Below are 288358 nucleotides of genomic sequence, written 5' to 3'. Positions count from 1 at the left end.
CTAGTTAGCAAGTGATGGTGAGGTCCAGTAGCTGTAGTGAACCTGTCTCTCTCATCTCTTTGTGACTTACACTAGTTAGCAAGTGATGGTGAGGTCCAGTAGCTGTAGTGAACCTGTCTCTCTCATCTCTTTGTGACTTACACTAGTTAGCAAGTGATGGTGAGGTCCAGTAGCTGTAGTGAACCTGTCTCTCTCATCTCTTTGTGACTTACACTAGTTAGCAAGTGATGGTGAGGTCCAGTAGCTGTAGTGAACCTGTCTCTCTCATCTCTTTGTTTGTGACTTACACTAGTTAGCAGGTGATGGTGGGGTCCAGTAGCTGTAGTGAACCTGTCTCTCTCATCTCTTTGTGACTTACACTAGTTAGCAAGTGATGGTGAGGTCCAGTAGCTGTAGTGAACCTGTCTCTCTCATCTCTTTGTGACTTACACTAGTTAGCAAGTGATGGTGAGGTCCAGTAGCTGTAGTGAACCTGTCTCTCTCATCTCTTTGTGACTTACACTAGTTAGCAAGTGATGGTGAGGTCCAGTAGCTGTAGTGAACCTGTCTCTCTCATCTCTTTGTGACTTACACTAGTTAGCAAGTGATGGTGGGGTCCAGTAGCTGTAGTGAACCTGTCTCTCTCATCTCTTTGTGACTTACACTAGTTAGCAAGTGATGGTGAGGTCCAGTAGCTGTAGTGAACCTGTCTCTCTCATCTCTTTGTGACTTACACTAGTTAGCAAGTGATGGTGAGGTCCAGTAGCTGTAGTGAACCTGTCTCTCTCATCTCTTTGTGACTTACACTAGTTAGCAAGTGATGGTGAGGTCCAGTAGCTGTAGTGAACCTGTCTCTCTCATCTCTTTGTGACTTACACTAGTTAGCAAGTGATGGTGGGGTCCAGTAGCTGTAGTGAACCTGTCTCTCTCATCTCTTTGTGACTTACACTAGTTAGCAGGTCATGGTGGGGTCCAGTAGCTGTAGTGAACCTGTCTCTCTCATCTCTTTGTGACTTACACTAGTTAGCAGGTGATGGTGAGGTCCAGTAGCTGTAGTGAACCTGTCTCTCTCATCTCTTTGTGACTTACACTAGTTAGCAGGTGATGGTGAGGTCCAGTAGCTGTAGTGAACCTGTCTCTCTCATCTCTTTGTTTGTGACTTACACTAGTTAGCAGGTGATGGTGAGGTCCAGTAGCTGTAGTGAACCTGTCTCTCTCATCTCTTTGTTTGTGACTTACACTAGTTAGCAGGTGATGGTGAGGTCCAGTAGCTGTAGTGAACCTGTCTCTCTCATCTCTTTGTGACTTACACTAGTTAGCAGGTGATGGTGGGGTCCTGTAGCTGTAGTGAACCTGTCTCTCTCATTTCTTTGTTTGTGACTTACACTAGTTAACAAGTGATGGTGAGGTCCAGTAGCTGTAGTGAACCTGTCTCTCTCATCTCTTTGTGACTTACACTAGTTAGCAAGTGATGGTGAGGTCCAGTAGCTGTAGTGAACCTGTCTCTCTTATCTCTTTGTGACTTACACTAGTTAGCAGGTGATGGTGAGGTCCAGTAGCTGTAGTGAACCTGTCTCTCTCATCTCTTTGTGACTTACACTAGTTAGCAGGTGATGGTGAGGTCCAGTAGCTGTAGTGAACCTGTCTCTCTCATCTCTTTGTTTGTGACTTACACTAGTTAGCAGGTGATGGTGAGGTCCAGTAGCTGTAGTGAACCTGTCTCTCTCATCTCTTTGTTTGTGACTTACACTAGTTAGCAGGTGATGGTGAGGTCCAGTAGCTGTAGGGAACCTGTCTCTCTCATCTCTTTGTGACTTACACTAGTTAGCAGGTGATGGTGGGGTCCTGTAGCTGTAGTGAACCTGTCTCTCTCATTTCTTTGTTTGTGACTTACACTAGTTAGCAAGTGATGGTGAGGTCCAGTAGCTGTAGTGAACCTGTCTCTCTCATCTCTTTGTGACTTACACTAGTTAGCAAGTGATGGTGAGGTCCAGTAGCTGTAGTGAACCTGTCTCTCTCATCTATTTGTGACTTACACTAGTTAGCAAGTGATGGTGGGGTCCAGTAGCTGTAGTGAACCTGTCTCTCTCATCTCTTTGTGACTTACACTAGTTAGCAGGTGATGATGGGGTCCTGTAGCTGTAGTGAACCTGTCTCTCTCATCTCTTTGTTTGTGACTTACACTAGTTAGCAGGTGATGGTGAGGTCCAGTAGCTGTAGTGAACCTGTCTCTCTCATCTCTTTGTTTGTGACTTACACTAGTTAGCAAGTGATGGTGAGGTCCAGTAGCTGTAGTGAACCTGTCTCTCTCATCTCTTTGTGACTTACACTAGTTAGCAAGTGATGGTGAGGTCCAGTAGCTGTAGTGAACCTGTCTCTCTCATCTCTTTGTGACTTACACTAGTTAGCAAGTGATGGTGAGGTCCAGTAGCTGTAGTGAACCTGTCTCTCTCATCTCTTTGTGACTTACACTAGTTAGCAAGTGATGGTGGGGTCCAGTAGCTGTAGTGAACCTGTCTCTCTCATCTCTTTGTGACTTACACTAGTTAGCAAGTGATGGTGAGGTCCAGTAGCTGTAGTGAACCTGTCTCTCTCATCTCTTTGTGACTTACACTAGTTAGCAAGTGATGGTGAGGTCCAGTAGCTGTAGTGAACCTGTCTCTCTCATCTCTTTGTGACTTACACTAGTTAGCAAGTGATGGTGAGGTCCAGTAGCTGTAGTGAACCTGTCTCTCTCATCTCTTTGTGACTTACACTAGTTAGCAAGTGATGGTGGGGTCCAGTAGCTGTAGTGAACCTGTCTCGCTCATCTCTTTGTGACTTACACTAGTTAGCAAGTGATGGTGAGGTCCAGTAGCTGTAGTGAACCTGTCTCTCTCATCTCTTTGTGACTTACACTAGTTAGCAAGTGATGGTGAGGTCCAGTAGCTGTAGTGAACCTGTCTCTCTCATCTCTTTGTGACTTACACTAGTTAGCAAGTGATGGTGGGGTCCAGTAGCTGTAGTGAACCTGTCTCTCTCATCTCTTTGTGACTTACACTAGTTAGCAAGTGATGGTGAGGTCCAGTAGCTGTAGTGAACCTGTCTCTCTCATCTCTTTGTGACTTACACTAGTTAGCAAGTGATGGTGAGGTCCAGTAGCTGTAGTGAACCTGTCTCTCTCATCTCTTTGTGACTTACACTAGTTAGCAAGTGATGGTGAGGTCCAGTAGCTGTAGTGAACCTGTCTCTCTCATCTCTTTGTGACTTACACTAGTTAGCAAGTGATGGTGGGGTCCAGTAGCTGTAGTGAACCTGTCTCGCTCATCTCTTTGTGACTTACACTAGTTAGCAAGTGATGGTGAGGTCCAGTAGCTGTAGTGAACCTGTCTCTCTCATCTCTTTGTGACTTACACTAGTTAGCAAGTGATGGTGAGGTCCAGTAGCTGTAGTGAACCTGTCTCTCTCATCTCTTTGTGACTTACACTAGTTAGCAAGTGATGGTGAGGTCCAGTAGCTGTAGTGAACCTGTCTCTCTCATCTCTTTGTGACTTACACTAGTTAGCAAGTGATGGTGGGGGTCCAGTAGCTGCAGTGAACCTGTCTCTCTCATCTCTTTGTTACTTACACTAGTTAGCAGGTGATGGTGGGGGTCCAGTAGCTGTAGTGAACCTTTCTCTCTCATCTCTTTGTGACTTACACTAGTTAGCAGGTGATGGTGGGGTCCTGTAGCTGTAGTGAACCTGTCTCTCTCATCTCTTTGTGACTTACACTAGTTAGCAAGTAATGGTGAGGTCCAGTAGCTGTAGTGAACCTGTCTCTCTCATCTCTTTGTAACTTACACTAGTTAGCAAGTGATGGTGAGGTCCAGTAGCTGTAGTGAACCTGTCTCTCTCATCTCTTTGTGACTTACACTAGTTAGCAAGTGATGGTGAGGTCCAGTAGCTGTAGTGAACCTGTCTCTCTCATCTCTTTGTGACTTACACTAGTTAGCAAGTGATGGTGAGGTCCAGTAGCTGTAGTGAACCTGTCTCTCTCATCTCTTTGTGACTTACACTAGTTAGCAAGTGATGGTGAGGTCCAGTAGCTGTAGTGAACCTGTCTCTCTCATCTCTTTGTTTGTGACTTACACTAGTTAGCAGGTGATGGTGGGGTCCAGTAGCTGTAGTGAACCTGTCTCTCTCATCTCTTTGTGACTTACACTAGTTAGCAAGTGATGGTGGGGGTCCAGTAGCTGTAGTGAACCTGTCTCTCTCATCTCTTTGTGACTTACACTAGTTAGCAGGTGATGGTGGGGGTCCAGTAGCTGTAGTGAACCTGTCTCTCTCATCTCTTTGTGACTTACACTAGTTAGCAGGTGATGGTGGGGTCCTGTAGCTGTAGTGAACCTGTCTCTCTCATCTCTTTGTGACTTACACTAGTTAGCAAGTAATGGTGAGGTCCAGTAGCTGTAGTGAACCTGTCTCTCTCATCTCTTTGTGACTTACACTAGTTAGCAAGTGATGGTGAGGTCCAGTAGCTGTAGTGAACCTGTCTCTCTCATCTCTTTGTGACTTACACTAGTTAGCAAGTGATGGTGAGGTCCAGTAGCTGTAGTGAACCTGTCTCTCTCATCTCTTTGTGACTTACACTAGTTAGCAAGTGATGGTGAGGTCCAGTAGCTGTAGTGAACCTGTCTCTCTCATCTCTTTGTGACTTACCTTAGTTAGCAAGTGATGGTGAGGTCCAGTAGCTGTAGTGAACCTGTCTCTCTCATCTCTTTGTGACTTACACTAGTTAGCAGGTGATGGTGAGGTCCAGTAGCTGTAGTGAACCTGTCTCTCTCATTTCTTTGTTTGTGACTTACACTAGTTAGCAAGTGATGGTGGGGGTCCAGTAGCTGTAGTGAACCTGTCTCTCTCATCTCTTTGTGACTTACACTAGTTAGCAGGTGATGGTGGGGGTCCAGTAGCTGTAGTGAACCTGTCTCTCTCATCTCTTTGTTTGTGACTTACACTAGTTAGCAGGTGATGGTGGGGGTCCAGTAGCTGTAGTGAACCTGTCTCTCTCATCTCTTTGTGACTTACACTAGTTAGCAGGTGATGGTGGGGGTCCAGTAGCTGTAGTGAACCTGTCTCTCTCATCTCTTTGTGACTTACACTAGTTAGCAGGTGATGGTGGGGGTCCAGTAGCTGTAGTGAACCTGTCTCTCTCATCTCTTTGTGACTTACACTAGTTAGCAGGTGATGGTGGGGGTCCAGTAGCTGTAGTGAACCTGTCTCTCTCATCTCTTTGTGACTTACACTAGTTAGCAGGTGAAGGTGGGGTCCTGTAGCTGTAGTGAACCTGTCTCTCTCATCTCTTTGTGACTTACACTAGTTAGCAAGTGATGGTGAGGTCCAGTAGCTGTAGTGAACCTGTCTCTCTCATCTCTTTGTGACTTACACTAGTTAGCAGGTGATGGTGGGGTCCAGTAGCTGTAGTGAACCTGTCTGTCTCATCTCTTTGTGACTTACACTAGTTAGCAGGTGATGGTGGGGTCCAGTAGCTGTAGTGAACCTGTCTCTCTCATCTCTTTGTGACTTACACTAGTTAGCAGGTGATGGTGGGGTCCAGTAGCTGTAGTGAACCTGTCTCTCTCATCTCTTTGTGACTTACACTAGTTAGCAGGTGATGGTGGGGTCCAGTAGCTGTAGTGAACCTGTCTCTCTCATCTCTTTGTGACTTACACTAGTTAGCAGGTGATGGTGGGGTCCAGTAGCTATAGTGAACCTGTCTCTCTCATCTCTTTGTGACTTACACTAGTTAGCAGGTGATGGTGGGGTCCAGTAGCTGTAGTGAACCTGTCTCTCTCATCTCTTTGTTTGTGACTTACACTAGTTAGCAGGTGATGGTGGGGTCCAGTAGCTGTAGTGAACCTGTCTCTCTCATCTCTTTGTTTGTGACTTACACTAGTTAGCAAGTGATGGTGAGGGTCCAGTAGCTGTAGTGAACCTGTCTCTCTCATCTCTTTTTGACTTACACTAGTTAGCAGGTGATGGTGGGGTCCAGTAGCTGTAGTGAACCTGTCTCTCTCATCTCTTTGTGACTTACACTAGTTAGCAGGTGATGGTGGGGTCCAGTAGCTGTAGTGAACCTGTCTCTCTCATCTCTTTGTGACTTACACTAGTTAGCAGGTGATGGTGGGGTCCAGTAGCTGTAGTGAACCTGTCTCTCTCATCTCTTTGTTTGTGACTTACACTAGTTAGCAAGTGATGGTGAGGTCCAGTAGCTGTAGTGAACCTGTCTCTCTCATCTCTTTGTGACTTACACTAGTTAGCAGGTGATGGTGGGGTCCAGTAGCTGTAGTGAACCTGTCTCTCTCATCTCTTTGTGACTTACACTAGTTAGCAAGTGATGGTGAGGTCCAGTAGCTGTAGTGAACCTGTCTCTCTCATTTCTTTGTTTGTGACTTACACTAGTTAGCAAGTGATGGTGAGGTCCAGTAGCTGTAGTGAACCTGTCTCTCTCATCTCTTTGTTTGTGACTTACACTAGTTAGCAAGTGATGGTGAGGTCCAGTAGCTGTAGTGAACCTGTCTCTCTCATCTCTTTGTTTGTGACTTACACTAGTTAGCAGGTGATGGTGGGGTCTTGTAGCTGTAGTGAACCTGTCTCTCTCATCTCTTTGTTTGTGACTTACACTAGTTAGCAGGTGATGGTGGGGTCTTGTAGCTGTAGTGAACCTGTCTCTCTCATCTCTTTGTTTGTGACTTACACTAGTTAGCAGGTGATGGTGGGGTCCAGTAGCTGTAATGAATCTGTCTCTCTCATCTCTTTGTGACTTACACTAGTTAGCAAGTGATGGTGAGGTCCAGTAGCTGTAGTGAACCTGTCTCTCTCATTTCTTTGTTTGTGACTTACACTAGTTAGCAAGTGATGGTGAGGTCCAGTAGCTGTAGTGAACCTGTCTCTCTCATCTCTTTGTTTGTGACTTACACTAGTTAGCAAGTGATGGTGAGGTCCAGTAGCTGTAGTGAACCTGTCTCTCTCATCTCTTTGTTTGTGACTTACACTAGTTAGCAGGTGATGGTGGGGGTCCAGTAGCTGTAGTGAACCTGTCTCTCTCATCTCTTTGTTTGTGACTTACACTAGTTAGCAGGTGATGGTGGGGTCTTGTAGCTGTAGTGAACCTGTCTCTCTCATCTCTTTGTTTGTGACTTACACTAGTTAGCAGGTGATGGTGGGGTCTTGTAGCTGTAGTGAACCTGTCTCTCTCATCTCTTTGTTTGTGACTTACACTAGTTAGCAGGTGATGGTGGGGTCCAGTAGCTGTAGTGAACCTGTCTCTCTCATCTCTTTGTTTGTGACTTACACTAGTTAGCAGGTCATGGTGGGGTCCAGTAGCTGTAGTGAACCTGTCTCTCTCATCTCTTTGTTTGTGACTTACACTAGTTAGCAGGTGATGGTGGGGTCCTGTAGCTGTAGTGAACCTGTCTCTCTCATCTCTTTGTGACTTACACTAGTTAGCAGGTGATGGTGGGGTCCAGTAGCTGTAGTGAACCTGTCTCTCTCATCTCTTTGTTTGTGACTTACACTAGTTAGCAGGTGATGGTGGGGTCCAGTAGCTGTAGTGAACCTGTCTCTCTCATCTCTTTGTTTGTGATGCGGTCTTTAAAAGTGACATACGCTGTTCCTATGTATGTCAAACTAGACCTCAATGTTTCAGTCCTTCGTATCTGTCAAACATGAAGTCACCGATCTTTGTCAAAGTTTTATTGGCAATGAATTGTAAGAGTGCCTTAAGTTCAAACTGTCAACTTCCGAATTCCTGTTTCTGTTTTCTATCCTGATGGCATCGTTATAGCCAACCTTGACCTTGAAATAGTTTTTATTTCTTAAATTACACATTCGTTTTTAAACTGCTATAGAATTCTTTTTCTTTTTATCAAATGTTTAAGCCTCGCTCAGGAGGTGACGAGCCACACAGAGCCACACAGAGCCAAACATTGGATTCCACAAGAAACTGTTTTTATGTCATTTTCATTTCTTTTTTCTTTCATCTCTTATTGAATAAGAAATATTTCTAAAAGAAAAAAGAAATCTAGCCAATTTTTTGTTTAAAAAAGGTTGAGACATGAATACTTTTGTACGGGGTTAATGTCTAATTAATGTGTCAGGACCAAAATAAAAGGTTACAATTTTGTTTGAATTAAACTTGTCAGAGTTCAGAATACAACATTGTAACAAAATTCAATAAAATGATTTTTTTTTCTCCAGAGGTTCTCAAGAAAGCTTATCAATGCGTAATGTTATCTATGTGTTTCTGTAGAAGTTAAAAGGCTAGAGTATTCCATCGCTGTGTAAAAACTATATAAAAATGAAACTGATTTTAAAATAACTGAACTGTTACAGTTACAGTAGCAGTAAATATAAAACAAACAAAAAAACATTAAAAATACTTTTTTAAAAAAAGACAATATCTTCTCTATACAATATATAGAGTGATTATTTTTCTTTTACAAATGAATGAATGTTAGGGTTAGGGTTAGAAAACAATGGAACATTTTTACCTCGTCCCGAGTCCCCTTCGTCACGAGAAAGAATACTGGATAAGCGAATGTTTAGATTTAGTACAATTTTCAATATTCCAATGATACGCCAATTAGATCTAGACTTAAAGGACAAAATTTTCCTGAACAGTAATAACCTATTGCATCAATAAAGCTTTACATTCGGAAATCCCCGAAAGCGATAGTCCTTTCAAGAGTGCGAAATTCATCTTAAAGCCTATGTTGCCAACAAGCTAGTAATTCTTTTCTCAGCGATATACATTTGCTGTTAAATTTCTGGGTACATTTTTGGAGCCATTTTTAATTTCCGCTGTCATTCAGATTCCTAGCTGGTTCCAGGTTCCCTAAAGTTCTGAATTGAATAAAGGTATAGTACCACAAGGTACTCAGGGTTTTTTTTTTTACCGGGAACAGCACATAAAGCGATGGACAGGCCTGTCACTGAAAGAGATTCCATCCAAGGTAAATGACAAAGAGAAATGAAGCAAAACGTTTGACAGATCATGAGTGGTGCCCAACTGTTCAGCAGACTAAGGGTTCGTTGAATGTGAATTCAATTCAATTGATACAAATTGAAAGCATTTATGATTTAATGACTATTTAACCGTTGAGTGAATCTTTCTTGTATCAAGATAGTTAAATATAATCTTTATAAAACAAAAGACCTGAACAAATTTGATACAATTAGAAAGAATCTTATTTTTAAACCAAACATACGGAGACAAAGGCGTATTTCATTTCGCACCGCCCACATATTCAACTCACAAAGACACATGTCATGCTATTGAATGTGTGGGTGGAGTCATTCAATATTGCGTTGACTTGAATGTACTTACCATTGACATGCAATTGAAACATGTATTGATCAGGATCCAGGCTTTGATGGGCGTGCCAACACGACCGAGTGATGTTTGACCATGAACTGTGTCCAGCAAGATACAGACATTATTCACGCCCATGCTCTCTTCTGTTATTGGCATTGCGTCTTGACCCGGATGTAAAGCTTCCCCCCCCCTCTTTTTTTTATCCCATCCTAAATATAGGTCAGTTGCGTTATTTCTATTTATCATTTGATCTTATACAGGCAGAAATATCAATTACGAATCTGCTAGTATTTAAAAAAAAAGACAAACACGCTAAACATAAAGGTGATCTCATCAACGACAGTTCACCCATCACCTGGTCGAGACTGTACAAGCATATCCTAGACATGTCTTCTAATGCGAAAGTGAAAAATCTAAGACTATACATTCAATCACCTACTTGCGACAGTTTATAGACAGACAAGCTGCAAGCACATTATGCTTGTAACAGTTCATAGACAGACAAGCACAGAATACTTGTAACAGTTTATAACATGGGCGTAGCCAGGATATTTTTGAGGGGGGGGGGGGGGGTTGGGAGGATTTTTGTCTGTGTACACATAATTAATGTTTATTACATTCCGACCCTTCATTCTTTTGGAAGACGTTTATTGTACTCTAGAATAGGTTCTTTCTGAAGTTAGTGGGAAAATAGCAGGCATCCTGTCCTTACCTGCAAGGGTTCTGGGGATCTCTCCCAGCGGATTTCGGACGGAGCCCCGCCGCCAGGCACTATTTCCGATATTTAAAACACACCAAAAAATGCATATCCTGAGATATCTAAAGTGCATATCCCTCTATTAAAAAAACTTTATTTCAAAAAACCTAATCTGCTATTCTTACTTACATAAGACTTAGACTTGGATTATATGCGTCGTTCGGCGCATTGGAAGGCAAGCTGTCTCTTCAAAGAACTGTTTGAAGACAATATCTGAAGCTTCTTCCCACCGGATGTCCATGAAAGTGCAGCGCCAAGTTAAACTAGGATGTCCCTGTTTGCTCTTTCCTCGTAATGACCTCCATATCATCGCAACTCTTGGTATGCGTAATTCATTTTGTCAGTGAACGTCCCGCAAACCTCATGCGACGCTCTGTCACAACCTTAGTAAGGGGTCGACTCCCAGTTGGGCATAGGATTTCCTTGATTTAGACCCGATTTCTATAAATGACTCCGTCTTAGACATTTTTGTTGAGCCACATTTAGTATTTTTTTCAATTTCGGCAGGTGATTTCCAAGCTATTCACTGCACTTTATTAATGGGGCCCAGCGACTGGTAAGAATTCGTAACGTCTCTTGGCTACGCTCTTGGATATCGGTGGCTGTAGTTTTCTTTAGATTTTATATCGAAGTGGAAAGTTTTATTGTCAATACCATCTGTTGGGGTGTTTTTAAACTTAAAAAATCTATGAAGTTTATTTTTTTAACAAACTCTAAGTCTAAACCCTAATTAACTACGCTCATAGAATTTGGTAACTGTAGTTTGCTTTAGAATAATATTGAAGAGGGGTATTCAACCTCAAAACTATATATAGGGGATTTTAAACTCAAATCCATCTGGAGGTTTTTTTTAACTTAAAGCCATCTGGCTGAAAGGGGTCTAAACTCAAAACCCCTCCTGGCTACGCTCATAGCATTTTGAGTGTGTAATTTGCTTTTTTTATATTGAAGAGGTGGTATTTAGCTTAAACCCCGCTGGAAAAGGGGGGGGGGGGGTAAACACAAGGCCCCTCTTGGCTACGCTCAAATTAACTGGTGACAGATGCTTGCTTAGTCTTATATTGAAGAGGGTGTTTTGTCGTAAAAAAAAGTTTCGGAATGGATTTTAAAATTAAAAAAAACAACAACATAGCTATCCTCTTGGAATTTGGGGATTGTCATTTGCATTATTATTTTTGTCTTGGCTGCACTGGGGCAAGTGATGGTTTAGTATTAAACTATCACCTAAAATAAGGAAAATAAAAGCGAAAAATCAGTCACAAAATTCATTTCTTCTCTTGGGGTGGTTGTTGAACCCCAAGAACCCCCACCCCCCCCGGTACGCCCAGACAATTACAGAATGCTTGTAAGAGTTTATAAAGAGCATAATGACAACTATACAGAGCATGTAGCCGAGTGTATAGACAATGTCAAGTTATCCACTGTGTAACATAGCATAGTACAACATAATCGTTGATACACTATTGAACGCCTTAATGGTATAAAAGGACTCAAATTATATTAATTAACAATTACATTAGAGGTATGGTAAAGTCTTTGTTTTCATTTTATTTACGGGATGATTTCAAGGAGTCCCAGAAAAAGGAGAAGCGCGGTACTGTTAGAATGGCAGAAGATGACGTTCTCTAATGAGTATGCCTATTTTGTTTATTTTGTAGTCTATGAGCTTCGAAATCTAATATCATACAATAAATAATATCATACAATAAATAATACCATACAATAAATAATACCATACAATAAATAATACCATACAATAAATAATATCATACAATAAATAATATCATACAATAAATAATACCATACAATAAATAATACCATACAATACATAATACCATACAATAAATAATACCATACAATAAATAATACCATACAATAAATAATACCATACAATAAATAATACCATACAATAAATAATACCATACAATAAATAATATCATACAATAAATCATACCATACAATAAATAATACCATACAATAAATAATATCATACAATAAATCATACCATACAATAAATAATACCATACAAGAAATAATATCATACAATAAATCATATCAAATATCACTGCAATATCGTTTTCATATGTAACAAATAGATGAAGGCTTGTGAAGTGTAGACATCTACAAATAGATGAAGGCTTGTGAAGTGTAGACATCTACAAATAGATGAAGGCTTGTGAAGTGTAGACATCTACAAATAGATGAAGGCTTGTGAAGTGTAGACATCTACAAATAGATGAAGGCTTGTGAAGTGTAGACATCTACAAATAGATTAAGGCTTGTGAAGTGTAGACATCTACAAATAGATGAAGGCTTGTGAAGTGTAGACATCTACAAATAGATGAAGGCTTGTGAAGTGTAGACATCTACAAATAGATGAAGGCTTGTGAAGTGTAGACATCTACAAATAGATGAAGGCTTGTGAAGTGTAGACATCTACAAATAGATGAAGGCTTGTGAAGTGTAGACATCTACAAATAGATGAAGGCTTGTGAAGTGTAGACATCTACAAATAGATGAAGGCTTGTGAAGTGTAGACATCTACAAATAGATGAAGGCTTGTGAAGTGTAGACATCTACAAATAGATGAAGGCTTGTGAAGTGTAGACATCTACAAATAGATGAAGGCTTGTGAAGTGTAGACATCTACAAATAGATTAAGGCTTGTGAAGTGTAGACATCTACAAATAGATTAAGGCTTGTGAAGTGTAGACATCTACAAATAGATGAAGGCTTGTGAAGTGTAGACATCTACAAATAGATGAAGGCTTGTGAAGTGTAGACATCTACAAATAGATGAAGGCTTGTGAAGTGTAGACATCTACAAATCGATGAAGGCTTGTGAAGTGTAAACATCTACAAATAGATAAAGGCTTGTGAAGTGTAGACATCTACAAATAGATTAAGGCTTGTGAAGTGTAGACATCTACAAATAGATTAAGGCTTGTGAAGTGTAGACATCTACAAATAGATGAAGGCTTGTGAAGTGTAGACATCTACAAATAGTCATAGTTCTGGATTTATATTCTTGACAAGGAGAGATGTAGTCTTCACTTGTAAATATATATCTTGACCACTTTGTGTTAATACACTAATTTCGGACACGTTTTCTTCTGTTTTTACAGCGCAATTTAAATAAAAAAAGGTTAGGTTAATTTACATAAAATGTATTTGTCTAATTTAACAAATTAGATTTATTTCAGGAAAATAAGCGTACGTGTGTACCGAGTCATCTGCTTATCTTAGTGTTAGAGACATTTTGTAGCGGTCAGATAATGGTCACTCCAAAAACCGAATATGTGAAGTTTCGTTTATTCTGAGGCGGTAAAGTCTGGGAGAATTACGTTGTTAAGACATAGAAATATCCGTAACTAGACAAAATGTAGAGCTAACGTAGAAGCTTTGTACAAAACAAAACACCATAAACAGTTTAATAGTTTGCGTGATAGTATTACTCTACAAAAATATACATACTTAACTTTTTTATCTTGGTGCCGCCACTGCAAGGAGTTAAACAAAGCTCTAAGTGTGGATAGATGATAGAGAAAAGTGAGAAACTCACTAGACATTAGTGCGAGCGAGAAGTCATTAATCCAAACAGTACGTCATCAATGGAGGAGTAGTCTTTCTGAACCTGACTCCAGTTAGTTCATCACAGGTAGATCTAGTTTCAATGAGTCAAGATGATAAACTTCAACATATATAACACACACAAAAACACGTTTGTCAGCTGAAATACAATGCTTTTATTTTTCACAGATTGAGAACCGCTGGTGCAGAGACAAGCAGACAGGTGGTCATATTTTACAGAAATGACTTAAGTTGATATTTAGCTGACTTTATATTTGTCTAATTAGTTGGCATTTAGCTGGCACCCATTTCAGTATAGAAACGCTGACTTGCGACGTCGCAACTTGTGGGCGATCTTAAAATCCCAAATTAAAATTCCTATTCTTCACCGAGATACAAACCTGCGACCTCTTGGTACGAAAGTCTAGCTCTTGACCACTTTGTGACCACGCTTCCTTCCCCTGCTTCTTAGTTTATACTGAGTGAATTGTGTCTGCGAGTTATTACAAGCCTGATGTCTGATGTCTACACAAATACATGACTAGATTGAAAACATTCGACAGCAACGCTTATCGCAAGTTATCGATCTATTGATTGATTTCATGACATTGACTCAATGCTTGTATTTTAATTAAGAATATATTATTCTTCTGCCTCAATCAATAGGAACGAAAATGAGTTGCTCACCACAGTTGACTTGCTGTTGACATTTGCGAAATCTTTATCACGATGACCTGACCTTCACCCTCACACAGAACAAGCTAAACCTGTTATTACCATTCACCCCCCCCCCCCCCCCCGAGGAAACGTGATCTCCAATGAATATGGAGGTAACGAGATTGAACTATGGGTGCAAACATAATAATAATAATAATAAAAACACATGAGATAAGCACATACTAGAACTAATAATAAGGCTTGTCTTCCAGCCCGAACAGTAGTGAGGAATGCAATATTTTCCGTGGCTGCGCCGCCCCAGCTGTGACCTACATATTTTGCCACAATCAGGGCAAGCAGATAAGAACATCAACATGTTGTTTTGTAGAGTTACGTAGTAGCTTTTTCTTAGAATAACACAAAATATTAACGGTTGAATTATTCCTGTAGCCCACAGTTTTACGAAGGGGTGTCCAATGGTCAGCACAACTAATGTCAGGTACCCATTAGAGCTGGGTAGACGCAGAGGTGACCAAGATCTCGGAATTAAGAATCACAGTTTTCACCAAGATTCAATTTCAAACCTGGTACAGAGTACTAGAACTAACTTAATACAATACAAAATTCCACCATCTTACTATAAATGCTTGCGACATCACTATTTCTTTTCAATTGGGTTGCTGTGCTGATAGTTTTTGTAAATTGTCGTACTTGGAATAGGCAAGAGTTACAAGAGAAACGGCGACGTTTGGTACACTGTGGTCAAACCTATTGAGTATTGGTTGTTGTTTCTTGCCTTTCTCTTGTCTTATCTCCTGAAAGTGCATGCTCTGGGCTTCTTGTTGATTCTCTCAGGGTTGATTGATTCTGTCAGGGTTTGATTGTTGATTCTCAAAGTGTCGATTGATTCTCTCAGGGTTGACTGATTCTTACAAGGCTGATTAATTCTCTAAAGTTTGATTGATTCTCGAAGGGCTTATTGATTCTCGCATGAATTGTTCATTATACCAGTATTTATTTATCCTATACGAGTTAATTGATTGATTCTACAGGGTTCATTGTCTATGAGTAGGTTGATTCTAACAATTTGATCTTTCTCTCGGGGCGAGTTGATTTTCTTTATGGTGATTCATTTTGGGCAGACTGATTGTAATAATTGTTTGTGTGAATATTTGCTTCTCTTGGGACTTAGTTGATTCATTACTATTGGTTGTTATTCTAAGATAAAGCTACCAGGTAACTGTACAAAACAACATGTTGATCTTCTCATCTCGTACAACAAATCAACTCAGATGGTTGTCAAATTGTTTGAGACAAAATGTTGTACCAGTGAGTTGATTTAATAGCGACACAATTTTTAAAACAAAAACCAAAACAACATTTATGATCAACAAAATGTTTCCTGCCAGACATTTCAACCTTCAAAGTGCAATTCATTGGTGTCAGGTCTTAAAATATCAACACCATTAAATGTCTGCTAGGGACAGTCACAATCAATATATTTTACAGAGCTGTTTGTCACCAGCTGTACAAGTCCTGAGACACATGACGTCAACAGACACAAGATGTAAACACAACTTCCTCCAACGTGGCAGCAATGGTCGAAATTTAGAAACAAATAGCAGGCGTGAAAAATCTGGCTATTGATGCCATTATTTTCAGATGAATGTCTAGTTAATGTCACAGTGGCCATACAAACTCATCAGCGAATACAAACAAGAAACATAACTCTCCAAAGTTTAGTAGCACGTGCCAATACACAGTCACACACACACCAAGACTCAACAAAACACACACACTAACATGCATCAACACCCTCGCGGGAGGTTTGGGTAGGATGTAATAATCTTAAAATCTAAAGGAACATCTGAAACATGTAGAACTAGACACACACACACACCAAAAGACAACACCATGTAATAATATCTAGCCACATGCACAAGAACGTAGCCACATACATACATACCAAGCTACAGCAACACATAGATACCAAAGCACATCAGTACATCTAAACACAGATACAACACTGAGTCCCTGCTACAGCAACACATACCTACAAAAGCACTCAGTACATCTAAACACAGATACAACACTGAGTCCCTGCTGATCCTACACCTGGTAGTTAACGGCCTGACACCAAGGAGATCACGTGATTCGCTACGTCATTTTAACCAACATCCGCTCACTCAATTTCAACTTTCACTCAACGCTGAGACCTGCCACAGAGCAAGAGTATACAGGCTTATAGTTGTAACACAAAAAAATGATATAAAAGAAAGAACCACACATTTACTACAAGGTACGTAAACGTTTGCTGTTTATAATACAAACTTAATTAATAACACTCACCAATTTACTCTACAGAACACAGAAACCTATTACAAATACATTTCGAATGGATTCAAGACGTTCCTCTAATTCCTTGCCTCTATTCCAACGATGTTTATAAGCACATCAATGAAGTTGAAAAACAAATCACGTCAGTTTCAGAGTGTATTCCGTACTTCAGTTAGCATGGATCCGTGCTATTTCAATACAAGTGTGTATTGATTGACTCAAAACTAAAATGTTATTTAACCTTGGTTAGGCCAATAATAGAATATGAATCCTCTGTTTGGGACCCCTCAACTCAAGAAAACATTAAGAAACTGGAACAGACACAAAATAGAGCAGTGAGATTCATAACAAACGAATATTCAGATTTGACTAGAGTAACACCTTAAGTAAAATCACTAAATTTAGAAAGCCTTCAGGACAGAAGGCTCAAAAGTAAAGTAGCAATCATACATAAAACACTGAACCATAATCTTCAAATCCAAAAACAAAATTTAATAAAATACTCAGAAAGACACAAAGATAAAGGCACATTCCTCATCCCATATGATAGGACAAATTTGTACAAATACTCCTTCTTCCCTAGTGCTATTAAAGCATGGAATGGGTTGCCTGAGCTAGCCAGGAAAACCAGTGACTTGGCAGAATTTAAGTCATTGGTTAATATGCATGACTGAATGCATGACGCGTAGGACGTAATCATCTTTTTTGAAGTAACGTCTTTAACATATAAGATAAGATAAGAATACTTGTCAACGTAAAAATTAAACGAGTTAAGTTAGGACTAATATCTAGGTAGAGACTATCTTCTGATTTTCTTTTTCCACACCCTGTCCATGAGAAAAACAAATCAAACAATTGTTAGTCACTAGAATGAATATATCATCTTAACATTTCGTTTAATACTGAAATAATTGGCAAGTCTTATTGTCTTATAAAAATCTTAAGTGACATGATGTCAATCTGGCAAATAACTGAGAAAGCAATTTCCAGATGGATGAATTATCAGCATTATAAAATGTAAATAGTAATCCATTTGTCATGTGAGCTTCAACAAATGTTTTTGCCCCTGTATTATAGATTCGATATTAAACAGGCTATCGTAGTGGTTTTTACAAAATTGTATTAATGCTGTATACTAATTATGTAAATTTATACATTTATGCAAATTTATGCCATGACATCCATATTTCTTCATCAAAAACTAATAGCTTTTTGTGTGATGTCACTACAATTGCTTTCATAAGCTCATTCATCATATTACGCAATCAAGGCAACGAAACAATACACATTTACAATCATTTTCTTTCGCAATATTTACAGCTTACAATTTTTTTATAAACTCCTAACATGCGGTCGCTTTCTACGGAAATTACCGATTTCAATTCATGGCCTAGGAAAAAAACAACAGCACACAAAAAATCTAACGCCTTTCAAAACGAGGCAATTGATTTTTCTCCATGTCACCCAGGCAATGGGTGAGAGATTGAGAAGAAATCAATATCGGGGATCGATGCTGGATTGCGGCTACGTACTTTTACATGTGGGGCATCTCAAAAGAATGGCAACTTCGGTCAAAACAAAGCCATCAAAGCAGCCCTTGTGGGCTGTTATTAATTCACTTTGACTGAGTTGTCAAGCAATCGCCATTATGACATCACAGCCTATCCCGAAACTCAATCAGAGTGACACCTTGGAAGCAGTCCTGAGAAATTAGACCACAATCATTTTTTTTCTCTCTACCTGTTTGATTTGTGTTTGCTTCCAATGTCTTGCGGCTAAACTCTGAAAATAGATTTATTGTCAATTAAGTATATGGTCCTGTGGTATGCCTTCAGAACTATCGCTTCGAACGTCCCGGGTTTAAATCGTACCCACCGCAATTCCCCCTCCCCCGCCCCGCCATAAGGATATAATGGTCTTCAACATTGAAGCAACATCCGGTATTTAGAAGACAAAACAAAGAATTCTGGCCAGGTGTTATGCGGTGATTCTGTGTTCAAACCCTATTGTGTTACAGAAGTTTGTGCTGGCGAGGTCATAATAATCTTCCTTTCTGAAAACAAGTCTGAAACGCAATAGCTAACAAACCCGCTGTTTTAGTGCAGTACCAGATACATTTGTAACCGATAGAAATAAAAAAGTTGTTTCGGTACTTAAAGTATTTAACTAAATGTGGTCCACACGAGAAAGAATATTGTCCAAAAAAAAATATACAAGGCACAACAAAAAAATAAAAGTGTAAATCTAAATATTTTTTTTATCAAAATTTAATAAAAACATATTACATCTTTCCATTACATTTTGAAATAATCGCTTATGTAAGTAGTACCGTAGTGCCATGGTCCCACTACATAATGTTCAAACAATATATCCCTTGAGAAATCTTTTCACTTTTTTTAAGGGTTAAAATGAAAATCTTTGTTTTATACATTATGCAGCAAAAGAAATATATTTAAAATAAAAATCAAACCCAAGTTACATCTAATCAAATTTCAGTTACAGTAAAATTGAAGTCAAAAGTCAAACCTCAGTCAAATGTCAGTTCGTCCGATTCATTTTAAACACAGTCACAAAAGCTATTGACCTCATTGTGATCTCCAGAGCTTTAAGAGAATGTTGACTTTTCTTTTTGTCTAGCTCTCCTTTCATCTCTCCATCTTTCTGAGACATTGCAACATGATTAGTGAGACGTCGTCTTTCAGTTATCGACAAGGTGTCACTGGGCTAGACAACCTGGTCCCCTGGCTCTTATAGGACAGTCAGAGAATTACATAGACACTAAGTCTAGCCATGGACACACTTCTATCAGGTGTAACAAGCAGTATGTACCGTGACAAGCTTTGTATCACATCAATAGATCTGTATAACATATCTGGTTGACACTTTGTATCACATCAATAGATCTGTATAACATATCTGGTTGACACTTTATATCACATCAATAGATCTGTATGACATATCTGGTTGACACTTTGTATCACATCAATAGATCTGTATAACATATCTGGTTGACACTCTGTATCACATCAATAGATCTTTATAACATATCTGGTTGACACTTTGTATCACATCAATAGATCTGTATAACATATCTGGTCGACACTTTGTATCACATCAATAGATCTGTATGACATATCTGGTTGACACTCTGTATCACATCAATAGATCTGTATAACATATCTGGTTGACACTTTGTATCACATCAATAGATCTGTATAACATATCTGGTTGACACTTTGTATCACATCAATAGATCTGTATGACATATCTGGTTGACACTTTGTATCACGTATAATGAGCTAATTTGTATCTTATAATTCCACATTATTCCTTTATATAAGCTAAAAAAATTATTTAACAATAACATGTACTGTACAAAACAGGTACATTTTCATGAGAGTGTTTTAAGCGATGCAGTTGTCATTTCAACTTTTATTACCAATAAAAATAGACTTGAAAATAATGTTACAAATATGTTCCAACCCTAACGTTAGATAGAACTAAAAGTCATAGATTATGCTCTAGTTTTATGGATGAAGTCTAAAGACTGCCAATGCATATGTTATCGGGAATTCCAGACAGAAAAAAGAAGGAAGTAATAGGCGCCTAATACTATTCACTAATATTATACAAGAAGAGTCCAGAAATGCCTGATGAGGATTTCGGAGCTGAGGAAGTCACAACAGCTATATCAAAAAAACCTCACAACTAGAAGGTCCATGGGCCGGAGACTCTACGCAACTTTTGGCTGAAGCAACGTGTGACATGACTCTGTGAAGGGAGAACATCTCTCCTCTCTAAAATAGATGATCCAAATCAACCATCGGACTATCGTTTTATATAAAATATAAATATTAATAATTATTACAAATTAAAATGTATAGATTTTGTTCTGCCCATAAACTACTAGCCAATTCTATCAAAGCAGACAAAAAAAAACGTTTACAGTACATGTTATGTGCACATCAAAAATGTGGATTTTATTCAGGAATAACTTTTAAGGAAACAAAAGAATTCTCTGTGTTTGTGAACATTGCCAACATGTCAAGTCAATTTGTATAAGAAATGACATAAGCTGCTCTTTGCTATCAATAACTGATGAGTAAGGTCAAGGCCTTTCAGAATTGTGATTTCTTTAAATCACTACAAAGACTAAGACATTTTCTAAGATTTAATGAAGAAACAGTTGGAAACAATATTTTACTCATTAAATTTTAAAATTATGTGAAATGGAATTATCCAAAATCAAGTCAAGGGATTTTTTAAAAAATTTCTTTTATTTTACAACTAGACAATACATTTGATTGGCCTCACTGTTCTAAGGACTCTGTGCTGTGACAGGCTTTGTCTAGTAGTTGTATGATGGCTGTCTGGCTTCAACAGATTACTCAGAAGGTGTTTTGAGTTTCTTGTACGGATTGTAAGAACTACTCAAGAACAAGGCCTAGAACAAGATGAAACGTGAAGCCAATCCGTCAGAAAAAAAAGTGAAGGCTCTAATGCAGTGGTTCTTACACTTTTTTGTCTCGTAGACCCCTTGCCATGTTTTCTGGATTACGGTAGACCCCCCTGCTTAAGGCTATGTGGGACACTAAATTTAGGTAAAAAGGTCAAAAATTTAGATTTTCAGTTTTAACCTAATTTAAATAGCCCAACCATTTCTGGACATAAAAATGTAATTTTCATGATTGGCAAATAATTACTTATTTTTTTATAATGTTTTTTGTAAGGTATCTACAGCTGTATCTTTTCCAATTTTGTTTCGTAGTTTTCGATTTCCTCAAAATACTATTTGTATTCACTTTTTATACTACTCCTTCACTAATTCTGCAAAGAAATCAATCAAACTTGTTCAGCTTATTATTTGTACCATGTACAACAACTTCTATAAAACATTTTCTAAGTTTCAATTAATATTCTGTCTTTATTGCAATAAAATATTAGAAAAATGAAAAAAAAATTTATAGAATATGTTCTGAAATGATTGGTCTACATATCGTATATTTTTGTTTGGCAATAGCTTAAATAGTTATAAAGCCTTAGCGATATAAAAACGATAAACAATAATCCAATATGGCGGTCGTTGCCATGACAACCATTATTAGAAAACATTTTTAACCACATTTTTTTATGGCTATTCATAGGGAGTATACATATAAAGTTTGGAGTAATTTGATTAATAAATTTTAAAAAAGGTGTCAAGTGTCCAACATATACTAACTTATATTGCATTTTTGCAAATTCACCAACTCACTTTTTAAAACGTATTTCTAAGTGTAGTGAGTCGAAGAGTGAAAAAGTCATTGAAAGCTATATTTAAATTTAGAGAGATCTTTTTTAGTAGTAAAATTCAAATTTAAACCAATTAAAATAACAATTAATATATAGCCTATTACTGGAATCTCAAAACACAATGGAAATGTGTGGGAGGCTTCTTGCAGGTTCATCATATGTTGCTACGGGTATTATGTTTCGTATAGAAATTTGTTGTTCTATGAAGTAGTTTTTCAAACATTAAATATTAATTAATTTATAAAGTTGCCTTAAGCATCATTGATAAGTTTTCGCAATCAGCAGTTTATCGTGTATTTCTTGATCTTTCAACTATGGCTCAAATATCGGGTCAACGGAACTGTTTTCATTAACAGAAGGGACAAAGTCGAGTAACTGGCGACTAAACCACTAAGTTTTGTCAGGAGGGACTCATTAGCCCTCACTTGCAACCCACCTAGCAGAAGGAAAACTGAATTCATACCTCTACTGCCTTACAGCTAGACCTAAACACGGCTACTCTTAGGCAGTTTGCAGCACACAGCGCTACACCCTGTTAGAGCCTGCGACGAACCTGATCCCAAACTGTATATATGTCGTTTGCAAAGAATTACATAAGAATAAGAAGCTTTTAATGTTATAACTCATACCAATGATGTGCCCTTAAACTGTATTGTTGCTTAAAGAAATTCGTTAAATAATATCAAAATAAAATATTTAGTTTTTATCTTTGAGAGTTCGAAAATTTTTCAAACCTTTATCTTTTTTGTCAGGGTGGCGTTGTCTCAAATGATCCTCCAGCGGGAGTCCAGAGTTAGTCACCTAGGCAACCGCTTGTTTGACTAGAATGGAATGAATCCCGATTTTCAATTAAATTTAAATATTATCTTGTTAAGCATTAAATAAATGTAGACAAAATTAAACGATTAAATCGGTATTCAAATTAAATGCATGTTTTCTTTTGATTAGCGGAAATAATTAAAGGATTAACAAAAGTACAAATCATATATTCATGAATGAAATAAGTATATTAATAGGATCTGAAAGTTAAAGTCACGACCTGCTTAAAAGAAATATATTATCGTAGACCCCCGTGGACAACTCATAGACCCCCAATTTATTGTTTCACTTTTGTAGACCCCTAGGAAGTCTTCGTGGACCCCTGGGGGTCTATATAGACCACTTTGGGAATCACTGCTCTAACGTATGTCAATATAAATTTATCCACCTTTTTATTTTTTAGTGTGGATTTTCTACACGTTGTGCCGACATTTCGACGGGCCGGATGGAACCAAGTGGATCTGGCCCGCCGGCCTTACACATTGGTCTACATTAAATAGAGTAAACATATTCCAGACACCTTACATTGAATGGCAAATGGTGTATCTTCTAAAATGTCTGAAATACACACACAGCAGACCAATACGTGCTAATGAAATGTGTTAATGAAGAGTTTATGTAAGCGAAACAAATCTTTCAAATGAACATTATTCATAAATTGATAAAAGGGCCTCACTAACATTGGAGTAAACAACTATTTTTCCATGTCCATTACAAGCAGTTTTATGTAGAAACTGAATATCATAACTAAGAAACTGTGTGTTTGTTGATAGTCCGATACGGACTGATAACCTTAAAGGCCAATTCTTGCTCCATACCACAGAGTAGTGGGTGGTGGGAGGCATATTAGGAACATATGGACACTACTTCTGATAACATGCATGCCTTTTATACTGAGATTCTGAAATTAGGTCACGGGACATAACGTCAGGGTCATTAGTGGGACAAAGGTAGCTTCCGGCGATTACGATAAAAGCCTAAATTTGTTTTGATTTAAATGCAGTTGATGTCTGACAGGTCTGGGAAACACAAAATTCTCGACCTGTATGGCAACATTTATGCACTACGCAAGACAGCAGGGTTTCTGTCCAGGGCTTTTGCAAGAGAGGATTTGAGCCTCTCAAGCCCTCACTCTAGTGAGGTTTCATGATGATGATGATGTCTGAATGTTTATCTATTGGGTTTCGACGTATACAATTGGAAGTATGTATAGCTGGTCTATCTGCTAGGTACAAAATGGTTTAGTTAACCATTGCAGTTACATTTAAATAAACATCACATGGACTTACATTTAGATAATCATTAGATAAACTTACATTTATATACACATTACATAAACTTACATTTAGATACACTTTACATAAAGCACTTATTGGACTGTTAACCCAGGGAAACTGTTTCATGGTTATTGTCTCCTTTTGAGACAGTTTCTTATTGTTTTGACGTCAGGCACACCTTGTTAGCACGCTTTGTCTTCATTTCAGCAGACATTAACATCACGTCATTTTTTTTGTTTGTTTCGCAGGATGTGAAGTTTTGACTTGGAAAGGATTCAAAGAACTTTTTAATTCTAAGACACTGTGCCGGGCGTAAATCAACTAGTCTATATATATATATTGATGCACAGACATAGTGGCATTACTAGACACATTGCATTCTACAAAATATTAAATATAATTATATAATATAACAATAACAATAATTAATACATATTTAATTGCATTGCATTCTCCAAAATATTACATATGATAATGTATATATTAAAAATAGTTTAGTAAACACAAATTACTTGAATATTTTTAATATATAAATTCTAATTATTCTAATTAATACATTATCACTTCCAAACTCAGAATCCGCATGTCAGATTTATTGTGGAGAAAAGGCAAATCTCCCCAAAATAAAATCGAGTCTTATTTTTCGGATTTTTTTTCAACACACAAGACGAACAAGTGAACCTATCCACGTCCAGACCCTACAACTCTGTTGAGCAGTCAAGTTTATCGAGGAATTGTATATAGATCATGATCATTGACACTGTTTACTGTTTATTGCAATATACACGCCGCAGCTCATCAATTATATATTCATCGTCGCAAACATAGGAGCATAAGCGAGTAGTCAGTTATAGATGAGTTTTGGATGTTTATGACAAAGATTCAAGATGTCAGATGTCTGAATGCATGTAAATCCGAAAGTGTTCCTAATACATGGAACTTGTTCGATAGAACAACGATGAGAATAGGAAAGGAAAAAAAAAAGGAATGGTCCACAAAAATGGATTGAAATTAAAGTGCACATTTTGTACTGTGGTTCAGTTGGCTTAATGAATTTATATTTAAAAAAATGGTATGGGGGGAGAGGGCGGCATTTTAAAATGTCGCATGCAGGCGTCCACAACCCTTGCGGCGGCAGTGCATTAATGAGATAGATAAGAACTACATCTAGGTACAATACAAGCCATTTGAAAACGATAACTCAATAGCGCTTTTTGGAGTTGTTGTAGTTCTGTCCACATGTAAATGGCTGACATGCGAACAGACATCCCACACACACAAACACAAGCGACTTGTTTCTACGGTGACCGCTGAAGATTAAACAAAGAAAAGTCAACAATCAAGTCCCCCTGTAAATACTTTATTTGAACGATTAAAGAGAAGAGTCAATAAACAAATGAAAAAAAAACAACTATCGATTTATTGATCAGTCAGACTAAATTATTTAGCGCTATTAAAACTCGATAATACATGTTTAATGACTTCGTGATGTATCACCACGTGACCTGACTCTCAGTAGAAGTGGATGCAGCTGGGTATATCAAGTTGTTTTGGGATTTTTGTGTCGTTGAGTGTCACAGAACCAGGGCATAGATTATAGTATACATATCTGTTGTCGTTAACAGTTAGAAGTATTCCACCAAATAATTTGCAGCTGTTGTTGTAGAAATAAAACATATTAGAAAAATACTTTCGAAGTCAGAAGTTGACTCAAACTTTTGTTAAAAATATAAGACACATTTCAAACAGTAGAATTCAGTGTCTCAACCTATTCTACATGTCAGTGATAGACATATTCGACAGACATGTCACGTGATAGACATACTCTACAGACATGTCAGTGATAGACATATTCGACAGACATGTCACGTGCTAGCAAATACAAAAGGAAACCATTGAGTCCAACGGGAATTTATTTCATGACGCAATGTCCGCAGAAGTTTCGAATGGCAGTATAACACGACGTCCCTGGGCGTACACGGTCCTTGGCATGAAGTTTGCGTATCACTAATAAAAGCCAATAGAGTGAGACATTTGCTTTAAGTCTTTTAGAGATACTAGGACTGATGGTTTAAATCTTAGTTGTATTGAATAACATCAGGAGGTTTGGATCTCTCGAATTTACGTAGGCATTTAGTCCAAGTGATATTGGTTGAGTCATTTAGTCCAAGTGATATTGGTTGAGTCATTTAGTCCAAGTGATATTGGTTGAGACATTTAGTCCAAGTGATATTGGTTGAGTCATTTAGTCCAAGTAATATTGGTTGAGTCATTTAGTCCAAGTGATATTGGTTGAGTCATTTAGTCCAAGTAATATTGGTTGAGTCATTTAGTCCAAGTAATATTGGTTGAGTCATTTAGTCCAAGTGATATTGGTTGAGTCATTTAGTCCAAGTAATATTGGTTGAGACATTTAGTCCAAGTAATATTGGTTGAGTCATTTAGTCCAACGCGACGCTCTGAAGCATTCAGTGCAAGTACGTCTGACTGAGGCATTCGGTCCACGTGCGATTGTCAGAGGCATTCAGATGGTGAAAATTTATTTTAGATAGCGCGTTTCAATTTTAGCGGCCCCCGAAAGGGGAAAAGACGCTATTGGTTTTGTGTGGAATGTCTGTCCGTCTGTCCGTCCGTCCCGATTAGATCTCGTAACCTAGAAAAGATAGTAAAAATCCTACATCATAATATTTTAGACCATTAAAAGTTCTAATGCAACGGCTATTTTTTTCAAATTTTCAAATTTTTTAAATCGCTTATGCCAGTTTTTTTCTTAAAAATACACCACTTTTACAACTATTCACTATTAATAGTAACAAACACGGAAAGCTCGTTGGTAGGGGGAATAACAATTTACATAATTTTTAACACATTTATGCAAACGGTTTTACTTTTTTTACAAAAAAAACATAAAATTTTTTTTTTTTCATTTGTATTGCTAAGTAAAAAAGTTTTGTTCTGTTAACTACTACATTTACACAAATAAATGTTTGCTTTTTTAATGAAGACAAATCTATTTAATATGCATATTAATTGGGCATAATTTAAAACAACAATTAATAAGTAGTTTATCCTATTATCAACGATGACTCATAGCGATGAAGGAAAAACTATAGGATTTTTTTTTCTTGAGGAATAAGAGATTGTCCCTTTACAAAACAATTAGAGCAATTATATATTCATTATAAGACATTAGTTAGGCCAGGTTCATATCTAACTTCACATTCACTTCACCTATCCTTTGGTCTGTGGACCGCTAGGGCACCACACAAGATCCTTCAACTTCTTCAAGATCTGTCAACCTTATTTCTCCATTCTTCTCTGCCATTTGTTTTTGATAGAATTTCATTCTGATGTTCTTTCTGAAAATATTGAAACCTGCCTTTTTACCACTTCTGGGGCCGATTTTGAGTTTGTGTCTACACACTAACTGTCTTTGTAACCTTGTTTACATTTAAACATACAGACAGAAAACCTATAGTATATTTTCCCTACAGAGTGCTGTAAAAATGTTTCTTATGCACTAAAAATTCCTTTTATTAAATTTTCTTTCCTTTTTTTCCAGCCAAAATTTGATTTTTTAAATAAATGAATGGCCTCCTTCAAAACTAGTCTTTCTTTTTGTCTTAGCCTCCTTTGTATCTATATGTGAGGGCTACACTATTTCCTTGCTGCTGCTTTCCAGAGTTCTTTTGTTAGACTGGATTATTCATTGTTTATTGTTAGATTTTAATTAGGATTCCTTGAATCTAATTATTTTTTGGTTCTTTGTTTCGTGTTATTTTGTGTTGCCTTTCATGGGCGTAGCCAGGGGGGGGTTCTTGGGGTTCAAACCCCCCCCGAAATGAAATCCCCCCCCCGCAGGGGGGGGGGCAGAATTAAGTGACTGATTTTTGCTTTCATTTTGTTTATTTTAGGTGAGATTTTAATACTAAATCATCACTTACCACAGCACAGCCGAGGCAGTTTTGAGTTAAAAACTCCTATCAGGGGGTTTTGAGATTTTAAAAACCCCTATCAGGGGGTTTTGAGATACAAATCTCTCTACCAGGGGGCTTTGAGTTTAAAACCCCCTACAGGGGGTTTTGAATTTTAAACCCCCTACCAGTGGTTTTTGCAGTTAAATGCCCCTCTTCTATAGAACAAAACAAAAAAAATGCAAACAACAATCCCAAATTCCAACAGCACAGTTGAGGAAGATTTTGATTTTAAAACCCCATCCAAAATTTACGATAACCCCATCTTCAATATCAAAAAAGCAAATTACACACTCAAAGTTCTATGAGCGTAGCCAAAGGGGTTTTGAGTTTTACCCCCCTCCCCCTTCCAGTTGGGGTTTGAAAGCTAAAAAGTACCTCTTCAATATAAAAAAAAGCAAATTACACACTATAAAATCTATGAGCGTAGCCAAAGGGGTTTTGAGTTTAAATCCCCCTCCTCCAGATGGCTTTTTCTTTAAAGTTTAAAACCCCTCCAGATGGTTTTGAGTTTAAAATTCCCCTACAGAGCGTTTAGATTTGAAAACCTCTCTCTTCAATATTATTTTAAAGCAAACTACAGTCACCAAATTCTATGATCGTAGCTAAATGGGGTTTTGAATTAAAAACAAAACAAAAAAAACCCCAGAGATTTTTTAGTTTAAAACCCCTCAACAGATGATTTGACGAAAAAAATTTCCTTTTCGATATAAAATCTAAAGCGAAATACAGGCATGTAATTCCGAGAGCGTAGTCAAGAAAGGTTACAAATTTCTACCAGTGGCTTGGGTTCCATTAATTAAGTGTGAATAGTCTTCTGCCGAAATAGAAAATCATTAAATGTGTCTCAACAAAGATGGTTAAGACAGATTTTAGGAGTCAGTCATAGAGATCGGGTCTAAATCAAAGAAATCATATGCCGAACTGGGAGTCGAATCCTTAGTAAGGTTGTGACAGAGCGTCGCATGAGGTTTTGCGGGACATGTTTCCCGACAAAATGAATTACGCAAAATAAGAGCTTGCCGGAAAATGCACCGAACGGCGCGAGAGGGTCTAAGTCAGTAAGAATAGCACATTAGGTTTTTGAAATAAAACTTTTTAATAGCAAGATAATGCACTGTAGATACCTCAGAATATGCATTTTGTTGGCTTTCAATACCAGAAATAGTGCTCGGCGGCGGGGCTTCGCCCCGCGATGGGGGAGCGCTGCGAACTCCCCCAGACCCCCTTGCTAGCAAGGGCGGGGAGTCTACAATAAACAATAAACGTCTTCCGAAAGGGTCAGAACGTAATAAAGATTAATTATGTACACACACACACACACACATATATATATATATATATATAATTTTTTTTCGCCGGGGGGGGGGAGGTCGGGAGGGGAATCCCCCCCAAAACCCTCCCCGAAAAAAAGTCCTGGCTACGCCCATGTTGCCTTTAATTAATAACACAGTAGTTTGTTTCAATGTGTGTTTCTCCTACTCTCGGTATCATTCTATACTAATTGTATCTTCCCTTTCAGCTAAGTTGTATGAAAAGTTGAGATGTAATAGGAAACATGAGCTTGAATAAGAACAAAACATTAAATCTCAGTGGACCAAATAAGTCAATTGATACGTGTATAAAGCAAAGATAGCGATAAAGACACATTTCTTATTCTTGATCTAGATGATAGAAATTTTTTGTTTAAGTGATCAGACCTAGTACCAGCCAGTAAAGCATGGAACAGATTGCTTAAATCAGATTATAATAGCCAAATACTTAGTCTCTAAGTAACATCCACGAGTGGATTAAGCCAGGGATGTACATAAGTAGTAATCAGCTTATATAATGAAGGAAAATATGAAATTTATAAGATAAGAACTTGCTTTTTTCTTTCTTACTCTCTCTCTCTCTCTCTCTCTCTCTCTCTCTCTCTGAGTAATATATGTATAAATATGTATATATTTGCGTGCTAGAATGTATGAGAACAGCTGACCCTCAGGGACCACCTCCGAGTTTGTGTTCATTATCATTATTATGTTATTATGCCATCAGATTGTATTGGACTGATTCTTTCCAAACAGATCAGTTGGACGTGAATTATATTGCTGATGATGTAATCACATTGTAATCAAAATAAAGAAATTATGATTATTAAATGACTGGGTTGAAACATAGGGGGGTTCAACAATCGGAATAGATAATTGGAAGACTATACAATCAAGTTGAAGGACATTTATTCAGATAGAACTGTTTTCTGATGTAAATAAAATATTGGTCATCTGAGAGTCAATATAAATGCCGACTTTTTTTCTAGACTCGTTGTCTCTGTCTGTAGGTGGCGCTGTTTTTGTTTTACAAGTGTGTGTGTGTGTATATATATATATATAAAGATTAAACATTGATTAAAAAGATATACTTTAATAAATGTTGATAATTAAATTGTCTTTGTTGCAGAAAGTGTGTATGTATGTATGTATGTATGTATGTATGTATGTATGTATGTATGTATGTATGTATGTATTTATGTATGTATGTATGTCATGGGCGTAGCCAGGGGGGGGTTCTTGGGGTTCAAACCCCCCCCGAAATGAAATCCCCACCGCAGGGGGGGGGGACGGAATTAAGTGACGGATTTTGCTTTCATTTTGTTTATTTTAGGTGAGATTTTAAAACTAAATCATCACTTACCACAGCACAGCCGAGGCAGTTTTGAGTTAAAAACCCTCTACCAGGGGGTTTTGAGTTTAAATCCCCCTACCAGGGGGTTTTGAGATTTTAAAAACCCCTATCAGGGGGTTTTGAGATACAAATCCCTCTACCAGGGGGCTTTGAGTTTAAAACCCCCTACATTGGGTTTTGAATTTTAAACCCCCTACCAGAGGTTTTTGCAGTTAAATCCCCCTCTTCTATAAAACAACAACAACAAAAAAATGCAAACAACAATCCCCAAATTCCAACAGCACAGTTGAGGAAGATTTTGATTTTAAAACCCCCTCCAAAATTTACGATAAACCCCATCTTCAATATAAAAAAAGCAAATTATACACTCAAAATTTTATGAGCGTAGTCAAGGTGGTTTTGAGTTTACCCCCCCCCCTTTTTTCCAGTTGGGGTTTGAAGCTGAAAAGTACCTCTTCAATATAAAAAAAAAAGCAAATTACACACTATAAAATCTACGAGCGTAGCAAAGGGGTTTTGAGTTTAAACCCCCCTCCTCCAGATGGCTTTTTCTTTAAAGTTTAAAACCCCTCCAGATGGTTTTGAGTTTAAAATTCCCCTACAGAGCGTTTAGAGTTGAAAACCTCTCTCTTCAATATTATTTTAAAGCAAACTATAGTCACCAAATTCTATGATCGTAGCTAAATGGGGTTTTGAATTAAATACAAAACAAAAAAAACCCAGAGATTTTTAAGTTTAAAACCCCTCAACAGATGATTCGACGAAAAAACTTTCCTTTTCGATATAAAATCTAAAGCGAAATACAGGCATGTAATTCCAAGAGCGTAGTCAAGAAAGGTTACAAATTTCTACCAGTGGCTTGGGCTCCATAAATAAAGTGTGAATAGTCTTCTGCCGAAATTGAAAATCATTAAATGTGTCTCAACAAAGATGGCTAAGACAGATTTCAGGAGTCAGTCATAGAGATCGGGTCTAAATCAAAGAAATCATATGCCAAACTGGGAGTCGAATCCTTAGTAAGGTTGTGACAGAGCGCCGCATGAAGTTTTGCGGGACATGTTTTCCGACAAAATGAATTACGCAAAATAAGAGTTGCGGAAACAGCTTGCCGGAAAATGTGCTGAACGGCTCGAGAAGGTCTAAGTCAGTAAGAATAGCACATTAGATTTTTGAAATAAAACTTTTTAATAGCAAGATAATGCACTGTAGATACCTCAGAATATGCATTTTGTTGGCTTTCAATACCAGAAATAGTGCTCGGCGGCGGGGCTTCGCCCCGCGCTGGGGGAGAGCTGCGAACTCTCCCAGAACCCCTTGCTAGCAAGGGCGGGGAGTCTACAATAAACAATAAACGTCTTCCGAAAGGGTCAGAATGTAATAAAAGATTAATTATGTACACACACACACACATATATATATATATATATATCATTTTTTCTGAAAGGGGGGGGGGAGAAATCCCCCCACCCCAAAACCCTCCCCGAAAAAAAATCCTGGCTACGCCCATGATGTATGTATGTATGTATGTATGTATGTATAGATAGATAGATAGATAGATAGTTATTAGATACTGGGATAGATAGTGAGATAGATACTGAGATAGACAGACAAACAGACAGACAGACAGATAGATAGATGATAGATAGATAGTTATTAGATACTGAGATAGATACTGAGATAGAGAGATAGATAATGAGATAGACAGACAAACAAACAGACTGACAGACAGATAGATAGATAGATAGATAGATAGATAGATAGATGATAGATAGATAGACAGATAGATAGATAGATAGATAGATAGATAGATAGATAGATAGATAGATAGACAGATAGATAGATAGATAGATAGATAGATAGACAGACAGACAGACAGACAGATAGATAGATAGATAGATAGATAGATAGATAGATAGATAGATAGATAGATAGACAGACCGACAGACAGACAGACAGACAGACAGACAGATAGATAGATAGATAGATAGATAGATAGATAGATAGATAGATAGATAGATAGATAGATGGATGGATGGATGGATGGATGGATAGATAGATAGATAGATAGATAGATAGACAGACAGACAGACAGACAGATAGATAGATAGATAGATAGATAGATAGTTATTAGATACTGAGATAGATACTGAGATAGTGAGATAGATCGACAAACAGACAGACAGACAGATAGATAGATGATAGATAGATAGATAGATAGACAGACAGACAGATAAATAGACAGACAGACAGAAAGATAGATAGATAGATAGATAGACAGACAGACAGACGGATAGATAGATAGATAGATAGATAGATAGATAGATAGACAGATAGATAGTTAGATAGATAGACAGACATATAGATAGATAGATAGATAGATAGATAGACGGATGGATGGATGGATGGATTGATAGATAGATAGATAGATAGATAGATAGATAGAAAGATAGACGGATGGATGGATAGATGGATGGATTGATAGATAGATAGATAGACAGACAGATAGATAGACAGACAGACAGACAGACAGATAGATAGATAGATAGATAGATAGACAGACAGACAGATAGATAGATAGATAGATAGATAGATAGATTGATAGATAGATAGATAGATAGATAGATAGATAGACAGACAGACAGATAGATAGATAGACAGACACATAGATAGATAGATAGAGAGACAGATAGATAGATAGATAGATAGATAGATAGATAGATAGATAGATAGATGAATAAGCTTTGTAATACTTGTGTGTTATGTTTCTATTGTTCCTTGTAAGTAAATTCTCTCCAAATGTCACGTGGTGTTGTACGCTGATGTCATGTGATACAGTTATGACATCAGGAACACTAGTCTTCGAATCTGCTCTAGTTAGCGATGTTATTTCCTGGAGTCGACTCTTCCTGGGAAATCAAACATGTCCTCGTTGATTGACAAATCACTTCAGGAGATTTTCGCTCCGTCACAGGACCTAATACTCGTCAAGGTCAACCAAATATTGACCAAAGGTCACAAAAGGTTAAATAAATCATTGAGGCAAGTAAATGAGTACTCTTACTCTCTGACTTTCATTGTCTCTGTCTCAGACTCTATCTCAGACTCTCTATCTCAGACTCTCTATCTTAGACTTTATCATTCTCTCTATCTCAGATTCTTTGTATCTCAGACTCAGTCATAGACTTTCTCTATCTCAGACTCTCTGTATCTCAGACTCTCTCTATCTCAGATTCTCTGTATCTCAGACTAACTCCTAAACTCTCTCTACCTCAGATTCTCTGTATCTCAGACTAACTCCTAAACTCTCTCTATCTCACTCTCTCTATCTCAGATTCTCTGTATCTCAGACTAACTCCTAGACTTTCTCTATCTCAGACTTTGTCCATCTCAGACTCACTCTATCTTAGACTCTCTATCTCAGACTCACTCTATCTTAGACTCTCTATCTCAGACTCACTCTATCTTAGACTCTCTATCTCAGACTCACTCTATCTTAGACTCTCTATCTCAGACTCACTCTATCTTAGACTCTCTATCTTAGACTCTCTATCTCAGACTCACTCTATCTTAGACTCTCTATCTTAGACTCTCTATCTCAGACTCACTCTATCTTAGACTCTCTATCTCAGACTCACTCTATCTTAGACTTATTCTATCTTAGACTCTCTATCTTAGACTTATTCTATCTTAGACTCTCTATCTTAGACTCATTCTATCTTAGACTCTCTATCAGACTCACTCTATCTTAGACTCTCTATCTCAGACTCACTCTATCTTAGACTCTCTATCTTAGACTCATTCTATCTTAGACTCTCTATCTCAGACTCACTCTATCTTAGACTCTCTATCTCAGACTCACTCTATCTTAGACTCTCTATCTCAGACTCATTCTATCTTAGACTCTTTATCTCAGACTCATTCTATCGATAACTCAATTACTCTATCTGTCTCAGGCTCTTTCATTCTCAGACTCTCTTTATTCTCTTACAGATATGGCTAAATTTGTTGGGTTTAGTCTCTTTAAATACTTGTCCACGCTATTTCTTCCTCACGCTTTCTCCGCTCAAGTTGATACTTTCAACAATTATTTAGTGTACCTAACAAAACATGAATCAGTAAACAAAAATACTCAAATAGTTTATTAAGTATTGGTAATAATTTAATTATTTTAATATCAAATAAGGGAAATAACTTGTACATTATTAATAGATATAGTTTATTTATCCTACAATTCATTTTTCATATTTGTCTTTTTTTGGCTACAATTGATACTGTTGTACCAATGTTTACTTTGTAATCACAACATAGCCTGTCTGGTCACAACTTTCACACACACATTCCCACTTGTACTGTGATATGTACAGGTACAGTGTTGTACACATAACGTTGTAGTTTGAATAAAGAATTATGTTTTCATTTTTAAACCTTTTGGCATATTTATCTTAAAAATAAAAGAGTTCGCTTTCAGAAAGTAGCCGCTGCAACTGTTTCAAGCATGGCACACACGACTGTAATATGGAATTCTAAGTATGCTTTTAGCTTTTGAGATTTAAACGAGAAGGGCACACAAACAGACAGACAACTCAAAATGGAATTTTTTTTCTACGGGGAAGGTTGAAGACAGTAAATCAAGACTTCAGTGACCCATGCTTCTACAATCGAGTAAGCGTTCTGTAGATGTGTTAGTTAACCCTTGAGCACTAGGTGTGTATTGTATTAAATCTAACTCGTCAAATTAATCAATGCTCAGGATCTAATAGTCTATTACCACATAGTGTTTACTTTCTAGTGACAAACTTCTTTGATTTCAGTTTCAAAAGTCACTTCGTTTCTAAATCAATGTCTAGAGAAGACTTTGAACAGCAGCAAAGCCGGAACCAGATATAAACCAATTAGAACATTTCAATAGCTTAAGGACATTTTCTTTGCTTAGGAGAAACCTTCTTGTTTTATGTCGCCAGATCTAATAGATGAATTACATTACAATCATTTATTTAAGCAACTTTGGTTGAACTATTAGGATTAATGTCTGACAACTTTAAAATAATAATCAGACTATAAAACACATTATAACATTTGTTATCAAGTTGTAACAGAAGTAAATACAACTTACGTTCACTCTGTGACTGACCACACTTGAGAAGAGTCTTGTTAACAACCACCAAACTTACTATAAAACAAAAGTCGAAGTATTTGCTTTGATAACGAATCTTTAAATAGATGAAAACGTATCTCTGGTTTAAAGCTACAAGTCAGGTTCCTGTTAAAGGGAGATAAGTCCCAGTGAAATCCCTTATTATTTAAGGTCGGTAGAGGTTGAAAACTCGAAACCACTTCTAGCTACGCTCATGAAATAAGGTAATTGTAGTCTGGCATTTCTTTTTACATTTTGTACCGTGGACCTTAACAGCCCACCGAGATAAACTCATGAAAGTTGATTACTGTAGTATTGCATTTATTTAGGTACTTCACACTATTTCGTAGATATTGATGTAAGTACAGGACTTCTTTCAGGAAACGTTTCCTTCCTGACATTATGCTAGAAATTTGTACAGATGTTGACGTAGAGAGTTTTAAATATTAACAACCGAAACCTTTTGTACTCATGGCTAGTTTTAGCTCACAAACAAATACTTACTCACAGACCTATACATACTAAATCAGGTCACAAAAAATACCTACTCACAGACCTATATATACTAAATCAGGTCACAAAAAGTACCTACTCACAGACCTATATATACTAAACCAGGTCACAAAAAATACCTACTCACAGACCTATATATACTAAATCAGGTCACAAAAATACTTACTCACAGACCTATGTATACTAAATCAGGTCACAAAATATACCTACTTACAGACCTATATATACTAAATCATGTCACAAAAAATACCTACTTACAGACCTATGTATACTAAATCAGGTCACAAAAAATACCTACTTACAGACCTATATATACTAAATCAAGTCACAAAAAATACTTCTCACAGACCTATATATACTAAATCAGGTCACAAATAATACCTACTCACAGACCTATATATATACTAAATCATGTCACAAAAAAATACCTACACACAGACCTATATATATACTAAATCAGGTCACAAAAATACCTACTCACAGACCTATATATACTAAATCAGATCTGTGTACCTACTGTCTCTTTCCTTAATAAGAAATTCAAAATAGGCATGTCCTAGAGCATTCATTATCTTCGGTGTAAACTCAAAGAAATTGATTACACGAAATTTTAAGCAAAGTATCCAATCCTGAACTACCAACAAATAAATGTCATAGAATGGTTCATTGGAATCACTTATATTTAGGTTTGAAACTCTGTTACCTTAAACATCAATTCTTGAGAGCAGTGTTTCCCAAACTTTTTCGTTAACGGAACACTCCACACATTCAGAATATTTAGCGGAACACTTTGCTTATTTTTTTAGAGAGATAAATAGAATGTTGCCTTCTAGTTAATTATACTAATAGTTCGTGGAACAGGTACATGGCGTTTTGGTGCAGTCGTTTTGGTGCGAGCCGTTTTGGCGCAGTGGACGTTTTGGCGCGAGATATAATTTGATGATAATTAAATAAGCACGTAGCTTTTATAACAATGTTTATGTCACTCTACTGTAATATTGTATGTATAGTGTGAATTCTAACACCGTCCAGTGAATATTTTAATTTTTTTTATAAAGGTTTTGCTTATTTCATGAATATATAATAAGTGAGATTCATGAATGGTAGTAACATTTAGTAACTCCCCTTTAATTATATGTGAGTTCTGCTAAGCACACTGGAGGGCGTTCTTCGATTTCTTTCCAAAAGACATTTAAAAAAATGAATTGACATTAGTTTAATATCCGAACAAGCTCAGATACTCTTAAGAGAAATTGGGTTAGGGTTGTTAGTAAAATGTTTTACATGTTTCAGATGTTCCTTCAGAGTTGAAGATAGTTTACTTCCTAGTCCAAACCTCCCGCAGGACGACGGGGGATGGGAGCGGGCAGGATGTGAACCTTCGACCATCGATAAATCCGAACGACAGTCCAGCGCGCAAACCGCACGACCAGGCAGCCATTTTGTGTGACATCTCACCTTGACGCAGGTTAAGTCAAACAAATGAAGACAAAACAAGCACCGAGCACTGGTCGTTGGCGTCATGCCTCTTGCGATCATCTCTTTCGGACTTATCCCGCCCCCTCTCTTCTGGGCACATTTCACTTCTTGTATATACTCTTTCCTCCACCCCTTTCCTCTCTCGTGTTTCTAGGACTCCTCTTGACATCCCTGGTCTTGTGCAATATTACTGATTTAAACAATAATTGAATAACAAACTTAAATACCAAAAATAACGGACACAAATATCTCTTGCTCTGTACATGACAATACGTTCGACACAAACACACACACACAAAACAAAGATATGTAGGATTATTTTTAAAGAAATAATACAATGAACGTAAATTGTGTGACCAAAACATTTCGCGCAAAACGTCCCATGCCTCAAAACGGTTGCGCCAAACCGACATTCGCGCCAAAACCGCTGCACCAAAATGGCCGCGCCAAAACGGCTGCACCAAAACGTCCTGCTTCGCGTGGAACACCTATTAAGGCCTCGAGGAACACGAGGGGCTCCGCGGAGCACAATTTGGGAAACACTGCTATAGAGAAATAATTTCGTTAGCGTAACGTGATGTACGGGGAAAACCCAGCGGGGACAAAAAAGTGAAGAAAATGAGAAGAGAGGACACGTTTCTGACCAGTATGTCTGACATCTCGAACACAAGAACTAATAGAGTGGGAGGGGGGGGGGGTAAATTGTGTTAAGATGTTAAACAAAAAATATTCAACGTAAAGGGGTAAGAAGGCGTGACCTTTTTGAAACAAACTCTCTACAATTTGTTTCATCTCCCTTGGTAATTTGTATTGGTTTTGTATTTCAATTTGGTTGACTAAGTACCGGTACATCATTCATCTAATCATGTCTTCTTTGTTTATTTGATTGTAAAGAGGCGATATCAAGATTATTTTTAAAAAGTTTATACTTCGATAGGAGACTTTTTTTTTACTTTGATAAGTAACTTATTTTGTATTTTGAAAGGAAACTCTTTTGTACTTGGAATGGTAACTTATTTTTGTACTTTGATAGATAAATTTTTAAAATTTAATAAGTAACTTTTAGAAATCGATTAACCCATACAGTACTATCATGGTTATATAATGACGTACATAATCGTGTCTATATAATAATATACAGACTGACTTACTGACTTGTTAATACAATGACATACAAACTGACATACTGACTTGTTAATACAATGATATACAAACTGACATACTGACTTGTTAATACAATGACATACAGACTGACTGACTGACTTGTTAATACAATGACATACAGACTGACTGACTGACTTGTTAATACAATGATATACAAACTGACATACTGACTTGTTAATACAATGACATACAAACTGACATACTGACTTGTTAATACAATGACATACAAACTGACATACTGACTTGTTAATACAATGACATACAGACTGACTGACTGACTTGTTAATACAATGATATACAAACTGACATACTGACTTGTTAATACAATGACATACAAACTGACATACTGACTTGTTAATACAATGACATACAAACTGACATACTGACTTGTTAATACAATGACATACAAACTGACATATTGACTTGTTAATACAATGACATACAAACTGACATACTGACTTGTTAATACAATGACATACAAACTGACTGACTGACTTGTTAATACAATGACATACAAACTGACATACTGACTTGTTAATACAATGACATACAAACTGACTGACTGACTTGTTAATACAATGACATACAAACTGACATACTGACTTGTTAATACAATGACATACAGACTGACATACTGACTTGTTAATACAATGACATACAGACTGACTTACTGACTTGTTAATACAATGACATACAGACTGACATACTGACTTGACAATATAATAATATACAGACTGACTTACTGACTTGACAATACAATGACATACAGACTGACTTACTGACTTGACAATATAATAATATACAGACTGACTTACTGACTTGACAATACAATGACATACAGACTGACATACTGACTTGACAATATAATAGTATACAGACTGACTTACTGACTTGACAATACAATGACATACAGACTGACATACTGACTTGACAATATAATAATATACAGACTGACTTACTGACTTGACAATACAATGACATACAGACTGACTTACTGACTTGACAATACAATGACATACAGACTGACATACTGACTTGTTAATACAATGACATACAGACTGACTTACTGACTTGTTAATACAATGACATACAGACTGACTTACTGACTTGTTAATACAATGACATACAGACTGACATACTGACTTGTTAATACAATGACATACAGACTGACTGACTGACTTGTTAATACAATGACATACAGACTGACATACTGACTTGTTAATACAATGACATACAGACTGACATACTGACTTGTTAATACAATGACATACAGACTGACATACTGACTTGTTAATACAATGACATACAGACTGACATACTGACTTGTTAATACAATGACATACAGACTGACATACTGACTTGTTAATACAATGACATACAGACTGACATACTGACTTGTTAATACAATGACATACAGACTGACATACTGACTTGTTAATACAATGACATACAGACTGACTGACTGACTTGTTAATACAATGACATACAGACTGACTTACTGACTTGTTAATACAATGACACACAGACTGACTTACTGACTTGTTAATACAATGACATACAGACTGACATACTGACTTGTTAATACAATGACATACAGACTGACTTACTGACTTGACAATACAATGACATACAGACTGACTTACTGACTTGACAATACAATGACATACAGACTGACATACTGACTTGTTAATACAATGACATACAGACTGACATACTGACTTGTTAATACAATGGCATACAGACTGACTGACTGACTTGTTAATACAATGACATACAGACTGACATACTGACTTGTTAATATAATGACATACAGACTGACATACTGACTTGTTAATACAATGACATACAGACTGACATACTGACTTGTTAATACAATGACATACAGACTGACTTACTGACTTGTAAATACAATGACATACAGACTGACATACTGACTTGTTAATACAATGACATACAGACTGACATTCTGACTTGTTAATACAATGACATACAGACTGACATACTGACTTGTTAATACAATGACATACAGACTGACATACTGACTTGTTAATACAATGACATACAGACTGACATACTGACTTGTTAATACAATGACATACAGACTGACATACTGACTTGTTAATACAATGACATACAGACTGACATACTGACTTGTTAATACAATGACATACAGACTGACATACTGACTTGTTAATACAATGACATACAGACTGACTTACTGACTTGTTAATACAATGACATACAGACTGACTTACTGACTTGTTAATACAATGACATACAGACTGACTGACTGACTTGTTAATACAATGACATACAGACTGACATATTGACTTGTTAATACAATGACATACAGACTGACATACTGACTTGTTAATACAATGACATACAGACTGACATACTGACTTGTTAATACAATGACATACAGACTGACTGACTTGTTAATACAATGACATACAGACTGACGTACTGATGTATATTTTTCCCTCCTTTTAATCTAGAGTAATTTTTATATCAAGTACGAGTCATTGATAAAAGTTAAGTTTAAAATGAATTCTCTATTATATTTGTTGTAATTCTCAATTGATAAGTATCTGTTAAACTTGCCACGGAGATGTATTGAGTTCTAGTCGACTCGTCTGTCACATTAGTCTTTCTATGTTTCCTCACCAGAGTCATTGCAAAGCTTTAGCAAATCACTGACCTTTATAAACTGTAATGAAACATGCTTATAGAAATAGATAGTTTATTAAAAAAAAAATAAAGGATTCCTCTGTAGGACATGTTAAATCAGGTCAGAGGTTCTTATTATTTATAATACAAGAGGTTCTTATTATTTATAATACAAGAGGTTCTTATTATAAAGGATTCCTCTGTAGGACATGTTAAATCAGGTCAGAGGTTCTTATTATTTATAATACAAGAGGTTCTTATTATTTATAATACAAGAGGTTTACATAAGGTATAACATCGCATCATTCTACTGACTTGGTCACATAGTGAGACACTGACTAACAAGGGAAACTAAAGACGTTCTTCTAACTTGACCAGGGCAAACGTCTGGGTCAAAGTCTAAGCAGTGTTGGTTGTTAATACGTGAATGACCAATGTCCAGTAAGATCAGGTGTTACTGATGTCATCTATTATGTGATATAAACATAAAATGAAATATGAATATGTTTTAGTTTATCTCGTTAACATGTTATTGTTGTAGTTTCAAAAGCTTATATCAAATCACTCTGTCTGTCTGTCTGTCTGTCTATTAGAATGATTACACACCCTATCTCAAATCAAGCTGAAATTTTGCACAATCATTTCTTTTAACTGAAAACTCAAGAATCAATTTAAAAACTTTAACCAGTTATGAAATTAACTAATAATACTTAATTATTTAGTTTGCTATCTCGAAAAAGGGAGAAAAATATACTTGACTTAAGTGGTAGTATAAAATGAATAAGTCCTCTTTATAGATCGCCGCTTGAAACTAAGTTTGATACAAACATTACATAACTATACAATCTTCTATAGTCATAGGCACCTCACTAGCAGGGTGGTTAGTATGTACGCTTGAGGAGGCGTGAGCCATAAGTTCCAATTCAGGACGTTTCCCTTTGTAAATGCTTTTAAAAACCGATGACGGTAACATCTACCCAGATATCCCTTTCTCCCCCCCCCCCCATTTTCCCAACTGGTCCAGATAAGTGATAGGATCATAGCTATATCTCTAAATAAAAACAATTGGTAAAAATATTTCTAATCGCACAGATTTATTGTTGTTGGTCTAGATCTATTACAAAATTAATCACAAGACTGATCCAAACTAATTGATTCAATTACACTTCGTATAAGCTTTGTGTTTTGTTTTTTAAGTATTTATGTTTTTCTTTAAACTGGATACATCTGAAAACAAGAGTCATGTGACATTATAGACAGTTAAAATGATTAATTTGTGTGTTCTTCTTCTTATCAACTAAAACGTCATTTAAAAAAGAAAAAAAGAAAAACTTTGTCTTAAGCAGTGTCTTGGTTGGTGTGGCACTTCCGGTGAGTAAAATATTTGTTTAGTACGTCATATAGATATAGATTTTGTTTCTTTTTTGGTTCTCAACAAAGTCTTGCTCTATTCACTTGTCTGCTTGCCTTGGTTTTTGATGTTGGAAAAAATTCAACTCATTTTTTTATTTATTAACTAAATTTGAAGAGGCACAAACCAACAATAAATGTTTCTCCTTTGTCATGTAATGTAAAACATACAGGATGTGATGCCATCCCAACTAGATCCATGGGTTCAGGTTGCATATAAACCTCTATGTATGTATAATTTGTAGTACTTACACATTTGAATAAAATGTTTGTTGAAATATATAATTTTATTATTAGAAAAAGACAAGTTTTAAATTGTTAAAAATAAAGAGTGATTCTTAGGTTTAAAATGCACAAAACATAAGAACTGCATCGACAACCGAGAAACTCAGTTGTAACTCTTTAGCTTCATTGACTACTGAAACATCATAGAAACTATTTTCTAGTTCATTCTAAGTACAAAGTCCCAGAAACAATATTTGTTTACCTTCATGACCCCACGGCTTATTGAACTTTGGCATTCTAACACTGGAAACTAGAAGGTACAGGAACTGAGATTATGATAATACTGGACGTTTGCACTGAATATTGGGAAATAAAACACAGCTGTTGCCAGTTGGGCCTTTTTTGTGTGTGCGCAAGGAGAAAAGTTTCTTTAAAAAAAATATATAACTAACCAGCTGTGTTCAGACATCAATATCATTTCGCGCCTTCATTCATGCTTGATTTTGTTTTATTGTCAGTTTCAATACTACAGGAGCAAACTAGTTTTGACCAGCTATTCTAGAGGTGACCTTGTCTGGGGTGGTCAGAATGGAAATCAATGTTTTAACTCCCGCCTTGTTCCACATTTTATCACGAGATTATTTTGTTTGGCAAACGATCTATAGAGTTCAAGTAAAGTTCACAAAATGTGCGCATGTGTGGGGTGATAGGTGGGAAGTGTATTAAAAATTAAATGACTATTGAACTGTCTGGAAACAGTCAAACAGATTTTGAAAATGAAGATTTTCACCAAATATTCACGAATATTGACGACGTCTAAATTTGTTTAAAGATACAAACAATAGTAATAAATCCTAGATCTATATAAACAATAGTAATAAAACCTAGATCTATCTAAACAATAGTAATAAAACCTAGATCTATATAAACAATAGTAATAAAACCTAGATCTATCTAAACAATAGTAATAAAACCTAGATCTATATAAACAATAGTAAGAAAACCTAGATCTATATAATTCTGTCGTAAGTTGTAGGAACAGAAAAAAAAACATTATTGGAATCTCTGAAAACAAGGTTATAAAGTTAGTTTGTGTCAAGTGATTCACTCAGTTATGTAAAAGGTTGAATTGTAATAATTTCAGAATGAATATCAGAAATCATGGATTACAACTTATCAACAACGTAAACCTAACTACAACTTATCAACAACCACAGCCTAAGTACAACTTATCAACAACCACAGCCTAACTACAACTTATCAACAACCATAGCCTAACTACAACTTATCAACAACCACAGCCTAAGTACAACTTATCAACAACCACAACCTAACTACAACTTATCAACAACCATAGCCTAACTACAACTTATCAACAACCACAGCCTAACTACAACTTATCAACAACCACAGCCTAACTACAACTTATCAACAACCACAGCCTAAGTACAACTTATCAACAACCACAACCTAACTACAACTTATCAACAACCATAGCCTAACTACAACTTATCAACAACCACAACCTAACTACAACTTATCAACAACCACAGCCTAAGTACAACTTATCAACAACCACAACCTAACTACAACGTATCAACAACCATAGCCTAACTACAACTTATCAACAACCACAACCTAAGTACAACTTATCAACAACCACAGCCCAAGTACAACTTATCAACAACCACAACCTAACTACAACTTATCAACAACCATAGCCTAACTACAACTTATCAACAACCACAACCTAAGTACAACTTATCAACAACCACAGCCCAAGTACAACTTATCAACAACCACAGCCTAACTACAACTTATCAACAACCACAACCTAACTACAACTTATCAACAACCACAGCCTAACTACAACTTATCAACAACTACAGCCTAACTACAACTTATCAACAACCACAACCTAACTACAACTTATCAACAACCACAGCCCAAGTACAACTTATCAACAACCACAGCCCAAGTACAACTTATCAACAACCACAGCCTAACTACAACTTATCAACAACTACAGCCTAACTACAACTTATCAACAACTACAGCCTAACTACAACTTATCAACAACTACAGCCTAACTACAACTTATCAACAACCACAGCCTAACTACAACTTATCAACAACCACAGCCTAAGTACAACTTATCAACAACCACAACCTAACTACAACTTATCAACAACCATAGCCTAACTACAACTTATCAACAACCACAACCTAACTACAACTTATCAACAACCACAGCCTAAGTACAACTTATCAACAACCACAACCTAACTACAACGTATCAACAACCATAGCCTAACTACAACTTATCAACAACCACAACCTAAGTACAACTTATCAACAACCACAGCCCAAGTACAACTTATCAACAACCACAACCTAACTACAACTTATCAACAACCATAGCCTAACTACAACTTATCAACAACCACAACCTAAGTACAACTTATCAACAACCACAGCCCAAGTACAACTTATCAACAACCACAGCCTAACTACAACTTATCAACAACCACAACCTAACTACAACTTATCAACAACCACAGCCTAACTACAACTTATCAACAACTACAGCCTAACTACAACTTATCAACAACCACAACCTAACTACAACTTATCAACAACCACAGCCCAAGTACAACTTATCAACAACCACAGCCCAAGTACAACTTATCAACAACCACAGCCTAACTACAACTTATCAACAACTACAGCCTAACTACAACTTATCAACAACTACAGCCTAACTACAACTTATCAACAACTACAGCCTAACTACAACTTATCAACAACCACAGCCTAACTACAACTTATCAACAACTACAGCCTAACTACAACTTATCAACAACCACAACCTAACTACAACTTATCAACAACCACAACCTAACTACAACTTATCAACAACCACAACCTAACTACAACTTATCAACAACCACAACCTAACTACAACTTATCAACAACCACAGCCTAACTACAACTTATCAACAACCACAGCCTAACTACAACTTTTCAACAACCACAGCCTAAGTACAACTTATCAACAACCACAACCTTACTATATTTATCAACAACCACAACCTTACTATATTTATCAACAACCACGGCCTAAAGGCCACACGACACCCTTATTAACCGTAATGTTATAGAGTTTTCTCCCCTTTAGTAATTTTTTCATACGCTTTGTGACGTCATAAGAATATTTTTACAAACTCCATTAGTTATACGAAAACGCTGCGTCATATCTTAGAAGTGATGACGTCATTCAAGCCAACTTTCCACCAAGGTAAGCCCTCTTTTTTTTTATCACTGTCTGTAACAGCACGTAGAAATGTATTGAAATGTAAACCATCTGAAGGACAATACACTAGGTAGACATCGAGCCATTTCTTAATCCCCTACTAGAAATGAAGCACGGCAGTCTCTCAAGCTCTGTAGATCTGTTGGAATGTCAAGAAATAAAAGTGTGTCTTAACATTGGAACAATAGGACGAAGTGAAAGAAATGGTACATGGCTGACATACTATAGGAGGAAGATATTCAGTGGTTGAGCTTACAGTTGTCCATCTGCTGATTTCAAGAAGTCTTGTTGAAAAGATTGGGATTTCGATTACCAAATGGATGTCCTGAATCTAAGTCAGTTAAGTCAGCTAAGGACATTGTCCTTTAAATTATGACTCTACAACCAACCGTTGATTGGAACATTAAAAAAACAACAACTTTGTCTGTACGGGTGAAATCTAGTATACGTCATGTCCTCCACTTTCCGCTCTCGGATCAAGTTGTAACTTTGCACATTTTTAGCGGCCCCCGAAAGGGGAAAAGACGCTATTAGTTTTGTGTGAAATGTCTGTCCGTCTGTCCGTCCGTCCCGTTTAGATCTCGTAAACTAGAAAAGATATTGAAAATCCGGCATCACAATATTTTAGACCATTCAAAGTTCTGATACAACGGCTACTTTTTTTTTTCTGAAAGCGAAAAATCTAATTTTTAAAATCAGTTATGCAAGCAGTTTTTTAAAGGGAAAAAGCTAATTAGTATACATTATAAGTTAGACCTAATTTAAAACGAATATTAATCTTGTAAACTTCATTTTCCGGATTTTTTTAAAAATTGAACACGAAATTCTATATTTTTTTTTCGAGGATTCGAATAAGAGTTTTGCCTTTTCCAAACAATTACATCAATTTTAAGACTTTAGTTAGGCCAGGAGAGGCGCGGTAGCTGAGCGGCAGAGCGCTTGGCTTACGATCCGGGGTCCTGGGTTCGAATCCTAGTGAAGACTGGGATTTTCAACTTCGGAATCCTTGGGCGCCTCCCAGTCCACCCAGCTCTAATTGGTACCTGACATTAGTTGGGGAAAAGTAAATGCGGTTGGTCGTTGTGCTGGCTACATGACACCCTCGTTAACCACTGGCCACAAAAACAGATGAACTTTACATCATCTCCCCCAAGGTCTGAAAGGGGAACTAGTTAGGCCAGGTTCACATCTAACTTTGCATTCACTTGCACCTATCCTTTGATCTGCTGGACCGTTGGGGCACTACACAAGATCTGTCAACCTTCTTTCTCCATTCTGATCTCTCATTTGTCTTTGATATAATTTCATTTGGATGTTCTTTCTGAAAATATTGAAGCCTGACTGGGTGGACCACTTCGGGGGCCGATTTTGAGTTTGTGTTTCCACACAAACTGTCTTTGTAACCTTGTTTTAATTGTGTTTGACAGCACATAAACCAATAACAAAAATTAACCAATAATTTAATCAATATGCGATGATTAATTGAATTAGTTTTATTTAAAACGTGTACTACACTAAGAGCAGATCAACCAATGAATAGAGCAATAGGTCATTCACTAAACAAATGCTTAACTAAAGACTTTTTTGACTATAAGACCTTTCCTTTTTTAAGTCGCCAGCATTCTACCAAGGAGGCTTGAGACCTCGTTTGAATTCAGACTCAAGCAGTTTTATAAAAATATAGCATTTGAAAAGGCAGCACGGAAACCTTCTCTCAGATCCCTTCCCCTTCCCCCCCCCCCCCCCTTGTTTAATTCATGCAAATCAAGCGAGCAAAACTGTTCACAAGAAACAAGAGCATGACATAGAAACACTTCTCTGATCTCACTGTATTTGTACTAGACATTTACTGATCAAACGTCAGACAAACTGAAACAAAGATGCGGTTACGTGACCAAAAAAAACAACAAAAAAAACATCATGAGTTGAGAATGGAAAAAGGTTCAACGACTCTTTGCGCGCTGAGTTTAGAATGTAGGTTATTTTTGTAAGGCAGTAATGTGATTTGTTTGTGGCCTTAACAAATCAGGTCAGTAAGTTAGTGTTAGACTTGTCTCACTATCAGGACACAAGACTCATTAGTTCGCCCTCGGGACACGGGCTGTGGCGTCAACTCTCGCCAAGGACTCATTCAGTAATTAGTTGTCAGTTGAGATTGAGTCGTCCATAGATCTAATGTCTAAAAGTTTACACGTCACTGTGGCCTTCAAGTAAACTATGAGATTAAGTTGGCAGCTCAATGACCATTTCATATCCAAGCATTGTTTTGAGGGTTGTAAAGCAGCCATTTAAAACTAAGTGGCAGGAAGCTGTATATAATTATTAAGAAGTGTGTTTTATCAACTTTGTTTTGATTTTAATTACATAGTTTACATTTACTCTGTATGTCTGTTTGTCTGTCTGGTCAAATGTTTGTACACGTTAGTTCGCCCACATCCATCTTAGGATCAAGCTGAAACTTTGCTCAATTATTCATTGGCATAGACAAGACATGAATCTTTTTTTTAAAAAAAAAAAAGCAATTAATCAATTAATTTAGATAAGCTTTGTTTTTGTTTTGTTCAGAAAAATATTTTATATTCTGTCTGCCAATGTTTTGACTTTGTCAAGTTGTAGTAATGACAATGACGTTCTCAGACACCATTTTGTTTATACCAACCAATAAGTTTTAAATTAAAGGCGGGGCTACTACTTGACAAGAAAGAGGGCCACACAATCTTACTGTCGTGGTTCAACCCAAACTAGGAATTATTACTAACTAGAACATGGATTTGGTGAGTGTACACGTTTTGGTGTTTCCATTCATCCACCCACACACACACACACACACACACCTCACACGTTATCAAAAAGAGCAGAATCAACTGGATCGTTTGAATCATAAACATTTACATTTTTTGTTTCTAAAATTTGCATCTTAAATAATTTTATTTTTCTTTAAACGAAGGGCAATTAAAAAATATACCATTTTTCTCTTTTTTTATATATATAACTAGATCCATATTACCCGCGGACCGCGGGTCTTAATTTGCTTATCACTGTCGATATAGTCACTGAGAGTGTTTTGGAAACAATTAAACGAAATAATAATGCTATAAGAAAGTGAATGCGTGAATTAAAAATAGTATTAATGGAGCCATCAAAATAGCTAATCGACCTAAATCCATTTTTTTAAATAAAAATATTTGCTTGTAGGTCTACATATATTTAGATCTAGAGTCTATATATTATTATAAAAGATGTAGACCTACTATCGTAAGTGTGAATGCAATAACTCAAAAAATGTATTAATTATTGTATATTAGTATATATATTTAATATCCCCCATATAGAGCCTCATGTAGCCTATCCAATTGTAGTGTGTTTACATAGCGGTGTGCACGAAACATGAAGGGGTGACTAAAAGCGATACAATATTTTTTATAATAAAATCGAACGCGTGAATGTAATTGTTTATATAACATTGTTTGTTTCATTTCATGTAGATCTAGAATCTACATAATTTGAATGCCACAGCAGTCTAGTCAATAAATAAAAACTTTGAGCCTATTGTAGTAAAAGACTATACACTTTGTTGTCACTTTAAGGTTGTGTTTCCCTAGATACTGTAGCCTGTAGTATTGACCTAGATACCGCGCCTTGATGAATGACGTGTTGTGAACACGTCTAATGTATATGTGTAGCTATGTTATCAGGTCTAAATGCGCATGAGTAGATCTCAAAGAAAAAAGTCAATTGAAAGGCGAGACTTAAAAATTAAACCTAATAGGTAGTTGTAGGGTAAAATACTTTAAAAACACAATGGAAAAAAATGTATTATGTAAGTAGTTTATTTGTTCAATAATATGCCTTTATAATGCGCGATATTGTAACCTCTGACATTAATTTCATTTGTATCACTACGCGGTGCATGTAATGGTGCGCGCGAGTTATGGAAAAGTATGTCAGCATGACTAAAGCTATTCACATTTAGTGAGAACAAATTTATTTGAAAATGTTTTGTAAACTCAAATTCGAAGGTTTATTTTCATTAAATAATGAAATGATTAGACACTAATTTTTATGCTCATGTTTAAAAGTAAAAAATTATGTTTTCTTGAATGAGAGCTAATTTAGGTCTAGAGAAGTTTCTCTCTGCGCATGCGTGACCTCTTCGTCTTGTCTCATCATGTAGAAAGGGTAAACATTGCCTAGATCCATAAGGCTTTAATAGAGTTGGTCAACTTTGTTTAAGAGTCTTAAGTTTGGTTTTGGGCTACATTACATACACTAATGTCTAAGTTAGTACCCAAGGAACATTTCTGACAAGTTTTATCAAGATTGGTTAAAAGGTTTTGATTTCTGTTCGGGACATTCATACTTTCTACTTTATAGTATAGATATAGCTCCTGATTTTAGGTATTACTATTTTCTTATTACTAAATGACTTTTTATTAAAGTTTGCGAAAAAAAGTTGTAAGATCCTCCACGGGGCCTCAACATACTATAATCCGTCCCATGCCACATGAACCTTTTAATGCATAGCTGCGCCACGTAGCCCTGAATTAGTCAGTATGGCGGCCTGCTTGTGGATGGTCGTGCGGTAGACGTTTTGCCAATCAATTCAAGCAGTCTCTCCCCCCCCCCCCCCAGCGTCCTCTGGGAAATTAGGGCTAGGTTGTTCTCATTATCAACTGTGAAGACACAAAGCCAATAGGAAAACCTTTGCAGAGTTTAAGTCTCTCATTAACATACACGACCAGATTCAAACCTGGATACGTGTAGGACGTCATTAGCTTCAGGGTGTCGAGAATTCTGGGGATGGTCAAACGTTGTTTTTTTTAATTCTGAGAGTTTCCACAATGTGTGTAGACAAAAGTTGTTGACAATTTAACTCATTTTATTCTAATATTGTGTCGACTCCTTCTTAATTGTAGCGTCTTAAAGCAGATTTACATAACTAAAAAAACAGCACAAAAAAAAATTAAAAAATCTAGGAATTATTTCTAAATATAAGATGGATTTGGTGAGTGTAAGCGTTTGGTATTTTCAATACCCCCCACCTCACACACACAACCTCACACGTGATCCAAAAGAGCAGGATGATACTAGTACATTGGAGAAGGAAAGGCGGCAGATACAATAATTCAACTCAATTAACTCGACAGAGAAGGGGTTGAGTTGGTGAGTAGAATACTTACTTTAGTAGAAACAGTTCAATTTCTGCTATATTTGAGTTTTGATACAAGTTTCGCATTTTTTAAATTAAAAATAATTTTTCCTGTGGGTGGCCTCAGCCAATTGGAGGCCCTAGGCGGCTGCCAGGTTTGCCTATGCTTAAGGCCGGCCCTGACTGCAATGATTTTGTGGTTCCTCAGCTTAGATAAGCTTTGTAGTTGTTGTTTTTTAATTTCGCTTGTTAAAAGACACATTTGCAGGTGACTTTAAGTAAATGTTAGTTAAATCATGATAAACATGAATTGTGTCACGTGCACTTTATGACCCAAGGATGAGCCCAAGCAATTGTTCCAATGTATGTTAAGATGGTTCATTGAGATCTAGTCAAGTCTATTGCATCTATAGAGTCGGACATTTTGTTTTACAGCTCTCCAGTTATAGTTTCTATAACAAATATTCACAAAGTATTTTACAGGTTCGTGTATTGTCTAGTGTGTACATTTTCCTCTCCTTGCACCTCTGTTGCTCCCTACCCATCTCAATGGTCTTCCAACGTCTTGTCATCTCTCCTTCACACCTCTTAGACCTCCAAGTTTTCCTTGACCTCCTTCACACCTCTGTCTGCCCCACCCTGCCACCACTTTACGTTTCCCCCCCCCCCCATCTTGTCCTACATTTCCCTTTTTTTTCTTTCTCCCTCACCCACTTCTTCACCCTGAGTAGTCCCCCACTCTCTCTCGAGTGTTCACACACACACACACACTTTTTTTTCTCTCTCTTTAAGAATAACTCTTGCACGTGACATTTTTAGGATAATATCGCTGAAAGATTATTAAATTGTCTTTTTTTTTTATAGTGGACTGTTAAATGTTCCTAAGTTTAGAGCATTAAAGGGATGCAACCCAAACAGACGTGTAAATATTGCAGACGTAAATAAATTATTTCCTTTATAGATGTTCATTTCTGCCAGGGAACTGTCAATAAACAGAGTACAGAAGTATTAAGCTCTATATTTTAAAAGGTATACGACAAATCGGGTCCACATTTTAGTTCCGGAAAATCAAATGTCCAAACGTTTTTTAACAATTAGTTGGCAATCAATCTATCAATATGGCTGCCATAGCGTTCGTAGCTTGTCTCGTTCTGAATCGCTCCTAACATCTGACCATTTCTTGAACGTTTTTCTTTCAATGACCTTCTATCAAGCCCCCCCCCCCCTCTCTTAATAGATTGTTCTCTTCTTCTCCATGTGTAAGTATTCTATTGTTTAAAGAATGTTAACTAGACCTTTAGAAAAAAAGCAAAGTAAACAAAAAGGAGATAATTGTAATAAAAATTGATCGTGAAAATCACCAGTGTAAATATCAGAATTAACCAACAACATCTGATAGTTCTGGTAATTTCAAATAATTGAAATAACATTGTTATATAATGTTCTGGAACTATTATCTGTACATTATTTCTTAAAAAAACAAAAACATCAACCAGTTTATTATTCCGTGTTTTAATTTGATATATAACATATCTAGTAATGTCAGAATTAAATTCATATTCTTTATTTGTCCTCTTCGGCTTCTGAATTAATAAATAAAATGTCCTATACGTTTATTCTATTAGAAAAGGAAAACATCGGATGGCGAAGGAAACCTTGTCATTCCATCTAGTGGACATGTCTGTGGTTTCATTGGCTTCAATCTGGTTCAGAGTCACGTGACCAAGAAATAAAAAAAAAGGACATGTGTAGATCACGTTCATTTAGGACCGGAAATAAAAAACATGTCTTCAGTATTTAGAAAAGTACACAGTCAAGACTCATGGGAAGTATAAAAACACAGACGCTGTTAGAGGACACAGGTAGAGTAAGTGGACACGACACATTACATAGGGACAGTAGGTGGGCATAGGCAAAGTAAGAGGACATGAGGACAGTAAGAGGACATGGGGACAGTAAGAGGACACGGGGACAGTAAGAGGACACGGGGACAGTAAGAGGACACGGGGACAGTAAGATGGTACAAAAATAGTACGAGGACACAAGCAGAGTTAGAGGACACAAGCAGAGTTACAGAACATAGGGACAGTAAGAGGACACGGAGATAGTAAAGAGAGAAAAGGGGATAATATAGGACACGGGGACAGTAAGAGGACACGGGGACAGTTAGAGGACACGGGAATAGTAAAGAAAGAAAAGGGGATAATATAGGACACGGGGACAGTAAGAGGAGACGGGGATAGTAAAGAGAGAAAAGGGGATAATATAGGACACGGGGACAGTAAGAGGAGACGGTGATAGTAAAGAGAGAAAAGGGGGTAATATAGGACACGGGGACAGTAAGAGGAGACGGGGATAGTAAAGAGAGAAAAGGGGATAATATAGGACACGGGGACAGTAAGAGGACACGGGGACAGTAAGAGGACACGGGGACAGTAAGAGGACACGGGGACAGTAAGAGGACACGGGGACAGTAAAGAGAGAAAAGGGGATAATATAGGACACGGGGACAGTAAGAGGACACGGGGATAGTAAAGAGAGAAAAGGGGATAATATAGGACACAGGGACAGTAAGAGGACACGGGAATAGTAAAGAGAGAAAAGGGGATAATATAGGACACGGGGACAGTAAGAGGACACGGGAATAGTAAAGAGAGAAAAGGGGATAATATAGGACACGGGGACAGTAAGAGGACACGGGGACAGTAAGAGGACACGGGAATAGTAAAGAGAGAAAAGGGGACAGTAAGAGGACACGGGGACAGTAAGAGGACACGGGGACAGTAAGAGGACACGGGGATAGTAAGAGGACACGGGAATAGTAAAGAGAAAAAAGGGGATAATATAGGACACGGGGACAGTAAGAGGACACGGGGACAGTAAGAGGACACGGGAATAGTAAAGAGAGAAAAGGGGACAGTAAGAGGACACGGGGACAGTAAGAGGACACGGGGGCAGTAAGAGGACACGGGGATAGTAAGAGGACACGGTGATAGTAAGAGGACACGGAAATAGTAAATGGAGAAAAGGGGACAGTAAGAGGACACGGGGACAGTAAGAGGACACGGGGACAGTAAGAGGACACAGGGATAGTAAGAGGACACGGGGACAGTAAGAGGACACGGGAATAGTAAAGAGAGAAAAGGGGACAGTAAGAGGACACGGGGACAGTAAGAGGACACGGGAATAGTAAAGAGAGAAAAGGGGACAGTAAGAGGACACGGGGACAGTAAGAGGACACGGGAATAGTAAAGAGAGAAAAGGAGACAGTAAGAGGACACGGGGACAGTAAGAGGACACGGGAATAGTAAGAGGACACGGGAATAGTAAGAGGACACGGGGATAGTAAGAGGACACGGGAATAGTAAAGAGAGAAAAGGGGACAGTAAGAGGACACGGGGACAGTAAGAGGACATGGGGATAGTATAGGACACGGGGATAGTAAGACGACATGGGGACAGTAAGAGGACATGGGGACAGTAAGAAGACACGGGGACAGTAAGAGGACACGGGGATAGTACAAGAACTTTATTATTATTATTATGAGGACACAAGTAGAAGGACAAGAACAGTGAAAGGCATAGTATTAGTTTGAGAAAACACTATTATTACTACTATTAAATGTAAATAAAACAGTATAAAACAAAATAACAAAAAGAGTTTGTGTTATCACACAAACTCAGACGCGGCCCCCAACTGACCATAGATAAGAAATATTCAACCTAGGGGTGCACTGGATAACATTATTCTTTTATTTTTGGCCGGAGCCAGATATGGCCGTATAGTAAAATACTATATTCGAACGGAGCCGTATACCGTACCTACATGTCAAGTAAATAGCAATATACTGAACATTTTCCAAAACTTCTTAATAGTATTCCTGTTATACTAATGTTTAGGCTATTAAAGGAAAAGTGCAATCTGTGTTGTTTGTGGGCAGATGTATGTATCTCAGAATATCAACTGGTCATCAATATCGTGTTTCATAGTCACAAACCGCTTCCTGTCCTAGCGTTTAAGGCCTGATACATAGTGGCTAAAAGTATGGGGTATCTAGGAGAGGTAGTGTAAGTACTTATTGTGACATGAATTTATGTAAATTAAAGTATCTACTGTGCAGTAATTGAAGATGCCTTCCTTCGCTTGAACTGAAGTACTACCTGATGTCGCGTATGTTTACTCTAATTAGCAAAGTTCAACAAATATTAAAATACAGCAATCAAGTCTCCATGTAGCAGACGTTACGTTTAATGATCAAAAAATGAAATACACAATATATTCGGAAATACAGCCATCAAGAAATATAAGTTTCATCTTAGAAAATCCATTGTACAATTTCATGAACTATATCAAGTACACAATCAGCAAAATGTATTACACTAACTGCATTAAACATCCGTCCAGTTCAGGAACATGGCGACTACTGACTTCTTACCAAGTGGTCAACTCCTAAAACTAGACTTCTTACCCACAATGCAACTGTGGACCCTTGTTTCTCCCGTGAAACACAAATATAAAGTGTATCCCATGCTTCTCAACTATTCCGTGTCTCAATAATTACCAAACAATGATGTGACAGGTAGCACCTCTAGACGACTTGCAGTCGTACCATCTAATGAGGGTAGCTTGGCTCACTCTTGGTCCCCTCACTACCCAACTCTCACCTGCGGCTTCCAGTATCTGTAGCATGCCCAGCGGCCACACCAGGGAAACTATTGTGGCTAAGTACATATCGTAAGTAATTACAATACTAACTATTGTGGCTAAGTACATATCGTAAGTAATTACAATACTAACTATTGTGGCTAAGTACATATCGTAAGTAATTACAATACTAACTATTGTGGCTAAGTACATATCGTAAGTAATTACAATACTAACTATTGTGGCTAAGTACATATCGTAAGTAATTACAATACTAACTATTGTGGCTAAGTACATATCGTAAGTAATTACAATACTAACTATTGTGGCTAAGTACATATCGTAAGTAATTACAATACTAACTATTGTGGCTAAGTACATATCGTAAGTAATTACAATACTAACTATTGTGGCTAAGTACATATCGTAAGTAATTACAATACTAACTATTGTGGCTAAGTACATATCGTAAGTAATTACAATACTAACGAGGAGTAACTAGTCGCTCCAAAATTATATTAAGAATATCGTTGTAAAATTAAGACACACAACGCAGGAGTTAAAGTAATTTAACGGTAATATTTATTTACAGTCCCAGTATGCTGTCTTAGCAAGTTGAGTTTATGGAATCTGGTTTTAAAATGGTCAATGTATATCAATAAATTCAATGTCAAAGACTAAACTAATGTTTAGCTCTCCCTTGAACTTTAGCCCTGGACTGCCTGGTCAGTGTCTTTTACACTACTATATACAAATCTGAGCCTTGTACTTTTATCTACACATCAAATATAGTCACAGGCTTCCTGGGCTATGAGATATAAAATATACTAGTGGTTTGTGTATCAAAAGGTCACTTGTGTAGTTTTGTGTTCTAGAGTTCAGCCTCCTAATTGCGATTGATCTCTACGTAAGCAAACTCGGTACCCGTGTAGAGGTGTGGCTTGTAAACCAGATCCGTAAAAAAGATTTTTCTCGCGTGGCTTGAAGTCCAGCCCCTAATTAAGATTTGTTCCTAAGTTAACAAACTTAGTTCTGTCAGTGTCAACATGCTGACATGAAGTCCATCCCGACTTAATGGGGTCACCTGTCTAAGAACCCAATGTTATGGACCAAACAAATAAAGGGGGTGGGAGTTGTTCTTCTCTCCCTCCTCACAGCTAGATAGACGTCTGGTCAGCGTGACCTAGTTAACTAACCCACTTTAAGGTCAAGACAAAGTCAAAAAATGTGCCAGCCTTTGCTGCTCTGTATGTAATGCGCATTTATAATGTAAAGTTTCATTTCTATTTGTATTAACACGCCTTGTCTTTCTAATATGTCTAGCGCATATTTTAAGCCTATTATTTGGTATTCAATATAAACTGTAATATATTCCATAACAGACATTCATGGAGCAACGTCCACTTTATATATGAACATAGAAATGTAGCTACTACTGTGTACTTTTTACTATCTGGCCAACTATCCGGCCAACTATCCTGCAGTGATAAACGGCCTGAGACGAATATGGCCGGATACTGAAAAATGGCCGAACATTCGGCCGGGCAGTGCATATCTGATTCAAGCAAACTTTGATAGTATATTTATTCAGAATCCCGGAATAATCTAATACCGATAGTTACATGTTTGGGATGGCTAAGTATAAAAATTACATATAACTTAACTTACAAGAGAAATGTTTATACAATCCATCGGTTCTAGAATTTGGGGGTGAGAGAAAGTGGTATCTGTGTGAATGTTACCCGAATAGCTTTTTAAATTCATTTTATAGTTAATAGGAAAAAAAATTTTAAGACTTGAATTCAAACGCGAGAGCTCAAGCCATATCCCCCCCCCCGGCCCATTTACTAACCACGGCACGAGCGAAGTGTCAATGAACTTTTAAGCGGCGACCTAATTCTCTACACAATGTACAAAGGGGAATAATTCAACTTATGCCAGCACATCTGTCAAGTACAGTTTCTTTCCTACGCTCGATACAAAACAAAATAATTAATTACCAGTAGCTAATTAGTTAGTTGGTTAATTAAAAAAAAAATTCTTGTTTTGTCAAGTACGTGAAATAAGTGTAAAATTTCAACTTGATTCGGAGATTGTGTGTTGAAAAAATAACGTGTGCAAACCAGACAGACAGACGGACAGATAGACAGACAGAGTTTACATTAGCTTTATAGAAATGTCTATTTGACCTATATCCAATAAAGTTTATTGCATTCATGGAGCTGGGCAACTTTTGTATTGCCTTCACATACCTTAGGTTTTACGTTCGTAGTAAAGAACATTGATGCAAAGACTGGTCAAACCGTTTGATTTTTATTCCGGACATACATACGTGCATACATACTTCTTACTATTTGCTTTATAATCTGCATGTACTCTTAATTAAATGTAACAAATTATTTGTAATCTATGTAATGATTAATGTACAAAATATAAGAGAATATATCGTGTTGTATACTATTGTGTGTACAGTTCCTAGTTATATGAATCATTTGGTATAATGTCAAGGTCAGTTCATTGACTAAGCTTACTGTCTCACCTTTCATAGGGAGGTCACACAAGTGCGATAATCTGAATGAAATTATGTGTATGATATCTGGTGTAAAATAAACTGTGTTATATTGCTCTAGGCTATAGAGTGAAACAGCCTAATCACGTGATGTAGCATAAAACCAAACGGAGCGTATTTATGTTCAGAAGAGCAAACAGTTAGTTGTTTTTGTACTCCACAACGGAAGTTCATCTGCAAACAAAATGTTAAGGAATTATTTCCCTTTTAAAAACATATGACACAGCAAACAAAAACATTGTTATTTCCCCTGAAAAAAAAATGTTAGTCTATTTATAATTTATAAATTTATCTCCCCTTGGAAAACTGGTTCAATTTTTTTTCTTAGATCCTGCTAAATGCGTGTCTTAAAATCTATTTGAAAGAAAGTGTGACTACAGGTATGACTTTATGAAGGCTGCAGACAGATCTGGAAACACTTCAACTGGCTCGTTACCCCTGGCACATCAAGAGGTGTAATATTCGCAGGTAATCAAGACATCAATGTCAGTAGTCCAATGGCTGAAGACGCAAATTGAAAAAAAAATTTTTGTTTTCAGAAAATATTCACATCAACTTTATATTTTTATTAGACTTGTGACACTTTTGTTGTTATGTTTTATTGTGTTTGTTATTTCAAAAGATAACAGCTTTTTTTTTTTTTAAGAATCAGAGCTTACTTTTAAAATTAATTATTTTTAAGGCAAAGACAAATACATAAAACAGGTTTAACTTTTGTTATTTCCCTTTAGCAGAATGGAGAGAGTAATTGGAATTATCACTCTACTATGGACAAAATAATAGCAAGTATGAAATACGTTTATAGGATTGAACTAGTACTTGTAGTCTGGTAGTGGTCTGGTAGGTAGTGGTCTGATAGGTAGTGGTCATGTAGTGGTCTGGTAGTGGTCGGGTAGGTAGTGGTCAGGTAGTGGTTTGGTAATGGTCAGGTCATGGTATCGGAGTGGTTTGGTATTTGTCTGCTAGTGATATGCTAGTGGTCTAGTCTCGTAGTGGTATGGTAGTGGTCTGGTAGTGGTCTGCTAGTGGTCTAGTCTGGTAGTGGACTGTTAGTGGTCTGCTTATGGTCTGGTCTGGTAGTGGTCTCGTAGTGGTCTGCTAGTGGTCTAGTCTGGTTGTGGACTGTTAGTGGTCTGCTTATGGTCTGGTCTGGTAGTGGTCTCGTAGTGGTCTGCTAGTGGTCTAGTCTGGTAGTGGTCTGCTAGTGGTCTGGTCTGGTAGTGGACTGTTAGTGGTCTGCTTATGGTCTGGTCTGGTAGTGGTCTCGTAGTGGTCTGCTAGTGGTCTGGTCAGATAGTGGTCTGGTAGTAATGAGTGTCAAATAGTACTAGTACGATAATCTAATGAATACAATCTAAAATGAAAAAAAAAAAGATGTTCATAAACCTTTCTTCATTAACCAATCAGTTTCCAACTTTTACACTAAATATGGACAGAACAATGACTTTGGTTTGATTAAGTTAAATTTCAATCTTCTGATTATCTCGGCAATTGGTTTCAAATGTGTGCCTTTATAACTACTGAACAGATATACACAACAGAACAGAGCAAAAAATTCCTTTTCAGATTCATAGTGATTATAGAACCTGGATTTATTCTATTAAAGACCTGTAAAGCTTCTATGTGGCTCAGCTATCAAACAGGACACAACTTGTACTTAGAGTTAGATCGTAGATAGTGAGGGTGCATGTGTGTGTGTGTGTTTGTCGATGTTAGCAACCGAGTTGTAATACTTTTTAATTCCAATTAGGTATATACATGTGCTCAGTGTTTATTTTAGCCAATGTGTAGCCTATGGTAAGTGGTAGACTGTACCATATACACATCTATTATTAATCTGTTAATACTTAAACATCATGTCAGAATTAGATCTGTACTTGGTGTGAGTCTCTGATCAGTTTTGGTCTGTTCATAACAATAATAGTTGCATAGAGTCAATGTTAGGTCCAAGTACTCTCTGTGTGCACAATGTAAAATGTAGTCCAGTACTAGCCCGTGGTCAAAGTGTATCCGGTGGTTTCGTTTTCTTACATTTGTTTGTATATTCCATTACATCACCCCCACATTACTCCTTATCATTTACTAAAATCTATCTTACTGCTTTTTTTGCTTAAAGAAATGTAAACTGGATCTTGCAAATGAAACTAATAAACAAACAGGAGATTGCTGGGGTTAACTGAAGTACGAGAATCCCTAACAGTTGCTTTCCGAAATAGCCGTAGAAAAACAAATGAAATAGCAATGATTTTGGCTTTACTGTAGTGTATGTTTATAGAAAGATTATTTATAGAAAAAAAACAACATATTTTTTACAAAGGCTATTTTGAGAAAGAAAGAGTTTGTAAACCATTAGGTTAGTATAAAAGCGCTAAACGCTGGAACCAGAAGTATAAGGTTCTAATATAGATTCTGGCTTGTATGGCTACGGGAAACATGTTGATTTTGTTGTGTTGATCAAAAGACTACATCGTGAAGTAATATCGTAGACAGAAACGTTCCAAATAACAGATCTCTAGGTGTCAGAGGCAAACTGGTTGAACGCACTATTAAGTCAAGGTCATACGTTTGAATGTCAGCTCTCTACGTCTCGACTCATCAGCCTTTGCAATTGGTCGTGTCCAGCTACGTCTCGACTCATCAACCTTTGCAATTGGTCGTGTCCAGCTACGTCTCGACTCATCAACCTTTGCAATTGGTCGTGTCCAGCTACGTCTCGACTCATCAACCTTTGCAATTGGTCGTGTCCAGCTACGTCTCGACTCATCAACCTTTGCAATTGGTCGTGTCCAGCTACGTCTCGACTCATCAACCTTTGCAATTGGTCGTGTCCAGCTACGTCTCGACTCATCAACCTTTGCAATTGGTCGTGTCCAGCTACGTCTCGACTCATCAACCTTTGCAATTGGTCGTGTCCAGCTACGTCTCGACTCATCAACCTTTGCAATTGGTCGTGTCCAGCTACGTCTCGACTCATCAACCTTTGCAATTGGTCGTGTCCAGCTACGTCTCGACTCATCAACCTTTGCAATTGGTCGTGTCTAGCTACGTCTCGACTCATCAACCTTTGCAATTGGTCGTGTCCAGCTACGTCTCGACTCATCAACCTTTGCAATTGGTCGTGTCCAGCTACGTCTCGACTCATCAACCTTTGCAATTGGTCGTGTCCAGCTACGTCTCGACTCATCAACCTTTGCAATTGGTCGTGTCCAGCTACGTCTCGACTCATCAACCTTTGCAATTGGTCGTGTCCAGCTACGTCTCGACTCATCAACCTTTGCAATTGGTCGTGTCCAGCTACGTCTCGACTCATCAACCTTTGCAATTGGTCGTGTCCAGCTACGTCTCGACTCATCAACCTTTGCAATTGGTCGTGTCCAGCTACGTCTCGACTCATCAACCTTTGCAATTGGTCGTGTCCAGCTACGTCTCGACTCATCAACCTTTGCAATTGGTCGTGTCCAGCTACGTCTCGACTCATCAACCTTTGCAATTGGTCGTGTCCAGCTACGTCTCGACTCATCAACCTTTGCAATTGGTCGTGTCCAGCTACGTCTCGACTCATCAACCTTTGCAATTGGTCGTGTCTAGCTACGTCTCGACTCATCAACCTTTGCAATTGGTCGTGTCCAGCTACGTCTCGACTCATCAACCTTTGCAATTGGTCGTGTCCAGCTACGTCTCGACTCATCAACCTTTGCAATTGGTCGTGTCTAGCTACGTCTCGACTCATCAACCTTTGCAATTGGTCGTGTCTAGCTACGTCTCGACTCATCAACCTTTGCAATTGGTCGTGTCCAGCTACGTCTCGACTCATCAACCTTTGCAATTGGTCGTGTCTAGCTACGTCTCGACTCATCAACCTTTGCAATTGGTCGTGTCTAGCTACGTCTCGACTCATCAACCTTTGCAATTGGTCGTGTCCAGCTACGTCTCGACTCATCAACCTTTGCAATTGGTCGTGTCTAGCTACGTCTCGACTCATCAACCTTTGCAATTGGTCGTGTCCAGCTACGTCTCGACTCATCAACCTTTGCAATTGGTCGTGTCCAGCTACGTCTCGACTCATCAACCTTTGCAATTGGTCGTGTCTAGCTACGTCTCGACTCATCAACCTTTGCAATTGGTCGTGTCTAGCTACGTCTCGACTCATCAACCTTTGCAATTGGTCGTGTCCAGCTACGTCTCGACTCATCAACCTTTGCAATTGGTCGTGTCCAGCTACGTCTCGACTCATCAACCTTTGCAATTGGTCGTGTCTAGCTACGTCTCGACTCATCAACCTTTGCAATTGGTCGTGTCCAGCTACGTCTCGACTCATCAACCTTTGCAATTGGTCGTGTCTAGCTACGTCTCGACTCATCAACCTTTGCAATTGGTCGTGTCTAGCTACGTCTCGACTCATCAACCTTTGCAATTGGTCGTGTCCAGCTACGTCTCGACTCATCAACCTTTGCAATTGGTCGTGTCCAGCTACGTCTCGACTCATCAACCTTTGCAATTGGTCGTGTCTAGCTACGTCTCGACTCATCAACCTTTGCAATTGGTCGTGTCTAGCTACGTCTCGACTCATCAACCTTTGCAATTGGTCGTGTCTAGCTACGTCTCGACTCATCAACCTTTGCAATTGGTCATGTCCAGCTACGTCTCGACTCATCAACCTTTGCAATTGGTCGTGTCCAGCTACGTCTCGACTCATCAACCTTTGCAATTGGTCGTGTCTAGCTACGTCTCGACTCATCAACCTTTGCAATTGGTCATGTCCAGCTACGTCTCGACTCATCAACCTTTGCAATTGGTCGTGTCTAGCTACGTCTCGACTCATCAACCTTTGCAATTGGTCGTGTCTAGCTACGTCTCGACTCATCAACCTTTGCAATTGGTCGTGTCTAGCTACGTCTCGACTCATCAACCTTTGCAATTGGTCGTGTCCAGCTACGTCTCGACTCATCAACCTTTGCAATTGGTCGTGTCTAGCTACGTCTCGACTCATCAACCTTTGCAATTGGTCGTGTCCAGCTACGTCTCGACTCATCAACCTTTGCAATTGGTCATGTCCAGCTACGCCTCGTGGAGATTTGCTGACGTATCAGAGATCAGAGAGTCTTATCTTCGACTGGACCTATCTGCTGACCGCTGGTGCTATGTTCCGTCTCTGATCACCTTTAGACCTTTCCTTGTGTGAAAGAAAGGGATGTGTGGCATGTCAGGGGGAAGCTGGAGTGTTGGCGTGGAGTTCAAGACTCTCTGACAGCTCTCGGGAGTTCTATTTAAAAGTACAATATTGGATTTTCTTTTTAAAAAACCGTTTTGACAGATAAGATCAACACTATGAGTTAAAATTGCGAGGGGGGGGGGAGGAAAACTTCTGTTGCAAGGGAACTGCTACTTCCTGTGGGCAAAGGCTTTCGGGAAACTTAATTCTCCAGAATCTGTTTACATTCTGAAAACAGTTCGCCTTTTTTTTTACTTCAAGGATAAAACTTGAAATTGTCTCCTGAAGCCCAGAATCTTTCTTAAAGTCTTTAGTTTGACTTTGACTAGACAATGATTTCAATCTATTAGAATGATGAAGTCATGTTTTAATGTTGAGATCAAATATTCTTAGCCCAGCCTCATGTACTCGAGAAATGGAAGAATGAACAATGAATAGAAAGCCTTAGTATTTGATGAATGCTAAATCATTTCAATTCCTAGTGGAGATATCAAGTTACTCCTGGAATGTCAGCAGGTAATACGAGTGAAGCTCATTAGAGAGATGGCTTGATCAAAACAGACAATTCACTTTATTTTAGTAAGGCTACATATCATGACGTATTACTGCGCGGCGTTGATTTTTTTTTCCGCTTATGTTATTAGGTGAAAATGAGTCCCAATTATCTGCAACATTATTTTAATGGCAGACTAATCACTTCACGCGTTAAACTGTTGTAAAATATACGCCTGTTATGCGTAGGAATTTAAAGAGTGCAGTATTGAAATGTTTGATTCCAGATAAAAATGTGCAGACACCAGGAGCAAGACTGGCCAGGATGGGCGGGGGGGGGGAGAGAATAAGGGGGAGAGAAGCTACCACCATGGATCGTTTGATGTTGTGCGTGGTGCGTGGAGTGAGCACTTCTTGCCGCGTGGTGTGTGGGGGGATACGCTTAGCTAGCAGACGACTAACACGGGAATGATTGTTTTAGTGGACATACATGGAGTAGTCACCTGCCCTTTCTTTTATCTTTTATAAAGCTTACAATGAATTTTGTTTGTTTTTAAACCTTGGCGGATATTTGGCTTAATAGGTGCTATAAAGGTAAGTTTATTTTTGTTTTAGTTTATATTGTAGGTAATAATCCAAAAATAAAAGTGAGTCTCAGAATACAAAAAAAAAGAAAGTTTTATTTTTAAAATGTTAAACATACATGCTCATAAGATTGAAATGATTTCTTATGAACATTGATCTAACAGGGCATTGTTTTTTTTTTAATTTTTATTTAGAGACATAATAATATATTGCGTTTACACAAACACGCTTCGTGTGGCACATGCGTAGAGCATCAGCTTTACATGGCTTAGGTACAGAGTTCGAGCCTTCAAATGTGACTATTTTTATGTCGTGTGGCACTGCGTTAAATATCGGCTTTCCAGCTAAAGGTAAAGAGTTCAAATTCCTGAAAAGGGAAGACTTCTTTTAAAAAAAAAACATGCATCAGTAGTCACGAAACTCTCGCATTAGCAAAGAAATGATTTTAATTACATAGCTAGTTCCACAGAGACTACGTCCATGTTATTATTTTAAAGACATTACATAACGTAGCTTTGCTGCCCATACATTACATAACGTAGCTTTGCTGCCCATACATTACATAACGTAGCTTTGCTGCCCATACATTACATAACGTAGCTTTGCTGCCCATACATTACATAACGTAGCTTTGCTGCCCATACATTACATAACGTAGCTTTGCTGCCCATACATTACATAACGTAGCTTTGCTGCCCATACATTACTTCAAACCCAGAAAGTTATTTATTTCAGAATAAAATAATTGTTTACTTGAAATAATAAATGAAACCATCCTAACGATATGAAAAAAAAACAAACAGAAATTCATATCATTATGTTCGTGTTAATCGACACAGATGTAACATTTAGTAACAGTCAATAAATGGCATCAAATTGCATTTGCGTTTCTACATGCAGGGCGTCTATACTTAAAAGTACAATGGTTTGTAATATAAGTCCAAAATGTTTACATTTGAATTGGTTTTACTATATGTTCATAAATCATGTGTGGTTACAATTTTATGTTCATTTGACTTTATGCATAACAAGCTGTGGTTTATAAGGGAACTTTGCAATGAAAAAAACAACAAAAATATATTAATTATCTCTTCACTGTTTTCTTGTCTAAATGTACACACAAGCGTAGCCTAGAGACGACTACTCAAAGATTCTAAAGTATTTAAGTGTAATGAACTTAAGGTCCATGTCCCAGGCCTCCTATAGAAAGTGGATCTACGAGATCAGTCGAGTTTTATCGACACTTTGGAACGAGACGTCATCTTTTTAATTTAGATACAACCCAGTTTTTTTTGGTTATAGAAATGTTTCTACTTTATCTAGGTACCTAGTTATAAGTCTAAACTCTAAACTCTAAACTCTTGTTTCACTTCTTTTGATCTACTTTTGTTTTCTTTTTAAGTATTTAAAAAAATGTTTTTCTTGTTATCACTGTCATTGGTATTTGTATCTAAGGTTGAGTTAAATTTGTGTTTCTATTTTAACTAGAGCTAAGTTCTCAAGTGAATAAACTGTGCAAGCCAATGTTTTTAAATCATTTCCTTCCCAAAGTACGCAGCGAGTCAGCTTTATATCTGATTGTTATTGACTTCAGCAAGTGCGCAGTCTTGCTAGGACTGTAATTCCATGTGGATTTACAGACTTCCTAAGACAGAATAGTTAATTAACTTCGTTTGTATTGTATGGCCTACCCATCCACTCGCACACGCACTCACGAAAAATACATAAACAATGCCGGCTTTAGATGAGGGGAGGGCTTCGTACACACACACACACACAATCTAATAAATACAACTAGATTAGATGGGACACAGTGACACACATACACATACATTTGTGCATGCAAAGAAATGTAGGGAAAAAATGCCGAATCTTTAGGAATTACAATTAAAAGATTTTTAAAAGCTGCACATCACATGTTACCCACGATCAACTTATAGGCGTGGGGAACCAAACAGGAGCGGTGCCTAGGTGGGTAGCAACTGTTTGCACGCTATCAATATACAAAAATAATTATATAGTCATGTAAATAAATATAGATAATTAATATCCCCCCTCCTTTGAGCTCCACCCTGTGTGTCGCTCCCCACCCTTAAATAGTGTCTATCAGTGTTCTTAAGTTCTTGATCCTACATGGATATAAGATAGAAACATATAGATATAAGATACATAGATATAGATACAAGATACATGAATATTGATGTAAGATATATATAGATACAATTTATTTAAGATAGATGTAAGTATAACATACTTAGATAAAGGTATGAGATCCATAGATTTAGATATCAGATTCATAGACATAGATAAAAGATAGATATAGATATATGTTAGATAGATACTGTGTACGTGATAGGTAGTTATAAGATAGATTGATTGACATCTAAGATGGCATGGATTTGACTGACATGATATCCTTGAGAAATAAAGCTACAACATGTGTTGCCCTGCCCCCAATCTGTGATTGGCTTAGACTACAACCGGAAGTCAAATCTGTCTGACATTTTAATCAATACTGAAAACTTTGAATGGTGTAGTTATTCAATCAATTATTTGTTAACTTTTCCAAGGACCTAATAATTACATTAAATAAAAACAGAAATAAGACTCCCTAAAGACTGTGTAATCTCTAGGAAGAGTTGTTGTCGCTATGCTTTGGATTCCATCAAGTGTAGCTATGTAAGACACTTTCTCGTTTGTCGCTATACTTTGGGTTCCATCAAGTGTAGCTATGTAAGACACTTTCTCGTTTGTTGCTTCTGGTAGACCTTTGTTTTGATTTTACATTTGAAACATTTGAAACTAGACTAGCGTTACAATGGCAAGTAAAATACGCAATTGAGGTTGAGGACTACAGATGCCATAATAATAATAACGAGAGAAGGCAGAGAGGAGGGGAGGTGAAAAATGGGAAGAGAAAGAGAAAAGTTGAGAACCTAAAAGTGCAATCATCAGGAATCAGACAGATTTTATTATCGTTACAAGCACGTTATCTCCCTTCACTTCAACTAAGGTAGAACTATGGACTATGAAAGGAAAAATCCAATTCTTTATAAGATAGATAAGATAATTTTTATTGATCCAATCAAATGGAAATTCAGTTTGACAACAATTGACAACCTCAGCGTAACTACTGTAACAATAACATTATAGATGCAAATACGAACAACATTCACACCACACAAGCACTGCCATAGCTTTCAGTACTGCTAAGTTTATCTTCCGTTTTTCTAAAGAAAGCAAAATGGATTAATTACCATAACTTGATTAGCTAACTGGTTCATTATTTAACTGATTTATATATTGTCTTTGGCTATAAATAATTGTGTACAGGCATTCAATTCCAACTTCATAGGAGAATGGGAAGCGGGGCAGAAAAAATAAACAAAAAAAAAAAGACAATCCACCTAGACATGAGTTGATGGATAGAAGCCTGGGAAGAAAAAACAGCATTGATTTAAACAAAAGTACCCATGAAGAGTTGGGTCGAATCAACGACTTTCTAAAAAAAAACAAGATGTTCAAAATATCTATTTCAACCTGAATTCAAACCACCTCAACATTGTCTCCACTAAGAAATAAGGTTAAAGTTACTATCCTTCTGTTTTAATATGTGCACTGAAGAGACGCAGATTTGTATTGCCAAAAAAAGTTTTTATTCGTGTCATCAGTACTTATTGAATAACTTCTTTCATTGATTTGAGTGGCAAACAGAAATATAAGTCTTTCGTACAATTATATATAATCACCTTCCAAATGCTCCAGTGATTTTCCAATGTTCAGCGTGAGCGCTGCATCGTAACCAATGTACACACGTACGAACACAATGGACCTGACATTAAACAAAGGTTCTCACGTCTTTGACAAGGAGAGGCTGCACGTTCATGACTTAGACAAACATTCCTCTTGCATAAATTAAATGTGACATTTCTTAATAAAGGATCCGTATTCATTGAGTCCTACTTTCCAAAGCAGAAACAATTAGACCTGGACTTGGGCTACAATAAGGTCACTTCCTCTACCTGGTTTCTGTTAACAAGGTAGACACAAAAGTTCTAGTTCCAAACTTAACCCTATGGTTTACCTGTCACCACCCACTCAGTACAGATTTAACCTTTTGGTTTACCTGTCACCACCCACTCAGTACACATTTAACCTTTTGGTTTACCTGTCACCACCCACTCAGTACACATTTAACCCTTTAGTTTACCTGTCACCACCCACTCAGTACAGATTTAACCTTTTGGTTTACCTGTCACCACCCACTCAGTACAGATTTAACCTTTTGGTTTACCTGTCACCACCCACTCAGTACACATTTAACCTTTTGGTTTACCTGTCACCACCCACTCAGTACACATTTAACCTTTTGGTTTACCTGTCACCACCCACTCAGTACACATTTAACCTTTTGGTTTACCTGTCACCACCCACTCAGTACACATTTAACCTTTTGGTTTACCTGTCACCACCCACTCAGTACACATTTAACCTTTTGGTTTACCTGTCACCACCCACTCAGTACAGATTTAACCTTTTGGTTTACCTGTCACCACCCACTCAGTATAGATTTAACCTTTTGGTTTACCTGTCACCACCCACTCAGTACAGATTTAACCTTTTGGTTTACCTGTCACCACCCACTCAGTACAGATTTAACCTTTTGGTTTACCTGTCACCACCCACTCAGTACAGATTTAACCTTTTGGTTTACCTGTCACCACCCACTCAGTACACATTTAACCTTTTGGTTTACCTGTCACCACCCACTCAGTACACATTTAACCTTTTGGTTTACCTGTCACCACCCACTCAGTACACATTTAACCTTTTGGTTTACCTGTCACCACCCACTCAGTACACATTTAACCTTTTGGTTTACCTTTCACCACCCACTCAGTACAGATTTAAGCTTTTGGTTTACTTGTCACCACCCACTCAGTACACATTTAACCTTTTGGTTTACCTGTCACCACCCACTCAGTACAGATTTAACCCTTTAGTTTACCTGTCACCACCCACTCAGTACAGATTTAACCCTTTAGTTTACCTGTCACCACCCACTCAGTACAGATTTAAACTTTTCGTTTACCTGTCACCACCCACTCAGTACACATTTAACCTTTTGGTTTACCTGTCACCACCCACTCAGTACACATTTAACCTTTTGGTTTACCTGTCACCACCCACTCAGTACAGATTTAACCTTTTGGTTTACCTGTCACCACCCACTCAGTACACATTTAACCCTTTGGTTTACCTGTCACCACCCACTCAGTACACATTCAACCTTTTGGTTTACCTGTCACCACCCACTCAGTACAAATTTAACCTTTTGGTTTACCTGTCACCACCCACTCAGTACAGATTTAACCTTTTGGTTTACATGTCACCACCCACTCAGTACACATTTAACCTTTTGGTTTACCTGTCACCACCCACTCAGTACACATTTAACCTTTTGGTTTACCTGTCACCACCCACTCAGTACACATTTAACCTTTTGGTTTACCTGTCACCACCCACTCAGTACAGATTTAACCTTTTGGTTTACATGTCACCACCCACTCAGTACACATTTAACCCTTTGGTTTACCTGTCACCACCCACTCAGTACAAATTTAACCCTTTAGTTTACCTGTCACCACCCACTCAGTACACATTTAACCTTTTGGTTTACCTGTCACCACCCACTCAGTACAGATTTAACCCTTTAGTTTACCTGTCACCACCCACTCAGTACAGATTCAACTCTTTAGTTTACCTGTCACCACCCACTCAGTACAGATTTAACAGTTCAACTCTCACATACTTTTGTGTCTAGACAAGTTTCCATTGGCAGAACACTCTAGTTCATTGCGCGGTTTAAGTAATTGTTCTTCAGCCCAGCGTCTTTTTTTTTACAATTCAAGTTTATTAATTAAGAAGTACAAAATAGATTTTTCAGGTCTTTATCAAATCTGTTTGTATTCTCAATTGTCTGCTCAGGTCTTCATCAAATCTGTTTGTATTCTCAATTGTCTGGTCAGGTCTTTATCAAATCTGTTTGTATTCTCAATTGTCTGGTCAGGTCTTTATCAAATCTGTTTGTATTCTCAATTGTCTGGTCAGGTCTTAAGCAAATCTGTTTGTATTCTCAATTGTCTGGTCAGGTCTTCATCAAATCTGTTTGTATTCTCAGTTGTCTGGTCAGGTCTTCATCAAATCTGTTTGTATTCTCAATTGTCTGGTCAGGTCTTCATCAAATCTGTTTGTATTCTCAATTGTCTGGTCAGGTCTTTATCAAATCTGTTTGTATTCTCAGTTGTCTGGTCAGGTCTTCATCAAATCTGTTTGTATTCTCAATTGTCTGGTCAGGTCTTCATCAAATCTGTTTGTATTCTCAATTGTCTGGTCAGGTCTTCATCAAATCTGTTTGTATTCTCAATTGTCTGGTCAGGTCTTCATCAAATCTGTTTGTATTCTCAATTGTCTGCTCAGGTCTTCATCAAATCTGTTTGTATTCTCAATTGTCTGGTCAGGTCTTTATCAAATCTGTTTGTATTCTCAATTGTCTGGTCAGGTCTTTATCAAATCTGTTTGTATTCTCAATTGTCTGGTCAGGTCTTAAGCAAATCTGTTTGTATTCTCAATTGTCTGGTCAGGTCTTCATCAAATCTGTTTGTATTCTCAATTGTCTGGTCAGGTCTTCATCAAATCTGTTTGTATTCTCAATTGTCTGGTCAGGTCTTTATCAAATCTGTTTGTATTCTCAATTGTCTGGTCAGGTCTTCATCAAATCTGTTTGTATTCTCAATTGTCTGGTCAGTTCTTCATCAAATCTATTTGTATTCTCAATTGTCTGGTCAGGTCTTCATCAAATCTGTTTGTATTCTCAATTGTCTGGTCAGGTCTTCATCAAATCTGTTTGTATTCTCAATTGTCTGGTCAGGTCTTCATCAAATCTGTTTGTATTCTCAATAGTCTGGTCAGTTCTTCATCAAATCTGTTTGTATTCTCAATTGTCTGGTCAGGTCTTCATCAAATCTGTTTGTATTCTCAATTGTCTGGTCAGGTCTTCATCAAATCTGTTTGTATTCTCAATTGTCTGGTCAGGTCTTCATCAAATCTGTTTGTATTCTCAATTGTCTGGTCAGGTCTTCATCAAATCTGTTTGTATTCTCAATTGTCTGGTCAGGTCTTCATCAAATCTGTTTGTATTCTCAATTGTCTGGTCAGGTCTTCATCAAATCTGTTTGTATTCTCAATTGTCTGGTCAGGTCTTCATCAAATCTGTTTGTATTCTCAATTGTCTGGTCAGGTCTTCATCAAATCTGTTTGTATTCTCAATTGTCTGGTCAGGTCTTCATCAAATCTGTTTGTATTCTCAATTGTCTGGTCAGTTCTTCATCAAATCTATTTGTATTCTCAATTGTCTGGTCAGGTCTTAAGCAAATCTGTTTGTATTCTCAATTGTCTGGTCAGTTCTTCATCAAATCTATTTGTATTCTCAATTGTCTGGTCAGGTCTTAAGCAAATCTGTTTGTATTCTCAATTGTATGTAAATAATTTCACTTCCCATTATGTTTTCTGTTTTCCGTTGATCCTTTTGTCTGTCTGTGTGTTGTAGAAATAGAAAGTAGAGAATAGAGGCTACACAAATGTTAAATTATGAGAGCCTCTTGGGCTAATGGCACAATTGAATGCTAGGCGTTTTAACCATTCTGCATGGCATTGATCTGTGCCTAATGGAAACAGTTTTTTTTAGACCGCATAAAAACTTTGAACAATATTTTTTCAGTTTTCAAAAAATATTGAAAGAAACAAAATAGAAACATGAAAAGTGCAATAAAAGTATATTAAGTACATATTTCTGATTTTGCGTGTGTGTAGAAGATTGCTCGGTCTAAAGTGACACCCAAATAATAGCAACCTGTTTAACAATACATGTAATTTCATAGGTTAAGAATGAATGTCTGTAATTTATAAGATAGAAAGATTCTCTATTAAACCCAGAATAAGTTGCACAAACATTGTCAGTTTTGTAACAACAAAAAGGGTATTTGTCATATTGTCAGGCTGTATTAATGAATGTAATGCTGACAATGTGTGGACGAGACAGTGTTTTGGAGGCTATGGACGAGTGCAGCATTGAGAACAACGTCTGGTCATTAAATACAATCGTAAGGCCGAAGAGACTAGTTTAAAGTATAGACTTAAACAAAAATCTCTATACATACTACACTTCATGGCTCAACTATTCCTGACACCACCAAGAAGTCATGGAAAGATCACACTTTTATTTCTGCAAGTCTGACCAGAGTTACCCGTTACTTTAGCAGCGAAAAAAAGGAGGGGGGGGGAGAACAAGTAGTATTCACCCGTCACTAAATAGCAAGGCCGGACTTAACCATTGTGAGGCCCTATGCGAAACGGATTTCTCGGGTCCCAGTTTAGTTATAAGTGAAAATTAAGAATTTGTATTAGAAAATACACAATCAATTGCTGTTCCTAACAAAGTAAAAATCAATCCAAAAAAAATAAACAAATAATTACTTAACAGATTAGTGGTCAATAATTAATTTAGTTTGATACTGACTAAGGAAAATAAATCTTACAGTATTGCTAGATCTAGTTCTGTATACATTATTCGTCCTGTTGGATAAGCTAGGTTTAAAAAAAGTATATTTGATATTGGCCTTTTGAACCAAGTTTTAACTTCACGCATTATATAACCAGTTGGTTTAAATCTTTGCCTAACTAAGGACTCACTAGATTTGGAAACAATACAATTGACAGTATTGTCCTATGTTATACTTTGTTGATGTTTTGAGTATTCAAGTGCAGTACAAGAGCTACGGATGGTCTAGTCGATTGCGTGACGGAATAGATTTGAAATGGCTGCGTGACTCCCCATGCTGTCAGCTAGCCGACCATAAAAATACCTTAAGAACAAGATACCCAGTTTGTGGGGGGGTTTTTTCCGAGAAAAAATCTAATTAAAATAAATAGGGAAAGTCCTCTGGCTAATAATGTAATTACTTTTTATCTATCTATCTATCTATCTATCTATCTATCTATCTATCTATCTATCTATCTATCCTCGTCATTCTAATAGATTGAAATCAATGTATAGTCAAAAGTCAAACTAAAGACTTTAATAAATATCTATCTACTTATCTATCTATCTTTCTTTCTTTCATTCTTTCTTTCTATCAATATATCTACAGGTCTGTCTGTCTCTATGAGAGAAAGAGAGAGAGAGAGAGAAATAAATATTGATATATTTATACGACACACACACACATATATATATATATATATCATGGGCGTAGCCAGGGGGGGGTTCTTGGGGTTCAAACCCCCCCCCCCGAAATGAAATCCCCCCCCCCCCCCGCAGGGGGGGGGGGGCGGAATTAAGTGACTGATTTTTGCTTTCATTTTGTTTATTTTAGGTGAGATTTTAATACTAAATCATCACTTACCACAGCACAGCCGAGGCAGTTTTGAGTTAAAAACCCTCTACCAGGGGGTTTTGAGATTTTGAAAACCCTTATCAGGGGGTTTTGAGATATTAAAAACCCCTATCAGGGGGTTTTGAGATACAAATCCCTCTACCAGGGGGCTTTGAGTTTAAAACCCCCTACAGGGGGTTTTGAATTTTAAACCCCCTACCAGAGGTTTTTGCAGTTAAATCCCCCTCTTCTATAAAACAAAACAAAAAAAATGCAAACAATCCCAAATTCCAACAGCACAGTTGAGGAAGATTTTGATTTTAAAACCCCATTCAAAATTTACGATAACCCCATCTTCAATATCAAAAAAGCAAATTACACACTCAAAATTCTATGAGCGTAGCCAAAGGGGTTTTGAGTTTAACCCCCCTCCCCCTTCCAGTTGGGGTTTGAAGCTAAAAAGTACCTCTTCAATATAAAAAAAAGCAAATTACACACTATAAAATCTATGAGCGTAGCCAAAGGGGTTTTGAGTTTAAATCCCCCTCCTCCAGATGGCTTTTTCTTTAAAGTTTAAAACCCCTCCAGATGGTTTTGAGTTTAAAATTCCCCTACAGAGCGTTTAGAGTTGAAAACCTCTCTCTTCAATATTATTTTAAAGCAAACTACAGTCACCAAATTCTATGATCGTAGCTAAATGGGGTTTTGAATTAAAAACAAAACAAAAAAAAAAAACAGAGATTTTTTAGTTTAAAACCCCCTCAACAGATGATTTGACGAAAAAACTTTCCTTTTCGATATAAAATCTAAAGCGAAATACAGGCATGTAATTCCAAGAGCGTAGTCAAGAAAGGTTACAAATTTCTACCAGTGGCTTGGGCTCCATTAATTAAGTGTGAATAGTCTTCTGCCGAAATTGAAAAACACTAAATGTGGCTCAACAAAGATGGCAAAGACAGATTTTAGGAGTCAGTCATAGAGATCGGGTCTTAATCAAAGAAAAATTATGCCGAACTGGGAGTGGAATCCTTAGTAAGGTTGTGATAGAGCGTCGCATGAGGTTTTGCGGGACATGTTTTCCGACAAAATGAATTACGCAAAATAAGAGTTGCGGAAACAGCTTGCGGGAAAATGGCGCGAGAGGGTCTAAGTCAGTAAGAATAGCACATTAGGTTTTTTAAATAAAACTTTTTAATAGCAAGATAATGCACTGTAGATACCTCAGAATATGCATTTTGTTGGCTTTCAATACCAGAAATAGTGCTCGGCGGCGGGGCTTCGCCCCGCGCTGGGGGAGCGCTGCGAACTCCCCCAGACCCCCTTGCTAGCAAGGGCGGGGAGTCTACAATAAACAATAAACGTCTTCCGAAAGGGTCAGAATGTAATAAAGATTAATTATGTACACACACACACACACAAATATATATATATATATAATTTTTTTTCGCGGGGGGGGGGGGGGAGGTCGGGGGGGGAATCCCCCCCAAAACCCTCCCCGAAAAAAAATCCTGGCTACGCCCATGATATATATATATATATATATTTATTACTTACAATAATCTCGCCATATATTTGTATTGCCCCGTCAAAATATATTGACAACAACTTGCTAGTTAGTTTCAAGATTTAAAAAACTGAAAATGTTTAATTCGAAATTAATATAAACAACGTCTATGCTCATTGATCAACTTCTACAATAATTGGTTTACATTTGTGACATATATTCTACTGAAGTCTAATTTGTTGTTGTTTTTTTGCCAACTGTTTGAACTTTGATATTTATTCTGTAGTTAAGTTTCAACTTTTGCGGCTCTTTTGTCATTTTTTTTTCTTTTTTACAATCTTAGATTTTTGTACTATCAAGAGTTATGATCAACTCTAATACATGTCTGACAAGGTATCTGGATTCGTTTCATTCATCGTCCTATTTAAACAATGTTCTGCCAGTCATCCATTCTTTAGTAACTTACATTTTTGTATCGGTATTTTCCCATAAACCATCTGTCACATGAGTGAAATGACGCTACCAAGACCATTGGCGTCAAATTGCATTCACCAGTGTGAACGCCAGACACACAAAAAAGTTTGATCGGAAATCAGACTGAAACAAATTATGTTCGGGTTTGACTTTTCTATGCAACTTCCTGAACAGATCCGTCGCTTTGACAAATTGCTTTGGTTAGTAATGACAGTCTAAGTATGTTGCGCCATCTATCTTTACCACAGTGCCGCAGAGAGAGTGCAAACTATAGTAAAGCCAATCAAATGACGACTTTTTTGTAGAATATCAAATTAAAACATATAGATCGTCAAGTCTTAAGTTGTATCAATTCCTAGAAGAACTAGGAAGCTTGAGTCACTGCGTGTAATATCTACAATACATATCTGTGTAGCATTGCGCTAGTATACAGTACTAGTGCACTTCTTAAAGCAGGGCAGAAATGTTTTGAAAGCTTGTGATAGTGGTTGTGATAGTGGTTTGAACGAGAGTCACGTGCTTTGCTGAACTGGAAAGAGAATGAGACGCCATTTTGTTACGTTGATGACTTTTTGTAGTATCGAAGCTAAGAAAAGATTCACGGTTTTAAGCAAAGCATTCCTAGCGAGATGAGACGTGTAAAAAGAACTGGTTAACCTGCAGATAACTGTGTGGATGGAGTTAACCCTAGACTTGCAAAAAGAACTGGTTAACCTGCAGATAACTGTAAGGCTGGAGTTAACACTAAACTTGCAAAAAGAACTGGTTAACCTGCAGATAACTGTAAGGCTGGAGTTAACACTAAACTTGCAAAAAGAACTGGTTAACCTGCAGATAACTGTAAGGGTGGAGTTAACCCTAGACTTGCAAAAAGAACTGGTTAACCTGCAGATAACTGTTTGGATGGAGTTAACCCTAGACTTGCAAAAAGAACTGGTTAACCTGCAGATAACTGTAAGGATGGAGTTAACCCTAGACTTGCAAAAAGAACTGGTTAACCTGCGAATGTGTAAAGGAGGAGTTGAGCCCCAAATAGGTCAGAGAAACTGGCGAACATGCAGATGTAACAATGAAGAGGTAGACTCATAAACTCTTGTGTACATGTTTGTTTCATCCCCTTAGTCTCGCTGTAAATAAACCCATTCATAGTCTCTAAAGCTCTTTTCGTTCAGTTCCTTGCCACACATGTACAGCGAGATGTTCGTCTCACTATTTGAACGCGGGTTTCAGTGAAAAAAAATGAAATACCAAAGTGAATCTCTTTCACTGGATAGACTCTGTGTGTGGACGCTGGTGTTTTTAGTCCCAATAACAGAATTCTATTAGAAGCCTGAAATGATAAAGATTTCATAAGAGAGATTGAGCAAACCAAACATCAGGTTTCACTGACCTTTAAAAGAAAAGCATATATTTGAGCTTAAGAAAGTTTCATCTTATCTTTAAAACAACTTTCATTTTTAGCATAGAACGCCCCCTATAGAACAAACACTAACACAATAATGTTTGGCCCTTAAAAACTTGTTTTCACACCTAATTAAAATGATACTAGAAAGCTTTCCGAAAAAAATCTAAATTATTGAACTCATTTTTTACAAAATAAATAGTTCTGTAAAACGGATTTAAAAAAAAAGGTTTAATTGAAATATAAATGATACAAATGTATAAGATCTCAGACTTACTAATCACAGTACCGTCTACAATATCTACACATTGATAATGTCAAAGTATCGAATATAAAGTGTAATACTACGCACTTATTTACTTTTTTTTACTGACTGTATTAATAACGTAATATATAGTACGATATATTTGATTAAAAAACAACAACACTAAATCATCCCATAATGCGTGTAATACTATTCCATATTCACCAAACAAAAAAAAGCTCTCAATTATTACTGATATTTCGCAATAACGATAAAACAAGGTACAAAATATCTAAAATATAAAGCACAAAGAAAGACCTATGTATGTATGTCCTTATGTATGTAAGTATGTATGATCCGAACAAAAATCAAAACCGTTTGACCTATCTTGATAAAACTTGGCATAAATGTTCCTTAGATTATGACGAAGACCTTATAGTATGTTTAATACCCCCCCACACACACACACACACACCGGAGACAAAGTACCTACTTATATCTCGATTAAAGAAAGAAGCTTTTATAACAAATCGGGTAAACCCGTTTTCATAGTAATTTCTATTGGATATGATCGGGTAAACCCATTTTTACACTCCACTTTTATTTTCGTGGCAAAATTTTAAAAAATGTGAATGGAACATTCTCCATGTTGGACATAGGTCTAAATTTAATCCAGTACATCAGTAACACCTAAAAAAGGCCAGAAGTTCGCGGGTCATGTCCGGCTAGTATCAAAAAATAAACTCGCCAAACTATTCTCGACGCAAAAGGGTTAGCTGTGTGTGATCAGCTGACGTATGTGACACAGGCCAGTAATACAGTTTAGCGTGCTATATTGAAAGGCAAGGGACAGTACTGAACTTTGCACGTGATTTGCGCCCGTGTTATGGTCATCTGATCATAAGCCTGCGCAGACCAGAGACACAGTGTGTAGGAAAGCGGCAGTTCAAGACCGGAGAGCGTTGAGACCGGGACTGTTAGTCAGCCATGAAGTCGGTCCTGGTGCAGTCGTCCAGTGAAACGTACGAGTCCAGGAAGAGACAGTAGAGTTTTATGAGTTTAGTACAGTTATATACAGTCTAACGTTGTAGTAGTTGATTGTGTTGCCAATTGTGTCATATTGGCTGTTTTATTTGGCCCTTATTAAATTACCAGATTATTTGGAGCCTTGTTGTCAAGTTCTTTATGTGCTGATGTGTTGTGTTGTGTTTAGCAGTGTTTACAGAAGGCCTGATTGGGAGAGAGGATCGTAAAAGTATTACAGTTGAAGTAAAATAGTGTTACGAATGAACAGTGACAGGTAGAGGTCACTATGTGTGACCCCGGCGAGATGACACAGAACCGAGTGTTATCTGGAATCTATGCGTGTAAACAAAGACAGGATGTGACGTGCCTCACGTGTTGTTCCAGGGGACGAACAGATTTACGAAGGGGGGCATTGTGACAAATGAACAGTGACAGTAGGTGTCCTCTGGAATCGACATGTATAAACAACGACAGGATGTGATGTTTCCTCCCATGTTGTTCCAGAGGATACTAGAAGTGTTTTTGCAATAATGGACAAACGATTAGGGACTGTATATAAACCAGAGAGTTCATGTGAAAAGAGTCAGGACAGTCATCGTTACTGTGGTCTACTGTGCGAGACAGTAGAAGAGAGTGGACTTGAGCCGTTACAGTCGATACAGTCGATGTAAGACGTATACGCTACATGTTACAGTGACGAATTGTTATAGTTATTATTCAATAAAGTTAGATAAAACTGAAAGTTTAGTCGTCAAGTTCTTAGCTGTGTTTTTATTTGTGTGCCAACTAATACATCTAGCCAGAAGATTCAGAAATACGTAACAATATAATATAGTACCCACAAATAAGATCAAATGCCTGTTACTTTTTTTTTCAATTTTTTTTTCTTCACATTTCTACATCTATTAAACATCAATATAGAATATCTAGTCATCTATTTGATTTTGATAGATAGATAGATAGATAGATAGATAGATAGATAGATAGATAGATAGATAGATAGATAGATAGATATACAGATAGATAGATAGATAGATAGATAGATAGATAGATAGATAGATAGATAGATAGATAGATAGATAGATAGATAGATAGATAGATAGACAGATAGATAGATAGAAAGATAGATAGATAGATAGATAGATAGATAGATAGATAGATAGATAGATAGATAGACAGATGATACTTATTTCAGTATTTGCCCTCAACTTTATTAGGATGTTTCCATTAATCACTGAACAAAAAAAAATCAAAATAGTTTTCGGGTTTTCCCGATTAGAATGAATGCTGGGAACCATAAGGCTGAGCGGAATGGATGAATGGCCCAATCTGGAGCTTTCAGCGCGAGCCATTAAATGTATTCATGCGCACTGCTTTGACAGCTTGAACCAAGATCTACTTCTGTTGACTTGAGTTAGCCCTACTTAGGCTTTGCTTTCTAAGTCTCGATGGTACTAGTCCAAACAAAAAAAACGAGGTGGGTGGGGGGGAAGAAGATTGCCAAGGTTGTTGTGACCCCAAGAAATAGAGTTATAAATAACAAAGGTCATTTCCCGAACAGCTCTCAATGTTTGTTTTTTTTTTTTCTGTGTGGGTCAGAGGTCACAGGTTTGGCTTTAAAAAAAAAACGCTAAATTATGATAACATTTTGGTGGAAGGTCCATTGAGTTGAAAAAGGTTTTAATGTTTTTGTTTGCGATGAGTGTAGACCAAACTGACCAAGTAATTAATGGTGTAGATCTTTAGACCTCTCTATGGACATCTCGCTTTGAAAAAAAAGCTGATTTGAAACTTATGCTTGTCCTAAGATCTAATCATGGGAATTCTTTTAAAGCAAAGGGACGCTCCAGTTTTGTTACTGGCTATGAATTGAGCCACAGTTTCATCTTGATTCGAGAATGTGAGAGAAATAACAGGTTACAAATATATTTCAGCATTCTGAACATAATTCAGTCTTGAATTCTTTACTTATTGATGTAAACTTTCACTTGTGTAAGTGTGAATACAGTTTTATTATGTACAGGTTTTTGCACTTAACATCTTAACACGTGTAAACAGTTCCGTCCGTGAATAAAACATGTACAACTTACAACAGTACAACTTACAACAGTACAACTTACAACAGTACAACTTACAACAGTGCGTCTGTTTGTACATTTCAACCAGTTTCCGTCTCGCTTCAAGTCTGATCCCAAGCTGCTGATAAGTCTGTGATTTGTAAACAGCAAAGAATATTTATAGAATGGAATGTTCTAGACATTAGCTAAGCACATTACAAAGTTTTTTTTTCTTTTCTAATAAAAAGACAAGCCAATAGAAAACATTGGTCAGCCCTATACATTAGGCAGTGGCTACACTACACTCGGTCAGAAGGTATCATGGCGCTTATTGGTTCACATGGGAACGTGTAAAACATGGAGATGTCTTTGTGAAGTGAATCAATGAACTTCTGTGTCTTGTGTCTGTTCTCTTTTCTACAGTGTTGTTAACTTTGTTGATCATTTAAAATATACATTGTGTTTAAATATGAATGTCCTTATCAGTTCACAACAAATAAAGATCGATAAAGTAATCTGTGTCTTAGTTCTAGTCCATTGTAATTTAATTATTTCATAATGATCATTGACAGGTTTAAAAAACCATTATTACTTCTCTGGCATTGTATTTTTTATAAAGCCAAAATAAATAAAAAATTACTTCTCTAAAAGTGAAAGTTTTATGAGGCAAAAAAGAATTACTTTTCTAAAAGCTTAAAGAAATGTTCACAAGAAAGTTGCGCAGCTATCAGACAAGTAGTCTCCCTTAATGTGACCTTACGTTTTGTTACTTTAGTGCTAACTCATTCTTCACCAACTCATTCTTCACCAACTCATTCTTCACCAACTCATTGGTTCTTGGCGGGAAGAGAAGGAGTAAGAGCCGCTACTACATTCTGACCAGTTCTAACAGTTCCTAACACTATTCACCTGACGGCACTCTGAAAGAAACACAGACTACCTTGATGTTAAAATGACATTAAAAACTAGTCTTTAAGTAAACACAGCTTTAAATAACAAACATACCAAGTCTTACGACTTATGTAGGAAGTGTGCATTAAGTATACACTATTATATCAACATCTAACAATAAATAGATGTCTATTTCCCCAACTTATTCTAACATCAGGTAACGTCTTGAAAAACAAAAAGTGTGTAAATAACCTTGTTGTCCTACTTCAGTTTAGGCCACTCCACGAGAGATGATGTCTGGATGGAGTCAAAGGAATATTTGTAACTGGTCAAACGTCGTTGAGGACACTCCACGAGAGATGATGTCTGGATGGAGTCTTAGCAATGTTTGTAACTGGTCAAACGTCGTTCAGGACACTGTCATGAGGATGATGTTATGAAACTTAGGGATGCAGGCGAATCTCTTACTTTTTGTAGACACTATTTAGAAGGCAGCGATGAAGGAACATTTTGTCACTCTTTATATTTTTTTAATGTTCATTTTTATCACATCTCTTCTTGAGTACAACAGTGAAGGTAAATGCTGACTATGTCCTGAGGTGGCCATTATTTCATCACATTTAGTCACCACCTTATCTCTTTCAAATATAGTCGTCAAGTGCTCATGTAGCCCTAAGTAATATGTCAACATCTCTCTCTCTCTGTCTCTCTCTCTGTCTGTCTCTCTCTCTCTGTCTCTCTCTGTCTCTGTCTTAAACTTCCTTCAACTTTCTGCCCCCCCCCTCCCTGTTATTCAAACATTTGTCTGTGATTATTGTCTAACATATTCTATATCTCTTGTCTATGTTGGCTTTCAGGAATGTCTTACCAATGAAAGCCATGCTGCTCTTCTAAAAATACTGTTTCACTTGAGTAGTTGGTAGACACGAGAGTTAACGAACACAGACACAAAGAGGGAAACAAAAACAAAACAGTCCATGGTTGAAAGGAAGTCTCATCAGAATAAAAAAAAACAATAAAACGATAAAAAATGGAACGAAACAAACAAAAAAGTTTTATTATTTTGATTGCACTTTTTATGTTTACCAAATAAAACACAGTAGACGACCACATGCACACACTTAAACATAGCAATAACTATCACACACTCATTCAACTACGTGGTTGATGACGTCATACACCCTTTAGTCAACAAGCAAGCAAAAAAACTTTCTCTTAGGTTTTAATCCCATATAAAAAAATAGCTGCTTCCTGAGAACAGTTTAAATATTTTAAAAAAAAAACAGGGAAACCAAAGTACGTTTTTTTATAGAGTCAACATTTGGCCTGACATAATCAAAACACCTGGCTATCTCCTATTTATTGTTTCTATCACCTTACCAAATGTCGCATAAAAAAATATTTATTGATTCTGGAGTAATTTATTCCTACATGACAACCTATGAGGCTGATGACAAGGTAAAATGATGAGAGAATGTGTTGAAGAAATAAAACACAAAAAATAAAGAAACAAGAAGGAAAAAAAACGAAAAATCAATAACATCAAATATAAAATCTGGCTAAGAACAATAATTTATTTTTTTTAAAAAATTAACGATTGCCAATTAGGCCGATGTTTCCAGAACTTATGGTATTTTAAATTCGTTTTTTATACAAATCTGGCTACAAAATCTTGTCTGATATGTCTGTTGGCTCAAAGACTGATCTCCCCTCTGAGTTGATCACTACTAGTTGAGTCCCTTATTAATTTGAACTGCTGCGGGAATAAAATTGTGTTGATGTATTAAAATGTCTTTTTTTTTACAGAATTGTTTTAAATTTAAACAGTTTCAGAGCTCAATGTATCTATTAATTTTATTTATAGCGTTGTGTTCGCCATTCGTAGGTTGTCATATGTTTTACCTGACCATCAAAAAGCTAAATTAAAACAAAATGCTTGAAAATTAATATTTTACTTTTTGATGTAGATCAGCGTCGCGAGATGACAAAACGCTGAAACTTAGCAAAAAAGTGTTTCTTTAATAGTCATTGTCAACGATGTCAATAAAATGTTTTAGCAATTTCAATATTGCCGACTTAGCGTATTTTATCTGTGTGTGCCCTACAACCCCCATCCTAGACCTTAAATCTTTCTTTAAAAATAATTTTGAGTTATTCTAAAGCTAGGTTAATAAATCAAACAGGACTGGCTGGCATTGCGATAAAAGAACACGGGAGTGAGTCTGCCCTAGTTACATATATTAGGAACACGGGAGTGAGTCTGCCCTAGTTACATATATTAGGAACACGGGAGTGAGTCTGCCCTAGTTACATATATTAGGAACACGGGAGTGAGTCTGCCCTAGTTACATATATTAGGAACACGGGAGTGAGTCTGCCCTAGTTACGTATATTAGGAACACGGGAGTGAGTCTGCCCTAGTTACGTATATTAGGAACACAGGAGTGAGTCTGCCCTAGTTACGTATATTAGGAACACAGGAGTGAGTCTGCCCTAGTTACGTATATTAGGAACACGGGAGTGAGTCTGCCCTAGTTACATATATTAGGAACACGGGAGTGAGTCTGCCCTAGTTACGTATATTAGGAACACGGGAGTGAGTCTGCCCTAGTTACATATATTAGGAACACGGGAGTTAGTCTGCCCTGGTTATATATCAATATCTGACACATTCGTGGCGGAGAATACTTACTTTAAAAGTTGGAGCTAATATAGAGTCTAAGAAAATGACTAGTATTCTGTTCAGCTAGATACAAATGACACACATAGCAACTGATTGTATACTTCTTCTGTCCACGACACCTATTGAACCATGTGATAACTGCAAGTAAACTAACAAAATTTGAATTGGTTTAAAATCGACTTTGGTTCTTCCTTCAACAGAACGAGTTTCAGAAATCTGGCTTCATGTCCAATCTGCATCCAGTTTCTGTTTGGTCAGGAAGAATGTATCCCTCTGTCCACTCCGTCCTCTCATTACAGCCTCTATTGTGTCCGGCAATGATTCATTCCCTGGACAAATGTTTCTTTGATGGCATCCCCGAAAAGAATCGACTGGGCCCCCACAGGTCATCAAAAGTTGAGGGTCAGATGACTAGATGGACAATGGTCTATATTGTTTTGTTTTTTTACGTTAGTCATTGGACTATACGTGAATCCGTGTTAGTCTGAACATCTATGTTAAGATTATAATTGCGTAACACATCTTTCTTTAAAACAAAGGGAAACAACAAGAATAATGGGATGATGCAATGAAAAACTCTTTAAAATTTAACTCCCACAGATAAGAAATATCTCCTTCAAATGTTGCTCAATTTTAAAGTCCTTATTAATGTTAATATTATAATTGAGTGTCGGTGTCAGCTTAAAAACTTCCATCCAAATCGATGCCATTGATTTCTCAACTTCAAGGTGTGACGAATCTTTCTATTTCTTCTATATACCGCATGAGAGGTACGCCAATGCCCATACTGCACACCTGAGGAAGGTGTCAATTATCATTATAGACTAATGAACCTGTATTCCATTCTTGCTCAGTGCAATTCTTTCAGTTCCATATGGCGCTCTACCGGAAGAGGTATGTTCACCTGTTGTCTGGCCGTCTGCTATATTTAAAAGAGAGAAAAATGGGCGTATCCAATTTCAATGTACACTTGACCAGAGTGATACTAGCAGCACTGGTGGAGACAGATTATAGGTGCGGGAAAGTGGTAAGGGGAAATGTTACATCAAATCGCCTTTGATCTAATAGACAGACCCTCACAAATCATATGGAGACAGATACTGAAATAAACAAAACAAAAATATAAATCCTTTTTTGGTTATTTCAAAGACTAAAAATTTGTTAGCTTATGACATCAATTGATCTTATATCATATTAGTAGAACAAATGAAGATCTGATCTTAACTTTTGCATACGTAATCTAACTATGCCCCCCCCCCTTTATATCTCAAATTTCTGTAATAAAAATTTGTTTCCAACTAATTTGAGAATCTTCAATTTCGAAATTCAGGTGCTCAAAAGCAAAATTTTTATTTCTATAAATTGTTATAAGTTATTGGGAATTGAACTCAATGTTATAGTAATATTGACACCCTCTGAAAAGGTAAGGATCCGCCTATGACTAAAATATCTTATTTTCACTCAAAGCTACACAATAACTCGACTTAAATATACAGTATTAATATTTGGATTCCAATGTTGTCTCGAGCAGTTTCCCAACTGAAATGAATATATTATCATTTTGTAGATTTGGGGATCCAAGGAGTCGACCTACGTCACTGTCTGGTGAATGAAACACAATTGTTACTTTATGGTTAATTTGGTCTGGGTTGCTGGGTTTCTTTTCATTCAAGTTCTTGGTTTCTCTTCAACATTTGAATTAGATCTATTATGTTTTGTTTGTTCAGTCAACAAAAGTTAAGTACCATCGACACATTCAACCAGTACTATCCCCTCCCCCTTTTTGAAGTCTCTTCTCTCTCTTTGGCTCTCTCAAAAACACTCAAATCTTTTTCTCTCGCTTCTACTCACTTTCACTCAATTACTCAATCATGTTCTCCGATTTCCACTCTCTCATCACTCTCTCTCTCTCTCTTTCTTTCCTTCTTTCTCTCTCGCTCTGTCTCTCCCACTCAATATTTTTTTTCACCGTTATAAAAATGATCTATCGATCGATTCCCTTGAGTCACTCCTAAAAAGTCGAATGTTGCTATTGGCCACAAGTAAGAAACAAGTCTCTGAAATGATCCGGACTGCGGTAGACTCCTAGACATATGTGATAGACTTACTGAGTGAGTTGCATCAGCTGTCGATAGAGCAGCTGTTTACATCAATAGAACTAGTCGTTACAACTATGCTTTTATTGTAACTTAATATTTATTTTCTCCTCTTCATGTCAGTCCTTTGACCCCATGAGCTGGGAGACTTTGTCGAATTTATCCTTGACACAATTTCCTTTTATAGTACTGGAAATAAATTATACATTCAATTCTATTTCTTATCACGTAAACTATTTCGCAAATTCAGCCATTTTAATTTTATTGATATAAAGCAGTGCTTCCCAAACTGAGTTCCGCGGAACCCTAATGTTCCGCTAGACATGAATAGGTGTTCCGCGAATTACTGGAAAAATTAACTACTAGGCGACCTTGTGAATTTATCTCTCTAAAAAAAATAAGCAAAGTGTTCCTCTAGACTCTAGATACTCAGAATGTGCGAAGTGTTCCTCTAGACTCTAGATACTCAGAATGTGCGAAGTGTTCCTCTAGATACTCAGAATGTGCGAAGTGTTCCTCTAGATACTCAGAATGTGCGAAGTGTTCCTCTAGATACTCAGAATGTGCGAAGTGTTCCTCTAGATACTCAGAATGTGCGAAGTGTTCCTCTAGATACTCAGAATGTGCAAAGTGTTCCTCTAGATACTCAGAATGTGCGAAGTGTTCCTCTAGATACTCAGAATGTGCGAAGTGTTCCTCTAGATACTCAGAATGTGCGAAGTGTTCCTCTAGATACTCAGAATGTGCGAAGTGTTCCTCTAGATACTCGGAATGTGCGAAGTGTTCCTCTAGATACTCAGAATGTGCGAAGTGTTCCTCTAGATACTCAGAATGTGCGAAGTGTTCCTCTAGATACTCGGAATGTGCGAAGTGTTCCTCTAGATACTCAGAATGTGCGAAGTGTTCCTCTAGATACTCGGAATGTGCGAAGTGTTCCTCTAGATACTCAGAATGTGTGAAGTGTTCCTCTAGATACTCGGAATGTGCGAAGTGTTCCTCTAGATACTCAGAATGTGTGAAGTGTTCCTCTAGATACTCGGAATGTGCGAAGTGTTCCTCTAGATACTCAGAATGTGCGAAGTGTTCCTCTAGATACTCAGAATGTGCGAAGTGTTCCTCTAGATACTCAGAATGTGCGAAGTGTTCCTCTAGATACTCGGAATGTGCGAAGTGTTCCTCTAGATACTCAGAATGTGCGAAGTGTTCCTCTAGATACTCGGAATGTGCGAAGTGTTCCTCTAGATACTCAGAATGTGTGAAGTGTTCCTCTAGATACTCAGAATGTGCGAAGTGTTCCATAAAGGAAAAAGTTTGGGAAGCGCTGTTCTAAAGGATTGTGAGCTACTGTGGTCTATACAAGTTTGAATCCTTATAAAGCGATTTTGATTTTATTGTATCAGACTTTGTCAGTAGAGTTAGGTCTCTTTTAGGGAATTTTTATTCTAATGTTAATCACAATAATCTGCATTTTGTTTACAATGCGATTTTTAGCATTCACTTTACATTCACTTTACATTTACTTTACATTCACTTTACATTCATTTTACATTTACTTTACATTTACTTTACATTTACTTTACATTTACTTTACATTCACTTTACATTCACTTTACATTCACTTTACATTCCTTTCCTCAAGCAATCTAAATACAAACAAAAAGAAAGAAGAAGTGTAATTGATATGAAGAAATCAGTTGGCGATGTAATGGAGTCTAGGATGAAAAAAACAAAATACAAATAAATACTGTACAAAAAAACAACAAAGCTGATATTAAGTGTAATAATTAAATTCGATCAGTCATGGAATTAACTTTGTAATAGATCTAGCCTAGCAATAATAATACTGTGATATTAGAATATTTTTTTTACTATTTGTTTTTGTTTAGCGCCATTTTTTATACTTTTAGCTTTCTCAATACGCTAATATCTTATCACTCGTCTGGACCAGTTGGAAAGGGGTAGGGGGAGAAAAAACGGAGTATCTGGGTGATCGCTTTTTAAAATGTATTTTTTTAAAAGGGAATGACCTAGTTGGACATTGGACAGTACCTTGTGTTGAGTCTGAATAGTTATTCCCATTGGACATTGGACAGTACCTTGTGTTGAGTCTGACTAGTTATTTCAATTATACATTGGGCAGTACCTTGTATTGAGTCTGAATAGTTATTCCCATTGGACATTGGACAGTACCTTGTGTTGAGTCTGAATAGTTATTTCAATTGGACATTGGACAGTAGCTTGTGTTGAGTCTGAATAGTTATTTCAATTGGACATTGGACAGTACCTTGTGTTGAGTCTGAATAGTTATTTGAATTGGACATTGGACAGTACCTTGTGTTGAGTCTGAATAGTTATTTCAATTGGACATTGGACAGTACCTTGTGTTGAGTCTGAATAGTTATTTCCATTGGACATTGGACAGTATCTTGTGTTGAGTCTGAATAGTTATTTTAATTATACCTTGGACAGTACCTTGTGTTGAGTCTGAATAGTTATTTGAATTGGACATTGGACAGTACCTTGTGTTGAGTCTGAATAGTTATTTCAATTGGACATTGGACAGTAGCTTGTGTTGAGTCTGAATAGTTATTTCAATTGGACATTGGACAGTAGCTTGTGTTGAGTCTGAATAGTTATTTCAATTGGACATTGGACAGTAGCTTGTGTTGAGTCTGAATAGTTATTTCAATTGGACATTGGACAGTAGCTTGTGTTGAGTCTGAATAGTTATTTGAATTGGACATTGGACAGTTCCTTGTGTTGAAAGAGATATACGTGCATTCAATTCTAACTTTCAATTATTTTCTAATGATTTCATTTTTTTGTAACGATAAATGTGTGAGTAAATGAAAAGTGAGTGCTCGCCCTTGCTTCCTTGCAATGCTAAGACTTCAGGCTTGTCATTAGATCCATGAAGATGTCAGATGACATTCTTAACTAACATGAGGCTCAATCAAAGCGAGAGGCGCTTTCAAAAGAATCTCAGTCTTCCTGCAGCTTTCTGAGCTGGTTTTTTTTTTTTGACCTAAATGCAAAACAATCTGACCTATTTTCCAGTTATTCCAGGTGTGGATCACATTGGGGCTAGGTGGCTATGAATGGGTGTGTGTGTGTGTGTGTGTGATGATCATAGTGGCTAATAGTGTGTGATGATAGAGGGCGTTTTTTGAATGATGATATCATGATAGTGGGTAATTGTTTGATGATAGTGGGCGTTTTTAATGATGATATCATGATAGTGGGTAGTTGTTTGATGATAGTGGGCGTTTTTTAATGATGATATCATGATAGTGGGTAGTTGTGTATGATGATAGTGGGCGTTTTTTAATGATGATATCATGATAGTGGGTAGTTGTGTATGATGATAGTGGGCGTTTTTTAATGATGATATCATGATAGTGGGTAGTTGTGTATGATGATAGTGGGCGTTTTTTAATGATGATATCATGATAGTGGGTAGTTGTGTATGATGATAGTGGGCGTTTTTTAATGATGATATCATGATAGTGGGTAGTTGTGTATGATGATACTGGGCGTTTTTTAATGATGATATCATGATAGTGGGTAGTTGTGTATGATGATAGTGGGTGTGTGGCTGTGCTGTAAATAGTGTTTAATACAGGCGCAATACGTTTAGTGTACAAGTATATCTAATACCAAGAATCCATGTAGATGTGGGCGTATTGAATTTCAAAGTATTTATTTCAATGTATTTCAATTTTATTTCTGTTATTTTCTTTCATCTCTCCTCCCCCCTTCTCCCATATTAGTTCTCTAGCGCCCCCCCCCCTCCCGACGTCTTTTCTTAATGTTCTATTTCCTCTTCAACTTCTTTTTTTTTCATGAGCTTAGGTTTTGGTTACCATGGCAATGTCTCCTAATTATCAAGATGTCTCTCACGTAATTGTCTCATTAAAATGATTCATTCTCTTGTGTCAACACGGCATTTGATTTATTGATATTCCAATTACGATTCATCAGCCATTGAGGGGGGCACGGGTGCTCAAACTAAGACCAAAATGTGCAGTATTCGACCCTTCGACATTTTGTCACCGATAAATAATCAAGCCGCATAAGATTGTTTCCATTGGACTCGAGGCCCGTGTATCTAAAATGTACTTGCCCTATTGGCCTACACGATTTGGCACCACTGGTTTAAGGTTTCTAGTTGTATCTTTATCTGGTTGTATCTTTATCTGGTTGTATCTTTATCTGGTTGTATCTTTATCTGGTTGTATCTTTATCTGGTTGTATCTTTATCTGGTTGTATCTTTATCTGGTTGTATCTTTATCTGGTTGTATCTTTATCTGTTGTATCTTTATCTGGTTGTATCTTTATCTGGTTGTATTTCTATCTAGTTGTATCTAGTTGTATTTATATCTGTTTGTATCTAGTATTTGTATCTGGTTGAATTTGTATCTGGTTGTATTTGAATCTGGTTGTATTTGTATCTGGTTGTATTTGTATCTGGTTGTATTTGTATCTTGTTCAATCTGATTGTATCTGTTGTACCAAGTCTGAATTCATTCCATTATGGAAGGCCGAAATGTTATGAACTGTTTATATTTTTTTAGCGAACTGACTACTTCTGTACACACATATCTTAGCCAGGCTCAGTCAATAGTCTCTATAAAACACAATTATTTAATGTAAAGACTAATTGATTAACAATAAATACTAGTGCAAAGTTTCATTTTGATCCTAGAATGAGAAGTGAGGGAACTAACGTGTCCATGATATCCAACAGACAAACGGAGTCAGTTGATATAGAAGCTTTGTCAGAAATGTGTTTCAGTGAGGGACATCTGACTCTGTTCTTAAGTCTTTCATTCAACAGTTTTGGTTTCTTCTCAATTGACATTTTTTTACCTTATTGTCTCTTTGGAAAACGGCTGCCCCTGTAACCGTGCGATGCAAACAAACAGTTTCTTATTTAGACGACAGAGTAGTAGTTGTTTGTTTCCTTTACATTTTATTTAGACGTCAGAGAGCAGTTGTTGGGTTTTGTTTCCTTTACTTTCTTATTTAGACGTCAGAGAGTAGTTGTTGGGTTTTGTTTCCTTTACTTTCTTATTTAGACAGAGAGCAGTTGTGGGTTTTTGTTTCCTTTACTTTCTTATTTAGACGTCAGAGAGCAGTTGTTGGGTTTTGTTTCCTTTACTTTCTTTTTTAGATGTCAGAGAGCAGTTGTTGGGTTTTGTTTCCTTTACTTTCTTTTTTAGATGTCAGAGAGCAGTTGTTGGGTTTTGTTTCCTTTACTTTCTTATTTAGACGTCAGAGAGCAGTTGTTGGGTTTTGTTTCCTTTACTTTCTTATTTAGACGTCAGAGAGTAGTTGTTGGGTTTTGTTTCCTTTACTTTCTTTTTTAGACAGAGAGCAGTTGTTGGTTTTGTTTCCTTTACTTTCTTATTTAGACGTCAGAGAGCAGTTGTTGGGTTTTGTTTCCTTTACTTTCTTATTTAGACAGAGAGCAGTTGTTGGGTTTTGTTTCCTTTACTTTCTTATTTAGACAGAAAGCAGTTGTTGGTTTTGTTTCCTTTACTTTCTTATTTAGACGTCAGAGAGCAGTTGTTGGGTTTGTTTCCTTTACTTTCTTATTTAGACGTCAGAGAGCAGTTGTTGGTTTTTTTTTCCTTTACTTTCTTATTTAGACGTCAGAGAGCAGTTGTTGGTTTTGTTTCCTTTACTTTCTTATTTAGATGTCAGAGAGCAGTTCTTGGGTTTTGTTTCCTTTACTTTCTTATTTAGACAGAGAGCAGTTGTTGGGTTTTGTTTCCTTTACTTTCTTATTTAGACAGAGAGCAGTTGTTGGTTTTGTTTCCTTTACTTTCTTATTTAGACGTCAGAGAGCAGTTGTTGGGTTTTGTTTCCTTTACTTTCTTATTTAGACGTCAGAGAGCAGTTGTTGGGTTTTTTTTCCTTTACTTTCTTATTTAGACGTCAGAGAGCAGTTGTTGGTTTTGTTTCCTTTACTTTCTTATTTAGATGTCAGAGAGCAGTTGTTGGGCTTTGTTTCCTTTCCATTCTTATTTAGACAGAGAGCAGTTGTTGGGTTTTGTTTCCTTTACTTTCTTTTTTAGACAGAGAGCAGTTGTTGGTTTTGTTTCCTTTACTTTCTTATTTAGATGTCAGAGAGCAGTTGTTGGGCTTTGTTTCCTTTACTTTCTTATTTAGACAGAGAGCATTTGTTGGTTTTGTTTCCTTTACATTCTTATTTAGATGTCAGAGAGCAGTTGTTGGGTTTTGTTTCCTTTACTTTCTTATTTAGACAGAGAGCAGTTGTTGGTTTTGTTTCGTTTACATTCTTATTTAGATGTCAGAGAGCAGTTGTTGGGTTTTGTTTCCTTTACTTTCTTATTTAGATGTCAGAGAGCAGTTGTTGGGTTTTGTTTCCTTTACTTTCTTATTTAGACGTCAGAGAGCAGTTGTTGGGTTTTGTTTCCTTTACTTTCTTATTTAGACGTCAGAGAGCAGTTGTTGGGTTTTGTTTCCTTTACTTTCTTTTTTAGATGTCAGAGAGCAGTTGTTGGGTTTTGTTTCCTTTACTTTCTTTTTTAGATGTCAGAGAGCAGTTGTTGGGTTTTGTTTCCTTTACTTTCTTATTTAGACGTCAGAGAGCAGTTGTTGGGTTTTGTTTCCTTTACTTTCTTATTTAGACGTCAGAGAGCAGTTGTTGGTTTTGTTTCCTTTACTTTCTTATTTAGACGTCAGAGAGCAGTTGTTGGTTTTGTTTCCTTTACTTTCTTATTTAGACGTCAGAGAGCAGTTGTTGGATTTTGTTTCCTTTACTTTCTTATTTAGACGTCAGAGAGCAATTGTTGGGTTTTGTTTCCTTTACTTTCTTATTTAGACGTCAGAGAGCAGTTGTTGGTTTTGTTTCCTTTGCTTTCTTATTTAGACGTCAGAGAGCAGTTGTTGGGTTTTGTTTCCTTTACTTTCTTTTTTAGACAGAGAGCAGTTGTTGGGTTTTGTTTCCTTTACTTTCTTATTTAGATGTCAGAGAGCAGTTGTTGGGTTTTGTTTCCTTTACTTTCTTATTTAGACGTCAGAGAGCAGTTGTTGGGTTTTGTTTCCTTTACTTTCTTATTTAGACGTCAGAGAGTAGTTGTTGGGCTTGTTTCCTTTACTTTCTTATTTAGACGTCAGAGAGCAGTTGTTGGGTTTTGTTTCCTTTACTTTCTTATTTAGACGTCAGACAGCAGTTGTGGGTTTTTGTTTCCTTTACTTTCTTATTTAGACGTCAGAGAGCAGTTGTTGGGTTTTGTTTCCTTTACTTTCTTTTTTAGATGTCAGATAGTAGTTGTGGTTTTTTTTTCCTTTACTTTCTTATTTAGACGTCAGAGAGCAGTTGTTGGGTTTTGTTTCCTTTACTTTCTTTTTTAGACAGAGAGCAGTTGTTGGTTTTGTTTCCTTTACTTTCTTATTTAGACGTCAGAGAGCAGTTGTTGGGCTTTGTTTCCTTTACTTTCTTATTTAGACAGAGAGCATTTGTTTGTTTTGTTTCCTTTACATTCTTATTTAGATGTCAGAGAGCAGTTGTTGGGTTTTGTTTCCTTTACTTTCTTATTTAGACAGAGAGCAGTTGTTGGTTTTGTTTCCTTTACATTCTTTTTTAGATGTCAGAGAGCAGTTGTTGGGTTTTGTTTCCTTTACTTTCTTATCTAGATGTCAGAGAGCAGTTGTTGGGTTCTGTTTCCTTTACTTTCTTATATAGACGTCAGAGAGTAGTTGTTGGGTTTTGTTTCCTTTACTTTCTTATTTAGACGTCAGAGAGCAGTTGTTGGGTTTTGTTTCCTTTACTTTCTTATTTAGACGTCAGAGAGCAGTTGTTGGGTTTTGTTTCCTTTACTTTCTTATTTAGACGTCAGAGAGCAGTTGTTGGTTTTGTTTCCTTTACTTTCTTATTTAGACGTCAGAGAGTAGTTGTTGGGTTTTGTTTCCTTTACTTTCTTATTTAGACAGATAGCAGTTGTTGGTTTTGTTTCCTTTACTTTCTTATTTAGACGTCAGAGAGTAGTTGTTGGGCTTGTTTCCTTTACTTTCTTATTTAGACGTCAGAGAGCAGTTGTTGGGTTTTGTTTCCTTTACTTTCTTATTTAGACGTCAGACAGCAGTTGTGGGTTTTTGTTTCCTTTACTTTCTTATTTAGACGTCAGAGAGCAGTTGTTGGGTTTTGTTTCCTTTACTTTCTTTTTTAGATGTCAGATAGTAGTTGTGGTTTTTTTTTCCTTTACTTTCTTATTTAGACGTCAGAGAGCAGTTGTTGGGTTTTGTTTCCTTTACTTTCTTTTTTAGACAGAGAGCAGTTGTTGGGTTTTGTTTCCTTTACTTTCTTATTTAGATGTCAGAGAGCAGTTGTTGGGTTTTGTTTCCTTTACTTTCTTATTTAGATGTCAGAGAGCAGTTGTTGGGTTCTGTTTCCTTTACTTTCTTATTTAGACGTCAGAGAGCAGTTGTTGGTTTTGTTTCCTTTACTTTCTTATTTAGACGTCAGAGAGCAGTTGTTGGTTTTGTTTCCTTTACTTTCTTATTTAGACGTCAGAGAGCAGTTGTTGGATTTTGTTTCCTTTACTTTCTTATTTAGACGTCAGAGAGCAATTGTTGGGTTTTGTTTCCTTTACTTTCTTATTTAGACGTCAGAGAGCAGTTGTTGGTTTTGTTTCCTTTGCTTTCTTATTTAGACGTCAGAGAGCAGTTGTTGGGTTTTGTTTCCTTTACTTTCTTTTTTAGACAGAGAGCAGTTGTTGGGTTTTGTTTCCTTTACTTTCTTATTTAGATGTCAGAGAGCAGTTGTTGGGTTTTGTTTCCTTTACTTTCTTATTTAGATGTCAGAGAGCAGTTGTTGGGTTTTGTTTCCTTTACTTTCTTATTTAGACGTCAGAGAGCAGTTGTTGGGTTTTGTTTCCTTTACTTTCTTATTTAGACGTCAGAGAGCAGTTGTTGGGTTTTGTTTCCTTTACTTTCTTTTTTAGATGTCAGAGAGCAGTTGTTGGGTTTTGTTTCCTTTACTTTCTTTTTTAGATGTCAGAGAGCAGTTGTTGGGTTTTGTTTCCTTTACTTTCTTATTTAGACGTCAGAGAGCAGTTGTTGGGTTTTGTTTCCTTTACTTTCTTATTTAGACGTCAGACAGCAGTTGTGGGTTTTTGTTTCCTTTACTTTCTTATTTAGACGTCAGAGAGCAGTTGTTGGGTTTTGTTTCCTTTACTTTCTTATTTAGACGTCAGAGAGCAGTTGTTGGGTTTTGTTTCCTTTACTTTCTTATTTAGACGTCAGAGAGTAGTTGTTGGGCTTTGTTTCCTTTACTTTCTTATTTAGACAGAGAGCAGTTGTTGGGCTTTGTTTCCTTTACTTTCTTATTTAGACAGAGAGCAGTTGTTGGTTTTGTTTCCTTTACTTTCTTATTTAGACAGAGAGCAGTTGTTGGGCTTTGTTTCCTTTACTTTCTTATTTAGACAGAGAGCAGTTGTTGGGTTTTGTTTCCTTTACTTTCTTATTTAGACAGAGAGTAGTTGTTGGGTTTTGTTTCCTTTACTTTTTTATTTAGACGTCAGAGAGCAGTTGTTGGGTTTTGTTTCCTTTACTTTCTTATTTAGACGTCAGAGAGCAGTTGTTGGGCTTGTTTCCTTTACTTTCTTATTTAGACGTCAGAGAGCAGTTGTTGGGCTTGTTTCCTTTACTTTCTTATTTAGATGTCAGAGAGCAGTTGTTGGGCTTGTTTCCTTTACTTTCTTATTTAGATGTCAGAGAGCAGTTGTTGGTTTTGTTTCCTTTACATTCTTATTTAGATGTCAGAGAGAAGTTGTTGGGTTTTGTTTCCTTTACTTTCTTAGTTCTGAATGCCAAGAAATGTCTTGAGTTTAGAGTTAAGTCTTATGACACTTCTCCTGGTAATCCAACTGTCGACGTTTTGTTCACTACTTAAGGTCATTGATATTCTCAAGGCCAAGGAAACAATTCTCTAGGCTCATACGAGTACATGCAAAGGTAGTTGTTAAGAGTTAGGTAGTATACATTGAAAAATTAACTATGCAAAGTGATTATTTATAAGACAGACATATTTTTGCTTATAATAATTATCTTATATATCTTATATATGTTGGATAGTTAGAATGGAATGCAATTACAACATAAGTAATTAAATAATATTTTTTACATTATAAGTAATTAGTATCATTTGAATATTTGATTAGAATAGTAAGAGTGAGTAATGAATTCTGACTGTGTTAATAAAACCCTGCCTTGGTTTGGGTTGATGTGGTGCATTGTGGGAAGTGATTATTTAATCAAATTACATCTGATGTTGACATGCTACACGTCATGATCAGGTGCGTCCTTCTTTCAAAAAATAATTTCAGTTTTTAATTCAATTACAGACAACAGAATCAATAGCCTCATAGTTTTATTTATGACCACTAGGGGAGGTAATCACAGCGATATCACAAAGATCATGCTTTCAAAATGTAACTTGGTTTTTGCCCATAATATGTAGTTTGCAAAAGAGATACCTACTTTTTATAAGTAGTGGTTGATTTCATTTTTACACTATAAACAATAAACGATATATATTTTTTTAATTTTATAAATATTTTATTAATTCTCTGTAGTTAATTTTTTTTGTCTGTCTTGATCAAAGGTACACTATACATATAATAAAAAAATCGGCGGAGTTCAAACCATAAATAACAAAATAAAAATACATTAAAAAAACGTATCCTTAGGCCTAATTACTTTTAAACACATGGGTGCGATAAAAACGTGTAATTGGATTCTGTACATACTTTCTCTGCTACCGAGCCATCCAGTTTATTAAGTCGAGTTACATTTGACTAATTCATCGACATTAATTTAAATTGTGTCTAAATAGAAATGTTTCATTGAACTAAATGATACCTGCTTTAAAAAAAATGATTACACTGAATTTCGGTCTTAAGGGCATAACCTGCTATTGATGACGTTGTAGACAGATACATTTAGATTTTCTTTTCTTTTTTGTTTCCAAACTCGACATTTCTGTGTGTGTATTTGTGTGTGTGTGTTTACGTGTGTGTTTATGTGTGTGTGTGTGTGTGTGTGTGTGTGTGTGTGTGTGTGTGTGTGTGTGTGTGTGCTAAGTGAAGGAAGTGTGAAAGGAAATGGTTTAGGGGCAGATCTAAATCTAAACTAGAAATGAGGACCTGAACAGGTAAAATAAATATATAACAAACAAATAAACAACTATTTCAGTAGAGTGAAAATCGAATAGTAGCTTTTAAACACACACACACAATTATATACGGAGTTGTGTTTTAATTAACACTGTGTTTCTATAAAAAAATATTAAAGTTTTAGTCGCTTAAACTATAAAAATGTTGTAAATACAAAACTATTAAATACGTTGACCATGTTCCCAGCTGTCATATGACATGACATGACATCCTACAGACTTATTATGTCTCTACATCTAGTACAACTCAATGGAAATCTCCAAGCAAGCTGCAGCGATAAATTTCACGAGAGTAATAACACTTGAAAAAAACACCACCAACTATAGGATGCAAGCCCTGGAAGACTTTCTAATGATGCCGGTAATTGGCTGCTTCTAAAACAAATAATTGCGACGTTCCATTAGCAAGTAAAAAAAAAACAACTGACAAACTCTGTCATTAACGTTTTTTTTATTCATAAATAATAATTAGCTGACAACTTTCATCATCAGATTGCCAGATTTTTACAACACTTTAACCTTTTTTTAATTTCCTTTGCCTCCCTTGGGTGTTGGCCTTCTTGACCCAGATATCAGTTTATATATGTCAGGGCTTTAACTGCAATCTTACAAAAAAGTGAAGAACTAGCACTTTCGTCATATTTACATTGACAGCTCTGATACCTGTTGAGTGTGTTTTTTTATATTAGTGTTACTTAACAGATGTAGGTAAACCGCCCTGTGGTTTTGTTTTAATAGTACGCATAAGACAGAGTGGGTATATGTGTATATCTGTGCGTGTGTGTGTATGTTTCGCGAGAGTAAATTCTCAAGCCAAACATTCTCTCAGGTGTCGGTGGATGCATCTCTCCTCATCAGCTCCCTGCACAGACAACTAATTTCGTTTCCTACCACTCGCATCTCGTAGGTAAGAACTCTTCATTTGCGCTCACAGGCACGTGACCTCCCACAAACATCACACTCACCCATTCGCAACAAACACAGACACACATCGTCTTTTCTTCATTCTTGAAATCATGTCAGATAAGTATTCAAACTTTTTGAGCTCCCCATACCTCGTAAGGAAAAAAGACGTTATTAGTTTCATGTAGTATGCCCGTCTGTCTGTCACGTTTAGATTTCAAAAAACGATATAGGTTATTGATAATAAGATTTGAGCTTATTTTTGTAGCTTGCTAAGTTTAGCTACAAAAATTCAGTCTTCTGAAAATCTAAGTTGTTTTTTTTTCAATTGCGTTACAATTTTTACAAAAAAACATTTGTAAAATTGTAAAAAAAAAAAAGACGGGGTAATTTATCAGACTATAAGAATATAAGACTATATATGATAGTGGCTCAGTCATGCCTAAATTAATGTTTATACTTTCTCGCACGTGTTTTTGTTTTCATCACGTGACAGCGTTTTAAAAACTATCTGCCACATAAAGATGTAGATCAACAATATTCAAAACGTTCTCTGATACGTTTATTTATTATCTGTGTCTTGGTGTTGAAGTGGAACTCTTTTTTGTTGTCTTGCTCAGTCTTGATATGAACATGGAAGAGATTGGAACAGAGAGAGCTGAGTACTCTATAAGTACGTTAAAGAGACTGGAGCAGAGAGTGCTGAGTACTCTATATGTACGTTAAAGAGATTGGAACAGAGAGTGCTGAGTACTCTATATGTACGTTAAAGAGATTGGAACAGAGAGAGCTGAGTACTCTATAAGTACGTAAAAGAGATTGAAACAGACAGTGCTGAGTACTCTATATGTACGTTAAAGAGATTGGAACAGAGAGTGCTGAGTACTCTATATGTACGTTAAAGAGACTGGAGCAGAGAGTGCTGAGTACTCTATATGTACGTAAAAGAGATTGAAACAGACAGTGCTGAGTACTCTATAAGTACGTTAAAGAGATTGGAACAGAGAGAGCTGAGTACTCTATAAGTACGTTAAAGAGATTGGAGCAGAGAGTGCTGAGTACTCTAAATGTACGTTAAAGAGGTTGGAGCAGAGAGAGCTGAGTACTCTATATGTACATGGAAGAGTTTGGAACAGAGAGAGCTGAGTACTCTATATGTACGTTAAAGAGATTGGAACAGACAGCAATGAGTACTCTATATGTACATGGAAGAGAATGGAACAGAGAGTGCTGAGTACTCTATATGTACGTTAAAGAGATTGGAACAGAGAGAGCTGAGTACTCTATATGTACATAGAAGAGATTGGAACAGACAGTGCTGAGTACTCTATATGAACATGACGACAAGCTGTATAAAAAAAAACATATCAACTATAAATCTCGCACTACCGATGGATTTCACAAAGCAAACCTTATGGAACTGTTTTGTGTAATGAAACCTCAGAGAAGTGTTACGTCTATTCCTGTTCTCAGTGCTGATTATCTAACTACATTGCGTAGACAATGTTACACTCAGATGGAATTCAAGTCTATTTCTGTTCTCAGTGCTGATTATCTAACTACATTGGGTAGACAATGTTACACTCAGATAGAATTCAAGTCTATTTCTGTTCTCAGTGCTGATTATCTAACTACATTGGGTAGACAATGTTACACTCAGATAGAATTCAAGTCTATTTCTGTTCTCAGTGCTGATTATCTAACTACATTGGGTAGACAATGTTACACTCAGATGGAATTCAAGTCTATTCCTGTTCTCAGTGCTGATTATCTAACTACATTGGGTAGACAAAGTTACACTCAGATGGAATTCAAGTCTATTCCTGTTCTCAGTGCTGATTATCTAACTACATTGGGTAGACAAAGTTACACTCAGATGGAATTCAAGTCTATTCCTGTTCTCAGTGCTGATTATCTAACTACATTGGGTAGACAATGTTACACTCAGATAGAATTCAAATCTATTTCTGTTCTCAGTGCTGATTATCTAACTACATTGGGTAGACAATGTTACACTCAGATGGAATTTAAGTCTATTTCTGTTCTCAGTGCTGATTATCTAACTACATTGGGTAGACAATGTTACACTCAGATGGAATTCAATACTATTAGAAATTTAAAGGTTTCGTCTAATACACCTACTACAAAGTTAACGTTACAGTAACTAGCTGGTTAGTCCAGTGACAAGTTTTCAATAAGCGTTAGCAGTGAACATATTGCACTATAAAACTAGAGTGACAGTTTATTTTTGTTTCAAATTTCTGTTTCTTATTGTATTTTTTATTCATTTCATGGCGCCAAATTCGAATCACTATTTAAGTACAGTTGTATTGGTCGAGCTACACTATATTTCACCAAATTGATGGAGAGAGTAGACATTCAAACCTAAAAGTTAGATTATTTTAATAAGTTCCATGCATGTGTGTTTGGCTTTGATGGTTGTATATGTTAGAGAGTACACACTCAGACCTAAAAGTTAGATTATTTTAATAAGTTCCATGCATGTGTGTTTGGCTTTGATGGTTGTAGATGCTAGAGAGTAGACATTCAAACCTAAAAGTTAGATTATTTTAATAAGTTCCATGCATGTGTGTTTGGCTTTGATGGTTGTAGATGCTAGAGAGTAGACATTCAAACCTAAAAGTTAGATTATTTTAATAAGTTCCATGCATGTGTGTTTGGCTTTGATGGTTGTATATGCTAGAGAGTACACTCTCAAACCTAAAAGTTAGATTATTTTAATAAGTTCCATGCATGTGTGTTTGGCTTTGATGGTTGTATATGCTAGAGAGTACACACTCAAACCTAAAAGTTAGATTATTTTAATAAGTTCCATGCATGTGTGTTTGGCTTTGATGGTTGTAGATGCTAGAGAGTAGACATTCAAACCTAAAAGTTAGATTATTTTAATAAGTTCCATGCATGTGTGTTTGGCTTTGATGGTTGTAGATGCTAGAGAGTAGACATTCAAACCTAAAAGTTAGATTATTTTAATAAGTTCCATGCATGTGTGTTTGGCTTTGATGGTTGTATATGCTAGAGAGTACACACTCAAACCTAAAAGTTAGATTATTTTAATAAGTTCCATGCATGTGTGTTTGGCTTTGATGGTTGTATATGCTAGAGAGTACACACTCAAACCTAAAAGTTAGATTATTTTAATAAGTTCCATGCATGTGTGTTTGGCTTTGATGGTTGTAGATGCTAGAGAGTATACACTCAGACCTAAAAGTTAGATTATTTTAATAAGTTCCATGCATGTGTGTTTGGCTTTGATGGTTGTATATGCTAGAGAGTACACTCTCAAACCTAAAAGTTAGATTATTTTAATAAGTTCCATGCATGTGTGTTTGGCTTTGATGGTTGTAGATGCTAGAGAGTATACACTCAGACCTAAAAGTTAGATTATTTTAATAAGTTCCATGCATGTGTGTTTGGCTTTGATGGTTGTAGATGCTAGAGAGTACACACTCAAACCTAAAAGTTAGATTATTTTAATAAGTTCCATGCATGTGTGTTTGGCTTTGATGGTTGTATATGTTAGAGAGTAGACATTCAAACCTAAAAGTTAGATTATATTAATAAGTTCCATGCATGTGTGTTTGGCTTTGATGGTTGTATATGTTAGAGAGTAGACATTCAAACCTAAAAGTTAGATTATTTTAATAAGTTCCATGCATGTGTGTTTGGCTTTGATGGTTGTATATGTTAGAGAGTAGACATTCAAACCTAAAAGTTAGATTATTTTAATAAGTTCCATGCATGTGTGTTTGGCTTTGATGGTTGTATATGTTAGAGAGTAGACATTCAAACCTAAAAGTTAGATTATTTTAATAAGTTCCATGCATGTGTGTTTGGCTTTGATGGTAGTATATGCTAGAGAGTACACACTCAAACCTAAAAGTTAGATTATTTTAATAAGTTCCATGCATGTGTGTTTGGCTTTGATGGTAGTATATGCTAGAGAGTACACACTCAAACCTAAAAGTTAGATTATTTTAATCAGTTCCATGCATGTGTGTTTGACTTTGATGGTTGTATATTACAAATGCTAAATGTCTTGAAGTCGGCCCAATAACTCAATTAATTATCAGTTGATTCCTTCGCAGGTTTGATTTTAATTCCATAACAGAATTTTGAATCTAACAAAATAAACAAGTTAGATTTTTAACTTCAACTTCAAATTTTTTTTGTTAAAGAACTCTAGGAAATATTTTAGTCTTGTTAAGATTTTGGTTTGACCGAAACGCTAACAAGATGGCTATCTTTTGGTCCAGTTGTATTGATTTAGAGAAGCCATAAACTGAGATAAGATTTCTTAGAAGTCAATAAATCAATTTCTGGGAATGAAACTCTGAAGTTTTTTTGTTTCTTTAAAAAACAATCCTTAGTCATTTCAACAATCTTGCTCATGTGTTACTTGGACTAGGAGTCTTTTGTTTGAATCAGGTAATTACCGTGTAGTGCTGATGTACTCATAGGATTTGTGTTTTAAGGTAAAATTTTGTAAAGTCTTGTTGGAGAACAGTTCAATTGAAGTAAACAGTTTAATGTGCGTGTGTGACTTTGTCAGGGCTTTAACTTTATGACATCAATCTCCTCTGACCTCTGACCTTAACCCGTATTTGATTAGCTTGTTTACAATTTAATATCAACGCATTTTATTTGTGTAAGATACTTTGAAGAAATGCTCAGGCTAGTAAATTAGACTTGCAGGTGTCAGATACAACCATGTAAATACATCAGTATTGGAGTGAAGTTATTTCGATGATGTGAAATTAAAATGTCAGAATTCTTTTAAAGAAAAACAGACCTACTACCTAGTGATGTTTGGTGTAAAAAAAAAAAAAAGAAAATGAAAGGACGATCAATTGAAGATCTAGCGGCATTAGTTTGATCATATTTAAGTTTCTTTAATAACACAGTGTTAATAGATTGATAGATAGATAGATAGATACATAGATATATGGATAGATAAACAGTCTAGAAATACAGACTGTAGATAGACAGACCTAAGAAAAAATAGCTACCTATGGTGAGAATTAAAATAAAAAAACATTTGATTGACTACAAAGAACCAAGAAGTTCAGTTTCTACATGAGCAACTAGAAACTGAGGTAGGCTAGTTGGTTTGATGATTACCTCCCTTATTTTGTTTTCTAGTTACTTTCTCAAACTTCCCGATTAAATACTTCTGAATAGTTCTCTTACGCTTTTATAAATTGATTCATTCATAACTTCCTCATCTATCTAACCCACAAGTCCATATCTTCTCATTGTTTCCCTCTTTCTCTTTCTCTCTTCTTCTTTGACAAATATCTACCATCAACTTGTAGCTTTGTAACTCACGGATAAGTCAGAAAAGTTGTTTTTTTTTAGTCGAAGATGAACTATACAGGTGCTGATGATATTATTTGTAAAGGATCCTGTTTTTATCATATTTTTTATTCTAATATTTCTAGTTCCTCTCTCCGTGCATACGAGATATCAGGTTAGTGTTCTATGTATTAAAACTGCTTTACTCTTTTTCCCCTAAGTGTCTCTAACTTTCGTTCCGATGTAGTGTAGATAAGCTGGTGTGGATGTGGTGCTGAGTGCATGCATACTTCCAGATTTAATAGTGTGGTAAACTTGTTATGAAAGCAGAGCGCAGTGTTCTACATAACATTAGAGAGGTCTGCGTTTGGTCGTTCAAGTGATGGAGATAGCTGTCTGATAATGGCGTCTTAATGTCTTGACGTCTTTATTTATGTCTTGACGTCTTTATGTCTTTACGTCTTCATGAGATTGTTTTTTGGCTGGGCTTTAACTCTAAAAAATGAGCTGCATTTTCCTTAAAAGAGGTAAGTTCTCAATCCTATTACAAGGTATAAAGTAAGATGTTTAGCTGTTTAAACACTTTGTTGTATTTTGTCCAAGTCTGTTCGGCAAATACATTTAAAATAGTTTATTTTTTCCAAATCCTCTTCTCAGCTTACAAATTTTTTTATCGCGTCAAAAAAAAACAACAACAGAAGGTAGGAAACCAAAAACCTGGACACGGTTCACGAAAACGGCTCTAACGATTTTCCTGGAACTTTGACAGTTAATCTTGTAAAATGATTGTAACAAAGTTGATTGGCTACATTGTTAAAACTAGTTTGACCGTTATACTTTTAAAAATTAAATTAGGTCTAGACTCGTGTATTGTCGGTGTCTTCATTAAGGAGTTAAGTCAATAATAGGCGTTCAGGGACATTTTGATGTGTTTAATGTTACACATAAATCATAGACGTTCAGGGACATTTTGATGTGTTTAATGTTACACATAAATCATAGACTAAATGTGGAATGGTGTATTTTGCAAGCTTCCATATTTGAATCTAATAATCCAAAGCCACTTGTCATTGTGTATTTCTGATCGTCCAATGTTCTCGCTCCTGAGTCATGTGACCTGCCAACGTGACCTTCACCATGAGTTGTCCTCTCTTCACTTCCTGTCCTTGTGATTCTGTTAACATAGCTCCAAGCCACTGCATGAAAGCTACACTGGGAAGTGGGGGGTGGGGAGGTGAAGGGGGGTTGACATTAATCATTCGTTGTTATATTATTGTCTTTCTACCTCGGCTTACACTTGGCGCTCCTCTAGGCTGCATGTTGAAATTGTGGTTTGGAGTAACTGGGGCATTCCACAGCTCAGCAGGACGTAGGGATTGATGAAGCATTTTTATAGCTGACAGCTGGGCGACACCCTGTCGTCTGACAAACATGGCGTGTTTCTGGATAAGCTGTTATAGGGATAGATACGTTTTAACGTTTCCAAACGTTTTTAATCTCTAGGAGTCGTTGCAATCTATACACAGGCTTTCTTTTAAGAGAGACTTGATAATTAGGAAATATTGAAAAGTGGATTATATATAAAAATATAAATTTTCTGCTCCTGAGAAATGGCAGAACTAGGTGAGATGTCTTTAAATACAGTCTCTTGATGTGAGCTCATCTTGTATGTATCACTCCAAGTATTCACTGAATACAGTCTCTTGATGTGAGCTCATCTTGTATGTATCACTCCAAGTATTCACTGAATACAGTCTCTTGATGTGAGCTCATCTTGTATGTATCACTCCAAGTATTCACTGAATACAGTCTCTTGATGTGAGCTCATCCTGTATGTATCACTCCAAGTATTCACTGAATACAGTCTCTTGATGTGAGCTCATCTTGTATGTATCACTCCAAGTATTCACTGAATACAGTCTCTTGATGTGAGCTCATCTTGTATGTATCACTCCAAGTATTCACTGAATACAGTCTCTTGATGTGAGCTCATCTTGTATGTATCACTCCAAGTATTCACTGAATACAGTCTCTTGATGTGAGCTCATCTTGTATGTATCACTCCAAGTATTCACTGAATACAGTCTCTTGATGTGAGCTCATCTTGTATGTATCACTCCAAGTATTCACTGAATACAGTCTCTTGATGTGAGCTCATCTTGTATGTATCACTCCAAGTATTCACTGAATACTGCTCGCTACGAATGGTGAATTAAAGTATTGTTTCTACAATCTAAAATGTAACAATGAAAATAATAGAAGTCGTTACGTTATTTTGTCTAAACCTAATGGAAAACAGACATCAAAGTCATGCAGGGGAACAGAAACGTTATGCAGGGTAACAGAAGAGGTATGCAGGTAAACATAAACGTTATGCAGGGTAACAGAAAAGGTATGTAGGGAAACAGAAACGTTATGCCGGGTAACAGAAGAGGTATGCAGAGAAACAGAAACGTTATGCAGGGTAACAGAAGAGGTATGCAGGTAAACAGAAGAGGTATGCAGGGAAACAGAAACGTTATGCAGGGTAACAGAAGAGGTATGCAGAGAAACAGAAACGTTATGCAGGGTAACAGAAAAGGTATGCAGGTAAACAGAAACGTTATGCAGGGTAACAGAAGAGGTATGCAGGTAAACATAAACGTTATGCAGGGTAAAAGAAAAGGTATGTAGGGAAACAGAAAAGTTATGCAGGGTAAGAGAAGAGGTATGTAGGGAAACAGAAAAGTCATGCAGGGTAACAGAAGAGGTATGTAGGGAAACAGAAAAGTCATGCAGGGTAACAGAAGAGGTATGTAGGGAAACAGAAACGTTATGCAGGGTAACAGAAGAGGTATGCAGGGAAACAGAAACGTTATGCAGGGTAACAGAAGAGGTATGCAGGGAAACAGAAACGTTATGCAGGGTAACAGAAGAGGTATGCAGGGAAACAGAAGAGGTATGCAGGGAAACAGAAACGTTATGCAGGGTAACAGAAGAGGTATGAAGGGAAACAGAAACGTTATGCAGGGTAACAGAAAAGGTGTGTAGGGAAACAGAAAAGTCATGCAGGGTAACAGAAGAGGTATGCAGGGAAACAGAAACGTTATGCAGGGTAACAGAAGAGGTATGCAGGGAAACAGAAAAGTCATGCAGGGTAACAGAAGAGGTATGCAGGGAAACAGAAAAGTCATGCAGGGTAACAGAAGAGGTATGCAGGGAAACAGAAAAGTCATGCAGGGTAACAGAAGGGGTATGCAGGGAAACAGAAAAGTCATGCAGGGTAACAGAAGGGGTATGCAGGGAAACAGAAAAGTCATGCAGGGAAACAGAAAAGTCATGCAGGGTAACAGAAGAGGTATGCAGGGAAACAGAAAAGTCATGCAAGCTAACAGAAGAGGTATGCAGGGAAACAGAAAAGTCATGCAGGGTAACAGAAGAGGAATGCAGGGAAACAGAAAAGTCATGCAGGGTAACAGAAGAGGTATGCAGGGAAACAGAAAAGTCATGCATGGTAACAGAAGAGGTATGCAGGGAAACAGAAAAGTCATGCAGGGTAACAGAAGAGGTATGCAGGGAAACAGAAAAGTCATGCAGGGTAACAGAAGAGGTATGCAGGGTAACAGAAAAGTTAGATGAAATGAAGTGACCTACAGCAACAAATTCGTTTAATGGTGATGTGACCACGTTAAAACAATATTTGTACAAAGCTTATATCAACTCACTCTGTTTGTGTGGTACAAAGCTTATATCAACTCACTCTGTTTGTGTGGTACAAAGCTTATATCAACTCACTCTGTCTGTCTGGTACAAAGCTTATATCAACTCACTCTGTCTGTCTGGTACAAAGCTTATATCAACTCACTCTGTCTGTCTGGTACAAAGCTTATATCAACTCACTCTGTCTGTCTGGTACAAAGCTTATATCAACTCACTCTGTCTGTATGGTACACATTTTGTAATACGTTCTTCTGAAATGGAATACAAACGTTCAAACCGACCTGGTATTTCTGAAGTCAACAACAATGTGAAAAGAGAGAGACTCTCAAAACATTTCCTGAATGTAGGGCCGAGATTTTAAAAAAAATGGCATTCACATAACGACCTTCATCTTAGCGCATGTGCATTCTTTTATATTTCCGATCAAGTCCAATTAGAGCAGACATTGCTTGGTTAATTTAAACTTAAGATGATATCTTATTTTCTTCAAAGTCCAGGCAGAAGTGAAAGTTACTTTAGCTCTGACCAGTGCTGCACGTATAATGGCATCCACGACATTTTGTACTAGAATCAAGAATCGTTGCCTTCTCGTGTCTGTTGTATGTCCGCTTTAAACAATAGGAGTTCACTATTTGAACATTATAGCTGACCATTACATCACTCCTATATTATAAAGGAATTGTCTTCAAGTCCAAAAATTATTAATAAGTATAGTACTTCCCATGACCACGCAAACCCAGATGCGACCTATTTTGCCAGACCTAATACAGACCAGTTGTCTGCGGGAGGTCTACTTAAGTTGTCTTGTCGTTGTCTGCGCCTGTCTTCTGCAGGGACTTTTTAAAATTCTCAAACGTGTCGACACCACTGGCGGCTCCGGGAGGTGGGGAAAGGGCGATCGCCCCCCCCCAAACTCGGCTACCCCCCCCCCCATTTATTTATACTTTAACCGATCTTTATATTATGTTTTTTCCCTGTAGCCGATGGGGGGGGGGGGGGGGGGGGGGGAATACGTCTACTGCCCTTCCCACCTAAACCCTTTAAGTCGGGGGTGCGCGGTTCTACTTTTATTTAGAAATCATAGTTTGTGATCAAAATTAGTTAATTACTATATAGTTTTTATTATATGTCGTTACACTTCTGGTATGTTAGCCGATTCGGTGAGGTGGGGGGGGGGGGCGATTGCGTCTACGGCCTTCCGTACTCTAGCCTTCTGAGTGGGGGGGGGGGGCGTTCTTATTTTTATGGAGAAATCATAGTTTGTGAACAAAATTTGTTGAATATCTATATAATATATAAGCTACATATTGATGTTTTAACCCATTTGTATATGATATCGCACACACACTCTGATCTCAAATTTTATCATTAGTAAATATAAAATGAAAAAGCGTTGTACCAGGTGGGAGGGGCGCTACATGCAATCGCCTTCCGCCCATAGGACAAACCAATACTTTTTTCTTTTTGTATTTTAGTTAAGAAATTACTAAATAAAAAAAGAATAGTCACTTATATAATTTATATGTTATAAATTAAAATTCTATCTCAATGAATTCATTAATGCCAAGTGCAATCATTCGCAGAAATTAACGTTTTCACTCTACCGCTTTCCCCCCCCCCCCCTTTTCCATACGAAAACATGACGTTTTAAAACAGAATAGTCAAATATGGCGTCAGAGTTTATGTAAATGCACACGAATTTATCTTAGTTATTTTAAGAAAGACTCTGTTTTGGAAAATCTAGAATTCATACGAAATCTTTCATTATAAGAGTAACAATTGAGATGAGTTCTGACCCCAAATAACCTTTTCCTAGTCAACATTTTTCAACCTTTACTCATGCTGATATTTTTCTATTGTATAAGACTATAACTCAAAATATATACTTGAATCCTAAAAATGCAAACAAATTGTAGAGTAGAATCTAATTGGTCCACTTCATTTCTCCTCCCACTTCCGAATTTTTTTGTTTAGAGCTTTGAATTATAATTTTGTAACAAAACAAAATTATTGAACAAAATGTATCACTTACAAATTAGATTTTATTAAACATATTATTTTTCGAATAACTTTTGTTTCGGCAGCGATCCTCAAAGTCTTAATCTAAATATGTGGGGTATCTTATCTTTCAAGGAACAAAACTGTTGTATTTGCATTGTAGTAAGGGCCAGTAAATTCACATTAGAATATTTTTTAAGTAAACACTTCTTCAAAATTTCCTTTTTAATAGGATGAGTAATAAGCTGTAGATGTCAGCAGAATGCGTTTTTGCAGTGAAGAATGCAAGAAAACGCTTTTGGCGTCTGGGCTTCGCTCGGGACCCCACTGGGGAAGCTTACAGTGCTCCCCCAGACCTTCTAGCTGCTTTTTAAAATTCTAATGTATATGATGTACTCTAATACTAGCTGCTTTCTTCTGTGCCAGTCAGAGCGAAATGTGCCTCATTTGATCTTCTTGTGATTCTTTACGACATCCTCCTTTAAATCGCTTAAAAAAAAAAAACACATCGCCTTTGGGCTGCGGTCATCTCCCATATGGGATAGATGTTAGACCCAGCGAAGCTATCATATGAAATGGTAAGAATACTGTCCACACCAGCCACTAGCAGTACAAGGTTATTTCTTATTTGTGAGGTAGCCAGGGTATGCCCACTATGGAGCGAAGACACGTTTGAAGGAAGCGTTCAGAGAACCCTAGATGCCTGCTATGGAGCACCCAGGTCTCGGAGCCATGCACAGGTGTGCTGAGCACCACTGCTTTGGACACATTGATTTTCGTTGGTGAACGAAGAGATCTATTCGCATTACTCTCATTTGGGGGCGACCAAAAGCGTTGTTATTTCATTGGACAGTTGTCTTGGTTTCCGAACCTAGGGTCTCGGGTTAAAACTTTTTGTGAAAACTTTTGGTGTTTTTAGAGCGCCCTAGTCCCGCCAAATCTAATGAGAAAGATGCCCTAGTCCCGCCAAATCTAATGAGAAAGATGCCCTAGTCCCGCCAGTTGGGAAAAAGAAAAATAAGGTAGTGCTGGCCACATGACACCCTATTTAACCGTGGGCCACAGAAACACGATCTTTGTTTCATGTGCATCATAGGTTGCAAAGTCTGAAAGGGATACGTGACGTTTTCTCTATGTATTAATGTCTTGATACTTCTCTATAGATACATATGTCTAAGTGGACACAGAACAGTTCAGTATTACTTCATTACTTGACGTTTGTCATTACTCTCCAGTGTGTCGGGAAACCAACACCCCCCCCCTCCCGTGGGAAATGACTGTATTTGTCTCGATGTGTCGTGCCAATTCCCGCAGCGGTCAACGTGTCTTTCTCCGCCTCCTTACGTAGCGGTCTTCTGTCTGTGCCAGGTTCAATACACTTCCGCCTACAACGTCAAATGATGTTTAGTCAGGGACAGACGACACATTGTGTTGAGACTAGACCAGACCAAAGAGACTAGACCAGACCAGAGAGACTAGACCAGACCACAAATAGACTAGACCAGACCAAAGAGACTATACCAGACCACAGAGAGTCTATACCAGACCAGAGAGACTATACCAGACCAGAGAGACTATACCAGACCAGAGAGACTATACCAGACCAGAGAGACTAGACCAGACCAGAGAGACTATACCAGACCAGAGAGACTATACCAGACCACAGAGAGACTATACCAGACCAGAGAGACTATACCAGACCAGAGAGACTAGACCAGACCAGAGAGACTAGACCAGACCAGAGAGACTAGACCAGACCAGAGAGACTATGCAGGACCAGAGAGACTATACCAGACCAGAGAGACATACTTTCTGGAAAAGTAAGAAAGTACCTGTACATCTTTCAGACCATGCGATCAATGTTGAGTAGATGAGTTGACTTTATGGCCTATTGTGTTTGAGTTGCTTCCTATGCATTTTGTATAATACATGTTGATAAAATAAAGTGATCTAATTAATAGTCATGGGTGTTATTGTAAAATTAATTAGAATAGAGGCCTCGGAAGCATTCATTCCATTGGGCCCCGCAACTTATAAGGCCGGCCCTGACCAACCGCTTCATGAAAGCCGCAAAGATCAAATTCTATTCTTCATAAGATTTTCTTTCAGCTGGTGGTTTGATATATTTTGCTTTTTTTTAATAAAAAAAGTACTATTATTGATTGGTAGGATGAAATAGATTTCAAAAGCCTTGACGAAATGCTGATTGAAATCAATTGGATACAGGTACTTGGATGTTTCTCTTGCATATCACCAAAATAAATTGTGTCGGCATTTATTTTTAACTCAGACTGTATGGTAAAGGTTTAATACAGATTGAAAACAATTTGATACCGGTATTTAAATCTTTCTCTTACAAATCATGAAAATAATCTGTGCCTACATCTATTTTTAGCTCAGACCGTAAGGTAAGGTCAGATTAGATCGAGGTCATGGTAACCTTGCATGTATTGTCCTGACTCTCGTAATTAGGAACCCACGTGACCAGTCTCTAGAGCCGATCCTTATCAATCATGCACGCAATCACAATGTAAATACACAACGGTTGTCAAGGAGACCTCGGACAAATGTCCCTCTTGTGTAAACAAAGTTTAATAAAGTTTAAACTTAAAATGGGCAAAAAGCATCGGCACTGATCTAAACAAATGACAAGGCATATAGTGAACGCCTACAAGTTTAGAGCGTTGGGTTGTTTTAAAGACGAAAACAGAAACTGGCTCTCTGTCATTCTTCTGGGTGAGACAAGTGTTTCAAGTCTACTTCTGGGTGAGACAAGTGTTTCACGTCTACTTCTGGGTGAGACGAGTGTTTCAAGTCTACTTCTGGGTGAGACAAGTGTTTCAAGTCTACTTCTGGGTGAGACAAGTGTTTCACGTCTACTTCTGGGTGAGACAAGTGTTTCAAGTCTACTTCTGTGTGAGACAAGTGTTTCAAGTCTACTTCTGTGTGAGACAAGTGTTTCAAGTCTACTTCTGGGTGAGACAAGTGTTTCACGTCTACTTCTGGGTGAGACGAGTGTTTCACGTCTACTTCTGGGTGAGACGAGTGTTTCAAGTCTACTTCTGGGTGAGACAAGTGTTTCACGTCTACTTCTGGGTGAGACAAGTGTTTCACGTCTACTTCTGGGTGAGACGAGTGTTTCACGTCTACTTCTGGGTGAGACGAGTGTTTCAAGTCTACTTCTGGGTGAGACAAGTGTTTCACGTCTACTTCTGGGTGAGACAAGTGTTTCACGTCTACTTCTGGGTGAGACAAGTGTTTCAAGTCTACTTCTGGGTGAGACAAGTGTTTCACGTCTACTTCTGGGTGAGACGAGTGTTTCAAGTCTACTTCTGGGTGAGACAAGTGTTTCAAGTCTACTTCTGGGTGAGACGAGTGTTTCAAGTCTACTTCTGGGTGAGACGAGTGTTTCAAGTCTACTTCTGGGTGAGACGAGTGTTTCAAGTCTACTTCTGGGTGAGACGAGTGTTTCAAGTCTACTTCTGGGTGAGACAAGTGTTTCAAGTCTACTTCTGGGTGAGACGAGTGTTTCAAGTCTACTTCTGGGTGAGACAAGTGTTTCACGTCTACTTCTGGGTGAGACAAGTGTTTCAAGTCTACTTCTGGGTGAGACAAGTGTTTCAAGTCTACTTCTGGGTGAGACGAGTGTTTCAAGTCTACTTCTGGGTGAGACGAGTGTTTCAAGTCTACTTCTGGGTGAGACGAGTGTTTCAAGTCTACTTCTGGGTGAGACGAGTGTTTCAAGTCTACTTCTGGGTGAGACAAGTGTTTCAAGTCTACTTCTGGGTGAGACGAGTGTTTCAAGTCTACTTCTGGGTGAGACGAGTGTTTCAAGTCTACTTCTGGGTGAGACGAGTGTTTCAAGTCTACTTCTGGGTGAGACAAGTGTTTCAAGTCTACTTCTGGGTGAGACAAGTGTTTCACGTCTACTTCTGGGTGAGACAAGTGTTTCAAGTCTACTTCTGGGTGAGACGAGTGTTTCAAGTCTACTTCTGGGTGAGACAAGTGTTTCACGTCTACTTCTGGGTGAGACAAGTGTTTCACGTCTACTTCTGGGTGAGACAAGTGTTTCACGTCTACTTCTGGGTGAGACAAGTGTTTCACGTCTACTTCTGGGTGAGACAAGTGTTTCACGTCTACTTCTGGGTGAGACAAGTGTTTCAAGTCTACTTCTGGGTGAGACAAGTGTTTCACGTCTACTTCTGGGTGAGACAAGTGTTTCACGTCTACTTCTGGGTGAGACAAGTGTTTCAAGTCTACTTCTGGGTGAGACAAGTGTTTCACGTCTACTTCTGGGTGAGACAAGTGTTTCAAGTCTACTTCTGGGTGAGACAAGTGTTTCACGTCTACTTCTGGGTGAGACAAGTGTTTCACGTCTACTTCTGGGTGAGACAAGTGTTTCACGTCTACTTCTGGGTGAGACAAGTGTTTCACGTCTACTTCTGGGTGAGACAAGTGTTTCACGTCTACTTCTGGGTGAGACAAGTGTTTCACGTCTACTTCTGGGTGAGACAAGTGTTTCAAGTCTACTTCTGGGTGAGACAAGTGTTTCACGTCTACTTCTGGGTGAGACAAGTGTTTCACGTCTACTTCTGGGTGAGACAAGTGTTTCAAGTCTACTTCTGGGTGAGACAAGTGTTTCACGTCTATTTCTGGGTGAGACAAGTGTTTCAAGTCTACTTCTGGGTGAGACAAGTGTTTCACGTCTACTTCTGGGTGAGACAGGTGTTTCAAGTCTACTTCTGGGTGAGACAAGTGTTTCACGTCTACTTCTGGGTGAGACAAGTGTTTCACGTCTACTTCTGGGTGAGACAAGTGTTTCACGTCTACTTCTGGGTGAGACAAGTGTTTCACGTCTACTTCTGGGTGAGACAAGTGTTTCACGTCTACTTCTGGGTGAGACAAGTGTTTCACGTCTACTTCTGGGTGAGACGAGTGTTTCACGTCTACTTCTGGGTGAGACGAGTGTTTCACGTCTACTTCTGGGTGAGACAAGTGTTTCACGTCTACTTCTGGGTGAGACAAGTGTTTCACGTCTACTTCTGGGTGAGACGAGTGTTTCAAGTCTACTTCTGGGTGAGACAAGTGTTTCAAGTCTACTTCTGGGTGAGACGAGTGTTTCACGTCTACTTCTGGGTGAGACAAGTGTTTCAAGTCTACTTCTGGGTGAGACAAGTGTTTCAAGTCTACTTCTGTGTGAGACGAGTGTTTCACGTCTACTTCTGGGTGAGACAAGTGTTTCAAGTCTAAGGAAAAATGTGAACATTCCGTTGTCAGTAAGGAGACTTAGATATTGTCTCTGTGTTGTCTGTCTGGCCATCTGACTCATGTCTATCTGTCATGTTTAGAGCTAAAACTAATGAAATGATTTAATGAAAAATCGATTTCGCCATCGTCTTTATCCTGCTCCAACTAGATGTCCAGATTTCCATGAATCTGTTTCTAAGTTTCATACTTTCATTGGCAGATTGTTTTCTTCGTATCTGTTCACATGGACTGACTTTGTAGCGCATTTTCATTTGGTGGTAAAATAGTAATTAAATTAAATTTGAATATAACCATTAGTTAGATCAGCCGAAGCACACTTAAACTCACGTTCTGCAACGCGAGCATCTCCGCCTGGCATGTTCTACTCAGTAAAATTCCCTCCTACTCTTTTGCTATGGCCATTCAATCCATATCACATCGTGTGCAATACTTACCCACTGGACGATTGATATGTAAAGCAACATTATCCCCTGCTCGTGATAGCCGTAAGGTAAAGATTGCGTTTAACGTCCTACTCACGTTGCAGCGTGAATACATTGTATTTGAAGAGTTAGAGAGAAAAACACGTGAAATGTACTTTATATATTGAATACAAATAAACATTGAAATAAGACATAGAAAAAAAAAACAACTTTCAAAGCTGCATTATGCTACAATGGAATTGAAACAGAAATTTCTCTCTGTAATTTCAGAAGTTCAATGATATGCCCCTGTCAGGGTTGTTTGTTTGTTTTATTTAGCCTTGGCTCGTTGCCCGGTCCCCTGACATTCAATGTACACTTTCTTGTTTAATAATTAAGAACTGTTCACTAATAGATTATTTATGGAATGGAATTATTTACAATGAACAGTCTATTATTGAATTGAACAATATCACATTTATTGAAATATTGGTAAATATAAATAATAATATTCAAGTAAACATTCTGCACCTTGCGGTCACACAAGCCCAGCACAACACATCGGTTCATATTCGTCACTCTACACAACAAACGGCATAACACTAGCCCACAGCTGTCTCCAATGGAGACTCAATCTACATTCTCATCACTAGCTCCTTCTAGAGACGCAAGAAAGACAAATAGGAAAGTAAGTCTATCAAACTAGGTCAGCGAAACTAAGTCTATCAAACTAGGTCAGCGAAACTAAGTCTATCAAACTAGGTCAGCGAAACTAAGTCTATCAAACTAGGTCAGCGAAACTAAGTCTATCAAACTAGGTCAGCGAAACAGCTCCGAGAGGCAATACTAATGAACTACTCACCCTAAACAGGAGTGCCCCACCAAACCACAAAGAAATAGCAAAGAGCCGGCAACAAAAGTGGTTCCATAAATCAAAAAGCAACGACAAAAATAACTTTGAAACTTGGGCACACGAAAAGGATCGCGCTAAAAAATATAGAATACCAACCGAGCCATCATCCAATTGAATGCTTCATTTAGTGAACCGACAAAATAATTCCTCTTTATAGGAAATGCTATGACACTTTCGAAGTTTAAATCAATAAAACAAAACATCACATACTTGATGTGGTAAGATAAAATGTACTTTACAGAAGTAGACTTCACATGAAACTTAACACTTAGAGACTCAGTGAACTGATAGTCCATACATTTAAATTCGCCTTAACTTATTATATTTTTTTACCAAACTAAAATGTTACTCAATGTTTTGTTACTGGTAACGAATGTTGTTATTTTCTTTTTATTTATCTCCCCTATTCTATTTACTCTTTTGTGTAGGAGCTCGAACCTACCAAAGTGAACATGGGACAAAATGTCCTGTTTTAATTTTTCTGGCTACTTAATAAGTTACAAGATTTGATTTCGAGCAGACGTGAAATGAGAAATATCATAAGTCCTTCTTTAAGTAGCCAACATAGAAGAGGTCTCGTCTGATGTGAAATATTACACACTGCACGCCAGATGGAAGCATTGTTCAGATGTATGGAAGCATTGTCCAGATGTAATATCTAAATTAAAAAATTGTCCAGATGTAAAAATAATATGGAAAAATAGTCCAGATGTAAAAATAAGATGGACAAATAGTCCAGATGTAAAAATAAGATGGACAAATAGTCCAGATGTAAAAATAAGATGGACAAATAGTCCAGATGTAATAGACAAAAAGTTCATAAACCGAAAAAAACAATTTACAAAAAATGTCACTGCATCAATTAATTATTTTAAATTATTTAATTTTACTAGACCTGAGAAAATCTTTATTTACTTAATATTTGGATGTAATTCTCTGCAATGTTTGGATGTAATTCTCTGCAATGTTTGGATGTAATTCTCTGCAATGTTTGGATGTAATTCTCTGCAATGTTTGGATGTAATTCTCTGCAATGTTTGGATGTAATTCTCTGCAATGTTTGGATGTAATTCTCTGCAATGTTTGGATGTAATTCTCTGCAATGTTTGGATGTAATTCTCTGCAATGTTTGGATGTAATTCTCTGCAATGTTTGGATGTAATTCTCTGCAATGTTTGGATGTAATTCTCTGCAATGTTTGGATGTAATTCTCTGCAATGTTTGGATGTAATTCTCTGCAATGTTTGGATGTAATTCTCTGCAATGTTTGGATGTAATTCTCTGCAATGTTTGGATGTAATTGTGTGCAATGTTTGGATGTAATTCTGTGCAATGTTTGGATGTAATTCTCTGCAATGTTTGGATGTAATTCTGTGCAATGTTTGGATGTAATTCTCTGCAATGTTTGGATGTAATTCTCTGCAATGTTTTGCATGTGCGATGTCGGTCTGTAACTGGGTTTTACTTGCAGTTGATATTTTGTTCCATTTCTCATGACCCATTGAAGACTGTTTTAAATAATTCTAGTCAATTATCAATATTTTCCTTTTTATCATTTGAATGTGTGTGTGTCGTCTTGTCTTGTGCTCATCACTATGCCCTCCACCCAGAGACGTACCTTGTAATCTCCAGCATTGGAGTGTCTGTGACGTCATGCTAGATGAAGGAAGACCTACATGAATAATGGATACCGGTCAAGACAGACAACTCCATCTTCTCTACTTCACTGATCGTCTGATACAACACTTTAATCGCCTCTAATTGATCTCAGATCCGATGGAACTAGTCAGCGAGACAAAAGAAAAAAAGTCTGATCCACCATTTCCAACTTCTTGCACTCAAACCTCCTGGCTTTGACTTTTCCGTTGATTTGAAACAAATCTTGAAGTCACTCAGTGCGTGTATAGTATGCGCAAATGTCTGGCTAGTCCGGTCAATAGAGTGTCTTTAATGTTGGAACAAACTAGTGTAGCCTGAACACGCCTTAGAGTCTGTGTGCGATGCTTGAGGCAGCCAATAGGACTGACTGTACTGACATAGACTACGTCCTCAGGAGAATATTCTCTTAATAAAGACAAGGTTTGGTTATATAAAAAAATGATGCTTGTGTCATAAAAGATGACGATACGTTATAGAAGACTAGGTAGAAACGTTTGAATAAAGCAAAATTCTAGGATTTAAATCGTTCTGCCCTCCCCTTGAAATGTATCATAGTTCTCGTAGGAGATGTAGCGTGATGTACAAAGTTTTGTAAACAGTTTCACAAAGATGTACTAACAAAACTATGTTTCTAAAATGGTTGTTGTTGTCAAGTTCTACTCTTTCCATTGGCTATAACATGTAGAGATAAATGTCTAAGAAACATCCCATACAGCCATGTTAAGTAAGTGCTTGGTTGGTTTCCAAACCGATACATCGAAATATATTGTTGTTTGTGGGTGGGGGGGGGGGGGGAGCTTTGTCTAGACTGTCTTAGAGTATCTGGACATAGTGGATGTGGAAAGTAAACTCTGTAATCCTGTGACATCCTTGTGAACCTGAACTTGGATCCGTATGTCATACAAAAGAAAGAAATTTTCTACATTTTAAATAATAAACTTTTTAAAATTACTATCTGTTGGTATTTTTTTCTTTATTAAGTTTTTCAAGCGGTTTGACCAAATCATTTTGACAGTGATATATAATAGTTAACACTTGATCTTGATAGTATATGTCACGCTAAGCTGTCATACCTAATGGAACTGCTAATGAGTGTTACACAGTGATATCCAAGCACTCCAGTTGCCTATAACTTCAACCAATGTATCTATGTGAGTACAACGCTAAAGTCCTATTAATATCTCCATGCCAAGCCTCAGGGGAAATCAATGAGGCTTGCAGGTTTAACTCCCCTTCTATTTCAGCTTCAGTAAGTCTCACACTAATGTCTTCTCTGCTGACCACAGTCAAACGTAGCACGCCTTCCATCACAGCGCAAGAATCCTGCAACATTTTTTGAAGCCACACCAATCATTAATGTACCATTGAATAGTGGCATAGAATGAACATTGAAGTATTTACGCTAACATTGAATAGTGGCATAGAATGAACATTAAAGTCTTTACGCTAACGTCGCTAACATTAAAGTCTTTACGCTACATTGAATAGTGGCATAGAATGAACATTGAAGTCTTTACGCTAACGTCGCTAACATTGAAGTCTTTACGCTAACGTCCCTAACAAAGGTAGCTGCATCCTCGCAGAGCATTCACTTTTAAGATTAATTCTTTTTCTCTTTTATACATCTCGTAGCAAAGTGCTGCCTTTGGACACCGTCATAGTTTTTGTCTTTGTTTTTCTATCAATAAAATGTTTTATTGTGTTACAATAGTTTTAATCTTCTCTAATAAAGTATAGACTTTTACATGAACACAAGATGTTCTAAGTGTATCCATGTTCTAAGTGTATCCATGTTCTAAGTGTATCCATGTTCTAAGTGTATCCATGTTCTAAGTGTATCCATGTTCTTAATGTATCCACGTTCTAAGTGTATCCATGTTCTAAGTGTATCCATGTTCTAAGTGTATCCATGTTCTAAATGTATCCATGTTCTAAGTGTATCCATGTTCTAAGTGTATCCATGTTCTAAATGTATCCATGTTCTAAGTGTATCCATGTTCTAAATGTATCCATGTTCTAAGTGTATCCATGTTCTAAGTGTATCCATGTTCTAAATGTATCCATGTTCTAAGTGTATCCATGTTCTAAGTGTATCCATGTTTTAAGTGTATCCATGTTCTAAATGTATCCATGTTCTAAGTGTATCCATGTTCTAAATGTATCCATGTTCTAAATGTATCCATGTTCTAGGTGTATCCATGTTCTAAGTGTATCCATGTTCTAAATGTATCCATGTTCTAAATGTATCCATCTTCTAAGTGTATCCATGTTCTAAGTGTATCCATGTTCTAAGTGTATCCATATTCTAAGTGTATCCATGTTTTAAGTGTATCCATGTTCTAAGTGTATCCATGTTCTAAGTGTATCCATGTTCTAAGTGTATCCATGTTCTAAGTGTATCCATGTTTTAAAAGTATGGGCATGTTCATTAGAGACCTAAAACTTTTCTAAACTTTTCTAAATCATTTGTTCTCCTGGCTGATTCAAGCAACCCGATCTATGCAATATAAGTATTAGAGAAGAACGATCACATGTAGAAATTGGCACTAGCCTATGGTTTCTATTCTTACTACTTGAACTGTTTCTGTTTCTACATGAAATCCTATTTTGTATTAACTGTATTTGCGTTTTTTAATGGTTTCATTTAACCATTGAGTCCCCTGTGGGGTCAGTCCCATGGGGTCAGACCCCTGAAGTCAGTCCTCTGCGGTCAGTTTATGTCTCATTTCTATCTACAAAGATACCATTAAGTTTATTATAGTGCAGGAGTTCAAAAAAAAATCAAAATTACCTTTTTTTTTTTTTTCAATTGTATAATTTCATTTATACTCAGTTCTAAAGTAGCTAGTTAGTACTGGGAGTTGAGAAGCTGATAAAGAAAAGATGTAGCACAGTGCTTCCCCTTGCCTAGATATAGTCTCAAGAATGTAGCACAGTGCTTCCCCTTGTCTAGATATACATAAAACCAATTCATTTCTAAGTCTCGAGAATGGATAAGACATATAACTCATAACTTTCTCAACTTGAATACTAAATAGAACACTCTGAACACTTGATATAAGACCTAACTTTCTGAACTACACTAGATGTCACGGATTACTAGCTAGAGTTCATTACATTCACATTACTTTCTAAACTTGAATACTTTGTTAGTACTCGATACTAGATAGAACACATTACTTTGTTAGTACTCGATACTAGATAGAACACATTACTTTGTTAGTACTCGATACTAGATAGAACACATTACTTTGTTAGTACTCGATACTAGATAGAACACATTTGTCACGGATTTGTCACGGATTTGTCACGGATTACTAGCTAGAGTTCATTACATTCACATTACTTTCTAAACTTGAATACTTTGTTAGTACTCGATATTAGATAGAACACATTACTTTGTTAGTACTCGATACTAGATAGAACACATTACTTTGTTAGTACTCGATACTAGATAGAACACATTACTTTGTTAGTACTCGATACTAGATAGAACACATTACTTTGTTAGTACTCGATACTAGATAGAACACATTACTTTGTTAGTACTTGATGAACACGCAACCGGATATTTAATGACGTATTTTGTCTTGACGTCTGAATCTCTTCACTTTCTTGGTTTTCAAATGTACAACATTTCTAAGAACTAGAGCAGCCAACTTTTAAAATTGAAACTTAATGTTTTCATCTTTGAAATGAATTGCTCCAATTGTCTTTTGATTTGACTTCACGTGAGTTTAACAAAGTCTTCAGGTTGTAACGAACGTTTACTATAAAATTGAACTGAACTTTCATCATTTTGTCATTTTGTAACAAAACAAAAAAAAAATGTTGTGAAGGAGCAGACAGGAAGGAAAAGAAGAAATTGTTTGCTCTTTACTTCAGATCAAAGTGAGCGCTACTCGAGGGCTGGCCCAAAATTTAATCCTCTGACCCAAAAATAGTACTTAAAACACACGTGGGTAACTCCCAATAGTCGGCTGGGGCGGTGTCGGTGGAAACGACACCCACGTCTAACATTTCTTCACAAACACAGACACTAAAAAAGACACACACACACACAGACATTTATAAGGACACAGACACATGCATTGCTACTGATACAGGCAAGTAGCTGTCTTAGACTCCCCTTCAGAGTTTCCTCTCATACTTACTGAGTGCTTGAAGGGAACTCGACAAAGAATGGAAAGAGTGAAATGTGGAGATGGCGAGTAAGATGTGTTCCTGTGTGCGTGTGGGAGTGCGTTCCTGTGTGCGTGTGTGTGTGGAATGAAACAGTTACAGAGGGAAGGGGGGTGGTATTCTCCTGACAGAGTGTCACAAGGTCTGGATGCTTCTCTGTCCCAGGTTTGGTCAACCCATCCAATGTTCCCTGACCTGTGACGTTTTCAGCAGGAAGTTTTTTAATGTTGTTCCTTTTACTTTTTGTCGTTATCACGTGGTTTGAGGTAGGCAAGGGCAGCAACTGTCGTTCAGGACCTAATGGAGGCTCTAAACTGACATTATAGTTCTGTGACGGTCTTGCTTTAAAGAATTAACTCCCCTAGAGCCTGGATGTTTAGATTTATTATAGAAAACGAATGCTGAGTAACAAAAGGCATTATTTCCTAGACACATTGAAGTGTTTGTACAAGATTTGATTTAATTCAATTGCTTTCATTTCTCACAGGTATATATTTATCAGTTCATTAAACCTACTAGTTAACATAACTTAATTAGGATAAATTATGTCCCCTGAATTCTGTAATACGTTACAAGGATATTAATACCTTAAATATTTATGAAATGTTCTGATAAATTGGTTTTAAAAAAGTACATTTCAAATGTTTTGTGTTCACTACTAGGAATAACATTTCCTTGACACCTTTAATCCACTTAAAAAGAAAAGATTTATTAGATCCTATGTATTATACGTTGGTATTTTGAACTGACCTTTACGCCGTGTAATAAATAAAGAGACATCCAATGATTTCCTGATTATCTGCGATACGAATAAATAAGTAGATGATCAACGTATCACTTCTCGCAGAGTACACATTAATTTGCGTTGGTGACTGTTTACATATGTGGTTACTGATCAACACTGTTTAGGTCTCTGAAGATATCGTTAAACGTGAGTACCTCCAGAAACAGAAGTCTTTATTATTACAATCACTTTTCTTAACATTTATATATGCTCATCTGCTCATCTGACAATAATGAGATAATAAAGAACACTCCCTAATTAAAACACATTCAATTATGTTTTCTTGATTCCATACATATCCTCATAATATTCTCATTTGTGATGATAGATATGAGCCGATTGTTATGTCCTTAAACACAGCATACTCCAGATTAAAATGAAACTTTGGAACGAATCCACTAATAACATTTTCAACCTGAAATGGAATAAATCCAATAAGAGAATTGTATTGAAATCTCATCTAAACTATTTCTGAAGACAAACTAGGCTTGTGTATTCAACTTGAACAAGGAACCAAATGAACCTCCACTGTAGGCAGACTCTTGTTCCCTTACATACTTCTAGTTCATCTAAGATGTTTCCAGACAGACGCCATGTTTTGGGAGGGGGGTACATTTCTTCTTCTAGCACAACGAGAAAATATTAGTCTTTTTATTTACAATGGTGTGTAAAGTGGGAAGCGTGGTCGAGAGGCTAAGTGCGCTTGAACTTGGCTTAGCTATGAAGAGGGCTCGAGGTTCGACACCCGACTCGGGCAGAGTTGTGTTTACTGAGCGCCTAAAGGCAGCACGGAAAAACCTTCTCCTAGATACTCCCTCCCTCCCCCCCCCCCCCCCCCACTGGTCCACTGGTCCACAACTGAGAATGGACCAAAGCGCTCTGAGCATGAAAGTAGCGTTATATAAAAGCCTTAATTTATTTTACTAAACAAGGCGCCGAGGCTCTTATGATCAAAACATGCGCCTGGGGCAAAATACTTTATTGGCGCCCCCATGAACATCACATAGGCATATAGGCGCCTTTGTGAGTGTGGCATACCCCCTGAGGATAGCGCCCTTGTCGCACTCGCACCCCCCTTTCATACGCCTCTGAAACAAGGGTCAAGGCAAGACCATTCGCTCAGTACGTCCACGTAATGCTACAGATATGACTTATGTCAACAACGGCTATGATCATGACATGAACTATTTAGTTCTCTCTTAGTTTCTAGTGCTACATTGTTGTCTTTTAATTATTGTGGCCTTTTTTTCTGTTGCTCCAGTCTCTGATGAGACGTACAATCAAATGTTTTTACCACGCCAATTAGTTTTACACTCTCACAATATAAAGTGTTTTTTTATTGTTTTTTTACTTGATGAATTAGAAGTCCTGGCCTGTCAGAACCTGTGAAGATCGAATGATCCCACCGTTAGACACAAGTCTCTCTATAGTTGTAAGTGGATTCAAAGGGAGAAAATAATGGAAGGAGGATCAAAACAAAACTGACACGCTATTAAAAAAATGAATGATAGAAACCGTGCCCAGAATCTTATCTTTAGCATAGGAGAGTTGAACATGGCGTCATTCAATGAGTTTCACTAGCTCAAGTTGTGGTTCTTTGCATTGTGTCGCTTCAGTCGCTTGTAGTCGTAATTTTCCAATCATTTGTAGTTTTATAAGCGCCAATCATTTGTAGTTTTATAAGCGCCAATCATTTGTAGTTTTATAAGCGCCAATCATTTGTAGTTTTATAAGCGCCAATCATTTGTAGTTTTATAAGCGCCAATCATTTGTAGTTTTATAAGCGCCAATCATTTGTAGTTTTATAAGCGCCAATCATTTGTAGTTTTATAAGCTCCAATCATTTGTAGTTTTATAAGCGCCAATCATTTGTAGTTTTATAAGATGTAATCATTTGTAGTTTTATAAGCGCCAATCATTTGTAGTTTTATAAGCGCCAATCATTTGTAGTTTTATAAGCGCCAATCATTTGTAGTTTTATAAGCGCCAATCATTTGTAGTTTTATAAGCGCCAATCATTTGTAGTTTTATAAGCTCCAATCATTTGTAGTTTTATAAGCGCCAATCATTTGTAGTTTTATAAGATGTAATCATTTGTAGTTTTATAAGCGCCAATCATTTGTAGTTTTATAAGCGCCAATCATTTGTAGTTTTATAAGCGCCAATCATTTGTAGTTTTATAAGCGCCAATCATTTGTAGTTTTATAAGATGTAATCATTTGTAGTTTTATAAGCGCCAATCATTTGTAGTTTTATAAGCGCCAATCATTTGTAGTTTTATAAGCGCCAATCATTTGTAGTTTTATAAGCGCCAATCATTTGTAGTTTTATAAGCGCCAATCATTTGTAGTTTTATAAGCTCCAATCATTTGTAGTTTTATAAGCGCCAATCATTTGTAGTTTTATAAGATGTAATCATTTGTAGTTTTATAAGCGCCAATCATTTGTAGTTTTATAAGCGCCAATCATTTGTAGTTTTATAAGATGTAATCATTTGTAGTTTTATAAGCGCCAATCATTTGTAGTTTTATAAGATGTAATCATTTGTAGTTTTATAAGCGCCAATCATTTGTAGTTTTATAAGATGTAATCATTTGTAGTTTTATAAGCGCCAATCATTTGTAGTTTTATAAGATGTAATCATTTGTAGTTTTATAAGCGCCAATCATTTGTAGTTTTATAAGATGTAATCATTTGTAGTTTTATAAGCGCCAATCATTTGTAGTTTTATAAGCGCCAATCATTTGTAGTTTTATAAGATGTAATCATTTGTAGTTTTATAAGATGTAATCATTTGTAGTTTTATAAGCGCCAATCATTTGTAGTTTTATAAGATGTAATCATTTGTAGTTTTATAAGCGCCAATCATTTGTAGTTTTATAAGCGCCAATCATTTGTAGTTTTATAAGATGTAATCATTTGTAGTTTTATAAGCGCCAATCATTTGTAGTTTTATAAGATGTAATCATTTGTAGTTTTATAAGCGCCAATCATTTGTAGTTTTATAAGATGTAATCATTTGTAGTTTTAAAAGCGCCAATCATTTGTAGTTTTATAAGATGTAATCATTTGTAGTTTAATAAGCTCCAATCATTTGTAGTTTTATAAGATGTAATCATTTGTAGTTTTATAAGCGCCAATCATTTGTAGTTTTATAAGATGTAATCATTTGTAGTTTTATAAGCTCCAATCATTTGTAGTTTTATAAGATGTAATCATTTGTAGTTTTATAAGCGCCAATCATTTGTAGTTTTATAAGCGCCAATCATTTGTAGTTTTATAAGCGCCAATCATTTGTAGTTTTATAAGATGTAATCATTTGTAGTTTTATAAGATGTAATCATTTGTAGTTTTATAAGATGTAATCATTTGTAGTTTTATAAGCGCCAATCATTTGTAGTTTTATAAGATGTAATCATTTGTAGTTTTATAAGCGCCAATCATTTGTAGTTTTATAAGATGTAATCATTTGTAGTTTTATAAGCGCCAATCATTTGTAGTTTTATAAGATGTAATCATTTGTAGTTTTAAAAGCGCCAATCATTTGTAGTTTTATAAGATGTAATCATTTGTAGTTTAATAAGCTCCAATCATTTGTAGTTTTATAAGATGTAATCATTTGTAGTTTTATAAGCGCCAATCATTTGTAGTTTTATAAGATGTAATCATTTGTAGTTTTATAAGCTCCAATCATTTGTAGTTTTATAAGATGTAATCATTTGTAGTTTTATAAGCGCCAATCATTTGTAGTTTTATAAGCGCCAATCATTTGTAGTTTTATAAGCGCCAATCATTTGTAGTTTTATAAGATGTAATCATTTGTAGTTTTATAAGATGTAATCATTTGTAGTTTTATAAGATGTAATCATTTGTAGTTTTATAAGCGCCAATCATTTGTAGTTTTATAAGATGTAATCATTTGTAGTTTTATAAGCGCCAATCATTTGTAGTTTTATAAGATGTAATCATTTGTAGTTTTATAAGCGCCAATCATTTGTAGTTTTATAAGATGTAATCATTTGTAGTTTAATAAGCTCCAATCATTTGTAGTTTTATAAGATGTAATCATTTGTAGTTTTATAAGCGCCAATCATTTGTAGTTTTATAAGATGTAATCATTTGTAGTTTTATAAGCTCCAATCATTTGTAGTTTTATAAGATGTAATCATTTGTAGTTTTATAAGCGCCAATCATTTGTAGTTTTATAAGCGCCAATCATTTGTAGTTTTATAAGCGCCAATCATTTGTAGTTTTATAAGCTGCAATCATTTGTAGTTTTATAAGCGCCAATCATTTGTAGTTTTATAAGCGCCAATCATTTGTAGTTTTATAAGCGCCAATCATTTGTAGTTTAATAAGCTCCAATCATTTGTAGTTTTATAAGCGCCAATCATTTGTAGTTTAATAAGCTCCAATCATTTGTAGTTTTATAAGTGTCAATCATTTGTAGTTTTATAAGCGCCAATCATTTGTAGTTTTATAAGCGCCAATCATTTGTAGTTTTATAAGATGTAATCATTTGTAGTTTTATAAGCGCCAATCATTTGTAGTTTTATAAGCGCCAATCATTTGTAGTTTTATAAGCGCCAATCATTTGTAGTTTTATAAGCTGCAATCATTTGTAGTTTTATAAGCGCCAATCATTTGTAGTTTTATAAGCGCCAATCATTTGTAGTTTTATAAGCGCCAATCATTTGTAGTTTAATAAGCTCCAATCATTTGTAGTTTTATAAGCGCCAATCATTTGTAGTTTAATAAGCTCCAATCATTTGTAGTTTTATAAGCGCCAATCATTTGTAGTTTTATAAGCGCCAATCATTTGTAGTTTTATAAGCTGCAATCATTTGTAGTTTTATAAGCGCCAATCATTTGTAGTTTTATAAGATGTAATCATTTGTAGTTTTATAAGCTCCAATCATTTGTAGTTTTATAAGCGCCAATCATTTGTAGTTTTATAAGCGCCAATCATTTGTAGTTTTACAAGCTGCAATCATTTGTAGTTTTATAAGCGCCAATCATTTGTAGTTTTATAAGATGTAATCATTTGTAGTTTTATAAGCTCCAATCATTTGTAGTTTTATAAGCGCCAATCATTTGTAGTTTTATAAGCTGCAATCATTTGTAGTTTTATAAGCGCCAATCGATTGTAGTTTTATAAGCTCCAATCATTTGTAGTTTTATAAGTGTCAATCATTTGTAGTTTTATAAGCGCCAATCATTTGTAGTTTTATAAGTGTCAATCATTTGTAGTTTTATAAGCTCCAATCATTTGTAGTTTTATAAGTGTCAATCATTTGTAGTTTTATAAGTGTCAATCATTTGTAGTTTTATAAGCGCCAATCATTTGTAGTTTTATAAGTGTCAATCATTTGTAGTTTTATAAGCTCCAATCATTTGTAGTTTTATAAGCGCCAATCATTTGTAGTTTTATAAGCTCCAATCATTTGTAGTTTTATAAGATGTAATCATTTGTAGTTTAATAAGCTCCAATCATTTGTAGTTTTATAAGATGTAATCATTTGTAGTTTTATAAGCGCCAATCATTTGTAGTTTTATAAGATGTAATCATTTGTAGTTTTATAAGCTCCAATCATTTGTAGTTTTATAAGATGTAATCATTTGTAGTTTTATAAGCGCCAATCGATTGTAGTTTTATAAGATGTAATGATTTGTAGTTTTATAAGCTCCAATCATTTGTAGTTTTATAAGATCCAATCATTTGTAGTTTTATAAGATCCAATCATTAGTAGTTTTATAAGATGTAATCATTTGTAGTTTTATAAGCTGCAATCATTTGTAGTTTTATAAGCGTCAATCATTTGTAGTTTTATAAGATGTAATCATTTGTAGTTTTATAAGATCCAATCATTTGTAGTTTTATAAGCTGCAATCATTTGTAGTTTTATAAGCGTCAATCATTTGTAGTTTTATAAGATGTAATCATTTGTAGTTTTATAAGATGTAATCATTTGTAGTTTTATAAGCGCCAATCATTTGTAGTTTTATAAGCGCCAATCATTTGTAGTTTTATAAGTGTCAATCATTTGTAGTTTTATAAGCGCCAATCATTTGTAGTTTTATAAGATGTAATCATTTGTAGTTTTATAAGCTCCAATCATTTGTAGTTTTATAAGCTCCAATCATTTGTAGTTTTATAAGCTCCAATCATTTGTAGTTTTATAAGATGTAATCATTTGTAGTTTTATAAGCGCCAATCATTTGTAGTTTTATAAGATGTAATCATTTGTAGTTTTATAAGCGCCAATCATTTGTAGTTTTATAAGCTTCAATCATTTGTAGTTTTATAAGCGCCAATCATTTGTAGTTTTATAAGCTCCAATCATTTGTAGTTTTATAAGCGCCAATCATTTGTAGTTTTATAAGCGCCAATCATTTGTAGTTTTATAAGCTCCAATCATTTGTAGTTTTATAAGTGTCAATCATTTGTAGTTTTATAAGCGCCAATCATTTGTAGTTTTATAAGTGTCAATCATTTGTAGTTTTATAAGCTCCAATCATTTGTAGTTTTATAAGTGTCAATCATTTGTAGTTTTATAAGTGTCAATCATTTGTAGTTTTATAAGCGCCAATCATTTGTAGTTTTATAAGTGTCAATCATTTGTAGTTTTATAAGCTCCAATCATTTGTAGTTTTATAAGCGCCAATCATTTGTAGTTTTATAAGCTCCAATCATTTGTAGTTTTATAAGATGTAATCATTTGTAGTTTTATAAGCGCCAATCATTTGTAGTTTTATAAGTGTCAATCATTTGTAGTTTTATAAGCGTCAATCATTTGTAGTTTTATAAGATGTAATCATTTGTAGTTTTATAAGCGCCAATCATTTGTAGTTTTATAAGCGCCAATCATTTGTAGTTTTATAAGCGTCAATCATTTGTAGTTTTATAAGCGTCAATCATTTGTAGTTTTATAAGCTCCAATCATTTGTAGTTTTATAAGCGTCAATCATTTGTAGTTTTATAAGATGTAATCATTTGTAGTTCTATAAACGCCAATCATTTGTAGTTTTATAAGATCCAATCATTTGTAGTTTTATAAGCGTCAATCATTTGTAGTTTTATAAGCTCCAATCATTTGTAGTTTAATAAGCTCCAATCATTTGTAGTTGTATCTAGTTACAGGGATGACACAGATATTAAAGCTTACTTAACTTTCGTTCTAATGTAAGGCCGTGGCATTATTCATATAAAATTGAAGTTGTAAATACCACTAGGATTCCAGCAGGTGTCTATAAAGTCTCTTATTGTGTCCAAACAAATCAAGTAATGTATAGCGTATGTATTACTTATAGATACTTTAAATACAATTGGACACAGTATAACAGTTGCATCGGATACATTTCCTATAGATGTTAGACCTGGTTGTAGTCTACATCTTTTATGTAAACCTTTTTTTTGTATTCCACATCAACTATTTCTTTACATCTCTCTTCGAACTACCAAACTTGATCAACTAATGTTGTTGTCTACTCCAGAACACCTTCAGGAACCAATTGATGACTAATAAAGAAATATGTGATAGATGCTCTAGAGATCTCCCTCTGTTGTTAAGAGAACATTTTTGTATGTTTCACTAGGACTCGAATCAAGGACAGTGTACAACAACGAGGCATAAAAACATTCTTCAAAACAAAACAAAAACAACCTAAAGTACTAGAAGATAAACTTGATCTACTCTAACATAAACTATAATTGAATAATGAACCACATTTGTCCTGCCAACAGTTCTATGCGAGCACTTTTCTTTTAGTCATGAACGTAAGGTCAAGGTCAACTCTTTGGACAGCTTCAGTTTTCTTGGGATATTTACCACCAAGGACGTTCTCAAGTCTCTCGTGTAGACATTTTATTTTAACTTTACAGGTTTAGTAGCGGGTAAAGGCTTTGTCTGCAATTAGCTAATTAGGCAGGTTGCCAGTGCGTTGGCGTGGTCAAGTGATATACCTAAATACAGTTCGCATCCTTAATCTTCGGAATAGTAGACAATGTTTTATTTTTAGCATATAGATAGAGAGAAAGAGATGAGATAGAGAAATAGGTGAGATAGAGAGAAAGTGGTGACATAGTGAGAAAGAAATGAGATAGAGATAAAGAGATGAGATAGAGAGAGAGGTGAGATAGAGAGAAAGAGATGATAGAGAGAAAGAGATAAGATAGAGAAAGAGATGAGATAGAGAGAGAGGTGAGATAGAGAGAAAGAGATGAGATAGAGAAAGAGATAAGATAGAGAAAGAGATAAGATAGAGAAAGAGATGATAGAGAGAAAGAGATGAGATAGAGAAAGAGATGAGAGAGAGAGAGGTGAGATAGAGAGAAAGAGATGAGATAGAGAAAGAGATGAGATAGAGAAAGAGATGAGATAGAGAGAAAGAGGTGAGATAAAGAAAGAGATGAGATAGAGAGAAAGAGATGAGATAGAGAGAAAGAGATGATATAGAGAAAGAGATAAGATAGAGAAAGAGATGAGATAGAGAAAGAGATGAGATAGACAAAGAGATGAGATAGAAAGAGATGAGATAGAGAGAAAGATGAAATAGAGAGAAAGAGATGAGATAGAAAAATGAGATAGGGAGAAAGATGAAATAGGAGAAAGAGATGAGATAGAGAGAAAGATGAATCAGGGAGAAAGAGATCTGTTTCCATATATAATTGTAAAAATTAGATGGTTCACTTTCGGAAAAAAAAGGAGCCGTTGCATCAGAACTTTGAATGATCTAAAATATCATGATGTCCGATTTTCATTTTCTCTTCTAGTTTCTGAGAAACGGGACGGACGGACGGACTGACAGTCCACACAAAACTAATAGCGTCTTTTTCCGTTTCGCTGCTTAAAATAAAAAAAGAAAACCTCTTTAAGGGTTGTACAGATCTGACGCCTTTACGTGTCTTCAGAAAAGTGCCATGCCGTTCTCACATCCTGTATCCGCTTACTGGTCACTACGTCGTCCCATCACACTGACACTTCACACTTTCTGTATCACTGACAGCTTGTTCACGACAACATCTATGTTGGGAATGAATGTCACATCAAATCTAATTCCATCGTGGTCTATGTCACGTGTATGTCAGCCTAAACGTGTTGACGTGGAGCCAAAGATTCTGTAACTAAAAACAAAATGAAGAACTTGAGATCGATACTGACTGGAGACTTTTTATATGACATTCCTTTCTTCTTTTTTTTTCTGCTAATTGTTTCTCCGTTTTTATTATAGTTTTGTATGGTTAGGGCTTTGGATCAACGTGATTAAAGCCTGGACATTGGTCGGAACCATGTGGTCCACACAGCAGTTCCCCTCTCACCACGCAGCTATTGTGTTTAAAGGAACAGCAAGTGCCGATATAGTTGGGATTAGTGACGTCACAGGTTCTGGCATGTTGTAGCTTTGTGTGCAGCACGCTATCTAAGGGTCGCCTACTCCTGATTGTTTCTCAGGGTTGTCTCCCGGAGGTTTGGATTTAGAGTCTACCTTCTCCTAGCTGGGTAGCCAGCCAAGGCTAATAAGCCCCTCCTGTCTCAAACTTACTGGTTTGGGCGCCAGTTACTGGCCTTTGTCTCTTCTCCTGTCAGTGGTTACAGTTTCGTCGGTCTCAATATCTGAACCACATGTGCAGACCAGGAGTTGGACTGGTTGTCAGAGGCTAGATGAGATGTATTCCATTGGAAGCATTTTATAGCTGATGGTGCACTTAAATTCATTAACACTTCTGGCGTTTCATGATGATTAGGAGGCCTGAGGGCTTTGCCCTGCTGGATTGTGCCTTGTGCTTCCTCGTGTGGCTGGTGAGAACTATTTGAATCCAGAATGTTCGGCTGCACACAAGTAAGGGCACACAGGTAAGGTTATTCCAGTTGGAGCTTGTTTCAGTTGCCATGTTGTTATTTTATCTGACGCTTTTCTTAAATAGATACATTAGTGTTTTACTTGTGACCTCAGAGGAATAAAAGTTTTTGTTCTCTTTAGAAAGAAAGAATTGAGGACACACTTGATTCTTCAACCAAAATCTAGAAATAGAAATCCTAAATAAATAAATATCAACTACATTTTCCCATTAAATATGCATGTCGCAACTGGATTTGTGGTAGTTATGTAAAACACTGCACTCGTTTTCGGAATCAAAGACATTGCCATTATTATTATATATAACAATGAATTATGGATAGTTTATAAATATACATCCTAGTGCCTTCAAAGACTATGTCTGATGACCCATTGTTCAAAGTATATATATATCCTGGTGCCTTCAGAGACTATGTCTGATGACCCATATATCAAAGTATATATATCCTGGTGCCTTCAGAGACTATGTCTGATGACCCATTGTTCACAGTATATATATCCTGGTGCCTTCAGAGACTATGTCTGATGACCCATTGTTCAAAGTATATATATCCTGGTGCCTTCAGAGACTATGTCAGATGACCCATTGTTCACAGTACATATATCCTGGTGCCTTCAGAGACTATGTCTGATGACCCATTGTTCAAAGTATATATAGCCTGGTGCCTTCAGAGACTATGTCTGATGACCCATTGTTCAAAGTATATATATCCTGGTGCCTTCAGAGACTATGTCTGATGACCCATTGTTCAAAGTATATATACCCTGGTGCCTTCAGAGACTATGTCAGATGACCCATTGTTCAAAGTATATATATCCTGGTGCCTTCAGAGACTATGTCAGATGACCCATTGTTCAAAGTATATATACCCTGGTGCCTTCAGAGACTATGTCAGATGACCCATTGTTCAAAGTATATATATCCTGGTGCCTTCAGAGACTATGTCAGATGACCCATTGTTCAAAGTATATATACCCTGGTGTCTTCAGAGACTATGTCTGTTGACACATTGTTCAACGTCCAGAGATATCTATGTAGGTGAACAAAGAACAGAAATCATCTAGATCGAAATAAAACAATTTCATTCTCGAAGTAGAAATTACAAACATATTGAACACACTGCTAACACACACACACTATAACTTAATTTCAATTATAGATTTACACAATTATTTTACTTGTAGCTTAATTAAAATACTCCTGACATATAGTTCCTACATAATCTATCTATGGGTCAGATGATGTTAAGGTTATTTGTTTCTTTGGCCAACGGTTTAAGAGCAGGGTGTCATGCAGGGTGTCATGCAGGGTGTCATGCAGGGTGTCATGCAGGGTGTCATGCAGGGTGTCATGTGGCCAGTACAACGACCAACCGCCTTTTTCTTTCCTCACCTAATGTCAGATACCCGTTATAGTTGGATGGACTCAGAGGCGCCCTAAATATCCCAATATTCAAAATCCTAGTGTTCACGATTCGAACCCAGCACCCCAGGTTCGGAAGCCAAGCGCTTAACCACTCAGCCACCGCATCCCCATAAGAAAAAATAAAAATAAAAGTTATATGTTAGTTTTTTTTTTTTTATAATTAAACTATTGATATTTTATATTGTTATTTCATTTGCAATAAGGAGGTTGTATACTCGTTGATAGTTGATTGGAAGTTGTAACATTATATATTCTCTGCTATCCGATGGAACTAAGACCACTAAATATATCAAATAAGTCTCTTCTAAGGTCAAAGCCAAACAAAAAAAAATGTCTTCTCTAAGTGTTATCATTGGAGGTCACGAGGTCACTAAGTCTCTACCAGACATAACGGTGTCAGCTAATTGACTTGTTTGGTTAGCAAGCACTACAATTGATTATGTCATATGTCACATTTTATATGTCACTGAATCCACCACACGACCTGGAGTTTTACATCCCATCGGTTTCCTCATGACCGCCCCTTCCTCCAGTGGAACTTCTCCGCCGAGGCGCCCCGATGGCGCAGCATAGAGACAGCTTGTTTGTAACTTGCCACAGTCAGTTAGAGATAATGAAAATCTACACAGGTCCCTGGACGACTTGGGCAGGGGGAGGTCATGCAGAGACACATTTCTGTTGCAATCGAATTTATCTTCAACATTGTTACGGGACTTGTGCGTTCAGACCTCTGGCCTCTTGCCCATGTCTGAAATTGAGGCTGGGATAACTGTCACATAGGAAAGTGGTGATACAGCAACACCCAGTGAGTCGTGAAAACAGAGTGCCCTAGTGTCTCCTGGACAAGAAAGCTCATCTGATTGATGTCGAGGCTATGGGCCCTATGACCTTGTACTGTAACTAGTGTTTACGGAGTGTAATCAATTCTTCAAACACATTCACCACTGTAAGCACTGGCCACTTTATCTTACAACCAGCTTAATCTAGATCAGCGGTTCTCAACCTTTTAAGCTCGACGACCCCTTTTTACAATCCCCCACTCTGCCGCGACCCCCCCCCCCCCCAACACAAACACACATACAGAAGAGTAGACAATAACAATCCATAATTTCGATGGTCTTATGCGACAAATCCTCAATCGACCCACAAGGGGGTCGCGACCCACAGGTTGAGAACCCCTGATCTAGATGTAATGAACATAGATCATTATAATTCTTCTATGAGAGACAATTTTATCAGAGTTGATTGTAATTAAGTGGAGGCACTGGAGAGGGTTAGGGTTTAAAAGCTTAACTAAACCAAGACATTTAGAGAAAATCTGTGTTTCAATCAAACATGACTTTGTGGAACAAAAGAGACAGCACAAATTAACCCAGTCAAAGGTCACTATCAAATGACCAGCATGAAAACAAACAATCCATCGTAATGTGGTGCTGACCACTTTCGTCATGCAGGAGGCTGCCTCCTATGTGAGCCTGGAATGTTCTGCTTTACACTGGAACACGATTCCAAATACCAATAGTGATGCAAACACGATTCCAAATACTAACACTGACGCAAACACGATTACAAATTCTTATACTGATGCAAACACGATTCCATATACTAACACTGATGCAAACACGATTACAAATACCAATAGTGATGCAAACACGATTACATATACTAACACTGATGCAAACACGATTACATATACTAGCACGAATACAGAGTAAAAAGATGACTACAAAAATATAGTTAATACAATTAATCCAACTAATAGTATGCACAATTTGCAACAAAATACTAAAGTATTGTGTGTGCTGACTAGATCACACTCTTACTGCAGCTGATGGATGGAGAATATCATGAAAATTGTGGTTCTCCCTAAAAGCTACACTGTGTTTCTGGATAGACCCGATCAGCGTGTTATTAGTAGCGAATGAAGTATCACTCGGTCAAAGACCTTGCCTACTTAGTAGGGAAATCGGCATGTAATTTTGTTATCGCTATCCAGCTTTTTGCAGGCTGTGCCAAAGAAACATTTTAACAAACTTTTCTTTTGTTTTCCTGGCATTTAATGTAGGTTGGGGATTTCCTTGGGTTTTTTATTTCGATGATTTTTTATTTTAATGAAGTTTTTGAAATTTGCTCCAGTGCTGACGTAAAAGAGCATTTGGTTCTAGCTGAATCCATGGGACAAGCTGGGGTTGACCAGTGGTCCATTGTCCACCATCAGAGTTTTCCTTCTCCTAGATGGGTAGCTTAAGGCTGACGTGTCCCATCAACATGAAGCTAAACTGGTTTTGAGGCGCCAGTATTCCGCCTTTCATCACTTCTCCTGTCAGTTTGTAAGAACAGGTTCCGCTGGATTTATGAGAAAATCACATTTGAAGATCAGGAACTGGATTTGACTGTCAGAAGCATTCAGAGGCGGAAGCTTTGTGAGTATTTCTTAGATATTGGGAGCTTATCCCCACTTTCTCCCCAGACATTGGAACCCAATCGCTTCTGACAACTTTGTGACGTTTATAGTAAGTAAAAGTTTCACCAAAGTATTTGATAGACAGATTGAAACGTAGAAAGATTGTTCTGTTTAGAGACTTGAATGTTCTCTAAAGCAATCTAGAAATAAACTTCCTGTTTGCACTTCTCTTGAGGGTTTGACGCGTCCATAGCCTGACAATTGTGGAACTAATCGCATGAAATAAGAAACCCAACATTTTTGCCTAAATTTGTAAAGCTAATCGTCTTTACATGAGTGTGAGAGAGAAAGTGAGAGAGAGAATGAGAAAGAGAGAGAGACAGAGAGACAGACAATGAGAAAGAAAGAGAGAGAGAGACAGAGAGAGAGACAGAGAGAGAGGCAGAGAGAGAGGCAGAGAGAGAGGCAGAGGGAGAGGCAGAGAGAGAGACAGAGAATCAGAAAGAAAGAAAGAGAGACAGAGAGAGAGACAGATAATGAGAAAGAAAGAGAGAGAGACAGAGAGAGAGAGAGACAGAGAGAGAGACAGAGAGAGAGACAGAGAGAGAGACAGAGAGAGAGAGACAGAGAGAGAGACAGAGAGAGAGACAGAGAGAGAGACAGAGAATCAGAAAGAAAGAAAGAGAGACAGAGAGAGAGACAGATAATGAGAAAGAAAGAGAGAGAGACAGAGAGAGAGAGAGACAGAGAGAGAGACAGAGAGAGAGACAGAGAGAGAGAGACAGAGAGAGAGACAGAGAGAGAGACAGAGAGAGAGACAGAGAATCAGAAAGAAAGAAAGAGAGACAGAGAGAGAGACAGAGAGAGAGACAGAGAATCAGAAAGAAAGAAAGAGAGACAGAGAGAGAGACAGAGAGAGAGACAGAGAGAGAGACAGAGAGAGAGAGACAGAGAGAGAGACAGAGAGAGAGACAGAGAGAGAGACAGAGAGAGAGACAGAGAGAGAGACAGAGAGAGAGACAATGAGAAAGAAAGAAAGAGAGACAGAGAGAGAGACAGAGAGAGAGAGACAGAGAGAGAGACAGAGAGAGAGACAGAGAGAGAGACAGAGAGAGAGACAGAGAGAGAGACAATGAGAAAGAAAGAAAGAGAGACAGAGAGAGAGACAGAGAGAGAGAGACAGAGAGAGAGACAGAGAGAGAGACAGAGAGAGAGACAGAGAGAGAGACAGAGAGAGAGACAGAGAATCAGAAAGAAAGAAAGAGAGACAGAGAGAGAGACGGATAATGAGAAAGAAAGAGAGAGAGACAGACAATGAGAAAGACAGAGAGACAGACAGAGAGAGAGAGACAGAGAGAGACAGAGAGAGAGACAGAGAGAGAGACAGAGAGTGAGACAGAGAGAGAGACAGAGAGAGAGACACAGAGAGAGACAGAGAGAGAGACAGAGAATCAGAAAGAAAGAAAGAGATACAGAGAGAGAGACAGATAATGAGAAAGAAAGAGAGACAGAGTGAGAGAGAGATAATGAGAAAGAAAGAGAGACAGAGTGAGAGAGAGATGTAGTTTCGATGTTAAACATCTAGTAAAAACAGCGAGACCGCTAGTCAAGTCAACAAGAAATCAGAGAAAAAAATGCAGACATGTAAAAATAAGAGACAAACTGATAAGAGACAAACTGATAAGAGACAAACTGATAAGAGACAAACTGATAAGAGACAAACTGATAAGAGACAAACTGATAAGAGACAAACTGATAAGAGACAAACTGATAAGAGACAAACTGATAAGAGACAGGCTTGCAAACTTTCCGACAAACACAACGACCATGCGAGAGTCAAGCTGACATGCAACATGCTGTGACAGATCTCTGGTCACGTGAGCTGGCAGACGACAACACAAGACAGAGTGAGCAGAAGATGGACAGACCAAACGTTAAATATGTTGACCACTGAGCTGAGATCTTGGACAGACTGTGAAACATACATGCTGACAGACCAAACGTTAAATATGTTGACCACTGAGCTGAGATCTTGGACAGACTGTGAAACATACATGCTGACAGACCAAACGTTAAATATGTTGACCACTGAGCTGAGATCTTGGACAGACTGTGAAACATACATGCTGACAGACCAAACGTTAAATATGTTGACCACTGAGCTGAGATCTTGGACAGACTGTGAAACAGACATGCTGACAGACCAAACGTTAAATATGTTGACCTCTGAGCTGAGATCTTGGACAGACTGTGAAATAGACATGCTGACAGACCAAACGTTAAATATGTTGACCACTGAGCTGAGATCTTGGACAGACTGTGAAACATACATGCTGACAGACCAAACGTTAAATATGTTGACCACTGAGCTGAGATCTTGGACAGACTGTGAAACATACATGCTGACAGACCAAACGTTAAATATGTTGACCACTGAGCTGAGATCTTGGACAGACTGTGAAACAGACATGCTGACAGACCAAACGTTAAATATGTTGACCTCTGAGTTGAGATCTTGGACAGACTGTGAAATAGACATGCTGACAGACCAAACGTTAAATATGTTGACCACTGAGCTGAGATCTTGGACAGACTGTGAAACAGACATGCTGACAGACCAAACGTTAAATATGTTGACCTCTGAGCTGAGATCTTGGACAGACTGTGAAACAGACATGCTGACAGACCAAACGTTAAATATGTTGACCACTGAGCTGAGATCTTGGACAGACTGTGAAACAGACATGCTGACAGACCAAACGTTAAATATGTTGACCACTGAGCTGAGATCTTGGACAGACTGTGAAACATACATGCTGACAGACCAAACGTTAAATATGTTGACCACTGAGCTGAGATCTTGGACAGACTGTGAAACAGACATGCTGACAGACCAAACGTTAAATATGTTGACCTCTGAGCTGAGATCTTGGACAGACTGTGAAATAGACATGCTGACAGACCAAACGTTAAATATGTTGACCACTGAGCTGAGATCTTGGACAGACTGTGAAACAGACATGCTGACAGACCAAACGTTAAATATGTTGACCTCTGAGCTGAGATCTTGGACAGACTGTGAAACAGACATGCTGACAGACCAAACGTTAAATATGTTGACCACTGAGCTGAGATCTTGGACAGACTGTGAAACAGACACGCTGACAGACCAAACGTTAAAAATGTTGACCACTGAGCTGAGATCTTGGACAGACTGTGAAACAGACATGCTGACAGACCAAACGTTAAATATGTTGACCACTGAGCTGACATCTTGGACAGACTGTGAAACAGACATGCTGACAGACCAAACGTTAAATATGTTGACCACTGAGCTGAGATCTTGGACAGACTGTGAAACAGACACGCTGACAGACCAAACGTTAAAAATGTTGACCACTGAGCTGAGATCTTGGACAGACTGTGAAACAGACATGCTGACAGACCAAACGTTAAATATGTTGACCACTGAGCTGAGATCTTGGACAGACTGTGAAACAGACATGCTGACAGACCAAACGTTAAAAATGTTGACCACTGAGCTGAGATCTTGGACAGACTGTGAAACAGACATGCTGAGAGACGTGCTGAACACAACAAAACGATGGAGAGGTTTCAAGCCTGGGTCCATGAAGTAATCAGCTAATTATATTTGATTGGAGACAAATTCGTTACTAGTTCGAATTGAAACGCACAGCTTTTTATCTGTAACGAAGACGATTCTATATAATCAAATTTCTATTCCTTGAATTAGATCTAGATAGAACTCACGATAGCACGTTACACAAGACCAGAAATTTGGAGGTCTCAAAAGGTGTAGAACATTGGTGTCAAGGCCACCAAAATCTTCTATGCGATTGCTTTAAAATATGGAATAACTAATATTCAGAACATGAAACAAATACATTATTTATTCGTAGGACTGTGAGACATGTATCATTTCTTAAGAGAACTGACGTCTGACATTTTTTGATTTCCATGGAATGTTCGACAACGTGGCTGACTGTTGCCTCGTTTTGAAATAAGTGTGTATACATTCAATTATCTCCACCGAGATATTATTATAGAAGCAACTGGCACGCAACTGCCGAGATAGGAACAATGTTTAGAAAAATAATTTGTATAATTTTTATATTGTTAATTAAAAATTCTAATTTTGCTCAACATTGATGGATGCATTATTTTCATTGCATTTTGTGTGTGTGTGTTTTATGTAATCAAGACAGTGTATTGATTACGTCAGCATTTATTTGAAAACACTAAAAAAATAACAATTGGCCAATGACTGGTGTCACGTGATGAAATGTGTCAAGGTCATAGAACGAAAATAACATGTATTGGATGACTCTTTCTTTCTAGACTGATCTAGCTGAACTATATAGGACGTCATTCAAAGTTTCATGTCCCGTGGCAGATGTCTGTGATGTCCCGGTTGTAACGTCAACCCAAGTTTGTTTTCAGTCTTCAGTCATATGTGATATCTTTTATAAGCGTATATCAACTAACTCTGTCTGTCGGGTAATGTGAGCTGTCTTAAAACCCCGCACAACGCAATGGGAACACTTCGCGACATCTTAGGCACTCCCGATAGTTTGGTTTGAATACAATTTGACCGAGTTGTTTCCTCTTACTTCTGTTTCCATACGGGTGCCAGGGTAGCTTGCCCGGGTCGAGACCATCCTAAGGAGTGTCCAGCGCCTACAACCAGGCAGTCATTTTTTCACCAGATGATCATTGACGCTTCTAACATTTTGCTTCTGCCAGCGCTATTCTCGCGTCTTCTTTGGGTTTTGACCGCTTGTGTAGGGTTCCCGCCGAATGTATTAGGCTGACTAGGGTAGTTCAGAGCAGGCAATTTTCGGGGCACCTTTTCTAGCACTGTCTTCATGCTATGGAGGTGAGCAGGGCAGCTCAGGTGGCTGCCGGACTGCTGCTCTGTGTGACTGATGACCGACCATATTGCCTGAACCGCCTGAGTGCAGCTACAGTTTTAGTGTGCCCACACCTACCGCTTGACTTCTTGCCTGTTGCCACAGGGCTTTCATTTGGTTTGTATTTGGGTGTTGAGAATTTGGATTAAAGTGAGGAGGATTCGCGCAACGCATCTACCTAAAAGCCCATCCGTTTCCGAAAGCAAGATTTGGTCAAGACGTCCGTGGACGATCTGGGTGCAGTGGATGACCAGAGACTTTCTGTGTGTCTTGTCCTGCTCTAGAGTGCTCCACAGCACTGTCTTGGTAGTTGCCTATCTGTCCGATTTGTCTTTTTTTTTTGACGTTTCGCACAGGCCGCCAAATCCAGACTTCACATGCTAGGTTGGCAAAACCTCAGTGTACTGGGTGTCATAGACACGTCAGGTACCCTCTACCTGGTTTAACCGGCCAGTCAAAGCCATTTCCAATTAAAGGCCGCTGCGCTTCTGGGAGCCACAGGTGAGAGTTGGGTACCGAGTGGGGACCAAGAGTGAGCCAAGCTACCCTCAGTAGAGAGTACTGCCTGTCCACTTGTTGATACCCCATACACGTCAAAGAAAAAATGCAAGGCCAATAACCAGGGCCGGTCTTAGGCCAATTCAACATATGCGGCAGCAGTGGACCCCCACTTTCGTAGGCCCAGCGCGATGCGAAATCTAGGCGTAAATTATTAAATTAAACCATTTTCACTTATTATTAAAGGGTTCCTGGAATTCTCCTGAAATTATAAAATATAAGAAAAAGTCATGAAACTGTCCTGAGATTATTAAAATCTTCTTAAAACTGTTGCAAATCTTAAAACAGACAAAATTATAATTTGACGTATTATTCAATATGGAAAACGCCAATCCTACTCGCGATTAAAAAAAAAGGCATTGTCAGCTTTCATTTAATAAAAATGTAATAAAAAGCCGAATTTTAACCAAAACAAGAAACTTCAAATACTTAATTTACTTTAATAGTCATTAGCATACAAATATAGATCTAAATCTATCTCGACCTCTTATATATATATAAAAATAACAAAAGCGATATTTTGCGAGTCGATTGTAAATCTAAAAGGCAGATCTGAATATTTATCGGCTTTTTATCTACTGTAGATGGCTCGTTTAGTTAATTTGACAGTGATTTTGTACTTAGTAAAGTTTGAATAAATTGCAAAGACGAATTTATTTTCTAATACAAAATCTTAATTTGCATTTATTATCCTTATCACAACCCAAATTAGTCCCCGCGCAATCCGTTTCGCATAGGGCCCCGAAACCTGTAGGACCGGCCCTGCCAATAACACAATCTCAGGCTGAAATAACCTGCCCGGTGTGCAGCCGAACATTCCTGGCTTACATAGATCTCACCAGCCACATTAGGAGGCACAAAACCCAAGTGCAAAGCCCTTAGCTTCATGGATGTAGAAAGTGGTCATCATAGAACCACGATGGAGGAACTATATATATATATCCTTCTATTCATTTCATATATCTACGAAAGAACTAATGTCATGTTGTCCATGTCACCTAATACATTCTCTACATTCATTATCAGAGCAATGTCAGTTTTCGTTACAGTTTTTAGTTGCACAGAAATTTAAAAAAAATAAAAATAAATAAATAAAATAAAATAAAGCTTCTGTGAAGTGTAGTGACTTAGTTAATTGACTTTTAATAAGAGTCTCGTATCGATCATAAAACTAAATTGTCTGTGATGTCCTGAGATTTCCATTTAGTGACATCGCCTCTGTGAGGGAAAAATAATCACTGATAAGAAAACGTCGAAATTATCTACTCTTGATTTCTATTTTTAGCTCTCCCGCCTACATCGCCCCACCCCCCGCAGCCATGTTTTTCCAAGACACGGTCGACTGGTGAAATCGTTAAGTAGATAGTACAGGAAGTAAAACACCTTGGTAGCACGTGAGAGATGATTGAACAGACTTTGGTGTCAATACTTACAGACTGAAGAGTAGTGCAGTTACTTTACAAGCACACCCAGTTTGTGTAGATACTTGACTTAGTACAGTTACCTTGCAGTCACACCCAGCTTGTGTAGATACTTGACTTAGTACAGTTACCTTGCAGTCACACCCAGCTTGTGTAGATACTTGACTTAGTACAGTTACCTTGCAGTCACACCCAGCTTGTGTAGATACTTGACTTAGTACAGTTACCTTGCAGTCACACCCAGCTTGTGTAGATACTTGACTTAGTACAGTTACCTTGCAGTCACACCTAGCTTGTGTAGATACTTGACTTAGTACAGTTACCTTGCAGTCACACCCAGCTTGTGTAGATACTTGACTTAGTACAGTTACCTTGCAGTCACACCTAGCTTGTGTAGATACTTGAGGTAGTACAGATACCTTGCAGTCACACCCAGCTTGTGTAGATACTTGACTTAGTGCAGTTACCTAGCAGTCACACACAGCTTGTGTAGATACTTGACTTAGTACAGTTACCTTGCAGTCACACCCAGCTTGTGTAGATACTTGACTTAGTACAGTTACCTTGCAGTCACACCCAGCTTGTGTAGATACTTGACTTAGTACAGTTACCTTGCAGTCACACCCAGCTTGTGTAGATACTTGACTTAGTACAGTTACCTTGCAGTCACACCTAGCTTGTGTAGATACTTGAGGTAGTACAGTTACCTTGCAGTCACACCCAGCTTGTGTAGATACTTGACTTAGTGCAGTTACCTAGCAGTCACACACAGCTTGTGTAGATACTTGACTTAGTACAGTTACCTTGCAGTCACACCCAGCTTGTGTAGATACTTGACTTAGTACAGTTACCTTGCAGTCACACCCAGCTTGTGTAGATACTTGACTTAGTACAGTTACCTTGCAGTCACACCCAGCTTGTGTAGATACTTGACTTAGAACAGTTACCTTGCAGTCACACCTAGCTTGTGTAGATACTTGAGGTAGTACAGTTACCTTGCAGTCACACCCAGCTTGTGTAGATACTTGACTTAGTGCAGTTACCTAGCAGTCACACCCAGCTTGTGTAGATACTTGAGGTAGTACAGTTACCTTGCAGTCACACCCAGCTTGTGTAGATACTTGACTTAGTGCAGTTACCTAGCAGTCACACCCAGCTTGTGTAGATACTTGACTTAGTACAGTTACCTTGCAGTCACACCCAGCTTGTGTAGATACTTGACTTATGACAGTTACCTTGCAGTCACACCCAGCTTGTGTAGATACTTGACTTAGTACAGTTACCTTGCAGTCACACCTAGCTTGTGTAGATACTTGAGGTAGTACAGTTACCTTGCAGTCACACCCAGCTTGTGTAGATACTTGACTTAGTGCAGTTACCTAGCAGTCACACCCAGCTTGTGTAGATACTTGACTTAGTACAGTTACCTTGCAGTCACACCCAGCTTGTGTAGATACTTGACTTAGTACAGTTACCTTGCAGTCACACCCAGCTTGTGTAGATACTTGACTTAGTACAGTTACCTTGCAGTCACACCCAGCTTGTGTAGATACTTGACTTAGTACAGTTACCTTGCAGTCACACCTAGCTTGTGTAGATACTTGACTTAGTACAGTTACCTTGCAGTCACACCTAGCTTGTGTAGATACTTGACTTAGTACAGTTACCTTGCAGTCACACCTAGCTTGTGTAGATACTTGACTTAGTACAGTTACCTTGCAGTCACACCTAGCTTGTGTAGATACTTGAGGTAGTACAGTTACCTTGCAGTCACACCTAGCTTGTGTAGATACTTGACTTAGTACAGTTACCTTGCAGTCACACCTAGCTTGTGTAGATACTTGACTTAGTACAGTTACCTTGCAGTCACACCTAGCTTGTGTAGATACTTGACTTAGTGCAGTTACCTTGCAGTCACACCTAGCTTGTGTAGATACTTGAGGTAGTACAGTTACCTTGCAGTCACACCTAGCTTGTGTAGATACTTGACTTAGTACAGTCACCTTGCAGTCACACCTAGCTTGTGTAGATACTTGAGGTAGTACAGTTACCTAGCAGTCACACCTAGCTTGTGTAGATACTTGACTTAGTACAGTTACCTTGCAGTCACACCTAGCTTGTGTAGATACTTGAGGTAGTACAGTTACCTAGCAGTCACACCTAGCTTGTGTAGATACTTGACTTAGTACAGTTACCTTGCAGTCACACCTAGCTTGTGTAGATACTTGACTTAGTACAGTTACCTTGCAGTCACACCTAGCTTGTGTAGATACTTGACTTAGTACAGTTACCTTGCAGTCACACCTAGCTTGTGTAGATACTTGACTTAATACAGTTACCTTGCAGTCACACCCAGCTTGTGTAGATACTTGACTTAGTACAGTTACCTTGGAGTCACACCCAGCTTGTGTAGATACTTGACTTAGTACAGTTACCTTGCAGTCACACCTAGCTTGTGTAGATACTTGAGGTAGTACAGTTACCTTGCAGTCACACCCAGCTTGTGTAGATACTTGACTTAGTGCAGTTACCTAGCAGTCACACCCAGCTTGTGTAGATACTTGACTTATTACAGTTACCTTGCAGTCACACCCAGCTTGTGTAGATACTTGATTTAGTACAGTTACCTTGCAGTCACACCTAGCTTGTGTAGATACTTGAGGTAGTACAGTTACCTTGCAGTCACACCCAGCTTGTGTAGATACTTGACTTAGTGCAGTTACCTAGCAGTCACACCCAGCTTGTGTAGATACTTGACTTAGTACAGTTACCTTGCAGTCACACCCAGCTTGTGTAGATACTTGACTTAGTACAGTTACCTTGCAGTCACACCCAGCTTGTGTAGATACTTGACTTAGTACAGTTACCTTGCAGTCACACCCAGCTTGTGTAGATACTTGACTTAGTACAGTTACCTTGCAGTCACACCTAGCTTGTGTAGATACTTGAGGTAGTACAGTTACCTTGCAGTCACACCCAGCTTGTGTAGATACTTGAGGTAGTACAGTTACCTAGCAGTCACACCTAGCTTGTGTAGATACTTGAGGTAGTACAGTTACCTAGCAGTCACACCTAGCTTGTGTAGATACTTGACTTAGTACAGTTACCTTGCAGTCACACCTAGCTTGTGTAGATACTTGACTTAGTACAGTTACCTTGCAGTCACACCTAGCTTGTGTAGATACTTGACTTAGTACAGTTACCTTGCAGTCACACCTAGCTTGTGTAGATACTTGACTTAGTACAGTTACCTTGCAGTCACACCCAGCTTGTGTAGATACTTAGTACAGTTACCTTGCAGTCACACCCAGCTTGTGTAGACACTTGACGTAGTACAGTTACCTTGCAGTCACACCCAGCTTGTGTAGATACTTGACGTAGTACAGTTACCTTGCAGTCACACCTAGCTTGTGTAGATACTTGACTTAGTACAGTTACCTTGCAGTCACACCCAGCTTGTGTAGACACTTGACGTAGTACAGTTACCTTGCAGTCACACCCAGCTTGTGTAGATACTTGACGTAGTACAGTTACCTTGCAGTCACACCCAGCTTGTGTAGATACTTGACTTAGTACAGTTACCTTGCAGTCACACCCAGCTTGTGTAGACACTTGACGTAGTACAGTTACCTTGCAGTCACACCCAGCTTGTGTAGATACTTGACGTAGTACAGTTACCTTGCAGTCACACCCAGCTTGTGTAGATACTTGACGTAGTACAGTTACCTTGCAGTCACACCTAGCTTGTGTAGATACTTGACTTAGTACAGTTACCTTGCAGTCACACCCAGCTTGTGTAGATACTTGAGGTAGTACAGTTACCTTGCAGTCACACCCAGCTTGTGTAGACACTTGACTTAGTACAGTTACCTTGCAGTCACACCCAGCTTGTGTAGACACTTGACGTAGTACAGTTACCTTGCAGTCACACCTAGCTTGTGTAGATACTTGACTTAGTACAGTTACCTTGCAGTCACACCCAGCTTGTGTAGACACTTCACTTAGTACAGTTACCTTGCAGTCACACCCAGCTTGTGTAGATACTTAGTACAGTTACCTTGCAGTCACACCCAGCTTGTGTAGACACTTGACGTAGTACAGTTACCTTGCAGTCACACCCAGCTTGTGTAGATACTTGACGTAGTACAGTTACCTTGCAGTCACACCTAGCTTGTGTAGATACTTGACGTAGTACAGTTACCTTGCAGTCACACCTAGCTTGTGTAGATACTTGACTTAGTACAGTTACCTTGCAGTCACACCCAGCTTGTGTAGACACTTGACGTAGTACAGTTACCTTGCAGTCACACCCAGCTTGTGTAGATACTTGAGGTAGTACAGTTACCTTGCAGTCACACCCAGCTTGTGTAGATACTTAGTACAGTTACCTTGCAGTCACACCCAGCTTGTGTAGATACTTGACGTAGTACAGTTACCTTGCAGTCACACCTAGCTTGTGTAGACACTTGACGTAGTACAGTTACCTTGCAGTCACACCCAGCTTGTGTAGACACTTGACGTAGTACAGTTACCTTGCAGTCACACCCAGCTTGTGTAGATACTTGACGTAGTACAGTTACCTTGCTGTCACACCCAGCTTGTGTAGATACTTGACGTAGTACAGTTACCTTGCAGTCACACCTAGCTTGTGTAGATACTTGACTTAGTACAGTTACCTTGCAGTCACACCCAGCTTGTGTAGATACTTGAGGTAGTACAGTTACCTTGCAGTCACACCTAGCTTGTGTAGATACTTGACTTAGTACAGTTACCTTGCAGTCACACCTAGCTTGTGTAGATACTTGACTTAGTACAGTTACCTTGCAGTCACACCTAGCTTGTGTAGATACTTGACTTAGTACAGTTACCTTGCAGTCACACCTAGCTTGTGTAGATACTTGACTTAGTACAGTTACCTTGCAGTCACACCCAGCTTGTGTAGATACTTAGTACAGTTACCTTGCAGTCACACCCAGCTTGTGTAGACACTTGACGTAGTACAGTTACCTTGCAGTCACACCCAGCTTGTGTAGATACTTGACGTAGTACAGTTACCTTGCAGTCACACCTAGCTTGTGTAGATACTTGACTTAGTACAGTTACCTTGCAGTCACACCCAGCTTGTGTAGACACTTGACGTAGTACAGTTACCTTGCAGTCACACCCAGCTTGTGTAGATACTTGACGTAGTACAGTTACCTTGCAGTCACACCCAGCTTGTGTAGATACTTGATCTAGTACAGTTACCTTGCAGTCACACCCAGCTTGTGTAGACACTTGACGTAGTACAGTTACCTTGCAGTCACACCCAGCTTGTGTAGATACTTGACGTAGTACAGTTACCTTGCAGTCACACCCAGCTTGTGTAGACACTTGACGTAGTACAGTTACCTTGCAGTCACACCCAGCTTGTGTAGATACTTGACGTAGTACAGTTACCTTGCAGTCACACCTAGCTTGTGTAGATACTTGACTTAGTACAGTTACCTTGCAGTCACACCCAGCTTGTGTAGATACTTGAGGTAGTACAGTTACCTTGCAGTCACACCCAGCTTGTGTAGACACTTGACTTAGTACAGTTACCTTGCAGTCACACCCAGCTTGTGTAGACACTTGACGTAGTACAGTTACCTTGCAGTCACACCCAGCTTGTGTAGATACTTGACTTAGTACAGTTACCTTGCAGTCACACCCAGCTTGTGTAGACACTTGACTTAGTACAGTTACCTTGCAGTCACACCCAGCTTGTGTAGATACTTAGTACAGTTACCTTGCAGTCACACCCAGCTTGTGTAGATACTTGACGTAGTACAGTTACCTTGCAGTCACACCCAGCTTGTTTAGACACTTGACGTAGTACAGTTACCTTGCAGTCACACCCAGCTTGTGTAGATACTTGACGTAGTACAGTTACCTTGCAGTCACACCTAGCTTGTGTAGATACTTGACTTAGTACAGTTACCTTGCAGTCACACCCAGCTTGTGTAGACACTTGACGTAGTACAGTTACCTTGCAGTCACACCCAGCTTGTGTAGACACTTGACGTAGTACAGTTACCTTGCAGTCACACCCAGCTTGTGTAGACACTTGACGTAGTACAGTTACCTTGCAGTCACACCCAGCTTGTGTAGACACTTGACGTAGTACAGTTACCTTGCAGTCACACCCAGCTTGTGTAGACACTTGACGTAGTACAGTTACCTTGCAGTCACACCCAGCTTGTGTAGATACTTGAGGTAGTACAGTTACCTTGCAGTCACACCCAGCTTGTGTAGATACTTAGTACAGTTACCTTGCAGTCACACTCTGCTTGTGTAGATACTTGACGTAGTACAGTTACCTTGCAGTCACACCTAGCTTGTGTAGACACTTGACGTAGTACAGTTACCTTGCAGTCACACCCAGCTTGTGTAGACACTTGATGTAGTACAGTTACCTTGCAGTCACACCCAGCTTGTGTAGATACTTGACGTAGTACAGTTACCTTGCAGTCACACCCAGCTTGTGTAGATACTTGACGTAGTACAGTTACCTTGCAGTCACACCTAGCTTGTGTAGATACTTGACTTAGTACAGTTACCTTGCAGTCACACCCAGCTTGTGTAGATACTTGAGGTAGTACAGTTACCTTGCAGTCACACCCAGCTTGTGTAGACACTTGACTTAGTACAGTTACCTTGCAGTCACACCCAGCTTGTGTAGACACTTGACGTAGTACAGTTACCTTGCAGTCACACCCAGCTTGTGTAGATACTTGACTTAGTACAGTTACCTTGCAGTCACACCCAGCTTGTGTAGACACTTGACTTAGTACAGTTACCTTGCAGTCACACCCAGCTTGTGTAGATACTTGACTTAGTACAGTTACCTTGCAGTCACACCCAGCTTGTGTAGATACTTGACTTAGTACAGTTACCTTGCAGTCACACCCAGCTTGTGTAGACACTTGACTTAGTACAGTTACCTTGCAGTCACACCCAGCTTGTGTAGATACTTAGTACAGTTACCTTGCAGTCACACCCAGCTTGTGTAGACACTTGACGTAGTACAGTTACCTTGCAGTCACACCCAGCTTGTGTAGACACTTGACGTAGTACAGTTACCTTGCAGTCACACCCAGCTTGTGTAGATACTTGACGTAGTACAGTTACCTTGCAGTCACACCTAGCTTGTGTAGATACTTGACTTAGTACAGTTACCTTGCAGTCACACCCAGCTTGTGTAGACACTTGACGTAGTACAGTTACCTTGCAGTCACACCCAGCTTGTGTAGATACTTGACGTAGTACAGTTACCTTGCAGTCACATCCAGCTTGTGTAGACACTTGACGTAGTACAGTTACCTTGCAGTCACACCCAGCTTGTGTAGACACTTGACGTAGTACAGTTACCTTGCAGTCACACCCAGCTTGTGTAGACACTTGACGTAGTACAGTTACCTTGCAGTCACACCCAGCTTGTGTAGATACTTGAGGTAGTACAGTTACCTTGCAGTCACACCCAGCTTGTGTAGATACTTAGTACAGTTACCTTGCAGTCACACCCAGCTTGTGTCGATACTTGACGTAGTACAGTTACCTTGCAGTCACACCTAGCTTGTGTAGATACTTGACTTAGTACAGTTACCTTGCAGTCACACCCAGCTTGTGTAGACACTTGACGTAGTACAGTTACCTTGCAGTCACACCCAGCTTGTGTAGATACTTGACGTAGTACAGTTACCTTGCAGTCACACCCAGCTTGTGTAGATACTTGACGTAGTACAGTTACCTTGCAGTCACACCTAGCTTGTGTAGATACTTGACTTAGTACAGTTACCTTGCAGTCACACCCAGCTTGTGTAGATACTTGACTTAGTACAGTTACCTTGCAGTCACACCCAGCTTGTGTAGATACTTGACTTAGTACAGTTACCTTGCAGTCACACCCAGCTTGTGTAGACACTTGACGTAGTACAGTTACCTTGCAGTCACACCCAGCTTGTGTAGACACTTGACGTAGTACAGTTACCTTGCAGTCACACCCAGCTTGTGTAGACACTTGACGTAGTACAGTTACCTTGCAGTCACACCTAGCTTGTGTAGATACTTGACTTAGTACAGTTACCTTGCAGTCACACCCAGCTTGTGTAGATACTTGACTTAGTACAGTTACCTTGCAGTCACACCCAGCTTGTGTAGACACTTGACGTAGTACAGTTACCTTGCAGTCACACCCAGCTTGTGTAGATACTTGACTTAGTACAGTTACCTTGCAGTCACACCCAGCTTGTGTAGACACTTGACGTAGTACAGTTACCTTGCAGTCACACCCAGCTTGTGTAGATACTTGAGGTAGTACAGTTACCTTGCAGTCACACCCAGCTTGTGTAGATACTTAGTACAGTTACTTTGCAGTCACACCCAGCTTGTGTAGACACTTGACGTAGTACAGTTACCTTGCAGTCACACCCAGCTTGTGTAGACACTTGACGTAGTACAGTTACCTTGCAGTCACACCCAGCTTGTGTAGACACTTGACGTAGTACAGTTACCTTGCAGTCACACCCAGCTTGTGTAGACACTTGACGTAGTACAGTTACCTTGCAGTCACACCTAGCTTGTGTAGATACTTGACTTAGTACAGTTACCTTGCAGTCACACCCAGCTTGTGTAGATACTTGACTTAGTACAGTTACCTTGCAGTCACACCCAGCTTGTGTAGACACTTGACGTAGTACAGTTACCTTGCAGTCACACCCAGCTTGTGTAGACACTTGACTTAGTACAGTTACCTTGCAGTCACACCCAGCTTGTGTAGATACTTGACGTAGTACAGTTACCTTGCAGTCACACCTAGCTTGTGTAGACACTTGACGTAGTACAGTTACCTTGCAGTCACACCTAGCTTGTGTAGATACTTGACTTAGTGCAGTTACCTTGCAGTCACACCCAGCTTGTGTAGATACTTGACTTAGTACAGTTACCTTGCAGTCACACCTAGCTTGTGTAGACACTTGACGTAGTACAGTTACCTTGCAGTCACACCCAGCTTGTGTAGACACTTGACGTAGTACAGTTACCTTGCAGTCACACCTAGCTTGTGTAGATACTTGACTTAGTACAGTTACCTTGCAGTCACACCCAGCTTGTGTAGATACTTGACTTAGTACAGTTACCTTGCAGTCACACCCAGCTTGTGTAGACACTTGACGTAGTACAGTTACCTTGCAGTCACACCCAGCTTGTGTAGACACTTGACTTAGTACAGTTACCTTGCAGTCACACCCAGCTTGTGTAGATACTTGACGTAGTACAGTTACCTTGCAGTCACACCCAGCTTGTGTAGATACTTGACTTAGTGCAGTTACCTTGCAGTCACACCCAGCTTGTGTAGACACTTGACTTAGTACAGTTACCTTGCAGTCACACCCAGCTTGTGTAGATACTTGACGTAGTACAGTTACCTTGCAGTCACACCCAGCTTGTGTAGACACTTGACGTAGTACAGTTACCTTGCAGTCACACCTAGCTTGTGTAGACACTTGACGTAGTACAGTTACCTTGCAGTCACACCCAGCTTGTGTAGATACTTGACTTAGTACAGTTACCTTGCAGTCACACCCAGCTTGTGTAGACACTTGACTTAGTACAGTTACCTTGCAGTCACACCCAGCTTGTGTAGATACTTGACTTAGTACAGTTACCTTGCAGTCACACCTAGCTTGTGTAGACACTTGACGTAGTACAGTTACCTTGCAGTCACACCCAGCTTGTGTAGATACTTGACTTAGTACAGTTACCTTGCAGTCACACCCAGCTTGTGTAGACACTTGACGTAGTACAGTTACCTTGCAGTCACACCCAGCTTGTGTAGATACTTGACGTAGTACAGTTACCTTGCAGTCACACCCAGCTTGTGTAGATACTTGACGTAGTACAGTTACCTTGCAGTCACACCCAGCTTGTGTAGATACTTGAGGTAGTACAGTTACCTTGCAGTCACACCCAGCTTGTGTAGATACTTAGTACAGTTACAAATATAAACCTATTGTTTTTACGCCTTGCTGTTACAATTTGTGGGATGGAGAAAATCTCTGCGTGTACAGGAAGTCTCCAAGTTACGTCAGTCCCGTGTAATGATGTTTTGTGGTTACGACGAATTTGATATTCCTTTAATGTGATTTCTTATAATTATAGAGTACTCTTTAGGATAGGTGTAAAGATAGTATAAGTGCTTACAGTACTATTTACAGTATTTACGTATGTTTGTAAACCAAGGACCCTCTAAATTATCTTTATGTTTTAATGGTAGAACTAGTTGATTGGAAAACGGAACATGTTTCCTTGGCGATGACGTGGCAGTTGTATGATGTGTATGTATACTAATGTTTAGTGATGGGAACTAAACTAATTTTTTTTAGTTAAACTAAAACTAAGTTTGAACTAAAAAAAAGTAATTAAACTTTTAGTTAATCACAAATTGAAAAAATTAGTTAAACTAAACTAAGAAACTTTAGTTAAACTTTTACTAACTATTTTGACCTTTTTTAAGGACGAAACAGCCAAACATGAAAAATATAAACAACAACCAATCTATTTATCAAAATGTAATAAACATTTATTTGTGCACATGAAAAAAGATTTAAATGTCTTTATGGGATAGATAATAATAGAATCACTAGATTAGACTAGAATGATACTATTATTAGTATTATAGAAAGAAATTAGAAGTAATTGTCCAAGTTCTAATGTTATATCAGAAGTAGATGTAGATCTAGTCTAGATTTAGTTAATTTAGTATTAGATCTAGTATACTATTATTAGTAGGCTTATTATAGTCATTAATATTATAGATCTATCATCTTTGCATCTTAGGTCTTAGTATAGGCCTAATAAGTAATGTAGATATCTGATATATCTAGATCTAATCTAGACTCTAATTCTAGAATAGTAGAATCTCTAAACTAATAGATCTATATTATTGACTTACAATTTTAAATTTACATTTAGAGCTAAGACTAAGACTACTAAGAGTTAGACTCTACTTAAGACTAAAATAATTAAATATAGACTATTATGTCTAAAGATCTAATAGTACTAAATAGTTGTAATAGACTAATACTAATAGACTAGACGTCACTCGACTCTAACTTTAGATCTATCTAGTAAAAAGTTTTAAAATAAAAAGAGTCGACATTTCTTTTAGATCTATAGTAAAGCAAAATTCTTTGCCTGCAGCTATACAGGAACACACTGGTGTTTAATAAAAAGCAGCAAAATGTAGATCTATAGAAGCAAGGAATTATCAGGATTTATCAAGCAGCGAAACTTGCTAGAAATATAATGAACACGTTTATTTTTCTCGCCTTTCAAATACCTTGAATTGGCGGGAATAGCGACCATTATAGGGTAAAGGTCAAAAGGCTTTCTAGTGACCTGTGCACCATCTAGTTTATTCTCCTCTCTATTATTCATTATATATATTCTCCGAATTACATAGATCTAAATATTTATTAGTATGTATGTTAAAAAAGTTTGTAAAATTTATAATTAAACTTTTTAGTTTGTAACTAAAAAAAAATAATTAAACTAGGATTTTAACTAAACTATTTTTTTTTTATTAAACTTTGGCCTTAACTAATTTTTTTTAGTTAAACTAAAAGTTAGAAACTTTTTAGTTAACTTTTGCCCATCACTACTAATGTTAGAGAGTTAGTATAGAGACGCACCTTGACGGACCTTGAACGCGACATTCAGTGACGTCAGGGCTTAGTAGCTGCTAGCCAGGGCCGGTCTTAGGCCACTTCAACCTATGCGGTCGCAGTGAGCCCCGCGCTTTCATAGGCCCAGCTCGAATTCTAGATGTAAATTATTAAATTGCAAAACAATATACGAAAAACTTATGAATATCTCCTGACTTTATTAAAATCTCCTGAAAACTCTTAAAATTCTCCTGAAAAATAGTCAAAGTTGTCATATGTGGGTGTCATTCATTGCGGACAACGCCAATCCTACGCGCGATAAAAGAAAAAAAAAGCATTGTCAGCTTTCATGTAATACAATGTAATAATCGGGCAAATTTATCCTTAATCGGAAGTTCCAATACTTTATTTACTTTTATAGTCACTGGCATTTAAATATGTCATTGGCTACAAGGTTCGTAAAGTACAGATCGCAATTTTTAACTTAGTAAAGAATGAATAAAATTCAAAGTCGAATTTTTTTCTAATACGAAATCTTAATTTTCGCTTATTATCCTTATTCCCACACAAACTAGGCCCCGCGCAATCAGTTTCGCATAGGGCCCCGCAATCACTAGGACCGGCCCTGCTGCTAGCTTACTTCCGTTATTATTAGGCATTTTGTGTTAGGACTTGGAGAAGATACATTCGTATTACAGAGACTCGACAGTGCCTTCATCATGAATATACTTCATGCCAGTATATAACAGTCTGGAGTTAGTTCCTTGTTACAGGTGCAGGTCTTGTTCCTTAGTTCTAGTAGTTTAAACACATCTAATACGCTCGTACAACAAACCTAGACATCTCCAGAATAATCTGTCGAAGTCAGACAGCCATCAACAACTACAAGATCAAGGCCCATCACACTAAGAATTTTCAAACAATTCTTTTAGGAAATTTTATTTGAATATTTTTATATTTTCAACATTCCGTACTCTCTTATATTTTTTGACAAATGAAGATCACTTTTGTCTATGATCAGATCAGTATACGTTTCTGTACTTCCAGAGTCACGATGACATTTTAACATCCACCACCAATCCCAACACACACACAATATATCTGACTTCTTATATTCATATAATACCAATGAAACGCCAGATGAGGATTTAATCCTTGGACTTTCTGTTCAATGATCTCACAGTCAACCATCACGTCTCATTTAATAGTTTTAACGTCTCACTTTCTGTTTCTGCTTTTCTACATCTTTCTAGACAGTTTGACGTTTGAGGAAGTAGAACTAGGTGCTCCAGATAGCTAGACAGTTTGACGTTTGAGGAAGTAGATCTAGATGCTCCAGGTAGCTAGACAGTTTGACGTTTGAGGAAGTAGATCTAGAAGATGCTCCAGGTAGCTAGACAGTTTGCCGTTTGAGGAAGTAGAACTAGGTGCTCCAGGTTGCTAGACAGTTTAAACGACAGGCATCGACCACACACATACTTAGACAATGACCACTCGTTGACATGGCGTTGACCATAAGTATCGAGATGAACCACACCCACAAAGATTTGACCACATACACAGACTTTTGACCACACCTACAATCATTGATTGCACAACAATGACCACACTTAAATGCATTTACCACAGAAACAGACATTGACCATACAAACACTGACCGCACTCACTGACTGTAAGGTTTGTTATACAAACTCAACAAAGTTTTTGTCTGCATGTTTATGGACCTCCTCCATTCCATCAGTCAGATTTATATCACTTTTATAGAGCTATAAAGTCAGTAGATAGTTCTGAAATATCGAAACAAAAATCCTACAAGGAGGACAATCTATAAATAGCACTGTTTGGTGTATCCGGTGTAGAGGAATGATAAGCGAAGTATTTGAGTAAACCCTAGAGAATAACTCGTGTGTACTTTTGTTTAGTTCACAACTGTGATCTTTCAATAGGACTTCTTTGAACATTTTGTCTATTGATTCCACAATAAATAAACAAACATACCTATAACAATGTCATGAAAGATGAACTGAAAGTGTAATAGTTAGTAAATCCACCTTCACAATATTTTGTAATACGCTCAAAAGATTCGCTTCTTTTGTTCTTCTAAAGCTGACCCCTTTGTTTTTAACATTAAACTATGCAAACTTTTTGTGTTTCGTTCAAGTATGCCATTTAAAAAAAAAAAGAATATTTAATGGACTTGTAGATTGGTTGACATAGTGCTCTGGGTTCTGAATGTACGCTATAGGGAATTGTTTATTTTTTAACGTTGTGTTAAAGCTGTCATTGAAGTCAAATTGATTCCTTTTTTTTATTTCCTTATACCTACAAGTATGATTTATTTATAAGTTTTCTGGTGTACTAACTACTGTTGCTTTTGCAAACAATGTTGTAACTATTCGACATTGAATTGTTGTAATACTTGAAAACCCTTTTTTAAAACTTACAATTACTTTACACCAGCTCCTAGCATACAGTAAGTCTGAGTTCACTCTAGACTGGCTTGAGATCTCGCTCTAGGTCTCTTCACGTCAGCGCCATGTCTACACTGTGAGAACTACAATTTCTATTGAGCAATTTTCTTTCCAATAGCTCGCCTCAAAAGTTCTAAAATGTATATTTGAAAAAAACAAATTATGCGCGATTTCCTTTGAGATCTAACAAACTGTTAGGCAGACGACAGTTCCCTGGGTGTGAGGAGGGAATGGTTTTTTTTTTAAATATACATAATGAACTTAGCGGGACCAGGGTTACGGTAATGCAGACGGCTTCATTCTTAAGAGAGTCTTCCACAAGCTAAAAAATGTACTATTAAATGACATAGATATTTAAAATATAAATAACAAACTGCATTAAAAAAACAAGAAAAACAAGGTTACAAAGACAAGACAGTTTGTGTGGAAACACAAACTCAAAATCGGACCCGAAGTTGTCCACCCAGGCAGGAAAAAGGCAGGTTTCAATATTTTCAGAAGAATATCGGTAATAAATTCTATTAGAAGTGGTCCACCCAGGCGGGTAAAAAGGCAGGTTTCAATATTTTCAGAAGAATATCGGTAATAAATTCTATTAGAAGTGGTCCACCCAGGCGGGTAAAAAGGCAGGTTTCAATATTTTCAGAAGAATATCGGTAATAAATTCTATTAGAAGTGGTCCACCCAGGCGGGTAAAAAGGCAGGTTTCAATATTTTCAGAAGAATATTGGTAATAAATTCTATTAGAAGTGGTCCACCCAGGCAGGAAAAAGGCTTATTTCAATATTTTCAGAAGAATATCGGTATTAAATTCTATTAGAAGTGGTCCACCCAGGCAGGTAAAAAGGCAGGATTCAATATTTTCAGAAAGAATATCATAATGAAATTATATCAAAGGCAAATGACAGAGAAGAATGTAGAAAGAAGGTTGACAGATCCTGTGTGGTGACCCAAAGGTTCAGCAGACCAAGGGATAGGTGAAAGTTAATGTGAAGTTAGATGTGAACCTGGTCTAACTGAAGTCTTATAATGAGTATCTAATTGATTCAATTGTTTTGTAAAGGGTCAATCTCTTATTCAAAGCCTCAAGAAAAAAGAAATTTCCGTAAAAAAAAAAATTCCTTTAGTTTTGTGTTCCGCTTTATTTTCAGAGCTTTGCAGTTCACGCAATAATATGAAAAACTACTTATTAACTGTTGTTTTAAATTATGTCCAACTTTTGCTGCATAGTAAATAGATTTTTTCTCTTTAAAAAAAAGTTAACATTTTTTTTTTTAATGTAGTATTTACATAACTTACATAACTTAGCAATATAATTGTAAAAAATAATATTTTTGATCATAAATCTAAAACCATTTGCCTAAATGTGTTAAAAATATGGCAGATATGAAATTCCCTTACTAAAAAGTCTCCCGTGTTTGTTACTATAAATACTGAGTAATTGTATAAATGGTGTATTTTTATGAAAAAAACTGCTTGCATAATTGCTTTAAAAAATTAGATTTTTCGCTTTCAGAAAAGAAAAAAGTAGACGTTGCATCAGAACTTTGAATGATCTAAAATATCATGATTTCCGATTTTCTTTGTATCTTCTAGTTTCTGAGATGTAAACGGGACGGACGGACAGACGGACGGACAGGCCACACAAAACTAATAGCGTCTTTTCCTCTTTCGGGGCCGCTAAAAATACATTTTTTAAAAAAGATTATAATACTTTTATTATACAACTTGAAATAAAATAAATATAAAATAACATAATTTTAAAAATTTGGCTATAAATATCGATGCAGTGATTTTGACACCGTCTGCTGCTTGGACGAACTCTGCTACCCTTTAGGCCAGCGGACAATGTAAAATGTGCAAATATTTATTGTTACTTCATTATATGGACATCTAGTACTACATCTGGACTTCCGCTTTAGAACACTTAGGATGTTGTCTAGATCTAGAATTTAGATGAAATCTATACTAGATGTACGTACAAATATAAGCTAGATCATCTTTTAATAAACTTAAAGCAACTTGAGATTTACAAAACAACTTGGTTATCGGTTTGTTGAATTATTTCAACGATATAGGCCTTTAGATTTAAGAATAGACGATGCGCAAAATTTTTATGAAAATTTATGTATTAAATTCTTGAATCAATAATGCCTTACATTCGGAAATGCCCGAAAATGCTAGTTCTTTCAAAAGCGCGATAGTCCTTTCAAAACTGACGTTGGATCCAGATCTAGGTCTAAAGTAAAATTTAAATTCATGTCTTTTTTTTTTACTTTAAAAAATAATACGGTAAAAAATAGAGCTCTCCGAGGTAGTCATTCTTTTCTCAGCGCTATACATCAACTGTTGAATTTCTAGGAAATTCGTAAAAGCGGTTTTTATATCAGCGTTCATGTTGGTTCCGGGTTCCTGGTTCCATGGTTCCAGGTTCCATGAAGTTCTGACATAAATAGAGATATTGTAAAAAATATAGCTAAATCTAAGATAATCTCTCAATAAACTGAAGAAACTTGAAGAAATAACTCAGTGATCGGTTCACTAGGGCCTTCAATTTCTTTCTTTTTTTTACTTTAACAATTATAACGGTCAACCAGAAGTTTCCCGGGTAGTCCAATCAGCTAGTAATTCTTTTTTTCAACGATATACAACAACTATACAATTTCTAGGAAAATAATTAGAGCTGTTTTTTGAGATCCGGTTCAGGTTCCACCTCCACCCTTAATGAAGTTGTGACTTGAATAGAGGTATTGTAAGAATTTACAAATAAATATACATTTGAACAGCACTCAGTTTCTATCATGAATGCTTTAAGATACAACTTATAGATTTACTTTCTTAAAATGATACTGATCACATTCGTAGTAAAGCAATGTAAAAACATTAATAATATTTCAAAAATACTTTTTTTTTAAACAACGCTTATATTAAATGTTATTGTATCAATTCGTTTGGATTAGTCATTTCATTAAATGTGTTATAGATCTAGATTAACAACAATAAATCTGTGCGATTGGAAATATTTTTATCAATTTGTTTTAGTTTACCGCAGTATCATGCTTTCAGCTGTCTCAATGCACTATGATCCTATCACTTTTCTGGGAACTGTGGGAAAAGGGTGGGGTGAGAAAGATGGAGATATCTGGATGAATGTTGCCCTGCTCACTTTTTGAATGTATTAATAAAAAAGAAGTTGGAACGATCTGTATTCAAACTCGAAGTCTCAAGACTATTTAAGCCTCCTTAAGTATATATAGTAACCATTATGCCCACGAAAAGCTTACAAAATTAGAAGGTTTAATAGTTCTCTATTGTTAGTTTCAAACTTTAAAGCGGACACCTATTTCTTTTTACATAGTTTAAAGAGGACTAATTCAATTTATACCACCTCATCAGTCAAATGCAATTTCTTTCCCTTGTTTGAGATACCAAACAAAATAAGTAATTAGCATTAGTTTATTAACTAATTAGTTAATATTTCTTTATTGATTCCTATGTTGTCAGGTAAAAGCAATAATTGTGCTAAATTTAAACTTGATCCAAGATTGGGTGTGGAAGAAATAACGTGAACACACGTTTGACCAGACAAAATGAGTTCATATAAGTTTTGTAAAAAGTGGAGAAACCTCCCAAAATCCTGTCCAGAGTCTTCTATTATCTAAATCTATCAGTGGAACTGATACACTATTCTCCTGCTACCAAAATGTAATATTTAAAATTGTAATCTAAAGACTGAATTAACTTATTAGTGGTATTAATAATCTTGTTTTCGCTATTTATGTTTAGCAGATTGCTTTTAAAAATGTTCGCTGCCCTGTACAATCACATTGTAATTAACTTTCCATTAGATCGAGTCATTCAACTTTGCTTGCCAAGCCTTGGACACTAAATAGACCGAACACAAAGCTGAACAAGGATCTAGTCGATCAATATAGGCCAGGCTTGGCTTGAACAAATGAGACGTAATCCTAAGGTCAATCACCTTTTTTTTCACATGTTTGACTGGGTTTAAGTTTGAAATCCTATAACGGGTCAATCGGAATACACACAGAAGTGATATAAAAGGGGCGCCATCATTATCTCCAAAACAAAAAAAAATATATTGCAACTTTTTTCATTTATCGAAAGGGGAGAAGCCGCTATAAATTTGTGTGGTCTGTCCGTCCATTCGTCCTGTTGACCCATTTAACATCATGATATTTTAGACAGTTCAAAGTTCTGTTGCATCGGCTACATTTTTTTTCTTTTCTGAAAGCAAATCATTTAGTTTTAAAAATTAAATATTCAAGCAATTTTTTTTTAATAAAAATACATCATCACAACTATTTACTATTAATACTAAAAAAAACTGAAGAGACAATTTTTATGAAAGGAAATCAGTTTCCTGTATAGTAAAGTAGTAACTTTCCCTTTCAGATCTTGCTATCTATGGGGCAACTGATGTTAAGATCCTCTGTTTCTATGGCCCACCCTAGCGACGCCACTGGGTCCTGGTTTCGAATCTCGGTGAAGATAGGGATTTAATAAAATTCCCCTTTGTGAAAGTTTCGTTTGTTCCTTTGTTGTTTCAAAAAGTTCTTAATTTTAATTTAAAAAATCCTTTTTCACATAGACAAGCAGATGATAAGAAACGGCTGAAGGCTTTGTTCAATGATTTAGAGATATTTTTAAAGGTCTTAATGGCATCATGCACTGCCAATTTGTAGTTTCTTCAAGAATAACTTTTGTTGCCTTTAGATCTATTCTCAGTCATGGTATTTCTGTTCGAATGTCGCCTTTTGGAAAATCATCATGAGCCAATATTTTGAAACTGACATCTACAATACTTCGTTGGTTGTTGAACTAAAGAATTTTTCGGTTAGATTGCTCCAAATTTATCTGCTACATAAATGATAGGAGTTGAAGATAAGAGTTAAAAAAAATCATGAACATAAAAATGAACCTCTTTTTCTCTTAAATAGTCAGTCTGGAATCTTGCCAAGAAGTAAAATCCCTTCAAATATTCAAGTATATTATTCGACGGACACATGGTAACAATTCCTTCAACTTGGCTACAGCTTTTTTTTTTTTTTTACAGAAAAATGAAATTACATCATCATCTTCAGAAATCTCAACGGACACTTATCTACTTTCCAATTCTACAAAATTTACACTAATTACATGTGAGATTTCAATCATATTGTAAGCCTTAAGAATGTCGCCATTTGTTAAACAGTAACTATTGGTTGTCATCCTTACGGTGCTAGCTACAAATTCAATGGATTCGATTCAAACATTTTTTAATCAAAGCAATATTCCTATACATACAAGCAGCTGGTAAACATTCTGAAAATAAGGTTTCACGTTTTCCTTGTGATATTAAGTATGATATACCATTTCAAACCTTTTGATAGAATTAAAAACTTAAAATATGTTTATTCGAAATAAAAAAAAGTATATAGATCTATTTATTAATTGTGAATAATGTCCCAATATTTAACCACTGTCATTTTTTTTTTAATTGTTAGTTATTCACAAAGTGCATTTTTACTTGGGTGTCGCCCATTCTAACGGGTGTCACCCGGTGCGGACCGCATCTCCCTAGTGACGCCACTGCCAGGACCCCAGGTTCGGAAGCCGAGCGCTTAACCCCTCAGCCACAGCGCCCCTCATTTTCCAGTATATTTTTACAATATTTATGCAAATGTTTTGACATTTTCATGACATCAGCTGTTTCTGATTTTCTTGCTGAAAATATTGAAACCAGCCTTTTGACCTGCCTGAGTGGACCACTTCGGGGTCTGATACTGAGTTTGTGCTTCCACACAAACTTTGTTTCTAACCCAGTTAGTAAATGTTTTAAAAATTAATAGTCCCTGAGACGTAGTGTTTTCTATCAATTTGAATGATAAAATCTGTGTATCAAAATTTTCAGTAAATAAGACTGACATACATTTTTCTTTTTCTTTTTTTTTTTGTGAGCACTGTTTTACACGAAAGTAGTAATCTAGTATTTTTAAAACATTGACTCGTACTCCTCAAGCTGATTAACACAGAGTACTCTAAATAGGCAAGTTTTCACATCTGAATTGTGACGTGCTATCATGGGTGACGTCAGCCTTTCCTTCATTGCGTTTTAGTAGTTCAGTTCATTCACCCTCTTCGGCTTTCCAAGCGTACAGACGTATATCTATGTCTTGATGACAGCAGTCTTAAAGTGTTTCTTTGTGACTATGACTGAAGTCTTCTAGTGTTTCTTTGTCTTTATGACTGAAGTCTTCTAGTGTTTCTTTGTCTTTAATAATGAAGTCTTCTAGTGTTTCTTTGTCTTTATGACTGCAGTCTTCTAGTATTTCTTTGTCTTTATGACTGCAGTCTTCTAGTATTTCTAATGGACTTGTGCTGCTACCTTTTCTACATCATTTTGTACAATATTAACTTTCTACCTTGCGCATATAAATATGTATTTGAATTTACAAATCTCTTTCTGGGCGCCTACCACTGAGAATCCCCCCCCCCCTTTATTTTGTTTACCCAGGCGTAGAATGACTAGAATAAAATAATACTTCTCAATATGAGAGATAGAGAGAGTGAGTGAGTGTGTGTTTAAGTGTGTGTGTGTTTTCTGTCCTAACTTTACTCTTTGTCTTGACAACAGCATCAGCAGCCATTAGCCACGGCTAATTGGGTCACGTGGTTTCAGAAAAAAACAACAACTGTAAAACAAAAGCACGCCAAAAACAAATGTAGTTGTCTGTGTTAGGTTTGTGTCTTTGAATTAAACCCTTACAGAGCCTCAACAAATGTAGTTGTCTGTGTTAGGTTTGTGTCTATGAATGAAACCCTTACAGAGCCTCAACAAATGTAGTTGTCTGTGTTAGGTTTGTGTCTGTGAATGAAACCCTTACAGAGCCTCAACAAATGTAGTTGTCTGTGTTAGGTTTGTGTCTGTGAATGAAACCCTTACAGAGCCTCAACAAATGTAGTTGTCTGTGTTAGGTTTGTGTCTGTGAATGAAACCCTTACAGAGCCTCAACAAATGTAGTTGTCTGTGTTAGGTTTGTGTCTGTGAATGAAACCCTTACAGAGCCTCAACAAATGTAGTTGTCTGTGTTAGGTTTGTGTCTGTGAATGAAACCCTTACAGAGCCTCAACAAATGTAGTTGTCTGTGTTAGGTTTGTGTCTGTGAATGAAACCCTTACTGAGCCTCAACAAATACGTTTCACCAGGAGGGTAGGAAGGTCGCCAACAGAAAAACTTCTCCATTTTCTGTGATTAACTTGAAATATACTTCTCATTGTTTTAATAGCAAAAAATAAACAAAACACAAAAATATTTGAGAAGTAAAAAATTGAACAAGTCACAGAAAGTATCTGGTGGAAAAACTGAACTATATTCTATTTTGGATTCCTCACCACAGATCTAACCCGCCTCCACAGACTTCTGTCATTCGTCTTGCTCCAAATGTTTCATTTATTGCTTCATATTCATTCTGTTCTCTTTTTTGTTTTTTAGTTTCAATTTGATTCAATTGAATATTTCATAAAGCTCACCAACAATAAGAGACAAAAACAAACAACTACATTACAAAATGTGTCCAACACTTGAATCGTGAAGTTTCTTACATGACAGGTGAATAAAAAAAAGGCTCTAATTCCCAAACGTGTAAAATTCAGTTTTATGACCTAGTTGTGCTCTTTCAATTTTTTTTGCTTGTCACGTTTGAGCTCAAAAATTGTGTGGAAAAAGAAATTTGTTATAAAAATGTATTTTGTATATTTATTATTGGGATGAATCATAAAATCCTAATGAAGCAAGTTTGAATAATCGCCGGTGGGCTAATTGAAATATTTTCAACATTTTTATTCATTTGTCTGTTTTGTTGTATTTGTGACAACTCGTAGGAAATGTTAGCTAGGAACAGATTTCAAGGAAGTTTTAAGATTTGCATTGAGTCAATCAGGAAGCTCACAGCTATAGTACAAGATTGTAAGTAATTCAGAAGTGCAGCTCATAAACTCCATCAGAAACACACTTCGTATCCAGACAAATGGGTTCACCAACGTTTAAACCTTCAAGCTTGTAGATTTGAGATGGTAACAAGGAAGAGCAACTAACTGAAATAGTTCAGTGTAACAGGACAACTTCTGAGCTTATGGTTGAACACATTAAGGTCCATGTGGTGGTTGTTGAAATCATTTACACAAGTTTACACAACAGGCCATTAAGTTCAAATATTAAGTCTGTTTGTCTAACTTAGGGTTAGGGTTAGGGTTATTCTCCACGAAATTTCGTATCTATATAAAAATATGTTAGCTATTTACATTGCATGAGTTTTAAGCATTTGACTTACATTGACCATTGATATGTGTAACATGAACTCTAGTTAAAAGAACACACACACACACACACACACACACAAACCTCCAGCTATCACAGATACTTATGTTACTCCCTAAACTCTGTCAATGTCTCACTGCTTGATGATAACATCGCAAGAACCACGTGGGCTTAATGGTCTAAAACTACTCCAACGTAGTGGTCAAGTGCTTAACTTCCGAACCGAGAGGTCCCAGGTTCGAATCTTGGTGAAGACTGGTATTTTAAATTTCGGGATCTTTAGGGCGCCTCTGAGTCCACCCAGCTCCAATGGCTATCTGACGTTAAGGAAAAGTAAAGGCGTGTTGTCGTTATGCTGGTCACATGACACCCTCGTTAACAGTCGTCCAGAGAAACAGATGGCCTTTACATCAACTGCCCTTTATATCGTATTGTCTGAAAGTGAAACTGTACTCAGCATAGCTTTACACTCTACCATTGTAACTTGCTTTTAGCTTACAAAGTCAATGAAAGACACAAACAGTGAATGACGTCATCAAAATAAGAGTACAGCTGTTGTAGAAAGTGTCAACACAAAATAGATCACTTACTATGTTTGTTTGTTTTACATGTTTCGGATGTTCCTTCAGAGTTGAAGATAGTTTACTTCCTAGTCCAAACCTCCCGCTGGACGACGGGGGATGGGAGCGGGCAGGATTTGAACCCTCGACCATCTGTAAATCCGAACGACAGCCCAGCGCGCAAACCTCACGACCAGGCAGCCATCCAATTGTGTGTCTTGAATTTTGTTTTGAAATTGTCATTTGACTTTTAACAGAACAAACAAAGTCACAAATGTTCGCCTTGTGTTTCACTGTCCCACTAGATGCTTGCATACAGTCTTTTCTGTACTATCTTGCTTTTCTTTTATTAAACATTATCAAACCTCCTGTCAAACCTCCTGTCAAACCTCCTGTTAAACCTCCTGTCAAACCTCCTGTCAAACTCCTGTCAAAACTCCTGTTAAAACTTTTGTCGAACCTCCTGTATCGACATTTGAGGACCATATGCTGGAGGGGAAAAAAAATTCTCCAGCAATTCAGCCAGCTAATAGAAACAATTAGTGATGTGCAGGTGTGACCCTCGTAACTGAAGCAGAAACAATCTAAAATTAGCATACTCAAGAAATAAAGACGCTACTATAAATACAAGCCAATCACATTTGTTTGCACATATACACCCGCGGAACTGTTTGGAGCACTGGCATTCATAGCACGAAAATAGTTTAGAAACTATCTACAGATCAATAGTGTTTGATATTTTGTTCTATGGATCAAAGCTACTACTCAATAAACTTTTAACGATAGCCTATAATTAGAGGAATTGTGTTCGTTAGGATAATGTCCCCTTACTCCCGCCCCCGCCCCCCCCCCCCCCCCGAAGAATATTAAAGGTTATATGAAGACGATTTAGGCCAGGTAATTTGAAGTCAAAAATAAATTCAATTTGCAAAAACATTTGATATAGAATGTTAGCATGATGTCATTGTTCTAGTCACGTGTATTCTCACGTGTTTACAAACTAGACGTTATAGGCGCGTGTGATCTAATTGCTTGTCAACAATTCAATAAAATACACACTTTATTAAAAACAAACAACTTATGAAGCTGTGTAGAGTTGTAGAGCTGTGAGACTAGATCTAACTATAAAGTCGCCTGTTTATTCTCATAAGTCCAAAGTGTATTGAAATCCGTTGAAACAAAATAGTTCAGTGATTCTCAAAACTAGACGTTGTTAGTATCTCGACACAAATTAAACCTGAGTTTTGTTGAACCATTCGATTGGCTGATCTAAATGTTGGTTCTTAATAGCGCTTTGAGTTGGAGTCAAAACATGATGGACAGACAAAAGGATGAAAATTAAGTGCCACTTTACCCTTTCAGGGCCTCAAACATTGAGGAATCAAATAAATTAGTCTGTAAAATATGTTGTGATCTCATTGAACTGGACAGAGCCATTAACAAATGGTTGTTGACTAGATTGTTATATTTGAGAGAGGCGAAATAACATTAAAAGTGAAAGAACTACCTAAATGTTTTCCAGCTTTTAATTTTAAATTAAAAAAAAAAAAAAAATTCATTATAAAAAAAAACCCACTGTCAGCTGATCACGTGGTCATGTTATAGGAAGTTCTGTCTCATGGAATTGTTTGCTGTCACGTGGTCATGTTCTAGGAAGTTCTGTCTCATGGAATTGTTTGCTGTCACGTCGTAGGTGTCTGCAGCCAACTTACTTCCCTTTCCTCATTTGTACACAACTCTTTCAAAATGTAATCTCATTATTTGTTGGTGTATTTATTTGTTGTTTTTTTGTTATTGTAACCTAACGCTAAATAAAGTATATTAAGTTCATTTTGTTTTCTAATGATATTTTGTACATAGGTCATAAGTTAGTTTTGTTCTCTAATGATATTTTGTACATAGGTAACTAATGAAATAAATTACGATTCGTTTCTTTTAAAATTGCGTTCAAAATAATTATTTTTCCTTTGGGATGTTGGTTCAACTCCTCCTGTACTGAGTGATGTAGACTAGGGCATTCAGTGAACGAGGACACTGGATGGTACATTGAAGATTTGATATTGAAATAAAGGACAATGCTAACAGTCAACATAGAGACATACAGTGAACTTAATTACAAAAATGTCTGGACCTGAGAGTACAGACTACACTTCTAAGCACTGCTGACAGTGTGAAGACTTGATCTATATATTTGACTATTTGTACAGAATTTACAGAAACATTCTAAATTTAAATACAAAATCAAATATTTAGTTTCATTTATGCAGATACTCCTTAAGTAACCTACTTTATTGATTTGTTTTGGACAGATCACCTTCTATTTGCTTATACTGCCTTATTAAAGTTTCTCAAGGACAGCTTCATCTACTTTATATTTATTTTGTTCTCAAAGAGTAGAGTATCTCAAACTGTGTCATGTGTAACTCTGTGGACAGGGGGGGGGGGGAGACAAATTGAAACAAATGATGTAAAGTGTCAAACGAGAGTATAGCATTTAATAATAAAAGGAAACTCTTTGGTAAGAAACTACTCGGGCTATAAGTTTAGTTTACATTTCTCTACATTCGCAGTTCACTGCCCGTTTAACAAACACGTGGTCCATATGTTGAACTTCATTTCCCAGGGCGACGTACGATCAGTTGATACTATCCAATGTGTACAAATAGTCAATGCACGAGCAACGTTGCAGCGCTCTTGTTTAAGAGGGGGGGAAGGGGGAGAGCTGTTTCTTTGAGAACCACTGTCCCGACACAATACGAATTCAATGGTCTCGTTATTTCCCGAGAGAGGTGCGGGAACATCCGATACGCGTCACACGATGAAAATAGCATCAAGCAATTGGGGACCATTCTTTATGAGTAGCCAGTAGATTGGGTCTAGATCTTCATAGCCTGTTTGTTGATTGGGTCAAGATCTTCATAGCCTGTTTGTTGATTGGATCTAGATCTTCATAGCTTGTTTGTTGATTGGGTCTAGATCTTCATAGCCTGTTTGTTGATTGGGTCTAGATCTTCATAGCCTGTTTGTTGATTGGGTCTAGATCTTCATAGCCTGTTTGTTGATTGGGTCTAGATCTTCATAGCTTGTTTGTTGATTGGGTCTAGATCTTCATAGCCTGTTTGTTGATTGGGTCTAGATCTTCATAGCCTGTTTGTTGATTGGGTCTAGATCTTCATAGCCTGTTTGTTGATTGGGTCTAGATCTTCATAGCTTGTTTGTTGATTGGGTCTAGATCTTCATAGCCTATTTGTTGATTGGGTCTAGATCTTCATAGCCTGTTTGTAGATTGGGTCTAGATCTTCATAGCCTGTTTGTTGATTGGGTCTAGATCTTCATAGCCTGTTTGTTGATTGGGTCTAGATCTTCATAGCCTGTTTGTTGATTGGGTCTAGATCTTCATAGCTTGTTTGTTGATTGGGTCTAGATCTTCATAGCCTGTTTGTTGATTGGGTCTAGATCTTCATAGCCTGTTTGTAGATTGGGTCTAGATCTTCATAGCCTGTTTGTTGATTGGGTCTAGATCTTCATAGCCTGTTTGTTGATTGGGTCTAGATCTTCATAGCCTGTTTGTTGATTGGGTCTAGATCTTCATAGCTTGTTTGTTGATTGGGTCTAGATCTTCATAGCCTGTTTGTTGATTGGGTCTACAGTGCGAGTCAATGAAGGCCTATGAAAATGTAGTGTCCATTATGGCAAGTTTGGATAATGACATGAAAACGAATGGTATACACAGATGAATATCCTTGGCCAACGCAGGGATATTCATAGACTCTGAATATCTCGCATTGTCCATTTTCTAGTTCAAATAAAAAAAGTCTGCTAATATTTAGGAGGAAAATTATTTCCTAATATGACACCATCGAGACATAGAATTTTATTTGACCCCAAAAAAGAACAGCAAACAACTAGCATATATAGACCTAATATTAAAATGAAAGTTGTCAGAAGTAAACAATAGATACAGCATCATAAGAAGTCAACAATAGATACTGTAATTATTCCACAAATAATATACACATATAATTATGACCCTTTAACCAATTTTACACCTATTTCTCTTGATTCACAGGTCAAAAGCTTAAAACCATGATTCACGAGAAAGAAAGAATTTCGCCACATATCTTCTGAACGAGTCTGCGCATTTTTAACGGTCCAATCAAATTATTTGTTAGAAGCACCTGCACAGTTTGTCACTAAGTGAAACTGACAAGTGAATCACAAAAAACATATTCTCAACAAAACTGTCAGCAACCTTGTGTTAAACCAATAGACAGGTCAACCATCTTGTGTTAAACCAATAGACAGGTCAACCATCTTGTGTTTAACCAATAGACAGGTCAACCACCTTGTGTTTAACCAATAGACAGGTCAACTACCTTGTGTTTAACCAATAGACAGGTCAACCACCTTGTGTTTAACCAATAGACAGGTCAACCACCTTGTGTTCAACAGTAAAACGACCAAGTGTTCAAAAAAGACCTAGTGACTTTATGTAACGTCCACACAATTAAGCTTTCATTCAGTTTCAGACCACAAAAAAAAAAGGCTGAAACAGAGGTCAAGGTCAAGCTCAGTTTCAGAACCAAAAAAGAAGGCTGAAACAGAGGTTAAGGTCAAGCTCAGTTTCAGAACCAAAAAAGAAGGGAAAAGATCGTGTTCTTGTGTGCCCTTCAAGGTCAAGGACGATGGAGTGCCGCTATTACCGGCTGTTCTACAAGCAGCTCATTTATCCCTGTGATTGATCTGATTGGTCAATTTGAAAATAGCATGGACTTGAACGTTTTTTCCCGGTGCCCCTTGTGCTCTAAGATCACGGCAGTCACGTGACCAGGGCAGTCTTGCAACGAACAGCCTCCTCAAAGTTATTGTCAAAGAATTTTTTTTTCTGACGCATCTTCGCTTTAAAATACATGTTTGTTCTTCATTATGTCACCCAGATGTCATGCGTACTATTGTGTCCCTGACATCTACTCACCACACACTGTCATCTGGCATCTGGACTTTTAAAAAAATGGAGCCAAAACTAGCAGACCCAATGAAAACCTAGCTTTGTATTCGATGATGTTTAGGAAGTCTAGCAGTATGTGAGGGCTTTTCTTGTAGTCTAATTTTCTTTAAATTCATACTAGAAGCTGTGAATAATGTAATAGAAGTCTAGTATATGCATACATATAGGTTAGTCTTGGATAGTCTTAGATAGGTCTAGTATTTTCTCAATGCATGCAAGCTATCCTGGATTAAGTGGGAGCTATATTCGATTACGCGCTGGTTTATTCAACATAAAAATGGATAAGAAAATTCAATAATTTCAGCACCATTTGAAGTCAAAGACATTTGGATATATTGCATGGATATCTTTGGATTAATTCTTACATTAGGTAGCTTATATTCTTTTACATAGTTGCATTGATCAATTATTTTTAACGAATAATCATACAATGTCGAGGTATTTTTGTGTTACTTCAGATACTAAAATGTGATGTTCAGCTCAGTTCAAGCTTTTTATTTCTTTTATTACGAGTTGAATTGAGTTGCAGCAATTAGGAGCTGAATTGAGTTGCAGTAATTGTAAAATGGAAATGATAGGTCTGCTATCTTCTGGAAGATCTATTTAAATACGTCCACCACTTGTCCATTAAAGTTCTAGCTTCTGGTCTACAAATGGATGTGATGACGTTTCTTGAGGCCAGCACTGAGAGCCTCGATACAACGTCCATCTTTAACTCCTCCTCTCAGTACGTTACAGCCTCTCAGCTCGGAGGCGTCACCAATGCGTCATTGGGTTACTATGGCGGCAACCACACGACCAGAGGCATGCACATCATGGAGGATGCGGAGAAACATCGCATCATCATCATATGTGTCATCATGGCATGTAAGTCAATCAACCATAATTACATATGTGTCCTCATGGCATGTAAGTCAATCAACCATAATTACATATGTGTCATCATGGCATGTAAGTCAATCAACAATAATTACATATGTGTCATCATGGCATGTAAGTCAATCAACCATAATTACATATGTGTCATCATGGCATGTAAGTCAATCAACCATAATTACATATGTGTCATCATGGCATGTAAGTCAATCAACCATAATTAAATATGAATCAGAGAGTTTAACTTTCAAGTCAATAAACCATAATTACATATGAATCAGAGAGTTTAACTTTCAAGTCAATAAACCATAATTACATATGAATCAGAGAGTTTAACTTTCAAGTCAATAAACCATAATTACATATGAATCAGAGAGTTTAACTTTCAGGTCAATAAACCATAATTACATATGAATCAGAGAGTTTAACTTTCAGGTCATTAAGCCATAATTACATATGAATCAGAGAGTTTAACTTTCAAGTCAATAAACCATAATTACATATGTGTCATCATGGCATGTAAGTCAATCAACCATAATTACATATGTGTCATCATGGCATGTAAGTCAATCAACCATAATTACATATGTGTCATCATGGCATGTAAGTCAATCAACCATAATTACATACGAATCAGAGAGTTTAACTTTTAAGTCAATAAACCATAATTACATATGAATCAGAAAGTTTAACTTTTAAGTCAATAAACCATAATTACATATGAATCAGAGAGTTTAACTTTCAAGTCAATAAACCATAATTACATATGAATCAGAGAGTTTAACTTTCAAGTCAATAAACCATAATTACATATGAATCAGAGAGTTTAACTTTCAGGTCATTAAGCCATAATTACATATGAATCAGAGAGTTTAACTTTCAAGTCAATAAACCATAATTACATATGTGTCATCATGGCATGTAAGTCAATCAACCATAATTACATATGTGTCATCATGGCATGTAAGTCAATCAACCATAATTACATATGTGTCATCATGGCATGTAAGTCAATCAACCATAATTACATACGAATCAGAGAGTTTAACCTTTAAGTCAATAAACCATAATTACATATGAATCAGAAAGTTTAACTTTTAAGTCAATAAACCATAATTACATATGAATCAGAGAGTTTAACTTTCAAGTCAATAAACCATAATTACATATGAATCAGAGAGTTTAACTTTCAAGTCAATAAACCATAATTACATATGAATCAGAGAGTTTAACTTTCAAGTCATTAAGCCATAATGGCTAGTAAATCTACCTATTTGTCTATTGGTAAAATTGAAATGTTTGTTTGTCTGATAGTGATATACAGAGATGCCAATGTGTTTATTGTAGTAATCCTTGAAGCCACAGTGATAAATAAACATGACATGTGACATTACCAGTGCTACTAGGTAGATGATTGTTTGTGATAAATAAACATGACATGTGACATTACCAGTGCTACTAGGTAGATGATTGTTTTTGATAAATAAACATGACATGTGACATTACCAGTGCTACTAGGTAGATGATTGTTTGTGATAAATAAACATGACATGTGACATTAGAAGTGCTACTAGGTAGATGATTGTTTGGGATAAATAAATATGACATGTGACATTAGAAGTGCTACTAGGTAGATGATTGTTTGTGATAAATAAACATGACATGTGACATTACCAGTGCAACTAAGTAGATGATTGTTTGTGATAAATAAACATGACATGTGACATTACCAGTGCTACTAGGTAGATGATTGTTTTTGATAAATAAACATGACATGTGACATTACCAGTGCTACTAGGTAGATGATTGTTTTTGATAAATAAACATGACATGTGACATTACCAGTGCTACTAGGTAGATGATTGTTTGTGAAAACGGTTGTAGAAAAAGTAGTGTCAGGGCTCTGGGGTGTGTCATCATGTGACCCTTGTGCAGGGCCCAATAACAAAACTGACTTAACAGGTTCTTTTGAGGGACTTGAATGATCAAATCCAATACATTGGACTGCTCTCTACAACGCGATGTGACAAATCGGATGGCTGTGGTTTGAGTCACCACATTGTCTTCAGCCCCGTGCACGTCATTGCTTCTTGTAAATTTCCTTGTCATGTTTATTGAGCAGTAGTGGCAGTAGGTGGCAGCTTCAAACTCCATTTAAGTCGCGGTGACATAACTGTTTGTCTGTCCGGTCCTCTAAGTCAACATATTGGCATGTTTGTCTGTCCTCTAAGTCATGATTGACTCATAATGGCATGTCTGTCGGTCCTCTGGTTATATTGGCATGTTTGTCTGTCCGGTCCTCTAGGTCAAAATGGCATGTCTGTCCAGTCGTCTAGGTCAAAATAACATATCTGTTCGTACTTCTCAATCAAAATGGCATTTCTGTCGTGTCCTCTTATCTAAATAGCATGTCTGTCCGGTCCTCTCTGTCTAAATAGCATGTCTGTCCGGTCCTCTCTGTCTAAATAGCATGTCTGTCCTGTCCTCTCTGTCTAAATAGCATGTCTGTCCGGTCCTCTCTGTCTAAATAGCATGTCTGTCCGGTCCTCTCTGTCTAAATAGCATGTCTGTCCGGTCCTCTCTGTCTAAATAGCATGTCTGTCCTGTTCTCTCTGTCTAAATAGCATGTCTGTCCGGTCCTCTCTGTCTAAATAGCATGTCTGTCCGGTCCTCTCTGTCTAAATAGCATGTCTGTCCTGTCCTCTCTGTCTAAATAGCATGTCTGTCCGGTCCTCTCTGTCTAAATAGCATGTTTGTCTGTCGTCTATTTGTTTGGTCATTCATATTTTAATGTTTTTCTTTTTTTTATTCGATTTTTAAATGCTTTTTTAATGAGTCTAAGATAACCAGGTCAAAAAAAATTTCTTAATAATTATATTTAAAAGGATCTATTGTATGGTTTAACGACATAATCATCGTATTAGTATATACCCATCTCTCATTACATCAGTGACATTAAAAAATTCTAAGATATTGATACGGTTTTTAAAATATAATTACTTTTTTGAGTTTGTGTAATTAAAGTACATTCAATTTGTTGATTACGTCCATTGTCTTGACAGCGCAGAGTTAATAGTTATGAACTTTTTATTATCGATTTATTATCAGAGAACCGCTAAATCTGGCTTCCTCTATTGTTTTTAAAATGATGTTTCTCTCATATCCATTTGTAAATTTGTATAGCGCATCTTGAAAATATGTTTTGACTTTTGGGAGAATTTTCAAACTAAATTCTTCTATTTAAGATAGTTGTATTTACAGAATGGTACCGGAGTTTACTTGGCTTACGCCCACCACATCAATACTACCCTCAGAAAACATTTGTTTAGTGGTCGAGTGAAGTCTAAAACTATTCTCTTAAAAACAACAACAATAAGATTGAGGTCTGACACCAAATAATTCCTTGTAATCTCCCTCTATAGAACGCAGTACATTTATTTCCCTTGATTTGTTCCTGCAGAGAGTATTTCCTTATTCAAAGTAGACTGTAAAGTAAAGAACTGAAAGGAGTTTGATCAATGTTCATGGCATGGAAGATTTGTTTGTTGAATATGAACTGGAATCGAAATAGTGAGTGAACTTTGAATGTTGTTGATTTGAATGTTTGAATCAGTTGTGGGAGTCCTGTCTCTCTACATTGTAGTCCTCTTGACTGACTGAACTTGTTGATTTGAATGTTTGAATCAGTTGTGGGAGTCCTGTCTCTCTACATTGTAGTCCTCTCGACTGACTGAACTTGTTGATTTGAATGTTTGAATCAGTTGTGGGAGTCCTGTCTCTCTACATTGTAGTCCTCTCGACTGACTGAACTTGTTGATTTGAATGTTTGAATCAGTTGTGGGAGTCCTGTCTCTCTACATTGTAGTCCTCTTGACTGACTGAGCTTGTTGATTTGAATGTTTGAATCAGTTGTGGGAGTCCTGTCTCTCTACATTGTAGTCCTCTTGACTGACTGAACTTGTTGATTTGAAGGTTTGAATCAGTTGTGGGAGTCCTGTCTCTCTACATTGTAGTCCTCTTGACTGACTGAACTTGTTGATTTAAATGTTTCAATCAGTTGTGGGAGTCCTGTCTCTCTACATTGTAGTCCTCTTGACTGACTGAACTTGTTGATTTGAATGTTTGAATCAGTTGTGGGAGTCCTGTCTCTCTACATTGTAGTCCTCTCGACTGACTGAACTTGTTGATTTGAATGTTTGAATCAGTTGTGGGAGTCCTGTCTCTCTACATTGTAGTCCTCTTGACTGACTGAGCTTGTTGATTTGAATGTTTGAATCAGTTGTGGGAGTCCTGTCTCTCTACATTGTAGTCCTCTTGACTGACTGAACTTGTTGATTTGAAGGTTTGAATCAGTTGTGGGAGTCCTGTCTCTCTACATTGTAGTCCTCTTGACTGACTGAACTTGTTGATTTGAAGGTTTGAATCAGTTGTGGGAGTCCTGTCTCTCTACATTGTAGTCCTCTCGACTGACTGAACTTGTTGATTTGAATGTTTGACTCAGTTGTGGGAGTCCTGTCTCTCTACATTGTAGTCCTCTTGAATGACTGAACTTGTTGATTTGAATGTTTGGATCAGTTGTGGGAGTCCTGTCTCTATACATTGTAGTCCTCTCGACTGACTGAACTTGTTGATTTGAATGTTTGACTCAGTTGTGGGAGTCCTGTCTCTCTACATTGTAGTCCTCTCGACTGACTGAGCTTGTTGATTTGAATGTTTGAATCAGTTGTGGGAGTCCTGTCTCTCTACATTGTAGTCCTCTTGACTGACTCAACTTGTTGATTTGAATGTTTGAATCAGTTGTGGGAGTCCTGTCTCTCTACATTGTAGTCCTCTCGACTGACTGAGCTTGTTGATTTGAATGTTTCAATCAGTTGTGGGAGTCCTGTCTCTCTACATTGTAGTCCTCTCGACTGACTGAACTTGTTGATTTGAATGTTTGAATCAGTTGTGGGAGTCCTGTCTCTCTACATTGTAGTCCTCTTGACTGACTGAACTTGTTAATTTGAATGTTTGAATCAGTTGTGGGAGTCCTGTCTCTCTACATTGTAGTCCTCTCGACTGACTGAACTTGTTGATTTGAATGTTTGACTCAGTTGTGGGAGTCATGTCTCTCTACATTGTAGTCCTCTCGACTGACTGAACTTGTTGATTTGAATGTTTGAATCAGTTGTGGGAGTCATGTCTCTCTACATTGTAGTCCTCTTGACTGACTGAACTTGTTGATTTGAATGTTTGAATCAGTTGTGGGAGTCCTGTCTCTCTACATTGTAGTCCTCTCGACTGACTGAACTTGTTGATTTGAATGTTTGACTCAGTTGTGGGAGTCCTGTCTCTCTACATTGTAGTCCTCTCGACTAACTGAACTTGTTGATTTGAATGTTTGAATCAGTTGTGGGAGTCCTGTCTCTCTACATTGTAGTCCTCTTGACTGACTCAACTTGTTGATTTGAATGTTTGAATCAGTTGTGGGAGTCCTGTCTCTCTACATTGTAGTCCTCTTGACTGACTCAACTTGTTGATTTGAATGTTTGAATCAGTTGTGGGAGTCCTGTCTCTCTACATTGTAGTCCTCTTGACTGACTCAACTTGTTGATTTGAATGTTTGAATCAGTTGTGGGAGTCCTGTCTCTCTACATTGTAGTCCTCTTGACTGACTCAACTTGTTGATTTGAATGTTTGAATCAGTTGTGGGAGTCCTGTCTCTCTACATTGTAGTCCTCTTGACTGACTCAACTTGTTGATTTGAATGTTTGAATCAGTTGTGGGAGTCCTGTCTCTCTACATTGTAGTCCTCTCGACTGACTGAACTTGTTGATTTGAATGTTTGAATCAGTTGTGGGAGTCCTGTCTCTCTACATTGTAGTCCTCTCGACTGACTGAACTTGTTGATTTGAATGTTTGACTCAGTTGTGGGAGTCCTGTCTCTCTACATTGTAGTCCTCTTGACTGACTTAACTTGTTGATTTGAATGTTTGAATCAGTTGTGGGAGTCCTGTCTCTCTACATTGTAATCCTCTTGACTGACTCAACTTGTTGATTTGAATGTTTGAATCAGTTGTGGGAGTCCTGTCTCTCTACATTGTAGTCCTCTCGACTGACTGAACTTGTTGATTTGAATGTTTGACTCAGTTGTGGGAGTCCTGTCTCTCTACATTGTAGTCCTCTTGACTGACTCAACTTGTTGATTTGAATGTTTGAATCAGTTGTGGGAGTCCTGTCTCTCTACATTGTGTACGTCCTTGCAGTGTAGTCAACAAAATAAATTCTATTCAAAGAACTTATTTAATAGTTGACGTCTTGCTTGGGCTGAGAAACTCTCTGAGCAAGTTTACACACAAAATGAAGTAATCTATTATCAATGTTTCTGTTTGATTATCACTCTAAAACCAAATAACAGAATGTGCTATAAATTGTCTTAGAATCAGACTATGACAATTGTACTAGCTTATGTTCCAGTCAAAACAGAATTAAATTACATCCTTCACCAACACTGATCACTATTACGAACTAGCGATACCTAATAATTATAAAGTACAAACCATCTTTTGTCTGCCCATGTAGTTAAACGTTGACAACTATTTCGAATTGTTAAATCTATTTTCGTAACCAGTCTGTAACTATTACATTTACTTACAATGCTTTGAAACTATATAAGACTATGCCATGTTTTTTTTTTTAATAATTATTTAATAATTCCAATAAATTTAAATCTAGACTTTAGAAGACGATGCGCAAAATTTTTCTGAATATTAATTTATTACACTCTTGAATCAATAATACCTTAAATTCGAAAATGCCCGAACGCGTAGTCTTTTAAGAACGCGATAGTCCTTTTCAAAACCGATGTTGGATCTAGACCTAGATTTAGTCTATAGCCAAATTTACATTTATTTTTTTTTTATTTTGAAAAACTATAACGGTCAAACTAGTTTTCACCGTGTGGCCAACGAGCCTGTTATCCCAACCATACACACGATTGTCCGATTTCAAGGTAAATCGTTAGAGCAGTTTTGAAAAATCACGTCCACCTACCTTTTGCCCAGGTTCCGCTTTGACAGTGTGACTTGAATAGAGGTATTTTAATGATAAATCAACCTAGCTTGGATGGTTGCCTGATCATGCGCTGGTCTGTCGTTCGGACATATCAATGGTCCCGGGTTCAAACCAAGCCCGCACCCATCCCCCGTTATTCTGTGAGAGGTTTAGAATAAAAATTAAATTATTTTCACCTTGAGGGAACATCCGAAAAATGTCAAACATTTTACAAACATTTTAGATTACTGTGAAATAGAACAAGATCCTATTGGCAGTCCAATGTTTATGTGTATACTGTATACACAATTTGTCAACTTCCCTACGGCAAGAAAACAAGTTCTGGAAGGATGCTATGAATCAAAACCCTCAACTAAGCCCTCCAGATTAAAGCTTCCCAGACTTAACCGTGCAGCCCGACCTTCCAGACTATGCCCTCTAGACTAATCCCTGCAGTCCAACCCTCCAGACAATACCCTCTAGACTAAACCCTGCAGTCCAACCCTCCAGACAATACCCTCTAGACTAAACCCTGCAGTCCAACCCTCCAGACAATACCCTCTAGACTAAACCCTGCAGTCCAACCCTCCAGACAATGCTCTCTAGACTAAACCCTGCAGTCCAACCCTCCAGACAATGCTCTCTAGACTAAACCCTGCAGTCCAACCCTCCAGACAATGCTCTCTAGACTAAACCCTGCAGTCCAACCCTCCAGACAATACCCTCTAGACTAAACCCTGCAGTCCAACCCTCCAGACAATGCTCTCTAGGTTAAACCCTTTAAACTACCAGTTCTAGGCAAAAATTCTCTAGACTACTCCCATCTAACAAATCTCCTGGTGAAGCCTGCAAGACAGCCCTTTAGACCAAGCCCTCCAGACTAAGCCCTAAAGACTACTCCCTCCATATTAATCCCCTAATCCCTGCAGACAAAGCCCTTTAGACTAAGCATCCAGACTTATCCCTCCAGACAAAACCTCTAGATTAAGCCCTCAATACCAGGCCCTCCAGACTAAGCTCCTTAGACTAAACCATCCAGACTACTCCCTCCAGTCAAAGCCCCTTAATTAAGCCCTTCAGACTTAGCCCTTCAGACTAAATTTCAAGACTAAGACCCTAGAATTAAATTTTTCATGGGATGTGAAGTCAAAAGGCTATTAAAATATTAAATCATGATGTGACCAAATAGCATGTTCTTATTATAAAAATATCGCGTTTTCGTTTCTACACCCCAGGACTAACAAACTTTGAGAGACTTTTTCTCTTGCAAACCTTCTGGGAGATCTAGTTACTTAAAAGTCCTGAACTTGTCTCTTACTGCCATTCTTGGCGCTGGTTACTTCCCTTTACTGACTTGGTGGCTCTGGTTACTTCCCTACAAGCGTGAGTACTCAAGTAATTGATAGGTATCAGAGTGGACACAGAGTCCAAACAAGAACGGCATGTCCCGGGGACTCGCTGGAGCTCTCAGAGAAATCTATAATCCAATCAGCTGACCGCTATGGAGGCAACAGCTAAGGCGGGAAAGTTGAACAGCAACATAGAAATTGGTGAGGAAAGGGGACAGCACTGCTACTGACGTCTGCCCTCCCAGCCTGTGCATGTTAGTGCTTTGAAACTCTAACAATATTATCCGGGCTTCCATTAAGTTACAGAGCTCACAACACACACACAACCAAACCTACAGACATACTCCTACTCAAATACAAACAAACGGAGGAAATCTCCAGACCTGTGGCAGACGTGACCCCGGGTCATAAAACAGTCACGTGCTGTGGAAAATGGCGGGTTTTCACTGACATGGTCAGCGCAGAAGGCCATCTCACTTAGAACATTTTTGTTTCCCCTGAAATGACGCAAGATTTTCAAACACGCTCTAAAGACATCCAGAAAAGTTTGATTTCGGAAGAATTGAACAAGTTCACTCTTTTAAATAGATGAAATTACTACATTCCAAGACATCATTTAGAATACACTAGTTCTAATGAAAAAAAAAACGGTGAATACAAAACTGTTGTAAGTGCAAATTGGAAAGGCTGGCTGCCGGTTTGAGCGCTGAACTGTCGTTCGGAAAGGGTTCAAACCTTACCCGCTCCCATCCAGCGTCATCCTGCGGGAGGTTTGGACTAGGAAGTTAATTATCTTGGATTCTGAATCAAAATCCGAAAACATGTCAATATTTACAAAATTATGTATAAGTTCTTTTGTTTTGTTTTATACTTTAAGTCTGGGTGGTCAAATGTTAGCCTCGTCACTTGTTTCTACCCGACCTGTAGTTCATGCACCGGACTGCCTTTTTCTCCATATTTACTTGGCCGTTACTTTTATTAAAAATAATATTACGAATATTTTTTTTTTATTTTGTATTTCTTGGCCTAAACGTCCCAACATTACCCCCACATATGTACACGTTTACTTTATGTGAAGAATTTCACTGGTTACACTCGTGCGTAATGCTCCGTAACTGTGGCACTAGCTTACTAGTTGTTATCTTTGTGACTGCTGTCAAATTAAAATAGGTCAGTATCGACCTGTTTTTACACTTATTTTCCAAAAAAAGAAACCTTGTTCACAGATGTATGTGGACCCAAAGAATGTGAAAATTTAGTAGCAAAGTTTTTTTTAATTGTGGAAATGCAACTTCTGGACCCCATAAACTCCAGAGGAAGAACTTCCCTTTCAGGTCATAATTTGCTTGGAGGTATTTCTTCTGTAGCTGAATCAGCTTCTGCACTAAGTATTGAACTGAGGGTTTTGTTAAATTGATCCAAGTTCTTGAAGTCTTAGAATTTGCTTTTAAATTCCACAATCAAGGCAAAGTATTGTACTTGTTAACTATTTCACTAGAAATGTTTTCACTTTTCAGTAAATGAAAATAATAAAACTTCTTTACACCTTCTGCCTGGAGAAACGGGAAAACTTTGTTTGAAAAGATTTTACATGCACATATATTTCAAGTGCAAACAACCCATTGCATTTCTGACCATCAAAACACAAAGTCTGTCTTCCACTCTTCATTACAAATATTAGTAACAAGGTCACAGTCAATGTTCTTTAAGGAACTTAACTATTTCTTCCTTGAGATCCCACATTTTTCTCAATACCTTGCCCATTTTAATCCAGCGGATACAACTGTGGAGCCGAACTTCGAAATCTTTTGTTACCAAATCTTCAAGTACTTCTCGGAACTGCCTTTGGTTAAAACCAAAGAGTTTTTATTTTGTTCTTAATTTATTAAAAACATTTTTTTCTCAGTCAAGGCACGGACTCCATAACTAGCCATCTGGTTCCAAGGCAACCCAAAACACTCAACACAGTTCTTCATAGCGTTGAATATATACTAGCTTCAGTTTGTGTCTTTGACTGAATCTTTCCAAATATTACCAATGAGAATAATCTTCGTCTACTTTAAACTTTTTAGAATGACATGTAGAAATAATGTTTTAGCCTCTTCATCATAAGTGTCAAGAATCAGAAGTTTCATTCATTTCTATAGATATTTATAATTATTTATGTTAATATATTTGCCTTTTTTATATGTATAATCTGTAATTTCTGTAGGTGCCCGCGGGCCGCAAAAATAAATACACACTCCCACTGGGTGTATTTGGCTCGCAAGTCGTAATTTACCCACCCCTGTGTTTATCCATAAATGGGTATTATTTGGAACAGTTTCTTTTTAAATGTTTCATAGCGACACATTATGTTTAGTGCGATATACACTGCCATATCGACCTGTTCAATATTCTGAGCAATAGGCAAGTTTCATACCTAAAGAAAGACGAATACAAACACTAGCAAGTCTTTTTTTTTATTTGGTGTATCCGGTGTACAGAATATCTCAGTATTGATAAGCGAAATAATCTAATCAACCATATACTCATAATCTAATCAACCATATAATCATAATCTAATCAACCATATAATCATTTGTGTTTACCTCTCAGCACTGTTGGCGGAGATTTCTAAGTTATTTCCCCTTACCACAAAGTCATTTGTAGTATTTAGTTGGCATCAGTGATCTTGGAGGCGGTAAAACGCTTAGCTTCTAAACCGGGGTCCCGGGCTCGAATCATGGTGATGACTGGGATTTTATATTTTATATTTTGGGATCTTTGGGCGCCTCTGAGTCCACCCAGCTCTTAAGGGTACTGACATTAGTTGGGTAAAAGTGTAGGTGGTTGGTCGTTGTACTAGCCACATTACACCCTCGTTAACCGTGGGCCAGAGATAACCTGTACTTCATCTGCCCAATAGATTGCAAGGTCTGAAAGGGGAACTTTTGAACCTGTGATCTTGCCAAATGTCGTCCTTGACCTTGTTTAGTTTGTCTATATTGAAATCTCATCAAATTTTCCTTTGTTTATTTTCATACATTTTTCTTTAGGTTCCATTACATCGCCTCCATATCTCTTCATATCAGTTTTCCTTTTTTACTCTTACATTTTATTGCAGAGTTTCGTTTGTATAAGTAATTTTTGATTAACCGCACAACAGAATCTCTTGAAGATAGCTTAATGAGAAGATTTAAAAATATATAAAGTCTACATATTAAAACTGATGGATTAGATGATAATGTTGATAAAATAGATGATAGTGTTGATAGAGTAGTTGATAATGTTGATACATAGATTGAAATGGTTCCCTAGAAATCTGCTCGACACCTAGAGGCACAAATTAAGTGTAAAACATTTTTAGGTCTCAAAGCTCTTCCCAGACTACAGAAGTCTGAACCCAAAAACTTTCTAATTGGCGCCCTAGGGCTGTAGTACTTTTTTTTATATTTTTGAACTACTGGCGTTGACAAGTACTAAACAGTTTCAGAGAGAAAATATTTTTTTAACTATTTAGAGTCTTGTCATCAACAAATTCTGTCCTTTTCTGTTTCCCCAGATAGAAACACAGACGGACATCTCAATAATATACATACAAGAAGTAGTTTTAGAACTGGTTGACAAACATTCCATAAAGAATATAAAGTACAAAAGTACTATTCCCTGCACCTATGTACTGTCTACTACTGATAGCACTCTAGGTGTACTGTGTACTGCTGATAATAGTGTGGGTGTTCTGTCTACTTCTGATAATAGTGTGGGTGTTCTGTCTACTGCTGATAATAGTGTGGGTGTTCTGTCTACTGCTGATAATAGTGTGGGTGTTCTTTCTACTTCTGATAATAGTGTGGGTGTTCTGTCTACTGCTGATAATAGTGTGGGTGTTCTGTCTACTGCTGATAATAGTGTGGGTGTTCTGTCTACTGCTGATAATAGTGTGGGTGTTCTGTCTACTGCTGATAATAGTGTGGGTGTTCTGTCTACTGCTGATAATAGTGTGGGTGTTCTGTCTACTGCTGATAATAGTGTGGGTGTTCTGTCTACTGCTGATAATAGTGTGGGTGTTCTGTCTACTGCTGATAATAGTGTGGGTGTTCTGTCTACTGCTGATAATAGTGTGGGTGTTCTGTCTACGTCTGATAATAGTGTGGGTGTTCTGTCTACTGCTGATAATAGTGTGGGTGTTCTGTCTACGTCTGATAATAGTGTGGGTGTTCTGTCTACTGCTGATAATAGTGTGGGTATTCTGTCTACGTCTGATAATAGTGTGGGTGTTCTGTCTGCTGCTGATAATAGTGTGGGTGTTCTGTCTACTGCTGATAATAGTGTGGGTGTTCTGTCTACTGCTGATAATAGTGTGGGTGTTCTGTCTACTGCTGATAATAGTGTGGGTGTTCTGTCTACTGCTGATAATAGTGTGGGTGTTCTGTCTACTGCTGATAATAGTGTGGGTGTTCTGTCTACTGCTGATAATAGTGTGGGTGTTCTGTCTACTGCTGATAATAGTGTGGGTGTTCTGTCTACTGCTGATAATAGTGTGGGTGTTCTGTCTACTGCTGATAATAGTGTGGGTGTTCTGTCTACTGCTGATAATAGTGTGGGTGTTCTGTCTGCTGCTGATAATAGTGTGGGTGTTCTGTCTACTGCTGATAATAGTGTGGGTGTTCTGTCTACGTCTGATAATAGTGTGGGTGTTCTGTCTGCTGCTGATAATAGTGTGGGTGTTCTGTCTACTGCTGATAATAGTGTGGGTGTTCTGTCTATTGCTGATAATAGTGTGGGTGTTCTGTCTGCTGCTGATAATAGTGTGGGTGTTCTGTCTACTGCTGATAATAGTGTGGCTGTTCTGTCTAAGTCTGATAATAGTGTGGGTGTTCTGTCTACTGCTGATAATAGTTTGGGTGTTCTGTCTACGTCTGATAATAGCTTGGGTGTTCTGTCTGCTGCTGATAATAGTGTGGGTGTTCTGTCTACGTCTGATAATAGTGTGGGTGTTCTGTCTACTGCTGATAACAGTGTGGGTGTACTGTCTACGGCTGATAATAGTGTGGGTGTCCTATCTAATGCTGATAACAGTGTGGGTGTTCTTAGGGTGACATTTTACTGGTCTAGAGAGTCACAGGTATAAGAAATATTTTTGAGTTATAGGAATGAAATAGTGGGCAATGTAGGTATTTGTGGTATTTATTCATAGGTTGGTATTATATATAAATTTGGCGAAATGGAAACGAGACTAAAGCTAAGAAACAACATCAGCAATTTAAATTCACGTTGTGTATTGTAAGATTAATGTAATAAAATGCTTTTAGAAAATTTGGTGGTTTTCTTTATCACATTCCGAACTATAAAAAGAATATATGCTTTTAAGCTTTTATTACAAAGCTTATATCAAATATCTCTGTCTGTCTGTATGGCTGTCTGTATGTGCGTCTGTCTTTCCAAAAGTTTTTACATGTTATTTCTCTGACACCCAATCCCGAATCAAACTGAAATGTTGCACAATTATTTCTTTTACCTGACAACACAAGAATCAATACAATTTGTTACATAAATATTGATAATATATTACTTCGTTTGGTATCTCAAACATCGGAAAGAAATAGTACTTGACTGAAGTGGTGGTATAAGCTGAATTAGTCCCCTTTCCAAGGGAAAGAAATAGTATTTGACTTAATATGCTGAATTAGTCCCATTTATAGATTGTCGTCTGAGGCTTATTGCAAATTTAATTATATGACTAATCCAAACTAATTGATACACTTAATATAATCTTTGTTGTTGTTGGGTTTTTCTAAGTATGTTTTTGTATTTTGCTTGTTTAAATTTGACATTAATTACTCGAACCACCAATACAATAGACCACATATACATTTTCATTTAACATTCTGTAGTATCTACTAGTTCTACTGAAAACTGAATGGATCCTATGAGGGACTAGACATGAATCTTGTTTAGACTAAGTAGTGATCTAATCTCTGGTTTACGTTTGTCGTTCAATTCTCTTAATGACTCAATTAGCTGATGTGAACAAAAAGCTCAGCAGATAATTCTGGGATCAATACATGGACTAGGACACAGGGCTGAGTTCATTGTGAATGGTCATTTGTTGTCAACCTGGACAGTGTAATTTGTTGTTTACCTTTGTTTGTTAAGGAGGTCAATAGATGTTTATTAAAATGAATAGACCTTCATTATATTGAGCCATTACATTTTCCAATTTAGTTTTTAATCAATTTACCTTTACGGAATTTTTTAAATCAAAATAACCTTATATTTAATCAAATGTATTCTTCCGTATATTACAATACATATTTTTAGCGACCCCAAGGAAAAAAACACGCTTTTGTCATTGTGATGTTTGTCTTCGATATAGTGATTGTGTAGTAGCTTACACCGTGTGCATATTAATATACACACATTTTCACTGTTTTAAAACAAGTGAGTTGCTATATGAATATACATTTGGGACGAATGTTTGACAATCTCTGCTATATGTAATACGTTTTTGTTCTTAACTGCTCGTCTAGACTATATATGTATTGGGCCCGTGTTCACTAATATATGTATCCTGTTTGAAATTAGACATTATTTCTAAATAAATTATGAATAAAGCCTTTTTTTATTAGTGTATTGGCAGTTGACCCCTGTTTGTGCTTTAACCTTTTGACCTAGTTGTCTAAAGAAACTCTTGGCATTAGATTGGTATTGTATCATTTACTCTTTGCCTGAATAAATCTTTTTTTTTTATTGTCTTTTTCTTATAGTCACATTGATTGGCAACCTAACTATGATCATGGTGTTACTGTGCAAGAGGTCAAGGCGGATCAAGAGGGTCAACATACTGCTGGTCAACTTGGCCATTGGTGACGTGGCGGTGGCCCTATTTGTCAACTCCACTGAAATTTTCTTCATTGCCTTCGGAGATTGGACCCTAGGACCTCTGATGTGTAAGGTCAGCGTATACGTCCAGGTCAGTCTGGTCAAGGCGTTGTAAATACAAATGTGGACAATTTAACCATTTTTTACATTTTTATTTTGTTTTGCCACAAAGTGATACAAGGTTATAGACAAAGTGACAATTACAAACATTATAGCCTACAAACATTATACAAATATTATACAAACATTATACAAACATTATATCAATAAAACTATGAAACGTACAAACACGTGAAGATCTACATACCCGCCCTCCTTCATTCACTTTTCTTTCTCTCTCTCTCTCTTTCTCTCTCTCTCTTTCTCTCTCTCTCTTTCTCTCTCTCTTTCTCTCTCTCTCTTTCTCTCTCTTTCTCTCTCTTACTCTCTCTGTCTGTTTCTTTCTTTCTCTTTTTCTCTCCCCATCTTCTCTTCTCTCCCCTGTACTTACTTTAACTCTCCCACACCTCACAAATTACATATAAAGTAACACTAAAATAATAATACCAATTATGATTATGATAATTCAAATACAGCCGCAACTATCAGATGAAGACACTACACAAACAAAGAAATTGCTCGAGCGTTGTACTGTGCAACTTCTCCTTCATAATATAGAGGGAAAAAATTGAGTTCCCGAGTCAACTTACAGATCAAAAGAGCTTCTTTTTAAAATGTATTGAACAGTTGAAAAGTTATAAGCTGAGACTATGTCAAATGTCTGTATAGTGACAGTTTGAGTCTTAAATTACATATTGTCTTACTCTCTCTCTCTCTCTCTCTGATAACTCTTTCCTCTCTCTCTCTCTCTCTTTTATGATAACTCTTTCCTCTCTCTCTCTCTTTCTCTGATAACTCTGTCCTCTCTCTCTCTCTCTCTCTGATAACTCTTTCCTCTCTCTCTCTCTCTCTTTTATGATAACTCTTTCCTCTCTCTCTCTCTTTCTCTGATAACTCTGTCCTCTCTCTCTCTCTTTCTCTGATAACTCTTTCCTCTCTCTCTCTCTTTCTCTGATAACTCTTTCCTCTCTCTCTTTCTCTGATAACTCTTTCCTCTCTCTCTTTCTCTGATAACTCTTTCCTCTCTCTCTTTCTCTGATAACTCTTTCCTCTCTCTCTTTCTCTGATAACTCTTTCCTCTCTCACTTTCGTCCCTCTATGTGCCTCTCAAGCTACTCACTTTGCATCCTTCTAGTTTCCCCTTTCAGACCTTGTGATCTGGCAGATGATGCTAAAGTCATCTATGTCTTTGGCCAACAGTTAACGAGCAGGGTGTCATGTGACTAGCACAACGACCCACCGCCTATAAAAGTCAGTCGCGTGGACTCCGGGGCTTCCTAATAATCCCAAAAATTCATTATCCTAGTTTTCACCGAGATTCAAACCCAGGATCCCAGCGCTTAACCACTCAGCCACTGAGCCCTTCCCTCTCCTTCTGTTAATCTATATTTCTCTTCTCTCTCGGTCATTTTATCTTTTTTTTTTCTCACTTCCTTTCAGGCCGTTTCACTCACTGACTCACTGGGACACAAACACACACACAAATCAGAACTGTGCAAATAATTGTTAGCGACATTTCTCGTCGTCCTACAATTGTTTATCCGCAACAAACTCTAGTCCCCAAAGACCGAGCGCATTAATATTTCATAACTACTTGTGCATCTCCGCACTTCATCTAACTACAAACTCTGACCTTTTCACACTTAGACAAATATCACTGAAAATGGACTCCAGCTAATTTTTTAAAGTATTATATTTCATTAAATTTTTATTTAGAAAAAAAACTTCTGTAAAAGATAATTAAAAAGTTTAAAAAACAGTAGAACAGAGGAGGAGATATGGCTACAAACTGGGAACGCCATTGTTACTGGAACCTGTGTGGGAGTTCCTTTCTGACATCTCTCTTTTTTTCCGCTTGGTTTGCCGCCAAATCTGCTCGGCTGGTTAGGTAAGTTTGGAACGTGAGCACATGCGTGGGTGTGAACATTGTTTGACGCCTGACATTTGCTTGAACTTGAGTAACTATTGTTGTCATGACACAGTGGCGTGGTAACCATGGCGCTTAGAGGTTCGCCGGGCCTACGAGTCAAAGTGGTGTACTGGGAATAGTGAGAGATTGTGGGTACTGAGAATAGTGAGAGATTGTGGGTACCACTGGCGGATCCAGGGGGGGGGGGGGCGGTAGGGGCGATCGCCCCCCCACTCGGCCGACCCCCCCCCCCCGGGGGGGGGGGGCGGACGAATTTTAGTATAGAATTCACACAATTTGTATTCGAATTTATTACTTATGTTAATAATATATACTAATTATTTATATTTCAACCTATTTTTAGATTATTTCGCCCTCCCCCCTTCTAGTATTTTGGCCGATTTGGTAGGGTCGGGAGGGGGGGGGGGCGATGGCATCAATCCGCCCCCCCACCCACCATAAACTTTCGAGTGGGGGGGGGGCGGTCCTATTTATTTGCAGTAATCACAGCTTGCTAACAGAATCAATTAAATATCTATAAGATTAAAACTTGTTATTGGTATTTTAACCGGTCTTTATATTATGTCGTTCATCTTTGGCTGATTGGAAGGGGAGGATCGAATACCTCTACTGCCCTTCCCATCTAAACCCTTTGAATGGGGGGGGGGGCGGTCCTACTTTTATGGAGAAATCATAGTATGTGAACAAAATTAGTCGAATATCTATATAATATAAACAGGTGGAAGTGCGATACATGCAATCACCTTCCCCCCATCGGACAAACCAATACTTTTTCTTTTTATATTATAGTAAGAAATTACACAATTTAAAAAATCTGTCACTTATATAATGTATATATGCTATAAAGTAAATTCTTATATCGAGTCGCCCAACCTCTATTCTTTAATGCAAAATGCAATCATTAGCAGAAATTATAAAAAGGAGCGAGGATTAATCGTTTTCATTTTACCGCCCTTCCCCTTTCCAGACAGAGTTTGTGTAATTTCACATGAATTTATCATAGCTATTTTAAGAAAGACTTTGCTTTGGAAAAGTTATAATTCAAACGAAATTTTTCAATATAGTCACGGTTGAGATGAGTTCAAAAGCCAGATAACCTTTTCCTAGTCGACTTTTTCCAACCTTTACTCAATCTGATATTTTCTAGTTAAATAAATTTAGGACTATAACTCACAATTTATGCTTACATTTTATTGAATATTATTAATGGATTTTTTTTCTCGGCGGCGATCCTCAAAGCCTTAATCTAAATATGTTGGGTATCTTATCTTTTCAAAGAACAAATCGGTTGTATTTGCAATGTATTAAGGGACTATAAATTCATATTAGAATATTTTTCCACATTATTCAAAAGGTCCTTTATAATAGAATGAATAATGAGCTGTAGGTCAGGAGAATGCGTTACTGCAGTGAAGAATGCCAAATAACGCTTTTAGCGTTGAGGCTTCGCCCCGAACCTCACTGATGAATAATAAGCCGTAGATGTCAGGAGAATGCGTCTCTGCAGTGAAGAATGCAAGAAAACGCTTTTGGAGTAGGGGCTTCGCCCCGAACCCCACTAATAAATAATGAGCTTTAGATGTCAGGAGAATGCGTTTCAGCCGTGAAAAATGCAAGAAAATGCTTTTTGCGTCGGGGCTTCGCCCCGAACCCTACAGATAAATAATGAGCTGTAGATGTCAGGAGAATGCGTTTCTATCGTGAAAAATGCAAGAAAAAGCTTTTAGCGTCGGGGCTTCGCCCCGAACCCCACTAGTAAGTAATGAGCTGTAGATATCAGGAGAATGCGTTTCAGCCGTGAAAAATGCAAGGAAACCCTAACCCCTAACCCCACTGATAAACAATGAGCTGTAGATGTCAGGAGAATGCCTTTCTGCAGTGAAGAATGCTTCGCCCCGAATTCACTGAGGAAACTTACAGCGCTTTCCCAGACCCCAAGTCTGCAAGAGAAAGGCCTCAACACAACAGTTTTTTTTTCGCCGAAGATTGAGAAACAGTCTTATTTTATTCTCATATATCGAATATATATATATATATATATATATATATATATATATATATATATATATTTAGGCTGTACGCACGTTTATGCATAGGGTTAGGGATTACTGTGCGTTAGGGTTAGGGTTTGGAAAAAAATCGCCCCCCCCCACTCCGAAGTTCTGGATCCGCCAGTGGTGGGTACTGGGAATAGTGAGAGATTGTGGGTACTGGGAATAGTGAGAGATTGTGGGTACTGGGAATAGTGAGAGATTGTGGTTCCTAGTTTGACGAAGACATACACGTTGTATGTGTCTGGACACTGTCACGGACAACAGAAAGCCTTTGGACAATCGACTGTTATTTGTCTGGACACTGTCACGGACAACGGAAAGTCTTTGGACAATCGACTGTTATTTGTCTGGACACTGTCACGGACAAAGGAAAGTCTTTGGACAATCGACTGTTATTTGTCTGGACACTGTCACGGACAACGGAAAGCCTTTGGACAATCGACTGTTATTTGTCTGGACACTGTCACGGACAACGGAAAGTCTTTGGACAATCGACTGTTATTTGTCTGGACACTGTCACGGACAACGGAAAGTCTTTGGACAATCGACTGTTATTTGTCTGGACACTGTCACGGACAACGGAAAGTCTTTGGACAATCGACTGTTATTTGTCTGGACACTGTCACGGACAACTGAAAGTCTTTGGACAATCGACTGTTATTTGTCTGGACACTGTCACGGACAACGGAAAGTCTTTGGACAATCGACTGTTATTTGTCTGGACACTGTCACGGACAACGGAAAGTCTTTGGACAATGTACTGATACATACACGATGACTCAAGTTGTTTTTGTCACACATTCTTTTCCACAGGGGTGTCGGGTGAATAATTCTATAAAAGTTACACTATTTGTGTATAAAATTAGTTACTTTGTCAAATAATATATACTCTTTAGTCACACAAGAAGTTGCAAAGGGAAAAGATCGTCTCCCGAGACGTAAAATGCCACAGATATGCTAATTATTCAAAGTGTAACTAACATTTATATTATGTCGCCCCACCCCATTTCTAGTATGTTGGTCGATTATGTTGGCTGTGAGAGGAGTGGACAATGGCACTTATATATATATATATATAATTTATATATATATATATAATGATCTCCTTTAGTAGTGAAACATGGAGATGAATGCCTGGTCTGGTTGAATACGTCATCGCCAACTGATCAGTTTCCTTCTCTCCACGCAAAGGATAGGCAAGTAACGATACAGTTTGGGGTCAGGGGTGTCAAAGGCTCTGCCAGAGTTAAGAACTGAGTGCTGTAAACTGCCAAAGGGTCACCGGCTCCTAAGTTTTTCCTCAGGGTTGACTCTCGAAGACTTTCCTAGGAATGGGAAGAGATGTAGCAGAGGTTTCAATTCCGAGTTTTCTTCTCCTAGTCGGATAGTCAGCCATGGCTATAACGTTCTCTACTGACAGAAATATATGTTATAAGTATGTACATAGGAACACGGTTAGGGTTTGGAGAAAAATCGCCCCCCCCCCCCCCCCACTTAAAAGTTCTGGATCCGCAAGTGTTTCTATGTGCGTTTGTAGTTGTCAATCTTCGGCTTGAGGGAATGCTGTGTTTCAGAGCGACGAGCATTTTTTGGGGGTCTATGTCTATCTCTGTCTTTATCTCTCTTTATGTTGTTTTTGTCGCTATGAATCTATGTCTATGTCTCTTTCTCTCTAATAATAATAATAATAATAATAATAATAATAATCTTTATTGTCCATATGGAAATTTGTTATACAATTTGTGCATTACACCAAACAAAAAACATTATAACTATAAGAAACCAAAGTGTACATTCACACCAGACTCACTCATAATTTACATGTGACAAAGTTTATACCAGATTGTTCTTATTTAATGATTTGATTGCCAGGGGAACAAAAGAGTGTTTGTGTCTGTTTGGTTTTGCTATCGGTGTGTGGTATCTCTTTTGTGATGGTAAAATCACAAAATCCTGACACAAAGGGTGATTCTTTATTTCAAGGATCTTGTTAGCTTTTTCCCTATAGACTCGAAGAATATATACGTATATACACGGTGACTGAAAGCCTAGAACTGCATCTATTGTTATTGTCCTTTCTTATTACTTAACCTACTGTTAACTTCAGCCAATTCTAACTGCCTGACACAAACACCTCAACGCTCCATGCTTGTAACACGTGTTCAATATCTCTCCTTTCAAGTAGCTCTCAAAGTCAGTAGCCAGAGAGTCAGCTGTCTCTTCTACAAGTGTCTCCATTCAGTAGCCAGAGAGTCAGCTGTCTCTTGTACAAGTGTCTCCATTCAGTAGCCAGAGAGTCAGCTGTCTCTTGTACAAGTGTCTCCATTCAGTAGCCAGAGAGTCAGCTGTCTCTTGTACAAGTGTCTCCATTCAGTAGCCAGAGAGTCAGCTGTCTCTTGTACAAGTGTCTCCAGTCAGTAGCCAGAGAGTCAGCTGACTCTTGTACAAGTGTCTCCATTCAGTAGCCAGAGAGTCAGCTGTCTCTTGTACAAGTGTCTCCAGTCAGTAGCCAGAGAGTCAGCTGTCTCTTGTACAAGTGTCTCCAGTCAGTAGCCAGAGAGTCAGCTGTCTCTTGTACAAGTGTCTCCAGTCAGTAGCCAGAGAGTCAGCTGTCTCTTGTACAAGTGTCTCCAGTCAGTAGCCAGAGAGTCATCTGTCTCTTGTACAAGTGTCTCCAGTCATAGTTTTTTCTGATGTCATATTCACCACCGTTCATGTCTCATGATAATAAAGCGGTCACATTGAACTAGAATGTCTCTGTTTAACACCAACCTTAAAGCAGGTCTCCATCAACTCAACAGAACTTTGCGTAATAGCAATCAATTCTTTTTTTTTTCTCTTCTCTTCATTATATCGATTGATTTGTATGTTTGACAGACAGACAGACAGACACATAGATAGATAGATAGATAGATAGATAGATAGATAGATAGATAGATAGATAGATAGATAGATAGATAGATAGATGGGTGAATGGATGGATAGGTAAATAGATAGATGGATAGATAGACGGATGGACGAACAGACAGATAAACAGATAGACAGACAGTATGAATCATCTACAACACATGAAGCACAGAAAGCTTTGAAAAGGATCTCATTTAAACCTTATTTTAATTCCAATGTATACAACGACGAATATGGTCTATACAAAAATAACAATGTATTCCAATGTCTTACACATAAGAACCAGTTTGATCCAGTTTTATTACGAACGTGAGAAGTCTGTCTGGAGTCAACTAGACAACAAATTTAGGTTACAGTTTTGAACGCGATGTCAGAAGTTCAATCGTTCCAATCTGACTTATTTAGCATACATGAATGTAAGTGTCATGGAATCAGGAATTTAGTTTTTTAAACTGTCTCCATCACCAGAAAAACGTTTTGAAATGTAAGCGTCAGAATGTCATTTAGCTTAATGGAAGTTCTGAGATTTGTGTCAACAGTCAACTCATCCAATCAACTGGGTTTTAACATCAACAAATCAATGTCAGTGTTCATGTAACTAGAACTGCACATCATTTTGGTTCCAGTGAAAATATGCATACAAAATCGTCTTTATCTAACTCACAATCAAACTTACCCTGAAGCCCTAAGTGAACACTTAAAGAATGACAAATCTGTCAGACATGTTCGAATAAATATTTTTAAACGTGAGACCATCGAGAAAATCACAAAGACATTGGTTGTTTTACTTCAAACATAGACAAAAGACAGACAGAGTGAGTTGATATAAGCTTTTTACCAGACAGACAGATGAATAGACAGACAGAATGAATTGATATTTATATATATATATATATATATTTATTTATATAATAATTGAACGAAACAAAGCGAAGGAATGTTTGACTTTCAGACCTTATGCTCCATGAAAAGGGCAATGTCAAACTCAACAGTTGCTATGACGATGGCTAACGAAGGTGTCATGTGACCAGGATCCTGGGAAGACCGAAGTCTTCCAAAAGTTTGGACATTTTGTATTGTTTCGTTGCTTCCATGAAAACGTTTTACATTGTGCCGTCTTCTCATGTTTGAACAACGTAGACACCATGTGAGGACATGAAGTGAAGGATACACAATGATAGGATACAAATGTAGGTAATGATATCATAGATAATGTATGCTGATATCATAGAGAATGTATGCTGACATCATAGAGAATGTATGCTGATATCATAGAGAATGTATGCTGATATCATAGAGAATGTACGCTGATAGAGAAAATACATGACGATTTCAAAAATCATGATACCAAAATGATACTAACGTAAATGATAATCCCGTAAACGATTTTGCCGTGAATGATACTAACCTGAAGTAGGATACCATAAGATAACTGTAAATGGTGAGCGAGAGGACCACGACACCGTAAACTGGTGTAAATTATACTAACTTGGATGATGATACCTAGGAAGATAATAGCGTCGATGACGATACCGTAAGTTAGTCTTACGTCTATGATGCTACCATAGATGATGCTACCATAGATAATGCTACCATAGATGATGCTACCATAGATGATGCTACCATAGATGATGCTACTAACATAGCATGACAACTGGGTTCATGATACTGTGAAGGATGATACCGTTCACATGTATGACAAGTCTAATTGTTCTCACTCTACATATACTAAAGTATGACATCGTGTGTCAAAGAGTTTACAAATAGAAATTGTATTACAAGCTAAGTTAGTAGCTAGATGAATGAATTAGATGTAGTTTATGGGAGAATCAGATCTGACCAATAGACAGCTGACACCGAAGATTTATACTCATTGTGACGTAGAATGTCAGAAGACAAAGACCAATCAAAACACTTGGATCTCGTTACATGGCCAATGCATTAAGCCCTCCATCCCATTGGACAGATATGGTAATGAGACAGACATAACACTCACATGTCTGGATACATTGTTTACTGTTTTATTTACACATTAATATGCTTCTCCTCTCTGTAGTATTGGCTATTGATTGCTTGACGCAGCAAGAATTGGGGATTGTGTTTCTAATGTAATTTTCATGTCATCTTGTCATGTCAATTGGCTACAGAATTCAATAACTATAAATGTCTGACTTTGTATTATGTAAATCGACTTTTCAGTAAAATAATTTATACTGCAGATAATGAAAAGATCTTCTATTTCTATGGTCCAGAGCTAAGGAGGGCGTCAGGCGCCCTAAATTCAAGTCTTCTCCCGAACTCGAACAAGAGATACTACGTTTGGAAGCCAAAGGCTTTAACACTCAGCCTTCACACCCAAGGATAATAATAAAGGTTATTATTAGTAGTATAAGTAGTCCGATGCGTTCAGTTTAGAATTATGTAAGTTCTTTTTGTGATCTGTTCAAATTCTGGTGACAGCTCTTCTCAAACTGGGGTGACCCCCCCCCCGCCCTCTAGGGTGCTGACAAAGGTCAAAGAACAAAAAACTGTTGTAGTGATAATCCAGATTTTAGTATAAGTCAATTAAAAATGATATTATATTTAAAAAGACATGATTACATATAGTGAAGTGAAGAACCTTTCATTCTGTCTTTGTAAGAAGCGTCTGCAACAAGATCAAGTCATAAAGATCTTTGAAAGAAGACTTAAGTTAAAGTGAGTACTTTGTCACGTGACACTTAGACGTACCATCGTTCTGTTGGTATGCCTATTAAACATGCTTACAAGACATCTTTCTGACCACCAGTAGGATCTTTGGATCTAGTCCATTACACGCGTACATGCTCAGAGGCCTAGAATACATCTCACACTTCAGTATCAACATGTCCCTCACACTTCAGTATCAACATGTCCCCCACACTTCAGTATCAACATGTCCCTCACACTTCAGTATCCACATGTCCCCCACACTTCAGTATCCACATGTCCCCCACACTTCAGTATCCACATGTCCCTCACACTTCAGTATCCACATGTCCCTCACACTTCAGTATCAACATGTCCCTCACACTTCAGTATCCACATGTCCCTCACACTTCAGTATCAACATGTCCCTCACACTTCAGTATCCACATGTCCCTCACACTTCAGTATCAACATGTCCCTCACACTTCAGTATCAACATGTCCCCCACACTTCAGTATCAACATGTCCCTCACACTTCAGTATCCACATGTCCCCCACACTTCAGTATCAACATGTCCCTCACACTTCAGTATCAACATGTCCCCCACACTTCAGTATCAACATGTCCCTCACACTTCAGTATCCACATGTCCCCCACACTTCAGTATCAACATGTCCCCCACACTTCAGTATCAACATGTCCCCCACACTTCAGTATCAACATGTCCCCCACACTTCAGTATCCACATGTCCCCCACACTTCAGTATCAACATGTCCCTCACACTTCAGTATCAACATGTCCCCCACACTTCAGTATCAACATGTCCCTCACACTTCAGTATCCACATGTCCCCCACACTTCAGTATCAACATGTCCCCCACACTTCAGTATCAACATGTCCCCCACACTTCAGTATCAGCATGTCCCTCACACTTCAGTATCAACATGTCCCCCACACTTCAGTATCAACATGTCCCTCACACTTCAGTATCCACATGTCCCCCACACTTCAGTATCAACATGTCCCCCACACTTCAGTATCAACATGTCCCCCACACTTCAGTATCAACATGTCCCTCACACTTCAGTATCAACATGTCCCCCACACTTCAGTATCCACATGTCCCCCACACTTCAGTATCAACATGTCCCTCACACTTCAGTATCAACATGTCCCCCACACTTCAGTATCAACATGTCCCTCACACTTCAGTATCCACATGTCCCCCACACTTCAGTATCAACATGTCCCTCACACTTCAGTATCCACATGTCCCCCACACTTCAGTATCAACATGTCCCCCACACTTCAGTATCAACATGTCCCTCACACTTCAGTATCAACATGTCCCCCACACTTCAGTATCAACATGTCCCCCACACTTCAGTATCCACATGTCCCCCACACTTCAGTATCAACATGTCCCCCACACTTCAGTATCAACATGTCCCCCACACTTCAGTATCCACATGTCCCCCACACTTCAGTATCAACATGTCCCTCACACTTCAGTATCCACATGTCCCTCACACTTCAGTATCCACATGTCCCCCACACTTCAGTATCAACATGTCCCCCACACTTCAGTATCAACATGTCCCTCACACTTCAGTATCAACATGTCCCCCACACTTCAGTATCAACATGTCCCCCACACTTCAGTATCAACATGTCCCCCACACTTCAGTATCCACATGTCCCCCACACTTCAGTATCAACATGTCCCTCACACTTCAGTATCAACATGTCCCCCACACTTCAGTATCAACATGTCCCCCACACTTCAGTATCAACATGTCCCTCACACTTCAGTATCAACATGTCCCTCACACTTCAGTATCCACATGTCCCTCACACTTCCCTTTCACGTTAACGCCCTTTCTTTCGAAGAGTAACGTGTGGGACAAACCAAAACATACTGAATATGAGCAGCTTACAATGCAGGGAAAACCTTGACCCCGATGTTTACAGACCTATCATCTGGATACGGGGGGGGGGAGGGGCAAACGATTCCTATATTAAAACATTCAGCTAAAGACTTTGGACATTCGCTCTCGATGAGAGATGACCTAAGTTGAGTCAAATAAAGTTGCTCATTTTAGTTGTGTTATGTCACAAATAGACCTACAATTTGAGACTTTACATTTCTCTTGGCTCCCATGTAGAGGAAGATTTTGTGTTATCCCAAACCTCATGCAGGTTAATATTAGTTGCAATACATTTTTGCTACCGATTCATGATTGAATTTTAGAAAAATCGTTTTAAAAAAAATTCAGAAACACCACGCGAGTATCAAAAGAATTCTTTTTAGCACGTACAACAGGCGAGTATTTTGTAGAAATAACATTAGTGTAGATATTTGAGTAAGTGAATACATTCTACGTGATTCGTATTCTATTATTATTAAATACATTTGATTGATAAGTTCGTATTTCTAGGTGATGTTCATGGAGTGGGGCGCTATTAAAGTGCCCTGCCCCCCCCCCCGGGCGTACGTTTGGCTCACTACGCCTCTGTTAAAAGTAGTCACTAGTTTGTCTGCGGACAACAACAGCTACAAATAACAAAATATTTAGCACGTGGCTAACGTCCCGAGACATGACGTTAAACTGCGCTCCTCTTTCCTTAGCACTTTTGGAGCTCAAAAGTGCCCTACTTCTTTTCTATCATTGTGTCTGCCTACTCTTTTCCTAAGTCTGCCTTCATTGATCATCACACTGTCTCCTTAACTTTAAATTCTCACTACGTCCTAGACCAGTCCGTTTGCCGTAGACTGCGACGGGTAAAGGGGGATAAAGAGATCCTGATGTTTGAGTGGTGGCTATCTGAGGATAAACCACCACAACACAATACTTTGGCTCTAAGTTCCCCTAGACATGAGGCCCAGATGGCCCGCTCTGGGTCAAGCGGCTGGTCATGCCGAGCTACCAGCATAGGACGTCGACCTATGCTGGAAGGCGGTGGCTGGAGGGTCAATCAGGGAGCTGCTGTATCGGACACATGTCCGATGCAGCAGCTGACTGAGTATAGCACCTGTGTAGCCCTGGCGGGCTCATTCTGGACTTCCGAATGGCCCGTTCCCTTGTTGGACTCGATGGCGGGTGGGGAGCACAGGTGCCGAACTAACAAGAAAATATATATGGATTAAAAAAAACCAATAAACTACTTGCCCCAGATTTAAGTCTGGGCAAGAGACGCCGTATTGAGGCAAAAAAGGAGGAGGCCACAAAAAGGTGTACTACCTGGCCATCATTTTTGGTGGTTAGGTGCACAGAGGAGGGGAAAAGCCTGACAAAGCTGAGCCCTTTCCTTATCTATAAGGGACTCAAGTCACTAGTGGGAGAGCCCACTTAGAGTGTGTCTAAGCTAAACAAATCAATGGAACTTCTTGTAGAAGTAGATGGCAAGACACACTCTGATGGGCTTTTAAGATGCAGAAGACTCTGTGATCTCCAAGTGGAAGTCATGCCACACAAGAGTCTGAACACCAGCAGAGGTGTAATCAGCTCTAGGGACCTACTGGAATGTTCCGAGAAGGAAATAGTGGAGGGCATTGAAGGAGTCACCCATGCCCGGCGCATTACCAGGCGCTTGGATGGTGAGGAGGTCAAAACCGCCACTATTATCCTCACATTCGGAACTAGGACACCGCCAGAGTATGTGAAGGCAGGCTACCTACGAGTTCCAGTGAGGCCCTACATACCTAACCCCATGAGGTGCTTCAAGTGCCAGGGTTATGGACACGGCGCGGCAGTCTGCAAGAGGAACACTAAGTGTGCCAGATGTGCTGGAGAGGGCAAGGGCTGCACAGTCCAGTTCAAGTGCCCAAACTGTCAAGCTGGCCACTCAGCCTACTCCAAGGACTGCCCTGTGTGGAAACAGGAGGTTGCCGTGCAGGAGTACAAGGCAAGAAATGGATGTACCTTCAGCCAGGCGAAATCGGCTGTACTGGCCCTACCCAAGGGCCAATTCAGCTTGACAAAGACCTACGCCCAGGCTGTTGCTAAGATAGGAAGATCCATAGCCACACAGACGGACACATTGACCACACCACACCCTCCTCCTCCTCCAACTCAGAAGAAAACACCGCCAAAGAACACACCTCCGAAGAAAAAGGAAAGCCCTGTTGTCATGCTAAAGAACAGGTTCTCTGTGCTCGCTGATGAGAGCATGGAGACTGGGCAGCATGTCAAAACCAACACTCCAGGAGAACCCGGAGACACAGGTTCTCCTCAGAGAACCCAGCCAGACACCCCAACCTCTACCGAATTAGAGGTTGACCAACTCCCTAAGGGGAGAAATCAAAGCGGCGAGGATGCCCGAGGTGAGAGAGGAGGAAATAACCTCCGCTCTAACTGGAGGGATCTCCCCTCTCCAGAGAGAAAGACTTCCCCCAAAAGGGGGTTGTCCTCCTCTCCATCCAAACCCAAGAATAAAAATAACAAGGTCACTGGAATAAAGGGAACCCCCTCCGGGGGCCTCCCAAGGCTAAATAGCTCCAAGTATGTCATTTAGAATAAGCCATGGATTCCAGAATCGTACTGTGGAATTGTAGAGGCCTCAAGGCCAATTATGAGGAAATGCAGCTACTGGTGGACTCTGAGAAACATTTCTAAAAGATAGCATCAGTTTCCGAAGCTACAGTGCTTACAGCAAGAATGTTAAGGATGCAGAGAGAGCATCAGGTGGAGTCTGTATCCTTGTGAAGGACAGCATCCCCCATGAGAGGGTAGAACTACAGACCACACTACAGGCCTTAGCACTAGCTGCTACACAAGGTTATCACTTGCTGCAGCCTGTATCTACCACCAGGCGCTCCATTAAAGTCAACGGACATGGAGGACCTATTGAAACAACTCCCTCGGCCCTATATAATTCTTGGGGATTTCAATGCCCATAACACTATGTGGGGATCCAACAATACTGACACAAGAGGTTGTATGCTGGAGGATATCTTCCTCCAACATGATTTATGCATACTTAATGATGCATCACCGACCTACTTGCACCCAGGAACTGGATCACTCACATGCGTTGACCTCACCGTATGCGTCCCCGGACTTCTGGACGACTTTAAATGGTCAGTCAGCAATGATCTACGGGGAAGTGATCACTTCCCAATCATCATTACTAACAATCGCCCTTCATTGGGACGACCTCAGCGGTGGAAATTGAATAAGGCCGATTGGGAACAATTCCAAAAAAGATGCTCCGAGGATATCACAGAAAATATCCTCGATGAACAGAACCCAGCTGATACCTTTGCTAGCAAGCTACTAAGTATAGCCAGGAAAGTTGTACCCCTAACCTCTGCAAATCCAAAACGGCCTAGCAAACCATGGTTTGATACAGCTTGCAAAAGTGCTATTGGCTAAAGGAAAAAATGACTGGCTGCATTTATAAAAAATCCTTCCCAGGAAAACCTAAAGCTATTCAGGATAGCTAGAGCAAAGGCTAGACAAACCATACGGTTTTGTCGGCAGTCTGGATGCCAAAACTTCTGCTAGAGCGGTTTGGAAGGCAATAAGGCGAATCAAAGGGAAAGAATCAAATGCAATAGGGCATTTGAAAAACCAAGGACGAGCTGTCACGTCCCCCAGAGAAAAAGCTGACTGCCTTGCATCCTCAATAGCAGAAAAATCATCCACTGCACACTACACGCCAGAGTTCCAAAAAGTAAAAAAACAGGAAGGAAAGACACCCCATTGATTTCAGGTCAGAAAACAATGAAGACTACAACAAACCGTTCTCGCTTGAGGAACTGAGGGAATCGCTGGACAAGTCACATGACACAGCGCCTGGAGAAGATGAAATCCGTTACCAGTTCCTCAAGCACTATCCCGAACCCTCATTGGCAGTCCTGCTAGGGGTCTATAACTGTGTGGCAAACAGGCGCTTTCCCAAACAGCTGGAGGAAAGCCACAGTTATACCGATACCTAAACCGGGAAGAGACAGCTCTGATCCAGCTAACAATCGACCAATAGCACTAACAAGCTGCATCTGCAAAACCATGGAAAGAATGATTGACAGTAGGCTGGTCTGGTACCTGGAGAGGAATAAAGTGATCTCAAACTACCAGTGCGGATTCCGGCAGGGGCGGACAACAACTGACCACCTGGTAAGGCTGGAAGCTTATATTAGAAATGCATTACTCAGAAGAGAACATCTAGTAGCTGTATTCTTCGATATAGAAAAGGCCTATGACACAACCTGGAAACATGGCATTCTACGTGACCTGGAGCTTATGGGGCTTAAGGGACACCTCCCCCGTTTTGTGGAGGAGTTCCTGAAAGATCGAAAATTTCAGGTTCGAGTGGGCAACTCCGCTTCTGACACTTATGACCAGGAAATGGGTGTACCCCAGGGCAGCATTCTGTCAGTCACCCTGTTCAACATTAAAATAAATAGCATCATAAATGCGCTGTCCCCTGGCATAGAGTGCTCTTTGTATGTTGATGACTTTGTCATTTTTACTTATGGGAAAAATATGAACACCTTAGAAAGAAAATTACAGTTATGTTTAAACAAAATTCAGGGTTGGGCAAACGACAATGGTTTTAAATTTTCAGACTACATAACAGTTAATATGCATTTTTGTAATCTAAGGGGACTCCACCCAGACCCTGAACTATTTATACACAAAAAGAAGATCCCTGTCGTGAAAACTACAAAATTTTTAGGCCTCACCCTAGATTTCAAATTTAATTTTCTCCCCCACATTAAGGAGCTTAAGAAGAAATGCCCAAAGTCATTCAACATACTTAGAGTACTCAGCCATACGGACTGGGGAGCTGACAGAGATACCTTGCTGCTGCTATATCGGAGTCTAATTCGATCCAAGCTAGACTACGGATCCATAATATATGGAGCAGCAAGGAAGTCTTATCTAAAAATACTGGAACCAATACAATATGCTGCCCTGCGTCTCTGTCTCGGTGCGTTTCGTACATCACCTATCCCAAGTCTCCATGTGAAGGCTGGAGAACTCCCCATGGATATAAGAATGAAAAAGCTTGCAATGCAGTATATAGTCAAGCCACTGGTGGATCCAGAACTTTGGAGTGGGGGGGCGATTTTTTTCCAAACCCTAACCCTAACGCCCAGTAAACCCTAATCCTATGCATAAACGTGCGTACAGCATATATATATACATTCGATATATGAGAATAAAATAAGACTGTATCTCAATCTTCGGCGAAAAAAAAAAAACAGAAAAAAAACTCAGTCATGTTGAGGCCATTCTCTTGCACGCTTGGGGGTCTGGGAAAGCGCTGTAAGTTTCCTCAGTGGGGTTCGGGCTTTCTTGTAGTTTTCACTGCAGAAACGCATTCTCCTGACATTTACAGCTCATTATTTATCAGTGGGGTTCGGGGCGCAGCCCCGACGCAAAAAGCGTTTTCTTGCATTTTTTTACAGCAGAAACGCATTCTCCTGACATCTACAGCTTATTACTTATTAGTGGGGTTCGGGCCGAAGCCCCGACGCAAAAAGCGTTTTCTTGCATTTTTCACCTCAAAAACGCATTCTCCTGACATCTACAGCTCATTGTTAATCAGTGGGGTTCGGGGCGAAGCCCCGACGCCAAAAGCGTTTTCTTCAATTTTTCACGACTGAAACTCATTCTCCTGACATCTACAGCTCATTATTTATTAGTTCGCCCCGAACCCAAAAGCGTTTTCTTGTATTCTTCACTGCAGAAACGCATTCTCCTGACATCTACAGCTTATTACTTATTAGTGGGGTTCGAGGCGAAGCCCCGACGCCAAAACCGTTTTCTTGCATTTTTCACTGCAGAAACGCATTCTCCTGACCTACAGCTCATTATTCATTCTATTATAAAGGACCTTTTGAATAATGTGGAAAAATATTCTAATATGAATTTATAGTCCCTTAATACATTGCAAATACAACCAATTTGTTCTTTGAAAAGATAAGATACCCAACATATTTAGATTAAGGCTTTGAGGATCGCCGCCGAAAAAAAAATTCGATTAATAATATTCAATAAAATGTAAGCATAAATTGTGAGTTATAGTCCTAAATTTATTTAACTAGAAAAATATGAGATAGAGTAAAGGTTGGAAAAAGTCGACTAGGAAAAGATTATCTGGCTTTTGAACTCATCTCAACCGTGACTGTTATATTGAAAAATTTCGTTTGAATTATAACTTTTCCAAAGCAAAGTCTTTCTTAAAATAGTTATGATAAATTCATGTGAAATTACACAAACTCTGTCTGGAAAGGGGAAGGGCGGTAAAATGAAAATGATTAATCCTCCCTCCTTTTTATAATTTCTGCTAATGATTGCATTTTGCATTAATTAAAGAATAGAGGTTGGGCGACTCGATATAAGAATTTACTTTATAGCATATATAAATTATATTAGTGACAGATTTTTTTATTTTGTAATTTCTTACTATAATACAAAAAGAAAAAGTATTGGTTTGTCCGATGGGGGGGGGGGGGGAGGTGATTGCATGTATCGCCCTTCCACCTGTTTATATTATATAGATATTCGACTAATTTTGTTCACATATTATGATTTCTCCATAAAAGTAGGACCGCCCCCCCACTCAAAGGGTTTAGATGGGAAGGGCAGTAGAGGTATTCGCTCCTCCCCTTCCAATCGGCCAAAGATGAACGACATAATATAAAGACCTGTTAAATACCAATAAAAAGTTTTAATCGTATAGATATTTAATTGATTCAGTTAGCAAGCTGTGATATCTACAAATAAATAGGACCGCCCCCCCCACTCGAAAGTTTATGGTGGGGGGGGGGGCGGATTGATGCCATCGCCCCCCCCCCCGACCCTACCAAATCGGCCAAAATACTAGAAGGGGGGGGGCGAAATAATCTAAAAATAGGTTGAAATATAAATAATTAGTATATATTATTAACATAAGTAATAAATTCGTATACAAATTGTGTGAATTCTATATTAAAATTCGTCCGCCCCCCCCCCCGGGGGGGGGGGGGGGTCGGCCGAGTGGGGGAGGGGCGATCGCCCCTACCGCCCCCCCCCCTGGATCCGCCAGTGAGTCAAGCTAAAATCCAACCCCACGAACCCATCCAAAATTTAACTCCACCCATTGACCAAATCTCTAAAATAGAAACCCCTCAGAATCCTCCTTGGCTAATGAATAAACCCAAATTAAATTTATCCCTCCTTAATTTCAAAAAAGAAAATACAGACCCAAGCATACTACAAGTCCACTTTAGGGAACTGCAGGAGAGATATGGAGATTGTGGCACCATCTACACAGACGGATCCAAAATGGATGGAAAGGTCGCGTGTGCCTGCTCCTTTCGGAACAAAACAATCTCCCGTAGACTCCCCGATGGCTGCTCCATCTTTACGGCCGAATTGCATGCAATATCGCTTGCACTTATGGCCGTTAAAGCATCAGAAAGGAGGAAATTTATAATCTGCTCCGACTCCAAATCTGCATTGCAAGAGGATGAAGACTGACATCCCATTGGTACATAAGAGCCTGAAGCTGTTGGACCAAATAACAGCCGACCGTAGGGATGTCACCTTCATCTGGGTCTCCTCCCATGTTGGCATTGAGGGAAACAAAGCCGCAGACAGAGAAGCAAAGAGAGCCCTAAATCATGCTGTGTCAGGAACCCAGGTTCCCTGCTCGGACCTGAGACAAAGTATTGCCTCTGCCACCTATCGAGAGTGGCAGAACCGATGGGAGGCTGAGACTCACAGTAAACTCAGACAGATTGTGGCGGATGTCAGGTGGCGGCCCACATCTAAGGGTCTGACAAGGCGTGGTAGCATGACCATGTCCAGACTTAGGATTGGCCACACCTACATCACGCACTCTTTTGTGCTGAAGAGAGACGAGCCCCCATTTTGTGAGTACTGTAACTCTCGCCTCACCGTGGAACATATCCTCGTTGATTGCCCCACATACCAGGATGTCAGGGAGAGGTATTTTGGAGCCACTAGCTTAAAGACACTGTTTGATAGTGTCGACCCTGGGAAGGTACTGGGCTTTATCCGGGAAGTGATTTATAAATTTGTGAACATGTACTATTTACATTAGATTTTTACCTAATAATTAAATTTTTACTACCTTTACTATTTTAACTGTGAATAGACCTTGATTTTAATGATAGGAATATATAGAATTTGGCACTTGTTGTTTAGAGAGAGAGTGGTCCTTGAGGGACTGCGGGCACGACATGGCCTAAATTGTGCCGATGTGCCTAAAATCAAAATCAAATCAAATCAAGCCCGTGGCAACTTGCATCAATAGTAGAGACATCAAACGTATTGACTTAATGCATCAGTGTTGTCATCACTGACCCATTGACTACATCAGTCATAGTTAATTATCTACGTCATCTCTCTGCATGAATCACTAGCTACTGTCATTTATACCAATGTCAATGAAGACCTTTATCTCCAGTCGAAGTAACTCAAAGCTATCGTGGACTCTACACACATTGCCAAGCTGCTTCCCCAAAACTAAATATTACAATGATTTCGTTGACTTTCCCTCAGTGGACTGCACTCCAGATGCTTTTGTTCGCCCCCCCCCTTCACCCTCACACGTGCACGTCATGCCCTGGTGTCCAGTCAGTACGTCACGTGACCCCTATTAACACAGACAGACGGTTTGAATGACAGGGGTTAGTGGTCTACACTTCCTTCAGCGATCTCGCCCTCCCTTCCAAGTACTGTAAACGAGAACCTTTCGATGAGGTCAGATTGACACTCATTTAACGCTGGACGTGATTCGAATATAGCACACGCTTTGACCTGGTCTTTTATGTACAACGTCTATAAATAGAAGCTGTCAACTTGCTCAATTTAATGTAGGCAACAAAAAAATCACAAAAGAAATTATTGTAAACTTCTTTCTCATTAAAATCAAAATGCTGGTGGAATTTTCATAAAATCATTCACACACACACATTCACACACACACATTCACACACACACACAGTCAGTTATTCCAATGTTTTTTTAATGTAACACTTGATAGCCGCAAGGTAAGCACATTACTATAGCGAGATGGTAAATTACGTTAGGGACCAACTGGACAAGTTTGTTGGGTTTTTTTCATACAAACCAAACAATTTTTATTTCTTTATTGGTCAAACATAGCACCAAGTTCTAGTCTTCAGAAAACAGTCTGCTCTTCAAGGAGTCTCTTTAGTTTTAATGCAACGTATAAATCGGCAAATATGATAAATAATATTGCTAGAAGAAATGTATTGTATTCTTCTGATGCTTTTCAATTAACAATGAAAGCTTAATAAGAATAAAGGGCAGTAACAAAGTTAATTCTTTTTTAGTTCAATTATCATGAATTGAAAACTTTTAAGGGAGACAACAATTTTCGAATAATTTAAAATATTTAGTTTTTATAAATTGATGCATGTAGTGATAAAACAATTTTGTTATGAAGAAACTAACTAAATATTTACATACCCGTTCATTTTTACCGGCCCTGACACCCGGTGGACAACGGCAGTGACCCTATTGTGATGCACCATGACTAATAAAACTTCAAATTGCTTGAATAACTTCCTTGGGAACAATACTACATATAACTTTATTCATAATATAGACTAAAATCAACTGGATATAAAATGAGATAGATGTAAGTAAAACAAGGTTACAAAAGACAGTATATTTAGAAACACAAACTCAAAATAAGCCCTGTAAGTGTTCCATCCAGGCAGGTAAAAAGGCAGGCTTCAATATTTTCAGAAAAATTATCAAAATGAAATTCTATCAAAGACAAATGACAGAGAAGAATGGAGAAAGAAGGTTGACAGATCTTGTGTGGCGCCCAAGCGGTCCAGATGACCAAAGGATATGTGATAGTGAATGATAAGTTAAATGTGAACATGGCCTAACTGATGTCTTATACTGAATATCTAATTGAACTAATGGTTTTGTAAAGGGTCAATCTCTTAATTCAAATCCTCAAGAAAAATATTTTCGCAAAAAGAAAAAAAATCCTTTAGTTCAGTGTTTCACGTATTTAGGCCTGCACTGCAGTTGACGCGATAATATGAAAAACTACTTATTAATTGTAGTTTTAATTTATGTCCAACTTATATGCTTACTAAATAGATTTTTTTTCACTTTAAAAAAAAAGTAAACATTTTTTGTGTAAATGTAGTAGTTAGTATGACAGAACTTATTTAACTTAGCAATACAATGTAAAAAAAAAATTTCTTCTAATGGCAGTGTCTTATAGCCTCCCGTGTTTGTTACTATTAATAGTGAATAGTTGTAAAAGTGGTGTATTTTTATGAAAAAAAAATTACATAAGTGATTTAAAAAATTAGATTTTTCGCTTTCCGAATAGAAAAAAGTAGCCACTGCATTAGAACTTTGAATGATGTAAAATAATATGATGTCGGATTTTCACTATCTTTTCTAGTTTACGAGATTTAAACGGGACGAACGGACGGACAGACATTCCACACAAAACTAATGGCGTCTTTTTCCCTTTTGGGCCACTAAAAAGTAAAGTTCCCCTAATGATCTATAGGGCAGAAGGTGTAAAAGGTCATCTGTTTCAGATACTGAAATAAGTGTAGCAGACTTTAATAATTTATTTTTTTTCTAAAATCTAACTCACTACAATAACACAACCTTTCAGTTACACGTTCTAGAGTCGTCTCCTCTAAGACCAAATGACGACAATACCACCTATGTTGCATCATTAATAATCAATCGCAGACCTCTTCCCACAGTCACCATAGAAACACACACACACACACTCCATAACTCAACTTCAGATAACCTGCAGGTCAGACTGTACATTTGAGAGTCAGTGATATTCAACGTGATACTTTACCTCCGGTCCAAAATCTCTCCACCACGGCCCCACACAGTAAGTTATGAAGTCACAAACGCTTCATTCATGAACCATGCATTCTTGAGTTTGAAGCTATGGCTGAAATTGTCATTCTTATTTGTTCAAGAAAAAAACAACAGTATGTTTGCATTTGTTTGCAAATGATTTCACAGAAGATATCAATGTAAGGTCTGCTACCTTATCCCAGCGCAGCCTATCTTTTTTTTTATATTCGATTCAAACATACACACACACATACTTGCACTACCTGGTCGTGCGGTTTGCACGCTGGACTGTCGTTCAGATTTATCGATGGTCCCGGGTTCAAACCCTACCCGCTCCCATCCCCCGTCGTCCTGCGGGAGGTTTGGACTAGGAAGTAATTATCTTCAACTCTGAAGGAACATCCGAAACATGTAAAACATTTTTACAAATACATTTAATACAAATAATTAACACAAACCAACATTCGCACACAAGACTACCTGACACACATACACAGTACAGCAGCGGTAGGTTGTCAGACTTACTTTTTGAAGTATTCTATTCGACTGCTAAATTTGTGTACACTAATTTCTCTCCCTTGATTTGTTGAGTCTAAGTCAAACAAATTGAATTTGTTGTGCAGAAACTGTTCTTTCCAAGTCACTGCTAACAAAACAAAACAACAAACTTTCCACCACATTGTGTTTGTATCTTGTTAGTGTGTTAACAGTTAACGAGTCTATCAGAGAAAGTAATCAGGTAGCTAACTGTTGCTTGCTAGTTGTACTTTTTCTTAGACCCCATGGGTCTGATTTCTCTGCGGATTGTGTCAGAAAACTTATTCATCTAATTCTCTTGAGGCCAAAGTTTGTCTAAATAAAAGTTGAAGATAAGAGAGTGAGCATTTCTGAAACTTCTGGAATTTGTTGCATTCTTTCAATTCCATAAGCTGCCCCCCCCCCCTTTCTTAATATGTGAGAATATTTTTTTCTCTGGCTTGGAAGCAAGAGCACGATTGTGAAAAATACTTTTGATTTTCGCAGCTTGTGACTTCAGCAGTCGTCAAACTGTCACTTTGTAGATGACACGAACCTGGGAAGTATCTAAATGAAGGACAGAAGTCAAGATGTTCTCCCTACCTCGTTGAGATGTCTAAAAAAAAGCTCGAGATAAATCTTTTATATGAACCTTCGACTCGGGAAACGATTTAATCCCGTGGCCAGGATGAAGGATTGGCTCTTCACCAACTCTTCTGTCTAGAGACACCCGTCATCTATAGGATCATTTAAACACACCCTTTTGTTCATGGGTCACGGTCCTTTCAACCAATGCAATGGGTTTCCCCATTCATACTAGGCCGGAAGCCGAGCCCATGAGGGAATTAGCTTCATATTCGTAAAAGTACCGCTGCGTTTCGTTGGAGGGGGGGGGGGCGTCACCGCCCGTTTAGCTGTGGTAGCCCACTGGAGGCTGTGTTTGCTCTTGTTCTTTAGCCTTTCGTTTCCCCGGGCGGACGTTTCCACGGAGGCGCCACGCTGAGGCGACAGGAGTAGCAATCCTCCGAAAAAGGTGGTAGACAAGCTTTCCTTCCGGCTCACGCTCTGTTGCCACAGGTACGAGGAAGAGGCTTATGTGAGGGGGCTGTGGGTAGGGGGCCGTGGGTAGGGGGATGTGTGCACTTTGCCTATAAATGTATTGTCGTGGGCTTTGACTGTGCCGGTCGCGCTAATGACGACCTGAATGTTGGACCACCGTGGTCCTCGAACGTTTCGGCTCTTCCTAGCAGAAGTGATGTCAACTTGTTTACTGAATGACCTGACATCTACAGATAAAAATGATCACGTGACGCATAATTCATATCCTTTAATGAAATCTGAACGTCTTGTCTCTTTTAAAAAAAAAAAGTATATCATTATTATAGTGTTCTTAACATTGTTTGTATTCTATGGGCCTAGGGCTGAAGGCTTTAATTACGCTCGCTAATTACAAATATTTTAATAAATCTGAAAAAAAAAACATGTATAAAAATTGTATGTTTTTTTTTTTGTTTTTTTTTTTACATTCAAAACTTTGCCAATAAATCTATTTTTTCAAACTCTTCACAAAAAAATCAATGGCATTCTTTGAAAGCAGTTATAAATATTCCAAGAAATTTTCAGCAGATTTCGATATTTTTGGAAAACTATATTTCATCACTAGCCTACATTTCTAACGCTAGGGTTCAGTTATAAAACTGTAATATCACAACCGTACCATCACAATTCTACCATCACAATTCTACCATGAAAGGTCTACCATCACAAGCCTACCATGACAAGTCTATCATCACAAGCCTAAATTGTAATGCTCAGACGTTCGGCTCTTACATTGTCTCAAGTTGTCTTGATTGTGGCTCAATAAATAAACATTGACTCAATATCTTAGCGCCAACCTTCATTTCAATTCCAATGAGAAAAGTCCAATTCTTCAGACATGCCCAAACCAGGACTTTCCGCTCGTGAGCAAATGAGATCAGTCCAAGACCACCACATCGTATAAGTAGGGTCAATTTTCTTCTTCGCTCATCTGAAGCAGGTGCTACGTTTCTTCTTTGTTGCAGTAGTTAATGTTACTACACAGAGCCAGCTGTCACCTTAATAGTTGCCAACTTGTAATAAACATACTGGTGTTAATAAGCACGCTAATAAAAAATGAGTTATTATTAGCCTGTAGCAATAAAAAACTGCTCGGGGCCCAATATGACACAAACAATCTTTGAATCAATAAAGTGTAATGCAGTTTCTCAAAGTGAGTTGAATCAATACACTCATCTCACTTGTTTTAAAGGCAGTGATTCTCTAAGTGAGTTGAATCAATGTACTCATCTTACTTGTTTGATGGCAGTGATTCTCTAAGTGAGTTGAATCAATACACTCATCTCACCTGTTTTATGGCAGTGATTCTCTAAGTGAGTTGAATCAATACACTCATCTCACTTGTTTTAAGATAGTAATTCTCTAAGTGAGTTGAATCAATGTACTCATCTTACTTGTTTGATGGCAGTGATTCTCTAAGTGAGTTGAATCAATACACTCATCTCACTTGTTTTAAAGGCAGTGATTCTCTAAGTGAGTTGAATCAATACACTCATCTCACTTGTTTTAAGGCAGTGATTCTCTAAGTGAGTTGAATCAATACACTCGTCTCACTTCTATGCTTTTGAACAACTTTGAACTTGAAATTCTCGTTACGCGGTTATTTGTTTGTATAGACGAGAAACTTATAATATGTGCGTGTGTGTTTCTAAATCAAAACAAAAAAGATTGAATGGAGTAGTTGACTACATGTGTGCTGGACCAAAACACAAAAGTTTGAGAAACACTGCCGCCACGTCCCTGGCCTTTCAGGCTGCTAGCTTTGAGTTGAATAGGAAACAAAACATGAACTCCAAGTGAAGTCTGACTTACTCAAACTTTAGCAATGACATTAACGCTTTCAATTCTGGGAGCTTTATCAATTATTATCACAAAACTTATTTCAAGTCACTCGCTCTGTCTGGTAAAAAGTTTGTCCACAAAATTTCTGTCTGGTAAAAAGTTTGTCCACAAAATTTCTGTCTGGTAAAAAGTTTGTCCACAAAATTTCTCCTACACCCAATCTTGGATCAAGCTAAAATTTTGCACAATTATTTCTTTCACCTGACAACACAAGAATTAATTTTAAAATTTTACAAATTAGTCTATTTTGTATCTTAAGGGAAAGAAATCGTATTTGAAAGATGTGGTGGTAAAGATTGAATTTCTCCCCCTGAGGACTTGGGACCTGAGTGAACATTTTTGATGCATTAAAAAAATACGATCATGTAATCATTCACCAAGATACCCCTTATTTCCTCCCCCTTTCACACTTGGCCCAGTCACGTGACGTGATTATGTCGCATTGAGAAAGCTAAAAGCTAAACAAAACAATTGGTAAACATATTTCTAATCGCACAGATTTATTATGACTATAATGTACACAGCTGCATCACTAATCAATATTAATAGATACAATTACACTTAATATAAGCTTTTGTTTTTTTTAGCGGCCCCCGTAAGAGGAAAAAGCCTCTATTAGGTTTGTGCAAAATGTCCGTCTGTCCATCTGTCCGTCTGTCACACTCAGATCTCGAAAACTAGAAGAGATATAAAAAAATATTATTTCACCATGCGATGCGGCTTGAAAAGTTTAGGTGCAACGGCTACATTTGGTTTTCTAAAAGCAAACCGTTTAATTTATAAAATTAATTATGCAAGCGATTTTTTCATAAAAATAAACCAATTCTAAAACAATTACGTAAATATAAGGGAGGCAATGTGACAATATGCTAACAAGAGCAAGGATTTTTTTTGTATTTTCAGTATCACTAAGTCAAATATATTTATAAAATGTACAGGAAATGTTTACAACAAATATAAATAATAGTTAAAGATGTTTTTTCTGGTCAACTAGCTGCTACAAATACAAGAAAACATTTATGATTGTTTATAAAGGCTAATAATGCACTTTGTATGTAAATATCACGCACACTTTTTAAAATGGACTTTTTATGCAGCGATTTTCGTGCAGTAGCGTAGCGTCGCAACACAATATGTTGCTAAACCAATTCCTTAAACTTTTTAAAAAAATCAGATTTTATTTATTTTTTGTTAAGTGCCCCCATCCGAATAAAAGAAGATTATTTTTGTGCGTTTTGTCTGTTGGTCGGTCTGTCCGTCACGATTAGATTAACAAATAACACTAGAGGCTATTGTAAATCTGATCTAACCTTTAATTTTTCATTCAGAAATATTGCAATAGTTTTAAGTATCTTTAATAGATTGTTCCGGATGTTTTGTGAAAAATAAATCAATGCCAATAATATTTGTTTGCTCTTCTAACTTATATTAGATTTTATTTCTATGCTTAAACGTAGCAAGAAACACATGATATATTGTTCCGGTTTTTTAATGTAAATAACATATAAATGCTGAATAAAAATATCTATACTGATTTATATTTCATTAACTAGAAAGTTGTTCCGGATATTGTTTTATAAAAAATAAATTATGTCAAATGATTGTTTGAAATCCCATAATTGACTAATGTTGCACTTATTTTCTATGACACTACGTCACTATAGTTTATTTATCAATATCAATTGTTCCGAATTAACTTAAAACAAATTTATGTCAAATTGTATTTTTTTTCTAAAATATCGACAATAGGTTATTCAGGATTTTAAAATAAGAAAGTAATTTACTAGAAACGATTATTGAAAATCAATTTTTAGACTTATTTTACAGTTAATTTTCTTGCCGAAACATAATAAAAGTTGTTAAATAGGTAAAGAATGTTCCGGATTTTGTTTCAAAAAAGAAATCGACCTACATTACCTTAATTTTCTAACGAATCGTCGCCAATGATCCAAATTTTATATGAAAAATCTAATAACGCAAATAAATGTTTGAAATCCTTCTTCTAATAAATAAAACAAATAATTTTCTCATTTACGAAAATTGGTTGTTCCGGATTTTTTATGAAAAATAGTTTAACTCTATTTATGTAAAATCGCACTTCTATCTTATACTACATTTAATATTATGCTCCGATTTTTAAGGAAAACAACCTCCTAACACCAAAGTATGGTTTGAAAAAATCTCCATAAGGCTATGGTACATCTAATTTTCATAACAGACCATCCCACAAATTTAATTAACGGCATTTGATTAATCTGGAATTCTTATTTTCTCTCACTATAAATATATAAACATCTGGAACAATCTATTATAGAAACTTACAACTAATGCGATGTTTCGGAAGGGAAATTAAATTTTAATCAGATTTTCAATAGCTTTTAGGCTTTTTTTTTTCTCGCTATTAACATGACGGACAGACTGACAGACAAAACAAAAAAAAAAAAGCGTCTTTAATCCTTATATATATATATATATATATATATATATATATATATATATATATATATATATAATATATATATATTAAGTCTAACTAGCCCATGAAATGAAATGCTAAAAGATCTCACTCGGTGCACCAATGTCTATGAACCCTCGAGAAGCTGCTCGTATAGATGACATTTTTTAGTCTAACTAGGACGTGTGACGTAATGGATTTTTTTTCCTTTGACGTCATATGGAATAAATTCTTTAAATGCTAAAACAACTCGGTACAGTAATGTTTATTAAACCTCGTAATGTGACTCGCACTTTAAAAAGACATAATATCTAGATTTAGATCTAGTCTGGATTTTTTTTTTTACACTAGAGTTAGATTTTTTACACTAGATCTAGATTTTTTTTTCTTACACTAGAGCTAGATTTTTAAAACTAGATTTAGATTTAAGTTCTAATTAAAATCATTATAGAATCTAGATCTAGAATTTCTTGGTCTAGTTTAGAATGTTTGTTGTTTTACATGTTTCGGATGTTCCTTCAGAGTTGTAGTCCAAACCTCCTGTAGGACGACGGGGGATGGGAGCGGGCAGGGTTTGAACCTGGGACTATCGATGAATCCAAACGACAGTCCAGCGCGCAAACAGCACTACCAGACAGCCATGATTTAGACTAGATCAAGATGTATAATTTTAATTTCTAGGCTTCAAGTGTAGATTTTTATTTCTAACGTCTAGATTGTCAATATTGCAATGTTATAAAATACTAAAACTAATCTACTATTTTAATATTTCATATTGCAATTAGTCTATTAATTATCTAGTGTTTTTTTTATATAAATCTTATCTAAATTACATCTACATTATCCCAAATTATATTTTAGATCTAGATCTAGTAGATATTGAGAGTGCTAAATCAGAAGTTTAATTTAGGTAGATTTACATCCTCATTCTAGTTCCATTTAAATGAAAATGCTCAATAACAAAAGATGATCTAAAATCGCTCTTCTGACATATTGTACATATCCGGTAGTTGTCATTCCGTAATATGTAGGTATATTATCAATAGTAGGCTATTAGTTTGTAACCAGTTTGTCATTAGATTAAGAGCAATGCCTGGTCGTGCGGTTAGCGCGCAGGACTGATTATCTCTACGGTCTCGGTTTCCTACCCTGCTTGATGCCATCCTCAGTCGACCAGCGAATATGCGGATCCGACAGGGATCCGTCTCGCACGGGGGCCGCCGTAATCTTGTTTTAAAGTATTTTTTATGTTTTTATTTCAATTCTATGAGCACTTTCCATTCTTTGTACAGAGTAATGAAGAAATAACGTTACAGTGCTAGTGAAAACCAATTACAAAACATAGTGTTCAAGAAAATGACAACTGAAACGTCTGTCGCGTGTTTTCTTCTAGATCGTTTCATTCCCAACTAGGTCACAACGTCTTTTGAGTAAAAATCGAATATTTAAATCAAAGTTTCATCAAATTTAACTCGAAACGCAGTAATCGATACTTAAGAGTAATCGTTTCTTTTTTTTTTATTTTCTCAAAATGTAACCTTTTGTAAAATGTTAACTAAAATATTTTATTCTAAATTATATTGAACTGTTGATTTTTTTTTCTTTAAAAACGTCCTGCTCTAAATATAGATCAATGGCGACCAATCGTTTTAGACTGAGACTTTATACATTTGCATCACGTGTCACGGGCCGCTTAACCGCCAAAAAAGTCTTTGAAGCCACTAGAGCAGAGGCTCCGATACTTCAATCGCTGACTTGACTAGACTATAAAGGACTAGTACACATCACTTAGTCTACTGGCGAAAGTCTCTTGCCTTCCAGCTGCTGGACAAACTATATTTAGCTCTCTCAAGACTTTGTCTATTTGACGGAAGTCGTTCAGACCTTTAAACAACTCTGTAGTTCATCTGTGAAGACTGAGGCATGACATTGTTTTTATGAAGACTGCGGCGTGACATTGTTTTTATGAAGATTGGGGCATGACATTGTTTTTATGAAGACTGCGGCGTGACATTGTTTTTATGAAGACTGGGGCATGACATTGTTTTTATGAAGACTGGGGCATGACATTGTTTTTATGAAGACTGGGGCATGACATTGTTTTTATGAAGACTGGGGCATGACATTGTTTTTATGAAGACTGGGGCGTGACATTGTTTTTATGAAGACTGGAGCATGACATTGTGCCTGTAAAGACTGGGGCGTGACATTGTTTTTATGAAGACTGGGGCATGACATTGTGCCTGTAAAGACTGGGGCGTGACATTGTTTTTATGAAGACTGGGGCGTGACATTGTGGCTGTAAAGACTGCGGCGTGACATTGTTTTTATGAAGACTGGGGCGTGACACTGTGCCTGTGAAGACATTATGCCTGTGAAGACTGGGGCATGACACTGTGCCTGTGAAGACATTATGCCTGTGAAGATTGGGGCATGACATTGCGCCTGTGAAGACTGGGGCATGACATTGTGCCTGTGAAGACTGGGGCATGACACTGAGTCGTAAAAGTTTGATTTTTCTTATATTTTAGTCCCGCGATTCTCAGCCTGTGCGAGGTGGGAGCATCAATAAACACATGAGTTTCACATGTCAGTCATGTTGGTATGCATCGTTTTGTTCTAAACTTGAACTCTTTCAATAGAATGAACTTTTTCAATAACATGAACTCCTTCCATTATATGAACATATATTATGCTTATATAGGTGAGTGTTGAGGTTACTACATATTTACGCGTGTCATCTTGTAATCCTATGAAATGATACTGGTCTAATCTTCCAAGGATCAGATTTATCTCCTTTTTTAAAAGAGTGTAATGTCAATAGTGAGACTCGTAGAAGTTGGGTTTAATTGGGGCATTTCCTTAGTGGCGTGACAGTGCATTAAAAAGTAAGACCGGAAATAGGTTCGAGACTAAGAAGAGACCGCTTGTAGTGATTTGACCACGTGGACTGTGCCCTTCTATATGTAATAAAAGTTTGTGATCTAAAAGGCCGGAGTTACAAATTTTATACTAATCGTTCTGTTGTTGGTTTGGACATTTAAAAACTCGCGACTGTAATTAATAACATTTCTAGAAAACAGACTCACAACTTTTTCAACAAAACCTTCGCCTACACACAACCAGCAACAAGAGAATTGTCATTTACATTTTTTCCGTCTCGCAGACGTAGCGGCCAGGTGGACACAACTCTGGCAATGAATGCACCTGGACCTAAATAACTGCAAGGCAAGTTGTGGACATTGTTTCCTCGCGTCCTTTCTGTTTCCTTTTTTTAAACAAAAATGTTTCCTAGAACTAAAAATAGTTTCAATGACGTCATTTAAGGACAATTCTTTCTTTCTGATGGCTGAGAACCCGGGAGTTGTAACATGACACAATGCAACGTCATCGTGGACACTGTAACACTAGACACGTGTTATTTTAAACTTGTAAGATGACCCCAGTGTCGTTCTGTTTACAAGATCAATTCTATTGTCAAAAGAGAGAGAGAGACCAGATGTTGGAAATATGATAGATCGATGGGTGTAGCCAGGGGGTTTGGGGTTCACCCCTCCCCCCCCCCCAACCGAAATGAGATCCCACCTGCGGGTCGGAATTTAGTGACTGATTTTTTGCTTTGATTTTGTTCATTTTAGGTGAGATTTTAATACTAAATCATCTAAATCATCACTTGCCCTAGCGCAGTCAAGAGTTTTTTTTAGTTTAAAACCTACTACCAGGGTTTTGCAGTTAAATCCCTCTCTTCTATAAAACAAAACAAAAAAAAAAGCAAACGACAATACCCATATTCCAAGAGCATAGTTAAGGAATTTGAATTTTTGAATTTAAAACCCCCTCCGAAATTAACGATAAAACCCCTTCTTCAATATAAGATTATCCATTCATCAGTCACCAAATTCTATTAGCGTAGCCTAGAGGCTGTTTGAGTTAACAGCCCCCCCTCCTTTTTAGCAGGCTTTGAAGCTTAAAAAAATACCTCTTCAATATAAGAAAAAGCAAATTACGCACTCAAAATAATATGAGCGTAGCCAAAGGGGGTTTAAGTTCAACCCCCCCCCCCCTTCAGCGGGATTTGAAGCCCAAAAATACCTCTTCAGTATAAAAAAAAAAGCAAATTACACACTCAAAATGCTATGAGCGTAGCCAAGGGGGTTTTGAGTTTAAACCCCTTTCAACTGGTTTTGATGATGCTAAATAATACCTCTACAGTATTAAAATAAGGAAATTACACACTCAAAAATGAGCGTAGCCAATCCAAGGGGTGTTTTGAGTTTAAACCCCCATCTCCAGAAGGTTTTGAGTTAAAATCCTCCTACAGAGAGTTTTGAGGTTGAAAACCTCTCTCTCTTCCATATTATTCTAAATTTAAATCCTAATTAAAAAAGGAAAACAACTCCAGAATTGTTTTCTAGTTTAAACTCCCCCTCCCCCCCCCCCCCCCCAACAGATGATGTTGACGATAAAATGACAGTCTTCGATATAAAATTTAAAGCAAAATATATTCACCTAATTTCAAGAGCGTAGCCAAGAGAGGTTACAAATTTCTACCAGTGGCTGGGCTCCATTACTAAAGTGCAGTGAATAGTCATCTGCCGACATTGAAAAAGCCTAAAGTTATAGAGATCGGGTCTCAATCAAGGAAATCCAATGACGAACTGGGAGTCGACCCTTTGTAAGGTTGTGACCTAGCGTCGCATGAGGTTTGCGGGACATGTTCTCCGACATAATGAATTACGCATAATAAGAGTTACGATGACATTGAGGCCATTAGGAGGAAAGCGCAAACAGGGTCAACTTGGCGCCACACTTTCATGGATGTCCTCAGAGCAGGTGGGAAGAGGCTTCAGACATTGCCAGTGACAGATTTTTGTGAAAAAGTGAATAATCATTTAATAATTTAGTCTCTTCTAATCTATAGTGTTATCGACATATTCACCAACATTTTACTCAACAAAACTATAGGTACAAACATTTGTTAAAATGATTTCTTTTCCCAATAAAAAATGCGAAGTGGAGAGGGTGCACAGTCATTTCAAACACATTTTTAGCATAACATACATACAGTGCTTATAAACAAAGCTAAATACAAGATCATTGTTAGAGATATTAATACTCAAAGCTATATACAAGATAGAGATATTAATACTCAAAGCTATATACAAGATCATTGTTAGAGATATTAATACTCAAAGCTATATACAAGATCATTGTTAGAGATATTAATACTCAAAGCTATATAGAAGATCATTGTTAGAGATATTAATACTCAAAGCTATATACAAGATCATTGTTAGAGATATTAATACTCAAAGCTATATACAAGATCATTGTTAGAGATATTAATACTCAAAGCTATATACAAGATCATTGTTAGAGATATTAATACTCAAAGCTATATACAAGATCATTGTTAGAGATATTAATACTCAAAGCTATATAGAAGATCATTGTTAGAGATATTAATACTCAAAGCTATATACAAGATCATTGTTAGAGATATTAATACTCAAAGCTATATACAAGATCATTGTTAGAGATATTAATACTCAAAGCTATATACAAGATCATTGTTAGAGATATTAATACTCAAAGCTATATACAAGATCATTGTTAGAGATATTAATACTCAAAGCTATATACAAGATCATTGTTAGAGATATTAATACTCAAAGCTATATACAAGATCATTGTTAGAGATATGGATACTGAATGTTGTTTTGTTTTTCTCTTGACAGTTGATATGTCTAAGCTCAACTACCAACTTGTTGACATCTATGAGTATAGACAGATATCAGGTAAGTGAGCTGATAGATAGATAGATAGATAGATAGATAGATAGATAGATAGATAGATATAGATAGATAGATAGATAGATAGATAGATAGATAGATAGATAGATAGATAGATAGATAGATAGATCAGGCTGAAAGAGCTAATGCAGAACTTTCTGTCCGGAGAAGAACACAATCCAACTTCTCTTGAACTAAAATTAAATCGATACAATGTAATCGATTGATTTCTCAGATGCCCCCCCTACTCCCACACCCCCCTAACCCATGCCTCACGTACACAGTGTGAACACAAACTTTTGTCAACACCATCGGACAAACTGTTGAGGGCGCTCCCCAATAGAGAGGGGGGGAGGGAGGGGAAATGACTCCGGAAGTGTTTCTCCTCACTGCCAAGTCAGACTCTGTGCAAGGCCTGAGCACCGAACTACTGGCCTCGTCTGCTACCATTAGTCCGCAATTCACTTAGTAGAACACAAAAACAAAACGTGCTTGGTCCTGGTAGAGATCTGAAGACATTCTCAGACCATTGGTTTCTTGTTACTTCATAATTCACCCCCCCCCCTTTTTTTTTTACATCCCTCCCCCACAAGCATTTATCTGAAAGTGTGTTATGAAGTCAGTACCTACAATATGAAAGTGTGTTATGAAGTCAGTACCTACAATATGAAAGTGTGTTATGAAGTCAGTACCTACAATATGAAAGTGTGTTATGAAGTCAGTACCTACAATATGAAAGTGTGTTATGAAGTCAGTACCTACAATATGAAAGTGTGTTATGAAGTCAGTACCTACAATATGAAAGTGTGTTATGAAGTCAGTACCTACAATATGAAAGTGTGTTATGAAGTCAGTACCTACAATATGAAAGTGTGTTATGAAGTCAGTACCTACAATATGAAAGTGTGTTATGAAGTCAGTACCTACAATATGAAAGTGTGTTATGAAGTCAGTACCTACAATATGAAAGTGTGTTATGAAGTCAGTACCTACAATATGAAAGTGTGTTATGAAGTCAGTACCTACAATATGAAAGTGTGTTATGAAGTCAGTACCTACAATATGAAAGTGTGTTATGAAGTCAGTACCTACAATATGAAAGTGTGTTATGAAGTCAGTACCTACAATATGAAAGTGTGTTATGAAGTCAGTACCTACAATATGAAAGTGTGTTATGAAGTCAGTACCTACAATATGAAAGTGTGTTATGAAGTCAGTACCTACAATATGAAAGTGTGTTATGAAGTCAGTACCTACAATATGAAAGTGTGTTATGAAGTCAGTACCTACAATATGAAAGTGTGTTATGAAGTCAGTACCTACAATATGAAAGTGTGTTATGAAGTCAGTACCTACAATATGAAAGTAGCACTATTATCCGTTGATTTCCAAAACGGTTCGAATCCTGGTGAAGATTGTCATTTTTAATTTCGGGATCTTTGGGCGCCTCTGAGTCCACCCAGCTCTATTGGGTTCCTGACAATTGTTGTGGAAAAGTAAAGGCGATTGTTCGTTGTGCTGGCCACGTGACACTTTCATAAACCGTAGGCCACAGAAACAGGTGACCTTTACATTATCTGTCCTATAGACCACAAGGTTTGAAAGTGGGGAACTTGACTTTGACTTTCCAAGCTACAATCCGTATATCCGTGTTATGTGAACTAGATTTACTGATAGATGAACTATGTTGACCACAGACAAGGTGGACATTTCTCTGACGACAAATGACCGGCCATGAAATCAGGCTAACTTACCGATAGAATAACTATGTTGACCACATACAAGGTAGACAGTTCTCTGACGACAAATGACCGGTCATGAAACCATGCTAACCTACCGATAGATTAACTATGTTGACCACAGACAAGATAGACTGTTCTCTGACGACAAATGACCGGTCATGAAACCATGCTAACCTACCGATAGATTAACTATGTTGTTGACCACAGACAAGATAGACGGTTCTCTGACGACAAATGACCGGTCATGAAACCATGCTAACCTACCGATAGATTAACTATGTTGACCACAGACAAGATAGACGGTTCTCTGACGACAAATGACCTGTCATGAAACCATGCTAACCTACCGATAGATTAACTATTTTGACCACAGACAAGATAGACGGTTCTCTGACGACAAATGACCGGTCATGAAACCATGCTAACCTACCGATAGATTAACTATGTTGACCACAGACAAGATAGACGGTTCTCTGACGACAAATGACCGGTCATGAAACCATGCTAACCTACCGATAGATTAACTATGTTGACCACATACAAGGTAGACAGTTCTCTGACGACAAATGACCGGTCATGAAACCATGCTAACCTACCGATAGATGAACTATGTTGACCATATAGTTACGAAACCATGCTAACGTCGTCAAGTTATGATGTTGTTTCGTGAAGAGCAACGTCCCATAACTCTATCACTGACTTCCTGGAATTGTCCATCAGCTTGACAAGACGAACTATGTTCACTATAATTTCTTAACTCTGAACATATCAATGTTATCTACAAACTTGTGGTCAGTACTAGCCTGAACATTTTGACCTAAATCATTGTCGACAATTCAGTGTATATCAAATGTTTAAGGACATTCTCTTTCTCAAACGACCTAAATCTACTTATATTGGGAGTTAGAGTTGGTCAGCTGGGCCTGAGGCCCTGAAACATCTCAGACACGCGTGCTACCCACCGCACCACTGCACGAACGGTCAAAACCAATACGACCAAGACTGGGCTGTGTTAGACACTTAGTTTAGTTAGTTTAGTTCCGCACTATAATAGACCGACAGTGAACGCACATTTTACAGTGGCGACATAGACGTAGGGGTTAGAGATTAGTGTAGACTTTTAGATCAGTTATTGCTAGGCTCTTAAAGGGATAACAGCGTTGTAGTGACTGACTCGACTGTGGCCCATTCTGTAATAAAGATTTGTTCTATTTTCATCTGGAGTGAACTTAGCCATTGAGCCTTTGATCCTGTTTGTTATCGTATACAGTTTGTATTGGATTGCATGCGGACTCGGACGGGTTGCCTGAATCAGCCTGGAAAACCAATGACTAAGTAGATTTTAAGTCTCTAATTAATATGCACAATTATATTGACACATGGATAAGTGTTGAGCGAAATTATCTTCTCTTGAAAGAAACTTCTGAAATGTAAAAGAACACATGCCCTCCATTTGCAGACGTCTGGTAACCCCTAGAAATATGGCGCTCCTTATCACTGGGTTTGATTAATACATCACGTGGTCACTATCTAGTTCCTGTTTCAGCACAATCAAGATGCTAGCCAACTGGCTATTTTGGATGAGAAATGTAGCTCTATTCATACTACTATTTTTTTAATAGAATTTCTAAAAAAAAAATTAATGTAAAATATGAATGAGTCCATTGGTATGAAAGTCATCAAGAATTTTAATGAAAACGTAATGGCAGAGTACAACCAGAAATAGAAGCTTACATTAACTCTGAGTATGAAATGTTATTTAAAGAAGGGGCAGAACTTTAATAAACCTCATTTCGGAATAGTTCCAGAATTTATAATAATCAAAGTAATCTTTATACATAATACCTTATGTAGACATTTCATACAGAACCTAATATATATATATACATGCAAAATCCCTGTCTCAATAATGCTCCCACCTTGGCTGAACGAAACAATATTAGAATGTTATCTATTATTACTTACCATGTAAATAAAGCTCCGCCCTCTGCAGGTCCCGAGTAAGAAAGGAGGAGGATTTGGCATGGGGCTAGCGACCCTGTCCTGTTAAACCGCAATAGCAATCTTCAAACATGAGGCGAGGGCGGCCAAACGCCGATGACGGTGTTGGATCAAACCCAACAGTCCAATGCCCGATACATGACAAGCCCCTCAATGCTAAGAAAACGACGCAAAGTCGTACATGGAACGTAAGAACCCGGAAACCTATGCGGTAAACTGGCCCAACCTTTAAAAGAGTTTAACACCTACCTGCTGGACCTCCTTGGAATCTGTGAGATGCGGTGGACATGATGTCGACTAATAACAAGTGATTTCAAGACTCAGGACACGATTCGGAACTCTCTGGCAATGTAGGCATCGTCATGTCCGAAATAGCAGAGTGGGTCAACTTTAGAGATTGGGTGCGCAGAATAATTCATTGGAAGGAGGCGAGGCTCATACAAGGAACGACGGATACAAGACAGAACATGGAAATTGATCGATGAGAGGAAAGAGGCCAAACGTAGACGAGATCAGAAAAATGAAACACAGGATCACAGCCTAGCGGAAGAAGCCTATAGGGAAGCAGATCTGAAAGTAAAGAGAAGCTGTCGGCAAGATAAACGGGACTGGATTGAACAGAAGGGTCAAGAGACACAAGCAGCTGCAAGCAGAAATAACACAAAGACTCTCCATCGTATTGTCCGAGATCTCACTGGAGTGGAGCAAAGAGTGGACACACCACAGCACTAGTAAAAAACAAGCAAGAACGAAAGAAGAACAGGTTGCAAGATGGGGGGAGCATTTTAAAGAGAATCTGAAACAACCGTCGCCAGACCTGACTTACACATTCAAGGACCCCTCTCCAGACAATGACCTTAGGTAAAAACAGATTCAATTATTACATTGGAGGTTATCATGGCCATTGCAGTGCTAAAGAAAAACAGAAATGCTAAAACATAGGGGGGGGAGGGGGTCAGTGCATTGTTAACAGAATGACTGATCACTTAAATATCTGTTGGCAATTCTAACTTATTCTAAGGTTCCTCAGGGCTGGCAATGGAGTGATTGTTAAGCTTCATAAAAAGGGCAAATTGCAGAGTGCATTGACTGGAGGGGCATTACCATCATCTCTATCAGTTCCACGACAAACCGTTCACTGACATTTCGTTCACCGACAAATCCTTCACGACTATTCGTTCACCCAACAATTCGTGACCCGACAAATCATTTTCAGATGTGAAGTTTACCAAAAGGTTATTTTATTCGCAGTTTCTTCCCAATGTTTTATACAAATTACAAATTAATATTGCAACATATTTTGGCTTTTAACCACTTTTTAAACGTTTTATGCTGGATAACTTTCTATAATACTCCTCGGCGTGTTATTCGCTTTTTTAGAGACATTATAAAAAAGAATATTTCTTTTTATGTTGGTCAAAACTGCGACAGATTCCAGGCGTGGACAGAAGGGAAATAATTATAGTTCATACTCAGTATAATGATAAGATGTTGATGAGATGTTGATGAGATGTTGATAAGATGTTAATAACATGTTGATAAGATGTTGATAAGATGTTGATGAGATGTTGATGAGAAGTTGATGAGATATTGATGTTGATGAGATATTCATGTTGATAAGATGCTGATGAGATGATGATAATATGTTGATAAGATGTTGATAGCTGGCATCTATGGATCAGTGTATGATCTGATGTCAGCAGTTGGACTATTTCGATGCCGTTTTCAAATATTGAGTCTTTAACATTGAAAACAACGACTTGAGTCTTTAACATTAGAAATAACTTCTGGAGTTTTTAACAATAGAAATAACGTCTGGAGTCTTTAACATTAGAAACAACGTCTTGAGTCTTTAACATTAGAAATAACGTCTGGAGTCTTTAACATTAGAAACAACGTCTGGAGTCCTAACATTAGAAACAACGTCTGAAGTCTTTAACATTAGAAACAACGTCTGGAGTCTTTAACATTAGAAACAACGTCTGGAGTCCTAACATTAGAAACAACGTCTGAAGTCTTTAACATTAGAAACAACGTCTGGAGTCCTAACATTAGAAACAACGTCTGGAGTCTTTAACATTAGAAACAACGTCTGGAGTCTTAACATTAGAAACAACGTCTGGAGTCTTAACATTAGAAACAACGTCTGGAGTCCTAACATTAGAAACAACGTCTGGAGTCTTAACATTAGAAACAACGACTTAAGTCTTTAACATTAAAAACAACGTCTGGAATCTTTAACATTAGAAATAACGTCTGGAGTCCTAACATTAGAAACAACGTCTGGAGTCCAAACATTAGAAACAACGACTTAAGTCTTTAACATTAAAAACAACGTCTGGAATCTTTAACATTAGAAACAACGTCTGGAGTCCTAACATTAGAAACAACGTCTGGAGTCCTAACATTAGAAACAACGACTTAAGTCTTTAACATTAAAAACAACGTCTGGAATCTTTAACATTAGAAATAACGTCTGAAGTTTTTAACAATAGAAATAACGTCTGGAGTCTTTAACATTAGAAACAACGTATGGAGTCCTAACATTAGAAACAACGTCTGAAGTCTTTAACATTAGAAACAACGTCTGGATTCTTTAACATTAGAAACAACGTCTGGATTCTTTAACATTAGAAACAACGTCTGAAGTCTTTAACATTAGAAACAACGTCTGGAGTCCTAACATTAGAAACAACGTCTGGAGTCTTTAACATTAGAAACAACGTCTGGAGTCTTAACATTAGAAACAACGTCTGGAGTCCTAACATTAGAAACAACGTCTGGAGTCTTAACATTAGAAACAACGACTTAAGTCTTTAACATTAAAAACAACGTCTGGAATCTTTAACATTAGAAATAACGTCTGGAGTCCTAACATTAGAAACAACGTCTGGAGTCCTAACATTAGAAACAACGACTTAAGTCTTTAACATTAAAAACAACGTCTGGAATCTTTAACATTAGAAACAACGTCTGGAGTCCTAACATTAGAAACAACGTCTGGAGTCCTAACATTAGAAACAACGACTTAAGTCTTTAACATTAAAAACAACGTCTGGAATCTTTAACATTAGAAATAACGTCTGAAGTTTTTAACAATAGAAATAACGTCTGGAGTCTTTAACATTAGAAACAACGTATGGAGTCCTAACATTAGAAACAACGTCTGAAGTCTTTAACATTAGAAACAACGTCTGGATTCTTTAACATTAGAAACAACGTCTGGATTCTTTAACATTAGAAACAACGTCTGGAGTCTTTAACATTAGAAACAACGTCTGGATTCTATAACATTAGAAACAACGTCTGGATTCTTTAACATTAGAAACAACGTCTGGAGTCTTAACATTAGAAACAACGTCTGGATTCTTTAACATTAGAAACAACGTCTGGATTCTATAACATTAGAAACAACGTCTGGATTCTTTAACATTAGAAACAACGTCTGAAGTCTTTAACATTAGAAACAACGTCTGGAGTCTTTAACATTAGAAACAACGTCTGAAGTCTTAACATTAGAAACAACGTCTGGAGTTTTTAACATTAGAAACAACGTCTATAATTATCATAACGTCACATAATACTTGACTTTCGTGACAGATACTCTCGTATGCAAAACGTATCTCTTTTTTCTCGGAAATGTTTCTCTGTAACTGGCTTACCACTACACATTCACTGGCTTACCACTACACATTGACTGGCTTACCACTACACATTGACTGCCTTACCACTACACATTGACTGCCTTACCACTATACATTGACTGGCTTACCATTACACATTGACTGCCTTACCACTACACATTGACTGACTTACCACTACACATTGACTGCCTTACCACTACACATTGACTGAGTTACCACTACACATTGACTGCCTTACCACTACATAATAACTAGCTTACCTTTACACATTGACTGGCTTACCACTAAACAATGACTGGCTTACCACTACACATTGACTACCTTACCATTACACAATGACTAACTTACCACTACACATTGACTGCCTTACCACTAAACAATGACTGGCTTATTACTACACAATGACTGCCTTACCACTACACAATGACTGGCTTACCACTACACATTGAATGCCTTACCACTACACATTGACTGCCTTACCACAGCACAATGACTGGCTTACCACTACACAGTGACTGCCTTACCACTACACATTGACTGCCTTACCACTATACAAATACTGCCTTACTAGTAAACATTGACTGCCTTACCACTGCACAATGACTTGTTTACCACTACACAATGACTGACTTACCACTATACAATGACTGGCTTACCACTACACAATGACTGACTTACCACTACACATTGACTGGCTTACCACTTCATATTAACTGCCTTACCACTACACATTGACTGCCTTACCACTACACATTGACTGCCTTACCACTACACATTGACTACCTTACCACTTCACAATGACTGCCTTACCACTATACAAATACTGCCTTACCAGTACGCATTGACTGCCTTACCACTACACAATGATTGTCTTACCACTGCACAATGACTGACTTACTACTACACAATGACTGACTTACCACTACACATTGACTGCCTTACCACTACACATTGACTGCCTTACCACTACACAATGACTGGCTTAACACTACACAATGACTGACTTACCACTACACAATGACTGACTTACCACTACACAATGGCTGACTTACTACTACACAATGACTGGCTTAACACTACACAATGACTGACTTACCACTACACAATGACTGACTTACTACTACACAATGACTGGCTTAACACTACACATTGACTGCCTTACCACTACACAATGACTGGCTTAACACTACACAATGACTGACTTACCACTACACAATGACTGACTTACCACTACACAATGACTGGCTTAACACTACACAATGACTGACTTACCACTACACAATGACTGACTTACCACTACACAATGACTGACTTACCACTACACAATGACTGACTTACTACTACACATGGAGTGCCTTACCACTACATATTAACTGCCTTTATACTACACATTGACTAGCTTACCACTACACAATGACTGGCTTACCACTACACAATGACTGACTTACCACTACACATTGACTGGCTTACCACTACACATGGATTGCCTTACCACTACATATTAACTGCCTTACCACTACACATTGACTGGCTTACCACTACACATTAACTGCTTTACCACTACACATGGACTGCCTTACCAGTACACATTGACTACCTTACCAGTACAAATTGAGGGACTTCATCTTTTTATCCCTAGATTTAGAACTAGGTCAGTCTGGTGATGAAAGACTCCAAACCCAATTCGAAACAAACTTCGTTTGATGATGGGCTAAAAGACGTCAAGTAAATATCTCGTCATAAGGACGACCATGGCGTCATAGACGTCTCCATCACGTAGTAACCTTGTGCCTCGGCTTGAGCGAAATTTGAATAAAACATTTTCACCTCACCACTTTTACTCAGCCACACTTTCAGCCACACTGAACCACATACACAGCCACATTGAACCACATACACAGCCACATTGAACCACCCACGCAATCTTTTCACGCGCATGGAAGCATGTTTTTTTTATATATATTATAGTTTTTATATTTCCCGTAGCGCTGCACATTCCAATCGGGAATTAGCTTACAGACAGACAGACAGACAGACAGACTCACACGCAAATGATCTCAGGAAAGAAAAAAAAAAACATTAATATAAGCAGGTAGATTCAGACAGCGTTTTCTTTATGATCTAAAAACTTCATCTCTCAATAATGCATATGGAAAATGTAGATACGATTATGGCCTGAAGATTAGTGAAAGCTTTTCCATATCTCTACGTCCTTCGAAAATTGAGGGTTTTTTTTTAGCTTTGGAGGTTTAGTTTTTGTTTTTTTTTCGTGGATAGATTTCGCTTAACTTGGAATTTCTGTTCATTTAGAAAACATTGACACATTGAGTACACAATATATTTCTATTGACACTTGTTGTGTTTTTTTCCCATCTTCCACACTTAGTTCATAGTTTGAAGTTTGCCTTAACTATGGAATCTCTCAAATGGCTTCCTAAAACAAAGCGAGGAAGAACTCTTACAAAGGCTGAGGTACATTGATTGGAGATTCCGAATTAAGTCACCACCAAAGACGCGAAGAGATGGCCAAAAAAAAGTGCCGGTTAATTATACATTTTTACAAGCAGCCAAATATAGTAACTAAGGAATTATCAACACAAAACAAACAAAAAACTTATCTAAAAAAGATCATTATGTCTTTTATACAACTTATAGAACGATTATTTTGCTCTAAATAATTAGTGAATGTTAGGGTTAGGGTTAGGGTTAGGTTTAGAGATAGGGTTAGGGTTAGAGTTAAAGTTAGGGTTAGAGTTAGGGTTAGGGTTAGGGTTAGAATATATTTTTACCCCATCATAAATCTACTAGACTTTTTAATATTCAAATGCTAGTCATTTAGATTTAGACCTTACACACACACATAACACACACACACATAAACACACACTTCATAATTAGAAACAAATGCTAATTAATAAAATATCAGTAGAAAGAAAAGTCAAGACTTTAAAATACCTCACATGTGGTCATTATCAAGTTGAAACTTTAAATTAAAAGTACTTCATATGTTGACATCAGAAAGCAGAAGAAGGAAAGACAATGTTTAAAAAGTTTTATGTTCAATTATTTTACTCTTCCGATTTGACATCAAAATGAGTTGATTCATTTCTACTAAAAAAAAAAAGAACTCAAACATCAAACTGTAAGTGAAACATCGAGATAAAATCTCTGCGAGGTAGAAAGTCTTTGAGATGCTCTTTTCATATGCCAATCTGAAGGTCGTGACCTCTGCTGCTGATTTTCTTTTGAACAAGAATGTCAAGGACATGGAGTTCGACACACATTTGAACGACGAGAAAGTTTTGTGGTTCTGTGAAGAGTGTAAACTATAAGTTGATATTACATGTCTGAAGTTTTATGTACATTTTGTATGTTACAAGTTTAATGTTTCAAGTTTTATGTTTAAAGTTTTATGTTAGAACTCTAATGTTTTAAGTTTTATGTTACAAGTTTTATGTTTCAAGTTTTATGTTACAAGTTTTATGTTTCAAGTTTTAGGTTTCAAATTTTAGGTTTCAAGTTTTATGTTACAAGTTTGATGTTTAAGTTTTATGTTGTAGTTTTTGTTTGAAGTTTGATGTTTCAAGTTTTTTGTTACAAGTTTTATGTTTCAAGTTTAATGTTTTAGTTAACTTTTATGTTTCAAGTTTTATGTTTGAAGTTTGATGTTTCAAGTTTTATGTTTAAGTTAAAGTTTTATGTTTCAAGTTTGATGTTTGAAGTATGATGTTTGAAGTTTGATGTTCAAGTTTGCTGTTTTAAATTTAATGTTCAAGTTTTATGTACAAGTTTTATGTGTATGTTTCTTATTATATTTTAATGTAAAACTTCTAAACGTTTAATCTTTAACTGGTTTAAAAATTAAATGGACTTTTAATAGTGTTGCTGTTATTAATTGTTCAACGCATTCGTCAAGAAATTATTTTGTTGGGTTGAGCTTACTGTAGGCTATCATTTCTTCTTCATGTGAACATAAACATCAGCTGCATAGATTCAAAGCATCATGATGTGAACATAAACATCAGCTGCATAGATTCAAAGCATCATGATCTGAACATAAACATCAGCTGCATAGATTCAAAGCATCATGATGTGAACATAAACATCAGCTGCATAGATTCAAAGCATCATGATGTGAACATAAACATCAGCTGCATAGATTCAAAACATCATGATGTGAACATAAACATCAGCTGCATAGATTCAAAGCATCATGATCTGAACATAAACATCAGCTGCATAGATTCAAAGCATCATGATGTGAACATAAACATCAGCTGCATAGATTCAAAGCATCATGATCTGAACATAAACATCAGCTGCATAGAGTCAAAGCATCATGATCTGAACATAAACATCAGCTGCATAGAGTCAAAGCATCATGATCTGAACATAAACATCAGCTGCATAGATTCAAAGCATCATGATGTGAACATAAACATCAGCTGCATAGATTCAAAGCATCATGATGTGAACATAAACATCAGCTGCATAGATTCAAAACATCATGATGTGAACATAAACATCAGCTGCATAGATTCAAAGCATCATGATCTGAACATAAACATCAGCTGCATAGATTCAAAGCATCATGATGTGAACATAAACATCAGCTGCATAGATTCAAAGCATCATGATCTGAACATAAACATCAGCTGCATAGAGTCAAAGCATCATGATCTGAACATAAACATCAGCTGCATAGAGTCAAAGCATCATGATCTGAACATAAACATCAGCTGCATAGATTCAAAGCATCATGACGTGAACATAAACATCAGCTGCATAGAGTCAAAGCATCATGATCTGAACATAAACATCAGCTGCATAGAGTCAAAGCATCATGAATCAGTTAAACTCCACATGGTAATAGACCGTAGTTACGCTTTCACCATAATGACCAGCAAATTGTAACTGGCCTTTAGAATTAAAATCCTAATCGTCTGTTTGGTGCACTCTAGAGAGAAACACTCAGTTTTCTGATTCATAATGACGTTGTAATCCTCTACTGGAGAACTTGATATAATACTCAAACTAGGTCAAGGTTGGGGTTCTCAAAAAGTGGTACAATGACAAAGATCCACAAAGAGGTTTATGAATGATCTCCCTTTCATCCAGAAGTTCTCTATCGAGACCTCTACATCTATCGGACTTAACTAACCAGCTAGCCAGCGTTGCGTCAATAATGTTCTACTTTCTGAGGTACAGTCTTTCATTTCAGACACTAGAGTGTGATCAAGTCATTTCATTCTCAAAACTCGCTATTTCAGAAACATTGGAAATAGCCAGAGAACTTACGCAGAGAAATAAATAAGAGATAAAATATAGTAGAATGACTTGACAGAAACATCATTGAACTCAAATGAAATAGTACTGTTTATAAATGGCCTAACTTAGAAAGATTAAGGAAGAGCCCAGCTGAGATCTTCATTTGTTGACACCATATCGAATTGTGTACAAATTATCATACCTCTACTATCGTATTCGTGACTATGACTACGACAATTTATCTGTTAAACAAATGTAGAACTCATAATGAAATAACGTGCATGCACTTTTTACCAGACAGACAGACAGACAGATTGAGTTGAAATTCTAGAAAAAAACTATCAAGTTCCTCAAACTAGAAACTGAATGTATTTACTTCTAATGAATTGGAGACGGACCGACAGACAACTCAAATACAAAATGGCTTCTCTCCACAAGACCCGACAAAAGAAAAGCAAGACCATGCGAACTGCCGCCTTCTGTCTCGGTAGTAACAAGTAACACTGAACACATTGAGCACAACAGTTTCGTCAGCGTTTCAATCAACGATGTCAATCATGCACTATATCTTGCTGTTTAATTGAAACCACCAGTGGCCCTTTTCATTTCAAAGATACTAACTTAAAAGACGACAGAATAGCATAAACACAATAACAAGGTAGGCGGGGGGGGGGGAGCTACAAATCGAGTCTCAATGTTTCAGCCTATTGGAACTACCAACAAATCAAAGAACTAGATCTTCTCTCAACGTCCAACGTCACATCCGTTACGTCAACCTGTACGAGTCAAACTTTTCACTGGGAAAAATAGTAATATTATTACACTTACAGCTGGACAATGAGTTTACCTGTGTAACAAAAAGATAATCTCTGGCTAATTAACTCTTGGCTAATAAACTCTTTACTAATTAGCTCTGGGCTAATAAACTCTTGACTAATTAACTCTGGGCTAATAAACTCTTGACTTAGTAACTTTGGGCTAATAAACTCTTTACTAATTAGCTCTGGCCTAATAAACTCTTGGCTAATTAACTCTGGGCTAACAAACTCTTGACTAACTCTGGGCTAATAAACTCTTCACTAATTAGCTCTGAGCTAATAAACTATTGACTAATTAACTTGGTGAAACTTAGTCTGAAGTCACTGAGAGGTATCATTAAAATAACGATTGACTGACAGTCATGTCACGTGATACGTAAGTTACAGCTCATTTATCTTATAAATGCTTATCAGCTTACTTACTGGACACCTTCCACTATTGGCGACAGCTCAACTAGACGTTGAAGGACACAACCCAGACATTGACTGATACGCCTACAAGACTTGACCAAAGGCTATTGCTAGAGGATCACAAGCACAGACGATAATTCAGTTTTTCGAACTTTTTTTTCCGTAACTTGTCCTTCCATCAGGAGGAACTTACTTAATAGGAACATAAACTTAATAGGAACGTAAACTTAATAGGATCATAAACTTAATAGGAACGTAAACTTAATAGGAACGTAAACTTAATAGGAACATAAACTTAGTAGGAACGTAAACTTAATAGGAACGTAAACTTAATAGGAACGTAAACTTAATAGGAACATAAACTTAGTAGGAACGTAAACTTAATAGGAACGTAAACTTAATAGGAACATAAACTTAATAGGAACATAAACTTAATAGGAACATAAACTTAATAGGAACATAAACTTAATAGGAACATAAACTTAATAGGAACATAAACTTAATAGGAACATAAACCTAATAGGAACATAAACCTAATAGGAACATAAACCTAATAGGAACATAAACTTAATAGGAACATAAACTTAATAGGAACATAAACTTAATAGGAAAGTAAAACTTGAACTGGAGAAACGCCGAGAACAAACTTATGGTTTGGACAATCTTTCAACAGAATGACTTGGTCAAGCTGACCCTCTAGGGAGTCGTAAAGAGATACGGGGGTTAAGTGTGGTCAAAATGTTTTGGACGATGTAATTGAATGAACCAGACTGACACGCTTCTTTGGGTGGGTTCAAATATTTGAAGTAGTGGTTATTTAGCTATCTGCATTTTAGTTTCACAGAATGTAAGACAAGATTGTTTTCAATTTATGTGACATCGAGTTGTAAGAATTAGGAGGATTTCTTTCTTACTACTACTACTACCTCCTTCAGTCGCCAAGCGACTATGGATCATCTCATGGAAATGAGATGAATGCCTGGGCATGAGCTGTGGTCGGAACGATGTCGCCCACCCATCAGTTCCCCCCTCTCCACGCAGCTGATGCATCCAATCATGTACATGATGTACATTAATCATAAAATAAAGCACAAAGAATTGGAAATCATAGATGTGAACTACTTTAAATATTTGAGACTAATTAGACTTAAATGTCTTCTTAATTAGTTTTATTTTTTTAAAGCTTATATCAAATCGGTGGTAATTAATAATTATATCAAAAAATGGGAACTAACTATTGAGAGATATGGTAGTAAGTTCTTCCCCTCAGATCAACTGTGTTTATTTATACTTTGCTTGTTTCATGTCTATCTTCTATTTCTGTATTTTTTATTTGGTTATTCGATGACCTTTCTTTCTGCAGACGTCGCAACTTATGTGACGATTTTACAAATATATCACTTTGCGCTTAAAAATTGGGCGTTTATCAATTTCATCTTAGTGGATGCAGACTTGAAGAAGTCAAACAGATTTTTAAAACCTCTTTTATCTGTCCACTCTGGAATAGACTTTTTTTTTTGGGGGGGGGGGAATAATCAAGAATAAAACAAAGTCAACCTTTACAAATAAAACAATTATTTATTATTTAGCAACTGCCCGAATTGCATAAACAAAGACAACAAATACAAAGTTGAACAAATAAACAAAGACAACAAATACAAAGTTGAACAAATGAACTAAGACAATAAATACAAAGTTGTACAAATGAACAAAGACAACAAAAACAAAGTTGAACAAATGAACAAAGACAACAAAAACAAAGTTGAACAAATAAACAAAGACAACAAAAGCAAAGTTGAACAAATAAACAAAGACAACAAAAGCAAAGTTGAACTGTTTCCAAAAATAAAATTGGTTAGGTCAACGTGATTTGTGTAGTCAACGAAAACATTTTACTCAGCAAAGGCAACGTAGTCAGTTTAATTAACTAAAACAATTTGGTCAGCCCAATTAAATTAGTCAATTTAGTCCGCCCAGTCAACCTAGTCAATTTAGTTCGCCCAAACAACCTAGTCTATTTAGTTCGCCCAGTCAACCTAGTCAATTTATTCCGAACAGTCAACGTAGTCAATTTAGTTCGCCCAGTCAACGTAGTCAATTTAGTCCACCCAGTCAACGTAGCCAATTTAGTTCGTCCAGTCAACGTAGTCAATTTAGTTCGCCCAGTGAACGTAGTCAATTTAGTTCGCCCAGTCAATGTAGTCAATTTAGTTGCCCAGTCCACCTAGTCAATTTAGTTTGCCCAGTCAACGTAGTCAATTTAGTTTGCCCAGTCAACGTAGTCAATTTAGTTTGCCCAGTCAACGTAGTCAATTTAGTTTGCCCAGTCAACGTAGTCAATTTAGTTCGCCCAGTCAACGTAGTCAATTTAGTTCACCTAGTCAATTTAGTCCGCCCAGTCAACGTAGTCAATTTAGTTTGCCCAGTCCACCAAGTCAATTTAGTTCGCCCAGTCAACGTAGTCAATTTAGTCCGCACAGTCAATGTAGTCAATTTAGTTCGCCCAGTGAACGTAGTCAATTTAGTTCGCCCAGTGAACGTAGTCAATTTAGTTCGCCCAGTCAACGTAGTCAATTTAGTTTGCCCAGTCAACATAGTCAATTTAGTTTGCCCGGTCAACGTAGTCAATTTAGTTTGCCCAGTCAACGTAGTCAATTTAGTTTGCCCAGTCAACGTAGTAAATTTAGTTCGCCCAGTCAACGTAGTCAATTTAGTTTGCCCAGTCAACGTAGTCAATTTAGTTTGCCCAGTCAACCTTGTCAATTTAGTTTGCCCAGTCCACCTAGTCAATTTAGTCCTCCCAGTCAACGTAGTCAATATAGTTTGCCCAGTCCACCTAGTCAATTTAGTTAGCCCAGTCAACGTAGTCAATTTAGTTCGCCCAGTCAACGTAGTTAATTTAGTCCGCCCACTCAACGTAGTCAATTTAGTTCGCCCAAATAACCTAGTTATTTTAGTCCGCCCAATCAACGTAATCAGTTTAATTAGCAAGTTTACGTAGTCCTTGTAGTCGACTCGACATTACGTTCGTTTGTTAGATTTCTTTAATCCTGCCTGTAACCTTGTGACTTGAAGAAGTCCTTGCTCTAGTATCCGTGACCTTGTCTTTTCTTGTCTGTAATTTCACTGTCCCCAAACTTCCACGAGAATACTTGTGTCGTGACCTTCGTCTCTGAGCGAGCTCTTCACTGTCTAGAGTTGAACTCTTCATTGTTCGTTTCGAATTGTTCCTTTGATGAATTAACTTTTGGCTTCGAGAGTTTTGTTGTTGTTCTTAACTCGTCTATTTTGAAGACTAGGTATGAAGTTCAATTAAACATAAGATGCCAGTTTGTCTTTTACGATTAAATTATCATTTTACTGTACACAGGTACACACCTCAGAGGATACACTTGAAAAGTTCACTCAGTTCATATATACAATGTTATTACATAATAAAGTCACAGTTGAGTCTATGTCTGTCACTGATGATGTCGTCGCCTTTAAGTTCAAATGGCAATCGATTCTTAAATATAAACTATCCCCTAATAACCATATTTCAGGAACATCACCACACGCCCACTATATAGTGCAACGGCTAAGCTATATAATGTCGTGATAACATTCATTATATATCTATTTTATTTCAGCAAGATTAATGGTCTGTAATTAAACCCTGTGTCATTAAATTAAACATTCCCCCTGCGTGAAAGCTAATTATGTTTTTCTACAATCCCCGCAGTATGACCATTTACTAATAATACTATCATTGAACTAATCGCCTTCCACGAAACAGAGTTTTGAGATAAAGGTTTTAACTAAACTAAGATCAGACCAACTAAGTCTGTCTACTTTTTTGTTTAGTGTAACAGAAGTTTGGAGAGGATCAAGCAAGGCGACGAGCTCTACACACGAGAACTTATTGATTCAACAGGAAGCGTGCTTCACTCTACTATTTAACAACACATTTGAGATGTGGGGCTGGGCGAGACCAATAGTTATAGAAGACCTGAACACTGACCTGCAACGTCACATCCTGTGGGCAGTGGAGGCCCATAGCTTGTTGCCATGTCACAGGTCTGTACCATGTGGCCACTAGCTATTGGTCTCCACTGCCCACAGGTTATGACGTTGCAGGTCAGTGTTGAGGCCTACTATAATGAATGGCCTCGGGCTCAGCCGCTTGGCTACCTATCAAGGAGACTCAAGCTCGAATCCCGACTCGAGGAGAGTTGTATTTGCTGAGCGTTTCAAGACAGCACGGAAACCTTCTCCCAGATACCTCCCCCCCCCCCACACACACACATGTCACCACAATAGATTAGACCAGAGCGCAATGAGCGTGATAGAAATAAGAAAGATACGCTAAATAAAAGTTATTTAAAAATGTGTCGTTTAATAGCAATTAAAAATATCATTTAATAAATGTTTTGGTCAGCTGTTTAACGACTATGGTTCATTCCATGGAGCATTTCTTTTCGTGTCTAGAAAGTCTTCTTCTAATGAGACATTCACCAACTCGGTAAATGTGGCCAGATTGGGTGTTAGAGGAGACATTCGCCTTCATATATTTCAGTAATCACAAGTTTATTTCAAACCATGACGTTTTTTTTTCATAAGCTCTAAAAGAGTTTCGACGTTCATATAAGGTTTAGTTTCCAGAGAGATCTGCAACAAGAGTCAAAAAGATTCCATTCGATTGTATTGTACATTTATGTTGTGTGTATTCTATTCAAGCGATTCCAAGTTCCAGAATAAAAGCTTTGTATTTATTGTTGTGGGATCTTAGTTTTGAATTTCAAGTTTGTATTTGTGTATCTCCGGCATCATGCTAGTGTTTGAGTGTTCAGTCATTGTTTTAAAAGAGAGTAGCATACACAATTACAAGATCAGTAACAGATAGTCTGATCGGCACAATCTCATCGTAACATCAAGACATCGTTTTCATATGGCACTCAAACATATATCGTCACAAAGTTTATGTGAAAGATCAGATAGAGAAGTAGGTCGTTAAGAAAATACAGGAAAGAATACACTTCCCTAGAGTTACAACACTACACTACCCTAGAGTTACAACACTACACTACCCTAGAGCTACAACACTACACTACCCTAGAGTTACAACACTACACTACCCTAGAGTTACAACACTACACTACCCTAGAGCTACAACACTACACTACCCTAGAGTTACAACACTACACTACCCTAGAGTTACAACACTACACTACCCTAGAGTTACAACACTACACTACCCTAGAGCTACAACACTACACTACCCTAGAGTTACAACACTACACTACCCTAGAGTTACAACACTACACTACCCTAGAGCTACAACACTACACTACCCTAGCGTTACAACACTACACTACCCTAGAGCTACAACACTACACTACCCTAGAGTTACAACACTACACTACCCTAGAGCTACAACACTACACTACCCTAGAGTTACAACACTACACTACCCTAGAGTTACAACACTACACTACCCTAGAGTTACAACACTACACTACCCTAGAGCTACAACACTACACTACCCTAGAGTTACAACACTACACTACCCTAGAGTTACAACACTACACTACCCTAGAGCTACAACACTACACTACCCTAGCGTTACAACACTACACTACCCTAGAGCTACAACACTACACTACCCTAGAGTTACAACACTACACTACCCTAGAGCTACAACACTACACTACCCTAGAGTTACAACACTACACTCCCCTAGAGTTACAACACTACACTCCCCTAGAGCTACAACACTACACTACCCTAGAGTTACAACACTACACTACCCTAGAGTTACAACACTACACTCCCCTAGAGTTACAACACTACACTACCCTAGAGTTACAACACTACACTACCCTAGAGTTACAACACTACACTACCCTAGAGTTACAACACTACACTACCCTAGAGCTACAACACTACACTACCCTAGAGTTACAACACTACACTACCCTAGAGTTACAACACTACACTACCCTAGAGCTACAACACTACACTACCCTAGCGTTACAACACTACACTACCCTAGAGTTACAACACTACACTACCCTAGAGTTACAACACTACACTACCCTAGAGCTACAACACTACACTACCCTAGAGTTACAACACTACACTACCCTAGAGCTACAACACTACACTACCCTAGAGCTACAACACTACACTACCCTAGAGCTACAACACTACACTACCCTAGAGTTACAACACTACACTACCCTAGAGCTACAACACTACACTACCCTAGAGCTACAACACTACACTACCCTAGAGCTACAAAACTACACTACCCTAGAGCTACAACACTACACTACCCTAGAGCTACAACACTACACTACCCTAGAGCTACAACACTACACTACCCTAGAGCTACAACACTACACTACCCTAGAGCTACAACACTACACTACCCTAGAGCTACAACACTACACTACCCTAGCGTTACAACACTACACTACCCTAGAGTTACAACACTACACTACCCTAGAGCTACAACACTACACTACCCTAGAGCTACAACACTACACTACCCTAGCGTTACAACACTACACTACCCTAGAGCTACAACACTACACTACCCTAGCGTTACAACACTACACTACCCTAGAGCTACAACACTACACTACCCTAGAGCTACAACACTACACTACCCTAGCGTTACAACACTACACTACCCTAGAGCTACAACACTACACTACCCTAGCGTTACAACACTACACTACCCTAGAGCTACAACACTACACTCCCCTAGAGCTACAACACTACACTACCCTAGAGCTACAACACTACACTACCCTAGCGTTACAACACTACACTACCCTAGAGTTACAACACTACACTCCCCTAGAGTTACAACACTACACTACCCTAGAGCTACAACACTACACTACCCTAGAGCTACAACACTACACTACCCTAGCGTTACAACACTACACTACCCTAGAGCTACAACACTACACTACCCTAGCGTTACAACACTACACTACCCTAGAGATACAACACTACACTACCCTAGAGCTACAACACTACACTACCCTAGAGCTACAACACTACACTACCCTAGAGTTACAACACTACACTACCCTAGAGCTACAACACTACACTACCCTAGAGCTACAACACTACACTACCCTAGAGTTACAACACTACACTACCCTAGAGTTACAACACTACACTACCCTAGAGCTACAACACTACACTACCCTAGAGCTACAACACTACACTACCCTAGAGCTACAACACTACACTACCCTAGAGTTACAACACTACACTACCCTAGAGCTACAACACTACACTACCCTAGAGCTACAACACTACACTACCCTAGAGCTACAACACTACACTACCCTAGAGCTACAACACTACACTACCCTAGAGTTACAACACTACACTACCCTAGAGTTACAACACTACACTACCCTAGAGCTACAACACTACACTACCCTAGAGTTACAACACTACACTACCCTAGAGCTACAACACTACACTACCCTAGAGCTACAACACTACACTACCCTAGAGCTACAACACTACACTACCCTAGAGTTACAACACTACACTACCCTAGAGTTACAACACTACACTACCCTAGAGCTACAACACTACACTACCCTAGAGCTACAACACTACACTACCCTAGAGCTACAACACTACACTACCCTAGAGTTACAACACTACACTACCCTAGAGCTACAACATTACACTACCCTAGAGCTACAACACTACACTACCCTAGAGCTACAACACTACACTACCCTAGAGCTACAACACTACACTACCCTAGAGCTACAACACTACACTACCCTAGAGCTACAACACTACACTACCCTAGCGTCCCTTCTTAAGACCAATGTGTCACTAGGACCCAACAATAGTCCTAAGTCAAATGGACAACCGTAATCTCCAAGTTCAGTGTCCACCGGTCAGTAAGACAATAAATAGTAACACTGACCAGACCACTGTGTCCAGGATATTTATCTAGTGAGCTAGACAGATCATTGCTTTGGACCAAATGTCCGTTTGAATCACAATAGCTCACATTAGTTCACTAGATCACTAGCAAGGCCAGGGCTGCTTTACTCCAACAGTCTACGTTAAATTGTAAATAAAATAACAGCTTCCTTCATCAGAGTAGCGTGACATTGAAGAAAGAGAAAAGACTTGTACGAATGTTCTTACATACACATTAGCTTGATCAATGTTTAGGATTGTGGATAGAGAGATGAATGGTTGAATATAGAGATATATTAAAACAGCTAGAAGGAGAGCTGAAGATGAATGATTGGATAACCAAATGAATGGTTAGATAGCTAAATAGATTGTTGGGTAGATAGAGAGATTGTAGGATGTCATGTTGTGTACTAAGAACAGACTATAAATTATTGTATAGAGGGATTCAAGAAACACCCGGGGAGGGGGGATATCTAGTGACAGATATCTAGAGCTTTGGGCTACTAGTCAGTAGTCTACATCTATAATTAGATGTACTTTTATCTAGATAAGTTCTAAATTTAAGTCTAGTACAAATCTGGTAGCATCTAGATCTAGACTATAATTATTTAGAGCTATATCTAAATCTAGAATAATCTATATTTACTTTAATTCTATTATAGGTGCCTGACATTTTAAAATATTTCTTTTTCTAGATCTAGTCTAGATGAATTAGAACTAATCAATTTATTAATTCCTAATCAGTTTGAAGTCTTCATATAAACTGACACATTGAAAGGAACTCCGCTTTATTTAGATCTAGATCTGCAAGATCTAGAATAGATAGTCAACATTTAAATATTCGCGCGTCAGCGTGCACGAAAACAAAAAAAAAGCGATACTATCTCGCAGTACTTGTATGCAACTCTGTATACATCGATGTTTGAATAGTTGATACATGAATTAGTAAATAATTTCATGGAGTCATTACATGAAGTTCAATTAAATGTATAACTTGATACGTAAACTTGATTCAAATTTGAAAATGTATTCGTCTATAATAGAGACACAAACTGAATATTAAAGTTTGTATAACAGTCAAGTCTTCAATATGTTCTTGATATTTACATGTGCTGCCAACAGAGAATAATAATGTGTCTTCTATTTCAGGTGATTGTGAAACCGATGCAGTCTCTGGCCAAGAGACCTCGGATCTGGTTAAAGATCGCCATCTCCTGGATCATCAGTCTGATCCTTCCCATCCCCCAGCTCTTCATTTTCTTACAGTACAACGACGGCCTGAAGTACGACGGCACTCCCAAGAGAATCTGCGGCAGCAAAGGTTACACAGCCCAGTGGCAACGCAAAGCTTACTTCACCTTCACCACTGTGTACATTCTGGTCATACCCATCAGCATCATGATGTATTGTTACGTCAAGATCATCAGAGTCGTCTGGGTCAGGGCCAAGAACGAGTCCCGGAGGCGACCCTCCTGCTTAATACCACCACGGCCCCCGGCCACCACGCCTGCTCCTACCGCGCCGCCCAAGCAGTTGTCAGAGACCTACGATAAAGGCGGCAAAGGCGGCGTCCGGTGCGGCTGTGACGGTGACGCAGAGATGAGACTTCCCGTGGTCAGCTGGGCTAAGAGCGCGAAGGAGAAGAAGGACTCAAATGACAACGCCGAGGACAAAAAGAAAGTGATTGATTTCAGCGAAGACATGCACCCGGGCTCCCCCAGGATGAGCGTGCGGCGAAGCCTGGTCACGGCGTCGAAGCGCCGAGCGTTGATCATGACGCTGAGCGTTGTGATTAGCTTCTTAGTGTGCCAGCTGCCTTACTTCATCGTGACTCTCATCCGTATATACAGCGACTACAGGGTCAAACTGGAGAGCCTGAAAATTTTTAGTGAGTTCATGGTCATGGTCCACAGCACGCTCAATCCAATTCTCTATGGGCTCTTCACTCTCAGGCAGTACCACCTGAAATTCCTTTTCTCCATCCTCACGTGTTCCAATAGAGCATCCCCTACACCTGGCGCCCGAGCATCGCCTTCCTTGGGCACCAGACAAAGCTCTTTGGACGAACGCCACCAGTTGCTGAACAGCGTCCGTTCAAAGTTCACACTGCGCACTAACACTTGTGACAGCGGAATCGTTTCACACACAGGAAGTGACCAAAAAGTTCCCAAAAAGAGTTTCCGACGTGAAAAGCACCCAAAGCAAATAGCCTCCACTACGGCTGTCATGGTGGTATCTTCTTCCCTTTCACAGCCATCTAGTGCGTCCATCTCCATCTTGAACAAATTCAAATTTAAAAAGCTACCTCCATACTCCAAAAAGACAAGAGCGCACTTCAAAGGGAAGCAACACAAAGACACATTACTCTTTGCCAACTCGGATGCCATCACATTAAAGAACAAACGCAGATCAAAGTCTATCGAAACCGAGCCTTCGGAGGTGGACATCTCAATCTCACCCGAGTACCATCAAGACTTCACCGAAAGCGGCGCCCTCATAGCCAACACCCACATCCTTAAAAAGAACGTCTCCCCTACATCTTGCCCCACCGTGGGCGCCACAGCCAACCGCAGCAAAACAGAGAATACAAAACATGTTTTCGACATGCATTCTACTTTTTCGGAAGTCGACGATTCGGACAAGTCCATCCACTGGATTCCTCAGGATGACCAGTTTATAATTGGTGGGTTAACAAGAGTGTGATAATTAGACGAATATTTTCTGCTTAATTAATTCTTATTTTAATTTATTTTGTACAAGCTCTCACTCCAATCACTCAGCACAGCTTTTATTTGATGTTTCTCTAAATGTGATTTCCTTCGGCCTCTAACAGCAAGTTCTGTGATTAATGTCATTATGTCATTTCATGTCATTGAGTGTCATTTCATTATGTTATCAGTGGATCTGCCTGGACATGATAACGATTAATTGCTTCACTTTAATGACAATTTTTTGTTGTTGTTCTTTGTGCAGTTCTACATGTCACAGAATGTTGTAATTAGAGTGAACGTTTGTACACAACTTTTGTGGGGAACATTGTCTTCACAATAGTTGTTTAGAAAGATATTTTAGTTTATATCTGCTGCCTTAGACCATTTTAGTGGAGTTTTATAATCAAGTTCATCACTTTACTGTTTTAAAGAATTCTATATGATACATAAGACATCTCTGTCAGAAATACGATCTAGACCAAACAGCGATCTAAAAATAAAAGGGTTACATTTGAAACGAAAGAGTGTCAGGACTCTATTTGAATAGATCACTGGCATTACAAACATTAAGATGACTTGTGCTACAAAGAGAAGTGGCTGCTTAACAATTTAAACCGGCACTGATTGAAATTGAACACAAGTTTTAACCACGTCCTTATCTTGTACATGTTCAGGTACACCTGATAGCTATTTATAGACTGTCTTGGATGGGTTAGCATTTATAAAATAATACAACTTTTTGTTTATTTTTTTAACTCTGTATAAAGATGTTAATTAAGTTCTTCTTTTAGACCTTGCGATAGATATGCAGATGAGGCCAACGGTTAACTAGATGTCATGTCGCCAGCACAACGACCAACCGCCTTTACTTTCCTATTTAAGTAAGATACCCATTAGAGTTTGTTAGACTAAAGGGGTGCCCTAAAAATCCCGAAATTCAAAACCCAAGCTTTCACCAAGATTCAAACCCAGGACCCTATTTGATCGGAAACCAAGCGCCAAGCGCCTAGCCACTCAGCCACCGCGCCCCCACTATTAACTCTGTGCTACACAGTAATCCCATATGACAAAGTTTAGCAATGAAATGAGATCATAAATCATAAGAGTCTGTTGGTTGATTTTTAGGTCTAGCTCATGTTTATTTTGGCCAATTTGACAGATGGCCGACTCAGACAAAAAAAAAAAGAAAACTATTTTATTGCTCAAGATCAGCTCAAAATCATTTCGAACTGGTGCTCTAAAGACAAATTAAAATCATGCTCATATTTTAAACGTAGCATAGTATCATTCACTTGAGTCGGACAATTTTTTTTCTCAAGAGTTGCTCAATTCAATTGGGACATGTTTTTCTAAAACGTATGGGGGGCTACGGGGCAAAGAAAACAAAAAAAAAAAAAATACAACACAAATAATACAACAAATAATAAACGTTTTTAAGAAAGTGAGTTTGAGACTCACAAACTCGTAGATGAGTCCTATGAGTCAGTCGTACTCACACATAAAAAGCATCAACAGATTCGGATAATTTTCTATTCTTTTGAATATCACGTGGATTCTATAAAATATTTCTGTAATGTGTACTGGTGCTCTGTGAACTATTGATTACTTGTTCTTTATTTCACTGTAACTTGCACAAGGGAAGATATAAACTATTCTCAAAAGCTGTTTAATTAAACATAGTCTGGCCCATAAGAGATAGAGTTAATTTAGAATTAATGTCAATTTTTACAAAGAGAATAAGGGTTCTAAAAGTTAGGTAATTTTGTATAGCCTAAAGCCTCTGCTAGGCTAAGGCAGTTGGCAGTTTGATTGAACAAGTCACAGAATCTTGTGTGTCCATTTTGGTTTTCCCTCTCGATTAAATTAGCTGCATAAACATAATAGAAATAGAAGTATCTCATGTTACATAGAAGTATGTCAAGTTACATATTTTATTTCAATGATTATTATTGTTACGATTTACATTTTAAAAAGCAACTCTCCTTTATTTGTGGCTTTTTGTTAAAGAAGGGATTTTCCCTATTTTTATAAGAGATACTCTTGTCAGTCTAGTCTATATTGGTTTTATACATTTTGCTGGCAGCTTACGATTCTAGGTCTTAATGTCAGATGCTGAAGAGATGTAGAATCAAGAAGCTAAAAAAAATGTAAAGAAAGCGCCCGTTAAGGGTTTACATTTGTTTACTTGAAATGGTGTGGTGTCAGAGCTCCAGACGTTGCATACACATATATGCAGATATTAAGTAAAGATGCTTTTCCAGGTTTTTTTTTTAATATTATTTCTTCCTCAAACTGCTACAGTGTTATCACCTTTAACCTAATTGTATTGTCATTTTTTTTTATGTCAGGGATATCTCCTAATGAATAATACGATTCTTGGAATTTAATTGTCAAGATATTATGTACAGAACTGCTACAGGAGAGGTGCAAGGAAGGTGCTGGGCAGGTGCAAGGAAGGTGCTGGGCAGGTGCAACGAAGGTCTTGGGAGACCTAGACTGGTGCTTGGGAGGGCCTAGACTGGTGCTTGGGAAGGCCTAGACTGGTGCTTGGAAGGGCCTAGACTGGTGCTTGGAAGGCCTAGACTGGTGCTTGGGAGGGCCTAGACTGGTGCTTGGGAGGGCCTAGACTGGTGCCTGGGAGGGCCTAGACTGGTGCTTCGAAGGGCCTAGACTGGTGCTTGGAAGGCATAGACTGGAGCTTGAGAGGGCCTAGACTGGTGCTCGGAAGGCCTATACTGGTGCTTGGGAGGGCCTAGACTGGTGCTTGGGAGGGCCTAGACTGGTGATTGGGAGGGCCTAGACTGGTGCTTGGGAGGGCCTAGACTGGTGATTGGGAGGGCCTAGACTGGTGCTTGGGAGGGCCTAGACTGGTGCTTGGAAGAGTCTAGGAAGTTGGTAGATAAGTGCTAGCGTAGGTTCTTGGTTGTTGTAAGATAGGTGCTAGATATGTGCTTGATAAGTGCTAAGTAAGATCAAAGTAGGTGCTAGGTAGCTTCTATTGTAGGTATCAGGTAGGTGATGGGAGGTGCTACGTTGGGGCTAGACAGATGCTAGGGTGGGGCTGTGGAGGTGTTAGGGTGTGGCTAGAGAGGTGCTGAGAAGGTTCTAGGGTGTGGCTAGAGAGGTGCTGAGAAGGTGCTAGGGTGTGGCTAGAGAGGTGCTGAGAAGGTGCTAGGGTGTGGCTAGAGAGGTGCTGAGAAGGTTCTAGGGTGTGGCTAGAGAGGTGCTGAGAAGGTGCTAGGGTGTGGCTAGAGAGGTGCTGAGAAGGTTCTAGGGTGTGGCTAGAGAGGTGCTGAGAAGGTGCTAGGGTGTGGCTAGAGAGGTGCTGAGAAGGTGCTAGGGTGTGGCTAGAGAGGTGCTGAGAAGGTGCTAGGGTGTGGCTAGAGAGGTGCTGAGAAGGTGTTAGGGTGTGGCTAGAGAGGTGCTGAGAAGGTTCTAGGGTGTGGCTAGAGAGGTGCTGAGAAGGTGCTAGGGTGTGGCTAGAGAGGTGCTGAGAAGGTGCTAGGGTGTGGCTAGAGAGGTGCTGAGAAGATTCTAGGGTGTGGCTAGAGAGGTGCTGAGAAGGTGCTAGGGTGTGGCTAGAGAGGTGCTGAGAAGGTGCTAGGGTGTGGCTAGACAGCTGCTAGGTAGGTACTGGGGAAGGGTTGGTGAGGTGCTAACTAGTCTTTACTTTCCCCGACGAATTTCAGACTCGGGGGCTCAGTCTTCAATGGGATTCGAACTCGTTGACCTATCATTTTATCATTCGGCTTAGAAGTGAACAGTAGAGACATTTCTTGCAAATGTCAAGTTATACACAAATTTAGGAACAAATGTGTTTGTGTGTATGTATGTATATCAATGAAATGTCTTAAAGCACAAAATGTCCAAACTGACTCTAGCATGATATGTGTCTCTTATGATTCATTGTTCTTATTTGATACAACTATAAAAAAGATTGCCTTCAATTAAAGCGACAGTAGATTTGATCTCACAAAGTCTGGTGTTTAGTTCTTTCTTGTAGCCTACGTCATCAACTTTCTCTTTGTTCGCCCTTTGAACCTTAGAAAAGTTTCACCCAATGGAAGAATGTCCAAACAAAACAAACTAAGAATCAGAAATTATTTTTGACTTTTGAAGTATAACAAAGTAGTTTATCTACTATTTGGTAGGAATTTACGACTAATTCTAAACACAGTAATCTCTTTTTTTTTTACAATATCTCTATTCAAGTCACAACTTCATGGAAGGTGGAACCTGGACACGGATCTCAAAAAACGGCTCTGATGATTTTTCTATAAATTAAACAGTTGATGTATATCGCTGGCCAAAAGGGGAAATCTCTAGTTTGACCGTTATAATTTTTCAAAGAAAACAAGATTAATTTAAATATGGCTATAAAACATGGCGTACACAGCCATAGTGTAGCGATAAATGAGTTGCTAATTATATTTAATACATTCCTAAGCTTTGCTTACATTCTTATCTAAATCTAATCTAACATAGATTACATCTAGATTGTAGATCTAGATTAGCTCTTACAAATTATAAATTAGATGTTTAGGTCGTACCGTAGCTCATGATATATATGTGTTAAACATATGATTTATGTTAACCATGGAGAATGTTTTCTTCACATTTTTTTATTTATTTTGCAACGAAATCATAAGTACAGTGTGAATAAGGTTTTACCCAATTTGTTAAAAGTTTCGTTTTTTGTTTTTTTAAGAGATACTATTAGGTAACTTTTGTCTATATTTATGGCACTCCGGAACTGTTAGGGACATGAAACACTACGGTCTCCGCCATTTATTCCATGTTTTATCAAGATTGGTCTAACGGTTTTGATTTCTATGCAGGACATACATACAAACGCCTTATTTTCTGCTTTATATATTACTAGCCGCAGATGACCCGCGGTAATTTCAGTGTAAGTAGTAAGAGAAGAAACAAAGTATTGATCTTAGGTCCATTGGGTTCATTGTTCTATGGGACTAAGTCTTAGACTGTTTTAGTGATCCTTAGGTGTTGATTACAAGAGAAAACTAAAACAACAACAAATACATTCACAAATACATTTCATATCAATAAAACAAACACAACATTCATTGACACACAGACGTTTTGATTCTTTTCATGTTCAGTCGATACAGTCTGGCAGAGTAAGGAGCGAACCAAATCATCCGTGACCACTTCGTTTACAATACTAGAACACGATGATAAGTATACAACAGTTCTTATATAACAGTTTTGTCCAGACAGCTATGACGATCATGTAAGATTATAGTTCCTATTACAGACAACGCCTTACCCTAGAAGTAATAAACAAAATGTTTAGGTTATACATTCACTTTCTGGTCGCGCTCTTAGTTCTAACTGGACAGTCATGTCCAACCAACGATCTTACTAACTTCCTAAGCCTAGGTAGTGTCGGATTTACGACTGTGTACCAATGTGTAGCCGCCCAGAGGTTCACCTTTAAATGGTGGCTCCAATTAGAAACAAATATGTAACAAAATATACATAAGACAGTAAGGGAGATAAGATGTTCAAAGTTCAAGAACTCGTTCTCTGTTCTTATAAATATGACAAGCTTTTAGATGTATCAATATTTGTATTCAGGCTTGAAGAGGGTAATTGACTCCAGAGAAATCTTTCACAGGGGGCCTCTACTTACTCTTTTCCGGCTCTCTCTTTTTCTTTCTCTCTCTCTCTCTTTCTCTCTCTCTTTCTCTTTCTCTCTCTCTCTCTCTCTCTGTGTATGGCATGCATAAAGCATGCATATCATAAATCAAACTCTAATCACAATCCATGGAATATTGTTCAACTAATGATAGGACTAGAATGTACTCCAATAGATCGATGTAGCAATTCAATTCAAGGTATGAAGTCACTAAATAAAAAGACTGTCCTGGGTGTCACTTGATGTGAGTTCCAAATGAATCTAGTTATTGTAGCTGGCATCCACTTTCAGACTTATAGATCCGAACTGGTCCAAGGGTTGAGACTTTTTCTGCATGTTTTAAAGTCTCGAGGCTCTCATCCTCTTTGACTTAATTAACTTTCTTTAAATTATTCAAAAGAAAGAATAATGACCCAGTGACCCGACATGGCCTGGTTATCGATGAGACCCCCTATTCCTTACTTGCAATGGCCTCCTTCAAGAACTATAGATAATTATACAAACTATGAAGTAAAAAAAGGAGATAACCACAGACAAGTCATTAGCTCGCCTGAGATGCCGAATGAAGTATGACACTTCTAGACGTAAGGAATAAAATTTGCATTTATCCAATTCAGCTCGCTTAGGAGAATACAAAATATAATAATAGATTCAGAAGCGTAGTTATATTTAATTAGATTGCAAATATTTTATGCCGTTCAAGAGGGTTTTCTTATGTAAATTATGTAAACTACAAATTTTGGTATAAAAAAGGTGTTCTCTACGTTCATAAGTACTCCCATACATCTGTACCGTGGATATATATTCGCATTTCAATATATGTTTTGTATCTTTCTACCATGTGGAGAATACTGCTTAAATAAACCTTAGTTACGTCCTACGCATGTTAAATAGTGATTTAAACTCTGCTAAGTCGCTGGTTTTCCTGGCTAATTCAGGCAACCCATTCCATCCATGCTCTACTGACACTAGGAAAGAAGAGCACTTGCCCAAGCATATGGTATAAGAAATGTGCCTTTATCTTTGTGTCTTTCTGAGTATTTTATTTTATTTGTTTTTCTACGTGTAAATTATGATTTAGTGTTTTATATAGCTAGTTTACTTTTTATTCTTCTGTATTAAAGTGTCTCTAAATTTAGTGATTTTGTTATAAAGTGTTTATAGTAGTTTCGTTATATTTTCTTGAGCTGAAGGATCCCAAGCAGAGGATACATATTCTAAGTTAAATAGAATTTTTGTTTTAAGTTATTGTTTGATTTGTCAAAATTTCTTATCTTCTTATATAATACAGACGTTACTTCAAAAAAGAAGATGATTACGTCCTATGCGTCATGCATTTGGTCATGCATATTAACCAATGACTTAAATTCTGCCAAGTCACTGGTTTTCCTGGCTAGCTCAGGCAACCCATTCCATGCACTAATAGCACTAGGGAAGAAGGAGTATTTGTACAAATTTGTCCTCGCATATGGGACGAGCAATGTGCCTTTATCTTTGTGTCTTTCTGAGTATTTTATTAAATTTTGTTTTTGTATTTCAAGATTATGGTTCAGTGTTTTATGTATAATTGCTACTTTACTTTTGAGTCTTCTGTCCTGAAGGCTTTCTAAATTTAGTGATTTTAATAAAGGTGTTACTCTATTCAAATGTGAATATTCGTTTGTTATGAATCTCACTGCTCTATTTTGTGTCTGTTCCAGTTTCTTAATGTTTTCTTGAGTTGAGAAGTCCCAAACGGAGGATGCATATTCTATTATTGACCTAACCAAGGTTAAATAACATTTTAGTTTTATGTTCTTATTTGATTTATAGAAATTTCTTTTAATAAACCCTAATGCTTTGTTTGATTTTTTTATAGTTTCATCAATATGTGGATTCCATGACAGTTTTTCATTTATTATAAAACCTAGGTATTTTCCGTTTTTAGTCTGTGTTACTGGTTTGCCATGAATAAGATAAGTGGAATTAATTTGATTTAGTTTTTTCGTTACTCTTAACAACTGACATTTTTCTGGGTGGAAAGACATGCTCCAATTTGATTCCCATTTCTGTAATTCATCTAATTCTCTTTGTAAAATATCTGTGTCTTTTATTGTTCTATATATTCTGCAAATAATCTGACTTTTGTTCCTGAAGTAATGCAATTTGGTAAATCATTTATGTAAATTAAAAATAGTAGTGGACCCAAGACTGTTCCTTGAGGTACACCTGAGTTTACTATTATCGGTGTTGATTTAGAGCCATTTATTATTACAGTTTGTTCTCTCCCTATCAGAAAATTTCTAATCATAAACCCTAATATTTTTCTTAATTTTTTAATAATTTCAACAATATGGGGATGCTATGGTATCTTTTCATTTGTTATTAAACCTAGATATTGTAAGTTTTTAGTCTGTGTGAATGGTTTGTCATGAATAAAATAAGTATTAGTTTTTTTGTTACTCTTAATATCTGGCATTTTTCTGGGTGGAAAGACATGCTCCAATTTGATTCGCATTTCTGTAATTCTACTGATTCTTTTTGTAAAATTTCAGAATCTTGTGTTGTTTTTATTGTTCTATATATGCAATCGTCTGCAAATAATCTGACTTTTGGTCCTGAATAGTAACATTGTCCCTTGAGGTACACCTGAGTTTATTTATATTCATTAATTATAACGGTCTGTTCTCTTCCTATAAATGCTATGAAACATTAATGGAAACGTACTTTTGAAGCAGCCCATGGTGGGGAACTTTGTCAAATGCCTTAGAAATGTCTGATCAAATCGCGTCTATTTGTTCATTATTATCTAATCTCTTTGAAAATTCAATTAGACCTATGAGTTGGGTACCACGTGACCTATATTTCCTAGAGCCATGTTAATATGGAGTAAGGACATTGTGTTTATCTAAGTGGTTTATCATGTTGCTACATATTATGTTTTCTAGTATTTTACACGAGATGCTGGTTAGTGATACTGGTCTGTAGTTTCCCGGATCAGATTTTTCTCCTTTTTTAAGTAGGGAAGTGAGATTAGCTTCTTTCCAGTCCCTAGGTAGCCTGACCTGAATTAGTGATGCCTTGAAAAGTATTTTGAACCCTGGATCCTAGATTGTGGATTTGTTCTTTGAGCAATCTAGCTAGAATACTACCAGGTCCAGAAGCTTTATTTGGATAACTACTAGTTTTGGATTCCATTTTCTTGTACAACTATATCTTCTATATTTTCAACTTGATTCAAATTAAGCAATATGTCTATGTCTCCTAGGGCTCAGAATGCCGATTCAAAATATTTATAAAGAATGTTAGCTTTAATTTCATTATCATTATGTGTTCAATTATCTTTACTATTTAATAGTGCTACTCCTGTTGTTTCTATTTTCTTAGACTTAATGCAACTGAGTCAGAGACTGGTGAGAGATTGCCGAGTCAGAGACTGGTGAGAGATTGCTGAGTCAGAGACTGGTGAGAGATTGCTGAGTCAGAGACTCTTGAGAGATTGCTGAGTCAGAGACTGGTGAGAGATTGCCGAGTCAGAGACTGGTGAGAGATTGCTGAGTCAGAGACTGGTGAGAGATTGCTGAGTCAGAGACTGGTGAGAGATTGCCGAGTCAGAGACTGGTGAGAGATTGCTGAGTCAGAGACTGGTGAGAGATTGCTGAGTCAGAGACTGGTGAGAGATTGCTGAGTCAGAGACTGGTGAGAGATTGCCGAGTCAGAGACTGGTGAGAGATTGCCGAGTCAGAGACTGGTGAGAGATTGCCGAGTCAGAGACTGGTGAGAGATTGCCGAGTCAGAGACTGGTGAGAGATTGCTGAGTCAGAGACTGGTGAGAGATTGCCGAGTCAGAGACTCTTGAGAGATTGCTGAGTCAGAGACTGGTGAGAGATTGCTGAGTCAGAGACTGGTGAGAGATTGCCGAGTCAGAGACTGGTGAGAGATTGCCGAGTCAGAGACTGGTGAGAGATTGCCGAGTCAGAGACTGGTGAGAGATTGCTGAGTCAGAGACTGGTGAGAGATTGCCGAGTCAGAGACTGGTGAGAGATTGCTGAGTCAGAGACTGGTGAGAGATTGCTGAGTCAGAGACTGGTGTCAGATTGCTAAGTCAGCGACTGGTGAGAGATTGCCGAGTCAGAGACTCTTGAGAGATTGCCGAGTCAGAGACTGGTGAGAGATTGCTGAGTCAGAGACTGGTGAGAGATTGCCGAGTCAGAGACTGGTGAGAGATTGCTGAGTCAGAGACTGGTGAGAGATTGCCGAGTCAGAGACTGGTGAGAGATTGCTGAGTCAGAGACTGGTGAGAGATTGCTGAGTCAGAGACTGGTGAGAGATTGCTGAGTCAGAGACTGGTGAGAGATTGCCGAGTCAGAGACTGGTGAGAGATTGCCGAGTCAGAGACTGGTGAGAGATTGCCGAGTCAGAGACTGGTGAGAGATTGCCGAGTCAGAGACTGGTGAGAGATTGCCGAGTCAGAGACTGGTGAGAGATTGCCGAGTCAGAGACTGGTGTCAGATTGCTAAGTCAGCGACTGGTGAGAGATTGCCGAGTGATTGGGGAATGAGGGATTGGTGAATTAGAGATTGGTGAGTGAAAGGTTGGTGAAGGACAGATTGGCGATTTAGAGACTGGTAACTAAACATTGGTGTGTGACAGATTGGTGATTTAGAGACTGGTAACTAAACATTGGTGTGTGACAGATTGGTGATTTAGAGACTGGTAACTAAACATTGGTGTGTGACAGATTGGCGATTTAGAGACTGGTAACTAAACATTGGTGTGTGACAGATTGGCGATTTAGAGACTGGTAACTAAACATTGGTGTGTGACAGATTGGCTATTTAGAGACTGGTAACTAAACATTGGTGTGTGACAGATTGGCGATTTAGAGACTGGTAACTAAACATTGGTGTGTGACAGATACTAGATACTTAACATTGCCTTATAAGCACGCCCCAACAACATTTCATAGTCTCAATGTATAAAGTATCATACCCGATCTCTCTTTCTCTCTCTCTCTCTCTCCTTCCCTTCTTTTTATCCTCCCCTACCTCTTTTTTATCTTTCTCTCCTCCTTCCTCTCTCTCTCTCTCTTCGCCCTCTCCCCTGACCCTCTCTGAACTTGGTTTTAAAATATTTGTGTATCACTTCATTTGATTTCTTGGTTGGTTTAAAGTCCATAACCAGAACCATGAATTGGGAGAGGGGGCCAGATTGAGAGCTCGACTCTCATTCTAAGACTTCAGACTAAGAAGAGATAAAAGTTGATGATACGAGAGAAAAACATGTTTTTTGTTGTTTTATTTTTGTTGGGAAAACTTTGAAAGATCATTAAAATTGTGTTCAGTAGAGTGGTAGAGTATCATGTTATGTTAACATCTAAGTAGAAAAACTAATCGTTCAAAATGTGTTTCTTTTTCAGTGGAGGCATAGCTCACAGCTAGCCTACAGATGTCTGTATGTTTATATGAGACGGTCTCAGTACATGTCTGTATGTTTATATGAGACGGTCTCAGTACATGTCTGTATGTTTATATGAGACGGTCTCAGTACATGTCTGTATGTTTATATGAGACGGTCTCAGTACATGTCTGTATGTTTATGTGAGACGGTCTCAGTACATGTCTGTATGTTTATATGAGACGGTCTCAGTACATGTCTGTATGTTTATATGAGACGGTCTCAGTACATGTCTGTATGTTTATATGAGACGGTCTCAGTACATGTCTGTATGTTTATATGAGACGGTCTCAGTACATGTCTGTATGTTTATATGAGACGGTCTCAGTACATGTCTGTATGTTTATACGAGACGGTCTCAGTACATGTCTGTATGTTTATGTGAGACGGTCTCAGTACATGTCTGTATGTTTATGTGAGACGGTCTCAATACATGTCTGTATGTTTATGTGAGACGGTCTCAATACATGTCTGTATGTTTATGTGAGACGGTCTCAGTACATGTCTGTATGTTTATGTGAGACGGTCTCAGTACATGTCTGTATGTTTATGTGAGACGGTCTCAGTACATGTCTGTATGTTTATGTGAGACGGTCTCAGTACATGTCTGTATGTTTATGTGAGACGGTCTCAGTACATGTCTGTATGTTTATGTGAGACGGTCTCAGTACATGTCTGTATGTTTATGTGAGACGGTCTCAGTACATGTCTGTATATTTATGTGAGACGGTCTCAGTACATGTCTGTATCATTCTGTATATCTCAGAGATTCTGTATGTTTTTGTGTGTCTATTTGGCATACCGAACCACAAATAATTGACGTATTGGTGTGATGCATATAGTTCTACAGTTACGCTGGCAAGGCACATAGCTCAGGGACGACCGTTTCCCATAGACAATTTTTCTGGAAGGGCTGAAGGTGGTCGGCGTAACAGAGGTGCCCATTCCCCCAAAACACTTTACAGACCAGTTTAGGTGGCAACTTATTTTAACTGACATAGAGAGAGCACCTGGCTGCAGGCGGTTTCCAAGTGAAACAGCTGGAGATCTCTTTCAAAGTCCGCGGGATACACTTTTGAGACCAAAAGGATATCTACTACCAAGGGCAGACGTAGACGGCGGAAAGAAAACCTAAACTGACCAACAGCAGACAACGGTTATGTCCATACTGGATGTGGTAAAATATGAAGATCACCGCTTGGACTGCCTGGCCACGTGAAATACCTGAAAACGTGAAATAATCTTAGGGTCGAAGACAATACTTATCATTAATTGAATTTTAAATGTCTAATTTCTTTGTATCTTTGTTTTAGTCTGTCTCTTACTTTGCGGGAGTACGTCTCTATATCTTCATAAGTCTAGGTGGGAGTACGTCTCTATATCTCCATAAGTCTAGGTGGAAGTACGTCTCTATATCTCCATAAGTCTAGGTGGGAGTACGTCTCTATATATCGATAAGTCTAGGTGGAAGTACGTCTCTATATATCGATAAGTCTAGGTGGAAGTACGTCTCTATATCTCCCATAAGTCTAGGTGGGAGTACGTCTCTATATCTCCATAAGTCTAGGTGGGAGTACGTCTCTATATATCGATAAGTCTAGGTGGAAGTACGTCTCTATATCTCCATAAGTCTAGGTGGAAGTACGTCTCTATATCTCCCATAAGTCTAGGTGGAAGTACGTCTCTATATCTCCATAAGTCTAGGTGGAAGTACGTCTCTATATCTCCATAAGTCTAGGTGGAAGTACGTCTCTATATCTCCATAGGTCTAGGTGGAAGTACGTCTCTATATCTCCATAGGTCTAGGTGGAAGTACGTCTCTATATCTCCATAAGTCTAGGTGGAAGTACGTCTCTATATCTCCCATAAGTCTATGTGGAAGTCAGTGGCGTACCGAGGGTGCCAGGCTCCCGGGGCGGCATAGTCTGTTGGCGCCCCCCCCCCCCCTCTTTAGTATGCATAATCTATATTTGCATTAAAACAATCACCCATCAATAAATTAATTTTTTTTATTGTAAACAAAGTTAATGAACAATCTGAAGCAACATTAGCCATTTCTTATAGAACTACTTTTCGTGATCTTGCACTAGCAAAGTTGTCAATGACATCATCAAAATTAATTGTTTCGACCAGCTCCTTTTCTATGCTTAGCAATGCCAAGTCTGACAGACGCTCCTGACCCATTGAAGCTCTCAAATAAGTTAAAATGATTTTTAGTTTACTAAAAGAACGCTCACAGCTAGCAACTGACACAGAGATTGTCAGCATAATTTGCAAAGCAATTCGCAAGTTTGGAAATATGTCATTGCCATATGAAATAATAAATGAAAGTAATTCTAATGGGCTGCTTGGGGTAGCATCTGGCCGGGTTTTCAGCAACATACTGCAGTCACTGATTTCTACGAACAGTTCAGTTCCATCGATATCAGTTTTATAAAAATCAGCCAGCGTAGCACAGTGCTGTTGAATATCATTAGAGGTATCATTAGCAAACAATTTGCTGATGTTGAATAGAAATCCAAACTTTTCATCTAACGTCTTCAGACGACCAAATCGTGTTATTTCTTCAACCGAAGCGAGTCCTGCATCACCAGCATTTTCACCAGGCATCTGTTTTCGACGTTTAATTCTACCTTCTATCCTAATTCCCAATTTTTCACACAGAACTTTAGCTGCATTGACTGCAGTGATGCAAACATCTTCTCGAATGCTACTTAGCCGTTGCTGCAGTCCTTCTAAATCCAGTGCTGCGTCATGGAAATTCATTGATGGATCTTGCAGTCGTTTTTTAATCCGGTCAATTTTTTACAAAACTGCATGCCAGAAATCAAGTAGAGTGATGAAATTGAAATTCATCACATTTTGAAGCAAACTGTATGCATCATTCTGAGTCTCACTAGTTTGAGTACCATCTTCATACAGGTTTTCTAACAGCTGTAAAAATCCATCAAACTGTTCGTGGATTGCATTCACCGCATCTTGTCTTGCACTCCATCGTGTTGGACATTCTCTCTTCAATGTAATTCCAAGCAATTCTTTCATTTTCTCCCATCGAACAGTTGACGCACTGAAAAAAACTTAAATTTTCTCAACTGTACCAAAAAAATGTAACAACAACTTGATCCTGTTTTGCAGCATGTAATCCAGCTAAATTCAAGCTATGGTTGTTACAATTAACAAACGATGCTTGAGGATTTCGAATGGCAATTCCTTGTTGGAGTCCGGACAGTTCTCCTGCCATTACAGCTGCGTTATCATAACACTGAGATCGACAGTCAGCTATAGGAAGGTTGTCTGCTTGCAACTGTTCAACAATAACATTTTGTAGTGTTGCTGCATCTTTCGCATGAAGCTGAATAAAACCAAGAAAAGATTCTTTGATGGTCACATTTTTTGTTTTGAAATTAACATCAACAAACCTAATAACTTCTGATAACTGTTCCCGGTGTGCTAGATCAGGTGTTGAATCTAGCATTAGTCCATAATATTTGTTTCGTCGAATATCACAGAGTATCTGCTTTCTGACAGTAGATGCAAGAAGACTGATAAATTCATTTTGAATTCTTGGTGACAGATATGAAACTGAACCCGGAACATTTTTAGAATGCTGTAGATGACTTGATAATAATAGATCAAACTGAGCAATTAGCTTCATTGTGGCCAGGAAATTTCCTATATTGTAACATTCGGTATCATCTTCAGCAACACTTTCACAGTGACCACGTAAAGCCAAATTTTGGCTAGCTAGAAATTTTATGCAAGCCAGAATTCGTTTCAGCACTTCACGCCATTTCTGCTTTTCATTTTGAATTTGTTTTTCAACTTCCATATCAATCAACATACCTTGTGAAATCCGATGTTCCAATTCCTTCCATTTAGTAAAAGATATTCGATGACTTGGACTGTTTTCGTGATCCCTCAGTCTCTCTGTGTGTCGCCAATTACAAAATCCAGAAGATAACTCAAATGACGATCTAGAGTTACTGCTTGTTGAAGTGAATAATACACTTGGGTGTCACCCCCTTATGGGTGTCACCCAGTGCGGCCAAAACCCACAGCACCTGTCTAGTGACGCCACTGGTAATACCCATTTTGGCGCCCCCTACTCTCCGGCGCCCGGGGCGGATGCCCCCCGACCCCTCGGTACGCCACTGGTGGAAGTACGTCTCTATATCTCCATAAGTATAGGTGGGAGTACGTCTCTATATCTCCCATAAGTCTAGGTGGGAGTACGTCTCTATATCTCCATAAGTCAAAGGGGGATGTACGTCTCTATATCTCCCATAAGTCTAGGTAGGAGTACGTCTCTATATCTCATATAAGTCTAGGAGGGATGTACGTCTCTATATCTCCATAAGTCTAAGGGGGATGTACGTCTCTATATCTCCCATAAGTCTAGGTGAGAGTACGTCTCTATATCTCCATAAGTCTAGGTAAAAGTACGTCTCTATATCTCCATAAGTCTAGGTGGAAGTACGTCTCTATATCTCCCATAAATCTAGGTAATGTATGTCTCTATATCTCCCATAAGTCTAGATGAGAGTACGTCTCTATATCTCCATAAGTCTAGGGGGGATGTACGTCTCTATATCTCCCATAAGTCTAAGGGGGATGTACGTCTCTATATCTCCCATAAGTCTAGGTGGGAGTACGTCTCTATATCTCCATAAGTCAAAGGGGGATGTACGTCTCTATATCTCCCATAAGTCTAGGTAGGAGTACGTCTCTATATCTCATATAAGTCTAGGAGGGATGTACGTCTCTATATCTCCATAAGTCAAAGGGGGATGTACGTCTCTATATCTCCCATAAGTCTAGGTAGGAGTACGTCTCTATATCTCATATAAGTCTAGGAGGGATGTACGTCTCTATATCTCCATAAGTCTAAGGGGGATGTACGTCTCTATATCTCCCGTAAGTCTAGGTGAGAGTACGTCTCTATATCTCCCATAAGTCTAGGTGGGAGTTCGTCGCTATATCCCCAAAAGTCTAGAGGGGATATACGTCTCTATATCTCCCATAAGTCTAGGTGGGAGTACGTCTCTATATCTCCCATAAGTCTAAGGGGGATGTACGTCTCTATATCTCCCATAAATCTAGGTGAGAGTACGTCTCTATATCTCCATAAGTCTAGGGGGGATGTACGTCTCTACATCTCCATAAGTCTAGGGGGATGTACGTCTCTATATCTCCCATAAGTCTAGGTGAGAGTACGTCTCTATATCTCCCATAAGTCTAGGTGAGAGTACGTCTCTATATCTCCATAAGTCTAGGTGGAAGTACGTCTCTATATCTCCATAAGTCTAGGTGGAAGTACGTCTCTATATCTCCCATAAGTCTAGGTAATGTACGTCTCTATATCTCCCATAAGTCTAGGTGGGAGTTCGTCGCTATATCTCCAAAAGTCTAGAGGGGATATACGTCTCTATATCTCCCATAAGTCTAGGTTGGAGTACGTCTCTATATCTCGCATAAGTCTAGGGGGGATGTACGTCTCTATATCTCCCATAAGTCTAGGTGGGAGTTCGTCTCTATATCTCCCATAAGTCTAGGTGGGAGTTCGTCTCTATATCTCCCATAAGGCTAGGTGGGAGTTCGTCTCTATATCTCCCATAAGGCTAGGTGGGAGTACGTCTCTATATCTCCCATAAGTCTAGGTGGGAGTTCGTCTCTATATCTCCCATAAGTCTAGGTGGGAGTTCGTCGCTATATCCCCAAAAGTCTAAAGGGGATATACGTCTCTATATCTCCCATAAGTCTAGGTGGGAGTACGTCTCTATATCTCGCATAAGTCTAGGGGGGATGTACGTCTCTATATCTCCCATAAGTCTAGGTGAGAGTACGTCTCTATATCTCCCATAAGTCTAGGTGGAAGTACGTCTCTATATCTCCATAAGTCTAGGGGGGATGTACGTCTCTATATCTCCCATAAGTCTAGGTGGGAGTTCGTCTCTATATATTTCATAAGTCTAGGTGGGAGTTCCTCTCTATATCTCCCATAAGTCTAAGGGGGATGTACGTCTCTATATCTCCCATAAGTCTAGGGGGGGATGTACGTCTCTATAGCCGAAAATATAAGGAATATACGTCTTTATATCTTTGTTGTCTTGTTATGTCTATACTTGTGCACTTATGTCTCAATATGTCTCAGTTTGTCTTTCTATGACTCTTTACGTCTGTTATTTGTCTGTTTGTTGAATGCCTCTGTTAGTGTCCAGCTCTGTATTTATTTTTACTATCTTTATCTTTACCTGTCCCTGGATGATTGAGAGAGCTTATGACAGGAAAAAAATGAATAGGAAAGCATCACTAATTTCATTTCTTTTACTTTTATTTTCTGGTGAATACATTGGGTGGTGGCCGGACAGATGGAGTTTATTTTCTGGTGAATACATTGGGTGGTGACCGGACATATGGAGTTTATTTTCTGGTGAATACATTGGGTGGTGACCGGACAGATGGAGTTTATTTTCGGACCTGACTTACTTCTTGATAATAAAAACAGTTAAACTCTCACCAAAGAACTATCTTTATTTCTGACAAGAGACGTCCTACACTAATCCTTACAAGAGACGTTATACACTAATACTAACACGAGACATCATACACTAACCCTGACAAGAGACATCATACATTAATCCTGACAATAGACGTCATGCGTTAATCCTGACAAGAGACGTCCTACACTAATCCTGACAAGAGACGTCATACACTAATCCTGACAAGAGACGCCATATACTAATCCTGACAAGAGACGTCATACATTAATCATGACAAGAGACGTCATACACTAATCCTGACAAGAGAGTCATACTCAATCCTGACAAGAGACGTCATACATTAATCCTGACAAGAGACGTCATACACTAATCCTGACAAGAGACTCATATACTAATCCTGACAAGAGACGTCATACGTTAATCCTGACAAGAGACGTCATACACTAATCCTGACAAGAGACAAAAAGTTTTGAGTAAAGTACAGTACATGCTGACAGACACCTAGTCAGATCTGAATTGACTACACCCCCCCACCCGCACTCGAGTTGGTCATAAACATAATCAGCCAATTTTCAGAGCCAGTCTCCAGGAACCGATAAACTCAGGACCAACAGAATGGTCACACAAAACAAACAAATAATAATAGAGAAAAGAAATAATTCTCTTTGACAAAGTTTTCAGAACCTGGCAACATCCGGATTCTGAGACCGAAAGTAGACACATGGGTAGGTATATAAATACATAAATAAATATATAAATATATATATATATATTATTTATATTCTGTATCTCTGTATGTATATATATCATGGGCGTAGCCAGGGGGGGGTTCTTGGGGTTCAAACCCCCCCCGAAATGAAATCCCCCCCCTTGGGGGGGGGGGGAGTCGGAATTTAGTGACTGATTTTTTGCTTGGATTTTGTTTATTTTAGGTGAGATTTTAATACTAAACCATCACTTGCCCCAGCACAACCAAAGGGGTTTTGAGTTTAAAACCCCCTACCAGGGGGGTTCGAGTTAAAAAACCCCTACCAGGGGGGGTTCGAGTTTAAAACCCCTACCAGAGCGGTTCGAGTTTAAAAACCCCTACTAGGGGTTTTGAGTTTAAAACCCCCTACCAGGGGGGGTTCGAGTTTAAAACCCCTACCAGAGCGGTTCGAGTTTAAAAACCCCTACTAGGGGTTTTGAGTTTAAAACCCCCTACCAGGGGTTTTGAGTTTTAAACCCCCTACCTGGGGTTAACTCACCCTCTTCTATAAAACAAAACAAAAAAATGCAAACGAAAATCCCCTAATTCCAAGAGCACAGTTTAGGAAGATTTTGATTTTAAAACCCCGTCTAAAATTTACGATAAACCCCTTCTTTAATATAAAAAAAAAGCTAATTACGCACTCAAAATGTTATGAGCGTAGCTAAATGGGTTTTGAATCAGTTTTGAGTTTAAGTTGAAGGTAAAAAATACCTCTTTAATAATAATAAAAAAGCAAATTATACACTAAAAATGTTATGAGTGTAGTCTATGGGGTTTTGAGTTTAAACTCCCCTCCAGTGGAGTTTGAAGCTAAAAAGTACCTCTTCAATATAAATAAAAGAAAATTACTCACTCTAAAATCTATTAGCGTAGTCAAAGGGGTTTTGAGTTTAAACCCCCATTCAGAGGGGTTTGGTGCTAAAAATGCATCTTCAATATTTAAAAAAATCAAATTACACACTAAAATTATTTGAGCGTAGCCAAGCCAATCGGGGGTTTTGAGTTTCTTCTACAGATGGCTTTTTTTTTAAAGTTTAAAAGCCCTCCAGATGGTTTTGAGTCTAAGATCCCCCTACAGAGCATTTTGAGGTGGAAAACCCCCAACAGAAGATTTTGACGATAAAACTTCTCTTTTCGATATAAAATCTAAAGCAAACTACAGTCACTTAATTCCAAGAGCGTATTCAAGAGAGGTTACACATTTTTACCAGTGGCAGGGCTCCATTAATAAACTGCAGTGAATAGTCATCTACCGAAATCGAAAAACACTAAATGTAGCTCAACAAAGAAGGCTAAGACAGATTTCAGGAGTCAGTTATAGAGATCGGATCTAAATCAAGGAAATCCTATGCCGAACTGGGAGTCGACCCCTTAGTAAGATTGTGAGAGAACGACGCATGAGGTTTGCGGGACATGTTCTCCGACAAAATGAATTACGCATAAGAAGAGTTGCAATGATATCCTAGTACAACTTGACGCCACTCCTTCATGGAGGTCCTTATGGTAGGTGGGAAGATGCTTCAGACATTACCAGTGACAGATTTTTATGGAAACTGCTTGACGTCAAATGCTCCGAACGCCGTGGGAGGGTCTAAGTCAGTAAGAATAGCACATTAGGTTTTTGAAATAAAACTTTTTAATAGCAGGCAAATGGACTGTAGATACCTCAGAATATGCATTTTGTTGGCTTTCAATACTAGAAATACTGCTTGGTGGCGGGGCTTCGCCCCGCGCTGGGGAGCTGCTGGCGCTCCCCCCGACCCCCTTGCTAGTAATGGCTGGGAGTCCACAATTTTATGGAAACAGCTTGATGGCAAATGCGCCGAACGACGAGGGAGGGTCTAAGTCAGTAAGAATAGCACATTAGGTTTTTGAAATAGAACTTTTTAATAGCAGGAAAATGCACTGTAGATACCTCAGAATATGCATTTTGTTGGCTTTAAATACCAGAAATAGTGCTTGGTGGAGGGGCTTCGCCCCGCGCTGGGGGAGCTCCTAGCGCTCCCCCAGACCCCTTTGCTAGTAATGTAGGGAAATCTACAATTTTTTCACTAACTCATGGAAGAACCTATTTTAGGGCACAATAAACGTTTTCCGAAAGAATGAAAGGTCAGAATGTAATACAGATTATGTACACACACATAAATACATATAATTTATTTTTTCGCGGGAGGGGGGGGGGAGTCGGGGGGGGGGGGAGAAAAAAATCACCCCCCCAAAACCCCCCCCCCCCCCGAAAAAAAATCCTGGCTACGCCCATGATATATATATATATATATATATATATATATATATATATATATATATATATATAGAGAGAGAGAGAGAGAGAGAGAGAGAGAGAGAGAGAGAACTATGTAATATTCTGAGGTACAGGCTTAATTATCAATAAAAATAAAAAGAAAGGAAACACATTATTATGTTTAAAAAAACCACATGAAAACAAAACCAGACAGTCCAAAGCAATGATTTGAATTGGAAAAGGAGATGAAGTGGTCTTTCTTCATAGTTTTGTTTTGAACTAGGACCGACAAATTTAGTCTTGAAGATTCAGAGTTGAAGACAAATTGACCCAACTTTCCAGATTGTTCCATACGACGCCGAATTAAATCACTCTGGATTACTAGCAAATACCCGGAACTGATAGAGGGCGGCAACGAAAAAAAAAGGGAGAAAACTCGATTCCCCTTGTTTGCTTAAAGGATCAAAATACTGTAAGATTTTTTTTTCTCGTGTAATCTCGCTGTTGTTTATGTGTATCAACGTGGTAGCACTAGGCCAGTGTTTCTCAAACTGAGATGTATATGTGTATTAACGTGGTAGCACTAGGCCAGTGTTTCTCAAACTGAGATGTATATGTGTATCAACGTGGTAGCACTAGGCCAGTGTTTCTCAAACTGAGATGTATATGTGTATCAACGTGGTAGCACTAGGCCAGTGTTTCTCAAACTGAGATGTATATGTGTATCAACGTGGTAGCACTAGGCCAGTGTTTCTCAAACTGAGATGTATATGTGTATCAACGTGGTAGCACTAGGCCAGTGTTTCTCAAACTGAGATGTATATGTGTATCAACGTGGTAGCACTAGGCCAGTGTTTCTCAAACTGAGATGTATATGTGTATCAACGTGGTAGCACTAGGCCAGTGTTTCTCAAACTGAGATGTATATGTGTATCAACGTGGAAGCACTAGGCCAGTGTTTCTCAAACTGAGATGTATATGTGTATCAACGTGGAAGCACTAGGCCAGTGTTTCTCAAACTGAGATGTATATGTGTATCAACCTGGTAGCACTAGGCCACTAGCCCAGGGTTTCTCAAACTGAGATGTATATGTGTATCAACCTAGTAGCACTAGCCCAGGGTTTCTCAAACTGAGATGTATATGTGTATCAACCTGGTAGCACTAGCCCAGGGTTTCTCAAACTGAGATGTATATGTGTATCAACCTGGTAGCACTAGCCCAGGGTTTCTCAAACTGAGATGTATATGTGTATCAACCTGGTAGCACTAGCCCAGGGTTTCTCAAACTGAGATGTATATGTGTATCAACCTGGTAGCACTAGCCCAGGGTTTCTCAAACTGAGATGTATATGTGTATCAACCTGGTAGCACTAGGCCACTAGCCCAGGGTTTCTCAAACTGAGATGTATATGTGTATCAACCTAGTAGCACTAGGCCACTAGCCCAGTGTTTCTCAAACTGAGATGTATATGTGTATCAACCTGGTAGCACTAGCCCAGGGTTTCTCAAACTGAGATGTATATGTGTATCAACGTGGAAGGGTTAGGGTTAGGGTTTCTCAAACTGAGATGTATATGTGTATTAACGTGGTAGCACTAGGCCAGTGTTTCTCAAACTGAGATGTATATGTGTATCAACGTGGAAGCACTAGGCCAGTGTTTCTCAAACTGAGATGTATATGTGTATCAACGTGGTAGCACTAGGCCACTAGCCCAGTGTTTCTCAAACTAATCTTCCTATTCCTAAGACCACTGGACAGACAAGAGGATAACAGAACATGCTTCACATTAAAGGATGGTTCGAAACTCAACCAAAAGTATTTGAAGAAACTGCTTGTTGATAGAGTGTTTCAAGCACTTTGTTGATTGAGTGTTTAAAGAACTTTGTTGATTGAGTGTTTAAAGCACTTTGTTGATTGAGTGTTTCAAGCACTTTGTTGATTGAGTGTTTAAAGAACATTGTTGATAGAGTGTTTCAAGCACTTTGTTGATAGAGTGTTTCAAGCACTTTGTTGATAGAGTGTTTAAAGCATTTTGTTGATAGAGTGTTTAAAGCACTTTGTTGATAGAGTGTTTAAAGCATTTTGTTGATAGAGTGTTTCAAGCATTTTGTTGATAGAGTGTTTAAAGCTTTTTTGTTGATAGAGTGTTTCAAGCACTTTGTTGATAGAGTGTTTAAAGCACATTGTTTATTAAGTGTTTCAAGCACTTTGTTGATAGAGTGTTTCAAGCATTATGTTGACAGAGTGTTTAAAGCACATTGTTTATTAAGTATTTCAAGCACTTTGTTGATAGAATGTTTCAAGCACTTTGTTGATAGAGTGTTTCAAGCACTTTGTTGATAGAGTGTTTCAAGCACTTTGTTGATAGAGTGTTTAAAGCATTTTGTTGATAGAGTGTTTAAAGCACTTTGTTGATAGAGTGTTTAAAGCATTTTGTTGATAGAGTGTTTCAAGCATTTTGTTGATAGAGTGTTTAAAGCTTTTTTGTTGATAGAGTGTTTCAAGCACTTTGTTGATAGAGTGTTTAAAGCACATTGTTTATTAAGTGTTTCAAGCACTTTGTTGATAGAGTGTTTCAAGCATTATGTTGACAGAGTGTTTAAAGCACATTGTTTATTAAGTATTTCAAGCACTTTGTTGATAGAATGTTTCAAGCACTTTGTTGATAGAGTGTTTAAAGCACATTGTTGATAGAGTGTTTCAAGCACTTTGTTGATTGAGTGTTTAAAGCACTTTTTTGATAGAGTGTTTAAAGCATTTTGTTGATAGAGTGTTTCAAGCACTTTGTTGATAGAGTGTTTCAAGCACTTTGTTGATAGAGTGTTTCAAGCACTTTGTTGATTGAGTGTTTAAAGCACTTTGTTGATTGAGTGTTTAAAGCACTTTGTTGATTGAGTGTTTAAAGCACATTGTTGATAGAGTGTTTCAAGCACTTTGTTGATAGAGTGTTTCAAGCACTTTGTTGATTGAGTGTTTAAAGCACTTTGTTGATTGAGTGTTTAAAGCACATTGTTGATAGAGTGTTTCAAGCACTTTGTTGATAGAGTGTTTCAAGCACTTTGTTGATTGAGTGTTTAAAGCATTTTTTGATAGAGTGTTTCAAGCACTTTTTTGATTGAGTGATTAAAGCACATTGTTGATAGAGTGTTTCAAGCACTTTGTTGATTGAGTGTTTAAAGCACTTTGTTGATTGAGTGTTTAAAGCACATAGTTTTTAGAGTGTTTCAAGCACTTTGTTGATTGAGTGTTTAAAGCACTTTGTTGATTGAGTGTTTAAAGCACTTTTTTGATTGAGTTTTTAAAGCACATTGTTGATAGAGTGTTTCAAGCACTTTGTTGATTGAGTGTTTAAAGCACTTTGTTGATTGAGTGTTTAAAGCACTTTGTTGATTGAGTGTTTAAAGCACTTTGTTGATTGAGTGTTTCAAGCACTTTGTTGATAGAGTGTTTAAAGCATTTTGTTGATAGAGTGTTTAAAGCACTTTGTTGATAGAGTGTTTCAAGCATTTTGTTGATAGAGTGTTTAAAGCACATTGTTTATTAAGTGTTTCAAGCACTTTGTTGATAGAGTGTTTAAAGCATTTTGTTGATAGAGTGTTTAAAGCATTTTGTTGATAGAGTATTTCAAGCATTTTTTTGATAGAGTGTTTAAAGCACATTGTTTATTAAGTGTTTCAAGCACTTTGTTGATAGAGTGTTTAAAGCATTTTGTTGATAGAGTGTTTAAAGCATTTTGTTGATAGAGTGTTTAAAGCATTTTGTTGATAGAGTGTTTAAAGCATTTTGTTGATAGAGTGTTTAAAGCATTTTGTTGATAGAGTATTTCAAGCACTTTGTTGATAGAGTATTTAAAGCACTTTGTTGATTGAGTGTTTAAAGCACATTGTTGATAGAGTGTTTCAAGCACTTTGTTGATAGAGTGTTTCAAGCACTTTGTTGATTGAGTGTTTAAAGCATTTTTTGATAGAGTGTTTCAAGCACTTTTTTGATTGAGTGATTAAAGCACATTGTTGATAGAGTGTTTCAAGCACTTTGTTGATTGAGTGTTTAAAGCACTTTGTTGATTGAGTGTTTAAAGCACATAGTTTTTAGAGTGTTTCAAGCACTTTGTTGATTGAGTGTTTAAAGCACTTTGTTGATTGAGTGTTTAAAGCACTTTTTTGATTGAGTTTTTAAAGCACATTGTTGATAGAGTGTTTCAAGCACTTTGTTGATTGAGTGTTTAAAGCACTTTGTTGATTGAGTGTTTAAAGCACTTTGTTGATTGAGTGTTTAAAGCACTTTGTTGATTGAGTGTTTCAAGCACTTTGTTGATAGAGTGTTTAAAGCATTTTGTTGATAGAGTGTTTAAAGCACTTTGTTGATAGAGTGTTTCAAGCATTTTGTTGATAGAGTGTTTAAAGCACATTGTTTATTAAGTGTTTCAAGCACTTTGTTGATAGAGTGTTTAAAGCATTTTGTTGATAGAGTGTTTAAAGCATTTTGTTGATAGAGTATTTCAAGCATTTTTTTGATAGAGTGTTTAAAGCACATTGTTTATTAAGTGTTTCAAGCACTTTGTTGATAGAGTGTTTAAAGCATTTTGTTGATAGAGTGTTTAAAGCATTTTGTTGATAGAGTGTTTAAAGCATTTTGTTGATAGAGTGTTTAAAGCATTTTGTTGATAGAGTGTTTAAAGCATTTTGTTGATAGAGTATTTCAAGCATTTTTTTGATAGAGTGTTTAAAGCACATTGTTTATTAAGTGTTTCAAGCACTTTGTTGATAGAGTGTTTAAAGCATTTTGTTGATAGAGTGTTTAAAGCATTTTGTTGATAGAGTGTTTCAAGCATTATGTTGACAGAGTGTTTAAAGCACATTGTTTATTAAGTATTTCAAGCACTTTGTTGATAGAATGTTTCAAGCACTTTGTTGATAGAGTGTTTAAAGCACATTGTTGATAGAGTGTTTCAAGCACTTTGTTGATTGAGTGTTTAAAGCACTTTTTTGATAGAGTGTTTAAAGCATTTTGTTGATAGAGTGTTTCAAGCACTTTGTTGATAGAGTGTTTCAAGCACTTTGTTGATAGAGTGTTTCAAGCACTTTGTTGATTGAGTGTTTAAAGCACTTTGTTGATTGAGTGTTTAAAGCACTTTGTTGATTGAGTGTTTAAAGCACATTGTTGATAGAGTGTTTCAAGCACTTTGTTGATAGAGTGTTTCAAGCACTTTGTTGATTGAGTGTTTAAAGCACTTTGTTGATTGAGTGTTTAAAGCACATTGTTGATAGAGTGTTTCAAGCACTTTGTTGATAGAGTGTTTCAAGCACTTTGTTGATTGAGTGTTTAAAGCATTTTTTGATAGAGTGTTTCAAGCACTTTTTTGATTGAGTGATTAAAGCACATTGTTGATAGAGTGTTTCAAGCACTTTGTTGATTGAGTGTTTAAAGCACTTTGTTGATTGAGTGTTTAAAGCACATAGTTTTTAGAGTGTTTCAAGCACTTTGTTGATTGAGTGTTTAAAGCACTTTGTTGATTGAGTGTTTAAAGCACTTTTTTGATTGAGTTTTTAAAGCACATTGTTGATAGAGTGTTTCAAGCACTTTGTTGATTGAGTGTTTAAAGCACTTTGTTGATTGAGTGTTTAAAGCACTTTGTTGATTGAGTGTTTAAAGCACTTTGTTGATTGAGTGTTTCAAGCACTTTGTTGATAGAGTGTTTAAAGCATTTTGTTGATAGAGTGTTTAAAGCACTTTGTTGATAGAGTGTTTCAAGCATTTTGTTGATAGAGTGTTTAAAGCACATTGTTTATTAAGTGTTTCAAGCACTTTGTTGATAGAGTGTTTAAAGCATTTTGTTGATAGAGTGTTTAAAGCATTTTGTTGATAGAGTATTTCAAGCATTTTTTTGATAGAGTGTTTAAAGCACATTGTTTATTAAGTGTTTCAAGCACTTTGTTGATAGAGTGTTTAAAGCATTTTGTTGATAGAGTGTTTAAAGCATTTTGTTGATAGAGTGTTTAAAGCATTTTGTTGATAGAGTGTTTAAAGCATTTTGTTGATAGAGTGTTTAAAGCATTTTGTTGATAGAGTATTTCAAGCACTTTGTTGATAGAGTATTTAAAGCACTTTGTTGATTGAGTGTTTAAAGCACATTGTTGATAGAGTGTTTCAAGCACTTTGTTGATAGAGTGTTTCAAGCACTTTGTTGATTGAGTGTTTAAAGCATTTTTTGATAGAGTGTTTCAAGCACTTTTTTGATTGAGTGATTAAAGCACATTGTTGATAGAGTGTTTCAAGCACTTTGTTGATTGAGTGTTTAAAGCACTTTGTTGATTGAGTGTTTAAAGCACATAGTTTTTAGAGTGTTTCAAGCACTTTGTTGATTGAGTGTTTAAAGCACTTTGTTGATTGAGTGTTTAAAGCACTTTTTTGATTGAGTTTTTAAAGCACATTGTTGATAGAGTGTTTCAAGCACTTTGTTGATTGAGTGTTTAAAGCACTTTGTTGATTGAGTGTTTAAAGCACTTTGTTGATTGAGTGTTTAAAGCACTTTGTTGATTGAGTGTTTCAAGCACTTTGTTGATAGAGTGTTTAAAGCATTTTGTTGATAGAGTGTTTAAAGCACTTTGTTGATAGAGTGTTTCAAGCATTTTGTTGATAGAGTGTTTAAAGCACATTGTTTATTAAGTGTTTCAAGCACTTTGTTGATAGAGTGTTTAAAGCATTTTGTTGATAGAGTGTTTAAAGCATTTTGTTGATAGAGTATTTCAAGCATTTTTTTGATAGAGTGTTTAAAGCACATTGTTTATTAAGTGTTTCAAGCACTTTGTTGATAGAGTGTTTAAAGCATTTTGTTGATAGAGTGTTTAAAGCATTTTGTTGATAGAGTGTTTAAAGCATTTTGTTGATAGAGTGTTTAAAGCATTTTGTTGATAGAGTGTTTAAAGCATTTTGTTGATAGAGTATTTCAAGCACTTTGTTGATAGAGTATTTAAAGCACATTGTTTATTAAGTGTTTCAAGCACTTTGTTGATAGAGTGTTTGCCTCCTTCAGTCCTAGAACGACTTCTGTTCATGTCGTAGAAAACGCGATGAAAACCTGGACATTAGTTCTGGTCGGAACGATGTCGCCCACACAGCATTTCCCCCTCTATCTACTTAACTGATGTTCCCAAAGGTACAGCAACTATCCGACACAGTTTGGGATCAGTAGCATCGTAGGTTCTGCCAGATGTATGCTGCAAGCTACCTAAGGGTTACCAGCTCCTGGGTTTCTCAAGGTTGCCTTTCAAAGTCCTACCCATGTTTGGATATAGTTTCAATGGACCGAGATTTGGATTTTTTCAAAGTTTTCATTCTCCTATGTGGGTAGCCAACCAAAATTAACGACCCTCTCCTGCCCGAAGCTCGATGATTGAGGCTCCAGTTTGCCTCTCTTCGGTCAGTGGTAACAGTTATGCAGGATTTAATATCTGATCCACACGTGAAGACCAGGAGCTGGAATGGTTGTCAACGACTATTTGAGACGCATGCCAGTGGTAGAATTTAAAACCATTACCACTTCCGGCTTTAACTACGTTGTATGTTGAATATTACAAGTCTATTGATAGGGTACATGGGAGACTAAAGGCTGAGAAACACTGGTAGACGATGTGGCCTGTAGAATTACAGACTTTTGGTGCAGAGTAGAGTGTTATTAGAGAAGGAGAATCTCAGATCAGGTTGAACGAAGTTAATTCAATTCCCCTAGAGATCTATGTATTTGCCTTTTCATAACACTGTCATATCAAGAGATAATAAATAAATAATAGGAATATAAGTCTGATAAAAACAAATATAGTCTGGATTGGCTTTCATATTCTCAATGCGAGTAGCCTATATGATTTAACAGCAAAAGGTTTCTTATGCAATTCAGCAGTGAAGCGACAGGGTTCTGTAATCCAATAAGATATAGAGTCATCAAATAAGTTTTCCGTACAATTGTATAATAAAATATAGTGTGAAATAGTAAGATAGTAGATAATACAAGGAAATAAAAGTGTTATTCAATAAGAAATCATTTAATACAATAAAATATAAAGTACTATAGTAAAAACAATAGTGTAATCACTTTAGATGTACTATACTACAAATAATATCAGTTTTAAATAAGATATAGTATAATAAGATAAGATAATCTTTTTAAAAAGATAGCAAAACGTCTTCTTTAAGGCGACTGTCAATCCAAAACATCTTAGTTTAACCAAGATCAAAGTCAAATAGAGACCAAGTCAAAAAGAAAGTCAATTACAGGCCAAGACTAAATCTTTAAAAGCTAATTCTACTAAGCCAGCTCAATAGTTGCATTACATCAATTCGTCACACAATGAAATCATCTTTAGTAAAAAAAAAAAAAAAAAAAGAAAAAAGTAAAATTTCCCTTTCAGACCTTGCGATCTCTAAGACAAATGATGTAAAGGTCACAGGTCAATGAATGTACCCATATACCTATAGAATAAGGTAGTGATCAAGTTTGTACTAGACCAATGTGATGTCGACCATTTCATGTTTATTTAAACAAAAGTTACCGAATTATTTTGTTAAGACTTCAGCGTTCAGTGTTATAAACAAAATATCTCAACTCATTATATGATCTAATTCTAACCTTATGAACAAAACAAAAAAAAAACTGCATTTGTGTTTAATATTTGAGATATTTATGAATCAGTTATTCAGATTTTTTAAATGTCAAGTAACGTCAATGTGCTTCTACAGACTAGGACACAGTATAATAATATTGAAATCTTAGTCTTCCATGGATTCTACGTGACACAGTTTCAGATGTAATGATTTGAGTGAAATAAATCGAAGTGTTCTTTAACTGTACAATACTTAGTGTATTAAAAAAGTTCAATTTGAAGTCATTGACCAGCATTATCCCAGCATTCTCTGGGGATTGTCGCAGTTTTCTCTGGGCATTCTTCTATAATTTTATAAACATTCTCCCAGCATTCTCTAAATATACTCCCAGCATTCTCTTAACATACTCCCAGCATTCTCTAAACATACTCCCAGCATTTTCTAAACATTCTCCCAGCATTCTCTAAACATACTCCCAGCATTCTCTAAACATTATCCCAGCATTCTCTAAACATTATCCCAGCATTCTCTAAACGTACTCCCAGCATTCTCTAAACATACTCCCAGCATTCTCTAAACATACTTCCAGCATTCTCTAAACATTCTCCCAGCATTCTCTAAACATTCTCCCAACATTCTGCCAGTTTTCTCTCAACGTCGTAGCAGTATTAGTTCAGAATTCTTCCAACACCACCTCTCGATTATTGTATTTTGCTTGACATTATGCTATATTCTAAACATTCTCCCAGCATTCTCTAAACATTCTCCCAGCATTCTCTAAACATACTCACAGCATTTTCTAAACATTCTCCCAGCATTCTATAAACATACACCCAGCATTCTCTAAACATACTCCCAGCATTCTCTAAACATACTCCCAGCATTCTCTAAACATGCTCCCAGCATTTTCTAAACATTATCCCAGCATTCTCTAAACGTACTCCCAGCATTCTCTAAACATACTCCCAGCATTCTCTAAACATACTTCCAGCATTCTCTAAACATTCTCCCAGCATTCTCTAAACCTTCTCCCAACATTCTGCCAGTTTTCTCTCAACGTCGTAGCAGTATTCGAGTTCAGCATTCTTCCAACACCACCTCTCGATTCTTGTATTTTGCTTGACATTATGCTCTATTCTAGGTGCTGACTAAAACATCTTTTCGAATTTCAAGCTGGATGGAAAACTGAGAAGTCAATGAAGATTGTCTAGACAAAATAGTCTCTCATTATTTGTATATACATGTATTCTTGTTCTGTGTTACTTTCTCTGGACATTTGGCTACTCCCAATTTTTCTTCCGTTCGACTTCTTCGGAAAAAAAAGTCCTTCTGAAACACTTCCTTAATATAATCACGTGATATCAGCATTAACACATTGTTGACATGTGTTGTTACCTACAAGATGGCGGAATGTTGGTGTTTCAACGAAATAAATAAGTTGCATAGTTTCATACAGACAAGAAACGATCTAACATTCTATTTGATTACCAATAATAGCTGGTTGTTAGGTTTGCTCTTTGGACTGTCGTCACAAACCCTGCTCGCCATCATCCCCTGTGGTCCTCAGGGTGGCTTGGAAGTAAGATTCACTTTTGAAGGAACAACCCCGAAACTGTATTACACAACCAACATCACATTTTAAAATGTGAACAATTTTATTCTCCGATTTTCTATAAATAAAATCAATTTGAAATGTCAGAGCTATTGTTATGTTTTTTTTTTTATTCTACACATGGATTCTCTTTCATTCCCACTATTGTTATGTTTTTTTATATTCTACACATGGATTCTCTTTCATTCCCACTATTGTTATGTTTTTTTATATTCTACACATGGATTCTCTTTCATTCCCACTATTGTTATGTTTTTGTATATTCTACACATGGATTCTCTTTCATTCCCACTATTGTTATGTTTTTGTATATTCTACACATAGATTCTCTTTCATTCCCACTATTGTTATGTTTTTGTATATTCTACACATGGATTCTCTTTCATTCCCACTATTGTTATGTTTTTGTATATTCTACACATGGATTCTCTTTCATTCCCACTATTGTTATGTTTTTTTATATTCTACACATGGATTCTCTTTCATTCCCACTATTGTTATGTTTTTTTATATTCTACACATGGATTCTCTTTCATTCCCACAATTGTTATGTTTTTGTATATTCTACACATGGATTCTCTTTCATTCCCACTATTGTTATGTTTTTGTATATTCTACACATGGATTCTCTTTCATTCCCACTATTGTTATGTTTTTTTATATTCTACACATGGATTCTCTTTCATTCCCACTATTGTTATGTTTTTGTATATTCTACACATGGATTCTCTTTCATTCCCACTATTGTTATGTTTTTGTATATTCTACACATAGATTCTCTTTCATTCCCACTATTGTTATGTTTTTGTATATTCTACACATGGATTCTCTTTCATTCCCACTATTGTTATGTTTTTGTATATTCTACACATGGATTCTCTTTCATTCCCACTATTGTTATGTTTTTGTATATTCTACACATGGATTCTCTTTCATTCCCACTATTGTTATGTTTTTTTATATTCTACACATGGATTCTCTTTCATTCCCACTATTGTTATGTTTTTGTATATTCTACACATGGATTCTCTTTCATTCCCACTATTGTTATGTTTTTTTATATTCTACACATGGATTCTCTTTCATTCCCACTATTGTTATGTTTTTGTATATTCTACACATGGATTCTCTTTCATTCCCACTATTGTTATGTTTTTGTATATTCTACACATGGATTCTCTTTCATTCCCACTATTGTTATGTTTTTGTATATTCTACACATGGATTCTCTTTCATTCCCACTATTGTTATGTTTTTGTATATTCTACACATAGATTCTCTTTCATTCCCACTATTGTTATGTTTTTGTATATTCTACACATGGATTCTCTTTCATTCCCACTATTGTTATGTTTTTGTATATTCTACACATGGATTCTCTTTCATTCCCACTATTGTTATGTTTTTATATTCTACACATGGATTCTCTTTCATTCCCACTATTGTTATGTTTTTGTATATTCTACACATGGATTCTCTTTCATTCCCACTATTGTTATGTTTTTGTATATTCTACACATAGATTCTCTTTCATTCCCACTATTGTTATGTTTTGTATATTCTACACATGGATTCTCTTTCATTCCCACTATTGTTATGTTTTTTTTATATTCTACACATGGATTCTCTTTCATTCCCACTATTGTTATGTTTTTTTATATTCTACACATGGATTCTCTTTCATTCCCACTATTGTTATGTTTTTTTATATTCTACACATGGATTCTCTTTCATTCCCACTATTGTTATGTTTTTTTATATTCTACACATGGATTCTCTTTCATTCCCACTATTGTTATGTTTTTTTATATTCTACACATGGATTCTCTTTCATTCCCACTATTGTTATGTTTTTTTATATTCTACACATGGATTCTCTTTCATTCCCACTATTGTTATGTTTTTTTATATTCTACACATGGTTTCTCTTTCATTCCCACTATTGTTATGTTTTTTTATATTCTACACATGGATTCTCTTTCATTCCCACTATTGTTATGTTTTTTTATATTCTACACATGGATTCTCTTTCATTCCCACTATTGTTATGTTTTTTTATATTCTACACATGGATTCTCTTTCATTCCCACTATTGTTATGTTTTTTTATATTCTACACATGGATTCTCTTTCATTCCCACTATTGTTATGTTTTTTTATATTCTACACATGAATTCTCTTTCATTCCCACTATTGTTATGTTTTTTTATATTCTACACATAGATTCTCTTTCATTCCCACTATTGTTATGTTTTTTTATATTCTACACATGGATTCTCTTTCATTCCCACTATTGTTATGTTTTTGTATATTCTACACATGGATTCTCTTTCATTCCCACTATTGTTATGTTTTTGTATATTCTACACATGGATTCTCTTTCATTCCCACTATTGTTATGTTTTTTTATATTCTACACATGGATTCTCTTTCATTCCCACTATTGTTATGTTTTTGTATATTCTACACATGGATTCTCTTTCATTCCCACTATTGTTATGTTTTTTTATATTCTACACATGGATTCTCTTTCATTCCCACTATTGTTATGTTTTTTTATATTCTACACATGGATTCTCTTTCATTCCCACTATTGTTATGTTTTTGTATATTCTACACATAGATTCTCTTTCATTCCCACTATTGTTATGTTTTTGTATATTCTACACATGGATTCTCTTTCATTCCCACTATTGTTATGTTTTTGTATATTCTACACATAGATTCTCTTTCATTCCCACTATTGTTATGTTTTTGTATATTCTACACATGGATTCTCTTTCATTCCCACTATTGTTATGTTTTTGTATATTCTACACATGGATTCTCTTTCATTCCCACTATTGTTATGTTTTTGTATATTCTACACATGGATTCTCTTTCATTCCCACTATTGTTATGTTTTTTTATATTCTACACATGGATTCTCTTTCATTCCCACTATTGTTATGTTTTTGTATATTCTACACATGGATTCTCTTTCATTCCCACTATTGTTATGTTTTTGTATATTCTACACATGGATTCTCTTTCATTCCCACTATTGTTATGTTTTTTTATATTCTACACATGGATTCTCTTTCATTCCCACTATTGTTATGTTTTTGTATATTCTACACTTGGATTCTCTTTCATTCCCACTATTGTTATGTTTTTGTATATTCTACACATAGATTCTCTTTCATTCCCACTATTGTTATGTTTTTGTATATTCTACACATGGATTCTCTTTCATTCCCACTATTGTTATGTTTTTGTATATTCTACACATGGATTCTCTTTCATTCCCACTATTGTTATGTTTTTGTATATTCTACACATGGATTCTCTTTCATTCCCACTATTGTTATGTTTTTTTATATTCTACACATGGATTCTCTTTCATTCCCACTATTGTTATGTTTTTGTATATTCTACACATGGATTCTCTTTCATTCCCACTATTGTTATGTTTTTGTATATTCTACACATGGATTCTCTTTCATTCCCACTATTGTTATGTTTTTGTATATTCTACACATGGATTCTCTTTCATTCCCACTATTGTTATGTTTTTGTATATTCTACACATGGATTCTCTTTCATTCCCACTATTGTTATGTTTTTGTATATTCTACACATGGATTCTCTTTCATTCCCACTATTGTTATGTTTTTGTATATTCTACACATGGATTCTCTTTCATTCCCACTATTGTTATGTTTTTGTATATTCTACACATGGATTCTCTTTCATTCCCACTATTGTTATGTTTTTGTATATTCTACACATGGATTCTCTTTCATTCCCACTATTGTTATGTTTTTGTATATTCTACACATGGATTCTCTTTCATTCCCACTATTGTTATGTTTTTATATTCTACACATGGATTCTCTTTCATTCCCACTATTGTTATGTTTTTGTATATTCTACACATGGATTCTCTTTCATTCCCACTATTGTTATGTTTTTGTATATTCTACACATAGATTCTCTTTCATTCCCACTATTGTTATGTTTTGTATATTCTACACATGGATTCTCTTTCATTCCCACTATTGTTATGTTTTTGTATATTCTACACATGGATTCTCTTTCATTCCCACTTATTGTTAGCTCCTTTGCTTATCAGGGTAAAAAAAAACAAAAATCTTAAACACTACATCCAGAGATAAAAAGAAAAAAAAACGTTGAATGTCGTGCATGAGGTGCTAACGATGTGACATGTTAATGCCATGGAATCAGAAAGATTTTCACGGGAAGACAATTAATGAGCCTGTATAAACATTCAGGAAGAATTTCTTTTTAGAAATAAGAAAAATGTTGACGGGCTCAGAAGAAATGGTTTACATCTGGCTTAGTTCAAGTCTAAAAATAGCTGTCAGTGTCTATGTGATAGAGCCTCTGTGTGTGTGTGTGTCAATGTCTCTGTGCGAGATAAAGCCTCCATGTGTGTGGATGTGTCGATGTCTCTGTGCGAGATAGAGCCTCCATGTGTGTGGATGTGTCGATGTCTCTGTTCGAGATAAAGCCTCCATGTGTGTGTATGTCAATGTCTCTGTGCGAGATAGAGCCTCCATGTGTGTGTGTGTCAATGTCTCTGTGCGTGATAGAGCCTCCATGTGTGTGGATGTGTCGATGTCTCTGTGCGAGATAAAGCCTCCATGTGTGTGTGTGTCAATGTCTCTGTGCGAGATAAAGCCTCCATGTGTGTGGATGTGTCGATGTCTCTGTTCGAGATAAAGCCTCCATGTGTGTGGATGTGTCGATGTCTCTGTGCGTGATAGAGCCTCCATGTGTGTGGATGTGTCGATGTCTCTGTGCGAGATAAAGCCTCCATGTGTGTGTGTGTCAATGTCTCTGTGCGAGATAAAGCCTCCATGTGTGTGGATGTGTCGATGTCTCTGTGCGAGATAAAGCCTCCATGTGTGTGGATGTGTCGATGTCTCTGTGCGAGATAAAGCCTCCATGTGTGTGGATGTGTCGATGTCTCTGTTCGAGATAAAGCCTCCATGTGTGTGGATGTGTTTGATGTCTCTGTGCGAGATAGAGCCTCCATGTGTGTGGATGTGTCGATGTCTCTGTGCGTGATAGAGCCTCCATGTGTGTGGATGTGTCGATGTCTCTGTGCGTGATAGAGCCTCCATGTGTGTGGATGTGTCGATGTCTCTGTGCGTGATAGAGCCTCCATGTGTGTGTGTGTCAATGTCTCTTTGTGTGTTAGAGCCTCCATGTTTGTGGATGTGTCGATGTCTCTGTGCGAGATAAAGCCTCCATGTGTGTGGATGTGTCGATGTCTCTGTGCGAGATAAAGCCTCCATGTGTGTGGATGTGTCGATGTCTCTGTGCGAGATAGAGCCTCCATGTGTGTGGATGTCTCGATGTCTCTGTTCGAGATAAAGCCTCCATGTGTGTGGATGTGTCGATGTCTCTGTGCGAGATAAAGCCTCCATGTGTGTGGATGTGTCGATGTCTCTGTGCGAGATAAAGCCTCCATGTGTGTGGATGTGTCGATGTCTCTGTGCGAGATAGAGCCTCCATGTGTGTGGATGTGTCGATGTCTCTGTGCGTGATAGAGCCTCCATGTGTGGATGTGTCAATGTCTCTGTGCGTGATAGAGCCTCCATGTGTGTGTGTGTCAATGTCTCTGTACGAGATAGAGCCTCCATGTGTGTGTGTGTCAATGTCTCTGTGCGTGATAGAGCCTCCATGTGTGTGGATGTGTCGATGTCTCTGTGCGAGATAAAGCCTCCATGTGTGTGTGTGTCAATGTCTCTGTGCGAGATAAAGCCTCCATGTGTGTGGATGTGTCGATGTCTCTGTTCGAGATAAAGCCTCCATGTGTGTGGATGTGTCGATGTCTCTGTTCGAGATAAAGCCTCCATGTGTGTGGATGTGTCGATGTCTCTGTGCGAGATAAAGCCTCCATGTGTGTGGATGTGTCGATGTCTCTGTTCGAGATAAAGCCTCCATGTGTGTGTGTGTCAATGTCTCTGTGCGAGATAGAGCCTCCATGTGTGTGGATGTGTCGATGTCTCTGTTCGAGATAAAGCCTCCATGTGTGTGGATGTGTTTGATGTCTCTGTTCGAGATAAAGCCTCCATGTGTGTGTGTGTCAATGTCTCTTTGTGTGTTAGAGCCTCCATGTGTGTGTGTGTTTGTCAATGTCTCTGTGACAGAGCCTCCATGTGTGTGTGTGTGTGTCAATGTCTCTGTGAAACAGCCTCCATGTGTGTGTCTCTCTACACAGTGGCTGTGTCATTAGGTTTATGCATGCAATAGTGTTACACAACAGAACAAAGTAAATATGTAAATGAGCTCCGCCCACTTTATGAGAGAAATATCAATTTCGAGGTAAATAAGGATTTTCACACAAAAAATTGATCACACAAAACTGCGTGCATAAAGTAAGCCAACGGAATAGAACTGACATTTTGTACTTTCATGTATTATTGATAACTAGATCGAAGTCTACACAAGCTAGTAACAAGTAAAGTTCCCTTTTTAGACCTTGTGATCTGTAGGGCAGATGATGTAAGGTCATCTGTTTCTGTGGTCTACGGTTAACGAGGGTGTCATGTAGCAAAGACCAACAGCCTTTCCTTTTTCCACAACTAATGTCAGGTACCCATTAAAGCTGGGTGGATTCAGAGGCGCCCAAAGATCTCGAAATTAACAAAGTTGCAAAGATAGTTTGTGTGGAAATTTTGTGTAGTGCCCCAACGGTCCAGCAGACCAAGGGATAAGTGAAAGGAAAGGTGAAGTAGTATGTGAACCTGGCCTAACTGATGTTTTATAATTATCTAATTGATCCAATTGTTTTGTAAAGGGTCAATCTTTTATTCAAAACTTCAAAAAAAAAAAAAAAAAGAAAGAAAGAAAAAAAAAATAATAATACAAGTGAATTGTTGCAAGGATGCTCTGCAGTAAAAGCGATATTATGGAAAACTACTAATTAATTGTTGTTTTAAATTATGTTCCACTTATATGCATACTAAATAAATTTTCTCTTTAAAAAAAAAGTAAACATTTTTGTGTAAATGTAGTAGTTAGTATGACAGAATATATATAACTTAGCAATACAATTGTTTTTAAAAAATGTGTTTTGACAAAAATCTAAAACCGTTAGCATAAATGTTTTGAAAATATGGAAAATTGTCATCTCCCTTACTAAATAGCCTTCCGTGTTTGTTACTATTAAAAGTGAATAGTTGTAAAAATGGTATATTGTTACGAAAAAAAAAAAACTGCTTGCAGAATTGATTTTAAAAGTGAGATTGTTCGCTTTTAGAAAAGAAAAAAGTAGCCGTTGCATCAGAACTTTGAATTGTCTAAAATAGTATGATGTCGGATTTTCACTATCTTTTCTAATTGACGAGATCTAAACAGGACGGACGGGAGGACAGACAGACCACACAAAACTAATTGCGTCTATTACCTTTTCGGGGGCCGCTAAAACTCAGTCTTAACAAAGGACTCGAACCCTCAACCCGGTTCAGAAGCCAAGCGCTTTACCGCTCAGCCACTGCGCCTCTTTACACAATCTAGGTAGACTTTTAATCTCATAAATTTTGAAATTTTAAATATTTGATTGAGCAGAAACAAAAATCCACATATCATACATTACGGCATCATCAGCGTACACAACCAAAGTGAATACAATACCGAGACCGAGATAAGATCATACCAAGTTGAAAACAACATTTACATCATAACACCTTAACAACATTTACATCATAACACCTTAACAACATTTACATCATAACACCTTAACAACATTTACATCATAACACCTTAACAACATTTACATCATAACACCTTAACAACATTTACATCATAACACCTTAACAACATCAGAAAAAATATAATAGCAACATCAAACATTATTCATACTTATCATATTGTTGTTGTTGTTTGTGTGTGTGTGCCACCTATTTAAGTATATAAGTGGGTCACTTTTTTTGTTTGTTCTATTTTCAACATTGATTTTGTTGATTTAATTCTATGTCTCTCTCTCTCTCTCTCCACCCCACACACACGATCAGCTCTCTTTCTTTCTCTTTCTCTGTCTCTCTCTTTCTCTCTGTCAATCTCTCTATTTCTCTCTTTCTCTCTGTCTCTCTCTGTCACTCTCTCTCCTTCTCTCGTATTCTCTCCTTTTGTTCTCCTTATGTCTCGCCCTCACGTCTGGTCCACAGCCGGAGTTAAAACGAAAGTTGTTAATTTAAAATATAAGAAAAGGAGAAAAAAAACAACAGGAAAAGCTTTAAGACTCTCGGTCACGTGGTCTCTCTCTCTCTCTCTCTCTGTCCCTCTCCCTCTCTCTCTCTGAAACCAACTTTGTCTCAATGTCTTTATTGTTTGTCTATAAGCTTTTCTTCTATTCAGAGATATCAACATGTAATTGTAATTTGCAATGAACGAGGCCACTTGTGCTTTCAACTCGGTCATCTCAGCAAGAAATGTGTATCTCTGGACAAAACTTGGGGGAGATGGCCAGTCAGGGGAGGCAATGCTCTGTACAACTCAATGTTGTTTTTTTCTGTTCACGCACATGTACAGCGGAGATGAAAAGATTTGAAGTCTGAGAGAATTCTAAATTCATTGACATTTGAAAATGTAAAATAAAAACAAAACCAAATAATGAAAACTCTTTTGTTTACGAAGTTTAAAAAAAAAAAGCTTTGAAGTTTGAAAAGCCTAAACAGATTAAGCTGTTCAAATCAGAGATATATTGACGTTTGTAGGGCAGTTAAATATGTAGAGTCTAGCTCTTATATAGGTTAGTGCGACAGAGATTGAAACGACAGCTTTAAAAAAAGGTTTATAAAGGTCAGTGAAAAAAAAAGCTTGAGACTTTTTTTTATAACAATTTTTTTTTTTATGTCTTGTTAAATATGTCACTGCTAACTAATTAAATGATTGTCGAATAACTGAAAGAATGACTCAAATGTGAGAACAATCACCACCACCTCACCTATCCATTAGTCTGTTGAACTGTTGGGGTACCACACATGATCTGTTGACCGTCTTTCTCCATTTCTCTCTGTCTTTTGTCTTAGGTAGAATCTCCCTCCGTGAAAGGCCTGTCCATTTTTTTATGTTGTCTTCCCATCGTTTATTCCCTTTCTCTTTCTGCCTCTTTTTCTTTTTCCTGTTACTGTTCCTTGAGAGAAGATCTTTACGAGCCCTGTGGACCTTGTGATATGGCAATAAAGTTTTAGTTTGCGTTTTCTGACAGCAGTTAGCAGGCCATCGTGGGGCCCAACTGCCGTAGTAATCCTGTTTCTCAATTCTTCTCTTGGGTACCCCGACAAAATAGCGCCGACAAAATAGCGCGAACAAAATAGCGCCGACAAAATAGCGCCGACAAAATAGCGCCGACAAAATAGCGCCGACAAATAGAGCGAACAAAATAGCGCCGACAAAATAGCGCAGAAAAATATATTTCAGTCATTTTGAAAGAACTACTTTAGATATCGTAAAATATAAATAGAGCCAATATTTTGTTTTAATGTTATCATTTTTCAGTCATTTTGCAGGAAACACTTTAGATATATAAAAACAAAAATATGCAAACAGTAAGCAAAATTTATAATAAGCTAAAATGAATAATTTCAAAATATTTCATTTATTTACATTCCAAAAGTGTACATTGAAATCAGGCAAAGATTCTATTTTTAGCAAGTTATGCATTTGAAATATTGGTGAAAATGGGGAATGATCTAAAATTTAAAGTACTCGCGTTCTTTACAAATATGGCATACTTTCAGATCTATTCATATTGGAAAAGAGACATCAAACAAATGCTTCCCAGGACATTAAATTACTAATAATCCGTTACTTTTATACACATCTTATATAAGTCCGCGCTATTTTGTCTTGCGCTATTCTATTGTGAAATTTCACGCTCTTGGGATGCGGTCTGTGTGATACCTAAGATCTTTCTGTAGCATCGCAAATGCATTGCTAGATCCTCCTCTCTAGTTCTGCAATCAGTGTCCAAGATTCACAAGCATATAAGAATGTGTCCATGACAAGGGAGAGCATCAGTCGGGTTATAGTTCTCTTATCTTTCCAGATTGTTTTGAGTTTTGCAAGTGCTGCTGTGGACTGTGCCATTTTGGTCAGAGGTTCAGGTTGGGTGACTTCATCTGTGACGATGGCTCCGAGGTAAGAACACCAAAAAAAAAAATCTGGATTCGCTTATAATATCGAAATATGAACTAAATGGATTTTCTGGCCCTGACAGGATTAAGCTTCATAAAATGAAATTACCAAATTCATTGTTATCCTTTTATCATTGATTTTATTTTGTTTGTAGCAAACAACAAGGAGAGAGCCTGAGTGTTGTCGATATCTTAGTTAGACTTTGAGATAGGTCAGTAGTATTAGTCAAGCTGAAAGGCTTACAAGAAAGTCACTTTAGCGCAGGTCATATTGACATAACACCAAGTACATTACACAAAGGCTTCTGGCCAGCAGCTGAGTTTCCGGGACATCTTGCAGTCCAGGGAGTGAGCGCAGTGAAAACGTCAACTCACGAGATGAAACTCACATTGTGGCTGTGATGTGTACACTTTCTGAACCTGAGAAATCAGGGACCAATAGTCAACTAGGCTAGCCAATAGAATTGTTGACATTAGTCACGTGATGTGGATCATTCATGAATAACTCAGACTCTCTCCTGTTGAAATGTAGTTCAG

At 37.6% G+C, this 288358-nt stretch overlaps 3 protein-coding genes across 3 annotated transcripts; 2 read left to right on the top strand and 1 right to left on the bottom strand.

Moving 5' to 3' along the window:
* The first annotated feature begins 65070 nt into the window (after positions 1–65070).
* LOC106073531 (vasopressin V1a receptor-like) lies at positions 65071–250845 on the top strand. Its single transcript, XM_056004616.1, has 6 exons — positions 65071–65227; positions 171059–171552; positions 171602–172864; positions 188004–188209; positions 222270–222329; positions 245307–250845. Exons 3-6 carry the CDS (start codon positions 172651–172653, stop codon positions 246858–246860), a joined length of 2034 nt encoding a protein of 677 aa, XP_055860591.1. The 5' UTR covers positions 65071–65227; positions 171059–171552; positions 171602–172650; the 3' UTR covers positions 246861–250845.
* LOC129928956 (uncharacterized) lies at positions 69294–71042 on the top strand. The gene has a single exon (XM_056045560.1). The coding sequence runs from the start codon at positions 69294–69296 to the stop codon at positions 71040–71042; it is 1749 nt and encodes a 582-aa protein (XP_055901535.1).
* A 10209-nt stretch (positions 250846–261054) lies between the features above and the next one.
* On the bottom strand, positions 261055–261807 carry LOC129928955 (uncharacterized). Its single transcript, XM_056045559.1, has one exon. It carries the CDS (start codon positions 261805–261807, stop codon positions 261055–261057), a length of 753 nt encoding a protein of 250 aa, XP_055901534.1.
* Positions 261808–288358: the final 26551 nt, after the last annotated feature.

The sequence above is a fragment of the Biomphalaria glabrata genome, chromosome 11 (genome assembly GCF_947242115.1).
Source record: "Biomphalaria glabrata chromosome 11, xgBioGlab47.1, whole genome shotgun sequence".
Taxonomy (NCBI): domain Eukaryota; kingdom Metazoa; phylum Mollusca; class Gastropoda; family Planorbidae; genus Biomphalaria; species Biomphalaria glabrata.
This window is presented reverse-complemented; position numbering and strand designations above follow the sequence as displayed.

What these genes read in the sequence shown, in the direction of transcription:
- LOC129928956 (XM_056045560.1), top strand. Translation starts at nt 69,294, where the DNA reads ATGGTTTACCTGTCACCACCCACTCAGTACAGATTTAACCTTTTGGTT.
- LOC106073531 (XM_056004616.1), top strand. Translation starts at nt 172,651, where the DNA reads ATGGATGTGATGACGTTTCTTGAGGCCAGCACTGAGAGCCTCGATACA. An exon ending in AGGTCAGCGTATACGTCCAG is followed by an intron (nt 188,210 to 222,269) that starts GTCAGTCTGGTC and finishes TTCTCTTGACAG; the next exon opens with TTGATATGTCTAAGCTCAAC. An exon ending in TGAGTATAGACAGATATCAG is followed by an intron (nt 222,330 to 245,306) that starts GTAAGTGAGCTG and finishes CTTCTATTTCAG; the next exon opens with GTGATTGTGAAACCGATGCA.
- LOC129928955 (XM_056045559.1), bottom strand. Translation starts at nt 261,807, where the DNA reads ATGTTGATTGATATGGAAGTTGAAAAACAAATTCAAAATGAAAAGCAG.